This window comes from Dama dama, chromosome 15 (assembly GCF_033118175.1).
Source record: "Dama dama isolate Ldn47 chromosome 15, ASM3311817v1, whole genome shotgun sequence".
Classification (NCBI taxonomy): domain Eukaryota; kingdom Metazoa; phylum Chordata; class Mammalia; order Artiodactyla; family Cervidae; genus Dama; species Dama dama.
The window spans coordinates 62,899,122-63,141,110 of NC_083695.1; the positions used below are offsets into that span (position 1 = coordinate 62,899,122).

The following is a 241,989-nucleotide window of genomic DNA, read 5'->3' on the forward strand; positions in this document are numbered from 1 at the left end:
GTGATAGTAAGGAATTAAAGGAATTAAATCCAAAGTAAGCCACAGAAAACTACAAATGAAAATTAGAGCAGAAATCAGTGAAATTCCAAACAAGGAATCAAGATAGTAGTCAATGAGACCAAAGCTAATTCTTTGAAAGGTTGAATAGAGTTGATAAACCCATAAGTAACCTATTCCCCACGCCGAGAGAGAAGACACACATTATTAATATCATTGCTAAAAGAGGGACCATAACTTTAAGTCCCAGAGCACTAAAAGGATAATAAGGGACTATTATGAAGCTGTATGCCCACCAGTTTGAGAAGTTCAATGACATAGTTAATTTCACACACAATCTTTCAAAATTCACACACGAAAGAGTAACATCAGTAACATGGCACAATAGGAAGACTTGAACTTTCCTTCTCCTAATGGACACATTAATTCACAGCAACACATGAATCCATTCTCTTTATAAAAATCCAAACACTAGTTGAAAGACTTCTGTACCCTTAGTGAATGTGAACCTAGCCATGTCAAAACCAGAAAGAGAAGCAGATCCTCTCTCACTACAACTATCAAGCCCAGCAATGTGCCATATAACTGGGCAGGAATCCCCCTCCCAGCTCTCAGCTTCTCCTTGAGGAGCAAAGGAGTTGGCATGCACATCTGGCATTCCAACTTCTCACAGCTGTGGGGGAGCTTCATGAGGAACTGGCCTCTGTGTTACTTTTCTTGGAGCATTGAAAGGACTCAGCAAGCTGAAGACACCTGGGAGTTTCAAGAACATAAGAAACAGGCTGGACTAGCACACAGATTTGAGAGACCTCCAGAATCTCTGGCTGAGCTGATTGGTGAAGTTCTTCTCCATGTCACTAGTCAGTGAAGACTGAAACTAGCTATTGTCTAATGTGCAAACAGTAATGGAGAGAGTCAAGGAAAATGTAGAAACAGGAGATGTCTGATTGACCTGAAACATCATTCAAAATTAGTCATGAAGTCGATCACTGGGGTCTGGAGAACAGTAAAGAAATGAAGTAGGAATTTCAACAACAGGGCAGAAAATTCAAAGGTATGAAACAGAAATCATAGAGCTGAAGAGTACTTTTTGTATTTAAAGAAAATCATTAGTGGATGTAACAATAGACTAGATCGGGCAGAACAAAAGATCAGCAAACCTGAAGATAAGTCATTGGAAATTATTCAATTGAGGGCAAAAAGAAAAAAGGAGGAAAAAGAAAAGGAGTTTAAGGGACTTACAGAACACTATCAAGTAGATCAATACATGCAGTAAAGGAGTCATAGACAGAGAAGAGAGAAAGAGAAAGGACCAGAGAACTTATTATTCCAGAAAACTTATTGGAATTAACAATGTCAGAAAACTTCCCACATCTGGGAGAGGAAGTGCACATAGAAGGAAAGAGGTACCAAGCAGGACACCCATTACTCAGGGAATAAAGTGGTTACTCCAAGAAAGTGATAGCTTTTTTTTGTTTCCCCGAGATTTTTCTGTCTTTTTTTTTTTTTTTTCATTTATTTTTATTAGTTGGAGGCTAACTACTTCACAATATTGTAATGGTTTTTGTCATACATTGACATGAATAAGCCATGGATTTACATGTATTCCTCATCCCGATCTGCCCTCCCACCTCCCTCTCCACCCGATCCCTCTGGGTCTTCCCAGTGCACCAGGCCCAAGCTCTTGTCTTATGCATCCAGCCTGAGCTGGTGATCCGTTTCACCCTAGATAATATAGATGTTTCGATGCTGTTCTCTCTAAACATCCCACCCTCGCCTTCTCCCACAGAGTCCAAAATTCTGTTCTGTACATCTGTGTCTCTTTTTCTGTTTTGCATATAGGGTTATCGTTACCATCTTTTTAAATTCCATATATATGCATTAGTATACTGTACTGATGTTTATCTTTCTGGCTTACTTCACTCTGTATAATGGGTTCAGTTTCATCCATCTCATTAGAACTGATTCAAATGAATTCTTTTTAATGGCTGAGTAATATTCCATGGTGTACATGTACCACAGCTTCCTTATCCATTCATCTGCTGATGGGCATCGAGGTTGCTTCCATGTCCTGGCTATAATAAACAGTGCTGTGATGAACATTGGGGTGCACGTGTCTCCTTCAGATCTGGTTTCCTCAGTGTGTATGCTCAGGAGTGGGGTTGCTTGGTCATATGGCAGTTCTATTTCCAGTTTTTTAAGAAATCTCCAAACTGCTCTCCATAGCGGCTGTACTAGTTTGCATTCCCACCAACAGTGTAAGAGGGTTCCCTTTTCTCCACACCCTCTCCAGCATTTATTGCTTGTAGACTTTTGGATAGCAGCCATCCTGACTGGTGTGTAATGGTACCTCATTGAGGTTTTGATTTGCATTTCTCTGATTATGAATGATGTTGAGCATCTTTTCATTTGTCTGTTAGCCATCTGTATGTCTTCTTTGGAGAAATGTCTGTTTAGTTCTTTGGCCCATTTTTTGATTGGGTCATTTATTTCTCTGGAATTGAGCTTCAGGAGTTGCTTGTATATTTTTGAGATTAATCCTTTGTCTGTTTCTTCATTTGCTATTATTTTCTCCCAATCTGAGGGCTGTCTTTTCACCTTGCTCATAGTTTCCTTTGTTGTGCAAAAGCTTTTAAGTTTCATTAGGTCCCATTTGTTTATTTGTGCTTTTATTTCCAATATTCTGGGAGGTGGGTCATAGAGGATCCTGCTGTGATTCATGTCGGACAGTGTTTTGCCTATGTTCTCCTCTAGGAGTTTTATAGTTTCTGGTCTTACATTTAGATCTTTAATCCGTTTTGAGTTTATTTTTCTGTATGGTGTTAGAAAGTGTTCTAGTTTCATTCTTTTACAAGTGGTTGACCAGTTTTCCCAGCACCACTTGTTAAAGAGGTTGTCTTTTTCCCAATGGATATCCTTGCCTCCTTTGTCGAAGATAAGGTGTCCATAGGTTCGTGGACTTATCTCTGGGCTTTCAATTCTGTTCCATTGATCTATATTTCTGCCTTTGTGCCAGTACCATACTGTCTTGATGACTGTGGCTTTGTAGTAGAGTCTGAAGTCAGGCAGGTTGATTCCTCCAGTTCCATTCTTCTTTCTCAAGATTACTTTGGCTATTCAAGGTTTTTTGTATTTCCATACAAATTGTGAAATTATTTGTTCTAGTTCTGTGAAAAATACCATTTGTAGCTTGATAGGGATTACATTGAATCTATAGATTGCTTTGGGTAGTATAGCCATTTTGACGGTATTGATTCTTCCAATCCATGAACACGGTATATTTCTCCATCTGTTTGTGTCCTCTTTGATTTCTTTCATCATTGTTTTATAGTTTTCTGTGTATAGGTCTTTTGTTTCTTTAGGTAAATATACTCCTAACTATTTTATTCTTTTTTTTGAAATGGTGAATGATATTGTTTCCTTAATTTCTCTTTCTGTTTTCTCATTGTTAGTGTATAGGAATGCAAGGGATTTCTGTGTGTTAATTTTATATCCTGCAACTTTACTATATTCATTGATTAGCTCTAGTAATTTTCTGGTAGAGTCTTTAGGGTTTTCTATGTAGAGGATCATATCAAGTGATAGCTTTTTTATTCAAAAGAAGCTGGTCTGATTCTATTAGACTTAGAGCCATGTGAGTTAGACAGGAAATTAGTGCTTTGCCTTGTCCTGGTTAAAATGTTCCCTGAGACATGCGTTCACTTAATTTTCTTTTATTTTTATTAGTTGGAGGCTAATTACTTTATAATGTTGTAGTGGTTTTTGCCATACATTGACATGAATCAGCCATGGATTTACATGTGTTCCCCATCCTGATCCCCCCTCCCATCTCCATCTCCATCCCATCCCTCTGGGTCTTCCCAGTGCACCAGCCCTGAGCACTTGTCTCATGCATCCACCCTGGGCTGGTGATCTGTTTCACCCTTGATAGTATACTTGTTTCAATGTTATTCTCTCAGAACATCCCACCCTCGCCTTCTCCCACAGAGGCCCAAAGTCTGTTCTGTACATCTGTGTCTCTCTTTCTGTTTTACATATAGGGTTATCGTTACCATCTTTTAAAATTCCATATATATGCGTTAGTATACTGTATTGGTGTTTATCTTTCTGGCTTACTTCACTCTGTATAATGGGCTCCAGTTTCATCCATCTCATTAGAACTGATTCAAATGAATTCTTTTTAATGGCTGAGTAATATTCCAATGTGTATCTGTACCATAGCTTCCTTATTCATTCATCTGCTGATGGGCATCTAGATTGCTTCCATGTCCTGGCTATTATAAACAGTGCTGTGATGAACATTGGGGTGCACGTGTCTCCTTCAGATCTGGTTTCCTCAGTGTGTATGCTCAGGAGTGGGGTTGCTGGGTCATATGGCAGTTCTATTTCCAGTTTTTTAAGAAATCTCCACACTGTTTTCCATAGCGGCTGTACTAGTTTGCATTCCCACCAACAGTGTAAGAGGGTTCCCTTTTCTCCACACCCTCTCCAGCATTTATTGCTTGTAGACTTTTGGATAGCAGCCATCCTGACTGGTGTGTAATGGTACCTCATTGAGGTTTTGATTTGCATTTCTCTGATGATGAATGATGTTAAGCATCTTTTCATGTGTTTGTTAGCCATCTGTATGTCTTCTTTGGAGAAATGTCTGTTTAGTTCTTTGGCCCATTTTTTGATTGGGTCATTTATTTCTCTGGAATTGAGCTTCAGGAGTTGCTTGTATATTTTTGAGATTGATCCTTTGTCTGTTTCTTCGTTTGCTATTATTTTCTCCCATTCTGAAGGCTGTCTTTTCACTTTGTATGTAGTTTCCTTTGTTGTGCAAAAGCTTTTAAATTTAATTAGGTTCACTTAAGTGAACTTAATAGGTTCACTGAAATTCTAAAGGTTACAGAAGCAAGATTTTCTGACTACAGTTTAATAAGCTGGCACTGTAACTATTAACTGTATTAATATGTATTTTGAAAGTCATTGATTAGTGTGAATCATGGAATATTGAACAATAGTGCCATATAAAGGAATTATAAAAATCAAACAAAGCCCATAGTCAGCATAAAGAAGGAATTAATAAAAATCACAGTGGAAATAAGGTAAACAGAGAATAAAAGAATGATAGAAAAAACCAACAAAATCAAGAATTTGGTTTTTTGATAAGGAAAAGAAAATCTGGTAAAATTTTAGCCAGACTCATTAGGGAAATTAAGAGTGGAACATATAAAATTAGAAATCATTGATCAGTTACCACCAATATCACAGAAATACAAACAATCATCAGAGAATACTACCAACTTGTTATTTGCCAACATGCTGGACAACCTAGAAGAAATGGATACATTCCTAAAAACATATAATCTTCCAGGATTAAATCAAGAAGAAATAGATAATCAAAACAGACAAATTACTAGTATTGAAATTGAATAAGTAATAATAAAAAATATGCCTACAAACAACTGCTCAGGACTGGATGGCTTCACAGGGGATTTTACCAAACATTTAAAAAATAGTTGAAAATTGCCTGGTGATTCAGTGATTAGGACTTTGTGCTTTCACAGCTGGTGATCAGATTCAATTCCTGGTCAGGGAGCTAAGAACCCACAAGCTGCACAGCACAGGCAGAAAAAAATAGTTAATACTTATCCTTCTCAAACTATTCCAAAAAACTGAAGAGGAGGGAACACTTCCAAACTCATTCTGTGAGACCATCACTGCTTTGATACCAAACCAAGACACCAGTATGAAAGAAAACTACAGGTCAATATCCCTGATGAACAAAGAGAAGAAGTCCTGAACAAAATATTAGCTGAATTCAACAATACATAAAAATGATCATATACCATGGTCTAGTGGGATTTATTTTAAGGATGCAAGGGTGATTCAACACTTACAAATCAATTAAAGTGATATATCATATTAACAAAGCAAAGGATTAAAATCACATGATCATCTTCCCCGATGCAGAGAAAGCATTTGAGAAAATTCAATATCCATTCATGATATATATATACATAAAAAATAGACTCTCAACAGACTTGGTATAGAGGGAACATATTTCGAGATAGTAAAGGCTGTTTATGACAAACCAACAGCTAACATCATACATACAATGGAATTTTACTCAGCCATAAAAAAGAATGAAAGTTTACCATTTCCAGAATGTGGATAATCCTGAAGGGTATTATGCTTAGTGAGATAAGTCAGATAAAGAAAGACAAATACTGGACATTTTGACTTATATGCGGACTCAAAAATAAAACAAGTGAACTAATACAACAAAACAGAAGGAGACTCACAAACACAGAAAATAAGCTAGTGGTTACCAGTGCAGAGAGGGGTAGAGGGAAAGGGTAAGATAAAGGAAGGGCATTAAGAAGTACAAACTACAGAGCATAAAATTAAAATTAATAAGATACAAGGATATAATGTACAGCACATAGAATATAGCCAATATATCATGACAGCTTTACATGGAATACAAATTGTAAAAATATCTAATCACCATGTTGTACACCTGAAATTAATATAATATTTAAGTTAACTATGAAAAAAGTGAAAGTGTTTGTCGCTCAGTTGTGACTATAGCCCACCAGGCTCCTCTGTCCTGTTCATTCTCCAGGCAAGAGTACTGGAGTGGGTTGCCATGCCCGCCTCCAGGGGGTCTTCTCAATCTAGGGATCTACCCCAGGTCTTCTCCATTGCAGACAGATTCTTTACTGTCTGAGCCACCATGGAAGTTTGAGTAAACTATGACAATAAAAAAAGAAAAATGGGGCTTCCCTGGTGGCTTAGACAGTAGAGAATCTGCCTGTTAATGTGGGAGACACAAGTTCTATCCCTGGATCAGGAAGATCCCCTGGAGGAGGGCATGGCCACCCGCTCCAGTACTCTTGCCTGGAGAATCCCATGTGTGGCGGAGCCTGGTGGGCTACAGTCCCTGGGGTCGCAAAGAGTTCGACACTTCCACTTTTTTTAATAAAAAATAATTTGGGGTGTCACTAGCTTTACATTTTATGGACAACTTCAGAAATTTACCTTTAAGGAGACTCTGTATATGCATAGCAGATTAGAAACATACTTAATCTTGTCCTGTGTCAGAATCTCACTGAAATGACTATAATCTCAATTATAAATGAGACTTAGTCTTTTATAGTTGGAGAAGTGTATCCCTTAATACACCACTATGCATATCCCAAGTACAAATATCTTCTCATTCATAACTGTAAAAAAAATTTGTGCTCAGGAGTTATTATTGATACAATAGCATCTAATATATAATCTATATGTAAGTTTTTCTAACTTTCCTAGAATATCTATTATAGCTTTTTTTTTCCTTTGCAATTCAGTATCCGGTGAAGAAAACGGCATATAATTTGGTTATCTTTTCCTATTGGTATCCTGTAATCAAGAATAAATTCACTTTGTTTCTTTATTCCCATTCTTTACATTTACCTTTTTGGGGTCCAAGCTAGTAGCCATGTGAAATGTTTGATTGTTTCCTAGAGATTAGATTTCAGCTACGATTTTGGCAAGAGAACTACATAGATGCTATATGTATGTCCCACTGAATTTCATTGGGAAGATGGAGGCACATAATATCATGTATCCCATTATTGGTTATGTCAACCTCCTCACTAAACAAGGAGGTATTCCCAGATGTCCCCATTGCAGAGGTTTCATCATTTAACACATAATTAATAAAAATTTATGGCATGGTACTTTAAGACCTTTTGAATATTCTACAGTCAAAGCATTCACCCAAGAGCTTTAGCATTTGTTGATGGTCCTAATCTGAATTGTTGCCAAATGATCATTTTTTTCTATTTTATCCTCTCTTCTGTGTTTTTAAGCTAGGATCAATCCATAGTGAAGATTTTCCCCATATTTTTTAACTAAGGGAACAAATTACACTTCAGTGATAAACACACCTTAGTTGTTACTGAACTCTTTCTCATTATCTCAGAAGAGGTCCTTTTTCATTAGGTCAGATTTATTTGTATATTTACAAAAACCCTGGGAGTGGATACTTCGGACATTTCAAGTGCCAGCAGAGATGAGGTGAATGAAAACTCAAGTAATGAAATAGAGCAGCAGATGGGTACAGACACCAGTGTCCAGACTCCGTGATAGCAGGACAGATTCAGATCTGGTAGCCAACCACCCATGTCCTTGGTACTTCAAATGCTATGGGAGGCTACTCTAACAAGATTGCTGCCACTAGCATTAAACTTATCCATGCCTACTGCTTTGTCTGTCTGGTTTGAAATGCCTCTGCTCTTCTTTGGACCTAGGCTTCCTCAACTATGGGCTGAGTTGCACCATTTCTTCCAGCTCCATGACTTCATAACACATTTCAGGACACAACCATATTTACATTTCTGACTTCTGTGCTGGATAATGACAAAGAATTCCCCAACCCAGAGGTGTTAGACCCCAGCCACTTCCTGGAGGAGAGTGGCAACTTGGAAAAGAGAAATTGGTAGGAAAATTTATTTCCTTCAGTATTTCATGGAGCAAGACATCTTTTTGAGATCAGATAGAATTTACATGGTGCCCACTCTGGGACTGGTAAGATGGCTGTTTGTCAATGATCAGAAGTGCCAGTCCCTAAGCCCACGTGGTCCCTCCTCTTCATGATACACCATTATTAGGCCAGATCACTGAGGTTTCAAAAGTTGATCCAGTTCTTCCAAATTGAGAAAACTAGAATATGAGTTGATGAAATTCTTCCCCTAGACACATCACTGTGTGTCTGAGAACTCATCAGAATGTAAAACTCATTAAGACTTTCCTCACCTGCCATGAGAAGGGCACCGAAATTTGACCAAATACAAAAATGCCCTGAAAGGATCATCCGCCATGATCAAGTGGGATTTATTCCAGGGATGCAATGATGATTCAATATCTGTATTTGGCTTGCTAATTGTTTGTAGAGAATTTTTGCACACAATGCTCTCTAATGCGTTCATCATATCATCTATTGAGTTCTTTACCTCAGAATTTGTTTGGTTCTTTTTAGAGTTTCAAACCCTCATTGGTATGCTTTCTATTCATCAGTTATTTTCCTGAGCTTCTTGAACTGCCTCTCTGAGTTTTCTTGTAGTTCATTGAATTTCTGCATGACTGCTATTTTGAATTCTCAGATCACATATTTTGTGACTTTAAGTTTGGTTTCTGGAGATTTATAATTTTCTTTTTGTGGTGCAGTATCACTGTGGTACTTGATGAGTTAGTTGTTCCTCTACTGGCTCATTTGAAGTCCTGAGTACCTTTTTTCTCCAAGTAAAGGCTTTAAAAAATTGATCAATCAAACCAACAAACACAAAAAAATTTGATTCTAATCATTCAACTGATTAGAAATTAGAAGCCTTTCTTTTATTTTCCAGTAGTTGGCAGTATAGCACAGGTTCTTGGTTTCTCTTCCCTGAGCTGCCTCTCAGTTCAGTTCAGTTCAGTTGATCAGTGGTGTCCAACTCTGCGACCCCATGGACTGCAGCACCCCAGGCTTTCCTGTCCATCACCAGTCTGTGTTCAGACTTGCAGTGACTCCCCTGGTTTTCCATCCATCTGATTCACCACAGGTGTCCTGACGCCTTCCGTCTGAAGCTTCTGATAAGCTGCCTCCAGAAAGAGCTTAGCTTGCTAACACTCTGCAGTTGCTGGTTAGGTTCTACCTTCCTCACGTTTGCCAAAACGTTACTACTCATTCACACGCAACATATTTTTACTTCCAAACTTCCACTGTTACCGTCTCCCTGCCAAGTCTATTTATCCTTGTGGTTTCACCTTATACATTATTTTCTTTACTATTTTAATGGAATTCTAGGAGGGAGTGGAGGTAAACGCCTTTGCTCATTTTTTGATGACTACTGGGAAGTGTCTCATAAAATTCTTATAAACATTTTATGCGCTATTTAAGTTTAATACAGTATCCTAGAACTCTTAGAGCAAAACGACTATTTTGTGTGTGGGTGCATGCATTTGTGTGTGTGTATCCAGAACAAGAGGTCATCAGTGCTAGACTCAGATGTTTCAGTTCAGTTCAATTCAGTTCAGTCGCTCAGTTGTGTCCGACTCTTTGCGACCCCATGAATTCCAGCACTCCAGGCCTCCCTGTCCATCACCAACTCCCGGAGTTTACCCAAACTCATGTCATCAAGTCTGTGATGCCATCCAGCCATCTCATCCTCTGTCGGCCCCTTCTCCTCCTGCCCCCAATCCCTCCCAGCATCAGGATCTTTTCCAATGAGTCAACTCTTCACATGAGGTGGCCAAAGTATTGGAGTTTGACCCTTAATTTTATATTGTTACTATATGTAATCACAAATATGATCTTTACTGCTTTCTCCACTAGAGAGAGAGAGAGAGAGAATGCACATACATATATAACAAACTTTTAAAATAAAAATTTTATTAAGCTTTTGACAATAATATTTAAACAAATGTCCATATTGGCATTGTCATTTAAGCTAGTTCCTAAAAGGCTAAATCATTTACTGAAGGAATAGAACATTTTTGTAGTTTTGTCTTAGAATTTCTTCTGGTCTTGTGGATTAGAGCCACAGACTGAAGTCAGTCTGGTAATTTTATAAACAGTTCATTCACTGGTCTCCATCTGATCTACTTTCTCTATGGACACTTGTGTATTTCACCCACAATCCCTTGGGTGTTTGGTCTTTCCCCAACCTCATTAGCCATAGTGGGATGCCTCACCAGGTGGGAGATGCAAATGCCAAACTCTTGTTTTCCCTGACTCCCATGTGGCTAGGGCATGGTCTGGTGACTTTCAGTGATTTGTAAGCGGGAACCAATGACTCAAAGGGGTAGAGACTGGGAGCACCCCCTTGCATTGAGTTCCTAGGGCAGCAGTGGCAGCCAGGCTGTGCTGGAATGTCAAGTGCAGCGCTGGAGGGCTTGGAGGTGCAAGATGTGGAATCTTTCACTTGTCAGTGGTGGTAGGGATGTCCACACTTGAGTTGTGCCATGTAGTAATGGACATTGATCCCATGTTTCATAGAACCTGTTCATTTATTCTAAAAATTTTGTGAACTACCTAGTCTCATTATCAGAAATTCCTTTCTTATTGAAATCAACCTGAGTTGGTTTCTGTGTTCTGCCACTAAGACCTATGAACTGATGGCCTTCTCTTTCTCTGTGTCATCATGCCTTTGTGCTGTGTGCTTAGTCACTCAGTCATGTCCGACTCTTTGTGACTCCATGGACTGTAGTCTGCCAGGCTCCTCTGTCCATGGGGATTGATTGTCCAGGCAAGAATACTGGAGTGAGTTGCCTTGCCCTCTCCCAGGACATCATGCCTTTCGTTTTATGTTTATTAACTCAAATATGTCATTGCTCCATTTGACCTCTGTAACTTGAATTTTCTGGCATTAGATAGAAAACGGGTTCTTGAAGAAGCTGGGAGGGGAGAATATAAGGCCACAGTAGGCCTGAGAGGCAGAGAGAGCCGTTCTGGAGATCCACCAGAAATCAGACCAGCTGAGGGCTAGCTCAGCGAGGACAAGATGTCCCTGCAGAACCAGCTTTGTTCTAAGTCCCAGCTCATTTATCCTCATATATCACATGCTCCAGAGCCACTGCTCACCAGCCACACAGAGCTCAGGAGAAACCACTTAGCCCCGACCAGAGTCAAAAATCACTTGGATACAAGCCTGACAGCATGGTTCAAATGTAAACATCATAACAGAAATAATTTTGTGATGTAGTATATCCCCTTAGGATTAAAAAAAGAATGCAAAAACAAAACTCTTTACTGTTTATGTGAAATTCAAACTTTTAATTTTTTAAAATGTTCTTTGATTTTTAATTGGTGCATAATTACTTTACAATATTTTTCCAGTTTCTGCTATGCATCAACATGAGTCAGCCAAAGATATACACGTATCCCCTCCCTCTTAAACTTCCCTCCCACCTCCCTCCCCATCCCATCCCTCTAGGTTATCACAGAGCACCTACTTTGGGTTCGGTGCATCATACAGCAGTGAAATCCAAATTTAAGTCGATATCCTGTATTTTTCATTTGTTAAATTTGGCAACCTTGCCTACAGGACCACCGTTAGTGCAGATAATGAGGAACTGATCTTGTACATGACCCATGATTTAGGTCCATGTCCATCCAACTAAGGAATAAATCTTACCTAGATTGTCACATCTGTCTAAGAATCTTTCAACATCTGTTTCTGCTGCTTTCAGATACATCTTCAGTGTTTGATAGGATTATAATTCTATGAGAACAAGGTGAAAGCTGACAAATATCCATTCAAAGTATCTTGCTGCCTTCATACTTAAAAAAAAAAAATTCTTACTTGGCTCTCTGGGTTTTCATGAAACTTCCATATAACTCCCACCTCATCATCTTTCACAGGAAGCTTCTTAGAAGAGAGGATAAAAGTAAAGTATCTTAAAGTAGTTGGCCTGAGTGCCAATCCCCATTAGAGCTCAGTGGAGGTGGAGGACACCACTCAGTGCCCAAATCCCTGTTCCCACTGGCACTCCTGCATTCACAGTGCTCATGCTGTGGGCCAGCCCTAGCTCAGAGAGGGTAAACTGTAAAATGACTGACATGGAGACCCAGAGGCCCTGCACTCAGGCACATGGAGATGTGGGATGGGACAAAAATGCAGGAGTGGGGGTGACAGTGACCAAATACAAGAGGACAGAGGATTCAGAGGATGAAGAGTCTCATCCAGCTCTTTGGGAAGTGGGAGTGGAATGAACCACTCCTTGTGAGAGAACACTTGAGCTAGGCTCCAAATTTGGAGAGGAATTGACATGGAAGATGGGGAAAGGGCCTTCCAGAATAAGGAAGCAGCCTGAGAAGGCCCAGATGGGAGAGTACAGGGCACGCTTGTGTGGCAGGAGGGAGGGTGCTGAAGGGCAGTGGGAGGGATGATTAGAAGGAGGCCTTGAGTGTGGAGAACAGGTCCTTGATACCTGGAAACTATGGAGAATTTCATAAAAGTGACTGGTGTGACCCATCCCCCCCACAACATGGAGGCAGAGGTGGTAGAGATAGGGTCACAGTGAGGACGCCAAACCACAGAAAACAGAATCCTTAGGATATGATGTTCAGTTCCTGGCTGGGCATGAAGCTCCCAGAAGGAGCCACAGAAACCTTGAGCTCCAGCTGGACACAGATCAAGGGTGCTGGCCCAGAAGTCAGCACACAACAGTCACAGGACTGTTAAGATGACGAAGAATTCCATTCTGCCCGTGTTGTATTGTGGTTGGTGCAGGTGGAGGGTTCAGGGACTCCTTCCTCAAGCCAGCTCTAAGTCATGCATCCATTGTGCAGGGGCTCCCAGTGTGGGGGGATGGAGTGATCCAGACTCAAAGTGACTGCTCCCAATGAGTGGGCTCAGGACAAGTGAGAGAGCAGTGTTTTCTTCACTGCCCTGGACTTGGCATTGGATTCTTGGGCTGAGGGCTGGGTGAAGGGTCTCTTGGATCCTCCAGGTCCTTTGAGGGGAACTCATGCATCTAAGGAGAAACCTGGGGGCACCCTGGAGCTCTAGAATGTTTCTACTAGAAAACATTAAAAAAAGGGAAGAGTGTTTGGACATTTCAAATGATTCTGGTGGCTGATCGCTCACAGAAAATATCATATTTTTTAGGGAAAGGTAGACTGATATCCTGAATGTTTGCTGCTAATCAGGACATCTCTGGTGGTCCAGTGATTAAGAATCTACCTGCCAATTCAGGGGATGCAAGTTTGACCTCTTAAGGGGGAACAAAGGTCCTACATGCTATGGGGCAACTAAGCTCACACACCACAACAAGAGAAGCCTGGGAACCATAATGAAAAATGCCCAGCACAGACAAAAATGTAAAAAAAATTTTTTAAAATGTTGCTTATCTAAATAATGCAAAGAACAACATAAATGAGTAAACTATTTTGTGTAGTAAAAACTGTTCAGAAAACTATAATATTGGCAAGGTGTGAAGTGAACACAAGTGAAATTATTCAGGGAGCTGGTCCTGGGTGGAAAACTTTACCATCAGAGAATCTACATCTTGTGTTACCCCATCACTCTATCCTCTCCAGGACATGCTGATTTGAGTGACTCTGCAGTGACTTCTGTGAACTGTTTTCTTGTGAATAATTTCTCTAGGTTGAAACACTGTTATCCATGGCAAGATTGGTTTGATCAAGTAACTCCATCATTTATCAGAAGGATTAACTTCTCCACCATATCAGTGGACTTAAATGAAAGGATAACCCACTTCCTCTCTAATTCCAAGCTTCTGCTCTAGAATGAGTCACTGCGAACAAGGTTGGGCAGCTGGTTTTAACTGCTTTCAATGCCTGATCTCAGAATGTCTGCAAACCCTTCAGACAATGAAGGGGAGAGTCCCTTGGGGCCACACTTAGAGGTGAGGTTCTTCACAAGGTTTTTTCATTCTCAGGACCTGCAATGGGACCCAGAGCTTTCCAAAAATTGGTTCTAACTAAAGTGGGGACTCTTGCCTGGAGAATCCCATGGACAGAGGAGCCTGGCAGGCTACAGTCCATGAGGTCACAAGAGTTGGACACAGTTAAGTGACTAAACCACCACCACCACAAAGTGGGGACTTGGATTTGGATTGTGAGGAAAAGAGAGACTTCCCTTTCTTTGATTTTAAGACCAGCTCTTTAGGACCCAAGGGAAATTTCAGGTTAGGAATAAAGGAGGACAGCCTTCCCTTAAGGGGAAGATCCAGGGAAAGAACATGGGACCCTCCTGTGTCAGAGGAAGCAGCACCCTTGGACAGGGATCAGAAGCACATACTCCAAGAGTTCCATGCACCAGCTGGTTCCAAGCATCAGATCCTAAGGTTCCATGCCTGGAAGCTGGACTTCAATCACACCTGGGTAGATCTTTGTGTGAAGTCTATAATCTCCTCCCCATAGATGAAGAGATTTTGTCCAACCTCCCAGGATCTCAACCAAAGAAAACAAGATTTTAGTTCCAGGAAACAGAATCTGCCTTTGTAAAGAAATGATTCTTTGAAGTATTTCTTTGAGGTTTTTAAAATCACTTTCTGTAGGTCTTAAGGAAAATTCCACTTCTTGCTCCAAGCCACAATCTGCCTTGACAGGTAATACCTCCAGGTGCTCTCCTTTTTTATGTTAATAAAGTTCAGTTATTTAATTTCTTTTTTCTCAACTTATTGATATACTCTTTCGAAGGAGCCTTTTTTAGTCTGGAAAATTTTATGATGACATGTCAGGTGGGTTTTTTTTGTTTTGTTTTGTTTTGTTTTGAGTCAGGTGGGTTTTTATTTCTCTTCTCAGCCACGTTGGTGTAAGATGGATTGTTCTCTTTGATTTGAATGTTTAAATGAGCACTTGACTTGCAATCTACCTCCAAAGTCCTCTGGGCTTCCCAGGTGGCTCAGGTGGTAAAGAATCTGTCTGCAATGCACAAGACCTGGGTTCGATCCCTGGATCAGGAAGATCCCCTGGAGGAGGGCATGGCAACCCACTCCAGTATTCTTGCCTGGAGTATCCCATGGACAGAGGAACCTGGCTGGCTACAGTTCATGGGGTCACAAAGCCAGACACTACTGAGCCAATTGCCACATCATTAACTTTCACTCTGTCCCCTGATTTCACGTTACCTACTGCACCCACTCCCACATCGGGCAGAGAAGCTGTCTGGACTTTGACTTCGAGCCAGCTTCCTGCAGAGGTGTGACTGGACTCTCAACACAGGACCTGGACCTCATCTTGGAGACTCTGAGGCTTTTTTCAGTTTGTAATAGTTTCGGTACATAGGATTGGGCTAGTCTTGATGCCTTATATGTATTTAAAATGTTTTATCATTTTAAGTATAAAGAGTGAAAGGACAGATTCTGATTCTCATGGATTCTATTGGAGGGTTACTTTGAAGAGGGAGGGAAGTACAGACCTTCTGTCTGGGATGTGCCTGTTCATGGCATAACTGAGCAGGACCCTCTGGGGCCTTCCCCTGTATCCTCTGCTTTAGCCCCTCTCTGAATTTCCTAGATACTAGTATTTGATCCACATTTCCCAAGTTGTTTTGCAGATGTGAGTATCCCTTACCAACAAATGGGGGAACCGATTGATGACCATAAGCACATACATAGCCCCAGGCCTGCTGGAGCCTAAGGACTGATAATATTAACCCCTGTGACACCACTCTGCCACCTCATCATCAACCAGTCAGAGAACTGTGCACAAGGCTGATAACATACCCTGCAGATGGCATCCTGCCCCCTGCCCCACCACACCTTCCCTTTAAAAACAGGCTTTGCCAAAACCCTTTAGGGAGCTCAAAGCTTTTTAGGATATGAACCACTCAACTTGCAATAAATCTTTCTCTGCTCCAAATTCCAGCCTTTCAGTTTGTTTGGCCTCACTGTGCATCGGGCACACAAACTTGCATTAACGATGGTTGTGGGATGAATCAATGAGAAAGGAAATGAGTGAGCCAGGGACAAAGCCATCATTGGCTGATGCTGAGGTTGCACAGTGAACTCTGAACTCTGCAGAAAGTTCCCCTAAGTACAGCTTAAAACCCTGCTGGAAAAGCACACACTCATGGGAGATTTGGGGGGTAATGTAAACCAGACTCATACCCTGCTCCCAGAATGGGTGCTCTATTCATGGGAAGCTGAGAGTCTCATGTCCAAATGTGAAAACTGAAAATTAAAGAGCCTGTGCTCCTCCCTAAACTTCTTAATTTCTGTGGGGTCCAGGACAGGACAGAAAATTGGATGCCACTAGCCTGGGAGACAGGCAATTCTGTCTTTCTAGCTGTCGCTTCAACCCATGGTCCTCAGACATCATATAGATCTTATGTGTATCTGTCTTTTTCCAAAGCCGGTGTTCAGTTCAGTTCACTTCAGTCACTCAATCGTGTCCAACTCTTTGCGACCCCATGAACCGCAGCACACCAGGCCTCCCTGTCCATCACCAACTCCCGGAGTCTACCCAAACCCATATTCATTGAGTCGGTGATGCCATCCAGCCATCTCTTCCTCCATCGTCTCCTTCTCCTCCCGCCCTCAATCTTTCCCAGCATCAGGGTCTTTTCCAATGAGTCAACTCATCGCATGAGGTGGCCAAAGTATTGGAGTTTCAGCTTCAACATCAGTCCTTCTGATGAACACCCAGGACTGATCTCCTTCAGGATGGACTGGTTGGATCTTCTTGCAGCCCAAGGGACTCACAAGAGTCTTCTCCAACACAACAGTTCAAAAGCATCAATTCTTTGGTGCTCAGCTTTCTTCACAGTCCAACTCTCACATCCATACATGACTACTGGAAAAACAATAGCCTTGACTAGATGGACCTTTGTTGGCAAAATAGTGTCTCTTCTTTTTAATATGCTTTCTAGTTTGGTCATAACTTTCCTTCCAAGGAGTGAGCGTCTTTTAATTTCATGGCTGCAATCACCATCTGTGGGGATTTTAAAGCCCCCAAAATCTGATGCTGTTTCTCCTGTTTTCCCATCTATTTGCCATGAAGTGATGGGACCGGATGCCATGATCTTAGTTTTCTGAATGCTGAGCTTTAAGCCAACTTTTTCACTCTCTGCTTTCAATTTCATTAAGAGGCTCTTTAGTTCTTCTTCACTTTCTGTCATAAGGGTGGTGTCATCTGCATATCTGAGGTTATTCATATTTCTCCCAGCAGTCTTGGTTCCAGCTTGTGCTTCTTCCAGCCCAGCATTTCTCATGATGTACTCTGCATATAAGTTAAATAAGCAGGGTGACAATATACAGCCTTGACGTACTCCTTTTCCTATTTGGAACCAGTCTGTTGTTCCATGTCCAGTTCTAAGTGTTGCTTCCTGACCTGCATACAGGTTTCTCAAGAGACAGGTCAGATGGTCTGGTATTCCCATCTCTTTCAGAATTTTCTACAGTTTATTGTGACTCACACAGTCACAGGCTTTGGCATAGTCAATAAAGCAGAAATAGATGTTTTTCTGAAACTCTCTTTCTTTTTCAATGATCCAGCAGATGTTGGTAATTTGATCTCTGGTTCCTCTGACTTTTCTAAAACCAACTTGAACATCTGGGAGTTCATGGTTCACTTATTGCTGAAGCCTGGCTTGGAGAATTTTGAGCATTTACTTTACTAGTGTGTGAGATGAGTGCAACTGTGCAGTAGTTTGAGCATTCTTCAGCATTGCCTTTCTTTTGGATTGAAATGAAAACTGACCTTTTCCAGTCCTGTGGCCAGTGCTGAGTTTTCCAAATTTGCTGGCATATTGAGTGCAGCACTTTCACAACATCATCTTTTAGGATTTGAAATAGCTCAACTGCAATTCCATCACCTCCACTAGCTTTGTTCATAGTGATGCTTTCTAAGGCCCACTTGACTTCACATTCCAGGATGTCTGGCTCTAGGTGAGTGATCACACCATCATGATTATCTGGGTAGTGAAGATCTTTTTTGTACAGTTCTGTGTATTCTTGCCACCTCTTCTTAATATCTTCTGCTTCTGTTAGGTCCATAGCATTTCTGTCCTTTATGGAGCCCATCTTTGCATGAAACGTTCCCTTGGTATCTCTGATTTTTTTTTGAAGGGATCTCAAGTTTTTCCCGTTCTGTTGTTTCCCTCTATTTCTTTGCACTGATCACTGAGGAAGGCTTTCTTATCTCTCCTTGCTATTCTTTGGAACTCTGCATTCAAATGGGAATATCTTTCCTTTTTTCCTTTGCTTTTCACTTCTCTTCTTTTCATAGCTATTTGCAAAGCCTACTCAGACAGCCATTTTGCTTTGCATTTCTTTTCCATGGGGATGGTCTTAATCCCTGTCTCCTGTACAGTGTCACGAACCTCCTCTGTCCATAGTTCATCAGGCACTCTGTCTATCAGATCTAGTCCCTCAAATCTATTTCTCAGTTCCACTGTACAATCATAAGGGATTTGATTTAGGTCACACCTGAATGGTCTAGTGGTTTTTCCTACTTTCTTCAATTTAAGTCTGAATTTGGCAATAAGGGGTTCATGATCTGAGCCACAGTCAGCTCCCAGTCTTGTTTTTGCTGACTGTATAGAGCTTCTCCATCTTTGGCTGCAAAGAATATAATCAATCTGATTTCAGTGTTGACCATCTGGTGATGTCTGTGTGTAGAGTCTTCTCTTGTGTTGTTGGAAGAGGGTGTTTGCTATGACCAGTGCATTCTCTTGGCAAGATTCTATTAGCCTTTGTCCTGCTTCATTCTGTACTCCAAGGCCAAATGTGCCTGTTACTCCAGGTGTTTCCTGACTTCCTACATTTGCATTCCAGTCTCCTATAATGAAAAGAACATCTTTTTGGGGTGTTAGTTCTAAAAGGTCTTGTAGGTCTTCATAGAACCATTCAACTTCAGCTTCTTTGGTGTTACTGGTTGGGGCATAGGCTTGGATTACCATGATATTGAATGGTTTGCCTTGGAAACGAATAGAGATCATTCTGTCATTTTTGAGATTGCATTCAAGTACTGCATTTTGGACTCTCTTATTGACCATGATGGCTACTCCACTTCTTCTAAGGGATTCCTGCCCACAGTAGTAGATCCATCTCCTGTTTGACCACTTCTAATTTGCCTTGATTCATGGAGCTAATGCTCCAGCTTCCTATGCAATATTGCTCTTTACAGCATCAGACTTTGCTTCTATCACCAGTCACATCCACAACTGGGTATTGGTTTTGCTTTGGCTCCATCCCTTCATTCTTTCTGGAGTTATTTCTCCACTAATCTCCAGTAGCATATTGGGCACCTACCGACCTGGGGAGTTCCTCTTTCAGTATCCTACCATTTTGCCTTTTCATACTGTTCACGGGGTTCTCAAGGCAAGAATACTGAAGTGGTTTGCCAGTCCCTTCTCCAGTGGACCACATTCTGTCAGACCTCTCCACCATGACTCATCCGTCTTGGGTGGTCCCACACAGCATGGCTTAGTTTCATTGAGTTAGACAAGGTTGTGTTCCATGTGATCAGATTGGCTAGTTTTCTGTGATTATGGTTTCAGTGTGTCTGCCCTCTGATGCCCTCTTGCAACACCTACCATCTTACTTGGGTTTCTCTTACCTTGGACATGGGGTATCTCTTCATGGCTGCTCCAGCAAAGCGCAGCCGCTGCCCCTTACCTTGGACGAGGGGTATCTCCTCATGGCAGCCCCTCCTGACCTTGAACATGGAGTAGCTCCTTTCGGCCCTCCTGCGCCGGTGCAGCCGCCGCTCCTTGGACGGGGCGGGGTAGCTCCTCTCTGCTGCACTTCTGCGCCACCTGTCGCATCTGCCGTGCTTCTGCAAAAGCAGGTGTACTTTTGCATTTTTCTTAGAATCTGACAGTACTGGGTTTCCCACATCTTTTCCAATTATTACTGTTTTTGAAATTTATCCTTTTTCATGAAGTGTGAATCCCTGATGAATAATTTTGCTGTATCACTTTTTTCATCTACTCCTTGAACTTTCATATTTCCTTCTTTGTGGATTATCATTACAAGATGTGCACTTAAAAAAAAATTTTATTTGACTGTGTCGGGCCTTAATTGTTGCATGTGAGTGTGAGATCTTTAGTTGAGGCTTGTGGAATCTAGTTCCCTGTCCAGGGATCAAACCCGGACTCCCTGCATTGGGAACATGGAGTCTCAGCCACTGGATCACCAGGGAAGTCCCAAGGTATGCACATTAAAAAAATTACTTTGTAATTTTATTTTTGAAGTTGGATTTTTTTTTTGAAAATGGTTATTTAGTGAGGTATCTTGGCTTGGGGTGGGGATGACGGTGCAGAGGCAGAGTATGTGACAACCTGGGGAGGGGACTTAGCATAAAGTAGGGTGAAGAAAGCACTCCCACTGAAGGACACCCCAATATGGAGTATCATACCCAAGAGAGGTAAGAAGGGCACCACATGGAGCAGGTGGTGGGGAGCTACCTTGCTTGAAAAGTCATAGCCCATCCACGTTGATGAGAAGAGGCTGACAAATACTAACCTAACCAAGTAATCAAAGCAAATAGCATCTGTAATGAACAGATTGAAACTGTCACCTCACAGGATGCAATAAACAGAAAAAACATTATTTTGTAATATTCCTGTCAAAGATGCACAACCTGAATCTAATCATGAGGAAACATCAGACAAACTCAATCTGAGGGATGTTTTACAAATGCCCAGACTATACTCTTCAAGAGTGACAAGGCCCTGGAAGTCAAGGAAAGACTGAGAAACTCTTCCAGACTGAAGGTGACTAAGGAGACATGAAACTAATTGCAGGATGTGATTCTAAGGAACTGGACACAAGTAATATCTTGGGAATGTATTGGTGAAAGACAGAGATAAGAATTAGACGGTCCAAATGCATCAATATTAATTTCCTGTTTGTATTTAAGTCTGTATTATTGTCATGCAGGAAAATCACTTAGTTTTAAGAAAATGCATACTAAGTATTCAGATCTTTAGAACATTGGGTCAGCATTTTACTTTCAACCTATTCAAAATGCATACTACCAACTTTCCTATGCACTTGCACTATATAATTATGTACGTATCTGTGTGTTTATATAGAGAGAGCCAACTATGGGTTCACTTCCAAATACATAAGCCTTTCACAAAAGATTTGATACTGCTAGTGGACATCTGAAAAAGTGCTCAGCATTGTTAATCAGTCTTCACAGAAATGCAAATTGAAACTTCAATGAAGTATTATTATACACCATCAGAATGATTAAAATTGGAAAAGATTATACTAAGTATTGGCAAGAAAATGAAGGAACTGGCATTCTCAAAGTAAACCATAAATTGGTTCAATCATTTGGCCAATTATTTGGCAAGTGTTTACTAATGGCAACCCACTCAAATATTCTTGCCTATGGAAAATCCCATGGACAGAGGAGCATGGTGGGTCCATAGCATCACAAAGAATTGGACATGACTGAGCAGCTGAGCACACATACACATATACTTAAAGTGAACACATGCCTATCCAACAATTCCACTTGTCAGTATGTACTGAACAGAAATGTGGTACATTGGAATATCAAAGAGCCATACTTACAAATTGTTGGTGGGAGAGTAATTTGATACTGCCACTATGGAAAACAGAATGGAAGTTCCTTAAAAAACTAAAAATAGAACTACCCTATGATCCAGCAATCCCACTTCTGAGCATATACCCAGAGAAAATCATAATTAAAAAAGATGCATGTGCTCCAATGTTCATAGCAGCACTATTTACAATAGCCAGGACACGGAAGCAACCTAAAAGTCCATCATCAGAGGAATGGATAACGCAGATGTGGTGCATATATACAGTGAAATATTATTCAGCCATAAAAAGGAACAGAGTTGGATCATTAGTAGGGTTGTGGATGGACCTAGAGTATGTCACACAGAGTGAGGTAAGTCAGAAAGAGGAAAACAAATATCGTATATTAAAACATATATGTGGAATCTAGAACAATGGTATAGATGATCCTCTTTGTAAAGCAGAAATAGAGGCACAGATGTAGAGAACAAATATATGAATACTAAGGGGGATAAGGGTGAAGGGGTTAGGAGGACTGGGAAATTGGGATGGACACATATACACTATTGATACTGCGTATAAAATAGATGACTGGGCTTCTCTGGTGGTCCAGTGGTTGAGAATCTGCCTGCCAAGGCAGAGGACATGGGTCAGTCCCTGCTCCAGGAAGATCCCACATGCTGAGAAGCAACGAAGCCTGTGTGCCACAACTACTGAAGGCCGCATGCCTTAAAGCCCATGCTTCACAAGAGAAGCCTTTAGCACCACAACTGGAGAGTAGTCCCCACTCACTGTAACTAGAGAAAGCCCTTGAACAGCAATGAAGACCCAGCATAGCCAAAATAAAAATAAATAAATCTTAAAAAAAAAAAAAAATGTAGCACAGAGAACCTCTTGTATAGCACAGAGAACTCCAGTTAATGCTCTGTCGTGGCCTAAATGGGAAGGAAATTCAAAAGGAAGTGGATGCATGTATATGTATGGCTGATTCATTTTACTGTATAGTAGAGACTAACACAATATTGTAAAGCAACTATACTCCAATAAAAATGAATTTAAAAGAGAAAGTAGTGTAGAAAGAGATGTTAAAGTTATTAGATCTTAAAAGAAAAAAAAATTTTCATAATGACACCATTCAAAATGATACCAAACTAGAAGCATCTAATATCCATAACAATACAATGCAAAAAATAAACCGTAGAATAGTTATTCATATTAAACAAAGCACTAATCACAAAGCATAATCTTACTACTATTATTTGTAACAACATGAAATAAACTCGGGCTTCCCTGGGAGCTCAGATGGTAAAGGATTTGCCTGAACTCACAAATGAATTATCAAATGAAAAAAGATGGACACACACACACACAAAAGTATGATTCCACTTATTTAAAGATTGCAAACAGGCAAAACTAACCTATGGCATGAAACAATGCATTTCAGGTCCGAGGTAATTAGTGAGTAGAGAGTATATAAACGGACTTCTGGGTCCTGGCTAATTCTTTTTCTTGACCTGTGTGGTGGCTGCACAGTATATGTTCACATGATAATTCACCAAGCTGTACACTTAAGACATAGGCAACCTTCTCTAGGTATATTATGCTTCAGTGACAATGCTTGTTTAAAAAGAAAGTTTCAACTTACAATTCTGCCCAAGCTTTGACTGTGGAGGACTGAATGTTGATGTCCTCCTGGACACCCTTAGTGGTTTAGTTGCTAAGTAGTGCCCAACTCTTTCGACTCCATGGACTGTAGCCTGCCGGGTTCCTCTGTCCATGGAATTCTCCAGGCAAGAATACTGGAGTGGGTTGCCATTTCCTTCCCAGGGTATTTTCCCGACCCAGGAATCAAACCCGGGTCTCCTGCATTTCAGGCAGATTCTTTACTAACTGAAATACAAGGTAAGGAATTTCCTGGACACCCATAGGAAATCTCTTTGATGGGACAAATTCTTGAAATGCGTGTTGGGAAACTTAGACACTAAGATAGGGTCTTGTACTGATATGTTGGTGCCAATTCACCTCACTAAGTCAGCAATTCCTAAAAATAAAGTAGGAATGAGACTAGTGGATTTCTGAGACCCTCCTGCCTCTAAAATATTTATGATTCTTTCATTCTACAGAAAGATAAAGGACCAACAGAAACCTTCTCAGATGGAGGGAGGAGCAGGGCAAAGTAATAAAATGATTACTGTAAAGAGAGTAACTCAGCTTTTTTTTTTTTTTTTTTTTACCCAAAATAAGGTACTTCGTCTGTCTCAGAGTGTACACTATGTGATTCAGGTAGCAAATGACAACTCTTTGTCCTGGGTAAAAAAATCTTGCAACCTAGGCTTATTCAAGTCCCAAAGGTTGCAAAACCAACATTTCTGATTCTTATTTTAATCAACTGATACTGTAATTATTAACTCAGTGTTTATTTTAAGCATCCTTGATTAGGGTGAATCATGGAATACTGAATTATGGTACACATTCAGTACATGTTGGTGACCTTGCTTAAACTGAATGTTTGCTTTGTTGTTGTTCAGTTGCTAAGTTGTGTGACCCCATGGCCTGCAGCACACCAGTCTTCCCTGTCCTTCACTATTTCCAGGAGTTTACTCAAACTCATGTCATTGAGCTGATGATGGCATCCAACCATCTCATCCTCTGTTGCCCCCTTCTCCACCTGCCTTCAATCTTTCCCAGCATCAGGGTTTACTTAGAGGGAAGCATACAGGCCTCAGAGGAATTCAGCCTCAGCTCTACTGGCTGCAGACACCATGTCCTTGGCCCAAGTATTAAATTTCTAAGGCCCAGCTTCTTCATCCTTAGAATAGGAATGATTTTACTTTAGGCAAAGGTAATCGAGAGAATCTGTAGGGATATGATGGGTATGAAAATTTTCTAATTGTCAGTATTCCTGTAAACATGTGAGGAATAAGACATTTTGCAGCTGGAGTCTCGACAAATCTTAATTTTTCCTTATGAAAAGAGCTTAGAAGTAACTGTATTAGCCAATTTAGAACAAACACCAATACGATAATTTCCTTACAGAGCATGCCTCAGTCAAGCATGGCCATTATTGATCTAGCAATGTATATAATTCCCTGCTATTTAGAATCTCATGATCATTGAATGGCATCTCCTGTTCAGGTCTTAATGCTGTGCTGTGGGTCTGTTTAATGAAGTCCCTGCCTCCCATCCTTCACTGAATCCACACCTATTTTTCTGTTTAGAATCTCCTTTCCTTGCTATGTATATATCATTCCATTATTTCTGAAAATGATTGGAAACAAAAGCAACAGAGGCAACTGTACCTAGAGGTGACTGGGAGGAAGTCCTACTTCCTAAATTCTCTGAAATGGGCTCTTTCTCAGGTCCTTGAGCTAGTTTCTCCTCTTTAGTGATGGAAGGGGACAATCTTTATCTGATTTTCATTCTTTGAATTCCTATGACCCTGGTATCCTTGGGCTTCCATTTAATGGGAAATCTTTTGTTCTGTGAACCCTGCAGCGACTTTCAAGAGAAGTCATTGGTTTGGTCATTCACATGTGAGTTATATTTGCATTTCTTTTGGTGACTGTAATGTTAGTACAGTGCATTGAATTATTTAAAAGACTTTCTTCCATTTCCAGGACAATGTATTCTGGTATTTGATAAATCTTTATAGGATACATTTTTATATACAAGATTTAAAATACATTCATCTCTTTCAAAGTCTGATTTCCTAATGGAGCACCAGTCTGAAAAGCCAAAATATCAGGCAGTTTTTTTGATCAAATAAGTTACATCAGTAATTCTCACTCCTGGCTGTATGCTGTAACTACCTCTGGGGTTTTCTCTTTAAAAAAAAATTACCACTACATGGGACACAGCCAAGATGTGTCCAGAGTGGGGCATTGGGAGAAAGAAAAGTGAGACCAAACAGCTGCCAATTTTTATCTTTATCAGTGGGCCAAAGTCCAGTCAGAAGAGACAATAAAGTGCTTCTAACTGCGGAGGAGCCAAGATGGCAGAGGAATAGGACGGGGAGACCACTTTCTCCCCTACAAATTTATCAAAAGAACAATTCAACACAGAGCAAACTTCACAAAACAACTTCTGATCACTAGCTGAGGACATCAGGTGCCCAGAAAAGCAGCCCATTGTCTTCGAAAGGAGGTAGGACAAAATAAAAAAGATAAAAAGAGAGACAAAAGAGCTAGGGATGGAGACCCGTCCCTGGAAAAGAGTCTTAATAGAGGAAGTTTCCAAACACCAGGAAACCCTCCCACTGGTGGGTCTGGGGGAAGTTTTCGAATCTCGGAGGGCGACTTAACTGGGAGGAAAAATAAATAAAACCCACAGATTATGTGCCTAAAAGCAACTCCCAGCAGAAAAGTACCCCAGACGCCCACGCCCGCCACCAGCAAGTGGGGGCGGAACAGAGAGGAGTGGGCAGCATTGCTTAGGGTAAGGACTGGGCCTGAGTGCCCTGAGGGCAATCGGAGGGAGCTTTTGTGAGATACCAACTTAAACTGTGGGACAGCAAAAGAGAGAGAGAAAATTAACCAGCCCGTACACACTGCGGGCCGTTCGCAGAACAAAGGGTCTGTGCAAGTCCAGAGGAGCTAGCCGGCTGCAGACCGGCCCATCTCCGCTGGAGGCAGGAGGCAGGGGGGAGGGGAAAGGAGCAAACTCGGCCCCAGAGGCAGCATCCCCTACCACACTGCAAACAGGCCTCCAGTTTCTAATCAAAGACTTCCTGAAATCCTGGATGGTCGACATCCGCCAGGAAGGTTGCAGCTAAACACAGGGCACACGCACCCGACAGGCGCGAGTGGAAACTGAGGCTGGGGCCGCGGAGGGGAGAAGGCACCCTGCACCCGGGGAAAGTGCGCCCGTCAAGCTCCTGGCTGCCTGAGCTGCCCGGGCAGGGGAAGGCACAAAACGCAGGCACAACCAAGTCCGTGTTTTGTGGAGTACCGAAAACTGGAACCACACACAACACAGGGCATGCTCCATATAGATCAGCCGGGAGCCTGAGCAGCATAGACGGGGAAAACAGCGCCCCCCCCTCTCCCTCCAGTGCGAGGGAACTAGCGAACCTAAACAAGAGACCACCTCCACCCGCCTGTGTCAGGGCGGAAATTAGACACTGAAGAGACCTGCAAACAGAAGCCAAATAAACAAAGGGAACCGCTTCAGAAGGGACCGGTGCAACAGATTAAAATCCCTGTAGATAACACCGACTACACCGGAAGGGGCCTATAGATATCGAGAAGTGTAAGCTGGAACAAGGAGCTATCTGAAACTGAACCAAACCCACGCTGACCACAACAGCTCCAGAGAAATTCCTAGATATATTTTTACCTTTTTTTTTTTTAATTAAAAAAATTTTTTTCTTTTTCTTTTGTATTTTTTCTCTTTTATTTTCTTTTAAAATTCCCTATTACTCCCCCATTACTCCTTAACTTTCATTTTCATATATTTTTTTAATTAGGAAAATAATTTTTTTCTTGTTTTTTTTTCTTTTTTTCCTTTTTCTCTTCTTTTAAAGTCCTCTATTACTCCTCTAATACTCCTTAATTTTCATTTTCATTTCACTGTAACCTTGCAAAAAAAAAAAAAAAGAGAGAGAGAGAAGCCCTATTTCTAAACCGAACTTCATATATATTTCTAAATTTTTTTATGTTTTTGTTTTTGTTTTTAATATTGTATTTTTAAGAGTCTAACCTCAACTCTAGATTTTTAATCTTTGTTTTTCAGTATATGATATAAATTGTGGACATTTAGGAATCCAATATTCAGTACCCATTTTTACTCAGGAGTGTGTTGATTACTCTCTCCCACTTTTGACTCTCCGATTTCTACCTCAGAACACCTCTATTTCCTCCTTTCCCCTTCTTTTCCGAATCCAATTCTGTGAATCTTTTTGGGTGTCTGGGCTACGGAGAACACTTTGGGAACAGACAATGGTGTAGATCTGTCTCTCTCCTCTTGAGTCCCCCTTTTTCTCCTCCTGCTCATCTCTATCTCCCTCCTCCCTCTCCTCTTTTTCATGTAACTCTGTGAACCTCTCTGGGTGTCCCTCACGGCGGAGAATCTTTTCACCATTAACCTAGAAGTTTTATTATCAGTGCTGTATAGTTGGAGAATCTTGAGACTACTGGAAGAATAAAACCGAAATCCAGAGGCAGGAGACTTAAGCCCAAAACTCAAGAACACCAGAAAACTCCTGACTACATGGAACATTAGGTAATAAGAGATCATCCAAAAGCCTCCATACCTACACTGAAACCAACCACCACCTAAAAGCCAGTAAGTTTCAGAGCAAGACATACCACACAAATTCTCCAGCAACGCAGGAACATAGCCCTGAGCATCAACTTACAGGCTGTCCAAAGTCACACCTAACACATAGACCCATCTCAAAACTCACTACTGGACACTCCATTGCATGCCAGAGAGAAGAAATCCAGTTCCACACACCACAACACCGATGCAAGCTTCCCTAACCAGGAAACCTTGACAAGCCAATCGTCCAACCCCACCCACTGGGAGAAACCTCCACAATAAAAAGGAACCACAGACCTCCAGAATACAGAAAGCCCACTCCAGACACAGCAATCTAAACAAGATGAAAAGGCAGAGAAATACCCAACAGGTAAAGGAGCATGAAAAATGCCCACCAAGTCAAACAAAAGAGGAGGAGATAGGGAATCTACCTGAAAAAGAATTTAGAATAATGATAATAAAAATGATCCAAAATCTTGAAAACAAAATGGAGTTACAGATAAATAGCCTGGAGACAAGGATTGAGAAAATGCAAGAAATGTTTAACAAAGACCTATAAGAAATAAAAAGGAGTCAATTAAAAATGAATAATGCAATAAATGAGATCAAAAACACTCTGGAGGGAACCAAGAGTAGAATAACGGAGACAGAAGATAGGATAAGTGAGGTAGAAGATAAAATGGTGGAAATAAATGAAGCAGAGAGGAAAAAAGAAAAAAGAATCAAAAGAACTGAGGACAACCTCAGGGACCTCTGGGACAATGTGAAACGCCCCAACATTCGAATCATAGGAGTCCCAGAAGAAGACAAAAAGAAAGGCCATGAGAAAATACTCGAGGAGATAATAGCTGAAAACTTCCCTAAAATGGGGAAGGAAATAGCCACCCAAGTCCAAGAAACCCAGAGAGTCCCAAACAGGATAAGCCTAAGGCAAAACACCCCAAGACACATATTAATCAAATTAACAAAGATCAAACACAAAGAACAAATATTAAAAGCAGCAAGGGAGAAACAACAAATAACACACAAAGGGATTCCCATAAGGATAACAGCTGATCTATCAATAGAAACCCTCCAGGCCAGAAGGGAATGGCAGGACATACTTAAAGTAATGAAAGAGAATAACCTACAACCTAGATTACTGTACCCAGCAAGGATCTCATTCAGATATGAAGGAGAATTCAAAAGCTTTACAGACAAGCAAAAGCTGAGAGAATTCATCACCACCAAACCAGCTCTTCAACAAATGCTAAAGGATCTTCTCTAGACAGGAAACACAAAAAGGTTGTTCACGTCTATAAACGTGAACCCAAAACAACAAAGTAAATGGCAACGGGACCATTCTTATCAATAATTACCTTAAATGTAAATGGGTTGAATGCACCAACCAAAAGACAAAGACTGGCTGAATGGATACAAAAACAAGACCCCTATATATGCTGTCTACAAGAGACCCATCTCAAAAAAAGAGACACATACAGACTAAAAGTGAAGGGCTGGAAAAAAAATATTTCACGCAAACGGAGACCAAAAGAAAGCAGGAGTCGCAATACTCATATCAGATACAATAGACTTTCAAATAAAGGAAGTGAAAAGAGACAAAGAAAGACACTACATAATGATCAAAGGATCAATCCAAGAAGAGGATATAACACTTACAAATATATATGCACCCAACATAGGAGCACTGCAATATGTAAGGCAACAGCTAACGAGTATGAAAGAGGAAATTAATAGTAACACAATAATAGTGGGAGACTTCAATACCCCACTCACACCTATGGATAGATCAACCAAACAGAAATTTAACAAGGAAACACAAACTTTAAATGACACAATGGACCAGCTAGACCTAATTGACACCTATAGGACATTTCACCCCAAAACAATCAACTTCACCTTTTTCTCAAGTGCACATGGAACCTTCTCCAGAATAGATCACATCCTGGGCCATAAATCTAGTCTTGGTAAATTCAAAAAATTGAAATCATTCCAGTCATCTTTTCTTACCACAGTGCAGTAAGATTAGATCTCAATTACAGGGGGAAAAAAAATTGTTAAAAATTCAAACATATGGAGGCTAAATAATATGCTTCTGAGTAACCAACAAATCATAGAAGAAATCAAAAAGGAAATCAAAATATGCAAAGAAATGAATGAAAATGAAACACAACAACCCAAAACCTATGGGACACTGTAAAAGCAGTGCTAAGGGGAAAGTTCATAGTATTATAGGCTTACCTCAAGAAACAAGAAAACAGTCAAATAAATAACCTAACTCTACACCTAAAGCAACTAGAGAAGGAAGAAATGAAGAACCCCAGGGTTAGACTCATTAAGAAACAAAGGGAGAAGAACCAAATTAACAAAATTAGAAATGAAAATGGAGAGATCACAACAGAGAACACTGAAATACAAAGCATCATAAGAGACTACTATCAGCAGCTCTTTGCCAATAAAATGGACAACTTGGAAGAAATGGACAAATTATTAGAAAAGTATAACTTTCCAAAACTGAACCAGGAAGAAATAGATCTTAAGAGACCCATCACAAGCAAGGAACTCGAAACTGTAATCAGAAATCTTCCAGCAAACAAAAGCCCAGGACCAGATGGCTTCACAGCTGAATTCTACCAAAAATTTAGAGAAGAGCTAGCACCTATCTTACTCAAACTCTTCCAGAAAATTGCAGAGGAAGGTAAACTTCCAAACTCACTCTATGAGGCTACCATCACCCTACTTCCAAATCCAGACAAAGATGCTACAAAAAAAAGAGAAAACTACAGGCGAATATCACTTATGAACATAGATGCAAAAATCCTTAACAAAATTCTAGCAAACAGAATCCAACAACATATTTAAAAAATCATACACCATGACCAAGTGGGCTTTATCCCAGGAATGCAAGGATTCTTTAACATCCACAAATCAATCAATGTAATACACCACATTAAAAAATTGAAAGATAAAAACTATATGGTTTCTCAATAGATGCAGAGAAAGCCTTTGACAAAATTCAATACCCATTTATGATTAAAACTCTCCAGAAAGCAGGAATAGAAGGAACATACCTCAACATAATAAAAGCTATATATGTCAAACCCACAGCAAGCATTACCCTCTATGGTGAAAAATTGAAAGCATTTCCCCTGAAACCAGGAACAAAACAAGGGTGCCCACTCTCACCACTACCATTCAACATAGTTTTGGTAATTTTGGCCACAGCAATCAGAGCAGAAAAAGAAGTAAAAGGAATCCAGATAGCAAAAGAAGAAGTGAAACTCTCGCTGTTTGCAGATGACATGATCCTCTACATAGAAAACCCTAAAGACTCTACCAGAAAATTACTAGAGCTAATCAATGAATATAGTAAAGTTGCAGGATATAAAATTAACACACAGAAATCCCTTGCATTCCTATATACTAACAATGAGAAACAGAAAGAGAAATTAAGGAAATAATATCATTCACCATTGCAACAAAAAGAATAAAATACTTAGGAGTATATCTACCTAAAGAAACAAAAGACCTATACACAGAAAACTATAAAACAATGATGAAAGAAATCAAAGAGGACACAAACAGATGGAGAAACATACCGTGTTCATGGATTGGAAGAATCAATATTGTCAAAATGGCTATTTTACCCAAAGCAATCTATAGATTCAATGCAATCCCTATCAAGCTACCAACGGTATTTTTCACAGAACTAGACCAAAGAATTTCACAATTTGTATGGAAATACAAAAAACCTCGAATAGCCAAAGTAATCTTGAGAAAGAAGAATGGAACTGGAGGAACCAACCTGCCTGACTTCAGACTCTACTACAAAGCCACAGTCATCAAGACAGTATGGTAATGGCACAAAGACAGAAATATAGATCAATGGAACAGAATTGAAAGCCCAGAGATAAATCCACGAACCTATGGACAACTTATCTTTGACAAAGGAGGCAAGGATATACAATGGAAAAAAGACAACCTCTTTAACAAGTGGTGCTGGGAAAACTCGTCAACCACTTGTAAAAGAATGAAACTAGAACACTTTCTAACACCATACACAAAAATAAACTCAAAATGGATTAAAGATCTAAATGTAAGACCAGAAACTATAAAACTCCTAGAGGAGAACATAGGCAAAACATTTTCCGACATGAATCACAGCAGGATCCTCTATGACCCACCTCCCAGAATATTGGAAATAAAAGCAAAACTAAACAAATGGGACCTAATGAAACTTAAAAGCTTTTGCACAACAAAGGAAACTATAAGCAAGGTGAAAAGACAGCCCTCAGATTGGAAGAAAATAGTAGCAAACGAAGCAACAGACAAAAGATTAATCTCAAATATATGCAAGCAACTCCTGCAGCTCAATTCCAGAGAAATAAATGACCCAATCAAAAAATGGGCCAAAGAACTAAACAGACATTTCCCCAAAGAAGACATACAGATGGCTAACAAACACATGAAAAGATGCTCAACATCATTCATAATCAGAGAAATGCAAACCAAAACCACAATGAGGTACCATTACACACCAGTCAGGATGGCTGCTATCCAAAAGTCTACAAGCAATAAATGCTGGAGAGGGTGTGGAGAAAAGGGAACCCTCTTACACTGTTGGTGGGAATGCAGACTGGTACAGCTGCTATGGAGAACAGTGTGGAGATTTCTTAAAAAACTGGAAATAGAACTGCCATATGACCCAGCAATCCCACTTCTGGGCATACACACTGAGGAAACCAGATCTGAAAGAGACACGTGCACCCCAATATTCATTGCAGCACTGTTTATAATAGCCAGGACATGGAAGCAACCTCGATGCCCATCAGCAGACGAATGGATAAGGAAGCTGTGGTACATATACACAATGGAATATTACTCAGCCATTAAAAAGAATTCATTTGAATCAGTCCTAATGAGATGGATGAAACTGGAGCCCATTATACAGAGTGAAGTAAGCCAGAAAGATAAAGAACATTACAGCATACTAACACATATATATGGAATTTAAAGAGATGGTAAATATAACCCTATAAGCAAAACAGAAAAAGAGACACAGATGTACAGAACAGACTTTTGGACTCTGCGGGAGAAGGCGAGGGCAGGATGTTTCAAGAGAACAGCATCAAAACATGTGTATTATCTACAGTGAAACAGATCACCAGCCCAGGTTGGAATCATGAGACAAGTGCTCGGGCCTGGTGCACTGGGAAGACCCAGAGGGATTGGATAGAGAGGGAGGTGTGAGGGGGGATCGGGATGGGAAATACATGTAACTCCATGGCTGATTCATGTCAGTGTATGACAGAACCCACTGCAATGTTGTAAAGTAATTAGCCTCCAACTAATAAAAATAAATTTTAAAAAAAGTGCTTCTAACTGATTGATCAAGCTGATTGCATGGAGGTCAAGAAGAAACATTTAGAACTGGACATGGAACAGCAGATGGGTTTCAAATCGGGAAAGCAGTACATCGAGGCTATATATTGTCACCCTGCTTATTTAACTTATTTGCGGAGTACATCATGAGAAATGCTGGACTGGATGAAGCACAAGCTGAAATTAAGATGGCCGGGAGAAATATCAATAACCTTAGATTTGTAGATGACACCACACTTATGGCAGAAAGTGAAAAAGAACTAAAGAGCCTCTTGATGAAAGTTAAATAGGAGAGTAAAACAGTTGGCTTAAAACTCAACATTCAGATAACTAAGATCATGACATCAGGTCCCATCACTTCATGGCAAATAGATGGGGAAACAGTGGAAACAGTGAAAGACTTTATTTTGGGAGGTTCCAAAATCACTGCAGGTTCTGACTGCAGCCATGACGCTTGTTCTTTTATACCAACCTAGACAGTATATTAAAATGCAGAGACATGACTTTACCAACAAAGGTCCATCTAGTCAAAGCTATGGTTTATCCAGTAGTCATGTATGGATGTGAGCGTTGTGCTATAAAGAAAACTGAGCACTGAAGAGTTGATGCTTTTGAACTGTGGTGTTGGAGAAGACTCTTGAGAGTCTCCTGGACACCAAGGAGATCCAACCAGTCCATCCTAAAGGAGATCAGTCCTGGGTGTTCATTGGAAGGACTGATGTAGAAGCTGAAACTCCAATACTTTGGTCACCTGATGCAAAGAACTGACTCATTTGAAAAGACCCTGTTACTGGGAAAGATTGAAAGAGGGAGGAGAAGGGGACAACAGAGGATAAGTTGGTTGGATGGTATCACACACACAATGGATATGAGTTTGAGTAAACTCCAGGAGTTGGTGATGGACAGGGAGGACTGATGTGCTGCAGTCCATAGGGTAGCCAAGAGTCAGACATGACTGAGTGACTGAACTGAACTTAGGCGATTGGTCACTTTGCAAATGAAAGAGTGCTAAGTCATTCTAGTCTTGTCGGACTCTTAGCGACCTGATGGACTGTAGCCTGCCAGGCTCCTCTCTCCAAGCAAAGATACTGGAGTGGGTTGCCATGCCTTCCTCCAGGGGATCTTCCCGACCGAGGGATGGAACCTGGGTCTCTTATGTCTCCTGCATTGGCAGGCAGGTTCTTTACCACTGAGCCACCTGGGGAGCCCAAATGAAAGAGTAAGAAGTAGATCAGCAGGAAGTGTTATAAAAGCTTGGACTGCTAGCTCAGGCTGACTTTACAGGAGAAGGCGTCAGTGGATCTGGCTGTGGCCCTGGTGCTCTGTCTCTCTTGTCCACTTCTCCTCTCACTCTGGAAACAGAGCTCTGGGAAAGGGAAGCTCCTCTCCCAATTCTTGGAAACATCCTATGGTTAGATGTTAAGGACATCAGCAAATCCTTAAGCAATATAAATATGTCTTATGTTCCTCCTCGGTTTGCAAAGAAGAAAGAAATTAATCCTTACTTTTAAATAAAATATCTTTCTGGAGGCAAAGTATTAAAATAGAACATATTACAGCTAACACTCCTTGTGGATTTTTAAAAATTTTATTTTATTTGTAATTGGAGGATAATTGCTTTACAAAATTATGATGGTTTTTGCCATACATCAACATGAATCAGCCATAGTTAAATATGTGCCCTCCCTCCTGAAAACCCCTTCCCCACTTCCCTTCCCTTCCCACCCCTCTAGGTTGTCACAGAGCACCTGCTTTAGGTTCCCTGCATCATACATCAAATTTCTGATTTTGATCTTTCCATTGCTTTTTTTTTTTTTGTCTGTCATTGTCAGAACTAGAACAGAGTAATATACACTTGTCATGAACAAAAGCTTTATGTCATTATAAACTGAGATCAAAAATAGTAAAGTGGAAGTATGTTTATGTATAACTTATTTACTTTGCTGTACAGCAGAAACTAATACAGCATTATAAGCAATTATACTTCAATAAAAATTAATTTAAAAAAAAAAGTGGTGAAGTGGCAAAATTCAGGACTGTTGCTGCTTGAAATAAGGAAAATCCTACATTGTTTCATGGCTATTTGCTATGATTTTTGGCTGAAGATAAGTGATAATGAAACTGTTTCATTTTAGATTTCATTTACAAAAACACATGTACACCCATGGGGGATTCAAGTCAATGTATGGCAAAATCAATACAATATTGTAAAGTAAAATAAATAAACAAACAAATAATTTTAAAAAGAAAGAAAGAAAGAAAAAATTGATGAGTTGCTAAAGCAAAAGCCAACCTGGAAGGGGAGGTGCCTTCCCCTCCTGGAGGCTCTCTTCCCACAGACCTGGAGGCAGAGGCTCATGTGGCCTGTCTCTTTGAGGGCTTCCCAGCCAACACACCAGAAATGTTGTGGAACCTGGAGTTGCAAAACACACCCAGGAGGACACTCAAGACAGTGGAGTATAGTTTATAATGCCAGCGGATCCAAGGGGAATCAGTTCCCAAGGACCCTGATGTTCTGAGAGACCCAGTTTTATACCCCCCACTACATGACTGGTTACATGTTAGCAACCTCTTTGTTGTACATGATTGAGTTTTACAAGAAATAGGTGCTAGGAGAACAAATAATTAAGGTTGGTGGGGGGACAAAAGTTATACATCAATGGGGGATGTCTCCATGGTTAATCAAACAGGGACAGCCTGACTTCAACTACAATCCCCGTTTGTCATCTGTAGGGAAGGAAGTCTCCAGGAGACCTGGTTTTCATTAGCAATGGTTTCCTCACTCTTGGGCAGGGTTCAGGCCCAGTTCACATCCAGTCTTTAAGATGGATGACAGGCTTCAAGATGGAGTCTCTCCTGCTTTCCTCACACTGGCCCCAACATTAGCTTCACCTCCACTGATTTTACATTTGATTCTTTCAGCTGTTCATTGAACAAAAATATTTTGGTGTCCCTAACTATTCTCCTTCGTTGTATATCAGTGCTTAATCACAGGCTTTTCAGAGAGATGATATTCAGCACTCATAATTTTAGTTATTAAATGGTATTTTAAAATGACCTCTTTAAGTATTTTCACCATTTTCTCTTCAAATTAACAGGCATCTTGGGTGAAAAGGGTACAAGAAAAGGCAGTAGAAGTGAATTGAATAATAAAAGAAAAACCCATTATTTAATTACCTACGCTGAAATCTATGTTTGGCTAAGATAAAAGTGAAGTGTTGATTTTATCCTTGTTGAACATCTGTTGTTAAGGGAATTTATAGATAAGATATTGTTTAAAGTTTCTAAAACTAATTTCACTTGTCATCACAAACACCAAGTGTTCTATCTGTATATTTCAATGGTGTCTTAAAATTGTTTCTGATTTTTTAATTTCATCCTGTGATCCCAGTTTCACCCTCTGCTGTGCTCCCTGCAGTGTGATCTGCTCCATTATTTTCCAGAACCATTTTGATGATGAAGATCACACTTCTCTAAATCTAATGGAAAAATTGAATGAAAACCTCAAGATTCTGAGCTCTCCATGGGTTCAGGTGAGGCAAAGTTCCTTTCTTCTTGAGGAATTATTTTTGCTCTTTTCTCCATGAGATCCAGAACTCTCTCTGTACACCAAGCTGTGAGGGGAAAGTGTGAAGAGCACAGTCCTGCTTAGAGCTTAGCATCATGGAGTGTTCATCTGGGGCTGATGGTTGAGCCCTTTAATGATAGACAAGAAGATGCATGCCCAGAATACAGAAATGCAGTTCAGTCCTGTTGACACTGTTCAATGGTTTTCCCCACCAATTTCCAGAAACTACTTTTGTGACTTCTCCAAAGGGATGCTCACAGCAGTGGAAGGACTTCCAGATTCTTCTGGAAAGTCTCCCATTGTTCACAAGCCTTGTCTTTCAATCCCCACTATTGACTAAAAAATATAGTCACAACCTGAAAGTAGAAAGTTATTTTATTTGGTGGAAATGGTTAGGACTCTGAGTGCCGGTAACCACATCTCAGTAGCTCTGAAAAAACTGCTCCAAGGAAGCAGGACGGGGAGTCAGGCTATATACTAGTTTGCAACAAAGGGAGCAAGCAGTCTGAACACCAAAGATCAAATATCAAGTTAAGGAATTTAGTGTTCTGTGTATTGGAAGATGAAAACCTCTGGGCTCATTGAATTCATTCCTTTCATATGCACCTCAACTCTATTGGGCCTGATCCGGGTTTCCTCGTTCACTTGGAGGAGTGGCAGTCTCCTTAAGCTTCTTCTTGCTTTCCCCCAGCTCCTCAGCAGTCACTTTGAGGGCTGGCAGCATCTGTTGGATCTCAGTTTTGAGAACTCTTATTCACATTTGGAGGCCAGAAATCACTAATGGCTATGACATTTCTTGTTTATTGATATGACAGGAGATATTTTAATTTCACACCACTTAGTTGCTACTTAGGGCTTCCCTGGTGGCTCAGTGGTAAAGAATCCTTCTGCAATGCAGGAGATGTGAGAGATGCGGGTTCGATCCCTGGGTCAGGAAGGAGGGAATGGCAACCTGCTCTAGTATTCTTGCCTGGAGAATCCCATGGACGGAGGAGCCTGGCAGGCTATAGTCCATGGGGTTGCAAGGTGTTGGACATGACTGAAGTGACTTAGTGCGCACACACACACACATACACACTTGCTACTTAAGCACATGAGTTGGCAGAAATATCTGCATTTAGTGAGGAGAATATCTCGTTCAAGGGGGAGAGTGCTGCCAGGGGACAACTAGGATAGGAGGGAGAGTTTGATGCTTTATTTGGCATCTTAACCTACAAGGTAATTGCTTTGGGAATGACAAAATGATTGATTTTTTTTGGTGTAAGAAACATAAAATAAACATCACAGGTGTACCCTGTGTTGAGCTATGTTCTACCCTCTGCCTAAAAGACCTCACAAAAATCACTTAAGTGCTCTGGTGCCCAGTTACTTTATCCATAAAATATTGGTTGTGTTTCTTGTGTTTTTAGGATAGTTTCAGTCTTAAAATACTGATTTTATGTATTAGTCTATGAGCCAGAAGTAGAAACATCAAGGACCAGCTCTGTGCTCTTTATCACATTAATTAAATTCTCTTGTCACCTACAAGAGTGAATCATAGTATTTCATGTCATCCCATATATCATGATGGTAGGGAAGAATTGAGGTAAAAAAATGAGAGAACAGATATAAAAATGCATTTATGCTATAAACATGATGTATGAGTATAGGAAAAAAATTATCATATTTGATCCATGGTCATAATTTTCTCCCTCAAATGCATCTGTCAACACGTTCATGTGTGTGTTAGTCGCTCAGTCATGCCTGACTCTATATGACTCTGTGGACTGTAGCCCACCAGGTTTCTCTGTCCATGGGATTCTCCAGGCAAGAGTACTGGAGTGGATTGCCATGCCCTCCTCCAGGGGATCTTCCCGACCCAGAGATCGAACCCAGGTCGATTGTCTGCATTGTAAGCAGACTCCTTATCATCTGAGCCACAAGGGAAGCCTATACTCATATAAACATGATATATGAGTATAGGAAAGTATTATTATGTTGATCCATGGTCATAATTTTCTCCCTCAAATATATCTGTCAACATAAAAAATTATATATTTGTGAAGTGAAAGTTTCTCTCAATACAGAGACCATATTATATTAATCTTTATACCACAGTTGCTCACCAGAGGTTGGCATATTAAGTAAACCTTCACTAAGTGTTTTTTACTTAAGAAACTACTGCTTTCTCTTCTAGATCTGCAATACTTTCCCTGCTCTCCTTGATTATTTCCCAGGGAGTCATAACAGAGTACTTAAAAATGCTGCTCATTCACAAAATTATTTTTTGGAGCAAACAATGAAACACCAAGCATCCCGGGACATTTATTGTCCATTTATTAAATCCTCAAGACTTTATTGATTGCTTTCTGATCAAAAAGGAGCCGATAAAATGTTAATGATAGCTCAGTTCTTTGCTTATGCATTTTGTGATTCATTGAAGTTTTCAATTTACTAGGAATGTTTCAGTGGTCAAGTAACTAATGCCAACAAGCATTTTAAGTACCTATTGTGTGCATATATTGTGTGCACTTAGCATTATGAAAGATACAATATTTAACTTTTAAATAAGTGGAAAAATTGATCTTGCTTTTTGAATACTAATAGTCTACCTAAGAAGAGTCATAATGACACCTCAGATGAAAAATAAACAATTACAAACAAGGTATGAAATACAAATATCATAGCATAATATGAAGATAAGCATGATCACTGTACACACTGTATGAGGGAATGGAAAAGAATGACTTAATCTAGCTGGATTTCTGCATATCAGGTGGTTGAAAATAAATTCAATATGTTTGTATGAAAGACAAGAAAAGGAATCTCAGATGGGTGAACAGTGTATGTAGAGGTGCAAATGTGTGTGATGGGAAAGAGTAGGTGAATGAAAGAAAGAAACCTTAATTGACTATAAAGTAAAACTAACTGTCATGCATATGGTGTTCAAGGTTGGTATCTGAGACTCTGAATCCTGCACCATTAGTTAAAAAGACTTTTCCCCACACTAACCATTATGGCACCCCCTTGTCAAAAATCATTTTATTCAGGCAGTGAAAGGGTTTATTTGTGTAACCTCAAATCTTTTCCAATAGTCTATATGAAAACCTTATACCATAACACATTATCTGTTCGTCTTAGTTACTAGCTTTGTATTCTAGTTCATTTCAGTTCATTTCAGTGGCTCAGTCATGTCTGACTCTTTGCAACCCCATGAATCGCAGCACGCCAGGCCTCCCTGTCCATCCCCAACCCCCGGAGTCTACCCAAGCCCATACCCATTGAGTCAGTGATGCCATCTAAGCATCTCATCTCTGTCGTTCCCTTCTCCTCCTGCTCCCAATCCCTCCCAGCATCAGGGTCTTTTCCAATGAGTCAACTCTTCGCATGAGGTGGCCAAAGTACTGGAGTTTCAGCTTCAGCATCAGTCCTTCCAATGAATACCCAGGACTGATCTTCTTTAGGATGGACTGGTTGGATCTCCTTGCAGTCCAAGGGACTCTCAAGAGTCTTCTCCAACACCATAGTTCAAAAGCATCAATTTTTCAGCGCTCAGCTTTCTTCACAGTCCAACTTTCACATCCACACATGACCAATGGAAAAACCATAGCCTTGACTAGATGGACCTTTGTTGACAAAGTAATGTCTCTGCTTTTTAATATGCTTTCTAGGTTGGTCATAACTTTCCTTCCAAGGAGTAAGCGTCTTTTAATTTCATGGCTGCAATCACCATCTGCAGTGATTTTGGAGCCCCCCAAAAATAAAGTCTGACACTGTTTCCACTGTTTCCCATCTATTTCCCATGAAGTGATGGGACCAGATGCCATGATCTTAGTTTTCTGAATGTTGAGCTTTAAGCCAACTTTTTCACTCTCCTCTTTCACTTTCATCAAGAGGCTTTTTGGTTCCTCTTCACTTTCTGCCACAAGGGTGGTGTCATCTGCATATCTGAGGTTATTGATATTTCTCCCAGCAGTCTTGATTCCAGCTTGTGCTTCAGGCAGCCCAGTTTTTCTCATGATGTACTCTGCATATAAGTTAAATAAGCAGGGTGACAATATACAGCCTTGACGTACTCCTTTTCCTATGAAAACCTTATACCATAACACATTATCTGTTTGTCTTAGTTACTAGCTTTGTAATATAGTTAATTTTGAAACTGAGAGGTGTGAGTCCTCTAACTTAATTTTTAAGAGTATTCTGGCTAGTCACATTGCTCTGAATTTTCAGATTAATTATAGGGTAAAGTCATCAATTTTTGCCAGGAAGACAGTAGTGATTTTCGCAGGGATCACAGGAAATCTGTAGATCAGTTTGTGGAGTAATGTCATTTAAAAAAATAAGGTGAAATTCACATATCATATAATTATCTATTTTAAAGTGTACAGTTTATTGTATTTAGTGCATTCACACTATTGCATGATTACTTGATCTCTCTAATTTCAAAACTTTTCCATCACTCTGCAGAAATATACCCTTCCATTAAATGATCACTAACACATCATGTGTTAACCTGTTATCTGCTTTATATCTCTATAAATTTGCCTATTATGTATATATCATATGAAAGTTCTCATAGCACCACCCCTTTTGTTTCTAGCTCTTTGATCTACTATAGGGTTTGGGAGGTTCATCTAAGTTGCATGCACACGTGCTTTGTTATTTACTTTTATGGTTGAATAATATTTCATGTTTTCACTTATTGCAATTTTTTATACATTCATCTATTGGTAGACATCTGTGTTGTTTCTATCTTTGAATCTTATGAATAGTGTCACTGTAAAGACTTGTGAACAAGTTTTTTGTTGGACATTTTTTCATTTTTGTGGGGTATATTTCTGTGAGTAGAATTGATGGGGAATGTGGTAATTTTATGTCTTAATTTTGAGGAACTGCCAAACTTTTCTACAGTGACTACAGTAGTCATGTTCCTATGAGCAATGTACACAGGTTCTATTTACCCATATAGTTGCCAATGTGTATTTTCTAATTTTTTGTAATTATTAAAGCTAGCCTAGTTAATGTGAAGTGGTATCTTGTCATGGCTTTGATTCCCATTTCCTTAATGACCAATAATGTTGAACATATTTTTATTTGATTTCAGTATAGTATGTCCACCGTTTTTATATTTTCTTTGGGGAAATGTCATTCAAGTCCCTTTGCACTTTTTAAATTGCGGAGCTTGTTTTTGTTGTTGAATGTAAAAGTTCTTTATATAGTTTGGGCATTAAACCCATATATTATATATATAAAATACATGAAATGCAAATATTCTTTTCCCATCCTGTAAGTTTTTGTTTTACATCTTTGATTGTGTCATTTGATGTGTGTGTGTGTGCACGTGAACATGTGCACACACATAGTCATTCAGTTGTGTTCAATTCTTTACAACCCCATGGACTGTAGCCTGCCAGGCTTCTCTACCCATGGAATTTTCCAGGCAAGGATACTGGAGCAGGTTGCCATTTCCTCCTCCAGGGGCTCTTCCCACCCAGGGATCAAATCTGTGTCTCTTACATTGGGCATATTCTTTACCACTGAGCCACTTGGGAAGCCCGTACACACACACACACACACACACACACACACACACACACACACATCCCTCATGGTAAATGCACATAAAAAAATCTCTGTATATAGAACTCATGGTAACCACACCAAAATTCTACAATAGGTACAAACACACAAAAAAAGTGAAAGGAATACAAATATGATGCTAAAGATAGTCATCAAATCACAAGGACAGAGAAGAAATAAAGAATGGAACAATTTATTTTTGCATTGGTCTTATACTCTGGAGTTGTGTTGAATTCATTTATTATCTTTAGTAATTTTTTTGTGTGGGTTCTATATGTATACTGAATTATTTGCAAATAGTCATAGTATTACTTCTTCCTATTCAAACTGAATGTCTTTAATCTGTTTTTCTTGCCTAATTGGTCTGGAAGTGAAGTGAAAGTTGCTCAGTCATATCCGAATGTGTGACCCCATGGACTGTATGTCCATGAAATTCTGCAGGCCAGAATACTAGAGTGGGGAGCTGTTCACTTCTCTGGGGGATCTTCCCAACTCAAGGATTGAACCTAGGTCTTCCTTATTGCAGACACATGTTTTACCAGCTGAGCCACCAGGGAAGCCCAAGAATACTGGAGTGGGTAGCCTATCACTTTTCCAGTGGATCTTCCTGACCCAGGGATTGAACTGGGGTCTCTGGCATTGCAGGCAAATTCTTTTTTTTTTTTTTTTTGAGCTGTTTTTCTTTTTCTTTTTTTTTTTTTTTATTATTATTATTTTTTTTTTCCAGTGGGTTTTGTCATACATTGATATGAATCAGCCATGGATTTACATGTATTCCCAATCCCGATCCCCCCTCCCACCTCCCTCTCCACCCGATTCCTCTGGGTCTTCCCAGTGCACCAGGCCGGAGCACTTGTCTCGTGCATCCCACCTGGGCTGGTGATCTGTTTCACCATAGATAGTATACATGCTGTTCTTTTGAAATATCCCACCCTCACATTCTCCCACAAAGTTCAAAAGTCTGTTCTGTATTTCTGTGTCTCTTTTTCTGTTCTGCATATAGGGTTATCGTTATCACCTTTCTAAATTCCATATACATGTGTCAGTATGCTGTAATGTTCTTTATCTTTCTGGCTTACTTCACTCTGTATAATGGGCTCCAGCTTCATCCATCTCATTAGGACTGGTTCAAATGAATTCTTTTTAATGGCTGAGTAATATTCCATGGTGTATATGTACCACAGCTTCCTTATCCATTCATCTGCTGATGGGCATCGAGGTTGCTTCCATGTCCTGGCTATTATAAACAGTGCTGCGATGAACATTGGGGTGCACGTGTCTCTTTCAGATCTGGTTTCCTCAGTGTGTATGCCCAGAAGTGGGATTGCTGGGTCATATGGCAGTTCTAGTTCCAGTTTTTTAAGAAATCTCCACACTGTTTTCCATAGCGGCTGTACTAGTTTGCATTCCCACCAACAGTGTAAGAGGGTTCCCTTTTCTCCACACCCTCTCCAGCATTTATTGCTTGTAGACTTTTGGATAGCAGCCATCCTGACTGGCGTGTAATGGTACCTCATTGTGGTTTTGATTTGCATTTCTCTAATAATGAGTGATGTTGAGCATCTTTTCATGTGTTTGTTAGCCACCTGTATGTCTTCTTTGGAGAAATGTCTGTTTAGTTCTTTGGCCCATTTTTTGATTGGGTCATTTATTTCTCTGGAATTGAGCTTCAGGAGTTGCTTGTATATTTTTGAGATTAATCCTTTGTCTGTTTCTTCATTTGCTATTATTTTCTCCCAATCTGAGGGCTGTCTTTTCACCTTACTTATAGTTTCCTTTGTTGTGCAAAAGCTTTTAAGTTTCATTAGGTCCCATTTGTTTAGTTTTGCTTTTATTTCCAATATTCTGGGAGGTGGGTCATAGAGGATCTTGCTGTGATTTATGTCGGAGAGTGTTTTGCCTATGTTCTCCTCTAGGAGTTTTATAGTTTCTGGTCTTACATTTAGATCTTTAATCCATTTTGAGTTTATTTTGGTGTATGGTGTTAGAAAGTGTTCTAGTTTCATTCTTTTACAAGTGGTTGACCAGTTTTTCCAGCACCACTTGTTAAAGAGGTTGTCTTTTTTCCATTGTATATCCTTGCCTCCTTTGTCAAAGATAAGGTGTCCATAGGTGTGTGGATTTATCTCTGGGCTTTCTATTCTGTTCCATTGATCTATATTTCTGTCTTTGTGCCATTACCATACTGTCTTGATGACTGTGGCTTTGTAGTAGAGTCTGAAGTCAGGCAGGTTGATTCCTCCAGTTCCATTCTTCTTTCTCAAGATTACTTTGGCTATTCGAGGTTTTTTGTATTTCCATACAAATTGTGAAATTCTTTGGTCTAGTTCTGTGAAAAATACCGTTGGTAGCTTGATAGGGATTGCATTGAATCTATAGATTGCTTTGGGTAGAATAGCCATTTTGACAATATTAATTCTTCCAATCCATGAACACGGTATGTTTCTCCATCTGTTTGTGTCCTCTTTGATTTCTTTCATCAGTGTTTTATAGTTTTCTATGTATAGGTCCTTTGTTTCTTTAGGTAGATATACTCCTAAGTATTTTATTCTTTTTGTTGCAATGGTGAATGGTATTGTTTCCTTAATTTCTCTGTCTGTTTTTTTATTGTTAGTATATAGGAATGCAAGGGATTTCTGTGTGTTAATTTTATATCCTGCAACTTTACTATATTCATTGATTAGCTCTAGTAATTTTCTGGTAGAGTCTTTAGGGTTTTCTATGTAGAGGATCATGTCATCTGCAAACAGTGAGAGTTTTACTTCTTCTTTTCCTATCTGGATTCCTTTTACTTCTTTTTCTGCTCTGATTGCTGTGGCCAGAACTTCCAACACTGTGTTGAATAGTAGTGGTGAGAGTGGGCACCCTTGTCTTGTTCCTGATTTCAGGGGAAATGCCTTCAATTTTTCACCATTGAGGGTGATGCTTGCTGTGGGTTTGTCATATATAGCTTTTATTATGTTGAGGTATGTTCCTTCTATTCCTGCTTTTTGGAGAGTTTTAATCATAAATGAGTGTTGAATTTTGTCAAAGGCTTTCTCTGCATCTATTGAGATAATCATATGGTTTTTATCTTTCAATTTGTTAATGTGGTGTATTACATTGATTGATTTGCGGATATTAAAGAATCCTTGCATTCCTGGGATAAAGCCCACTTGGTCATGGTGTATGATTTTTTTAATATGTTGTTGGATTCTGTTTGCTAGAATTTTGTTAAGGATTTTTGCATCTATGTTCATCAGTGATATTGGCCTGTAGTTTTCTTTTTTTGTGGCATCTTTGTCTGGTTTTGGAATTAGGGTGATGGTGGCCTCATAGAATGAGTTTGGAAGCTTACCTTCTTCTGCAATTTCCTGAAGAGTTTGAGTAAGATAGGTGTTAGCTCTTCTCTAAATTTTTGGTAGAATTCAGCTGTGAAGCCATCTGGTCCTGGGCTTTTGTTTGCTGGAAGATTTTTGATGACAGTTTCGATTTCCTTGCTTGTGATGGGTCTGTTAAGATCTTCTATTTCTTCCTGATTCAGTTTTGGAAAGTTGTACTTTTCTAAGAATTTGTCCATTTCATCCAAGTTGTCCATTTTATTGGCATAGAGCTGCTGGTAGTAGTCTCTTATGATGCTTTGTATTTCAGTGTTGTCTGTTGTGATCTCTCCATTTTCATTTCTAATTTTGTTAATTTGGTTTTTCTCTCTTTGTTTCTTAATGAGTCTTGCTAATGGTTTGTCAATTTTGTTTATTTTTTCAAGAAACCAGCTTTTAGCTTTGTTGATTTTTGCTATGGTCTCTTTAGTTTCTTTTGCATTTATTTCTGCCCTGATTTTTAAGATTTCTTTCCTTCTGCTAACTCTGGGGTTCTTCATTTCTTCCTTCTCTAATTGCTTTAGGTGTAGAGTTAGGTTATTTAATTGGTTTTTTTCCTGTTTCTTGATGTAAGCCTGTAATGCTATGAACCTTCCCCTTAGCACTGCTTTTACAGTGTCCCATAGGTTTTGGGTTGTTGTGTTTTCATTTTCATTCATTTCTATACATATTTTGATTTCTTTTTTGATTTCTTCTATGATTTGTTGGTTATTCAGAAGCGTGTTATTTAGCCTCCATATGTTTGAAGTTTTAAGAATTTTTCCCCTGTAATTGAGATCTAATCTTACTGCACTGTGGTCAGAAAAGATGACTGGAATGATTTCAATTTTTTTGAATTTTCCAAGACCAGATTTATGGCCCAGGATGTGATCTATTCTGGAGAAGGTTCCGTGTGCACTTGAGAAAAAGGTGAAGTTGATTGTTTTGGGGTGAAATGTCCTATAGATATCAATTAGGTCTAGCTGGTCCATTGTGTCATTTAACGTTTGTGTTTCCTCGTTAATTTTCTGTTTAGTTGATCTATCCATAGTTGTGAGTGGGGTATTAAAGTCTCCCACTATTATTGTGTTACTATTAATTTCCTCTTTCATACTCATTAGGGTTTGCCATACATATTGCGGTGCTCCTATGTTGGGTGCATATATATTTATAATTGTTATATCTTCTTTTTTGATTGATCCTTTGATCATTATGTAGTGTCCTTCTTTGTCTCTTTTCACTTCCTTTATTTGAAAGTCTATTTTATCTGATATGAGTATTGCGACTCCTGCTTTCTTTTGGTCTCCGTTTGCATGAAATATTTTTTTCCAGCCCTTCACTTTTAGTCTGTATGTGTCTCTTGTTTTGAGGTGGGTCTCTTGTAGACAGCATATATAGGGGTCTTGTTTTTGTATCCATTCAGCCAATCTTTGTCTTTTGGTTGGGGCATTCAACCTATTTACATTTAGGGTAATTATTGATAGGTGTGGTCCCGTTGCCATTTACTTTGTTGTTTTGGGTTCACGTTTATACAACCTTTCTTGGAGGCAAATTCTTTACCAGGTGAGCTACCAGGGAATCCCAATTGGTCTGGAGAGTTCTTCTATTTCAACTAAATAATTTTTTACCTGTCAATTAAACTTCAGTAAAGCCTGGAATATGTAGAGTATATGCAGAGTACATCATGCGAACTGCCAGGCTGTATGAAGCACAAGCTGGAATCTAGATTTCTGGGAGAAATATCATACAGATGACACCACCATTATGGGAGAAAATGAAGAGGAACTGAATAAAAAGATGAAAAGTGAAAAATTGATGAAAGTGAAAGAGGATAATGAAAAAGCTGGACTAAAAGTAAGCATTCAGAAAACTAAGATCATGGCATCTGGTTTCATTACTTCATGGCAAATAGATGGGAAAACAATGGAAACAGTGACAGACTTTATTTTTGGGGACTCCAAAATCACTGCAGAAGGTGACTGCAGCCATGAAATTAAGACACTTGCTCCTTGGAAGAAAAGCTATGACCAACCTGGACAACATACTAAAAAGCAGATACATGATTTGGCCAACAAAGGTTCATCTGGTCAAAGTTACGGTTTTTCCAGTAGTCAGGTATGGATGTGAGAGTTGGACTATGAAGAAAGCTGAGCGCCGAAGAATTGATACTTTGGCGTTGAACTGTGATGTTGGAGAAGACTCTTGAGAGTCCCTAGGACTGCAAGGAGATCCATCCAGTCCATCCTAAAGGACATAAGTCCTGAGTCTTCATTGAAAGGACTGATGCTGAAGGTGAAACGCCAATACTTTGGCCACCTGATGCAAAGAACAGAGTCATTTGAAAAGATCCTGATGCTAGTAAAGATTGAAGGCAGGAGGAGAAGGGGAAGACAGAGGATGAGATGGTTGGATGCATCACCAACTCGATGAATATGAATTTGAGTAAGCTCCGGGAATTGGTGATGGACAGGGATGCCTGTTGTGCTGTAGTCCATGGGGTCGCAAAGAATTGGACATGACTGAGAGACTGAACTGAACTGAAAGCTTGGAAATTTTTTATGTATTTAATGTATGTTCTCATGCATTCTCAGTCTCTTTTGTTGTGTCCAGCTCTTTGCAATGCTATGGACTGTAGCCCACCAGGCTCCTCTGTCCATTGGATTCTCCAGACAAGAATAATGGAGTGGGTTGCCATGCCTTCCTCCAGGGGATCTTCCAGACCCAAGGATCGAAGGTGGATTCTTTACCACTGAGTCACTGGGGAAGCCCATTTAATGTGTACTACATGCTATTTTGATACACATATGCTGAAGGCTGTACTCAGGAGTTGAATGGGATTTTGAACTTGTTTTTCTGCCACACTGAGCCATAAGATGTACTCTGCAATTGCTGGGTACTTGTGGCTAGGATTCCTGGCAGAAAAAAATATTATATTTTTGCTTGATTTTCCTGTACGTTGGTATGATATTGAACAAGTCATTGCCCAGACCAATATAAAGAAGCTTTCCTTTTATGCTTTCTTATAGGTGTTTCATGGCTTTAGGTCTTAGGTTTATGTCTTCAGTCCACTTTGAGGTGATGTTTGTATGTTGTAAGATAATGATCAAAATTCTTTTTTTTGCAGGTGGTAATCTAGTTTGCCCAGCACTCTGTTTTTAACAGATTGTGCTTTCTGTATTATGTGTCTTGAGATCAGTTGATCATAAATTTGTCCACTTCTGGGTTCTTTATTCTTTTACATTTGTCTGTGTATCTGTTTTTAAACACTTTGATTATTATAGCTTTGTAATATAGTTTGAAATTAGAAAATGCGATTGCTCCACACTTGTTCCTTTTTAGCATTGCAGTGACTATGCAGGGTCTTTTGTTGTTCCATATGAATATTGACTTTTGACGGCACTGAGTCTTCATTCCTGCACAGGCTTTCTCTAGTTGCAGCAAGTGGGAGCTATTCTCTAGTTGTGGTACATGGACTTCTCACTGTGGTGGCTTCTTTTGTTGCAGAGCATAGGCTCTAGGGTGCATTGGCTCAGTAGTTGTGGCACATGGGCTTAGTTGTCTCACAGCATGTGGAATCTTCCTGGACCAGAGACTGAACCCGTGTCCACTGCATTGGAAGGAAGCTTCTTAACTACTGGACCACCAGGGAAATCCTTACATATGAATTTTAATTTTTTTTTATTTCTGTGAAAAGTTCTATTTTCATACAGATTTCATTGAATCTGTAGATTGCTTTGGATGATATAGGCATTTTAACAATATTAATTCTTCTTATTGATATACATGGTATATCTTTCATTAATTGGTCCTCTTCATTTTTTTTTTTTTTAATCAATGTCTTGTAGTTTCTAGTGTACAGATCATTCACCTCCTTGGTTAAATTTATTTTAAGTATTTTATTCATTTTGTTTCTATTTCCTAATGCTCTGTCAGTTTTGCCTCACATATTGTAATGCTCTGATGCACTTGTAAATAAAACTATTACACTTTACAGTTAATGTCTCCTATGATAAAAAATAATTATACTTCTTCCTTTCCATACTTTGTATCATTGTTGTGGTTCATTACAGTTACATATAAGCATATGTATATTTATATATATATATTCATAACCATTACATAATCAAATGCACTGTTATCACTTTCTGTAAATTTTTATCTGTTAGAGCAATAAAGTAAATAAAGTCAACTTTTTATTTTACTGTCACTCATTCCTTCTTTATAACCATTTCTTTATGTTGATGTGTTTCTGACCTATATGATTTTCCTTCTCTCTAAAGATTTTTAAAACATTCTTTGCAAGGCAGTTCAACTGGCAACAAATTCCCTCAATATTGTTTGCTCAGAAAGTCTTCATTTCTCCTTCACTTTTAAAGGAAATTTTGAAGGGTACAGAATTTAAATTGTTGGTTTGACCATCTGTATGTCTTCTGTGGAGAAATGTCTGGTTAGATCTTTTGCCCTTTTTTCAATTAGATTGTTCATTTTTGTGTTGTTGAGTTGGATGAGTTCTTTGTATATTTTGGAAATTAAGCACTGGTTGATCACATCATTTGCAAATATTTTTCTCTCATTCTGTATGTTGTCTTTTCACTTTACTTATGGTTTCCTTTGCTGTGCAAAAGCTTACTCGTTTGATTAGGTCCTATTTGTTTATTTTTGTTTTTATTTGTATTGCCTGGGAGACTGACCTAAGGAAACATCGGTATAATTTATGTACCAGACACACTTATCTAAGCCTACCCCTGGATGCTGCAAGAGTTTAATCTCCAGGGTGCAAAAATAATTTCTCAGACCCTTTGTGCACAGCCAGTAGTTGTTTCAGTGGAGGGACTGATTCCTAGAACTTCCTCTCTACCTTTTGTGTGACATTACTCTAGCAATGCCATCCTCACAATATTGAGTGTCTAAACCTATGACAAGGAAAGTTATTTGTTTATTTAGGTTTCATTTGATTTTTGTGTGTAATAATGGTAGGCTGTGTACATGTAACCTCTGTATCTCCAAATCAAATCCAAGAAATGGAAACACTAATAATATCATTTTATTAGAGCACTGCTTTTCCTAATGACTTTGGAGTAATTTTGAATTGAGAAGTCAAAAGCATGTGTGAAGCCAATGTTACTGATGAAAATGACTTTTTACTTAACAAGAGCACACATTCAGTGAGTTTAATCTGTCTTTATTGTGTTTATTGTATAATAATAGACATGGCACTGGGGCCCTGGAGATTATAAATGTATCATAAAATTAATGCTAGTTTAGGGACATGTTTTCAAAATATGCTTTTTTTGCATGCTAACTATCCCTTCTACTCTATTTAAAACTGTCTGCTTGTTGTTATCTATTCTGTGTCATATCATTGCCTCAATCCTAAAACAATATTCAGTTCAGTTCAGTTCAGTCGCTCAGTCGTGTCCAACTCTTTGCAACCCCATGGACTGCAGCACTCCAGGCCTCCCTATCTGTCACAAACTCCTAGAGTTTACTCAGACTCATGTCCATTGAGTTGGTTATGCCATTCAACCATCTCATCCTCTGTTATCCCCTTCTCCTTCTGCCTGCAGGGTCTTTTCAAATGACTCAGTTCTTCACATCAGGTGGTCAAAGTATTGGAGTTTCAGCTTCAGCATCAATCCTTCCAATGAATGCTCAGGACTGATTTCCTTTAGGATGGATTGCTTGGATCTCCTTGCAGTCCAAGGGACACTAAATGTCTTCTCCAACACCACAGCTCAAAAGCATCAATTCTTTGGCACTCACCTTTCTTCATAGTCCAGCTCTCACATCCATACATGACTACTGGAAAAACAATAGCTTTAACTAGGCAGACCTTTGTTGGCCAAGTCATGTCTCTGCTTTTTAATATGCTGTCTAGGTTGGTCATAACTTTTCTTCCAAGGAGCAAGCGTCTTTTGATTTCATGGCTGCAGTTACCATCTGCAGTGATTTTTGGAACCCAAAAAAAGAAAATCTGTCACTGTTTTCATTGTTTCCCCATCTATTTGCCATGAAGTGATGGAACTGGATGCCATGATATTAGTTTTCTGAATGCTGAGTTTTAAGCCAAGTTTTTCACTCTCTTCCTTCACTTTCATCAAGAAGCTCTTTAGTTCCTCTTTGCTTTCTGCCCTAAGTCTGGTGTTATTTGCATATCTGAGGTTATTTATTTCTCCCGGTAATCTTGACTCCAGCTTCTACTTCCATCTAGCCAGGCATTTTACATGATGTACTTTGCAAATAAGTTAAATAGGCAGGGTGACAGTGTACAGCCTTGACATACTCCTTTCCCAATTTGGAACCAGTCTGTTGTTCCATGTCCAGTTTTAACTATTGCTTCTTGACCTGCATACAGATTTCTCAGGAGGCAGGTAAGGTGGTCTGGTATTCCCATCTCTTTAAGAATTTTCCACAGTTTGCCATGATCCACGCAGTCAAAGTCTTTTAGGGTAGTCAATGAAGCAGAAGCAGATATTTTCCTGGAATTCTCTTGCTTTTTCTATGATCCAAAGGACGTTGGCAATTTGATCTCTGGTTCTTCTGCCTTTTCTAAATCCAGCTTGAACATCTGGAAGTTCTCGGTTCATGTTCTGTTGAAGCCTGGCTTGGAGAATTTTGAGCATTACTTTGTGAGCATGTGAAATGAGTGCAATTGTGCCATAGTTTGAACATTCTTTGGCATTACCCTTCTTTAGGATTGGAACGAAAACTGACCTTTTCCATTCCTGTGAACAACCATCAATAGGAGAATGTTGGATCCCACCAGAAAAAGATACCCTGCATCCAAGGGCAAAGGAGAAGCCTCAACAAGATGGTAGGAGGGGGCTCAGTTGGGCTTAAAATCAAATCTCAGACCCACCAGAGACACTCAGAGGGCACAAACAAAACCTTGTGCACACCAGGACCAAGGGCAAGGAGCAGTGATCCCCCCACAGGAGACTGAGCCAGACCTACCTTTGAGTGTTTGAATGTCTCCTGCAGAGTCATGGACCAGCAGTGACCTGCCATGGGGACAGGGGTATTGACTACAGCAGTTCCAGGAGCTGAGGCAGGTTGGCATAAATAAGTCTTTTTGAAGGCCAAACTACAGGGAGAAAACACAGCCCTATCCATCAGCAGAAAATTGGAATAAAGATTTACTGAACATTTACTGAGATTTACTTGCCCGCCAGAGCAAGACCCAGTTTTACAAAGCCATCCCTCCCATCAGGAAACTTCCACAAGCTTCTTATCCTCATCCCTCAAGGTGTAGATAGAATGGAAACCACATTCACAGAAAACTAACCAAATTGAGCACATGGATCACAGTCTTGTCTAACTCAATGAAATAATGACCCATATTAGGAATAGAAGAGAGTTTTATTTGAGCCAAATTTAGGACTAGCCTGTGAGACAGCCTCTCAGATCACTCTGAAGAGCTGCTGTGGAGAAGCATGGTTTTCAGCACAGTTTTATATCTTGTCAGAACAAAGTACATCAAGCAAGTCAGGGAAACATTCCTTCAAGTTTTTTTTTTTTTTTCTTTCTTTCTTTCTTTTTTTGCCAAAGATCAGCATGTTTACAAAGTCAGCATGGCCTCGATGCCTGGGAAGGGAGTCTTTTCAGCTCTGATGTCCCAAGAACACTTAATCTGTATTTTTAATATTTATTTCTGGTCAGCCAACTCTTTTAAAAAATGATTAAACACGTGGACAATGTATGTTTGATAGACCACAAAGAAGTTGTTTTCCTTCAAGTAAAATTCAAGTTAAATGAAGTATAAGCCAGAATGACTTCCCCATACCTCAGTATGTAAAAATTTCTTCCATTAATATCAGTTTATCTATCTATCCATCTACCCATCAACACCTCACTACTTTAGTGTGTATATCTCATTAACAATGATTTTTTATAAACAAAACAATAATATTTACACTCCAGAGTTACCATGAGTGCACTCATATCATCTAATGTACAGCCTATATTTGAAGATTCAATTTAAAAATCATTTGCCTAAAATATAATTTATAGCTTTTTTTTTCTTTGCAATTTAGTGTGTAGCCTAAGGACAAGCATATAATTTGGTTACCCTTCTCTTTAGTTTCCTGTTATCAATTCCCTCTGCTTTGTATTTCTTTCAAGATTTAACTTTGTGAAGAATTCAATTTAGTAGTTTTATAGCAGGCGATTATTTTCTAGAGACTACATTTCAGTTACTATTTGGTTAGACAACTACATAGATGCATTTGTGTGTTCCACTGAAATTCATTTGGGGTAGGGATACATAATGTCACCCCGTTATTGGTATGTGGTGTTCTTCACATAAAAGAGTAGTATCTGCCAGATTTCTCCTTGGGAGAGTTTCATTTGTTTTTATTAATAAAAGTCTGTGGTGTAGTACTTCAGGGCTTTGTAAATATCAAACTTCTCAACCATTCACTCTACAGTTTTAGCATTTATTGATGAAACTTGCTTGAATTAATAATCATACGCTGAATTGTTGTAAAAAGATTTGTCTAATTTTATCATTGTTTCTGTTTCTAAGCTGTGACTAGTCTGTAATGAAATCTACCCTATACTTTCAAATAAGACAATCTGTATGAAAATGATAAACACTAATAGTTGCTCTAGTACCAATTATTATCACAGAAGAGTTATTTTTAACTAGATCAGATATCTTTTTACAAAAGTACTATGGACAGATAACTCCAAACACTTCAAATTCCAATAGTGATTTCCATTTCAAACCATTGTCCACATATAAGAAGAGTGGAAATTGAAGTGACGAAGCAGATGTTAGGGATGGATACCAGTGTCCAAATGTGATAAGCAAAATGGATACACCCTAGGGCCCATGTACTCACTATTCCAAATGCTGTAGAGGTTTACTTTAGCAATATCACTGCCACTCATCTTTAATTTATTTTTGCTTATTACTTGCTCTGTCTGCCACTGTCTTGATCAAAATGCCACAGCCCTTCTTTGGGCCTAGGATTCCTCATCCATAAGTCATAAAATTGGACTAAATGGTTTGCAACATTTGTCCAGCTCCAGGACTTCTGTGTAGTTCAGTTTATCTTCATCTGTTCTTTCCAGGGCACAGATGTATTAACATCACTGACTTCTGTGCTACATGATGACAAAGAATTCCCCAACCCAGAGGTATTTGACCCTGACCAATTCCTGGATGAGAGCAGCAACTTTAAGAAGAGCGAGTACTTCATGGCTTTCTCAGCAGGGAATGCAAGTTTAGTTTCTTCATCACTTCAGAGAGCAGGGTACCTTTTGGGCATCAGGTGGAACTGGCATCCTGTGCTAGGATTGGTAAAAATGCTTTTTTTTCCATGATGAGGGGCAATAATCACAGTGCCCACACACTTTCCTACCCCTCAATACATCATCATTGTTGGGTTAGATCACTGGAGCTTGGAGAGGTGACCCAGTTCTTTCAAATTCAGAAATAAAGTTTGAGCTACATTCTGAAACTGTAAGTAAAGTGCATCTTAGAAAAAAGAAACTCTGTGTTATAAATCTTTGAAACTTCAAGGTTGATGAAGAATAAATATACTTAGAACAGAGAACAGAGGCTGTGGAGAATGGAAAGAAACATATTGGACCATCAGATTAGGAACAGAAAATAGAATGAATATATGTGTGTTCCTAGAAAGAGATTGAACTTGAAAATATCAAATTGCAGCTATAATATGAGAATACTTAATGAAGTATGTGGTATAGTACTGATGCTCAGTAAATGTGTGTTGAAAGAAGGATACTCGTTAAGACAAGATGTAAGTGGACAGCATGTATGTCTACCCTTTGTCCATCTGTCTATCCAGCCATTCTGCCTTCCTTCCATTCACTGAAACATTCATCAAATGGCTACTGCGTAGTCTCTTTCTGACTGCCAGAAACACAATGTTCAAGAAGTATACATACTCTATGTGTTTGTTGTTTCCAGAGAAACAGATTTGTGTGGCAGAGAGCCTGGCCCGCATGGAACTGGTTTTATTCCTGATCACAATTTTACAAAAATTTGCCTTGAAATCTGTGGTTGACCCAAAAGACATTGACACCACCCCAGTTGCCAGTGGGTTAGTTTCTGTGCCACCTTCTTACGAGCTCTGCTTCATTCCTGTGTGAGGAATGTCAGATCATCTGGCTTCAACTGCCTCTCTTCAGGGCATCACTCACTTATTTCCCTTCAGTTTTCCTGAGAATTCCTTCTCTGACCTCTCATCTCATTGTGCTGTTTCACTGCAGAAATGTATTTGCTATTCTCCATATTCTGTAACATTTGTTTTTTTTTTTTTTTTTTTTTCTACTAGTGTGTGAAAGCTCCAGGGTTTGGAAGGGATGGCTGGGCCCTTCAAACACGGGGAAAGGTCTTTCAGGGACTCCTCTCCCTGCAGTATCGATGACCAGGGCACGGGCAGCCCGTAATCACTTTCGATGCAGGAGACCATATTCTGTAACATTTGTATTGGCCATCACATATGCTAATAATTGCCTAATATTGAGTATTGTTATGTAATCACTACAACATATAACAAGATGGTTAGTGTATACCAATGGAGGCCTTCTCCTGTGCATGTTCAAAATAAAAGGCATAATTTGATGAGTCAGTTCTCAGACTCTCCCTCTTTTGTGCATAGTGCACGTACAAAATGGAAGAAAAGGTGCAAATAGTCATGATGTTTCTCAAAATTATAAGTCAGTACATCTAGCATTCCAAAGGATAATAGCTTTTGGGGGGACTTAAATGAGGAACTCGCTTTATCTTGCTTGTCTTGGAACATTGACAAGACCCAGTGTACTCTTGAAGAAAGCTGGTGACAGCTAGAACAGAAAAGCAGGCTGCACTAGCGTGCAAGTTTAAGACCTTCAGAATCTTTGACTGGGCTGGTTGGTGAGGTTCTTCACCTACATGAGACTAGTCACTGTAGATTGGGAGAACTGACTGTTAGTGTAATGTGCAAACACCAATGCAGACTGTCAAGAAAAATAAAGAAGCAGAAGATGCATAATGGAACAAAAATATAATTCAGAATAACATCCACAAAGATCATTGCTGGGTTCAGGGGAACAGTAAAGAAATGCAGAAATTTCAACAAAAGACAATTTAAAGGTACCAAACAGAAGTCAGATAATTAAAAAATATAATAATTGAACCTAAGGCATCATTAGAGGGTTCAGAGCAGAATGGATCAAGGAGAAGAAGTGATCAGAGAACTAAAATATATATCATTGGAGATTATGCAATCAATCAGGGGACTGAAAGAAAGACTAGGAAAAAGAAAAGAAAACTAAAGAGATTTATGGAACACCATGAGATGAGCCAATATAAGAGTCTAGAAGGAGAAGACAGAAAGAGAAAGGACTAGAAAGCTTATTCAAAGTAACAATGTCAGAAAATCTTCCATATCTGGGGAAGAAGTGGACATAAAAATCCTGGATGTATAAAGAACCTCAGATTTTAAAAAATCAAAGAAATCCATGCTGAGACACACAATAATTAAGTTGTCAAAAATCAATGACCATGAGAGTGAGAGCAACCATAGGTAGCAGCTTTTCATATACAAGGGACCCCATAAAGCTGTCAGTAACTTTTAGAGCAGAAACTGACAGGAGAGAAAATAGAACATATCCTCAGAATTCTGAAAGAAGAAATAAAATCTTAGATTTGAGGACACTCATAGGCTGAAAGTAAATGGATAGAAATGGCTTCCCTGATGGTTCAGCAGTAAAGAAACTACCTGCAGTGCAGGAGACGTGGGTTCAATCCCTGGATTGGGAAGATCCCTTGGAAGAAGAAAGAACAACCACTCCAATATTCTTGCCTGGAAAATCTGATGGACAGAGGAGCCTGGTGGACTGCAGTCCCCAGGGTTGCAAAGGGTTGGACATGACTTAGAGACTACACCACCACGAACACATAGTTGAATTTGCAGCATTGTGTTACTTTCTGCTGTAAAACAAAGTGATTCAGTTATGAATATGTAAATGTTCTTTTTCATATTCTTTTCTATTATTGTTTATCATAGGATATTGCACATAGTCCCCTGTGCTATACAGTAAGACCTTGTTGTTTATCCATCCTATGTTTAATAGTTTGCATCTGCTAGTCTCAAACTCCCAACCCATCCCTCTCCTACCTTTCTTCCCCTTGGCAACCACAAGTCTGTTTTCTATGTCTGTGAATCTGTTTGTAAATAAGTTCATTTGTGTAATATTTTAAGTTCCACATACAAGTGATATCATGCAGTATTTGTCCTTCTCTTTCAGACTTACTTTGCTTAGCATGATCATTTCTAGGTACATCTGTGTAGCTGCAAATGTCAACTGTTGATAAGAAGAGGCAACGAGGGAAATAGATAGCATGCAATAAGGAAAAAAATGGACGTATCTTTACCTAGACTAAGAAAAAAGTAAGACTCAGGTAAATAAAATCATAAAGAGAAACCTATACAACATTACCACAGAATAAAAGGATCATAAGAGACTATTATGACCAATTATATGCCATTGAAGAAAGTCAGAAAAGACATGCAATGACTAAAGAGATTGAATCAGTAATCAATAGCCTCCTGACAAAGAAAAGCCCAGGACCACCTAGTTTCACTGGTGAGTTTTAAATACTTAAATGTAGAAGAATTAATGTTAAACCTTTTCAAAGTCTTTCAGAATGTGAGAGGAGGGAACACTTCAAAATTCAGTTTTTTTTTTTTTTTTTTTTTTTTTTTTTGAGGCCAGAAATTCTGTGGTTCCCAAGTCTGGCAAAGATGCTACCCAGAAAAGAAAACTACAGGTTAGTTAGTATTCCTTATGATGGATGTAAATATCTTCGATATAATTCTAGAAGAAAAAATCCAACTGCCTATTAGGAGTATCCTTTTGTTAGGTAGTTAGAATAGGAAAAAGGAGTCCAGAATGGCGGTGACAAAAAGACAAGCAAGGGAAAAGCCAGTGAAAATAGAATAAAGGAAGGCCCGAGGACTGGAGTGAGGACCTCAGGTAGAACAAAGAGCACTCCTGGCTAGCCCAGTTCACATATGGCAGGCCCGGGGGAAGAGAAAAAACATAAAAAGAGGAGCCAAAAGGCCGGGGGTCTCTCTCACATGCTCTCTCTCTCTCTCTCCTCTTCACGTCTTTTGGGTCATCATGCCCTCATGTGTCAAGGATGTATTTTCCTTTATTTTCTAAATAAAACTGAGCTGTAACACTGATCTGTCTGAGAGCTGTCACACGGTCTGTCCAAGGGCTGAAACACTGGTCCATCACTTCAAATTTTTGTTGTGACGAGACAGAACACTGCCCCTACACTCAACATTCAGAAAACTAAGATCATGTCATCCGGTCCCATCACTTCATGGCAAATAGATGGGGAAACAGTGGAAACAGTGGCTGACTTTATTTTTAGGGGGCTCTAAAATCACTGCAGATGGTGATTGCAGCCATGAAATTAAAAGATGCTTACTCCTTGGAAGGAAAGTTATGACCAACCTAGACAGCATATTTAAAAGCAGAGAGATTATTTTCTTAACAAATGTCTGTCTAGTCAGGGCTATGGCTTTTCTGTCCATGGCATTTTTCCAGGCAAGAAATCCTAGAGTGGGCTGCTATTTCCTTTCCAGGGGGATTTCCCAACCCAGAGCTCAAACCTGAAGCTCCTGCTGCATCTCCTACATTGTAGCATGATTCTTTGCTGATGAGCCACAAGAGAAGCTCCCTTTATTTCATTATTTTTGACAAAGTCAGACTCCAAAGGGCAACAAAGCATTTGGGTTTGGAGGCAACTGGGAGACTTAAACCACAGTTTCTCAGGCCTTCTACATAAATTCTTGAGATTGGCTCTTTCTTCTATTGCCTGAGCAAGTTTTATCATTTTGTTGATGAGGAGGGGAGAGTACCTTTTTAACATTTCTCCACTTGAGAATCTATGACCCTTTTCACCTTGAATTCCAGAGAGACGTATTTACTGTGATGCCTGTTGTTTTGTGAACTGCCAACATGGTGCATATTCAGAGTACCATTTTAGCGTGTTTGTTTTTTTTTTTTTTCCCCCAAATTGTCCCTGAGACAGCTGTGGTATATATGAGAGAGCATCACAATGAGCATCAGAAAATTTCAGTTTAAATCCTAATTTTATTTATTATGAGTCTTGTGACACTGGACGGTTGTCCTCTTTACCCAGAATCTCCCTTTCCCCCATTTGAAAAACACAAATTTGCCATCTCTACCTTCCAGTGTTTGTTTTGTTGGGGTAGTCCTGGGATTCCCAGGTAAAAGTCATGTTGATTTACTTAGACAACTATTTTATATGTCTTTGGTATTCAGGATGCTTGAATTATGCTATTGTTAACCATGAATTTCCAGAATGGAGATCAGGTTGAAATCAAGAGGTGTTTATATGGGATTTGTTAGGACTGCTTCTCAGAAGACACATATCCAGGAAGTACTTAAGCCATGTTCTTCCACACTACAAAATGAGGAAGTTTATAAGGGCAAAAATTACAAACTGTTTCCAAAATTAGGATTGGATATTTTGTAATAACTGTTAATGGAAAGTAACCTTTCCATTGTGCAAAAGATTAAAAATATTAAAAAGTAAGGATTTGAGAATAGAAAATCATCCTGGATTACCTGGTATGCCCAGTGGAATTGTAAGAGTCCATCAAGGAGGCGGTCAAGGGGATCAAAGAGCCATGAAGATGCTGTGCTGCTGACCTTGGTGATGCAGGAGGTGGTGTGAGCTAAGGAATGCAGGTGGCCTCTAGAGACTGGAAAAGACAAGGAAATGGATTCTCCCAAGAGCCTCCAGGAGGAATTCAGCCCTGTCAACACCTTAATTTTCAGACTTGTGATCTCTAGAGTTGTAGGATAATAAATTAGTGTTGCCTTAAGCCAAGGGGGAAAAAAAAGAATTAGAATTGGAGATGGAAAGATGCTTGTTAAGCAAAGTATGACTGTGTCTGAAGTGATTAAATAGTTGTGAAGCAGGCAATTTTGAAACTACAAACTTGCAGTTAACAGCCACTAGTCTATATCATTTTGAAAATGGCTAATGGAGTATTGAGTTTGACACAGTTCAGAATTGAAGTAGTCAGTGATGCAGGAACATGTCTGAAATCACATCCACAATGACTGCCCACAGTTACTCCATTTTGATTTTTTTAAATATGTCATCATTAACTATTTTATGAATCAGTTCAGTTTGGTTCAGTTCAGCTGCTCAGTTGTGTCAGACTCTTTGCGACCCCATGAATCACAACACGCCAGGCCTCCCTGTCCATCCCCAACCCCCAGAGTCTACCCAAACCCATGCCCATCGAGTCGGTGATGCCATCTAGCCATTTCATCCTCTGTCATCCCCTTCTCCTCCTGCCCCCAATCCATCCCAGCATCAGGGTATTTTCCAATGAGTCAACTCTTCGCATGAGGTGGCCAAAGTACTAGAGTTTCAGCTTCAGCATCAGTCCTTCCAATGAACACCCAGGGCTGATCTCCTTTAGGATGGATTGGTAAGATCTCCTTGCAGTCCAAGGGACTCTCAAGAGTCTTCTCCAACACCATAGTTCAAAAGCATCAATTTTTTGGCATTCAGCTTTCTTCACAGTCCAACTCTTACATCCATACATGACCACTGGAAAAACCATAGCCTTGACCAGGTGGACCTTTGTTGGCAAAGTAATGTCTCTGCTTTTTAATATGCTGTCTAGGTTGGTCATAAGTTTCCTTCCAAGGAGTAAGTGTCTTTTAATTTCATGGCTGCAGTCACCATCTGCAGTGATTTTGGAGCCCCCCAAATATAAAGTCTGACACTGTTTCCACTGTCTCCCCATCTATTTCCCATGAGGTAATGGGACTAGATGCCATGATCTTAGTTTTCTGAATGTTGAGCTTTAAGCCAACTTTTTCACTCTCCTCTTTCACTGTCATCAAGAGGCTCTTTAGTTCCTCTTCACTTTTTGCCATAAGGGTGGTGTCATCTGCATATCTGAGGTTATTGATATTTCTCCCAGCAGTCTTGATTCCAGCTTGTGCTTCAGGCAGCCCAGTTTTTCTCATGATGTACTCTGCATATAAGTTAAATAAGCAGGGTGACAATATACAGCCTTGATGTACTCCTTTTCCTATTTGGAACCAGTCTGTTGTTCCATGTCCAGTTGCTTTTATGAATAGGTAACTGTAATGTTGGGTTTCTGTGGTGGCTCCATGGTAAAGAATCCACCTTCCAATGTAGGAGAGGAGGGTTTGATCCTTGAATCAGGAAGATCCCCTGGAGAAGGAAATGGCAACCCACTTCAGTATTCTTGCCTGGGAAATCCCATGGACAGAGGAGCCTGGCAGGCTACAGTCCATGGGGGCACAAAGATTTGGACACGACTTAGTGACTAAAGAGCCACAAGTGCAATGTTAGTACAATGCATTCAAATACTTTGAAGTCTTTCACTTTCAAGGACAAAATACCTAGCATTAGATAGAGCATTCTTTTCAAATAAAGAGGGTATATATTACAGTGATTGTCCTCAAAGTGATACATTCACAGCTGATCATTGATTTAAATTCAGAATTTCAAGCCCTTTTTGTCATTAGATTTTTTATTTCTTTGGTTCTCAGTCTTGGCTGCATAATGGAAACATTTTGTAAAATTATAACTGGAACACCATCTACTGTGATTAAACCAGAATCTCCAGGACACAGAGAAAACAAGACTAAAGGACAGTTTATTTTGATTTTTATCAGTGGGGTAAAGTCTACTCAGAATAGAGTGCAAAGTGGATATAACTGATTGGCCTGTTTATATGGGAGAGGCCAAGTTTGAATTAACAGTGACTATTATAAATGCTTTAGGTTTCAGAATCACAGCCATCTGAGTAAGAAGAGACGGCGGCAATGGATCTGGCTGTGGCCCTGGTGCTCTGCCTCTGCTCTCTGCTTCTCCTCTCACTCTGGAAACAGAGCTCTGGGAGAGGGAAGCTCCCGCCGGGCCCCACTCCTCTCCCGATTCTTGGAAACATGCTACAGTTAGATGTTAAGGACATCAGCAAATCCTTAACTAATGTAAGTAGACTTTATGCTCCTCCAATGTCCTGAAAACAGTGAGTAAATTAAGCCAAACTAAAAAAATAATATTTATATATACATAAGCTTTGATATTTCCCCTGTTTTTTTTTAAGCTCTGTCATTGTCATAGAGAAACAAAATAATGTGTTTTGTGAGTAGAAGAGCATTGCTCTTTGAATGGAGCAATCAAAATAATAAGGTGTCAAAAGCTAGAGTATTGCTTCCCTTCTTTATTGTTTCCCCAAGCCATTTGCTATGACTGGGGGCTGAAGGTAAAGTGGTAATGAAGTGTTCAGCAAAAAAAAAAATTCCTTGCAGAAGATGTGCACTATATAAGCTATGTATTTTGTTCAGATGGTCAATTCTATGAAAACAGAACTTTTCTGAAGAAGCACATTGGGCTTGGTATTAAGGAAATAGCTCTGTGTTCAAGACCAGCATGAGTGAGTGAAAGAAACAAGTCATCAGTCAGGGTCCAACTGGGGGCATGAGCGTTCATTTGGATTCTGCAGGAAGCTGCCATCTGTACCCTGTGAATGCTGCAGGATGGAAGATGATGTTCTTCCATGAGATGCTGCATGTCCTGGCACTGCCTCTATGATGCTTCCTCCCTTTCTGTGTTAGTGACACCAGTGGATCTCAAACAAGGCTGGGCGTTAGAACCATTTGATCTTATTTTTTAAAATATAGAATTGTAGTATATTCAGCATTTTGCAATGGCCATAATGGAACAGAATTTGAAAAAATAACATGTTTTATATTTATGTATTATATATATTATACATATGTATGTATATACATACATGTATGTATGTATACATATATATAAAACTGAATCATATATACACATGTGATACACATTGTACAATATGTATATATACAAACATATATACATACATATATGTGTATATATATATACAAACATACTTATATATGTATATAAAACTGAATCAGTGTGCTATAATCTTGAAACTAGTACTGTAGTTTTATAACAGTATTATAAGTCAACTATCCTTCAAAAAATTATTGTAGCATTCATCACAGGACTGGAGAATGAGAATTCTCATGGGAAGAACTCTACATGTAACTCTGAAGCAGTCAGCTGGATGTTGGTTTAAAGGTGGGCTTTGAGGAATCATATGTCACTCAAGGATCAGAAGTTGAACAAGGAGAGATTCAAATTTCAATCCTCTATATATAGTAACTCGGGGACACTGGCATGAAATGGAATTCCTTGACCATGGTTTCCTTATTGATAAGTGGAGCAAATAAACTTGCTGAAGTTCTTGATATGAGGATTAGTTGTCATTGTGTATCAATTACTTTGGCCATTGCCTGGCATTGCAATTCATCCATTAGTGGAAGTTGTAACAACCACCATCATGTTTAAGTATTGAATTCAGGAATATTAGGCTGTATGTAGCAGAAGGAAAACATAATCATAGGATGATAACACATTCTGCATCAGGCATAATGTATTATCAAATATTGACTTCTTTTACTATTACATGCATCTCCATTCTCAGTTCTCAAAAGTCTATGGCCCTGTATTCACTCTGTATTTTGGCATGAAGCCCATGGTGGTCTTGCATGGGTATGAAGCAGTGAAGGAAGCTCTGACTGATCTGGGAGAGGAGTTTTCTGGAAGAGGCCGTCTCCCAGTGAGTGAAAAAGTTAGAAAAGGACATGGTAGGTATGCATGTGCACATGTTCTGCATTCAAAATGGGGATGAGGAGGATGGAAAAGAGGGATTTGAAGAGCCCTCCAGCAGAGCTGGATCCACCAGAAAGGCTGCCAACTGTAAGCTCACTCCTCCTTGCCTCGGGCCTCTCTCCTGTCAATAGTTTCTGTTTCTCCTCCTGGTAGGAATCCTTTTCAGCAATGGCAAGAGATGGAAGGAGACCCGGCGCTTCTCCCTCATGACCTTGCGGAATTTGGGGATGGGGAAGAGGAGCATTGAGGACCGCGTTCAAGAGGAAGCGCACTGCCTTGTGGAGGAGTTGAGAAAAACCAATGGTGGGTGAGTCTATGCTCTAGAACTCTGACCTTAAGGAACTGCTTCTCCAGTGACGCCCTTGGAAACATTTCCAGAGTGGCCGCATTTTTCCTATGGATCATGATTGCCAGCCCTTCCTTCGAAGGGGGAGGCTGTGAAGAAGAGGGAGCCAAGGGAACTATTGTGTAGCCATGCTGATAGTTTGGTGTACACCCATGGTTGTGCACACAGTGTGGATTTAAAGATCACTTATCATACTTTCTCTGAACTTTGTTTTCACATCAGAAATCACAAAAAACATTTCTGAATCATTTCCTGAAAAAGTGAGAAAACAATATTTTTCTCATGGCGCAAATATGGATGGTCTATTTCAGAGCATTTCAGCAGGCAATAGTTGTTAACTGGACAGGGTGGGAATGACCTCCTCATACCCTTATGGAGCATGAAACTAGTATCATGTACATTCCCATAATTGAACTATACTTATGTGTTCATCCTCACAGACTTGTCTGAGAGTACTTCCAGGAGCCAAACATACAATTCTGGCCAATAATATTGCCATATGATTTTAATCATTTAGGGATATCTTGTTGCAGTTCTCATCAATTATGATTTTTCTAAAAATCAACACTATTTTAAAATAACAGCACTCATTATTTTCTGTTGCATAATACTCACTGTATTGATTTATTTTTTGAATAAATATTTGCTATGTCATAATTCTGTAAAATACCAAGTTGTAAAATGTTTTATTTAACTAGATTTCAACATTTCAACACCTGCTTACCCTGTCTTCTCTAAGTCAATTTTGGCTGTCTTTTCAATTTGCAAACTTTGCCCCACTGTTATTGGACTTTGTAACAAATGTATGGTAGTTATTTACCTTGCAGTACCAGGTGTAATCACCTATAAAGTGTTTGTTGCAATGACTCTAATTTTCAGCTTATATTACAAATCCCACTATTTATTTTTTTTTAATATATTTATTTATTTATTTGACTGCACTGGTTCTTAGATACAGTATTTGGGATCTAGTTCCCTGACCAGGAATTGAACCCAGGCCCCCTGCATTAAGAACATGGAGTCTTAGCCACTGGACCACCTTGGAAGTCCCAAATTCTGCTATTTTAAAAAAGAAAATCAGATTTTACCTGTGGCTCACATATAGACAAAGAAATACTCGCCCCAAATTACCTCTTTTCCAAATTACCTCTGCCAGTCTAGCTAAAATAAGTTTGTTTTTTTTGTTGTTGTGTTGTTTTTTTTAAGATTTAGGACTCTGGAACCTGGCATAGAAGCCCAAGATACATGTTTCTTTTATCTATGTCCTACCATTTCTTCCCAAAAGCTTTCAAAAATTTATGGTAAAAAAACCCACCTAACATGAAATCTACCATCTTAGCAAATTGTTCAGTGAATACTTGCTTACAGCACTGAGTTTGTTAACTATAGTCATACTGTCATACAGCAAGTCTCTAGAACTTTTCGTCTCACATGCCTGATACTCTGTACTCTTTGAACTATAACTCTCTGTTACCATTACCAAAAGGAGTTCACTTCTCAGTGAATGTTTAATCAGAGACAACTCTAAGAGTAATTGTCATACAAATTGAAGTGTTTATTTGCATCTAGTAAAGGGAATCATTCTTCCAAGCTCTGGCTTCCTGAGCAAGGAAAGCTTTGTCCTTTTATCAGGGCAGGGGATGAATATTAGCAGGAAAGTTTTGTCATTACATACAAAGATGGTCATAATTTCACAGAAGCCCAGTTTGGGAACATGCTTCTTCATACATCTTGTGTTATGTTAATGGGTCTTAATCTCTGACTGCAGAGGAGATGTTCACATTCACATGAAGCAAAGGTAGCTTTTGGACAGTTTTTGGTTTGTGTGCTCAGTCTCCAGTCTTGTGGTTGGGCCCAACCTGGTTTGAACTGGCTTTTGAGAAAAATCTCTTCCTGGAACCTTCTGTACCTTAAAAAAATAACACAACACCAACAAAGAAACCAACATTTGTTGATATTCTTACATGAATTCCCTAGGAACACAATGAGATTTCTAGATCTCACTCTTTGCATGAGTTACTCAAGGGCAGAGGCCTATTGGAGTCATCTTCATTTCCTCTTCCCCCAGACTCTGGCAACTAGCATTCTGTTTTCTGTTTCCATGGGTTTGACTACTACACACACACACACACACACACACACACACACACACATACATATGTATACATATATACATACATATGTAAGTGGAATCATGCAACATTTGTTCTTCTGTAATCGATTATTTTCACTTAGTACAGTGTGTGCACTTTTCATTCATGTTGTAGCATATGATGCAATCTTTCTTATGACTGAATAATATTTCAGTGTATCTATTTATCACATTTTCTTCTTTTTAAATAGCTTTATCTTGAATTTCTAAGCAACATTGTACATTATCTAATACAGATTTTCCATGATTTGATAAAAATTCAGAAAAATTCTTTATATGAATATAATTCATTCATATAACTGATACACTGAGATTGCAGCTAATTGTTCTCTGACTTTCTCCTCTTTTTTTTTTTTTAATATTTATTTATGTTTGGCTGCATTGATCTTAGTTGTGGCATCCTGGATCTTGATTGCAGTATGTGGGTTTCTCTCTAGTTGTGGCCTGTGGACTCTGTAGTTTGCAGCACATGGGCTCCCTGGTTGAGGTTCACAGGCTCAGTTGCCTCATGGTATGTGGAATCTTAGTTCTCCAATAGATCCCACGTCCCCTGCATTGGAAGGTAAATTCTTAACCACCAGACCACCACTGGAAAGTCCCCAGTGTTTAATTTTCTACAGAATTTTCAGATGGATGATAATCAGCATTGACAATGTGAGTAATTAAATTATATGAAAATGCCATCTTTAAAAAATTTTTAAATTAATTTTTAGTCAATTTCCTTCATTGAAGTATAGTTGATTTCCAATGTTGTGTTAATTTCTGCTGTAAAGCAAAGTGATTTAGCTTTACATACAATATATATATGTTCTTTTTAAAATATTTCTTCCATTATGGTTTACCATAGGATAACAAGTATAGTTCTCTGTACTGTACAGTAGGACCTTGTTGTTTCCACACTTTATACATAACTCTTAACATCTTCTAACCCCAACTTTCCACTCCATTCCACCCCTCCGTCAAAACCCTCCCCACTGGCAACCACCAGTCTGTTTTCTATGTCTGTGATTCTATTTTTGTACCCATGATTTTTAAATTGCATTTTCATTTTGCCTCATGGCTTTGCTCTTAAATTCTAATTTAAAGGCAAAGAATGATAGGATTAGAAAGCAGTGGGAGCATTGCATGGACTCCAAAGACCCAAGTTTGAGTCCCAGCATTGCCCCTATCTTGCCATGTGATTCTGGCTGAATCTCTCCTGCTTCCAGGACCTTGTCCTCTTATTCTTTAAAATGGGCACAGTAATACCTAACAACATTGGTATGAAATATATTCAGTGAGTTTAACTGAAGGGGCTTTGAAAATGCTGAGGTACCACACAAATACTACAAAATATAGTTACTCAAGACCATGTCAAGTACAACCACTTCTTACAACTAATTGAAAGTTGCCCCTTTCCTTTTCTGAGCTTCCGTAATCCTTTCCCCAACAACTGCTTGTATTCAGATTTAGTGTTTGTATTGCATGGTGTGCCCCCTGCTGTTCTCTGCCAGCTCTGCATCTTGCCAGTCCAGGGGGATTGTAAACCACCCAAGGTTTATATTCTCTCCTATTTCTCTTGAAAATAGTATTTTTAAATATTTTCTTCTGCATCCCTTGGACAAAGGAACACTGGGTGAAGAGAGCACAAGTATTAGCAGTGGATATGAATTTAATATTTTTTTAAAAAAATGTTATTTAACTAGCTATTCAGATCAAGGTAAAAGTGATGTGTTAATTTTATGCATGTTAAATATTGTTCTGTTAAGGGAATTTGTAAGAGAAACATTGACAAACTTTCTAACATACTGTTTCCTTGCTGTCTCAAAGGCAAAATGTTTTTCACATGTATGCTTTAATGATGTGCTTAAATTGTTATTCTTTAGGGTTGCCCTGTGATCCCACTTTCATCCTGGGCTGTGCTCCCTGCAATGTGATCTGCTCCATTATTTTCCAGAACCGTTTTGAGTATAAAGATCAGATTTTTCTAGGTATAATGAAAATATTTAATGAAAACACCAGAATTCTGAGCTCTCCATGGCTGCAGGTGAGACCAAGTTCCTTTCTTCTCGAGGAATCATTTCTGCTCTTTTCTGCGTGAGGTCCAGATCTCTCTCTGCACGAAGCTGTGAGGCGAATGTATGAAGAGCACAGTCCGGCCCAGAGCTTAGCATTGTGGAGTGCTCATCTGTGGTGGATGGCTGAGCCCTTTAAGAGCAGACAGGAAAATACATGCCCAGAATAATACAGAACTGCAATTCAGTCCTATTGACTCTGTTCAATGGTTTTCTGATAAACTACTTGGGTGACTTCTCCAAAGCATGCCCACAGCAGTAGAAGGACCTCCAGACCCTTCTGGAAAGGCTTCTATTGCCCACAAGTCTAGTCATTCAGTCTCCACTTAGTTACTACTTCAGCATATTAATTGGCAGAAATATCTGCTTTGGGGAAGGAAGAGAAGATCTCCTTTAAGGGGGAGAGTGCTGCCAGGGGACACCAACTAGGATAGGAGAGTTTGATACTTCAGTTGGCATCCTGACTGACAAAATAATTGCTTTGGGGATGACAAAATGATTGTTTCCTTGGTGTAGGAACCAAAAACAAACCTCACAGGTGTACCCTGTGCTGAGCTGACATGTTCTGCCCTCTGCCTAAATGACAATGGTGTGACCTCATAAAGGTCACTTAATTGCTCTGGTTCCCAGTTACTTTATCCATAAAATGTTGAGTTGTGTTTCATGGTGTCTTTTGAACCCTCTAGGTTCTAAAATACTGATTTTATGTTTGAGGCTACTAAACAGAAATAGAAACACCAGGAATCAGCTCTGTGCATATCAAGTTATCCAAATTCTCTTAACCTCTATTGTCATCTATAAAATGTAAATCCATCCCTCATTTTATGATTGTAGGGAAAACTTGTTGTAAAAAAATAATAAGATAATTGATATAAGGATGATTTTATATCATAAACATGATGTGTGAATATAGGAAATTATTATCCTTTTTCATCCCTCAGTTGAATTTTCTTCTTCAAATACATCTATCAACATAGATACAGTGTATTGTGAAATAAATATTTCCTTCAATACAGAGACCATGTTATATTACTATTTTAACATGGCTGCTCACCAAGGATGGGCATATAGTATATAAATTTTCATAAAGTGTTCTCCATTTAGTAAACTATTGTTTTCTTTTGTAGGTCTGCAATACTTTCCCTGTTTTCATTGATTATTTCCCAGGGAGCCATAATAAATTCTTTAAAAACTGTGCTAATGTAAAGAGCTATATTTTTGAGAAAGCAAGAGAACACCAAACATCCCTGGACATTAACAATCCTCGGGATTTTATTGATTGTTTCCTAATCAAGATGGAGCAGGTAAAATGTTAATAACTCAATAACTTGATTGCTTATGCAGTTTGGGGGGTAATTGAATTTGCTGGAGATATTTCAGTGGTTTGACATTCTATGCTGACAAGTATTTGAATTGTGCATAAATCTATAGTAAGAATCTATTGTGGAAGGTATAACATTTAACTGTTTAATCAGTTGAATATATTGACTCTACTCTTCACATACTAATAATATACCTATGGAAAGGCAGAATGACACCTCAGGTGAGATGGAAACATTTAGAAACAAGTTAGAACATACAAAATATCATGGTATGATATGATGATGGACATGATCATTGCACACACTGTATGAGGAAATGGAAAAGAATGGCTTAATCTAGCTGAACTTTTTGCATGTCAGGTGGTTGGAAATAAATCTGAATATATTAGCACTGAAGGGCAAGGTAGGGAATTTCAGATCGGTAAATGCTGTATGTATAATGCCCTATATATTGGCCCGTGATGGGCAAGAGTAGGTGGGTGGAAGAGAGAAGCCTTAATTTTGTGTGAAGTAAAATGACTTGCCATGGATATGGAGGTGGAGTTACATGTCTGTGAGCATGAATCCTGCACCATGTGTTGAAAAGACTACTTTCCCACATGAATCATCTCGGCATCTTTGTCAAAAATCAACTGACCCAAAATTTGAGGGTTTATTTGTGTAATCCGACATCTGTTCCTGTAATCTAAATGTCAGCCCTTACACCTTCATCTGGTCATTTTAATTACTGGTTTTTTTTTTTTTTTAATCACAGACATCTCTTTGCCAGCATAGGTCCATATAGTTAAAGCTATGGTATTTCCAGTAGTCATGTATGAATGTGAGAGTTGGACCATTAAGAAGGCTGAGTGCCAAAGAATTCATGCTTTTGAATTGCAGTGCTGGAGAACTTGAGAGTCCCTTAGATTGCAAGGATAGCAAACCAGTCAATCCTAAAGAAAATCAACCCTGAATATTTATTGGAAGGACTGATGCTGAGGCTGAAACTCCGATATTTTGGCCACCTGATATGAAGAATTGACTCATTGGAAAAGACCCTGATGCTGGGAAAGATTGAAGGCAAAAGGAAATGGGGATGGCACAAGATGAGATGGGTAGATAGCATCACCGACTTAATGGACAATAATTTGAGGAAACTCTGGGAGGTAGTGGAGGACAGAGGAGCCTGTCCTGCTGCAGTCCCTGGGGTCACAAAGAGTTGGACCCAAGTTAGCAACTGAACAACAGTTAGTTTTGAAGTTCAGAAGTGTGAGTCCTTTAATTTTTTGTCATTTTAAAGATTGCTTTGGCTTTTGTGTGTCTCTTGAATTTCCAGATGCATTTTGAGATAAACTGATCAGTTTATGCAAAGAAATGAGTGGTAATTTTGATATGGATTGCAGGAAATATGTAGATCAACTTATGGAGTAATGGCATTTTTAAATTGAGGTGAAATTTGCATCCTTATAATTAGCCATTTTAAAGTGTACACTTTAACAAAAAATAAATAAAGTGTACACTTTAGTGATACTTAGTGCATTCACATTATTGTGTTACAATTAACTCCTTCATTAAAATATTTTTTCATCACTTTACAGAAACATACCCTATCCATTAAATCATCACTGTTCAATCCCTCCACCCAATCATGTCCCAACCTGTGGTCTATGTTTTGTGTCTATGAATTTTCTTGCCATGGATATAGTGTATAACAGAACTCATAGTACTGCCACTTTTGTTTCTAACTTCTTTCACCTAGTATGTTTTGGAGGTTTATCTAACTTATAGTATGTATCAGTACCTTGTTTCTCTCTTTTATGGCTGCAAAATTTTTGATTTTATGTACATATGATAATTTTTATTCATTCATGTGTTGTTTCTTCATGGAGTGGAATTGATGAGATGTGGTAATTTTATGTCTAATATTTTAAGGAACAGCCAAACATTTTCACAGTGACTGCAGCATTTATATTCCCACTGGCAATTAAAGGTTTCTATTTTCCAACATAATTGCCTGTACTTAATTTCCAATTTCTTGTCATTATTAAAACTTGCCTAGTTAATGTGAAGTGGTTTCTCATTGCAGCTTTAATTTACATTTCCCTAATGAGCGATGAATTGGACATGTTTTTGCAGGGTGTTTGTGGCTTGTTATTTGGGTCGTGAAGATCTTTTTTGTATAGTTCTTCTGTGTATCCGTGCCACCTCTTCTTAATATCTTCTGCTTCTGTTAGGTCCATACCATTTCTGTCCTTTATTGAGCCCATCTTTGCATGAAATGTTCCCTTGGTATCTCTAATTTTCTTGAAGAGAGCTCTAGCCTTTCCTATTCTATTGTTTTCCTCGATTTCTTTGTGCTGATCCTGAGGAAGGCTTTCTTATCTCTCCTTGCTATTCTTTGGAACTCTGCATTCAAATGGGTATATCTTTCTTTTTCTCCTTTGCTTTTCATGTCTTTTCTTTTCATAGCTATTTGTAAGGCCGCCTCAGACAGTCATTTTGCTTTTTTGCATTTCTTTTTCCTGGGGATGGTATGGATCCCTGTCTCCTGTACAATGTCACGAACCACCTTCCATAGTTCATCAGGCACGTTGTCTACCAGATCTAGTCCCTTAAATCTATTTCTCGCTTCCACTGTATAATCATAAGGGATTTGATTTAGGTCATATGTGAATGGTCTAGTGGTTTTCCCCACTTTCTTCAATTTAAGTCTGAATTTGGCAATAAGGAGTTCATGATCTGAGCCACAGGCAGCTCACGGTCTTGTTTTTGGACTTCCAAAACAAGCCACTGGTGATGGAATTCCAGTTGAGCTATTTCAAATCCTAAAAGATGATGCTTTGAAAGTGCTGCACTCAATATGTCAGCAAATTTGGAAAACTCGGCAGTGATCACAGGACTGGAAAAGGTCAGTTTTCATTCCAATCCCAATGAAAGACAATGCCAAAGAATGCTCAAACTACCGCACAATTGCACTCATCTCACATGATAGTAAAGTAATGCTCAAAATTCTCCAAGCCAGGCTTCAGCAATACGTGAATGGTGAACTTCCAGATGTTCAAGTTGGTTTTAGAAAAGGCAGAGGAACCAGAGATCAAGTTGCCAACATTCTCTGGATCATCAAAAAAGCAAGAGCATTCCAGGAAAACATCTATTTCTGCTTTACTGACTATGCCAAAGCCTTTGACTATGTGGATCACAATAAACTGTGGAAAATTCTGAAAGAGATGGGAATACCAGACCACCTGACCTACCTCTTGAGAAACCTGTAAGCAGGTCAGAAAGCAACACTTAGAACTGGACATGGAACAACAGACTGGTTCCAAACAGGGAAAGGAGTACGTCAAGGCTGTAAATTGTCATCCTGCTTATATAAGGTATACGCAGAGTACATCATGAGAATCGCTGGGTTGGAGGAAGTACAAGCTGGAATCAAGATTGCCAGGAGAAATATCAATAACCTCAGATATGCAGATGACACCCCCCTTATGGCAGAAAGTGAAGAAGAACTAAAGAGCCTCTTGATGACAGTGAAAGAGGAGATTGAAAAAGTTGATTTAAAGCTCAACATTCAGAAAACTAAGATCATGGCATCCGGTCCCACCACTTCATGGCAAATAGATGGGGAAACAGTAGAAACAGTGACTGACTTTATCTTTTTGGGCTCCAAAATCACTGCAGATGGTGATTGCAGCCGTGAAATTAAAAGATGCTTACTCCTTGGAAGGAAAGTTATGACCAACCTCGACCACATATTAAAAAAGCAGAGACATTACTTTGTCCACAAAGATCCATCTAGTCAAGGCTATAGTTTTTCCAGTAGTCATGTATGGATGTGAGAGTTGGACTATAAAGTAAGTTGAGCACCAAAGAATTAATGCTTTTGAACTGTGGTGTTGGAGAAGACTCTGGAGGATCCCTTGGACTGCAAGGAGATCCAACCAGTCCATCCTAAAGATCATCAGTCCTGGGTGTTCATTGGAAGGACTGATATTGAAGCTGAAACTCCCATACTTTGGCCACCTGATGCGAAGAGCTGACTCATTTGAAATGACCCTGGTTCTGGGAAAGACTGAGGGCAGGAAGAGAAGGGGATGACAGAGGATGAGATGGTTAGATGGCATCACTGACTCATTGGACATGAGTTTGAGTAAACTCTGGGAGCTTCAAGGACTGGGAGGCCTGGCGTGCTGCACTCCATGGGGTCGCAAAGAGTCAGACACAACTGAGCAACTGACCTGACAGTTCAGTTGATGAACTTGATGAATTCACCTTTCTTAGTCCAGTATAAAGCATCCCATTCTTATTTTTGCCCTTTAAACTACTTTTGATAAGCTTTCTTCTAATATTAATATAGCCAGTCTATCTTTATTTGGTAGTCATAGCTTACAAACTCTCTTTCCTTCTTTCCCATTCAATATATTTGTATTCTAGCATCTCAAGTGAGTTTCTTGTACAACACACAGGATTTTTTGGGTTTTTTTAAGAATAATTGACCTGTAACATGTACAGTTATATAACAGTTAGTTATAGGTGTACCACATAATGATTCCATATATTACAAAATAATTACTTCAATATTCACAATTAACATTTTACCACACGTAGTCATAGATTTTTGCTTGTAAATCTTAAGATTTACTTTCAGCAATTCAAATAAGGAATATGTCATTAATTACAGTCATCATGCTGCATATTACATCACCAAGGCTTATTTGTTTTATAGCTGGACATTTGTACCTTTGATTCCCTTCGCTCATTTTGACCTCTTCTCCTGCCTCTGGTAGCCACCAATGTGTTCTCTCTGAGATCAAATTATTAGAATATTTCACATATAAAGTTGATCACGTGGTATTTGTCTGTTTCTAATTTCCTTTATTTAGCATAATAAATACAAGGCCCATCCATCTTGCCACAGATGTCAGGATTTCCTTCTTTTATGGCTAAATTATATTCTATACTGGTATAGATTTATTGGGGATATGTAGTGGAATATTTCCATACACAGTTTAAAATTTTATTCCCTCAATATCTGTCTTAAATCATGAGTGTCAATCAAAGAGATCAGTCATATTGAAGGATTTATTTCTGCCCTGTAATTTTTTCCTCTAATATGTTTTATAGTTTTGCTTCTCAATTCCGTCAGTATAGCCTTGTTTTTGTTTGATCAACTTTTTTCTAGTGTGACTTTTTAAATTTCCATTCAATTTTTTTGTGTATTTAAAAATTAATTTCTTAGTACTTTTAAAAGAGATTACTGTTACCATTCTAAATTTATAACAATTCAGTATGAACTGATTCTTCAGTAGCTTCAAATCACATACAGTAACTCTGCTCCCATCCAACTTCACCCCCTTATTTCACTGGTGTACAAAATTATATCTCTACAGTATACTAACACATATATATGGAATTTTAAAAGATGGTAACAATAACCCTATGTGCAAGACAGAAAAAGAGACACAGATGTATAGGACAGACTTTTGGGCTCTATGGGAGAAGGCGAGGGTGGGATGATCTGAGAGAACAGCATTGAAACATGTATATTATCAAGTGTGAAACAGATCACCAGTCCGGGTTGGATGCATGAGACAAGTGCTCGGGGATGGTGCACTGGGATGACCCAGAGGGATGTGGGAGGGGGGTTCAGGATGGGGAACACATGTAAACCCATGGCTGATTCATGTCAAGGTATGGCAAAAACCACTACAATATTGTAAAGTAATTAGCCTCCAACTAATAAAAATAAATGAAAAAATTATATCTCTATATTTTGTACCTAGAATCATCTCTTTATAATGATTTTTAATAAATTTTTCTTTTACATAATTTAAAAAGTGAAATGAAGCTTTTCTATTAGAATACAGTAGAAGCAGTGATAGATTTCTTCTTCTTGGTATCTAAAATCACTGTGGATGGTGACTGCAGCCATGAAAGCTATGACAAACGTAAATAGCATATTAAAAAGCTGAGCCATTACTTTGCCAACAAAGGTCCTTGTAGTCAAGGTTATGGTTTTTCCAGTACTCATGTATGGATGTGACAGATGGACAATAAAGAAGGCAGTGTGCCAAAGAATTGATGCTTTCTAACTGTGGTGCTGGAGAAGGCTCTTGAGAGTTCCCTGGATGGCAAGGAGATCAAACCAGTCAATCTTAAACGAAATCAACCCTGAATATTCAATGGAAGGACTGATGCTGAACCTGAAGCTCCAGTACTTTGGCCACCTGATGCACACAGCCGACTCATTGGAAAAGACTCTGATGCTGAGAAATACTGAGGGCAGAAGGAAAAAAGGATGACAGAGGATGAGATGATCAGAGGATGAATCATCTCAGAAGATGAATGGTATCACCAATTCAGAGGACATGAACTTGTGCAAACTCCAGGAGATGGTGACAGAGGGGGAAGCCTGGCATGCTGCAGTCCTTGGGGTCCCAAAGAGTTAGATGCGACTTGGTGGCTGAGCAACAACAACAATAGTAGTTTTTGCTTTTCTATTTGCCTACCTACTTATTTTTAACAAGGAACTTTATCAATCTGGCTTTGACTTATCATCTTGTATCTTTGGTTTTGTTAACCAGGAACTCCTTACTCTTTATTTTGGGGTGTCTTATAGCTCCTATTTTATGGAGGGATAGTTTTGCCACATACAAAAGTCTTGGTGGACATAATTACCTTCAGGATTTTAAATACATCTTTCCACTGATTTTTGACCTCTACAGTTTTTGTGGAAAAAATGAAAAGTTATCATATGGATGATACTTTGTATATGACAAGTTACTATTCTCTTGATGCTTTGAACATTCTCTCCTGTGTTTTGGCTTTTGACAGTTTTACTAAAATATGCCTTACTATGAGTCTGTTTGGTTTTATCCTTCTTGGAGTTTGTTTAGCTTTTTGGATTTATAGATTCATGTACTTTGCAAAATTTTGGGTTTTCAGTCATTCTTATTTCAAATACTTATTCATTCCCGATCTCTCTTCTGGGACTCTATAAAGTGGATGTTAGTACAATTGATTGAGTTCCATGGGTCCTTTAGGATCTATTTATTTTTCTTTATTCCTTTATCTTTCTGATAATCACACTGCAAATTTTTATTCTTTCTTCAGGCATGCTGTTTCTTTCTTGAGTTTTCAGTTGTCTACTATTCAAACTTTCTGGTAAATTTAAAATTTTTCAGGTATTGCATTTTTTTAGCTCCAAAATTCTGTTTGATTTATTTTTATAGAAATTTTCTCATTATTTTGTACTTGTTATGTACTTTTCAGATTTTCTTTAGTTCTTGATGTTTTCCATCAGTTGTTTAAGCTATTTAAGACAAGTATTTAAAAGTTTTTATTTAGTAAGTCCATGCCTGGACTTCCTCAGGAATGATTTGTGTCAGCTTGGTTTTTTACGTGTTAGTGGCCCATGCTTCTTCCTTTTTGGTATATTTTGTAACTTTTTAATTAAATTATTCCTAGGAAAAGGACAATCAAGAACCGGTGTATACGGTTGAAAACTTGGCAAGCACTATATTGGATTTGTTTGTAGCTGGAACAGAGACGACAAGCACCACACTGAGATATGGGCTCCTCCTCCTGCTGAAACACCCTGAGGTCACAGGTATGATAACATGGTGGGCAGGGTGACTGCAGAAGAGATGAAGGAAAGATGCTTGAAAGTATTCTACCTTGTTTCTCTCAGAAAACTATTTAAGTCTCTGAGCAGCTTCATTTTTCTCAAATTTAATGAAGGGATTGTAATCTAATATCTTTACATAATATGAGATGACTAAGAGGAGTAGAGACTCTGTGAATGGTAAGAACATCAACACTGTAGCATCTGAATTTTATGGGAGGTCATGTGTAGCAGGCATGGCCAGCATGAATTGACCTGGAGCTGCATATTGGTTTTACCATGGAAATGTAACTGTGATGGCCCTTCATTCTGAAAATGAGATGTTCCAAACAACAGTGTCTGAGGACTACTCGGTAGCCTAGTGTTTACAACTCCACCTCCAATTCACGGGGTATGGCTTCAATCCCAGTTTGGAGAGCTAAGGTCCCATGTGTTCTGGAGGGTGGCCAAAAGTCAAAACAAAAGAAAAAAAAAAAAAGCCAGAGTTGGGAAAATGGAAATGCTCCTTACTAAAGCATAATTGGAAATCATAGAAATTTAGTGAAGCTACCTGATATAATTTCCATAGTCTAGGAAGCTCTCTAAAGAGTTAGATTGATGATAAATTGGCTTAAGATATTTATGTGAAGGAATTTTGTTGGTCCATAAGTTTCTTTTTGGAAAAGTGGTTATTGCCAAAAAATGCATTTTGAGGAGTCAAGAATTTTATCTTTCGTAAGAACTTTTTGTTAGAAATTAATTTTTAAAGGATTATGGTTATGCGTCACTGTTTAGAAACATACATTACCTTGATTAGTGTCAGAATAGCCCTGAAATGATTATAACATATGAGAATTAGCCTTTTAAAGTTGGAGAAGAGGTCAAGAAGCAGCCAACAAGTATTCAACAGATTTCTGAAATACAGAGAGCATATTGAAGGGTGACAATGAAGTCAGTAGAGAGGATGAAGTTGTTGTTCATTCACTGAGTGTGTCCAGCTCTTTGCAACCCAATAGACTGCAGCATGCCAGGCTACCCCGTCCTTTAGTATCTTCCAGAGTTTGCTCAAATTCATGTCCATTGAGTCGGTGATGCTATCTACCCATCTCATCTTCTGCTACTCCTTTCTCCTTTTACCTTCAATCTTTCACAGCATCAGGGTCTTTTCTAAAGAGTTGGCTCCTTGCATCAGGTAGCCAGAATATTGAAGCTTCAGCTTCAGCATCTGTCCTTCCTTTGAATATTCAGGGTTGATTTCCCTTAAGATTAATTTGTTTGATCACCTTTTAATCCAAGGGACTCTCAAGAGTCTTCACCAGGGCCACAATTCAAAACCATCAGTTCTTCAGTGTTCAGCCTTCTTTATGGTCCAACTCTCACATCCATACATGACTACTGGAAAGGCCTTACCTTTGACTATATAGAATTTTGTCAGCAACATGATGTCTCTGCTTCCTATTACCCTGGCCTGGTTTGTCATAGTTTTCCTTCCAAGGAGCAAGCATCTTTTAATTTCGTGGCTGCACTCACCATCTGCAGTGATTTTGGAGCCTAAGAAGATAAAATCTGTCACTACTTTCACTTTTTCCCCTTCTATTTGCTATGCAGTGATGGGACCGGATTCCATGATCTTAGTTTTTTGAATGTTGAGTTTTAAGCTGACTTTATCACTCTCCTCTTTCACCCTCATCAAGAGGTTCTTCAGCTCCTCTTCACTTTCAAACATGAGAGTGGTATCATCAAATGAGAAGTCATTTATGTTCTTATAGTCCTAAAAGTTCTGAATTGGGAAGTACCTACTTTCAAAAAGGATGAAAGGAGACAAAGGCTGATAAAAATGGCTCTCCCAGCCACAAGTCTTTGATAACTCCTTTTATCAGGTAACTTTAATTCTCTAATAGGATGAGAGAGGATTACTGTCTAGAGAAATGGAATATAAGACATCCTACACTCAGGACGCTTGGGGAAAAGAGTGAGGTCACAACATAGAGGAAAGATTTGGGAATAATCCACTTCTTGAATTCAGAGATCCTTAGTCCCTTTCTCCATCCTGCTTCCTGAAATTCAGCTGCCAGAGAAAAACTCCAGAGTGAGCACTCTGGAGAAAAGACTTCCAAGTTTTGCCATCTAGACAGAAAATTAGCTTAACATGTCTCACAGAGTGAATGAAATATAAACATCCTTCCCAAGACACAAGGTCAAGAAATTTCAGAACCCCAGGATGAAAGAGAAAATCACAAAAACTTTCAGAGAGACATAGCAGATCATAGATAAAAGATTAGAGTTCACAACAGCATCAGAATTCAAGAGTAACTATCAAACTGGGTATTAATTTTTAAAGGGTGTTTTCAGTCTAGAATGTTTATCACAGTTTTTATCCACTCTTTCCCCTTTCTCATCCAGATGCCTGAAGTCATGTCAAGGAAGTCATGGGCTCCGGGGATTTGAAAAGCTCATGAAGGAGAGTGAAAGTGTCAGGGCTATTGTTAGATAGCAAGCCTGGAAAATATCCACAGCTAAATGGATTAGGTGGATAAAGCAGGTGTGAGGAGAGACACCAAGAGCAAAAGAGAGGTGATGGAGTATCTGTAACTTCTGAATAATAAGTAAATTATTATTAGGAGTTTGAAACATCTGCCTCAGTGTTAGGAAACAATCCTAGATCAAGATACAGAGTTGTTTGAATGGAGCTAAAATAATATGGTTAGGTCCAAGAAAGTACCAAAAAGAAACATAATCATAATTTTCTTACCAGGAAGCAATGTTTATTTAGTCAGAATGCTGTTAGAGTGAATATTCTAACAGCCAAAAATTGTGGTGTAAATATACTTGGGAAATAGACTAAGGGGATTTGTGTGTGTGTTTTGTGTGTGTGTGTGTGTGTGTGTGAGTGAGTGTGCATGTGATTTTGTATGAGTCGGGGGGTGGAGATGTAAATTCTCAACTCTCATGCCAGGATATCAGATTATTGTTTTAAAATCTGCAAGTTAAAAATAGAAACAAAGAGTCATTATTTAGAAATAGGATATGAATTTCAGAAGAAACTGCTAAAATGCTCATAGTGGTGGCATTTGGCAATAGGAGGATAAAGTGAATACCATCACAAATTGTTCATGCAAAATACAAAATAAAACACATATAAGTTAAATTTTAGCCTATATTATTTTGAAGTAAAATTAATATTTTATTTTATAAAATTTTATAAAATTAATGTTTTATTCTTGTTTCTTTTTTTCAAGGACAATATTTTTTAATAATTAATTTTAATTGGAGACATTACTTTACTATATTGTGGTGGTTTTTGCCATACATTGACATGAATCGGCCACAGGTGTACATGTATCTCCCATCGCCAACCCCCTCCCACCTCCCTTCCCATCTCATCCCTTTCAGTTGTCCCTCTGCACCTGCTTTGAGTGCCCTGTTTCATGCATCAAACTTGAACTGGTGATCTATTTCACATATGGTAATCTACATGTTTCAATGTTATTCTCTCAAATCATCCCACCCTCACCTTCTCCCACAGAGTCCAAAAGTCTGTTCTTTATATCTGTATCTCTTTTGCTGTCTTGCATATAAGGTCGTCATTAACCATCTTTCCAAATTGCATATATATGTGTTAATATACTGTATTGGTGTTTTTCTTTCTGACTTACTTCAGTCTGTATAATAGGCTCCAGTTTCATCCACCTCACTGGAACTGATTCAAATGTGTTCTTTTTAATAGCTGAGTAATATTCCATTGTGGATATGTACCACAACTTTCTTATCCATTCATCTGCCAATGTAATTTCTTGACTTTATATTCTGTTTATATTTGAAACATTTCATCATTTCTCTTTGTTTTATCATGTATGCTAATATAGAGATATGTATAGATGTATCTTAAGCCAGGCTTGTAAGAGACTTACATGTGTCTGTACTATAGCCATTACCTCTCTATGTTTAGGTTCCTTTCTGGTCTTGTAGTTTATGTGTATAATAATGTTGAAAGTGAAAGAAAGTGTTAATCACTCAGTCATGTCCCTTTGACACCCCATGGGCTGTAGCCCACCATGCTCCTCTGTCCATAGGATTTTCCAGGTGAATGCTAGAGTGAATAGCCATTTCCTGCTCCAGGGCATCTTTCCAAACCAGGGATAGAACCCAGGTCTCCAATATTACAGACAGATTCTTTACCATCTGAACCACTAGGGAAGTCCATAATGCTGTTGAGACACCTTCATAATGCCTCATGTATCCCTGAATTGGTATGGAATATGGGTGTGCATTTTCCTCTTTTTCCTTACTCCTTTCCTCTTACTTATCGCTTATCAGCTAAGGTCCAGGAAGAGATTGACTGTGTCATTGGCAGACACCGGATCCCCTGCATGCAGGACAGGAGCCACATGCCCTACACGGATGCTGTGATCCACGAGATCCAGCGATACGCTGATCTGCTCCCCACCAGTCTTCCCCATGCAGTGACCCGTGACATTAAATTCAGAAACTACCTCATCCCCAAGGTAAGACTGGTTTCTCTTATACTGACCTCATTGGTTTCATAGTTCCTATTTACAGAGTATGGGCACAACCCTCGATGAACACAAGGTGAGAGAAGTAAAAATAGTCTTGTGTGTGGTGGCTTGATGGATTGTGTGTTGTTTCCAGTTTAGTCTATAAAGCTTTGTAACAGATTTTGACAGGTAGTAGTGCGAGACTTCCACATTTTTTGTTTCTTTTATATTGTTTGTCTAACCATAGCTGTCCACATTTCCAACTGAATGTTAGTATCAATTTGTCAATTTACCAAAATACTCTGCAGGGATTTTCTTTTAGAATGGTGACATTTTAGATCAATTTAGAAAGACTGAATATCATGATATGAATATGATACAGTCTCCCTGTTTGAAAGGGCTTTCTGTAATGTTTTTCAACAATTTATTCCAGGCATTGGCTTGAATATTTTTGGGATAATTTTCCCAAGGTGGTTATTGTAGTTACAAATTTTTTAAATGCCTTTTCCATTTTTTGTATGTAATATCAAAATATAATTGATTTTATAACTTTTATGACCTTATATATAGCAGACTTGCTAAATTTAAAATCATTTCTGAAAATTTCTTTCTAGTTAATTGCAATTTCTATATACATTATCCTGTTATCTGGGTTAATATCTTTGTACCATCCTTTATTTATTTCTGGTCTGAAGGCGAGTCGAGATTAACATCTCACTATTGGGAATGATGTTCTATGTATATTTTGTTAGATTTTTTTAAAATCAAATTAAGAAAGTTTGCCTGGTGGCCTAGTGGTAAAATAATCCTCTTACCAGTACAGGAGATTCAGGAGACACCAGTTCAATCCCTGGGTCAGAAAGAGCCCCTGGAGAAGGAAATGGCAACCCACTCCAGTATTCTTGCCTGGAAAACCTTGCCAGAGGAGCCTGGCGGGCTACAATCCATGAGCACAAAAAGTGTTGGACATGACTGAGCAGGAGTACAGACAGCGTATATTTGATAGACCATACCAGGTTGTTTTAGCTAATGCGGAATTCAGGTTAAATCATTGATAAGTCAGAATGATTTCACTATATTGCAATATATGAAAATTTCTTCCATTAATAACCACTTATGTATCCAACTATCCATCAAAACCTCATTACTTCACTACGCATGCCTCAATAACAGTGATTATTGTATACAGAGGAATAATAGCATATCTACACAGGGTTTATCACTGAAACAATGATATTATCTAATGCACCGGCCATACTTAAAATATCCCAATTTTCTTAAAATAACCTTTCTAGTCTTTTTTTTCCTTCATAAATAAGGTGAGGGTCCATACTTTCACTTATCCCATTATTATTGGTTATGCAGTCCTGTTCACATGATAAAGTGGTATTTGCCAGATTGCTCCAGAGCAGAGGTCCTTTTATTACATTTAATACACCAAAATCTATTGCATGGTACATTAGGGCTTTTAGAGTATAGTGCTTCTTAATCATTGATCCAATAGTTTTAGCTTTGCTAGCAAAACTTGTTTAAATTGATGATATTAACCTAATTGATATGAAATGATTTTTCTAGTCTTATCATTCTTCCTGTGTTTCAAATCTAGGATTAATCTGTGATGACGTCTACTATATTTTTGTTTCTTAAATAATTTTATTTATTTATTCATTTATTTTTGGCTGTGCTGGGTCTTTGTTGCTACACACGGGCTTTTCTCTAGTTGTGGCGAGTGGGGGTTAATCTTTGTTGCAGTTCATGGGCTTTCCATTTTGCATGACTTCTGTTGTGGAGCATGTGCTCTAGGGCACAAGGGCTTCGCCAGCTGTGGTGGTTTGGCTCAATAGTTGTGGTTCCCAGGTTCTAGAGCACAGGTTCAGTAGTTTGGTGCCTTGGCTTATCTGCTCCACAGCATGTGGGATCTTCTTGGACAGGGATCAAAACTATGTCTCCTGCATTGGCAAGTGGATTCTTTACCAGTGAGCTACCAGGGAAACCTTACCATATATTTTAAAATAAAGACAGACTGTCTGCATGGCAATGGTAAACACTAATATTTGTTACCATACTTATTATCACAGAAAATCATGTATCCATTTATAAAAAACACTGTGAACAGGTAACACCAGAACTTTATAGTTCAATAGAGACTTACATTTAAAACCATAATCCAAATATGAGATGAGTGAAAATTGAAATGAGAAAGCACCTGGTGGGAACAGACACTAGTATTCAAATATAATGATTAGCAGATTGGATTCATAAGGTCTAACACCATAGGACCTAGATACCGAGGTTTTCAGATGCTGTTGAAGTTCACTTCAGCAGTATCACTGCCACTAGTCTTAAACTTATGCTTGTTTATTACTTGTTCTGTCTGCCTCAAAATACCACTGCCCTTCTTTGGACTGAGGATTCCTTATTATTGATCCTTAGAATGGACTAAGCAATTTGCAGCATTCCTTCTAGCTTCGTGACTTCTCCATAGTTTAGCTTATCTTCACCTGTTCTTTCCAGGGCACAGATATATTGACATCACTGACTTCTGTGCTTCGTGATGACAAAGAATTCCCCAATCCTGGGGTATTTGATCCTGGCCACTTCCTGGATGAGAGTGGCAACTTTAGGAAGAGTGACTATTTCATGGCTTTCTCTACAGGTAATAATTTTTTTCCCTCAGTTCTTTAGAGGACAAGATACCTTCTAAGGATCAGTTGGGAGTTACATAGTAATCCTGTGGGGCTGGTAGAAATGCTTTCTCCATGATGAGGGGCAGCAATCCCAAAGCCCACGCACTTTCCCTCCACATGAGACATTGTCATTATTGGGCTAGATTACTGGAGCCTTGGAGAAGTGACTCAGTTATTTCAAATTTAGAAATAAAACTTGAATTGGGAACTGCAAATGTAAGAGAACCATATCTTAGCCAAAAAGAACCGTGTGTTATAAAACGTCAAGATGTGTTGGAGGTTGATGAAGAGTAGGTATACTTAGAGCAGAGAACAGAGGCTATGTGGAATGAAAAGAAACATGTGGGACTACTAGACTAGGATCAGAAAATAAAGCCAGCATATGTGACTTTTTAGAAAAAAAAAAAGGATAGAAACCTGAAAATATGAAATTGTGGTTATAATATGTGAATAATTTAATGAAGTGTTTGGAATAGTCAGTAAATATTTGTTGAAAGGGTAATATTTGCTATGGGAAGATGTCAGGTGGATAGCATATGTGTCCACCCTTTGTCCATCAGTCACCCTAGTCATCCTGCTTTCCATCCATCCATTCAAACATTCATCAAATGGATATTACATAATCTCTTTCTGACAGCCAGAAAGACAGAGTTCAAGGAATATGTACTTTCTGTGCTTGTTATTTTCAGGAAAACGTGTTTGTGTGGGAGAGGGCCTGGCCCGCATGGAGCTGTTTTTATTCCTGACCACAATTTTACAAAAATTTACCTTGAAATCTGTGGTTGACCCAAAGGACCTCGACACCACCTTAGTTGTCAATGGGTTAATTTCTGTGCCACCGTTTTATCAGCTCTGTTTCATTCCTGTGTGAGGAATGTTAGGTCATCTGGCTTCTTCACTGATGTTGTCTTCAACTCCCTCTCATCTGCGGCATCGTTCACCTGCTTCCCCTCATCGTTCCTGAGAGTGCTTGCTCCGACCTCTCTTCATTCATTGTGCAATTTCAATGCAGAAATGTATCTGCTGTTCTTCATACTCTGTAACATCTGTATTGGCTACCAGATAATGCACATAATTATCTGATGTTGAATAGTTCTGCATTCATAGGACTATATACTCCATCAAAATAAAACAAGATGATTACTCTCTGTACAATGCAGAGCTATTTCTGCTATGCCTGTTCCTAATAAAACACATACCTTGGTAAGCCAGTATGAAGCTTTCCTTCTTTCGTGCATATTGCCGATAAGGGAGGAAAGAAAAAAGAGGCAAAGATGTCACATGGTCCTCATATGCACAGAGGAGGGAATGAGGATAGAAAAGCTCCCTTGGCTGCAGGTTACCATCAGTTACTTGAGGTTTGGACTTGAAAGTGAAAGAAATTGTTTTCTAGAGTATCTTCATCCTGTAGGGATTATGGAGATCACTGAGTGTTGTTTAGTTGCCCAGTAATGTCTGACTCTCTGATGAAACTCCATGGACTGTGGCCCAGGTGCCTCTGTCCATGGGATATCTCAGCCAGGAATACTGGAGTGAGTTTCCATTCCCTTCTCCAGGGGTTCTTCCCCACCCAGGGATTGAACCCAGGTATCCTACTTTGGCAGGCAGATTCTTTACTGCCATGCCACAAGGAAAGCTCAAAGTCAAAGTAATCCAGGAAAACTACAATTGAAAATCAGGATAGAAATCAATGAGATTGTATAAAGGAAATCACTAGATAGAATCAAAGAAACCAATGCTAGTTCTTTGAAAATTTGAATAGAATTGATATATCTGTAGCTAGGTTACCCTCAAAAACACATCGGACATGAGCTTGAGTAGGTTCAGGGAGTTGGTGATGAACAGGGAAGCCTGGTGTGCTGCAGTCCATGGGGTCGCAAAGAGTTGGACCTGAATGAGTGACTGAACTGAACTGAACTGAACCCTCAAAAAAGCTATAAAAGAGAAATTACACAAGTTATCCTTGAAATGGGGAGTCATCTCTTTAATGCCATGGACATAAAATGGATAATGAAAGAGTATTCTGAATGGCTCTGTGTCCACCAATTTGATGACTTAATTGAAATGGGTCAATTTCTTAAGAACACAGTCTGACAAAATGTATAAAAGGAATAACATCTCTGCCATGACATTATAGGGAGTGCTAAACTACAATTTCCCTTGTGAGCATATTGATTCAAAGCAACATGAATAAATTCTCTTTGTAAAAAAAAAGTCTGGAAACTAGTGAAAAGATTTCTATATCCTGAGTGAGTGTGAATTCAGCTACATCAAAGCCAGAAGGAAAGACAAGGACAGAGATTCAACAGCAAATTAGAAGGACTGTACATCATAGCTATTCAGGATTTATCCCTGTCATGCAGGAGTGCATCAACATACAAAATTCAAACAATGTGATATGCAACATTGCCACAACAAAGAATAAAAATCACATGATTTTCTCAACAGATGTAGTAAAAGCATTTGACAGCATTCAGCAAGCTTTCATTACGAAAAAACTCAACAGACTAGGAATAATAAGCCCATGTGAAAACCAGAACTTAGCATCACAGATTTCAAAAAGCTGAAAGCTCTTTCTCTAAGCTCTGGAGGAAGGAAGGAAATCTACTCTCACCCCTGATACCTGACATCATATTAGAAATCATAGTTAGAGAAATTAGAAAAAGAAGTAAAAGGCATTCAAATCAGAAGGAAGAACTAATATTATATCTGTTCACAGATGACATGATCTTATATGAAGAAAACCATGAAGATTCCATGATAAAATCCTGTAAGAACTAATAAATGAAATAATTCAGTAAATTTGCAGAACATAAGTTGATCAACATGCAAAAATCAGTTGCTTTTCTATATACTACTACTAAGCTATGTGTTAATTAGAAATACAATACCATCTGTCATAGCAAGGAAAATATCAAAATGTTAAGAATAACTTAATTAAGGAAATGAAAGCCTGTACACCAAGCCATGTAAAACATTGCTGAAAGAACTTTTAAAAGACACAAAGAAATAGAAAGATATTCCATGTACATAGGTTGGAAGAGTTAATATTGTTAAAGTGTCCATACTATCCAAAGTCATCTAATATTCCATGTAGTATGTGTCGAAATCATAATGACATTTTATACAAAAATAGAAATAATCTTAAAATTCATGTGGAAGCACAAGGCTCCAAATAGCCAATGCAATTTTGAAAATGAAGGACAAAGCTGGAGGCATCACACTTTCTGATTTAAATATATTAAAAAGGTAGTTAAACAGTTTTGTACTAACTTAAAAATAAACACAGAGCAATAGAACAGTATAGAGAGCCCAGAAGTGAATCCAAGTTTACAGAGTCATGTGATCATCATCTAGTATGCCAAGACTAACCAGTGGGGAAAAAGCAGTCTCTTCTACAAATAATGCAGGAAAAATAGATACTGATGTGCAAAAGAATAAAATTGGACCCTTATTTTACATCAGAGAGAAAAGTCAACTAAAGATACATTAAAGATCAAATATAAGACCTGAAACTATAGAAGTTTTGAAAGATAACACAGGGTATGATCTCCATGACATTGATTCTGACAGTGATTTCATGCTTATGACACTAAAAGCACAGGCAGCAAAAGCAATCTTAGACAAGTGGGACAATAAAAACAAAATCTACACAGGAAGCAAAAACAGTCAAAAAGGTTAAAAGACAACATACAGAACAGGAAAAAAATATCTGCAAGTCATATCTGACAAGGGGTTAATCTCCAAAATATATAGGAACTCTTAAAACTCAATAGTAAAAGTTAGAAAACCTATTAACCCAATTTAAATATGGGCAAAGGGCTAGAAGGGCCATACCTCTAAAGAAAAACAAAAATGGCAAGCAGGTGTATGAAAAAGTGCTAAACATCAGTAATCTTCAGAGAATGCAAATCAAAACCACAATGATATAGCTCCTTACATCTGTTAGGCTGAATATAATAAGAAAGAAAAATGTGTTGGCAAGGATATGAAGAAATTGAAATCCTTATATACTGTTGGTGAAAAGACAAAATGGTGCAGCTTATAAGGAAAACAGAAGAGAGGTAAACCAAAAAACTAAAAATAGAATTACCACATGACCCAGCAATCCCATTTTGGACTATTTAATAAAAGAAGTGAAATCATGATGCTAAGGAGATATTACACACCCATGTTCAAGTTAGCATTATTCACTCTAGACAAATGTGGAAAATCCTCAATGTCCATCAGTGGGTGGATGGGAGAAATGTGGTATTTAACAAATGAATGTGTATGCAAAGCTGAAACAGACTCACCGACATATTAAACAAACTAGTGGTTTTCAAAGGGGACAGGAAAGTGGGCATGGATAAATTGTTGGTTGGGTTTAAGAGATATAAACTAGTATGAATAAAATATGTAAGCAACAAGAATATATTGTGTGGGCTTTCTGGTGGCTCAGCGGTAAAAAGCTGACTGCAATGCAGGAGAAATGGGTTGGATCTTCGGGTGGGAACTATCTGCTGGAGAAGGAAATGGCAACCCACTCCTGTATTCTTGCCTGAAAAATAACATGAACAGAAGAGCCTGGCGAGCTACAGTCTCAAGGCTGTAGCCTTGGATGTGACTTAGCAACTAAGCAACAACCATAATAGAATGTATGACACAAGGGGTTAAACTTAAGTAAACCCTGAACTTTGGCTGATATTGCTGTGTCAGAGTTGGTTCATTGAAATAAATGCACCACACTGGTGAGGGTTATTGATAGAAGAGGCTTTGTGGGTTTAGGATGAGCTATGTGGGAATTGAATACATGTTGCCCAGTTTTGTGTGAACCTAGAACTTCTTCAAAAATAACATTATTTAAAAGAAAAATATACAAAAATATTTGTAGAATAGCTCCATTCTACAACTCTTGCCAAGACAAGGTGCATTCCTCTCTGGTTGTGGAGACTTTAGTGCTGATGCCCTCCTGGTCATTTGGACATCAATAGGAATTCCATCAGATGTGCGATATCGCTAAACTGAGAGTAAAAAATGCTGAACTCTTAGATAAGGTCTTGTACTGATGAATTGGTGATAGTTAAACTCACTAAGACATACATTGTTCACTTGAAAAAATAAAGGTCAGATTGGCTGATCTAAGATTTCCACTTATTAGTCATTCTTTCATTCCATGGAAAGAAGAGCCTTTCAGAAATCTTAGCAGGAAGAAGGAGGTACAGAGCAAGACACTCCCTAATCAAGGAATAAAATAGTTGCTAAAGGAGCATGACTGAGCTTATTTTATTCAGAATAAACTGCTGTGGTTCTATTAGTGTGAGAGGCAAATGAGTTCCTCACTGTTCAGTTGCTAAGTCTCGTATAACTAGCTGCGACCCTATGGACTGCAGGATGCCAGGCTTTGCTGTCCTTCACCATCTCCTGGAGTTTGAACAAACTCATGCCTGTTGAGTCAATGATGCCATCCAAGCACCTCATCCTCTGTTGCCCACTTCTCCCCCTGACCTCAAGCTTTCTCAGCATCAGGGTTTTATTTCCAATGAGTTGGCTCTTCCCATCTGGTGGCCAAAGTATTGGAGCTTCAGCTTCAGCATAAGTCCTTCCAACGGATATTCAGGGTTGATTACTTTGGGATTCACTGGTATGATCTCCTTGCAGTCCAAGGGATTCTTCTCCAGCATCACAGTTTGAAAGCATCAATTCTTTGGTGCTCAGACTTCTTTATGGCCCAACTCTCAAAAAAATTGGGAAAACCATAGCTTTGACTAGACAGACCTTTTAAGTGATGTCTCTGCTTTTTTAATATGCTGCGTAGGTTTGTCATAGCTTTCCTTCCAAGGAATAAGCATCTTTTAATTTTATGACTGGAGTCACCATCCACATTGACTTTGGGGCCCAAGAAAATATTATCTGCCACTGTTTCCACTTTTCCCCCCTCTATTTGCCATGAAGTGATGGGATTGGATGCTATGATCTTAGTTTTTTGAATGTTGAGTTTTAAGCCAGTCTCTTCTCTCTCCTCTTTCACCCTCATCTAGAGACTCTTTAGTTTTTCTTTACGTTGTGTCATTAGAGCAGTATCATCTGTGTATCTGAGGCTATTGATATTTCTACAGCAATCCTGATTCCAGCTTGTGATTTCATCCAATTTGGTATTTCATATGATGTCATTAGCATAGATGTTAAATAAGCAGGGTGACGATGTACAGCCTTGACATATTCCTTTCCCAGTTTTGAAAATATAGCAGTAATGTATTTTGTGAGTATATTTTATGGAAAGTGAGATACATTACAACAATCCTGTTAGTAAGGGGAGAGAAACCTTAGATATACTTTGTCACAAGGTACATGTACTTCATATGAAATAGTACTGGATTATTTTAAAATGAACTTGAATTAATTGTATATTGAGAACTCTAGGGAAACCATCAAAAAGAAGTAATAAAGCAGGTATAAGTAATAAGAATAAGTAATAAGAAAATTCAGAAGGTGAGAGATGTCAGCTGCATGGTGACTTAAAACGTTCCTCCTTTCTTTCCCCTCTTTAACAACAACAGTTAGAGATCTTTGCCGGCAAAGGTCTGTTTGTGCATGCATGTGTGCTATGTCAATTCAGTTGTGTCAGACTCTGTGTGACACTGTGGACTGTAGCTTGCCAGGCTCCTGTGGCCATGGGATTCTCCAGGCAAGAATGCTGGAGTAGATTGCCATGCCCTCCTCCAGGAGATCTTCCTGACCCAGAGATCGAGCCTGCATCTTTTATGTCTCCTGCATTGGCAGGTGGGTTCCTTACCACTAGCACCACCTGAGAAGCCCCAAGGTCCCTATAGTCAAAAGTATGGTTTTTTTAGTAGTCATGTATGGATGTGAGATTGGGCCATAAAGAAGGGTGAGCACTGAAAAATTGATGCTTTCACACTGTAGGGCCAGAGAATACTTGAGAATCCCTTGGACAGCAAAGAAGTCATACCAGTCAATCCTAAAGGAATTCAACCCTGAATATGCAGGGGAAGGACTGATGCTGAAGCTGAAGCTCCAATACTTTGGCCACCTGATGTGAAGAGCTGACTCATTGGAAAAGACCCTGATACTATGAAAGAGTGAGTGCAAAATGAGAAGGTGGCAGCAGAAGAAGAGATGGTTAGATAGTATCACTGACTCAATGGTCATGAATTTGAGCAACTCCAGGAGATAGTGAAGGACTGGCATGCTGCCGTCCATGGGGTCAAAAGAGTCGGACAACACTGAGCAGCTGAACAACAATTAGAGATTTATCCATGAGTGAAATGCTTCAGTGGAAGCAGTGGGGCCACCTGTGTACCTGAAAATGGACAGTCAGGTCTCAGTAAGGGCTGGAGATGCAAAGGGGTTGGTGAAATTGCCCCATTACCTCTTCCTGCCATCAGGGTGAAAACATGAAGTGTGCTGACCTTGGCAGATGTCCACACATGAGAGGGAATTTCTAGCAGTCTAGCATGTCTGATGGACAATTCCAGTGTAGCATCTGAGCAAAAAGGATATGAGTTGAGATGCAGTGGAGAGAGAAGAACTCCACCACAGACCCCTCCCCTCACCCCACTACCAGGGACTGAGCTGTGTGCTGGCAGCATCCTCTCCTGTGGAGGAGATGGAAAGCAGTGAGTGAGTGCCTGGTCACCTTAGTTGTGTGGGTTGCAGCTGGAGAAACTCATTTCTTTCCAGGAGCAACCAGAGTACTACAGCAGGACCCTCATGACTGGGCCAGAGAGGAGAAAGTGAATGAAGTAGATAAGAATTTCAGAGGACATTAGGGGGCATGCAGTCCTGCTTACTCTCTTTATGACTCCAGCAGGAAGTCTGTTCACAAGCCTCTGCTATTTACTGGAAAGCGAAAAAGAGGTTTCCGGCAGCAAGTCTGGTTAGTTTTAAGAAGAGAAAATGCAAAAGATTAAGAATTCTGCTGTAAGAGTGAGCAAGAAAGAGTGTGTGTTTCTCAGTACAAAACCTAAGAAACAGCACCACCAATAGCAGCACCAATGATCTATACCACCATCTGAAGACAACCAGTTAAGATTTAAGATTTTCACTTAAAGTGTGACTGGGGCATAGGCTTGGATTACATGATATTGAATGGTTTGCCTTGGAAATGAACCAAGATCATCTTGTTGTTTTTGAGATTGCACCCAAGTACTGCGTTTTGAACTGTTTCATTGACTATGAGGGTTACTCTATTCCTTCTAAGGGATTCTTACCTACAGTAGTAGATATAATGGTAGTCTGCATTAAAGTCACCCATTCCTGTCCATTTTAGTTCATGATATCTAAAATGTTGATATTCACTCTTGCCATCTCCCACTTTACCACATCCAATTTACCTTGATTCATGGACCCAACATTCCAGGTTTCTATGCAATATTATTTTTTACAGCATCACACTTTGCTTTCACCACCAGACACATCCACAACCGGGCTTCATTTCTGCTTTGGCCCAGGCTCTTCACTCCTTCTGGAGCCATTTCTCCACTCTTCCCCATTGGATATTGGAGACCTACTGACATGGGGGTCTCTTTTTCTGGTGTCTTTCTTTTGATTATGGTGAAAGAGAGTGAAAAGCTGGCTTAAAACTTAACATTCAAAAAACTAAGATCATGGCATCTGGTCCCATCACTTCATGGCAAATAGATGGGGAAAAATTGAAAACAGTGGCAGATTTTATTTTCTTGGGTTCCAAAATCACTGTGAACACTGACTGCAGCCACAAAATTAAAAGATGCTTGCTCCTTGGAAGGAAAGCTATGACAAACCTGGACAGTGCATTAAAAAGCAGAAACATCACTTCTCTGCAAAGCTCTGTCTAGTCAAAGCTGTGGTTTTTCCAGTAGTCATGTACAGATGTGAGAGTTGGACCATCAAGAAGGCTGAGTGCCAAAGAGTTAACGCTTTCAAATTGTGATGCTAGAGAAGACTCTTGAGAGTTCCTTGGACAGCAAATACATCAAAGCAGTCAATCCTGAAGGAAAGCAATCCAAAATATTCATTGGAAGAACTGATGCTGAAACTGAGGGACTGAACAACAGCAACTATTATTGTAGATTTCTCTGTTTATTGTTTTAGGTCTTTCATTATTTGCCTTGTATATTTTGGGGCTCTGTTGCTAGGTATATACATATGTGTTTAATTATATTTCCTTGAAGGATTTCCTTTTTTAATCCAATATAGAGCATTTCCCTGGAGAAGGAAATAGCAAGCCAGTCTAATATTCTTGCCTAGATAATCCCATGGACATGAACCTGATGGGCTATGATCCATAGGTCACAAAGAGTTGTACACAACTGAAGTGACTTAGCATGCAAAGCATTTCATTCTTATTGTTTCTTTTAAATTGCTATTTATTAAAAACCATTTCTTCTTAACCTTAGTATGGCCATTCCTGCTTTATTCGGCTATTCATTGATGGCAAAATCTCTTTTCCTCTTTCCCATTCAACAGATTCATGTCTTTGTGTTTCAAAAAGTGAATTTTGTATTGACAAACTGTAGTTATTTTAAATTGAGAGTGATTGACATGACTTTAATTTCGGGTGTACAACATAATGATTCAGTAAAAGGGGATATTGCAAAATGATTACCACAATAAATATAGTTAACATCCATTGCAACACATAGTTTCAATTTTTTCTTGTCATGGAACTCTTAAGATTTACTTTCCTAGCAAGTTTCAAATATACAATACAGTATTATTTACAGTCATCATGTAGTATAGTGTATCTGCAACACTTATTTTATACCTGAAAATTTATACATTTTGATTCCCTTCATTCTTTTTGACCACCCCTCATCTCTGGCAGGCACTGATATCAAATACCAAATTTGTATTAATGAGTTCAGATTTTAAAGTATTTTACATACAAGATTGATCATATGGTATTTGTCTTTCTGTGTCTGATTTATTTCACTTAGCACAATAACTTCAAGGCCCATCCATGTTGTCACATGTGTCAGGATTTCCTTCTTTATTTTACAGTATATTATATTCTATATATGTATGGACTGGGTATTAGAGATATGTAATGAAATATTTATGTACATAATTTTAAAATGTATTATTTTGGGCATTCCTTGGTAGCCTGATGGTTAGGTTCCTGGTTTTCACTGCCATGGCCTGGGTTCAGTGCCTGAGATCCTACAAGTGAAGTGGCCAAAATATAAATATGTATATATTCTTATAATATATGTTTAAAATTGTGAGTTTCACAAATCAATTTCACAAATTTTTCCACAAATAATTTCACAAATCAATTAAAGTGATTATTAATATTAAAGGACTAATTCCTGCTGTTAGTTCTTGTTCTCATGTATGTTTTTTGTTTTTCAGTTCTTCTGGTATAGTCTTATTTTTTGTATGATCACTTTTTTCTAGTGTACAATTTTACCCCTTTCAAATGTTTGTATATTTTTCAGTTACTCTTTAAAATGGGAATTATTGTTAACCTCTCTTAAAAAATAATTTTATTTATTTGTTCATTTTGGTTGCAATGGCTTTTCATTGCTTTTTGTGGACTTTCTCTACTTGTGGTGAGAGGGGACTACTCTTTGTTGTGATATGTGAGCTTCTCATTGTGGCAGTTTTTCTTGCTGCATAGCACAGGCTCTAGGTGCGTGGGTTTCATTAGTTTCAGCATGCAGGGTCAGTAGTTGTGGCACACATGCTTAGTTGCTCTGAGGCATGTGGAATCTCCCCTGACCAGGGATCAAACCCATGTCCCCTGCACTGGCAGCTGAATTTTTAACCACTGGACCACCAGGGAAGACTTGTTAACTTCTTATATTTAGAAAAATCCAGTATGAATTGTTTTCACTGTAGCTTCTAATTGTATGTTAATTCTGATCCCACCCAGTTTCATTCCACTTTATTTCATTGGTATCATGAATATATCTGTATATGATTTTTTCCAGAATAATGTATTTCTAATGATTGTTTTTATGCATTTTTCTTATACTTATTTATTTTTTCCATTTATTTTTATTAGTTGGAGGCTAATTACTTTACAATACTGTAGTGGTTTTTGCCATATATTCACATCAATCAGCCATGGATTTACATGTATTCCCCATCCTGATCCCCCCTCCCACCTCCCTTCCCACCCCATCCTTGTGGCTCTTCCCAGTGCACCAGCCCCGAGCACTTGTCTCATGCATCCAACCTGGGCTGGCGATCTGTTTCACACTTGATTATATACATGTTTCGATGCTGTTCTCTCAGATCATTTCACCCTCACCTTCTCCCACAGAGTCCAAAAGTCTGTTCTATACATCTGTGTCTCTTTTTCTGTCCTGCACATAGGGTTATCATTACCATCTTTTAAAATTCCATATATATGCATTAGTATACTGTAATGATGTTTATCTTCCTGGCTTACTTCACTCTGTATAATGGGCTCCAGTTTCATCCACCTCACTAGAACTGATTCAAATGTATTCTCTTTAATGGCTGATTAATATTCCATTGTGTATATGTACCATAGCTTTCTTATCCACTTGTCTGCTGATGGACATCTAGGCTGCTTCCATGTCCTGGCTATTATAAACAGTGCTGCGATCAACATTGGGGTACACATGTCTCTTTCAGATCTGGTTTCCTCGGTGTGTATGCCCAGAAGTGGGATTGCTGGGTCATATGGCAGTTCTTTTTCCAGGTTTTAAAGGAATCTCCACACTGTTCTCCATAGCGGCTGTGCATTCCCACCAACAGTGTAAGAGGGTTCCCTTTTCTCCACACCCTCTCCAGCATTTATTGCTTGTAGACTTTTGGATAGCAGCCATTCTGACTGGTGTGTAGTGGTACCTCATTGTGGTTTTGATTTACATTTCTCTGATGATGAGTGATGTTGAGCATCTTTTCATGTGTTTGTTAGCCATCTGTATGTCTTCTTTGGAGAAATGTCTGTTCAGTTCTTTGACCCATTTTTTGATTGGGTCGTTTTTTTTTTTTTTTTCCTGGAATTGAGCTGCAGGAGTTGCTTGTATATTTTTGAGATTAATCCTTTGTCTGTTTCTTCATTTGCTATTATTTTCTCCCATTCGGAAGGCTGTCTTTTCACTTTGCTTATAGTTTCCTTTGTTGTGCAAAAGCTTTTAAGTTTCATTAGGTCCCATTTGTTTATTTTTGCTTTTATTTGCAATATTCTGGGAAGTGGGTCATAGAGGATCTTGCTGTGATTTATGTCAGAGAGTGTTTTGCCTATGTTCTCCTCTAGGAGTTTTTATAGTTTCTGGTCTTACATTTAGATCTCTAATCCATTTTGAGTTTATTTTTGTGTATGGTGTTAGAAAGTGCTCTAGTTTCATTCCCTTACTAGTGGTTGACCAGTTTTTCCCAGCACCACTTGTTAAAGAGGTTGTCTTTTTTTCATTGTATATTCTTACCTCCTTTCTCCAAGATAAGCTGTCCATAGGTTCATGGATTTATCTCTGGGGTTTCTATTTTGTTCCATTGATCTATATTTCTGTCTTTGTGCCAGTACCACACTGTTTTGATGACTGTGGCTTTGTAGTAGAGACTGACGTCAAGCAGGTTGATTCCTCCAGTTCCATTCTTCTTTCTCAAGATTGCTTTGGCTATTCGAGGTTTTTTGTATTTCCATACAAATTGTGAAATTATTTGCTCTAGTCTGTGAAAAATACCGTTGGTAGCTTGATAGGGATTGCATTGAATCTATAGATTGCTTTGAATAGTATACTCATTTTCACAATATCAATTCATCCAATCCATGAACACGGTATATTTCTCCATCTGTTTGTGTCCTCTTTGATTTCTTTCACCAGTGTTTTATAGTTTTCTATGTATAGGTCTTTTGTTTCTTTAGGTAGATATACTCCTAAGTATTTTATTCTTTTTGTTGCAATGGTGAATGGTATTATTTCCTTAATTTCTCTTTCTGTTTTCTCATTGTTAGTGTATAGGAATGCAAGGGATTTCATTGTGTGTTAATTTTATATCCTCCAACTTTACTATATTCACTGACTAGCTCTAGTAATTTTCTGGAGTCTTTAGGGTTTTCTATGTCGTGGATCATGTCATCTGCAAACAGTGAGAGTTTTACTTCTTCTTTTTCTATCTGGATTCCTTTTATTTCTTTTTCTGCTCTGACTGCTGTGGCCAAAACTTCCAAAACTATGTTGAATAGTAGTGGTGAGAATGGGCACCCTTGTCTTGTTCTTGACTTAGTGGAAATGCTTTCAATTTTTCACCATTGAGGAAAATGTTTGCTGTACCTTTGTCATATATAGCTTTTATTCTGTTGAGGTATGTTCCTTCTATTCCTGCTTTCTGGGGGATTTTTATCATAAATGGCTGTTGAATTTTGTCAGAGGCTTTCTCTGCATCTATTGATATAATCATATGGTTTTTATCTTTCAATTTGTTAATGTGGTGTATTATGTTGATTGATTTGCAGATATTGAAGAATCTTTGCAACCCTGGGATAAACCCCAGTTGGTCATGATGTATGATCTTTTTAATATGTTGTTGGATTCTGTTTGCTAGAATTTTGTTAAGGATTTTTGCATCTATGTTCATCAGTGATATTGGCCTGTAGTTGTCTTTTTTTGTGACATCTTTGTCAGGTTTTGGTATTAAGGTGATGGTGGCCTCATAGAATGAGTTTGGAAGTTTACCTGCCTCTGCAATTTTCTGGAAGAGTTTGAGTAAGATAGGTTTAGCCATACACTCAATTTTTGGTAGAATTCAGCTGTGAAGCCATCTGGTCCTGGGCTTTTGTTTGCTGGAAGATTTCTGATCACAGTTTTGATTTCCTTGCTTGTTATGGGTCTGTTAAGATTTTCTATTTCTTCCTCGCTCAGTTTTGGAAAGTATACTTTTCTAAGAATTTGTCCATTTCTTCCAAGTTGTCCATTTTATTGGCATATAGCTGCTTGTAGTAGTTTCTTATGATCCTTTGTATTTCAGTGTCGTTTGTTGTGATCTCTCCATTTTCATTTCTAATTTTGTTAATTTGGTTCTTCTCCCTTTGTTTCTTGATGAGTCTGGCTAATGCTTTGTCATTTTTTTTTACCTTTTCAAAAAACAAACTTTTAGCTTTGTTGATTTTTTTCTATGCTTTCTTTTGTTTCTTTTGCATTTATTTATGCCTTAATTTTTACGATTTCTTTCCTTCTACTAACCCTGGGGTTCTTTGATTCTTCCTTCTCTAGTTGCTTTAGGTGTAGAGTTAGGTTATTTATTTGACTTTTTTCTTGTTTCTTGAGATAAGCCTGTAATGTTATGAATCTTCCCCTTAGCACTGCTTTTACAGTGTCCCATAGGATTTCGGTTGTTGTGTTTTCCTTTTCATTCATTTCTATGCATATTTTGATTTCTTCTATGATTTATTGGTTATTCAGAATCGTGTTATTTAGCCTCCATATGTTTGATTTTTTAATAGTTTTTTTTTTCCCCCTGTAATTTAGATTTAATCTTACTGCACTGTGGTCAGAAAAGATGACTGGAATGATTTGAATTTTTTTGAATTTACCAAGGCTAGATTTATGGCCCAGGATGTGATCTATTCTGGAGAAGGTTCCGTGTGCACTTGAGAAAATGGTGAAATTGATTGTTTTGGGGTGAAATGTCCTATAGATACCAACTATGTCTAGCTGGTCCATTGTGTCATTTAAAGTTTGTGTTTCCTTGTTAATTTTCTGTTTAGTTGATCTATCCAGAGGTGTGAGTGGGATATTAAAGTCACCAGTGTTATTGTGTTATTGTTAATTCCCCCTTTCATACTTGTTAGCAATTGCTTTACATATAGTGGTGCTCCAATGTTGGGTGCATATATATTTATAATTGTTATATATTCTTCTTGGATTGATCCTTTGATCATTATGTAGTGTCCTTCTTTGTCTCTTTTCACAGCCTTTATTTTAAAGTCTATTTTATCTGATATGAGTATTGCGACTCCTGCTTTCTTTTGTTCTCTGTTTGCGTGAAATATTTTTTTTTCCAGACCTTCAGTTTCAGTCTATATGTGTCCCTTGTTTTGAGGTGGGTCTCTTGTAGACAGCATATAGTGGTCTTGCTTTTGTATGCATTCAGCCAGTCTTTGTCTTTTGATTGGGGCATTCAACCCATTTACATTTAAGGTAGTTATTGATAAGTATGGTCCCCTTGCCATTTGCTTTGTTGTTTTGGGTTCTCGTTTATACAACCTTTCTGTGTTTCCTGTCTAGAGGAGATCCTTTAGCATTTGTTGAGAGCTGGTTTGGTGGTGCTGAATTTTCTCAGCTTTTGCTTGTCTGTAAAGCATTTGAATTCTCCTTCATATTTGAATGAGATCCTTGCTGGGTACAGTAATCTGGGTTGTAGGTTATTCTCTTTCATTACTTTAAGTATATCCTGCCATCCCCTTCTGGCCTGAAGAGTTTCTATTGAAAGATCAGCTGTTATCCTTATAGGAATCCCCTTGTGTGTTATATGTTGTTTCTCCCTTGCTGCTTTTAATACTTGTTCTTTGTGTTTGATCTTTGTTAATTTGATTAATATGTGTCTTGGGGTGTTTCCTGTTTGGTACTTTCTGGGTTTCTTGGACTTGTATGACTATTTCCTTCCCCATTTTAGGGAAGTTTTCAGCTATTATCTCCTCGAGTATTTTCTCATGGACTGTCTTTTTGTCTTCTTATTCTGGGACGCCTGTGATTCGAATGTTGGGGCATTTCACATTGTCCCAGAGGTCCCTGAGGTTGTCCTCATTTCTTCTGATTCTTTTTTCTTTTTTCCTTTCTGCTTCATTTATTTGCACCATTTTATCTTCTACCTCACTTATCCTATCTTCTGCCTCCGTTATTCTACTGTTGGTTCCCTCCAGAGTGTTTTTGATCTCATTGATTGCATTTTTTCATTTTTAATTGACTCTTTTTTATTTATTCTAGGTCCTTGTTAAACATTTCTTGCATTTTCTCAATCCTTGTCTCCAGGCTATTTATCTGTAACTCCATTTTGTTTTCAAGATTTTGAATCATTTTTATTATCATTATTCTAAATGCTTTTTCAGGTAGATTCCCTATCTCCTCCTCTTTTGTTTGGCTTGGTGGGCATTTTTCATGTTCCTTTACCTGTTGGGTATTTCTCTGCCTTTTCATCTTATTTAGATTGCTGTGTTTGGGGTGGCCTTTCTGTATTCTGGTAGTCTGTGGTTCCTTTTTATTGTGGAGGTTTCCCCCAGTGGGTGGGTTTGGACAATTGGCTTGTCAAGGTTTCCTGGTTAGGGAAGCTTGTGTCGGTGTTGTGATGGGTGGAGCTGGATTTGTTAACTCTGGAGTGCAATGGAGTGTCCAGTAGTGGGTTTGAGATGGGTCTATGCGTTTGGTGTGACTTTGGGCAGCCTGTATATTGATCTCAGGGCTATATTCCTGCATTGCTAGAGAATTTGCATGGTATGTCTTGCTCTGGAACTTGTTGGCTCTTGGATGGTGCTTGGTTTCAGTGTAGGTATGGAGGCTTTTGGATAACCTCTTATTAATTAATGTTCCCTGTAGTCGGGAGTTCTCTGGTGTTCTCAGGTTTTGGGCTTAAGCCTCTTGCCTCTGGATTTCAGTCTTATTCTTCCAGTAGCCTCAAGACTTCTCCATCCATACAGCACTAATAATAAAACTTATAGGTTAATAGTGAAAAGATTCTCCACAGTGAGGGGCACCCAGAGAGGTTCACAGAGTTACATGAAGAAGAGGAGAGTGAAGAAGGAGAGAGAGATGAGCAGGAAGAGCAAAAGGGGGATTCAAGAGAAGAGAGAGAGATCTAGACAGTACTCTGTTCCCTAAGTGTTCTCTGCAGCCCAGAATACCCACAAAGATTCACAGAATTGGATTGAGAAGAGAAGGGGGAGGGAGGAAATAGAGATGATCTGGGGGAGAAAAAGGAGAGTCAAAAAAGGGGAGAGAGTAATCAAACCAGTAATCACACTCCTGAGTAAAAATGGGTACTGAAGGTTGGATTCTTAAATGTCCAAAATTGATATCAAACACTGAAAAACAAAGATTAAAAATCCAGAGTAGAGGTTAGACTGTTAAAAATACAATATTTAAACACACACACAAATTTGAGAAATATATATGAAGTTCACTTTAAAAATAGGGTCCCCCCCTTTTTTTTTGCAAAGATATAGTGGGCTATAAAAATGAAAATTAAGGAGTAATAGAGGACTAATAGAGGACTTCAAAAAAGAAAAAAAATTTTAATAAAAAAAAAATAGTAAAAATATATCCAGGAATTTCTCTGAAGCTGTTGCGGGCAGTGTGGGTTCAGTTCAGTTTCAGATAGCTCCTTGTTCCAGCTTACACTTCTCGATACCTATAGGCCCCTTCCAGTGTATTCGGTGTTAACTACAGGGATTTTAATCTGTTGCTCTTGTCACTTCTAAAGCGGTTCCCTTTGTTTATTTGGCTTCTGTTTGCAGGTCTCTTCAGTGTCTAATTTCTGCCCTGACACAAGTTGGCGGAGGTGGTCTCTTGTTTAAGTTCGCTTGTTCAGTCATGCTGTGGCGAGAGAGGGGCACTGCAGACAAATATCACTGGCATGTGTGGGGGGTACTTGCAGTGTTCCGGCCACACTAGGTTTGCCCCCACTCACGGCGTGGGTGCTTTCCCCGTCTACACTGCTCAGGCTCCAGGCTGCTCTACAGGGAGCGGGCCCTGAGTTGTGTGCACTTCCCAGGCCCAAGTCACTCAGGTTCAGGTTTTTGGGTACTCCACAAAGGCACAACCTCGGTTGGGCCTGCGTTTTGTGCCTTCCCTGTCCGAGGAGCTCAGGGAGTCAGGGGCTTGACTAGCGCACTCTCCCCAGGTGCAGCACGATTTCACCCCTCCCCGTCCCCGTCTCAGTTTCAGAGCGCACCAGTCTGGTACACCTTGTGTCTCTTCTGGGGAGGTGATCTCTTGCTGCAACCCTCCCAGCGGATGTCAACCATCCAGAATCTCAGGAAGTCTTTGGTTGGAGATTGGAAGCCAGTTTGCAGTTTGGTAGGGGATGCTGTCTCTGGGGCAGAGTTTGCCCCTTTCCCCTCCCCACTGCCTCCTGCCTCCGGCACCAGATGGGCTGGCCCGCAGCCAGTTAGCTCTTCTCTGGAATTGCTCAGTCCTTCCTTTTTTCTGCAAATGGCCGGCATTGCCTTTGGTTAGGGCTTTTCGCAGGTTAATTCTCTCTCTCTCTCTCTCTCTCTCTCTCTCTCTCTCTCTCTCTCTCTCTCTCTCTCTCTTGCTATCCCACAGTTTAAGTTGCTATCTCAAGCTAGCTCCCTCAGATTGCCCTCAGGGCTTTCAGGCCCAGTCCTTACCCTAAGCAATGCCGCCCGCTCCTCTCCTTTCAGCCCCAACTTGCTGGTGGTGAATGCGAGCGTCTGGGGTAATTTTCTGCTGGGAGTTGCTTTTAGGCATGTAATCTGTGGGTTTTATTTATTTTTCCTCCCAGTTAGGTTGCCCTCTGAGATTCAAAAACTTCCCCTAGACCTGCCTGGTGAGAGGTTTTCCTGGTGTTTGGAAACTTCCTCTATTAGGACTCCCTTCCCTGGATGGATCTCCATCCCTAACTCAATTGTCTCTCTTTTTATCTTTTATATTTTGTCCTACCTCCTTTTGAAGACAGTGGGCTGCTTTTCTGGGTGCCTGATGTCCTCTGCTAGTGATCAGAAGTTGTTTTGTGGAGTTTGCTCAGCATTCAAATGATCTTTCGATGAATTTGTGGGGGAGAAAGTGGTCTCCCCGTCCTACTCCTCTGCCATCTTAGCTCCTCTCACATCTGTCTTTTAAATAAAATAGAAAATTAAAAGAAGGTTTTATATTAGAATATGATAATATTAACTTTTATATTTACCTACATGGTTATTTTTAACAAGGAAATTAGTCTGGCTTTGAATTATCATTTGGTGGCTTTTGCTTTTAACTGGGAAGATGATTACCATTAGCATTTCTTGTAGGGTCAATCTATTAGTCAGGAACCCCCTTAGCTTTTATTTTAGGAATGTCTTATATCTTCTATTTTCTGGAGAGATAATTGTGCAGATACAGACTTCTTGGTTGATATTTTTACATCCAGGATTTAAACTATATCTTTCCATCGATTACTGGTCTCCATTTGTATAGAAAATGAACTGTTATCCTATTACAAACCTTTGCATATGATGAAGGATTTCTCTGTTGATGCTTTAAACTTTCTCTCTTTTGCCTTGGCTTTTGACAGTTTGATCAAAATGTGCCTTGCTGTGAGTCTATTTGGGTTTATAATTCTTGAAGCTTATTTAACTTCTTGGATTCATTGGTTCATATATTTCACCAAATTCTGAAAGTTTTCAGCAACTCTTTTATTTTTTTATAAAGGTTTTTTGATGTGGACAATTTTTAAAGTCTATTTAATTTGTCACAACATTGCTTCTGTTTTGTGAGTTTTTTTTGTTTTGTTTTTTGACTGGGAGGCATGTGGGATCTTAGCTCCCTGACCAGGGATTGAACCCTTACCTTCTGCATTGGAAGATGGAGTCTTAACCATTAGACCAACAGGAAAGTTGCCATTCTTTTTTTTTAATATATATTTTCTATTCCTTTGCTCTCTCTTTTCTCAGATTCCCATTAAATGGATGGTGTACACTTGACTGAATTCTATATGTCTCTTCAGTTCAGTTCAGTTCAGTCACTCAGTCGTGTCCAACTCTTTGGGACCCCATGGACTGCAGCACGACAGTCCTCCCTGTCCATCACCAACTCCCGGAGTTTACCCAACGTCATGTCCATTGAGTTGGTGATGCCATCCAATCATCTCATCCTCTGCAGTCCCCTTCTCCTCCTGTCCTCAATCTTTCCCAGCATCAGGGTCTTTTCCAATGAATCAACTCTTGCCATCAGGTGGCCGAAGTATTGGAGTTTCAGCTTCAGCATCAGTCCTTCCAATGAATATTCAGGACTGATCTCCTTTAGGATGGACTGGTTGGATCTCCTTGCAGTCCAAGGGACTCTCAAGAATCTTCTCCAACACCACAGTTCAAAAGCATCAATTCTTCTATGCTCAGCTTTCTTTATAGTTCAACTCTCACATCCATACATGACTACTGGAAAAAACCATAGCCTTGACTAGAAGGACCTTTGTTGGTAAAGCAATGTCTCTGTTTTTTAATATGATGTCTAGGTTGGTCATAACTTTCCTTCCAAGGAGTAAGCATCTTTTAATTTCATGGCTGCAGTCACCATCTGCAGTGATTTTGGAGCCCCCCAAAATAAAATCAGCCACTGTTCCCACTGTTTCCTCATCTATTTGCCATGAAGTAATGGGACCAGACGCCATGATCTTAGTTTTCTGAATGTTGAGCTTTAAGCCAACTTTTTCACTCTCCTCTTTCACTTACGTCAAGAGGCTCTTTAGTTCTTCTTCACTTTCTTCCATAAAGGTAGTGTCATCTGCATATCTGAGGTTATTTATAGTGCTCCCATCAATCTTGATTCCAGCACTGTGCTTCATCGAGCCCAGAGTTTCTCATGATGTACTCTGCATATAAATTAAATAAGCAGGGTGACAATATACAGCCTTGACGTACTCCTTTTCCTATTTGGAACCAGTCTGTTGTTCCATGGCCAGTTCTAACTGATGCTTCCTGACCTGCATACAGGTTTCTCAAGAGGTAGGTCAGGTGGTCTGGTATTCCCATCTCTTTCAGAATTTTCCACAGTTTATTCTGATTTACACAGTCGAAGGCTTTGGCATAGTCAATAAAGCAGAAATGGATGTCTTTCTGGAACTCTCTTGCTTTTTCGATGATCCAGCGGATGTTGGGAATTTGATCTCTGGTTCGTCTGCCTTTTCTAAAACAAGCTTGAACATCTGGAAGTTGACGGTTCACGTATTGCTGAAGCCGCGCTTGGAGAACTTGGAGCATTAATTTACTGATGTGTGAGAAGAGTGCAATTGTGTGGGAGTTTGAGCATTCTTTGGGATTGCCTTTCTTAGGGATTGTAACGAAAACGGACCTTTGCCAGTCCTGTGGCCACTGCTGAGTTTTCCAAATTTGCTGGCATCCTGACTGCAGCACTTTCACAGCATCATCTTTCAGGATTTGAAATAGCTCAACTGGAATTCCATCACCTCCACTAGCTTTGTCCGTCGTGATGCTTTCTAAGGCCCATTTGACTTCACATTCCAGGATATCTGGCTCTAGGTGAGTGATCACACCATCACGATTATTTGGGTCTTGAAGATCTTTTTTGTACAGTTCTTCTGTGTATTCTTGCCACCTCTTCTTAATATATTCTGCTTCTGTTAGGTCCATACCATTTCTCTCCTTTATTGAGCCCATCTTTGCATGAAATGTTCCCTTAGTATCTCTAATTTTCTTAAAGAGATATCTAGTCTTTCCCATTCTATTGCTTTCCCTTTTTTCTTTTTTTCTTTTTTGCATTGTTCACTGTCTCTTAGGTACTGTTAATTTGTTCTGTTAATTTGTTTTGTTAATTTTTTCTGTTACTATGTCTCTTAGGTTCTGTTAATTTTTTTTTTAATTTAAATTTATTTATTTTAATTGGAGGCTCATTACTTTAGAATATTGTATTGACCAGCAGTGGGATTGCTGGGTCATATGGCAGTTCTATTTCCAGGTTTTAAAGCAATCTCCTCACTGTTCTCCATAGTGGCTGTACTAGTTTGCAGTCCCACCAAGAGTGTAAGAGGGTTCCCTTTTCTCCACACCCTCTCCAGCATTTATTGCTTGTAGACTTTTGGATAGCAGCCATTCTGACTGGTGTGAAATGGTACCTCATTGAGGTTTTGATTTGCATTTCTCTGATAATGAGTGATGTTGAGCATCTTTTCATGTGTTTGTTAGCCATCTGTATGTCTTCTTTGGAGAAATGTCTGTTTAGTTCTTTGGCCCATTTTTTGATTCGGCCTTTTATTTTCCTGGAATTGAGCTTCAGGAGTTGCTTGTATATTTTTGAGATTAATTCTTTATCCATTGTTTCATTTGCTATTATTTTCTCTCATTCAGAAGGCTGTCTTCTCACTTTGCTTATAGTTTCCTTCGTTGTGCAGAAGCTTTAAGTTTAATTGGGTCCCATTTGTTTATTTTTGCTTTTATTTGGTTCCTATACACTGGGAGGTGGGTCATAGAGGATCTTGCTGTGATTTATGTCAGAGAGTGTTTTGCCTATGTTTTCCTCTAGGAGTTTTATAGTTTCTGGTCTTGCATTTAGATCTTTAATCCATTTTCAGTTTATTTTTGTGTATGGTGTTAGAAAGTGTTCTAGTTTCATACTTTTACAAGTGGTTGACCAGTTTTTTTCAACACCACTTGTTAAAGAGTGTCTTTTCTCCATTGTATATTTCTGCCTCCTTTGTTGAAGATACAGTGTCCATAGGTGCATGATTTATCTCTGGGCTCTCTATTTTGTTCCACTGATCTATATTTCTGTCTTTGTGCCGGTACCATACTGTCTTGATGACTGTGGCTTTGTAGTAGAGACTGAAGTCAGGCAGGTTGATTCCTCCAGTTCCATTCTTCTTTCTCAAGATTGCTTTGGCTATTCGAGGTTTTCTGCATATCCATACAAATTGTGAAGTTATTTGTTCTAGTTCTGTGAAAAATACCATTGGTACCTTGATAGGGATTGCATTGAATCTACAGATTGCTTTGGGTAGTATACTCATTTTCACTATATTGATTCTTCCGTTCCATGAACAATTCTCCATCTATTTGTATTCCTTTTCATTTCTTTCATCAGTGTTTTATAGTTTTCTATATATAGGTCTTTTGTTTCTTTAGGTAAATATATTCCTAAATATTTATTCTTTTTGTTGCAATGGTAAATGGAACTGTTGACTCAATTTCTCTTTCTGTTTTCTCATTGTTAGTGTATAGGAATGCAAGGGATTTCTGTGTGTTAATTTTATATCTTGAAACTTTACTATATTCATTGACTAGCTTTAGTAATTTTCTGGTGGAATCTTTGGGGTTTTCTATGTAGAGGATCATGTCATCTGCAAACAGTGAGAGTTTCACTTCTTCTTTTCCTATCTGGATTCCTTTTATTTCTTTTTCTGCTCTGATTGCTGTGACCAAAACTTCCAAAACTATGTTGAATAGTAGTGGTGAGAGGAGGCACCCTTGTCTTGTTCCTGACTTTAGTGGAAGTGCTTTCAATTTTTCACCATTGAGGATAATGTTTGCTGTGCCTTTGTCATATATAGCGTTTATTCTGTTGAGGTATGTTCCTTCTATTCCTGCTTTCTGGAGGATTTTTATCATAAATGGCTGTTGAATTTTGTCAGAGGCTTTCTCTGCATCTATTGATATAATCATATGGTTCTTATCTTTCAGTTTGTTAATATGGTGTATTATGTTGATTGATTTGCAGACATTGAAGAATCTTTGTATCCCTGGGATAAACCCCACTTGGTCATCATGTATGATCTTTTTAATATGTTGTTGGATTCTGTTTGCTAGAATTTTGTTAAGGATTTTTGCATCTATGTTCATCAGTGATATTGGCCTGTAGCTTTCTTTTTCTGTGGCATCTTTGTCAGGCTTTGGTATTAGGGTGATGGTGGCCTCATAGAATGAGTTTGGAAGTTTACCTTCCTCTGCAATTTTCTGGAAGAGTTTGAGTAAGATAGGTGTTAGCTGTTCTCTAAATTTTGGTAGCACTCAGCTGTGGAGCCATCTGGTCCTGGGCTTTTGTTTGTGGGAAGATTTCTTATAACAGTTTCAATTTCCATGCTTGTGATGGGTCTGTTAAGATTTTTTATTTCTTCCTGGTTCAGTTTTGGAAAGTTGTACTTTCCTAAGAATTTGTCCACTTCTTCCAAGTTGTCCATTTTATTTGCACATAGTTGCTGATAGTAGTCTCTAATGATCCTTTGTATTTCTGTGTTAATGTTGTGATTTCTCCATTTTCATTTCTAATTTTGTTGATTTGGTTCTTCTCCCTTTGTTTCTTGATGAGTCTGGCTAATGGTTTGTCAATAGCTGCTTTTAGCTTTGTTGACTTTTCCTATGGTCTCTTTTGTTTCTTTTGCATTTATTTCTGCCTTAACTTTTAAGATTTCTTTCCTTCTACTAACTCTGAGGTTCTTCATTTCTTCCTTTTCTAGTTGCTTTAGGTGTAGAATTAGAATATTTATTTGACTTTTTTCTTGTTTCTTGAGGTAAGCCTGTATTGCTCTGAAGCTTCCCCTTAGTACTGCATTTACAGTGTCCCATAGGTTTTGGGTTGTTGTGTTTCCATTTTCATTTGTTATTATGCATATTTTCATTTCTATTTTTATTTCTTCTGTGATTTGTTGGTTATTCAGCAGTTTGTAGTTCAGCCTCCATATATTATAAATTTTAATAGTTCTTTATTAATTGACATCTAATCTTACTGCATTGTGGTCAGAAAAGATGCTTGAAATGATTTCAATTTTTTTTAATTTACCAAGGATAGATTTATGGCCCAGGATGTGATCTATCCTGGAGAAGGTTCTATGTGCACCTGAGAAAAAGGTGAAATTCATTGTTTTGAGGTGAAATGTCCTATAGATATCAATTAGGTCTAACTGGTCTATTGTATCATTTAAAGTTTGTGTTTTCTTGTTAATTTTCTGTTTAGTTCTATCCATAGGTGTGAGTGGGGTATTAAAGTCTCCCACTATTGTTGTTTTATTGTTAATTTTCCCATTCATACTTGTTAGCATTTGCCTTACATATTGCGGTGCTCCTATGTTGGGTACATATATATTTATAATTGTTATATCTTTTTCTTGGATTGATCCTTTGATCATTACTTATGTCTCTTCTCTGTCTCTTTTCATGGCCTTTATCTCAAAGTCTATCCTATCTAATATGAGTATTGCCACTCCTGTTTTCTTTTGGTCTCTATTTGCGTGGAATATCTTTTTTCCAGCCCTTCACTTTCAGTCTGTATGTGTCTCTTGTTTTGAGGTGGGTCTCTTGTCAGTTCAGTTCAGTTCAGTAGCTCAGTCATGTCCGACTCTTTGCGACCCCATGAATCGCAGCACACTAGGCCTCCCTGTCCATCACCACCTCCTGGAGTTTACTCAAACTCATGTCCATTGAGTCAGTGATGTTATCCAGCCATCTCATCCTCTGTCGCCCCCTTCTCCTCCTGCCCCCAGTCCCTCCCAGCTACAGGGTCTTTGCCAATGAGTCAACTCTTCGCATGAGGTGGCCAAAGTACTAGAGTTTCAGCTGCAGCATCAGTCCTTCCAATGAACACCCAGGACTGACCTCCTTTAAGATGGACTGGTTGGATCTCCTTGCAGTCCAAAGGACTCTCAAGAGTCTTCTCCAACACCACAGTTCAACAGCATCAATTTTTTGGCACTCAGCTTTCTTCACAGTCCAACTCTCACATCCATACATGGCCACTGGAAAAACCATAGCTGTCCAAGAAAATACCAAATATGATGCATAATCATAATTGTCTTACCAGGGAGGATTGTTTATTTAGTCAAAATGATGTTAAAATGAATATTCTAACAGCCAAATTTGTGGTGTAAATATATTGGGGAAATGGACTAAGGGGATTTGTGTGTGAATGTGTGCGTGATTTTGTATGAGGGGGGATGCAGATGTAAATTTTTATCTTTCATACCAGGACATCACATATTGTTTAAAAATCTGTAAGTAAGAAACAGAAATGGAGAGTCATTATTCAGAAGTAGGACAAGAATTTCAGAAGAAATTGCTAGAGCTTTGAAAGTGTGTCATTTGGCAATTGGAGAATGAAGAGTAGCTTTACAAATTGCACACACATTTCACAAATACAATAAAACACACATATTATAATTTAACTTTACAACCCACACTCTTATGTATTATGACAAGTACTTTTATTTCAGTAATAAAATAGTTTCCAAAAAGAAAAGGAGCTAAGTTTCTTACAGGCAAAAGTTTTTTAAAATGTGTATAGTATTCTTCTACCCACTCACCGTTTTCCCAGGGAATGTTACAAAGAATTGTCAAATACCTTATTAAACATATAATATACCATCGTTATCATAATGCCTAATGATCCTGCATTAAAACATAATTCAAAAAAGTACTATTACCATAATTACAATGAAATAGTTTTCCTTATCATTTCAATCTCAGTTATTACTGTACTATAATTACAACCCAATAGCTCAGTTGAAAAATAAAATCCGCCTGTAATTCAGGAGACCCCAGTTCAATTCCTGGGTTGGGAAGATCTGCTCCAGAAGGGATAGGCTACCCACTCCAGTGTTCATGGGCTTCCCTTGTGGCTCAGCAGGTAAAGAATCGGCCTGCAATGTGGGAGACCTGGGTTCGATCCCTGGGTTAGGAAGATCCCCTGAAGAAGGAAAAGGCTTCCACTCCAGTATTCTGGCCTGGAGAATTGCATGAACTAAATAGTCCTTGGGGTCCCAAAGAGGTGGACATGACTGAGTGACTTTCACTATCACTACTATATATATATGTGTGTGTGTGTGTGTGTGTGTGTGTGTGTGTGTGTGTGTGTAATTTTGATACAAAATCAATATTAGATTTCTGTTTTCTTTTTGCAAGGACTATAGTTTCTTGTGTTTATGTATGTTTATATTTTGAAACATTTCATCATTTCTGTATTTATTACTATGTATGCCATGCTTAGTCACTCAGTCATGTCTGACTCTTTGCAACCCCGTGGACTATAGACGACCAGGCTCCTCTGTCCATGAGAATTCTCCAGGTGATAATACTGGAGTGGGTTGCCATTCCTTTCTCCCGGGGATCCTTCCCAACCCAGGGATGGAACCCAGGTCTCCTGCATTGCAGGTGGATTCTGTACCATCTGAGCCACCAATATAGAGATATTTATTGATATATCCTAAGCCTAGCTTGTAGGAGACTTACCCTGTCTCTATATTATAGCCTTTTTCTCTATATACTTAGGTGTATTTCTAGGCATATAATTGATGTTTAAAATGATATTGGGACTTCTTCATAATGCCTATTTATCTCTGAATTTGTATGGAAATGTGGTGTGTCTTTTTCTTTATCCATCAGTTTGAATTGTCTCTTATCAGCTAAGGTCCAGGAAGAGACTGACTGTGTGACTGGCAGACACTGGAGCCTCTGCATGCAAACAAGGGTTACATATCCTACATGAATGCTGTGATCCACAAGATCCAGAGATACGTTGACCTGACTCCCATCAGTCTGCCCCATGCGGTGACCCATGACATTAACGTCAGAAACTACCTCATCCCCAAGGTAAGACGGATTTCTCTTATACTGACCTCAGTGGTGAAATTCTCCTTTTAAGTATGGGTGCAATTTTCTATAACTACAATATGAGAGAAATTAAAAAAAAAAAAAAACACCCGTATTTGTGGCAGCTTAATTGGTTCTGTGTTGTTTTTAGTTTAGTCTATAAAACTTTAGAACAGGTTTTGATGGCTGGTGGTATAAATATTCCAAATTTATTCTGCTTCTTTAATCTTGTTTGGCTAATCTTAGCTGTTGACATTTCCAAATGAATGTTAGTATCAGTTTGTAATTTATCATAACACTCTGCTGGGATTTTTAATCAGAGTAACAGAAGATGAAACTGGAAAGATTTATGACATGCTGAATCTTTCAACTAATGGATTTGATAAATGCCCCCAATTTTGAAGGGGTTTCCTTAATTTTTCAGTAATGGTTTTCTTTTGGTGATTTGACTTGCAAATCTTACATTTATTTTTAATTGCTACCTGTTATTGTTGCTATAAATTTTTTAAAAGGCCTCTTCCACTCTTTTATCTAAAATCTGAAAATATAATAAATGTTATGATTTTGATGACCTTATCTGTAGCAACCTTGCTAAATTTAATATGATTGCCAAAAGTTTCTCTCTAGATTAATCGCAATCTCTCTATACATTGTCCTGCTTTGTGGATTAATACCCGTGTTTTGTCCTTGTTTCGTTTCTGATCTGCAGTAGAGCAGAGGTTAACATCTCACTACTGAGAATGATTTTTATATACATTTTGTTATAAATTTAAAAATCAGGTTAGGGAAACTTACCTTCTCATTTTTAATGCTTTCTTTTAGTCATGAACATGTATGTAGTTTTTTCACTTGACAATTTTATCTACTGGTATGTTGGAAGATATTGGCCTCATATTCCCAGTAAATACACGTAAGTATATACAGCTGGATTCGATATGCCACATTTGTTCAGTACTTCTCTGTTTACAGTCATTAGAAATTTTGGATCTACAATTTTTCTTCCTCAAACTTTTCTTGTCATATTTCTGTTATCAAGGTAATTCTGGTATCATAAAATTAGATGAGAAATATTCCATAATATGAGTGTATTTTTATTGTCTTCCCCTCTTCTCCTTATGGTCAATTAGTTGTGTCTTCAAAATGCTTGGTTACTTTTGGTTAAATATCCATTATTATAAACAAAAAAATGCATGGTTTTGGATGGTATTTATTTTCTTCCAGAAAGGGTTCATCCCTCTTCTCCTTGGCAGACAAAATGATACAACCTCTCCCGTTTTGAGTAAAATTTGGACATTGACACACACTAAAATTAACTTTAGGTGTCAGCTTACTTCTCTGAGATTCTCCCAAGTATGGAATATTGAGATGGATTTTTGCCTTAGCAGATTTCTAATGCTTTCTAACATACAATTTCTGTATACATTAAGACTTTCTAGTTGGTGTGCTGAAAACTACTCTATTCCACTTGAAGCCAAGACATGCTGGTATTCATATTAGAAAAGATTATAACCAAAATTTATATTTTGTTGGGGAATGTAAGTAATAAGATTGGTAAGGCTTCAAGTACTAATGCCAGTTTTTGGAGAAGACAGACTTGCTGACTTTATCAAGAGGTTAGGGGACTTGTCTCAGTGATCACCAGTTTTGTATAAGGGTTAGGACTTCAGGTCAACTACTTTTTCACCAAAGGATATAATAAGAAAAGACTTTTTTTAAAAATATTGAGTTTAAGGTAATAAATAGTCAAATTTGGTTTTTCTTTTATTTCCAAGTAAATGGGAAACAATACACTAGAAATCAGAATGGAATGACTCATCTTTCACATCTACTGTAATAGGAAATAACCAATATATTGTCATATGTATATTCCCAAGTGTACATTGAAAATGACCATTCCCTTCTGTATGGCCATCTCAGAATATTGGCAGGCTGATTTTACTTTTTTACCAATCAGATAAGTGATTTCTTTTATCCAAGGCTGGAGCCACTGAGATAATTGTCTAATACAGGAGTTGGTAAACTTTTTCTCAAGTATGCCAAAGTGTAAATATTTCAGACTTTGGGGTCTTTCACTATCTGATTCCAGTATTCACTTCTGCAGCTGCAGCACAGAAGCAGTCATAGACATATTGAAACAAATGTGAATGACTGTATTCCAGTCTTTATGGAAACTGAATTTGAGATTTTATATAATGTTCATGTGTATCAAAATGTTTTTCTTCATTGATGTTTTTCAATTTAAAATATACAGCTCATTGTACAAAAACAGGTGGTAGGCTATATTTGCACGTGGGTTGTCGGCATCTAAGATTGTCTGTCTAATAGAACACTTTGCGGTGCTATGAGATTGGTTTGTAATAGTTTTGTTTGGGTTTTTTGTTTGTTTGTTTGTTTCTCTAAAGAACATTTCCTAGCACAGGGTCCCAAAGATTTAGTCTTAACTATTGCTAAAACTTTATAATCTTAGTTTTTACATTTAGATTATTGATTCAGGGCTTCCCAGGTGGTGCTAGTGGTAAAGAACCTGCCTGCCAATGCAGGAGACATAGATTATTGATTCATTCAGTTAATTTTTATTCGTGATGGGAAATAATGATTATGTTTCCCTTTTTATGAACATGAATCTTATCCAATTTCTGGAGCAACATTTGAAGAGAGTATATTGGTTTTTGTATCTTTTTAAAAGTTTTTTATTCATTTATTTATGTATCACTGTGCTGGGTCTTTGTTGCGACAAGGATTTTTCTCTAGTTGCAGCCAGCGGGGGCTACTGTCTAGTTACTGTGTGTGGGCTTTTCATTACAGTGGCTTTTCTTGTTGCAGAGCATTGGCTCTAAGGCGCATGGACTTGAGTAGTTGTGGCAAGTGGGCTCAGTAGCTGTCACTCCTGGGCTCTAGAGCACAAGCTCAGTAGTTGCAACACATGGACTTAGTTGCTCCACAGCACAAAGGATCTTTCTGGATCAGGGGTCTATCCCGTTGGTGTCTCCTGCATGTGCAGTAGATTTTTACCACTGAGCCACCAGAGAAGCCTCTTTTTTTGTACCTTTGAACTTGTATAAAAATATACAAAGGAATAATAAAAGAGTTGCAGACCTTTTGTATAATAAAATTAGGGGATGGAAGCCTTCCCCAAGTTTGCATTATTTTTTAAACATGAAAAACCTGTTTTATGTATATGTAATACATGAATTTGTATGTATATCTGCTTTGCAATGTTGGTGGAAATCATCAATAAACAATCTCTAATAGGAAGAGAAAAGATTTTTGAGTCAAACTGAGGGCTATAAACCAGAAGGCAACCTCAGATAACTCTGAGGAACTGCTCTGGATTTTCCACACAGTTTTATACCTTGTCAAAACGAAGAACATCAAGAAGTCAGGGGTAGATTCTTTTGAGGTTTAAAACAACACCAACAAAAGATCAGCATGGACACAGAGAGTTAGTATGTCTTTGGCGGCTGAGAGGGAAGTCTTATCATTGGAGTTCCGGCATTGGTGTCCCAGGAACAGGACATTTAATCTTTATATTTAGTATGGACATTTCTGGTCAGTGCATCTTTTTCTTCAATGATTAAACAAATGTACAGTGTGTTTGATAGCCTATAAACTGTTTTTATTTTAGTTAACATAATATTCAAGTTAAATTATGTATAAGCCAGAATGACTTCCCCATACCTCAATATGTGAAAATTTCTTCCATTAGTATCCATTTAACAATCTGTTCATTTACACATCATTACCTCCCTACTTCAGTATGTATTCCTCAACAATTTTTATATACAGAGCAGGAATAGCATGTATACAGAAGAGTTGTCATTAATTCAACAATATTATCTAATATATAAGTTATATGCAAAATTTCCCAGTTTTCCTCGAATAACAATTTTTCTTTTTTAAAAAGATTTTCTTTATTGATTTTTTGGGGGGAATAACCTTTACAGCTTTTTTTTTTTCATTGCAAATCAATATCCAGCCAGGAGCAAGCCTAACATTTGGTTATCTTTCCCTGTTTTCTCATGTTATCAGTTCTCTTTGCCTTGTTTGTTTTCTTTTAGTACATTTAACTTTGTGAAGAGTTCAGTTTAGCAGTCATGTAAAATTTTCCTCAGGCTAGTTTTATGTGATTGTTTTCTGGACACAGATTCCAGTTATGACTTGGTAAGAGAATTACATGGGTGCTTTGTGTGTCCCACTGAAATTCATTAGGGAGGTGGAGCACGTCGTGTCACTTATCCCATTGTTGGTTATGCAATGTTGTTCACATGATAAAGTGGTATCTGCCAGATTTCTCTACGGCAGAAGTGTTTTTTATATTCAATTAACTGAATGTTTCTTTATGGCTTTCTGAATATGATGCTTCTTATTCATTTACCTAGCAGTTTTTAGCATTAATAGATACAATTTGCTTTAATTAATGATCCTAAGCTGAATTGTTTTAAAATAATTTTTCAAATTTTGTCATCCTTCCTGAATTTCAAAGCTAGGATTAATCTGCAATAAAGTCTACTCTGTATTTTTAAAATTAAGACAAATAGTTTGTGTGGCAGTGGTAAAGACTAATATTTATTACTGTGCTCAGTGTTGTTAAAACAAAAGAGGTTATAATTCCAGATATTTCAAATTAACAATAATGACTTGTTTTAAATCATAAACCACATATGAGATTAAGTCATAAACCTCATATGAGATGAGTGAAAATTGGCATAATAAAATAAAGCAGCTGGTGGGGACTTATACCAGTATGATAAGTAGATTGGATTAATAAGGTCTGACACCCTAGGACCCAGGTACTGAGTATTTCAGATGCTGTCGAAGTTCACATTAGCAACATCACTGTCACTTGTCTTAAACTTATCCTTGTTTGTTACCTGTTTCTGCTGCCTCAAAATGCCACTGCTCTTCTTTGGACCTAAGATCATTCATCTATATCATAAGACTGGAGTAAATAATTTGCAACCTTTCTTCCGGCTCCATGACTTCTGCATAGTTCAGTTTGTCTTCATCTGTTCTTTCCAGGGTACAGATATATTAACATCCCTGACTTCTGTGCTACATGATGACAAAGAATCACCAACTCAGAAGTGTTTGAACCTGACTACTTTCTGGATGAGAGTAGAAACTTTAAGAAGACTGACTACTTCATGGCTTTCTCAGCAGGTAACTTAAATTTATTTTCTTCACTACTTCAGAGGACAAGATTACCTTTTGGTGATCAGTGGGAACTTACATAGTTCTCGCTCTGGGGCTGGTAAAAATGTTCTTTGTCTATGGTAAGGGGCAGCAGTCCCAGGGCCACACACTTTCACTGCTCATGATACATCCTCATTCTTGGGCTAGGTTACCGGAACTTTGGAGAGGTGACCCACTTATTTCAAACTCACAAGGAAAATTTGAGCTAGGTACTGAAAATGTCCAAGAAGTTAATCTTAACCAAAAGGAACCATGTGTTATAAAACTTGAAACTTCAAGGTGTTTTGGAGGTTGATGAAGAGTAGATATACTTACAGCAGAGAAGAGGCTGTGAAGAAATAAAAGAAATACATATTGGGACCATCAAGCCAAGAATAAAAATACAACCAAGGTATGAGTGTTTCTAGAAAAAAATTTATGGAAACTTGAAAATATTAAATTGCAGCTATAATGTATGGATACTTGGTATAGTGCTGATACTCAGTAAATATTTGTTGAAAGAAGGACGCCTGTTAAGGTAAAATGTTACATGGACAACACGTGTGTCCACTTTTGTCCATCTGTCTATCCCGCCTTCCATCCATCCATTCAAACATTCATCAAATGATTACTACATAGTCTCTTTCTGACAACCAGCAATGCAGTGTTCAAGAAGTATGTGCTCACTATGTTTGTTATTTTCAGGAAAACAGATTTGTGGGTGAGAGTACCTAGCATGGTGCTGTTTTTATTCCTGAGCACAATTTTAGAAAAAATTTACCTTTAAATCTGTAGTTGACCCAAGGGACATCGATACCACCCCAATTGCCAGTGGGTTTGCTTCTCTGCTGCCTCCTTACCAGCTCTGCTTCATTCCTGGGTGAAGAATGTGTTAGATCATTTGACTTCTGTGGTGTTGTCTTCAACTCTCTCTTATCTTGGGCATCCTTCACCTGTTTCTCATCAGTCTTTCCTGAGAATAGCTTCTCTGACCTCTCCTCATTCATTGTACAGGCAGAAATGTGTCTGCTGTTCTTCATACTCTGTAACATCTGTATTGGGGACCATATATACAAATACTTATCTAACACTGTGTAGTATTCCCTACATGGGCTTTCCCAGGGGGTGCTAGTGGTAAAGAACCCACCTACCAATGCAGGAGACTTAAGAGACGTGGGTTTGATCCCTGGGTTGGGAAGATCTGCTGGAGAAGGAAATGGCAACCCACTCAAGTATTCTTGCCTGGAGAATCCCATGGACATAGGAGCCTTGCAGGCTACAGTCTATAGGATTGCAAAGTGTTGGACATGAATGAAGAGACTTAACACAAACATGCACACTCCATACTCCATACTAGCTGCATGCATGCTAAGTCACTTCAGTCCAACTCTTTGCAACCCTACAGTCTGCAGCCCGCCAGGCTCCTCTGTCTATGGGATTATCCAGGCAAGAATATGGAATGGGTTGCCATGACCTCCTTCAGGGTATCTTCCCAACCCAGGGATTGAACCCAAGTTTCTTACATGTCTTGGATTGGTAGCTGGGTTCTTTAACACAAGCAACACCTGGGAAGTCCACATAGTACTAGGCACTCCAGGTAAAATAAGGTGATTAGTGTATACCAATGCAGATCCATTTCTCCTGTATATGTTCCTAGTGAAAAGCAGAGCTTGATAAATCACTTCTCAAATTTGTGCACATTGTAGGTAAGAAAAGAAAGGAAAAAGTGCAAAGATATCATTCTGGGTTGCCATGCCCTCTTCTAGGTGATCTTCCCAACCCAGGGACCAAACCCAGGTCTCCCACATTGTAGGCAGAGTCTTTATTGTCTAAACCACCAGGGAAGCCCTGGTTGCATGTTCCCTAAAGTTAATTCTTTCTGGGTTTGATGTGGCTGGATTCACATTCACTAAGGGTGCAGAAGTCTTTCAACTAGGTTCTGGATTATTTTTACAAAGAGAAGTGCTCCACATGTTGCTCTGAATCAATGTGGCCATTGGGGGATGAAAAGTTCAGAGCTTCCTATTATGGCATTTTACTAATGTTATATCCTCTTGTGTGAGTTTCAGCAGATTGTGTGCTTAGAAATTGACCCATTTCAACTAAGCTATCAAATTCATCGATGTACAGCTGTTAATAATACTATTTTATTATGCTTTTAATGTCCATGGCATCAAAGAAATGACCCGCCATTTTAACTACAACTTATTTAATTTGTGTCTTCTTGACTTGGCAGGTGAGGGTAGCCCTGGGTATAGGTTTATCAATTCTATTCTAAAGAACCACCTTTGGTTTCATGGATTTTTTTTTTCCTGGTGATTTCTTATACACAATCTCATTGATTTTTATTCTGATTTTCATATGTAGTTTTCTGTGGCTTAGTTTGAATTTTAATTTCTCACCATTACTGATCTCAATATTCCTACTGGGGAAAACTGCCCCTGAAAGCAATTGTTCTCCCTTTCAAATGCAAACCTCAGTTAACCTTTGGTTGCATGTTACCTAGAGTTAATATAGTAGTAGAAATTCTTCCTGAAGCATTTGATGAGGCTAGTATTTCATGAGGTTAGTGTTACCCTAATTCAGGCAAAGACATTACAAAAGAGGAAAAGCACAGACCAATATTTCTCATGAACATAGATGCAAAATTCCTCAGCAAAATATTAACAACCCAAATCCAACAATGTCCAATCAGATTTATTTAAGGTGTCCATGACTGATTCATGCACTGATTCAGTATTTGAAAATCAATCAGTGTAAACCATCACATCAACAAATTAAAGACTAGAAATCACAAAATTGCATTTTTGTTTATGTGTAAAAATCATCTGACAAAATCCAAAACCCACTCATGATAGACACTCTCAGCAAACTAGGAATGGAGGGGCAACTTCCTTAACTTGAGAAAGAACATCTACAAAGTAGTCACAGCTAACATCATTGTCATTGGTGAGAAACTAGAACCTTTCCTGCTAAAATGAGGGGTAAGGCAAGATATCCTCTGTCATCATTCCTATTTGATTGTGAAGTAAGACAGAAAAGGAAATAAGAGGAGTATGCAGATTGAGAAAGAAGAAACAAAACTCTCTTTATTTCAGACAATGTAATTTTCTATGGAGAAAATCACCCAAAAGTTTTTTTAAAAAACTCCAGGAACTACTACTAATAAGCAATTTTAGCATGGTTTCAGTATATAATATTGTAAAGTGAAATTTTCTCAGTGGTGTCTGACTCTCCAGGCCTGAATACTGGAATTCTCCAGGCCAAAATACTGGACTGTGTAACCTTTCCCTTCTCCTGTGGATCTTCCCAACTCACGGATCAAACCCACGTCTCCCACATTGCAGGCAGATTCTTTACCTGCTGAACCACAAGAGAAGTCCGTAGTGTTGACATATAGCCATCAGTTTCTTTCCTATATACTAGCAACTAACAATTGGAATTTGACATTAAAAACACAATATTATGTACATTAAAACAAAATTGAACTGCTTAAATCTAAATCTGACAATACCTGTAAGAGTTCTATTCAAATAAAACTATAATACTCTGATTAAAGAAACCAAAGAGGCTCTAAATAATAGGAAGTATATTCCATGTCCAGCAATAGAAGGTCTCAGAATTGTGTAGTATTTAGTTCTCCCCAATTTAGTGTTCTTCCCTGGTGACTCAGTTGGTAAAGAATCTGCCTACAATACAAGAGACCCAGGTTCGACCCCTAGGTGGAAAATATCACCTGGAGAAGGAAATGGCAACCCACTCAAGTATTCTTGCCTGGAAAATCCCACGGACAGAGAAACCTGGTGGGCTACAGTCCATGGGGTCACAAAGAGTCAGACACGATTGAACATCTGAGCAATTTAGTATAAGATTCAATGCTATCCTAATCAAAATCTCAGCAAGATTTTTGTTAAGATATGGACAGTCTTTTCTAAAATCTGTGTGAACAGTTTAAAGACCCAGAATAGCCAACACAATATTGAAGAAAAAGAACAAGGACAGAGCACTGATACTATATGACTTAAGACTTACTGTAAGCTACAGTGTTTAAGACAGTGTGGTATTGATGAAAGCATAGAGATATGGATCAGTGCAACAGAAGAGGGAGGCTAGTTATTGTTGTTGTTTATAGTTACTCAGTCATGTCTGACTCTTTGTGACTCCACGGACAGTAGTCCACCAGGCTCACTTCTGTCCATGGGAATTTCCAGGCAAGAATACTGCAGTGGATTTCCATTTCCTAGACATAAATATAGAAAACTGAGCTTTGACAAAAGAGCAAAGTAATCCAATGGAAAAATATAGAGGACAGTTTTTTCAGCAAAGGTTTCTCCCACTATGGAATATTCTCTCCCCCAATCCTGTCTCTCTTTTCCACACACACACACAAGATCTTATACCCTTTGCAAAAGTTAACTCAAGTAGATCATAGCCTTAAATGTAAAGAAGACATATATATTCAGTGGAATATTACTCAACCTTGAAAAAGAATGAAATAATGCCATTTGCAGCAACATGGATGGACGTAGAGATTATCATACTAAAAATGAAGTCAAACAGAGAACAACAAATGTATGATATTGGTTATGTGTGACATCTTAAAAAAATGATACAACTAAACTTACGTACAAAATAGAAATAGACTCTGAACTTACATACAAAACAGAAATAGAGAGAAAACAAATATGGTTTTCCAAGGGGAAGGGAGACAGAGGAATAAACTAGGAGTCTGAAATGAACATATACATCACACTGTATGTAAAATAGATAATCAATAAGGATCTGCTATATAGCCGAGGGACCAATATTCAGTATTTTGTAATAACCTATAACTGAAAGAATCTAAAAAGGATATATATATAAATGAATCACTTTACTATACACCTGAAACATAATACAGCATTGTAAATCAACTGTACTTCAATTTAAAATAAATAAATATCTGTACATGAATCTTTATAATTGCTTTATTCATAATTGCCAAAACTCAGAAGAAGCCAAGATGTCCTTCAATAGGTGAATGGATAAGCAAACTGTAATATAGGCAAACAATTGAATATTGCTTTTTTCCCTTAGAAAAGACCTATCAGTAGAGTCTGAAGTCAGGCAGGTTGATTCCTCCAGCTCCATTCTTCTTTCTCAAGATTACTTTGGCTATTCGAGGTTTTTTGTATTTCCATACAAATTGTGAAATTCTTTGGTCTAGTTCTGTGAAAAATACCGTTGGTAGCTTGATAGGGATTGCATTGAATCTATAGACTGCTTTGGGTAGAATAGCCATTTTGACAATATTAATTCTTCCAATCCATGAACACGGTATGTTTCTCCATCTGTTTGTGTCCTCTTTGATTTCTTTCATCAGTGTTTTATAGTTTTCTATGTATAGGTCCTTTGTTTCTTTAGGTAGATATACTCCTAAGTATTTTATTCTTTTTGTTGCAATGGTGAATGGTATTGTTTCCTTAATTTCTCTGTCTGTTTTTTCATTGTTAGTATATAGGAATGCAAGGGATTTCTGTGTGTTAATTTTATATCCTGCAACTTTACTATATTCATTGATTAGCTCTAGTAATTTTCTGGTAGAGTCTTTAGGGTTTTCTATGTAGAGGATCATGTCATCTGCACACAGTGAGAGTTTTACTTCTTCTTTTCCTATCTGGATTCCTTTTACTTCTTTTTCTGCTCTGATTGCTGTGGCCAGAACTTCCAACACTATGTTGAATAGTAGTGGTGAGAGTGGGCACCCTTGTCTTGTTCCTGATTTCAGGGGAAATGCCTTCAATTTTTCACCATTGAGGGTGATGCTTGCTGTGGGTTTGTCATATATAGCTTTTATTATGTTGAGGTATGTTCCTTCTATTCCTGCTTTTTGGAGAGTTTTAATCATAAATGAGTGTTGAATTTTGTCAAAGGCTTTCTCTGCATCTATTGAGATAATCATATGGTTTTTATCTTTCAATTTGTTAATGTGGTGTATTACATTGATTGATTTGCGGATATTAAAGAATCCTTGCATTCCTGGGATAAAGCCCACTTGGTCATGGTGTATGATTTTTTTAATATGTTGTTGGATTCTGTTTGCTAGAATTTTGTTAAGGATTTTTGCATCTATGTTCATCAGTGATATTGGCCTGTAGTTTTCTTTTTTTGTGGCATCTTTGTCTGGTTTTGGAATTAGGGTGATGGTGGCCTCATAGAATGAGTTTGGAAGCTTACCTTCTTCTGCAATTTCCTGAAGAGTTTGAGTAAGATAGGTGTTAGCTCTTCTCTAAATTTTTGGTAGAATTCAGCTGTGAAGCCATCTGGTCCTGGGCTTTTGTTTGCTGGAAGATTTTTGATGACAGTTTCGATTTCCTTGCTTGTGATGGGTCTGTTAAGATCTTCTATTTCTTCCTGGTTCAGTTTTGGAAAGTTGTACTTTTCTAAGAATTTGTCCATTTCATCCAAGTTGTCCATTTTATTGGCATAGAGCTGCTGGTAGTAGTCTCTTATGATCCTTTGTATTTCAGTGTTGTCTGTTGTGATCTCTCCATTTTCATTTCTAATTTTGTTAATTTGGTTTTTCTCTCTTTGTTTCTTAATGAGTCTTGCTAATGGTTTGTCAATTTTGTTTATTTTTTCAAGAAACCAGCTTTTAGCTTTGTTGATTTTTGCTATGGTCTCTTTAGTTTCTTTTGCATTTATTTCTGCCCTGATTTTTAAGATTTCTTTCCTTCTGCTAACTCTGGGGTTCTTCATTTCTTCCTTCTCTAATTGCTTTAGGTGTAGAGTTAGGTTATTTAATTGGTTTTTTTCCTGTTTCTTGATGTAAGCCTGTAATGCTATGAACCTTCCCCTTAGCACTGCTTTTACAGTGTCCCATAGGTTTTGGGTTGTCGTGTTTTCATTTTCATTCATTTCTATACATATTTTGATTTCTTTTTTGATTTCTTCTATGATTTGTTGGTTATTCAGAAGCGTGTTATTTAGCCTCCATATGTTTGAAGTTTTAACAATTTTTTCCCTGTAATTGAGATCTAATCTTACTGCACTGTGGTCAGAAAAGATGACTGGAATGATTTCAATTTTTTTGAATTTTCCAAGACCAGATTTATGGCCCAGGATGTGATCTATTCTGGAGAAGGTTCCGTGTGCACTTGAGAAAAAGGTGAAGTTGATTGTTTTGGGGTGAAATGTCCTATAGATATCAATTAGGTCTAGCTGGTCCATTGTGTCATTTAACGTTTGTGTTTCCTTGTTAATTTTCTGTTTAGTTGATCTATCCATAGTTGTGAGTGGGGTATTAAAGTCTCCCACTATTATTGTGTTACTATTAATTTCCTCTTTCATACTCGTTAGGGTTTGCCGTACATATTGCGGTGCTCCTATGTTGGGTGCATATATATTTATAATTGTTATATCTTCTTTTTTGATTGATCCTTTGATCATTATGTAGTGTCCTTCTTTGTCTCTTTTCACTTCCTTTATTTGAAAGTCTATTTTATCTAATATGAGTATTGCGACTCCTGCTTTCTTTTGGTCTCCGTTTGCATGAAATATTTTTTTCCAGCCCTTCACTTTTAGTCTGTATGTGTCTCTTGTTTTGAGGTGGGTCTCTTGTAGACACCATATATAGGGGTCTTGTTTTTGTATCCATTCAGCCAATCTTTGTCTTTTGGTTGGGGCGTTCAACCCATTTACATTTAGGGTAATTATTGATAGGTGTGGTCCCGTTGCCATTTACTTTGTTGTTTTGGGTTCACGTTTGTACAACCTTTCTGCATTTCCTGTCTAGAGAAGATCCTTTAGCATTTGTTGAAGAGCTGTTTTGGTGGTGCTGAATTCTCTCAGCTTTTGCTTATCTGTAAAGCTTTTGAATTCTCCTTCATATCTGAATGAGATCCTTGCTGGATACAGTAATCTAGGTTGTAGGTTATTCTCTTTCATTACTTTCAGTACGTCCTGCCATTCCCTTCTGGCCTGGAGGGTTTCTATTGATAGATCAGCTGTTATCCTTATGGGAATCCCTTTGTGTGTTATTTGTTGTTTTTCCCTTGCTGCTTTTAATATTTCTTCTTTGTGTTTGATCTTTGTTAATTTGATTAATATGTGTCTTGGGGTGTTTCGCCTTGGGTTTATCCTGTTTGGGACTCTCTGGGTTTCTTGGACTTGGGTGGCTATTTCCTTCCCCATTTTAGGGAAGTTTTCAGCTATTATCTCCTCGAGTATTTTCTCATGGCCTTTCTTTTTGTCTTCTTCTTCTGGAACTCCTATGATTGGAATGTTGGGGCGTTTCACAGTGTCCCAGAGGTCCCTGAGGACTTCAGACTCTACTACAAAGCCACAGTCATCAAGACAGTATGGTACTGGCACAAAGACAGAAATATAGATCAATGGAACAGAATAGAAAGCCCAGAGATAAATCCACGAACCTATGGACACCTTATCTTTGACAAAGGAGGCAAGGATATACAATGGAAAAAAGACAACCTCTTTAACAAGTGGTGCTGGGAAAACTGGTCAACCACTTGTAAAAGAATGAAACTAGAACACTTTCTAACACCATACACCAAAATAAACTCAAAATGGATTAAAGATCTAAATGTAAGACCAGAAACTATAAAACTCCTAGAGGAGAACATAGGCAAAACACTCTCCGACATAAATCACAGCAAGATCCTCTATGACCCACCTCCCAGAATATTGGAAATAAAAGCAAAACTAAACAAATGGGACCTAATGAAACTTAAAAGCTTTTGCACTACAAAGGAAACTATAAGTAAGGTGAAAAGACAGCCCTGAGATTGGGAGAAAATAATAGCAAATGAAGAAACAGACAAAGGATTAATCTCAAAAATATACAAGCAACTCCTGCAGCTCAATTCCAGAAAAATAAATGACCCAATCAAAAAATGGGCCAAAGAACTGAACAGACATTTCTCCAAAGAAGACATACAGATGGCTAACAAACACATGAAAAGATGCTCAACATCACTCATTATTAGAGAAATGCAAATCAAAACCACAATGAGGTACCATTACACGCCAGTCAGGATGGCTGCTATCCAAAAGTCTACAAGCAATAAATGCTGGAGAGGGTGTGGAGAAAAGGGAACCCTCTTACACTGTTGGTGGGAATGCAAACTAGTACAGCCGCTATGGAAAACAGTGTGGAGATTTCTTAAAAAACTGGAAATAGAACTGCCATATGACCCAGCAATCCCACTTCTGGGCATACACACTGAGGAAACCAGATCTGAAAGAGACACGTGCACCCCATTGTTCATCGCAGCACTGTTTATAATAGCCAGGACATGGAAGCAACCTAGATGCCCATCAGCAGATGAATGGATAAGGAAGCTGTGGTACATATACACCATGGAATATTACTCAGCCATTAAAAAGAATTCATTTGAACCAGTCCTAATGAGATGGATGAAGCTGGAGCCCATTATACAGAGTGAAGTAAGCCAGAAAGATAAAGAACATTACAGCATACTGACACATGTATATGGAATTTAGAAAGGTGATAACGATAACCCTATATGCAGAACAGAAAAAGAGACACAGAAATACAGAACAGACTTTTGAACTTTGTGGGAGAATGTGAGGGTGGGATATTTCAAAAGAACAGCATGTATGCTATCTATGGTGAAACAGATCACCAGCCCATGTGGGATGCACGAGACAAGTGCTCCGGCCTGGTGCACTGGGAAGACCCAGAGGAATCGGGTGGAGAGGGAGGTGGGAGGGGGGATCGGGATTGGGAATACATGTAAATCCATGGCTGATTCATATCAATGTATGACAAAACCCACTGGAAAAAAAAAAATAAAAATAATAAAAAAAAATCATAATAAAAAAAAAAGAAAGAAAAGACCTATCAGACCATGAAAACACATGGAAGAACTTAATGAGAATTACTAAGTTAGAGAAATCAATCTGAAGACTACATTGCAAAATTATGAATACAGTGAAAAGATCATCAGTTGCCAAGGGCGTGGTGGAGGGAGGGACCAGTAAGTGAATCACAGGGCATTTTTAAGGTAATGCTGTTGTTCTGTACGATACTACAGTGGTAGAGTATCATACAGAATAGCAGAGACATGACTCTGCCGACAAAGATCTGTATAGTCAAGGTTGTGGTCTTCCCAGTGGTCATGTATGGTTGTGAGAGCTGGACTGTAAAGAAGGCAGAACGCCAAAGAATAGATGCGTTTGAACTCTGGTACTGGAGAAGACTTCCAAAAGTCTCTTGGACAGCAAAGAAATCAAACCAGTCAATCTTAAGGGAAATTAACCCTGAATACTCACTGGAAGGACTGATGCTGAGGCTGAAGCTCCAGTATTTTGGTCATCTGATGTGAACAGCCAACTCACTGGAAAAGTTCATGATGCTGGGAAAGATTGAAGGCAGAGGAGCAGAAGGCATCAGAGGATGAGATGGCTGGATGGCATCACTCATGCAATGGACACGAACTTGAGCAGACCTCAGGAGATGGTGAAGGACAGGGAGACCTGGCGTGCTGCAGTCCATGGGATCACAAAGAGTAGGACATGACTGTGCAACTGAACAACAACATGACCATATACCAGAAAGACAGTGAAAACACTAATTCAAAATGATAAATGCACCCCAGTGTTCATAGTAGCACTACTTACACTTGCCAAGATAAGGAAGCATCTCATGTGTCTATCAATAGATGACTAGTAAAGAAGATGTGGTCTGTATATTTATACTGGAATATAATATAACCTTCAATAAAATAACTACTCAGCCATTAAAAAGAATGAAATTCCACCAGTTGCAACAAAGTGGATAGTCCTAGAAAATATTATGCATAGTGAAATATGTCAGACAGATAAAAAATTATTGTATGATCACTTATATCAGGAATTGAAAACATAATGAAAATGAATGTATATGCAAAACAGAAATAGACTCACAAATATAGAAAACTAAGTAGTGGTTACTAAATGGGTGAAAGGAGGGGCATGTGGCAAGTGAGGAGTATTAAGAGATACAAACTACTGTGTATAAAATAGATTAGCAATAAGGATATATTGTACTGCACAGTCAATTATAGCCATTATCTTTTAGTAATAGTGGAGTATAATTTGTAAAAATACTGAATCACTATGTTGTACACCTGAAACTAATATAATATTAGAAACCAATTGTGCTTCAATAAAAATAAAATAATTTCTATTAATTAAAAAAAAAACATGAATTCACAACTCTAGCCAAACCGAAGTTTGCATTATTCAGTGACAATGAAGAAGTTAATGATGATGACCTCTTGATCATTAGGACAGCCAGAAGAATGTTATTTGATGTGAGACAGTGTTGATTTGGGAGATGGAAAACTTGGATTTTCACTCAAGGCTTTGAACTAATGCAATGAGGAAACATCATCCAAGTCAATTTTCTAATTGCCCCTTAGAAAAAAGAAAGACTGGACTAATTGATCTCAGAGATTCCTTGAATCTTTAAATTATCTTTGATTCTATTATTCTATAAAAAGCAATGAGCTTTTAACAGAAGGAAAGTGGAACAAAGCAGGCACACTCATTTAACAAAGAATAAAAGGGAAGCTCTAAAGAAAGTGACTGAATAGATTTCATCCACAATAAACTGTTCAGTTATTTTAGGGTTTAGAGCTACCTGGGTTAGGCAGCAAATTACTGCATCTCTGTTGTAAATAAAAGCTACTCTGAGTCTTAGACTCAGTCAAGTTTACAGGTTAGAAAACTAAACTTTTCTGACCCCCATTTTAATCGACTGATACAGTAATTATTAACCAAGTCAACATATTTGGAAATTCACTGCCTAGGATGAATCCCAAAATACTGAATCATGCCACATACACAGTTAGTGTGGTGACCCTGGTGAACTGAATGTTTGGTTTGGGGGAAGCACACATGACTTAAGAAATGTGAGTTCCAGTCTCAGCTCTAACAGATGCAGATACTGTGTCCTTGGCACAAGTACTGATTCTCCAAGACCCAGTTTCTTCATTCCCCAAATGGAAATAGTTTTACCTTCAGCTAAGGTAATTGAGAGAAAATCATGGGTGTGAAAATCCTATTACATGGTGAATAAAATATGAATCCATGTAAACATGAGGGATAAAGTATGAATGGAAGAATATAGATAGCCCCAAAATAAGCCCATGCAGTTTTGGTCAATTAATCTGCAACAAAGAGGGCAAGAATGGACAATGGAGTAAAGACAGTCATTCCAATAAGTGGTGCTGGGAAAATTGGACAGCTGCATGTAAAAGAATAAAATTAGAACATTCTCTAACACCATATACAAAAATAAACTCAGATGGATTAAAGACCTAAGTGTAGGACCAGATACTATAAAACTCTTAAAGGAACACATGGGCAAAACACTCTTTGAGATAAATCGCAACAATAACTTTTTGGGTCCACCTCCTTGAGTAATGAAAATTTTAAAAAATAAGTAAATAGGACCTGAATAGTTTTTGCATGGCAAAGGCAACCATATACAAAATGAACACACAACCCACAGAATGGGAGAAAATATTTGCAAATGATGCAACTCACAGGGGATTAATCTCCAAAATATACAAACAACTCATGCAGCTCATTACTAAAAAAAAAACAAGCATCTCAAGCTAAAAGTGGGCACAAAATAGAAAAAATAGAAATAGACATCTCTTCAAAGAAGAGGTATAGATGGCCAAAAAGCACATGAAAAGATGTTCAAAGTCACTAATTATTAGAAAAATGCATATCAAAACTCCAATGAGAAATCACCTCACACCATGCTGAACGGCCATCATCAGAAAGCCTACAAACAGTAAATGCTGGAGAGGGTGTGGAGAGAAGGTAACCTTCCTGCACTATTAGTAGGAATGTAAATTGATACAGCTACTGTGGAAAACAGTATGGAGGTTCCTTAAAAAAACTAAAAATAGAGTTACCATATGATCCAACAGTCCCACCCCTGGGCTTATATCTGGAGAAAAACATACTTCGAGATTATACACGCACCCCAGTGTTCACTGCAGCACTATTTACAAAAGCCAAGACACGGAGTCGACCTAAATGTTTATTGACAGATGAATAGATGAAGAAGGTGTGGTACGTATGACAATGGAATGCTAGTCAACCTAAAAAATGAAGGAAATAATGTCATTTCTAGAAACATGGATGGACATAGAGATTATCATAGTAAGTGAAGTCAAAGACAAATATCATATGATATCACTTACATGTGGAATCTAAAAAGTGATACAAATGAACTCATTTACAAAACAGAAACAGACTCAAAGTTATGGCTACCAAAGGGAAAGGGGGAGCGGGAGATAAACTAGAAGGTGGGAATAACCTACACACACTACTATATAAAAACAGATAGTAAACAAGGACCTCCTGTACAAGACAAGGAACTCTACTCAGTATTCTATAGTAACCCATATGGGAAAATAATCTGAAACAAAATAGGTATGTGTATAACGAAATCACTTTGCTGTACACCTGACAGAGAAGACAATGGCGCCCGCTCCAGTGTTCTTGCCTGAGAATCCCAGGGACGGGGGAGCCGGCGGGCTGCCGTCCATGGGGTCACACAGAGTCGGACACGACTGAGTGACTTAGCAGCAGCAGTACACCTGAACTTAACACGACACTGTAAATCAACTATGCTCCAACATACTCCAATATAAACTATTGGAGTAGTTTATATAGTAGTTATATATACTCCAATAAAAACAATATACTCAACTAGACTCCAATATAAAATAAAATTTTTAAAAATTTTGTAATTGGGTCTTGACAAAAACTTATTTCTCCCTGCAAAAAGATCTTAGAAATAACTGCACTAGTCAATCTAAACAAATATGATATCTTTGTAGAATATGTGATTGTAAAGGACTGCTGTTAGTGATCTAGTGATGTTTACCCCTCCAGTGATATTTAGATCATCATGACCACTAACTGTCTTCTGCTTGGATCTGCATGTACTGGTGGTTCTGGGCTGAGGGTCTGTTTAGTGAAGTCCATGCCTCTGATCCTCCACTGGAATCCACACCTGTTGTTCTGTGTAAAATCTTCCTTGCTGTTGATGACAAATTGGAATTATAATGGAGTAATCACAGTTCAGGCATATATAAATGGAGTCAGCAGGCCAATGAGGATCCAGTCTCAGGGTTGTCTCCACACCTCTGAGAACTTGATGTTTCTTTGACCTGTACCAGACCCAAGGACAGGACTAGCCCTATTCAGAAAACACTTACCAGCTACATCCTTATATTCTCAAGGTCACCCATTGTAACTGTGCCACCATCTTGGACCCCAGCTAACGGTTACTTAATAGGAACCCTTACTTGCCAACTCCAACAGTGATTCTTGACAAACAAGAATTGTTTTGTAATTTTGTGAATTTTGCCCTCGTAAGCCTCCACATTTTTGTAGTCCAGCAGAGTGTGATTCAGTTGTTTCTTGAATCTCTGTCTCTTGGGCTGCAGTCCTAACAAACTCCCAGTAAACACCTTTTTATATCAGTCAAGTCTGCATTTTCTGTGTATTCTTAATTTCATTATTTCTGACAAAGACAGACTCCAAAAGGCAACAGAAACAATTGTGTCTGGAGGCAAGAATGAGGATTGAGCCATAGTTTCTCAAGCCTTCCCCACTAAATTCTTGAGGCTGTTTATTCCCTCTATTGCCTGAGCAAGTTTTGCTCTTTGGTGTTGGAGAAGGGTGAATATCTTTTCAGAATTTCTTGTCTTAAGAATCTATGACTTTTTCCCTCGAAGTCCAGGGACATGCGTATCCTGTGATGCCTGTTATTTTATGAACAATCAATGAACAATCAGTGGGGTGCATATTCAGAGTAATATTTTAGGCTATTTGGTTTTGTTTTTCTAAAATTATTCTTGAGGCAGTTGAGGTATAAATGAGAATACATCACAATGGGAGTCAGAAGATCTCAGTTTAAATCCTAATTTTATTTATTATGAGCCTTGTGATGCTGGACAGTTCTCTTATCTCAGAATCACCTTTTCCCTCATATAAAAAATATCAAATTACTATCTCTACCTTCTTCTTCTTCTTTTTTTTTTTTTGCTAAGGTAGATGTGAAATTTCAAGGTAAAAATCATGTAAATTTACTTAGATAATTACTGTATATGTCTTTGGTCATTTAAGAGGTTTGAATTATGTTAATGTTAAGCATGAATTCCAAGTATGACGATCTGGTTAAAATCAAGAGGTGTTTATTTGGACCTGATAGGACTGTAGCCCAGGAAGCACAGATCCAAGAAGATCTTAAATTATGTTCTTCTAGGCTACAAAATGGGGAATTTAATAAAGACAAGAAACCACAAGAGTAGGTGAAGTTTTTGTCAAGAACTAGACTTGTGCTGCGGTTCATGGGGTTGCAAAGAGTCAGACACGACTGAGAGACTGAACTGAACTGAACTGAGACTTGCAGATGGCAAGAGGTAAGGATGCTTATAAGCAAAATTGGTTGGACTTAGAAATGGTTACAGAGTTGTGAAGCAGTGGATGCAGGGATGGGGGATCGGAGGGAGTAGAGTCTGGAGAGGACTTTGAAAATACAAAATTGTAGCAAGTACCTGCTAACATATATTGTTTTGAAAATGGTTGGTGGAGTCCTTGAGTTTGACACAGAAAAGAATTCAAGTTCTCAGTAGTACAGGAACACTTATGTCTAAAAACCACATCCACAATGACCGCCGAACTTCATTTTGGATGCCAGAACCATAGTTACTCTATTCTGATTTTTAAACTACCTTAAATATGTCATAATTAATTATTTTTTATAACTGTAATGGTAGTGCAGTACATTAAAAATTTTAAACACATACATTTTCAAGGACAAATTATCCTATATTGCATTACAAGATAATTTTTTTTTAATAAAAAAAGGCACAGAATACACCGATTTCCCTCAAAGTCATACATTTGCAACTGGTCATTGACTAGAATCCAGAGTTTTGAGCTGTTTGGGGCATCAAATTATTTATTTTAGTGGTTCTAATTCTTGGCTGCACAATGGAAATACTTTTTTTTTTTTGATTAGCAAACCTGATCCTAACGCAGTGCAATTAAATGACAGTCTCTACAGTTGTCATTGGACAGAAGGAAAACAAGACTAAAGGACACTTTAATTTTATCTTTATCAATGGCCAAAGTCCATTCAGAATAGAGTACAAAGTGGATGTGATCGAATGGTATCTTTATTCCTCAGAGAGGCCCAAGTTGAATTAGCAGGGCCTGTTACAAAAGCTCTCGATTTCAGGCTCATAGCCGTCTGAGTGAGAAGAGACGGCGTCAATGGATCTGGCTGTGGCCCTGGTGCTCTGTCTCTGCTGTCTGCTTCTCCTCTCACTCTGGAAACAGCGCTCTGGGAAAGGGAAGCTCCCGCCAGGCCCCACTCCTCTCCCAATTCTTGGAAACATCCTACAATTAGATGTTAAGGACATCAGCAAATCTGTAAGCCGTGTAAGTAGGTTTTATGTTCCTCCAGTGTCTTATAAAAGGTAAGTAAAATAAGCCCAATTTAAAAAACAATATATATTCTTACGAGCACACTGTTAAAGCAGGTCAGTTTGAAGCAAATTACTCCCTGTAAATTTGATATTTTTCTTGCCTTTTCAGGCCTGTTATTATCATAAATAGAGGAACAAAGTAATGTGTTTTGTGAGAAGAGAAGCGTTTAGGTCTTTGTATAGTAGAATCAAAATAATTAAGTTTAAAAGCTGGGAGTGTTGCCTCCTTTCTTTATTTCACAGCCATTTACTATGATTTGGGACTGAAAGTAAAGGGTAAGTGAAGTGTTTTGTGATTAGTGATTTCTTTCCAGAAATAATTTACTATATTGTTGATCAGTCGCTCAGTTGTGTCCGACTCTTTGTGACCCCATGGACTGTAGCATGCCAGGCTTCCCTGTCCTTCACCACCTCCCAGAGCTTGCTCAAACTCAAGTCCACTGAGTCGGTGATGCTATTCAGCCATCTCATCTTCTGTCGTCCTCTTCTCCTGCCTTCAATCTTTCCCAGCATCAGAGTCTTTTCTAGTGAGTTGGCTCTTCGCATCAGGTAGCCAAACAAAGTACTGGAGCTTCAGCTTCAGCATGTGATTAGCGATTTCTTTCCTGAAATCATTTACTATATAAGCTGTGTGTTTTGTTCAGATGACCAGGAAAACATAACTTTTCTGAAGAAGGGCAGTGTGCCTGGTGTTAAGGAATTAACTTAGGATTAGGATGATCACGGGGGAATCAAAGAAAGAAGTCATCAGTTAGGTTCCCACTGGTGGCAGCAGCATTCATTTGGATTCTGCAGGAAATTGCCATCTGTATCCTGTGAACGCTGCCACATAGAAAGTGTTGGTCTTCCATGAGATGCTGCATGTCCTGGCACTGCCTCTATGATGCTTCCTCTCTTTCTGTGTTAGTGACACCAGAGGATCTCAAACTAGGCTGGGCATTAGGGTTATGTGAACTTTTTTTTTTTTAATTATAAATTTCTAGTATTCATCATAGGGCTACAGAATCAGAATTCTAATGACTGCTCCATGGGTGATTCTGAAGCAGTGAGCTGGCTGTTGGTCCAAAAGATGGGCCTTGAGGATTGCTACATTGCTTCTCAAGGATCAGAGGGTGACTATGATCTTCAAATTTGAATCCTCTACATAGTAGCCCTGGGATGCTGGACATGGAAGAGAATTCTGCAACCTCAGTTTCCTTATTTATAGTGGGGAAAATAAGTCCACTGAAAGTGCTGATCTGAGGATTAATTATAATCTGTGTACCAGCTACTTGGACCATTACCCAGCATTTCAGGTCATTCATAAGTAGAACCTATAACAATTGCCACCATATTTAAGCATTAAATTCTAAATTTAATACATAATTAAGCTGTCTCTGGCAGAATAAAAACATAAAGCATGATAATAATACATTCTGCATCAGGCACAACACATTATCTCATATTGACTTCTTTTGCTATTACATGTATCTCCATTCCCAGCTCTCAAAAGTCTACGGCCCTGTGTTCACTCTGTATTTTGGCATGAAGCCCACTGTGGTCTTGCATGGATATGAAGTAGTGAAGGAAGCTCTGATTGACCTGGGAGAGGAGTTTTCTAGAAGAGGCAGTTACCCAGTGGTTCAGAGAGCTACTAAGGGATATGGTAGGTGTGTATGTGTGGGTGTTCAGCATTGGCAAAGGGTAGAAATGGTGAGAATGGAAAAGAGGAATTTGAAAAGCCCCCCCCACCCCCCAGCAGATCGTGTTCCCTCTCTGAGGCTGCCATGTGTCAGCTCACTCCTCCTCCCCTAGAGCTTCCCTCCTAGTTTCTGTTTCCCTTCCTGGTAGGAATCATTTTCAGCAATGGGAAGATATGGAAGGCGACCCGGCGCTTCTCCCTCATGACCCTGCGGAATTTTGGGATGGGGAAGAGGAGCATTGAGGACCGTGTTCAAGAGGAAGCACGCTGCCTGGTGGAGGAGTTGAGAAAAACCAACGGTGGGTGATTCTATTTTCTCTTAAGTCTGACCTTAACAGGCTGCTCTCTCTCCAGTGACATCCTTGGAAATATTTCAAGGACGGCCGCATCTTTCATATGGGTATTGGCTGTCAGCCCTCAGATGCGGGGAGGGGGTTATAAAGCATAGGCAGCCAAGGAGATTTTGTGTATCTGTGCTTATTGTGTGTGTACTCCCATGACTGCACGCAGTGTGGGCATAAAGATCATTTAATCAAATTATCTCCTGAACATTGTTTGTTTTCAAACCAGAAATCAGAAAACATAGTTTTGAGTCATTTCCTAAAAATATTAAAGAATAGAGAAGGGTAGAGATAACGTGGTTGTCTATTCTGGAATATTTTACCAGGGAATACTTGTTAATTGGACAGGGTAGGAATAATCATTATGGGGCATGAAACAAGCAACATGTGTGTTCACTTAAGTGGGCTATATTTATATATTCAGCCTTATAGACACTTTTGAGAGAAACTTCCAGGGCTCAGGCCTACAATTCTGGCCAATAGTAATACGATCTATGGTTTTAATCATCTTGGTATATCTTAGTGCAATTCTCATCAATTATGCTTTCTCAGTAAAGACAGCACTCTTTAAAAAGTACCAGTATTCATTATTTCTTGTTTTTCAATACTAATTGTACCGATTCATATATTTTGAATAAATGTATGCTACATCTTAATTCTGTTAAAACACACATATACCAAGTCAGTCCAGTTGAGTTCAGTCTCTTAGTCGTGCCTGGCTCTTGTGACCCAATGAATTGCAACACACCAGGCCTCCCTGTCCATCACCAACTCCCGGACTTTACCCAAACCCATGTCCATTGAGTCGGTGATGCCATCCAACCATCTCATCCTCTGTCATCCCCTTCTCCTCTTGCCCTCAATCTTTCCCAGCATCAGGGTCTTTTCAAATGAGTCAGCTCTTTGCATCAGTTTTCCAAAGTACTGGAGTTTCAGCTTATACATCAGTCCTTCCAATGAACACCCAGGACTGATCTCCTTCAGGATGGACTGGTTGGATCTCCTTGCAGTCCAAGGGACTCTCAAGAGTCTTCTCCCCATTCCCATCCCCCCTCCCAGAAAAAAGAAAAGGAAAGAAAATATTTAAAAAAAAAAAAAAAAGAGTCTTCTCCAGCACTACAGTTGAAAAGCATCAATTCTTCTTTGCTCAGCTTTCTTTATAGTCCAACTCTTACATGACTACTGGAAAAACCATAGCCTTAACTAGATGGACCTTTGTTGACAAAGTAATGTCTCTGTTTTTTAATATGCTGTCTAGGTTGGTCATAACATTCCTTCCAAGGAGTAAGTGTCTTTTAATTTCATGGCTACAATCACCATCTGCAGTGATTTTGGAGCCCCAAAAAATAAAGTCAGCCACTGTTTCCACTGTTTCCCCATCTATTTTCCATGAAATGATGGGACTGGATGCCATGATTTTAGTTTTCTGAATCTTGAGCTTTAAGCCAACTTTTTCACTCTCCTCTTACACTTTCATCAAGAGGGTCTTTAGTTCTTCATTTTCTGCCATTAGAGTGGTGTCATATGTATATCTGAGGTTATTGATATTTCTCCCAGCAATCTTGGTTCCAGCTTGTGCTTCCTCCAGCCCAAGGTTTCTCATGATATACTCTGCATATAAGTTAAATAAGCAGGGTGACAATATACAGCCTTGACGTACTCCTTTTCCTATTTGGAACCAAGTCATGAAATATTTATTTAACTAAATTTTGACCTAAGCAACACCTGCTTATCTTATCTTCTCTAAGTAGAATTTGGTTCTGTTTTCAGTTTGCAAATTTTGCCCCATCATTTTCGGATTTTAGTAACAAATGTGCAGTCTGCAATATATTTCTCTGCCACCTCATTTTGTCTAAATTTCTGTGTTTGTGGTCTCTGTTCCACAGGCTGCCAGATTGTAGTTCTTCAGCTTGTCTGCCCCTTGGTGCTTGAGATTGGTCTTGGAGCTGTACAGGTTTCCTGGTGGGTGGGACTGAAAGCTGCTCATTGGTGGGTACAGCTGGGTCATGTCCCTCTTGTGGGCAGAACTGTGTCACAGGGTATGTTTAGAGGAAGTGATTGGCTCAGGATAACTTGAGGCAGCCTAAAGTTAATAGGTAAAAGTCATCTTTTTGGTAGAAATATCAATAACCTCAGATATGCAGATGACACCACCCTTATGGCAGAAAGTGAAGAGAGACTAAAGAGACTCTTGTTGAAAGTGAAAGAGAAGCATGAAAAAGCTGGTTTTAAACTCAACATTCACATAAACTAAAGTCATGGCATTTTCCCCCCACCCCTATCACTTCATGGCAAATAGATCGGGAAACAGTGGAAACAGTGACAGACTTTATTTTCTTGGACTCCAAAATCACTGCAGATGGTGACTGCGGCCATGAAATTAAAAGATGCTTGCTCCTTGGAAGAAAAGTTCTGACCAACCTAGACAGCATATTAAAAAGCAGAGACATCACTTTGCCAACAAAGGTCCAGATAGTCACAGCTATAGTTTTTCCAGTAGTGAAGTACAAATGTGAGAGTTGGACCACAAAGAAACCTGAGTGATGAAGAATTGATGCTTTTGAACTGTGGTGTTGGAGAAGACTCTTGAAAGTCCCTTGGACAGCAAGGAGATTAATCCAGTCAATGCTAAAGAAAATCAGTCCTGAGTATTCATTGGAAGCACTCATGCTAAAGCTCTAATACTTTAGTCATCTGATGTGAAGAACTGACTCTTTGGAAAGACCCTGATGCTGGGGAAGATTGATGACAGGAGGAGAAGGGGACAACAGGGGATGAGATGGTTGGATGGCATCACTGACCTGATGGACGTGACTTTGTGCAAGCTCCTGGAGTTGGTGATGGACAGGGAAGCCTGGTGTCCTGCAGCCCATGGGGTCACAGAGGATCAGGACAGGACTGAGCAACTGACCTGAACTGAATTGATCGATATTTCTCCTGGTATCTTGATTCCAGCTTGTGCTTCATCCAGCCTGGTATTTCACATGATGTACTTTGCATATAAGTTAAATAAGCAGGGTGACAATGTACAGCCTTGACATACTCCTTTTCCATTTTGAAACCAGTCCATTGTTCCATGTCTGGTTCTAACTGTTTCTTCTTGACCTGCATGCAGGTTTCTCGGGAGGCAGGTGAAGGTGGTCTGGTATTCCCATCTCTTTAAGAATTTTCCACAGTTTGTTGTGGTCCACACAGTCAAAGGCTTTAGTGTAGCCAATGAGGCAAAATTAGATGATTTTCTGGAAGTCCGTTGCTTTTTCTATAATACAACAGATGTTGGCAATTTGATCTCTCATTCCTCTGCCTTTTCTAAATCCAGCAGGTACATCTAGAAGTTCTCAGTTCACATATTATAAGCAATATCATGTTATAGTTATCTTTTCTGGCTTACTTCACTCAATATAATAATTTAATATTGCTGAAAATGGCATTATGTCTTTATTTTAATGACTGAGTAATATTTATTGGGGGTTTTCTGGTGACATTAGTGGTAAAGAATCTGCCAGCCATTGCAGGAGATGTGGGTTCAATCCTTAGATTGGAAAGAGCTCCTCAAGAAGCAAATGGAAACCCACCCCAGTATTCCTGCCTGGAAAATCCCATGGACAGAGGGGCCTGACAGACTTAGTCCTGGGGTCACAAAAAATCAGACATGACTTAGAGACTAGACAACAAAGCAATATTCATTATGTGTGTGTGTGTGTGTGTGTGTGTGTGTGTGTGTGTTTCACACCTTCGGCATCCAGGCATCTGCCGATGGACATTTAGGTTGTTTCCGTGTCTTGTGCCAAGTCACTTCAGTCGTGTCCGACCCTTTGTGACCTCACGGACCGTAGCCCACCCGACTCCTCTTTCCATGGGATTCTCCAGGCACGAATATCAGAGTGGGTTGCCATTGCCTTCTCTAGTTTCCATGTCTTGGCTATTATAAATAGTGCTGACATGAAATCGGGATGCATGTATCTTTTTTAATTAGAGTTTTTATCTTTTCTGAATATACCCCCAAGAGTGGGATTGCTGAAGCATATGGTAGTTCTATTTTTAGTTTTTTAAGGAACCACCATACAATTTTCTACAGTGGTTCCATCAATTTATATTCCCACCAACAGTATAGGAGTGTTTCCTTTTCTCCACATCCTCTCCAGTATTTATTCCAAATATATTAATTTTAATTGCCAAGGTAAATGAGGGACATTAATTCTTAAAAAGGAAGAAATTTTAAACATGGAAACAAAATTAAGGGAATTCCACTCATCAAGTTATACTTTTTGTTTCACTTATCCAGGGGTTTATGTTTGAAATTAAAATTTTACATTTTATATTACTTTAGACAAAATCCAATTTATGATAATTGGTTAATTGTTCACTTGTTTCTTAGTTTTTCTCCTCATATAGCATGGATACTTTGTGTTTTATTACACTTATTTTTCAAATGCATGAATTCAACTACAGTCTCTCTCTCTCTTACTTTAGCTTTTCCTCCCTGATTCTGCACATGAGTTTTTCAACTATTCATTTTGAGTTCCCTAACAATTTTCTTTCTTTCTGTCAGTGTTTAATGTGCAGACAGATGATATTCAACATTGATAAATTTCATTATTAAATCATACAAAATAGCCTCTTTAAATGTTCTTGTCATTTTCCCTTCAAGTTAACAGGCACCTTGAGTGAAAAGGGTACAAGTAAAGGTGGGAGGAGTGAATTGAATATTTGTAAAAGCCTGTTATTTAACTAGCTGTGCTGAAATATCTTACTCAGGTTAAGGTAAAGTGATGTGTTGATTTTATGCATGCTGAATATTTATTTTTAAAGGAATTTGTTGGTGAGATATCACTTCAGAGTTTCTAAAATTAACTTTTACCTGTTATCTCAAATATCAAGTGTCTCTTGTGTATGTTTTAATGGTGTGTTTAAATTGTTTGTTATTCTCTAGGGTTGCCCTGTGATCCCACTTTCATACTGGGCTGTGCTCCCTGCAATGTGATCTGCTCCATTATTTTCCGGAATCGTTTTGATTATAAAGATCAGATTTTTCTAGATCTAATGGAAAGACTGAATGAAAACGTCAGGCTTCTGGGCTCTCCATGGCTGCAGGTGAGGCCAAAGTCCTTTCTTCTCAAGGAATCATTTTGGCTCTTTTCTCCATGAGATCCAGATCTCTCTGGGCACCAAGCTGTGAAGTGAATGTGTGAACAGCACAGTCCTGCCCAGAGCTTAGTATCATGGTGTACTCATCTGGGGATGACTGAAGAGCCCTTAATGATAGACAGGAAAATATGTGCCCAGAATACAGAACTGCAGTTCCGTCCCATTTACCCTGTTCAGTGGTTTTTCCACCAAGATCCAAAGACCAATTTCTGTAAACTACTTTGGTAACTTCCCCAAAGCATGACCGCAGCAGTGGTCCTATTGGAAAGGCTTCCATTGCCCACAAGTCTTGTCCCCAATCTCTACTCATGGATTCTTCAGCATGTTAGCTGACAGATCTATCTGTTTGGGAAGAAAGAGAATATTTCCTTCAAGGGGCTCCCAGGGGATACTGAATATGATAGGAGAGTTTGATGCTTCAGTTGGTATCTTAACTGACAAAATAATTGCTTTGAGGATGACAAAATGATGATGTTTTAGTGTAGGAACCGCAAACCAACATCACTGGTGTACCCTGTGCTGAGCGAAATGTTCTGTCCTCTGCCTAAAAGTCAATGGTGTGACCTTACAGAGGTCACTTAATTGCTGTGGTTCCCAGTTACTTTATCCATAAAATGTTGAGTTGTGTTCCATGGTGTCTTTAGGACCCTTTTAGTCCTAAAATACCGATTTTATGATTGAGGCCACTAAACAGAAATAGAAATGTCAGGGATCAGCTTGTTTTCTATATCAGATTACCTAAACTCCCATAATCTGATGTCATCTATAAAAGGTGAATCACTGTGTTTCATGCTATCTCTTATTACATAATTGTGAGGAGAATTGAGGCAGAAAACAAAAGAATTGATACAAAGATGCCTTTATACTGTGAACATGATGTATGAGTATAGGAGATGAATACCATCGTTGATCCCTGGTTATAATTTTCTCCCTGAAATACATCTATCAGCATAGAAAACTATGTATTTGTGAAGTTAAAAAGTCCCATCTATATAGTGACCGAATTATTTTAATATTTATGGTTCATTTTCTAACCAGGGCTTGGCATATAATATTTAAATCTTCGTTAAGTATTTTCTTTTAATGAACAATTATTTTTTCTAGCTCTGCAGTTCCTTCCCTGCTCTCATGGATTATATCCCAGGGAAACATAAAAAATTCTTTGAAAATTATGCTTGTATGAAAAGTTATGTTTTGGAGAAAACAAGGGAACACCAAGCATCCCTGGACATTAACAACCCTCGGGACTTTATTGATTGTTTCCTGACCAAGATGGAACAGGTAAAATGTTAATGACAGCTCAATTATTTGATTGCTTGTTTTCTGACCAAGATGGAACAGGTAAAAGTTAATGACACCTCGATTATTTGATTGCTTGTGCATTTTTAGGGCTGTTGAATTTACCAGTGATGTTTCAGTGGTTTGGCTAGCAATGTTGACAAACATTTTAAGTACATGATGTATGTCCAAATGTATGGTATGCATTATGGAAGATATAATGTTTAATTGTTAAATTAGTTGAATATGTTGATTCTACTCTTTACCTACTAGTAATCTTCCTACAGAGAAGTACAGAATGACCCCTCAGATGAAATGGAAACAATTAGAAACAAGTTAGAAAATGCAAAATATCATGGAATAATATGAAGTTGAACATGATCATTTCACACACTGTATTAGGGAATGGAAAAGAATGGCTTAATCTAGCTGGGCTTCCTGCACACCAAGTGTTTGGAAATAAATCTTAATATATTTGCAGTGAAGGACAGGGGAAGGAATTTTAGATGGTGAATACTGTATATATTATATATAGTATACATAGGCCTGTGATGAGGAAGAGTAGGTGGATGGAAGAGAGAGAGTACTTTGAGTGTGAAGTAAAAATGAATTGGTATGAATTAAATGAAATGGAATGGAATGGAATGGAATGGAATGGAATGAATGGAATGAAATGATATGGAGCTGGAATTATATGTCTGTGGGCATGAATTCTATACCATGTGTTGAAAAGACACCCCTTTTCCCTCTTGGCCCCCTTGTCAAAAATCAGTGCACTCAAAATTTAACCCTTTATTTCTGTAAGTAAGTAAGTGTTAGCCACTCAGTCATGCCCAACTCTTTCCGACCCCATGGACTGCAGCCCACCAGGCTCCTCTGTCCATGAGATTTCCAGGCAAGGATACTGGAGTGGGTTGCCATTTCCTTCTCCAGGGTATCATCCACTAGGGATTGAACCCGGGTCTCCTGCACTGCAGGCAGATTCTTTACTGACTGAGCTACAAGGGAAGCCCTAGATTATTTGTGTAATCTGACATCTATTCCATTAATCTAAATGTCAGTCCTTATACTAGTAGCATATCATCTGGTCATCTTAATTATTAGTTTTGTATTTAGCTTTGAAGTTGAGAAATGTGAATCCTCTAATTTTGTTGTTAATTTTTAAAAGTGTTTTGGCTATTCTGAATGCTTTGAATTTTCAGGTTAATTATAGGATAAACTAGTCAATTTATGCAAAGAAATTAATGATTTTTATAGGGATTGCAGGAAATCTGTTGATCAATTTATGGAGTGACATTATTTTAAAATATAGGTAAAATTCATATAACATGCAATTCACTGTTTTAAAGTATATGATTTAGTTGTATATACTTGCATTCACAATGTTGTGTGATCACTAGTTCTCTTATTTCAAAACTTTCCTATCACTCTCCAGAAACATACCATATCCATTAAATGATCACTCTCCATTCCCTCCACCCCATCCTGTGTTAACCTGTTTTCTGCTTTATGTCTATGGATTTGCTTGTTATGAATATAGTATGGGACTACTCAGGTGGTGCTAGGGGTAAAGAACCCTCCTGACAGTGCAAGAGACATAAGAGATGTGAGCTCAATCTCTGGCTTGGAAACATCCCTTGGAGGAGGGCATGGCAACCCACTCCAGTATTCTTGCCTGGAGAATCCCCTGGATAATGGAGCTTAGCAGGCTACGGTCCATGGAATCACAAAGAGTCTGACACGACTGAAGCGACTTAGTATGCGTGCATGAATATAGCATATAAAAGAATTTATAGCATTGCCCCTTTTGTTTTTGGCTTCATCTAGTATAATGTTTTGGATTCTTGTCTAAGTTATAGTGTATATCAGTATTTGTTACCTTCTTGTATGGCTACATGATATTCCATTTTAATATACGCACCATGACTTTTTATACATTCATGTATTTGTGGACATTGGTGGTGTTTCCCTTTGGGTCTTAATGAACATTGTTGCCACAAATATTTGTGTACAAATTTCTTCATGGACATATTTTCATTTGAGTATATTCCTAGGAGTAAAATCTATGAGGCCTATGGTAATTTTAAGGCTGACATTTTGAGAAATAGCCAGACTTTCCCATGGTGACTGAAGCATTTATATTCCTACCAGCAATGTAAAGCATTCCTATTTTCCCATGTAATTACCATTATTTATTTTCTAGTTTCTTGTAGTTATTAAAGCTGGTCTGGTTAACGTAAAGTGATCTCTCTTTGTGGCTTTAGTTTGCATTTCCTTAATGAACAATGATCTAGAATATATTTCATGTGTCATTACCCATTTTTATTTCTTCTTTGAAGAAATATTGTTATTCAAGTCCTTTTCCCCTTTAAAATTAGGTTCCTTGTCTTTGTTGTTGAGCTTTGATATTTTGGTATTATAAAAATAAAGTAAGAATTGATATTTTTGGTATTATATCCTTACATATGTGCGTGTATGCATGCTCAGTCACTCAATTGTGTCAGACTCTTTCAACTCCATGGACTGGAGTTGGCAGCCCACCAGGCTTCTCTATCCATGGAATTTTCCAGGCAAGAATACTGGAGTGGGTTGCCATGCCATCCTCCAGGGGCTCTTCCCAACCCAGGGATTGAACCCGGGTCTCTTGCATTGCAGGTGGATTCTTTACCATCTGAGCCATTAGGGAAGTGCAAATTATCAGAGAAATACAAATAAAAACTACAATGAGGTGCCACTTCACACTGGTCAGAGTGGCTGTCATCAGAAAGTCTACAAATATGGCTCAGTGGTAAAGAATCTGCCTGCCAGTGCAGAAGCCACAGGAGATGTAGGGTTTGATCCCAGGTCAAGAGGATTCCCTGGAGGAGGAAGTGGCAACCCACTCCAGTATTCATGCTGGAATAATTCCATGGACAGAGGAGTCTGTAAGGCTGTAGTCCAAAGAGTCACAAAGAGTTGGACACGAATGAGTGATGAGGCATGCATGCAGTAAATGGTAGAGAGGATGTGGAGTAATGGGAACCCTCCTACACTATTGGTGTGAATGTAAATTGGTGCTGCCATTATGGTGAACAGTATGAAGGTTTCTCTAAAAACTATTAATAGAGTTCTCATATGATCAGCGATCCCACTCCTAGGTATGCATCCAGAGAACACTATAATTTGAAAAGTTATCCCCCCCGGTGTTCATAATAGCACTGTTTACAGTAGCCAAGACATGAAAGCAACCTAAGTATTCATCAACAGATGAATGGATAAAGAGGATGTGATATATATATTCAATGGAATATTACTCAGCCATTAAAAATGAATTAAATAATGCCATTTGAGCAATATGGATGGGCCTAGAGATCATACTAAGTGAAGGAAGACAGAGAAAGACAAATATTATGATATCACTTATATGTGGAATATATATATATAAGTTAACATTTATAAAACAGAAACAGACTCAGACATAGTAAACAAAGTTGTGGTTAGGTAATAAAGGGAAGGGGGTGATGAAATGGGAGTATGGGATTAATAGATACTCAACTACAATATATAAAATAGATAATTACTGTAAAACACAAGGGACTGTATTCAATATCTTGTAATAACCTATAATGGAAAAGAATTTGAAAAAGTGTATATCTTCTGGAGTATACCTAAAACTAGCACAGTTTTAAAAATCAACTATACTTCATTTAATTATTTTTTCCTTTTGCCCTTCCTCTGCTTTAAACATGAGTGGATATTTCTCCAGTTATACTGTCAGAATTTGCTGAAGCTCCTAGAATAAATTTCAAAAATTATGGTAGCTCCTGGATGACTCAGTCATCCTGTGGAGTCATCCTTCTCAAAGTGTTTTCCACACTGAGCTTTTAGCAATTTCTCAAATATGATTCAGTTTTCCTACCCTAGCACTGAATTTCATTGTGATTTCCATTCATGAGCTCTTTGGTAAGTCTGACTCCCTATATCCCCTTTTCAACCTCTCTAATTTAGGGGGCAGTGGTTTTCCCTTTGTGTTCAATTCTCTTAGGAGTCTTAAAAGAATTGTTGACTTTAGTTCAGCTTTTCACTTGTTATTAAGAATGGAGTTGAAACTTCCAGGGTCTTTACATGTAGAGCTATCAGATTTATTTTTCTATGTTTATGCATCTGTAAATTTTCATTCTGTTTTTTTATTTCCATCCTCATTTTATTGTGGTCAGAGAAGATAGTTTGTATCATTTTTATCTTTTTCAATTTGTCAAGAATTGTTTATGACCTCACATATAGTTTACTGTGGAAAAAATTATATATACACTGGAGAAGATTGTGCATTCTTCTGTTCTTGAGTGGAGTATTCTTTTATGTCTGTTAGAATAATTAACTCTAGGGTTGTTCAAGTCTTATATATTTACTCATTGATCTTTTGCCTAGGTGTACTATACATTATTGAAAGCTGAGTTTTGAAATCTCCCACAGTTATTGTAGAATTCTCCATTTATCCTTTCAGTTCTATAAATGTTTACTTCATATATTTTGGGGACTCTGTTGCTTGATGAAAATGTGTTTATAATTACATGACTTGATGAATTCACCTTTCTGAGTCCAGTATAAAACACCCCATTCTTATTTGGTCCCTTTAAACTATTTTTGATAAAAATTTTTTCTAACATTATTATAGCCAGTCTTGCTTTATTTGGCTACTCATAATTTGCAAAATCTCCCTCCCTCTTTCTCATTCAATGTATTTCTGTTTTGGCATCTTAAATGTACAACATCTTGTACCACATACAAGGTTTTTTCTTGAGAATAGTTGACATATAACGTATTAGTTATATAGTGTCACATAATGATTCAATATATGCATATATTAAAAATGATGACTACAATGTATATAATTAACATTTATTATCACACATAGTTACAGATTTTTTTTCTTGTAAATCTTAGGATTTGCTCTCTTAACAATTCAAATAGGGAATATGTCATTAACTATAGTCATCATGCTGTATATTACATCACCAGGACTTATTTATTTCATAACTGGACTATTTGCACTTTTGATTCCCTTCATTCATTTTGATCTCTCCTCCCAACTGTCACAGCCACCAATGTATCCTATTTATAAGATCAAGTTTTTAAAATATTTCACATATAAATTTGATCATATGGTAATTTGTGTGTCTCATTTATTTCACTTAGCATAACTTCAAGGCCCATCCTTGTTGTCACAGACATCAGGATTTCCTTCTTTTATGGCTAAATTATATTCTATACTTGTATAGATATATTATGAATATGTAGTGGAATATTTAGATACACAGTTTAAAATCTTATTCCTTCAATATCTGTCTTAAACCATGAGTTTCAATCAATTATTCACATTGAAGAATTTATTTCTGCCCTATAATTTTTTGCTCTAATGTATTTTATAATTTCTGTTTCTTAGTTCCCTCAATATGGCCTTATTTTTGTTTGATCTTTTTCTAATGTACCATTTTTTAATTTCCATCCAAATTTTTTGTGTGTTTTAAAATTAATTTTTAGTACTTATAAAAGAAATTACTGTTAACATTCTAAATTCATAACAATTCAGTATGAACTGATTCCTCAATAGCTTCAAATCATGTACATTAACTCTGCTCCCATCCAGCTTCATCCCCCCTTTATTTCGTTGGTGTCACAAAATCACATCTTTTTATTTTGTGCCTAGAATCATATAATGATTGTTTAATGATTTTTTTCTTTTAAATAATATGGGAAATGAAATTAGGCTTTTATATTAGAATACAGTAGTTTTTGCTTTTCCATTTACCTACATAGCTATTTTTAACAAGGAACTTTGTTTGTCAATCTGGCTTTGAATTATCATCTTCTTGTCCTTTGGTTTGGTTAACTGGAACCCCATAGCTTGTAATTTGGGGATGTCTTATGTCTCCTAATTTATGGAGGGATGGTTTTGCCAAATACAAAATTCTTGGTTGACGTATTTACACTTAAGATTTTAAATGTATCTTTCCATTGATATTTGGCCTCTACAGTGTCTGTGGAAAAAATGAGCGGTTAGCCTAATGATGATCCTTTGTGCATGACGAGTTACTATTCCCTTGATGCTTTGAACATTCTCTCTTTTGCTTTGGCTTTTCACAGTCTGATTAAAATATGCCTTACAGTGAGTCTGCTTGGTTTCATTCCTCTTGGAGTTTGTTTAGCTTTTTTGATTTCTGGATTCATGTACTTCACAAAATGTTGGAAGTTTTCAGTCATTCTTATTCAAATACTTATTTTCTGTTCTTTCACTAACTCTTTTCTGGTATCTCATAAGGTGGATGTTAGTACAATTGATTGAGTGCCTTGGGTCCTTAGGTTCTATTCATTTTTCTTTATTCCTTTTTCTTTCTGATAATCACACTGGAAATTTTTATTCTGCTTCAGATTTGCTGTTTCTTGGATTTCCCATAGTCTACTGTTCAAACTTTCCAGTAAATTTTAAAATGTTCAGGTAGTGTGATTTTTAGCTCCAAAATTCTGTTTGATTTATTTCTATAGTACCTTTCTTGTTATTCTATACTTGTTCATACACTTTTTTGGATTTTCTTTAGTTCTTGATGATTTTCATTAGCTATTTAAGCATATTAAAGACATGTATCTTAAAGTTTTTGTTTAGTAAGTCCATATCTGGACTTCCTCAGGAATGATTTGTGTCAACTTATTTTTTTTTGCTATTACTGGTCCATACTTCCTCCTTTTTTGTATGCTTTGTAACTTTTTAATTAAACTATTCCTAGGAAAAGCACAATCAAGAACTGGAGTATACGGTTGAAAACTTGGCAAACACTGTATTGGATTTGTTTGCAGCTGGGACAGAGACGACGAGCACCACACTGAGATATGGGCTCCTCCTCCTGCTGAAACACCCTGAGGTCACAGGTATGATAACATGTGGGCAGGGTGACTGCAGAAGAGATGAGAGAAAGATGCTTGAATGTACTCTACCTTGTTTCTCTTAGAGAATTACTTAAATCTCTGACTGAGCAGCTTAATTTTTTCCCCCAGATTTAATGAAGGGGTAGTAACATGATGTCTTTACATAATATGTGAAGATATTAAGCACCTGAATTTCATGGGAGCTCATATGTAGCAAGCACTGCCAGCATGAATTGGCCTTGAGCTGCATATTGGTTTTGTTTATGGAAAGACCACTCTGATGTACCCACATGCTGAAAATGCAGTGTTCTAGAACCATGGTCCAAGGACTTCCTCAATAGTCTAGTGGTTACAACTCAATCTCCAATGCAGGGAGTATTGATTCAAACCCAGATCAGGAAACTAAGGTCCCACATGCTGTGGACAGAGCTGCCAAAAATCAAAAAAAGAAAGAAACCAGGGTTGGGAAACTGGAAGCTCTCCTTATTAAAGAGATTGGAAATCATAGAAATTTAGTGAGGCCGCCTGATGCAATTTCAACAATCTAAGAAGTCCTCTAAAGAGTTAGATTGACAATAAATTAGCTTAAGATAGGAGGCGGGAGGGGGGATCGGGAAGGGGAACACATGTAAATCCATGGCTGATTCATGTCAGTGTATGGCAAAAACCACTACAATTTTGTAAAGTAATTAGCCTCCAACTAATAAAAATAAATGGGAAAAAAGTAAATAAAATAAAATATGTAAAAAAAAAAAAAGATACGTATGTAAAGAAATTATATTAATCCATAAGTTTGGTTCCAGAAAAATGCTTGTTGCCAAAATACACATTTTGAGGGGTCAAGAATTTTATCTTTCAAAAAGAACTTTTTGTTAGAAATTAACTTTAAAAAAAATTAATTTATTTATTTATTTTACTTTACAATATCGTATTGGTTTTGCCATACATTGACTTGAATCCGCCATAGGTGTACATGTGTTCCCCATCCTGAAGGCCCCTCCCACCTCCCTCCCCTTCCCATTTCTCTGGATCATCCCAGTATACCAGCCCCTAGCACCTTGTATCATGCATTGAACCTGGACTGGTGATTCGTTTCACATATGATAATTTGCATGTTTCAATGCCAATCTCCCATATCATCCCACCCTCGCCCTCTCCCACAGAGTCCAAAAGACTGTTCAATACATCTGTGTCTCTTTTGCTGTCTCACATACAGAGATATCATTACCATCTTTCTAAATTCCATATATATGCATTAGTATACTGTACTGGTGTTTTTCTTTCTGGCTTACTTCACTCTGTATAATAGGCTCCAGTTTCATCCACCTCATTAGAACTGATTCAAATGTATTCTTTTTAATGGCTGAGTAATATTCCATTGTGTATATATACCACACTTTCTTATCCACTCATCTGCTGATGGACATCTAGGTTGCTTCCATGTCCTGGCTATGATAAACAATGCCGCAATGAACACTGGGGTACACGTGTCTCTTTCAATTCTGGTTTCCTCAGTGTGTATGCCCAGAAGTGGGATTGCTGGGTCATATGGCAGTTCTGGTTCCAGTTTTTTAAGGAATCTCCACACTGTTCTCCATAGTGGCTGTACTAGTGTGCATTCCCACCAACAGTGTAAGAGGGTTCCCTTTTCTCCACACCCTCTCCAGCATGTATTGCTTGTAGACTTTTGGATAGCAGCCATTCTGACTGGCGTGAAATGGTACCTCATTGTGGTTTTGATTTGCATTTCTCTGATAATGAGTGATGTTGAGCATCTTTTCATGTGTTTGTTAGCCATCTGTATTTCTTCTTTGGAAAAATGTTTATTTAGTTCTTTGGCCCACTGTTTGATTGGGTCTTTTTATTTTCTGGAATTGAGCTGCAGGTGTTGCTTGTATATTTTTGAGATTAATTCTTTGTCCATTGCTTTGTTTGCTATTATTTTCTCCCATTCTGAAGGTTGTCTTTTCACCTTGCTTATAGTTTTCTTTGTTGTGCAGAAGCTTTTAGTTTTAATTAGGTACCATTTGTTTATTTTTGCTTTTATTTCCAATATTCTTGGAGGTTGGTAATAGAGGATTCTGCTGTGGTTTAAGTCGGAGAGTGTTTTGCCTATGTTTTCCTCTAGGAGCTTAGTAGTTTCTGGCCTTCTGGGAGATAGATTAAGGGGGTGCATGTGTGTGTGTGATGTGTGTGTGATTTTGTATGAGGAAGGATGGAGTTGTAAAGAATCGGGTGGAGAGGGAGGTGGGGGGGGATTGGGATTGGGAATACATGTAAATCCATGGCTGATTCATATCAATGTATGACAAAACCCACTGGAAAAAAAATAATAATAATAAAAATAAATAAAAAAATAAAAAAATTTTTAAAAAAGTAAATTCTCAACTCTCATACCAAGATGTCAGATATTGTTTAAGAATCTGTGAGTGAGAAATAAAAATAGAGAGTCATTATTTAGAAATAGGACATGAATTTCAGAAGAAACTGCTAGAATGCTGAAAGTGGTGGCATTTGACAGCTGGAGAATGACCTGAGTACCATTGCAAATTGCACACACATAATACACAAATACACAAAACACATGTACTATAATTTAACTTTTCAACCCATATTATTCTGATATAAAATTAATATTTGAGTCTTCTTTCTTTCTTCAAGGACTATAATTTCTTGACTTTAAATTGTTTATATTTGAAACATTTCATCATTTCTCTTTGTTTTATCATGTATGCTAATATAGAAGGATGTATAGATGTATCTTAAGCCAGGCTTGTAAGAGACTTTTATGTATCTGTATAATGGCCATTATCTCTCTCTGTTTAGTTCAACTTCTGGTCTTATAGTTTATGTGTATAATGATACAGGGACACCATCATAGTGCCTCATGTATCCCTGAATTGGTGTGGAATGTGGTGTGAATTTTCCTCTTTCTCCATCAATCTTCCTTACCTTCCTTATCAGCTAAGGTCCAGAAAGAGATTGACCGTGTCATTGGCAGACACCGGAGCCCCTGCATGCAAGACAAGAGCCACATGCCCTACACGGATGCTGTGATTCACAAGATCCAGAGATACATTGACCTGGTCCCCACCAACCTGCCCCATGCTGTGACCCGTGACATTAAATTCAGAAACTACCTTATCCCCAAGGTAAGATTGGTTTCTCTTTTACTGACCTCATTGGTCTTGAAGTTCTCATTTACACAGTATGGGGGCAACCCTCGATGAACACAAGGTGAGAGTAAAGTAAAAATAGTCATGTGTGTGGTGGCTTGATGGGTTGTGTGTTGTTTCCAGTTTAGTCTGTAAAGCTTTATAACAGATTTTGACAGGTAGCAGTGCAAGACTTCCAAATTTGTTCTGCTTCTTTTATGTTGTTGGGCTAACCATAACTGTCCACATTTCCAGATGAACATTAGTATCAATTTGTCAATTTACAGGACACTCTGCTGGGATTTTTTATCAGAGTGGCATGCTAGATAAGTTTGGAAAGACTTAATATCATGACACATTTAATTTTTCATTTCTTGGATATAATATAGTCTTTCTATTTTAAAGGGCTTTCTTTAATTTTTTCAGGCAGTGATTTGCATATTTTTTGTCTTTCCAAGGTGTTTATTATTGTTACAAGCATTTTAAAATGCATTTTCCATTTTTACATGAAATATCAAAATATAATTGATTTTATCATTTTGATGACCTTATATGTAACAACCTTGCTAAATTTAAAGTCATTTTGAAAACATCTCTAGTTAATAGCAATTTCTATATACATTATCCTGCTATCTGGGCTAATATCTTTGTGTCATCCTTGTTTCATTTCTGATATGAAGGAGAGTAGAAGTTAACATCTCACTATTAGGAATGATGCTTTATGTATATTTTGTTAGAATATTTTTTATCAGATTAGAGAAGTTTCCCTATGGCTCAGTGATAAAAGAATCCACCTGCCAATATAGGAGATGCAGGAGATACCATTTCAAGCCCTGAGTCAGGATGATCTCCTGGAGGAGGAAATGGCAACCCATTCCAGTATTCTTGCCTGGAAAATCTCATGGACAGAGGAGCCTGGTGGCTACAGTCCATGGGGTCAAAAAGAGTTGGACATGACTGAGCAGGAGCATGGACAACATATATTTGATAGCCCATAACAGGATATTTTACTTAATACAGAATTCAAGTTAAATCATTTATAAAACAGGATGACTTCACTATATGACAATATGTGAAAATTTCTTCCATTAATAAATGCTTATCTATCCATATCCAACTATCGATTAAAAGCTCCCTACTTCAGTATGCATACCTCAATAACAGTGATTATTGTATGCAGAAGAATAATAGCATGTGTACACAGGAGTTATCACTGAAACAATAATATTATTTAATGTACAGGCTATACTTAAAATTTCCTAATTTTCTTAGTATAACCTTTATAGTTTCTTTTTCCTCATAAATCAGGTGAAGGTTTATACTGTTACTTACCCCATTATCATTGGTTATGCAGTGTTGTTCACATGATAAAGTGGTACCTGCCAGATTTCTCCAGGGAACAGGTCCTTTTTTTACAGTTAATACATAAAAATCTATTGCATGGTACATTAGAGCTTTGAGAGAATAACACTTCTTAATCATTCGCCCAACAGTTTTAGCTTTGCTAGTAAAACTTGTTTAAATTAATGATACTAAGCTAAAACTTAGTTTCTAGTTTTATCATACTTCCTGTGTTTCAAATCTAGGGTTAATCTATAATGAAAGCTACCACATATTTTTTTTAAATAATTTTATTTCTTTATTTTTGGCTGTGGCTATGTCTTTGTTGCTACCTGTGGGCTTTTCTCTAGCTGTGGTGAGTTGGGGTTAATCCTCGTTGCAGTGCACTGGCTTCTCACTTTGCCGTGACTTCTCCTGTTGTGTAACACATGCTTTAGGGCACATGGTTTAGGGCACTAGTTGCAGTGCGTGGGCTCAACAGTTGTGGTTCCCAGGTTCTAGAGCAAAGGCTCAGTATTTGTAGTGCTTGAGCTTAGCTGCTCCACAGCATGTGGGATCTTCCCAGGGCAGGGATTGAACCCGTGTCCCTGCATTGACAGGTGGATTCTTTACCAATGAGCTACTAGGGAAGCCCTAACGTATATTATTAAATAAAGACAAACAGTCTTCATGGCAACGGTAAACACTAATTTGTTACCATGCATGCAAGTCAAGTTGCTTCAGTTGTGTCCGACTCTGTGACCCTGTGGACTGTAGATCACTAGGCTCCTCTGTCCATGGGATAACTCCAGGCAAGAATACTGGGGTGGATTGCCATGCCCTCCTCCAGGGCATCTTCCAGACCCAAGGACTGAACCTGTGTCTCTTAAGTCTCCTGCGTTGGCAGGTGAATTCTGTACCACTGAGCCACCTGGGAAGCCCCATTTGTTGCCATACTTATTATCATAGAATATCATAATCCATTTACAAAAACACTATGAACAGATAACTCCAGACCTTTCAAGTCCAACAGAGACTTCCCATATTCAACCATAATCCACATATAAGATGAGTGAAAATTGAAATGATAAAGTACAGCAGCTGGAGGGTCAGACACCACTGTCCAAATATGATAAGCAGAATGGTTCATAAGGTCTGGCACACTAGAAATACCTAGTACTTCAGAGGCTGTTCACTTAGCAGCATCATTGCCACTATTCTTCAACTTATTCTTCTTTATTGCTTGTTCTTTCTGCCTCAAAATGTCACTGCCCTTCTTTGGACTGAGGATTCTTCATTATTGATCATAAGATTGTACTAAATGATTTGCAGCAGTTCTTGCAGCTCTGTGACTTTTTCATAGTTCAGTTTATCTTCATCTGTTCTTTCCAGGGCACAGATATATTAACATCACTGACTTCTGTGCTACATGATGACAAAGAATTTCCCAACCCAGAGGTGTTTGACCCTGGCCACTTTCTGGATGAGAGTGGCAACTTTAGGAAGAGTGACTATTTCATGGCTTTCTCAACAGGTAATAATTTTTTCCCCCATTCAGTACTTTAGAGGACAGGATACCTTCTAAGGATCAGTTGGGAGTTACATAGTACCTACTGTGGGGCTGGTAGAAATGCTCTTTGTTCATGATGAGGAGCAGCAGCCCAATACCTACGCATTTTCCCTCCCCATGAAACATCCTCGTTATTGGGCTAGATTACTGGAGCTTTGGAGAGGTGACCCAGTTCTTTCCATTTAGAAATAAAACTTGAGCTGGGAACTGAAAATATCAGAGAACTACAACTTAGCCAAAGAGAACCTTGTGTTATAAAACTTGAAACTTCAAGGTGTGTTAGAGTTTGGTGAAGAATAGGTATACTTAGAGCAGAGAACAGAGGCTGTGAAGAATGAAAAGAAACATGTGGGACTACTAGACTAGGATCAGAAAATACAGCCAATATACGTGAGTTTCTAGAAAAAGATGGGTAGAAATTTGAAAATATGAAATTGCAGTTATAATGCATGTATAATTTAATCATGTGCTTGGAATAGTCAGTAAATATTTCTTGATGAATGACATTTTATCAAGGAATGATATTTGTTATGATAAGATGTTAGGTGGATAGCATATGTGTTCACCCTTTTCCCATCTGTCCATCCAGCCATTCCATCCATCCATTCAAACTTTCGTCAAATGGCTACTACATAGTCTCTTTCTGACAGCCAGAAAGACAGAGTTCAAGGAGTATGTACCCTCTGTTTGTTGTTTCCAGGGAAACGGATTTGTGTGGGAGAGGGCCTGGCCCGCATGGAGCTGTTTTTATTCCTGACCACAATTTTACAAAAATTTACCTTGAAGTCTGTGGTTGACCCAAAGGACCTCGACACCACCCCAGTTGTCAATGGATTACTTTCTGTGCCACCTTTTTACCAGCTCTGTTTCATTCCTATATGAGGAATGGTAGATTCTCTGGTTTCTTCAGTGATCTTGTCTTCAACTCCCTCTCATCTGCAGCATCGTTCACCTGCTTCCCGTCATCTTTTCTCAGAGTGCCTGCTCTGACCTCTCTCACACAATTTATTGTGTAATTTCACTGCAGAAATGTATCTGCTGTTCTTCATACTCTGTAACATCCATATTGGCCACCAGATATGCAAATAATTATATAATATTGAGTAGTTCTATGTGCATAGTACTATGCACTCCATATAATATAGAACAAGATGATTACTGTGTGGACAATATAGAGCTATTTCTGCTATGCATATTCACAATAAAACACATAATTTGATAAGCCAGTTCTCAAGCTTTCCTTCTTTTGTGCATATTGCATATAAGGGAGGAAAGAAAGAAGGCAAAGATGTCAAGTGGTCCTCATATGCACAGAGGACAGAGGGAATGAGAGTAGAAAAGCTCTCTGGGCTGCATGTTAAAATGAGTTACCTGAGGTTTGGATTTGAAGGTGGAGGAATTGTTTTCAGGAGCAGTTTCATCCTGTAGGAAATATTGAGATCAGTGATTGTTGTCGTTTAATCACTCAGCCATGTCCAACTCCTCTGCAATCTTATAGCCTGTCGCCCACAAGGCTCCTCTGTCCATGGGATTTCTCAGGCCAGAATTCTGGAGTGTGTTGCCCTGCCCTCCTCCAGGGGATCTTCCCAACCCAGAGATTGTACCTACACCTTTTAGGACCCCTCATTAGCAGGCAGGTTTTTTACCATTAGCGCCACCTGGGAAGCCCATTCAATGTGTACTAAGAACTCCAAAACTCAACATTCAGAAATACAACAAGCCATTTTAAAAATGGGCAAATGACTTCCCAGGTGGTCCACTGGTTAAGACTCTGAGTTTCCACCTCAGGGGGTAGGAGTCTGATCCCTGGTTGGGTAAGTTTCATTGGACAGCACAGTGCAGTCAGAAGAAAAAAGAGCTAGTGATCTGAATGGATACCTCACCAAAGTAGATATATGCATGGCAAATAAGCATGTGGAAATCTCAACATGATATATCACTAGGGATTTGCAAAAAATAACAGTAATGAGATACCATTACACCCAGATAACAATTAGTAAAATCCAAATCACTGACAAAACCAAATATTGGTGATGACGTGGAAGCAACAAGGACTATTATTGTTGTGTACAATTTTGCACAGTACAGCCACTTTGGAAGTCAGTTGATGGTTTTTACAAAACTAAATATACGATTATGAAATGATCCAGCAATCACATTCCTTGGTATTAACCCAATGAGTTGAAAACTTTTGTCCACATAAAAAACCTCACACGAATTTTTTATAGTTACTTTATTCATAATTACCAAAATCTGGAAGCTATGAAAAATCCTTCAGTAGGTGAATGCATAAACTGCAGCACATCCATACAATTGAACATTATTTTGTTCTAGAAATGAGCTGACAAACCATGAAAACTCATGGAAAAACCTTATGAGAATTACTTAGTGAGAGAAACCATCTGAAGACTACATACTAAGATTTCAACCATACAACATTCTGAAAAAGGCAAAATTATGGAGACAGTGAAAAAAATCAGTGGTTGCCAGGAGTTTGGTAGGAGGGAAGAATGAAGAACTGAATCACAGATTTTTAGGGTAATGGAACTATTCTATTTGATACTACAATGATCTATTCAAGTTATTATGGTTTTGTCAAAAAATATAGAACACAACACAGAAGACGAAACTTTTAGAAACCATGGACTTTGGTTGATAATGCTGTGTCAGTTCATTGAGTGAAACACATATACCAAACTGGTGAAGGCTGCTGATAGGAGAGGTTTTTGGGTATGGTATTGGACATGTGGGAATTGTATACATTTCACCTAGTTTGGGTGAGAACCTAAAACTTTTCTAAAAATAACTTCTAGTATTTAAAAGAAAAAATCCAACTCTACTTCACAACTCTTGTCAAGGCAAGGTGCATTCATCTATGGTGGTGCAGACTTTAATGCTGATGCCCTCCTGATCATTTGGACATCAATTGGAATTTCAGTTGATGTGCAATATCACTAAATTGAGAACAAAAATTGCTGAATTCTCAGATAGGTTGTGGTATTGATGAATTGATGACAGTTTAATCTCATGGTTGCAGTCACCATCTGCAGTGATTGTTCACTTGAAAAAATTAAGATCAGGTGAGTTGATCTCAGAGCTCCAATTATTTGTCATTCTTTCATACCATAAGAAGAATTGCCATTCATAAACCCTGGCAAGAAGATGGAGGTACAGAGCAAGACACTCCTTTCTCAAAGAATAAAATAGCTGCTAAAGGAGAATGACTGAGCTTATTTTATTCAAAATAAACTGATTTAGCTCTATCAGAGTTAGAGCCATTTGAGTTAAGCAACAAATCAGTGCTTAGGTTTGTCCTGATTAAAGTGGTCATGGAGACCTAGGTTTACTCAGCTCAAAGATTAAAAACCAGTTTTCTGACCTCCAATTAAATAAACAGGTTCTATAATTATTAACTGTATTAATATTTACTTTGAAAGCCACTGATTAGGGTGCATTATGAACCCTAATGGTACACTAAATATCTGTGTACCTAGTTGCACTGAATGTTTTGCTGGAAAGAAAAGTCCAAGACCAAGTATGTGGGTTCGAATGTGAACCCTTATACCTGTGGTCTGTATGTCTTTGCCTTAAGTACTGACTCTCGGAGAATCTGTTTCTTCACACTTAAGGTGAGAGCAGTTTACATTAGGCAAAGTTATTTGAGAAAATCTGAAGAGATATGATGGTGTGGAAATTGTGCGAATTGTCAATCTCCCAAAAATATCAGGGGTAAAACATTTTGTAAAAGGGGCCTTGACAAAACTTAATTTTTCCTTAAGAGCTTAGAAACAATTGGACTAAAATTTGGGCTTCCCTCGTAGCTCAGCTTCCTGGAGAAGGAGATAGCAACCCATTCCATTATTCTTGCCTGGAGAATCCCATGGACAGAGGAGCCTGGCAGACTACAGTCCACGGGATTGCAAGAGTCCGACACGATTTAACAACTAGACCACCATCACTATAGCTCAGTTGGTAAATCATTTGCCTGCAATGCAGGAGACCTGGGTTGGATTCCTGGGTCAGGTAGATCCCCTGGAGAGGGAAATGGCAAACCACTCCAGTATTCTTGCCTGAAGAATCCCATGGGCAGAGGAGCCTGGCAGACTACAGTCCACGGGATCACAAGAGTCCGACACGATTTAGCGACTAAACCACCATGTTGACATTTGTACAGATTTTCATTTGTGCAGACTTTTTCACTAGTGATCTAGTAATTATGTCTTTCCAGGGATACTTAGATCTTCATGACCAGTACATGTCCTCTGTGTTTAGCTGTGTGTACTGTGGTGCTTCTGGCTGTGGGTGCATTTAATGAAGTCCCAGCCTTCCCTCCTGTACTGAATCTTCAACTGTTGCTCTTTGTATAATTTCACTTCCCTGGTGTGCATCCTTCAGTCCATCATTTCTAACAATGACAGACTAAAACGTGACAGAAGAAGCTATGTCTCAAAGTGACTGAAAGCTGGGGAAAGACATGGTATCTCAAACTTTACCAATAAATTATTTATCAGTTACACTGATATTTTCAAATTGTATCTCTATCAGTTGAAGTGAAGTCGCTCAGTCGTGTCTGACTCTTTGCGCTCTTCCATCCATGGAATTTTCCAGGCAAGTGTACTGGAGTGGGTTGCCATTTCCTTCTCCAGGGGATCTTCCTGACCCAGGGATCGAACCGGGTCTCCCGCACTGCAGGCAGATGCTTTACCGTCTGAGCTACCAGGGAAGCCCGTCTTTGTCACTTACACTGATGAAATTTTAACTCTTCAGTGATGGAAAGGGAAACCATGCGTTTTTCTTTTTCTTCTTTTATTGTAATATAGTTGATTTACAATATTATATTAGTTTCAGATATACAACATAGTAATTCAATATTTTATGTACTATACTTTCTTTAAAAGTTATTACAAAATAATGACTTCATTTTCCCATGTTGTATAATATATCCATGTTGCTTATTTATTCTATACATAAAAGTTTGTTCCTTAATCCCATCCCTGTTACGCCCCTCTCTATTTGTTTCTCTCCACTGGTGCTACTAGTTTGTTCTCTACATCTGTGAGTCTGTTTTGCTACATACATTCATCTTATTTTTCAGATTTCACATGTGTGCTGACATAAAATACTTGCCTTTCTCTTTCAGACTTTACTCACTAAGCATAATGCTCTCTAAGTTCACTAATGTTGTTGCAAATGGAAAATTTTCATTCTTTTTTATGGCTGAGTGATATTTCAAAGCATATGTGTATACCATTTTTCTTTATCCATTTATCTGTTGATGTTCACTTAGGCTGTTTCCGTATCTTGGCTACTGTAAATGATGCTGCTATGACCATTGGGATGCATGTATGTTTTCAAAACAATGCATTTGTGACCTTTAGATATATAATCAACCTTGAAATTACTGGATCATAGGGTAGTCCTATTTTAATATTTTGAAAAACTTGCCTACTGTTTTCATTAGTGGTTGTACCAGTTTACAACCCCACCAACAGTGTATTAGGGCTTCCCTTTCTCACATCCTTTCCAATGTTTGTTACTTGTGGCCTTTTTTATGATAGCCATTCTGGTAGGTGTAAAGTGGTATCTCATTGTGATTTTTATTTACATTTCTCTTATAATTGCCAGTATTGAGCATCTTTCTTGTCCCAGTTAGTCTCCTATATATCTTCTTTGGAGAAATATCTATTCAGGTCTTCTGCCCATTTTTAAATGTTTGCTTGGATTTTCTTGATATTGAGTTGTATGAGCTGTTTATATATTTTGCACTTTAATGCCTACTTGAACAAGTAATTTGCACATATTTTCGTTTATTTGAGAGGTTGTCTTTTCATTTTGTTGATGATTTCCTTTTCTGTGTGATAGCTTTTAAGCGTAGTTAGGGCCTATTTGTTTATTTATCCTGTTGTTTCCTTTCTTTAGAAGATAGATCCAAAAAAATACTTCTATGATTTATGTCAGAGTGTTCTGACTATGTTTTCTTTTAGGAATTTAATGGTTGCATTCTTACATTTATATCTTTAATCCATTTTGAGTTTACTTTAGTATATTGTCTCAGAAAAAAAGAGTGGAAGGTAACATAACAATTTCATTTTTGTTGTTCTTAGTTGATCTAACAGAATAGTCTATTTGAAAATATAGCAATAATGTATTTTGTGAATATATCTTATGGATAAGTGAGATAAATGACAACAGTGATATTAGTCAGGGGAGAGACACCTTAGATACACTTTTATAAGGTACTTACACTTCATATGAAACAGTATTGGATTTTTTAAAAAATAGACTTGGATTAGCTGTAAACATATATTGAAAACTCTAGGTAAATAATCAGAAAAGGGAACCCCCTTGCACTGTTTGTGGGGATGTAAATTGATACACCACTTTGGAGAACAGTATGGAGATTCCTTAAAAATCTAGGAATAAAACTACCATGTGTGCATGTGCTAAGTCACTTCAGTCGTGTCCAACTCTTTGAAACACTATGGACTGTAGCCTTCCAGACTCCTCTGTTCATGGGAATTCTCCAGGCAAGAACACTTAAGTGGGTTGCCATGCCCTCTTCCAGGGGATTTTCCCGACCCAGGGATTGAACCTACATCTTTTAAGTCTTCTCCATTGGCAGAGAGGTTCTTTACCACTAGTGCCACCTGAGAAACCCCTAAAACTACCATATGGCCCAGCAATCACAGTACTGGGCATATACCCTGAGAAAACTATAATTGAAAAACACACATGTATCTCAATGTTCACAGCTGCACTATTTACAATACCTAGGACATGGAAGCAACCTAGATGTCCATCGACAGAAGAACGGGTAAAGATGTGGTACATATATACAATGGATTATTACTCAGCCATAAAAAAAAAAAAAAGAATGGATTTGAGTCACTTCTATGAGGTGGATGAATCTAGAGCCTGTTATACAGAGTGAAGTAAGTCAGAAAGAGATAAACAAATATATATTAACATCTAAATATAGAATCTAGAAAAATGGTATTGATGAACCTATTTGCAGGGATGGAATGGAGATGCAGATATCGAGAACAGACTTCTGGACATAGTGGGGGAAGGAGAGAGTGGGAAGAATGGAGAAAGTAGCAAAGACATACATACACTACCATGTGTGAAATAGATGGCCGGTTAGAAGTTGCTGTATAGCACAGGGATCCCAGCCTGGTGCTCTTTGACGATCTAGAGGGTGGGATGGGGGAGGGGGGAAGGTTTATGAGGGAGCCTATAATTACAGCTGATTTGCATTTCTGTATGACAGAAACCATCACAACATTGTAAAGCTATTTTCCTCCAATTAAAAAACAAAAAATTTAAAAATGGGAAAAAAATCTGAACAAACACCTCATGAAAGAAGATACACAGATAACAATAAAGCATCTGAAAAATGCTGAACATCATATATCATTTGGAACTTGCAAACAAAATTAACAAATAGACACCACTACCCAAGTATAAAATGGCTAAAATCCAAATAATGGAGAAAGCAAAGTATTGTTAAGGATACAAAGCATATCTGAAAAGTTTCCCCCATTTTGTAGCTCAGGAAAGCACAATTCAAGACACAATTCTGTATCTCCCTGGCTACAGTACTAACAAACCTCCAGTAAACATCTTTTTATTTCAATCAGGTCTCGGTTTTCTAAAATTTTGGTTAGCACTGTGCGTACTTTATTTTATTATTTCTTACAAAGACAAACTCCAAAACAGAACAGAAGCAGTTGCTTCTGGAGGCAACTAGGAGGCTTGAGCCATAGGTTCTCAAGCCTTCCCCACTAAAATCTTGAGATTGGCTCTTCCCTCAGTTCCCTAAGCAAATCTCACCTCGGCAGTGCTGGAGAGGGGAGAATCCCTATCTTTTATATTCTCTCTTGAGAATCAGTGACGCTTTAATCCTTGGAGTCAAAGGACATCTATTTAATAGGAAGCCTATTATTTTATGAATAGCCAGTCAGATGTACATTCAGAGTAACATGATGGGAGATGTTTGAAGAAATTTTCATTTATTAAGATGCAAGGAAGTCATTCATCTTACACATGATTTAACCTGAAATTTATGATAGCTAGAACAGCCTGTCTTATGGCCTTAAGTTGTCATACATTGTGTGTGCATGCTCAGTTGCTCAGTCATGTCCAACTTTTGGCAATCCTGTGAAGATAGCCTGCCAGGCTCCTCTTTCCATGGGATTTCCAGGCAAGAATTCTGGAGTGGGTTGCCATTTCCTCCTCCAGGTATCATATGTGTACGTCTACTTTAAGCATTAAAAGATAAATTATCCAGAAGTAAGAATGTCCACTTCGAAAATAGGGATAAAATACCTCCCTTGCTATGGTACTCATAATAGTAGTCCATTGAAGATAAGGTTTCCTTCTCAGATGTAAAGGTCACACTACCTCATTGTGTACATGCTAATCTGTCTCTTTTGAAACTTTGTCATATTTGATCTATGACCTCTGCTCTGAGGAGACATAAAACTGATGAAAACCATGCTTCTCTGGAGAAGTTTCTCAAGGCTATTAAGAGACTGTCTCCTGGGCTACAGTTCTCAGTTTGGCTCAGATAAAACTCTCTTCTATTCCTTATTATAGACTGCTTATTGATTATTTGTGTTGGCAGCATTTTAGTTTGGTTTTGCTAAATTTTTTCTACTGTAATAATAAGTAAGTGCAATAAATGGACATCAGAAGATCTCAGTTTCAATCTTAGTTTTAATTATCATCTGTAGGACCCTGTGAAGTTCTCCTGCTTTCTCAAAAGCTCCCTTTCCCCATTTGAAAAATACAAAATGATAGTCTCTGTTTTTGAGTGGGTTTTTTTTTGTTTGTTTGTTTTTGTTTTGTTTTTTTTTGGTTGGGGAGGGAGAAGAAATATTTCATGGTAAAAGACATATAAATTTAATTAGTTAATTACTTAATTTGTGTTTGGTCATTCAGGATGCTTCAATTATGTTAGTGTTCAACCAAGAATTACAAGAACAGAGACCTGATTGAAATAAAGAGGTTTTAACTGAGTTTTATTACAACTGCAACCCAGGAGACAAAGCTCCAAGAAGCACTTGAATTGTATTCTGCTTGACTGCAAAACAAGGGAAGCTTATAAAGATAAAAACACAAGGTTACATAAATTGTTTGTCAAGAATTACCATCAAAGTAAAAAAAAGAAAAAGTTACACTTGCTGGGAATTCCCTCTCAGTCCAATAATTAGGTCTCCATGCTTCCAGTACAGGGGCATGTAGTAGGGTTCCATCCCTGATTGAGGATTTAAGATTCTGCATGCTATGTGGCACAGCCAAAACAATACAAAAGAATTAATATTGGAATTGACAAGAAGGTGCTTTTGTTAAGAAAAAATATGGTTGAGATTTGAAATGATCTCTTTCTTACTTGTGACATTGGGAGGGGCGGACATTGGTATCTTTGAAACTTCAAGATTTCAGCTAGCTGCTGCTAGCGTATATTGTTTTAAAAATGACCAGTTGTATCCTTGAATTTGATACAGTTCAGAACATTCCAATTCTCAGTGATACAGAAACATGTCCATATTCAACAATGACTACTCATTTCCACTTTGGGTACCTGAACTATAATTACTCCATCTTGATATTTGAATGATCTTAAACATCTCAAACAAAAAAAGAGATGGGAATACCAGACCACCTGACCTGCCTCCTGACAAATCTGTGTGCAGGTCAAGAAGCAACAGTTAGAACTGAATGTGGAAAAACAGACTGGTTTTAAATCAGGAAAGGAGTATGTCAAGGCTGTATATTGTCACCCTGCTCATTTAACTTGTATGTAGAGTACATCATGCGAAATGCCTGGCTGGATGAAGCACAAGCTGGAAACAAGATTTCTGGGAGAAATATCAATAACCTCAGATACACAGATGATACCACCCTAATGGCAGAAAGAGAAGAGCTAAAGAGCCTCTTGATGAAAGTGGAAAAGGAGAGTGAAAAAATTTGCTTAAAACTCAACATTCAGAAAACTAAGATCATGGCATCCAGTCCCATCACCTCATGTCAAATAGATGGGGAAACAATGAAAAGAGTGAGAGACTTTATTTTTGGGGCTCCAAAATCACTGCAGATGGTGACTGTGGCCATGAAAGTAATAAATGTTTGCTCCTTGGAAGGAAAGCTGTGACCAACCTAGACAACATATTAAAAAGCAGAGACATTACTTTGCCAACAAAGTTCCATCTAGGCAAAGCTATGGCTTTTCCAGTAGTCATGTATGGATGTGAGAGTTGGACTATATAGGAAGCTGAGAACCAAAGAATTGACGCTTTTGAACTGTGGTGTTGGAGAAGACTCTTGAGTCTTTTGGACAGCAAAGAGATCCAACCAGTCCATCCTAAAAAAAAAAAAGTCAGTCCTAAATATTCATTGGAAGGACTGATGCTGAAGCTGAAACTGTAATACTTTGGCCACCTGATGCGAAGAGGTGATTCATTTGAAAAGATCCTGATGCTGGGAAAGATTGAAGGTGGGAGGAGAAGGGGATGATAGAGGGTGAGATGGTTGGATGGCATCACCGACATGATGTACATGAGTTTGAGTAGGCTCTGGGAGTTGGTGATGGACAGAGAAGCCTGGGGTGCTGCAGTCCATGGGGTTGCAAAGAGTTGGACATGACTGAATGACTGAACTGACTGAACTGAAACATCATCATTAGCTATTTTATGTAGATGTAGCTGTAACTGTAGCATGGTACATTAAAATATTTAAAAAACTTTCATGTTCAAGGATAACATATCCTAGTGTTAAATATATTGCAAGAAAAACTCTTTATATATAAGTGGCAGATAAACCCATGCACCTAGGGTCTCCTAATCTATGATGAAGGAGGCAAAAATATACAATGGAGAAAAGACAGTATCTTCATAAGTGGTTCCGGGACAACTTGAGAGTTACATGTAAAAGAATGAAATTAGAGAAGATGGCCGAGGAATAGGACAGGGAAACCTCTTTCTCCCCTACAAATTCATCAAAAGAACATTTGAACGCTGAGCAAACTTCACAAAACAACTTCTGACCACTAGCAGAAGACATCAGGCTCCCGGAAAAGCAGCCCATAGTCTTCGAAAGGAGGTAGGACAAAATATAAAAGATAAAAAGAGAGACAAAAGAGCTAGAGATGGAGACCCATCCCGGGAAGGGAGTCATAATAGAGGAAGTTTCCAAGCATCAGGAAGCCCTCTCATGGGTGGGTCTGGGGGAAGTTTTTGAATCTGGGAGGGCAACCTAACTGGGAGGAAAAATAAATAAAACTCACAGATTACATGCCTAAAAGCAACTCTCAGCAGAAAAGTACCCCAGATGCCCGCATCTGCCACCAGCAAGTGGGGGCAGAACGGAGAGGAGCAGGTGGCATTGCTTAGGGTAAGGACCAGGCCCGAATGCCCTGAGGGCAATCGGAGGGAGCTAACATGAGATAGCAGCTTAAACTGTGGGATAGCAAGAGAGGGAGAGAAAATTAACCGGCCCAAACACACTGCCGGCCGTTCGCAGAACAAAGTGGCTGAGCAATTCCAGAGAAGAGCTAGCCGGCTAGGGACGGGCCCATCCCCACTGGAGGCAGGAGGTGGGGGGGAGGGGAAAGGGGCAAACTCAGCCCCAGAGACGGCATCCCCTACCACACTGCAAACAGGCCTCCAGTTTCTAACCAAAGACTTCCTGAAATTCTGGATGGCCGACATCCGCTGGGAGGGTAGCGGCTAGAGGCCAGCTCCCAAGAATAGACACAAGGCGCACGCGCGCACGGAAACTGAGGCTGGGACCATGGAGGGGAGAAGGCTCACTGCTCCCGGGGAGAGTGCACCCCTCAAGCTCCTAGCGGCCTGAGCTGCTCGGGTGGGGAAGGCACAAAACACAGGCCCAACTGAATCTGCGCTTTTGTGTAGTACCCGAAAACTGGAACCTCACACAATGCAGTGCCCGCTCCATATAGAGCAGCTGGGAGCCTGAGCAGTGTAGACTGGGAGAGCACACACCGCTGAGCGAGGGCAAACCCAGTGTGGCCAGAACACTGTGAGTGCTCCCCACACACAGCGATATCTGTCTGCAGCACCCCTCCCTCCCCGCAGCACGACTGAACCAGCAAACCTAAACAAGAGACCACCTCCGCCCGCCTGTGTCAGGGCGGAAATTAGACACTGAAGAGACCTGCAAACAGAAGCCAAATAAACAAAGGGAACCGCTTCAGAAGGGACCGGTGCAACAGATTAAAATTCCTGTAGATAACACCAACTACACCGGAAGGGGCCTAGAGATATTGAGAAGTGTAAGCTGGAACAAGTAGCTATCTGAAACTGAAACGAACCCACACGGACCACAACAGCTCCAGAGAAATTCCTAGATATATTTTCACTTTTTAATTAAAAATTTTTTTTTCTTTTCTTTCTTTATTTTTTCTCTTTTATTTTCTTTTAAAATTCCCTATTACTCCCCCATTACTCCTTAACTTTCATTTTCATTTTCATATATTTTTACTATTTTTTTAATTAGGAAAAAAAATTTTTTTCCTGTTTAATTTTTTTCTCTTATTTTCTTTTAAAGTCTTCTATTACTCCTTGATTTTCATTTTCCTTTCACTATAACCTTGCAAAAAAAAAAAAAAAAAAAAAGGAGAAGCCATATTTTTAAACCAAACTTCATATATATTTCTAAAATTTTTGTGTTTTTGTTTTTAATATTGTATTTTTAAGAGTCTAACCTCTATTCTAGATTTTTATCTTTCTTTTTCAGTATTTGATATCAATTTTGGACATTTAAGAATCCAATATTTAGTACCCATTTTTATTCAGGAGGGTGTTGATTACTCTCCCACTTTTGACTTTCTGTTTTCTACCTCAGAACACCTCTATTTCCTCCCTTCCCCTTCTCTTCCCAATTCAATTCTGTGAATCTTTGTGGGTGTCTGGGCTACAGAAAACACTTTGGGAACAGACAACTGCATAGATCTGTCTCTCTCCTCTTGAGTCCCCTTTTTTCTCCTTCTGCTCATCTCTATCTCCCTCCTCCCTCTCCTCTTCTTCATGGAACTCTGTGAAACTCTCTGTGTGTCCCTCACGGTGGAGAATCTTTTCACCATTAACCTAGAAGTTTTATTATCAGTGCTGTGTAGTTGGAGAAGTCTTGAGACTACTGGAAGAATAAAACCGAAATCCAGAGGCAGGAGACTTAAGCCCAAAACCTGAGAACACCAGAAAACTCCTGACTACATGGAACATTAAGTAATAAGAGATCATCCAAAAACCTCCATACCTACACTGAAATCAACCACCACCCAAGAGCCAATAAGTTCCAGAGCAAGACATACCACGCAAATTCTCCAGCAATGCAAGAACCTAGCCCTGAGTGTCAACATACAGGTTGCCCAAAGTCACAACTAACACATAGACCCATCTCAAAACTCACTACTGGACACTCCATTGCACTCCAGAGAGAAGAAATCCAGTTCCACACACCACAACACTGACGCAAGCCTCCCTAACCAGGAAACCTTGACAAGCCAATTGTCCAACTCCACCCACTGGGTGAAACCTCCACAATAAAAAGGAACCACAGACCTCCAGAATACAGAAAGCCCACTCCAGGCAAAGCAATCTAAACAGATGAAAAGGCAGAGAAATACCCAACAGGTAAAGGAACATGAAAAATGCCCACCAAGTCAAACAAAACAGGAGGAGATAGGGAATCTACCTGAAAAAGAATTTAGAATAATGATAATAAAAACGATCCAAAATCTTGAAAACAAAATGGAGTTATAGATAAATAGCCTGGAGACAAGGATTGAGAAAATGCAAGAAATGTTTAATAAAGACCTAGAAGAAATAAAAAGAGTCAATTAAAAATGAATAATGCAATAAATGAGATCAAAAACACTCTGGAGGGAACCAACAGTAGAATAATGGAGACAGAAGATAGGATAAGTGAGGTAGAAGATAAAATGGTGGAAATAAATGAAGCAGAGAGGAAAAAAGAAAAAAGAATCAAAAGAAATGAGGACAACCTCAGGGACCTCTGGGACAATGTGAAACGCCCCAACATTCGAATCATAGGAGTCCCAGGAGAAGAGGACAAAAAGAAAGATGATGAGAAAATACTCGAGGAGATAATAGCTGAAAACTTCCCTAAAATGGTGAAGGAAATAGCCACCCAAGTCCAAGAAACCCAGAGCATCCCAAACAGGGCAAACCCAAGGTGAAACACCCCAAGACACATATTAATCAAATTAACAAAGATCAAACACAAAGAACAAATATTAAAAGCAGCAAGGGAGAAACAACAAATAACACACAAAGGGATTCCCACAAGGATAACAGCTGATCTATCCATAGAAACCCTTCAGGCCACAAGGGAATGGCAGGACATACTTAAAGTAATATAAGAGAATAACCTACAACCCAGATTGCTGTACCCAGCAAGGATCTCATTCAGATATGAAGGAGAATTCAAAAGTTTTACAGACAAGCAAAAGCTGAGAGAATTCACCACCACCAAACCAGCTCTTCAACAAATGCTAAAGGATCTTCTCTAGACAGGAAACACAGAAAGGTTGTATAAACGCAAACCCAAAACAACAAAGTAAATGGCAACGGGACCATACCTATCAATAATTACCTTAAATATAAATGGGTTGAATACCCCAACCAAAAGACAAAGACTGGCTGAATGGACACAAAAACAAGACCCCTATATACGCTGTCTACAAAAGACCCACCTCAAAACAAGGGACACACACAGACCAAAAGTCAAGGGCTGGAAAAAAATATTTCACACAAACGGAGACCAAAAGAAAGCAGGAGTCGCAATACTCATATCAGATAAAATAGACTTTCAAATAAAGGCTGTGAAAAGAGACAAAGAAGGACACTACATAATGATCACAGGATCAATCCAAGAAGAAGATATAACAATTATAAATATATATGAACCCAACATAGGAGCACCACAATATGTAAGGCAAATGCTATGAGTATGAAAGAGTAAATTAATAGTAACACAATAATAGTGGGAGACTTTAATACCCCACTCACAACTATGGATAGATCAACTAAACAGAAAATTAACAAGGAAACACAAACCTTAAATGACACAATGGACCAGCTAGACCTAATTGATATCTATAGGATATTTCACCCCAAAACAATCAACTTCACCTTTTTCTCAAGTGCACACAGAACCTTCTCCAGAATAGATCACATCCTTGGCCATAAATATAGCCTTGCTAAATTCAAAAAAATTGAAATCATTCCAGTCATCTTTTCTGACCACAGTGCAATAAGATTAGATCTCAATTACAGGAAAAAAATTATTAAAAGTTCAAACATATAGAGGCTAAATAAAACGCTTCTGAATAACCAACAAATCATAGAAGAAATCAAAAAAGAAATCAAAATATGCATAGAAATGAATGAAAATGAAAACACAACAACCCAATACCTAAGGGACACTGTAAAAGCAATGCTAAGGGGAAGATTCATAGCATCACAGGCTTACCTCAAGAAACAAGAGAAAAGTCAAATAAATAACCTAACTCTACACCTAAAGCAACTAGAGAAGGAAGAAATGAAGAACCCCAGAGTTAGCAGAAGGAAAGAAATCTTAAAAATTAGGGCAGAAATAAATGCAAAAGAAACTAAAGAGACCGTAGAAAAAATCAACAAAGCTAAAAGCTGGTTTTTTGAAAAAATATACAAAATTGACAAACCATTAGCAATACTCATTAAGAAATAAAGGGAGAAGAACCAAATTAACAAAATTAGAAATGAAAATGGAGAGATCACAACAGACAAACCTGAAATACAAAGGATCATAAGAAACTACTACCAGCAGCTCTATGCCAGTAAATTGGACAACTTGGAAGAAATGGACAAATTCTTAGGAAAGTATAACTTTCTAAAACTGAACCAGAAAGAAAGAGAAGATCTTAACAGACCTATCACAAGCAAGGAAATCGAAACTGTCATCAAAAATCTTCCAGCAAACAAAAGCCCAGGACCAGATGGCTTCACAGCTGAATTCTACCAAAAATTTAGAGAAGAGCTAACACCTATCTTACTCAAACTCTTCCAGAAAATTGCAGAAGAAGGTAAACTTCCAAACTCATTCTATGAGGCCACCATCACCCTAATTCCAAAACCAGACAAAGATGCCAAAAAAAAAAAAAAAAAAGAAAGAAAGAAAACTGCAGGCCAATATCACTGATGAACATAGATGCAAAAATCCTTAACAAAATTCTAGCAAACAGAATCCAATAACATATATGAAAAATCATATATCATGACCAAGTGGGCTTTATCCCAGGAATGCAAGGATTCTTTAACATCTGCAAATCAATCAATGTAATACACCACATTAAAAAATTGAAATATAAAAACCATATGATTATCTCAATATTTGCAGAAAAAGCCTTTGACAGAATTCAACATCCATTTATGATTAAAACTCTCCAGAAAGCATGAATAGAAAGAACATACCTCAACATAATAAAATCTATATATGACAAATCCACAGCAATCATTACCCTCAAAGGTGAAAAATAGAAATTATTTCCCCTGAAATCAGGAACAAGACAAGGGTGCCCACTCTCACCACTATTATTCAACATAGTTTTGGAAGTTTTGGCCACAGCAATCAGAGCAGAAAAAGAAATAAAAGGAATCCAGATAGGAAAAGAAGAAGTGAAACACTTGCTGTTCACAGATGACATGATCCTCTACATAGAAAACCCTAAAGACTCTACCAGAAAATTACTAAAGCTAATCAATGAATATAGTAAAGTTACAGGATATAAAATTAACACACATAAATCCCTTGCATTCCTATACATTAACAATGAGAAAACAGAAAGAGAAATTAAGGAAACAATACCATTCACCATGGCAACAAAAAGAATAAAATACTTAGGAGTATATCTACCTAAAGAAACAAAAGAACTATACATAGAAAACTATAAAACACTGATGAAAGAAATCAAAGAGGACACAAACAGATGGAGAAATACACCGTGTTCATGGACTGGAAGAATCAATATGGTCAAAATGGCTATACTACCCAAAGCAGTCTATAGATTCAATGCAATCCCTATCAAGCTACCAACGGTATTTTTCACAGAACTAGAACAAGTAATTTCTCAATTTGTATGGAAATACAAAAAACCTCGAATAGAAAAGTAATCTTGAGAAAGAAGAATGGAACTGGAGGAATCAATCTGCCTGACTTCAGACTCTACTACAAAGCCACAGTCATCAAGACAGTGTGGTACTGGCACAAAGACAGAAATATAGATCAATGAAACAAAATAGAAAGCCCAGAGATAAATCCATGAACCTATGGACACCTTATCTTTGACAAAGGAGGCAAGAATATACAATGGAAAAAAGACAACCTCTTTAACAAGTGGTGCTGGAAAACTGGTCAACCACTTGTAAAAGAATGAAACTAGAACACTCTCTAACACCATACACAAAAATAAACTCAAAATGGATTAGAGATCTAAATGTAAGACCAGAAACTATAAATCTCCTAGAGGAGAGCATAGGCAAAACACTCTCTGACATAAATCACAGCAGGATCCTCTATGATCCACCTCCCAGAATATTGGAAATAAAAGCAAAAATAAACAAATGTGACCTAATGAAACTTAAAAGCTTTTGCACAACAAAGGAAACTATAAGCAAAGTGAAAAGACAGCCCTCAGATTGGGAGAAAATAATAGCAAACGAAGCAACAGACAAAGGATTAATCTCAAAAATATACAAGCAACTCCTGAAGCTCAATTCCAGAAAAATAAATGACCCAATCAAAAAATGGGCCAAAGAACGAAACAGACATTTCTCCAAAGAAGACATACAGATGGCTAACAAACACATGAAAAGATGCTCAACGTCACTCATTATCAGAGAAATGCAAATCAAAACCACAATGAGGCACCATTACACACCAGTCAGGATGGCTGCTATCCAAAAGTCTACAAGCAATAAATCCTGGAGAGGGTGTGGAGAAAAGGGAACCCTCTTGCACTGTTGGTGGGAATGCAAACTAGTACAGCCACTATGGAAAACAGTGTGGGGATTTCTTAAAAAACTGGAAATAGAACTGCCATATGACCCAGCAGTCCCACTTCTGGGCATACACACTGAGGAAACCAGATCTGAAAGAGACACGTGCACCCCAATGTTCATTGCAGTACTATTTATAATAGCCAGGACATGGAAGCAACCTAGATGCCCATCAGCAGACGAATGGATAAGGAAACTGTGGTACATATATACAATGGAATATTACTCAGCCATTAAAAAGAATTCATTTGAATCAGTTCTAATGAGATGAATGAAACTGGAGCCCATTATACAGAGTGAAGTAGGCCAGAAAGATAAAGACCAATACAGTATACTAATGCATGTATATGGAATTTAGAAAGATGGTAACGATAACCCTATATGCAAAACAGAAAAAGAGACATAGATGTACAGAACAGAATTGTGGACTCTGTGGGGAAAGGCGAGGGTAGGATATTTCGAGAGAACAGCATCGAAACATGTATATTATCTATGGTGAAACAGATCATCAGCCCAGGCTGGATGCATGAGACAAGTGCTTTGGCCGGGTGCACTAGGAAGACCCAGAGGAATCGGATGGAGAGGCAGGTGGGAGGGGGGGTAGGGATGGGGAATACATGTAAATCCATGGCTGATTCATGTCAATGTATGACAAAAACCACTACAATATTGTAAAGTAAGTAGCCTTCATGTCAATGTATGACAAAAACCACTACAATATTGTAAAGTAATTAGCCTTCATGTCAATGTATGAAAAAAAACCACTACAATATTGTAAAGTAATTAGCCTCCAACTAATAAAAATAAAAAATAAAAGAATGAAATTAGAAGACTTCCTAATCCCATACACAAAAATAAACTCAAAATGGATTAAAGACCTAAATGTAAGGCCTGAACTTACATTAAAACTTTCCTATAAAATTTTAAAGGAAAACATAGGAAGAACACTTTTTGACATAAATTGCAGTAAATTTTCTTTGATTCAGTTTCTGGAGTACTGAAATTTTGCTTTGATTCACATTCTAGAGTACTGAAAATAAAAATAAAACAAAACAAAAAAACAAATGGGACTTAATTAAACTTGAAAGCCTTTGCACAGAAAAGGAAACCATAAAGAAGATGAAAAGACAACTCTCAGAATGAGAGAAAATATTTGCAAATGAAACAACTGACAGAGGATTAATCTCCTATATATACAAGCAGCTCATGCAGGTGAGAATCAAAAAAAGCAAACAACCCAATAAAAATAGGTGGAAGACCTAAACATACATTTCTCCAAAGAAGACATACAGATGGCAAACACGTGAAAAGATGCTCTGATTGCACATTATAAAAGAAATACAAATCAAAATTACAATGAGGTATTACCTCACACCGGTAGAATGGCCATCTTGAAAAAATCTACACACAACAGAATGTAAATTGATACAAACAATATGGAGAACAGAATGGAGGTTCCTTTAAAAAGCTAAGAATAGTAATACCATCAGTTCAGTTCAGTCACTCAGTCATGTCCAGCTTTTGCAACCCCATGGACTGCAGCATGCCAAGCTTCCCTGTCCATCACTGACTCCTGGAACTACCATATGACCTTGCAATCCTACTCCTAGGCATATATTGGAGAGAAATGTGGCCTGAAAGGATTCATGCACCCCAATGTTCATTGCAACACTGTTTACAACAGCCAAGGTATGGAAGCCACCTAAATGTGCTTCGACAGAGGAATGGATAAAAAAGATGTGGCATGAATATACAATAGAATTGCTGTTGGTATTTAGTTGCTCAGTCATGTCTGACTCTTTGCAACCCCATGGACTCCTCTTTCCATGGGGATTTTCAGGCAAGAATACTAGAGTGGGTTGCCATTTCCTACTCCAGGGGATCTTCCTGACTCAGAGATCAAAGCTGAGTCTCCTACATTTTTAAAAATTTATTTTTTTATTGAAGGATAATTGCTTTACAGAATTCTGTTGTTTTCTTTCAAACTTAGACATGAATCAGCCATAGGTATACATATATCCCCTCCCTTTTGAACCACCTTCCCATCTCCTGCTCCATCCCACACCTCCAGATTGATACAGAGCCCCTGTTTGAGTTTCCTAAGCCATACAGTAAATTCCTGTTGGCTATCTATTTTACATGTGGTAATGGATGTTTCCATGTTACTCTTTCCATACATCTTACCCTCTCCTCCCCTCTCCCCAAGTCCATAAGTCTATTCTCTACATCTGTTTCTCCATTGCTGCCTTTTAAATAAATTCTTCAGTACCATTTTTCTAGATTCTTATATAAGGGTTAGAATACGATATTTATGATTATCTTTCTGAGTCACTTCACTCTGTATAATAGGTTCTAGGTTCATCCACCTCATCAGAACTGACTCAAATGTGTTTCTTTTTATTGCTGAGCAATATTCCATTGTGTATATATACCACAACTTCTTTATCCTTTCAACTGTCAATGGACATTGAGGTTGCTTCCATGTTCTAGCTATTGTAAATAGTGCTGCAATGAACAATGGGATAAATGTGTCTTTTTCAATTTTGGATTCCTCAGAGTATTTGCCTAGGAGTGGGATTGCTGGGTCATATGGTGGTTTTATTCCTAGTTTTTTAAGGAATCTCCATACCATCTTCCACAGTGGCTGTATCAGTTTACATTCCTACCAACAGTGCAAGAGCATTCGCTTTTCTCCACACCCTCTCCAGCATTTATTGTTTGTAGATATTTTGATGATGGCCCTTCTCACCAGTGTTAGGTGATATCTTGTAGTTTTGATTTGCATTTCTCTAATAATGAGCAATGTTGAGCATATTTTCATGTGTTTGTTAGCCATCTGTATGTCCTCTTTGGTGAAATGTCTGTTTAGGCCTTTCTCCCACTTTTTGATTGAGTTGTTTCTTTCTCTGGCATTGAGTTGTTTCTTTCTCTGGCATTGAGTTGTATGAGCTGCTTATGTATTTTGGAAATTAATCCTTTGTCAGTTGTTTCATTTGCTATTGTTTTCTCCCATTCTGAGGATTGTCTTTTCACCTTGCTTATAGTTTCCTTTGCTGTGCAAAAACTTTTAAGTTTAATCAGGCCCCACTTGTTTACTTTTGCTTTTATTTCCATTACTCCAGGAGGTGGGTCATAGAGAATCTCTTGCTTTGATTTATGTCATCGAGTGTTCTGCCTATGTTTTTCTCTAAGAGCTTTATAGTTTCTGGTCTAACATTTAGGTCTTTAATCCATTTTGAGCTTATCTTTGTGTGTGGTGTTAGGAATTATTTTAGTTTGATTCTTTTACAGGTAACTGTCCAGTTTTCCCAGCACCATTTATTGAAGAGGCTGTCTTTGCTTGATTGCATATTCTTGCCTCCTTTGTCAAAAATAAGGTACCCATAGGTGGATGGGTTTATTTCTGGGCTTTCTATCTTGTTCCATTGGTCTATATTTCTGTTTTTGTGCCAGTACCATACTGTCTTGTTGACTGTAGCTTTATAGTATTATCTGAAGTCAGGAACGTTGATTGTTCCAGTTCCATTCTTCTTTCTCAGAACTGCTTTGACTATTCGGGGTCCTTTGTGTTTCCATATGAATTGTGAAATTTTTTGTTCTGGTTCTGTGAAAAATGCCATCAGGAATTTGATAGGGATCACATTGAATCTATAGATTGCATTTGGTACTATAGCCATTTTCACAATATTGATTCTTCCTACCCAGGATCATGGACTATCTCTCCATCTGTTTATGTCATCTTTGATTTCTTTCATTAGTGTCTTATAATTTCCTGGGTACAGTTTTGTCTCCTTAGGTAAGTTTATTCCTAGATATTTAATTCCTTTTTTTGCAATGGTGAATGAGATTGTTTCCTTAATTTCTCTTTCTGATTTTTCATTGTTAGTATATATAAATGCAAATGATTTCTGTGTATTGATTTTGTATCCTGCAACCTTGCTAAATTCACTGATTAGCTCTGGTAATTTTCTGATACCATCTTTAGAGTTTTCTATGTACAGTATCATGTCATCTACATACACTGAGAGCTTTACTTCTTTTCTGATCTGGATTCCTTTTATTTCTTTTTCTTCTCTGATTGCTGTAGCTAGCACTTCCAGAACTATGTTGATTAATAATGGTGAAAGTGGACACCCCTGTCTTGTTCCTGATCTTAGGGGGAATGCTTTTAGTTTTTCACCATTAATATTTGCTGTAGGCTTATCATATATGGCCTTTATCATGTTGAGTTTCCTTCCTTCTATGCCCATTTTTTAAAGAGTTTTAATCATAAATGGGTGCTGAATTTTGTCAAAGACTTTTTATGCATCTATTTGGGTGATCATAATGTTTTGATCTTTCAATTTGCTAATATGATGTATCACATTGATTGATTTGCATATATCGAAAAATCCTTGCATCCCTGGAATAAACTCAACCTGATCATGGTGTATGAGCTTTTTGATGTGTTGCTGAATTCTGTTTGCTCAAATTTTATTGAGGATTTTTGCGTCTATATTCATCAGTGATATTGGCCTCTAGTTTTCTTTTTGTTGTTGTTTTCTTTGTCTGGTTTTGGTATCAAGGAGATAGTGGCCTCATAGAATAAGGTTGGAAATGTTCCTTCCTCTTAAATTTTTTGAAAGAGTTTTAGAAGGATAGGCATTAGCTCTTCTCTAAATGTTTGACAGAATTCTCCTGTGAAGCCATCTGGTCCTGGGGTTTTGTTTTTGGGGCGATTTTTGATCACAGCGTCAATTTCAGTGCTTATAATTGGGTTGTTCATGATTTCTATTTCTTCCTGGTTCAGTCTTGGAAGATCAAACTTTTCTAAGAATCTTTCCATTTCTTCCAGGTTATCCATTTTATTGCCATATAGTTGTTCATAACAGTCTCTTATAATCCTTTGTATTTCTGCATTGTCTGTTGTAACCTCTCCTTTTTCATTTCTAATTTTGTTGATTTGATTCTTCTCTCTCTCTTTTTTTTTCTTGATGAGTCTGGCTAAAAGCTTGTCAATTTTGCTTATCTTCTCAAAGAACCAGGTTTTAGTTTTATTCATCTTTACTATTATTTCTTTCATTTCTTTTTCACTTATTTCTGCTTGGATCTTTATGACTTCTTTCCTTCTACTAATTTTGGAATTGTTTTGTTCTTCTTTTTCCAGTTGTTTTAGGTGTAAAGTTAGGTTGTCTATTCAGTGTTTTTCTTGTTTCTTGAAGTAGGATTGTATTGCTATAAACTTCCCTCTTAGAACTGGTTTTACTGCATCCCATAGGTTTTGAGTTGTCATGTTTTCTTTGTCATTTTTTTCTAGAAATTTTTTGTTTTCCCTTTTGATTTCTTCAGTAACCTGTTGGTTATTTAGAAACGTGTTGTTTAATCTCCATGTGTTTGTGTTTCTTACAGTTTTCTTCTTGTAATTGATATCTAGTCTCATAACGTTGTGCTCAGAGAAGATGCTTGATATGATTTCAATTTTCTTAAATTTACTGAGGTTAGATTTGTGACCCAAGATGTGGTCTACCCTGAAGAATGTTCCATGTGCACTTGAGAAGGTGTATTCTTCTCCATTTGGGTGGAATATCCTGAAGATATCAATGAGATCCATCTCATCTTATATGTCATTTAAGACTTGTGTTTCCTTATTAATTTTCTGTTTTGATGATCTGTCCATTGGTGTGAATGGGGCGTTAAATTCTCCTACTATTATTGTGTTACTTTCAATTTCTCCTTTTATGTCTGTTAGTGTTTGTCTTATGTATTGACGTGCTCCTACGTTGGGTGCATAGATATTTACAATTGTTACATCTTTCTCTTGGATCGATCCCTTGATCATTATGTACTGTCTTTTTTTATCTCTGGTAATCTTTTTTATTTGAAGGTCTATTTTGTCTGATATGAGGATTGCTACTCCAGCTTTCTTTTGCTTCCCATTCGCATGGAATATATTTTTCCATTCTCTCACTTTCAGTCTATATGTGTCTTGAGGTCTGAAGTGGGTTTCTTGTAGACAGTATATGAGAGAGTCAATTCCTAGGCAGATTGATAAGAAGTTCAGGGGTCCCCAAGGAGAGAGGGGTCTGGAATTCTCAAGGAGGAAGAAAGGACAAGCTTTTTTTGTCCTTCTACATTCCTTAGGATTATATAACAGTAATGTATCCTGCTTGAGGACAGTCTCTGGAAAAAACCTTCTCGCTAATCCTGTTATCTTAAGGTGTAAGTTATGGGAGTAGGTCTGGTGAGGTCTTTACAACCTCCAAACATTCTTTTGATTCACTGTAATAACTAATTAGAGAGTATATAACTCCATGGCTAACACTAGCAAGGGGGTACTCTTTCTGCCCCCTTCTGATGCCTATGTCAGAAGCTTTCTCTATCTCCTTTATACTTTAATAAAACTTTATTACACAAAAGCTCTGAGCGATCCAGCCTCGTCTCTGGCCCCGGATTGAATTCTTCTCCTCCAGAGGCCAAGAATCCCGGTGTCTTTGGGTGGTTCAGCAACAACCTTTCAGTATATGTATGGGTCTTGTTTTTGTATCCATTCAGCCTGTGTCTTTTGATTGGACCATTTAATCCATTTATATTTAAAGTAATTATTGATATATATGTTCCTATTGCCATTTTCTTAATTGTTTGTGGTTGATGTTGTAGATCTTTTTTCTTCTCTTGTATTTCTTGACTATATAAGTCCCTTTAACATTTGTTGTAAAGCTGGCTTGGTGGTACTGAATTCTCTTAACTTTTTCTTGTCTGAAAAGCTTTTTATTTCTCCATCAATTTTGAATGAGATTTTTGCCAGGTACTGTAATCTTGGTTGTAGATTTCCCCCCTTCTATACTTTAAATATATCCTGCCATTCCCTTTGGCCTGCAGGGTTTCTACTGAAAGATCAGCTGTTAAGCATATGGGGTTTCCCTTGTGTGTTACTTATTGCTTCTCACTTGCTGCTTTTAATATTCTTCCTTTGTGTTTAGTCTTTGTTAGTTTGATTGGTATGTGTCTTGGTGTGTTTCTCCTTGGGTTTATCCTGCCTCTTGGACTAGATTTAAGATTTCCCTTTTCATGTTGGGGACATTTTCAACTATAATTTCTTCAAAAATTTTCTCATACACTTTCTTTCTTCTTCTTCTTCTTCTTTTGGGACCCCTATAATTTGAATGTTTATGTGTTTGATATTGTCCCAGAGGTCTCTGAGACTATCCTCTGTTCTTTTCATTCTTTTTACTTTATTCTGCTCTTCAGATGTTATTTCCACCATTTTATCTTCCAGCTCACTGATTCATTCTCCTGCTTCCAATATTCTGCTATTGATTCGTTCTAGAGTATTTTTAATTTTAGTAATTTTGTTGTTCATCTCTGTTTGTTTATTCTTTAATTCTTCTATGTCTTTGTTAATTGATTCTTACATTTTCTCCATTTTGTTTTCAAGATTTTTGATCATCTTTACTATAATTATTCTGAATTCTTTTCCAGGTAATTTTCACATTTCCACTTCATTTATTTGGACTTCTGTGTTTCTAGTTTGTTCCTTCATTTGTGCAGTATTTCTCTGACTTTTCATTTTTTTTTTTTTAAGTTATTGTGTTTGAGGTCTCCTTTTCCTAGGTTTCAAGATTGGATTCTTTCTTCCTTTTGGTTTCTGCCCTCCTAAGTTGGGTACAGTGGTTTGTGTAAGTTTCGTATAAGGTGAGATTTGTGCTGAGTTTTTCTTTGTTTGTTTTTCCTGATGGGCAAGGCTGAATGAGTTGGTACTCCTGTCTGCTGATGATTGGGTTTGTATTTTTGTTTTGTTTACTGTTTAGATGAGGCATCCTGCACAGGGTGTTACTGGTGGTTGGGTGATGCTGGGTCTTGTATTCAAGTGGTTTCCTTTGTGTGAGTTCTCACTATTTGATACTCCCTAGGGTTAAATCTCTGGTAGTCTAGGGTCTTGGAGTCAGTGCTCCCACTCCAGAGGCTCAGGGCTTGATTGCTGGAGAATTGCTGATTCTAATGCAGCAAAAGAACAAAATGGTTCCCTTTACCTTCTTAGATTATTTGCCTAGGGGGTCCTGGAAATTCAACTGTTTGTCTTCTCTCTCTTCCTCCTCAGTTAGGCTGGCAGCTTTATGAAGGCAGCTATCATGCCTATTTGCTTCAAGATTATACAGTGCCAGGTATTCAAAAGATCCTCTCATTGCCCAGGCAAAGTGCTGGCATTGTATTCGTGCTCCTAGTTGTCACAACTACTGCTCCAGTGCCCCAAGTACTGGACACAACACCACGTCTCTTCAATCCACTGATGAGGTATCCTCATGCATTTTTGTAGGCAGATTCTTTTCTACAGAGCCACAAGGGAAGCCCTACAATGGAATGTTACTCAGCCATGAAAAATAATGAAATAATGACATTTGCAGCAATAAAGATGGACCTAGAGATTGTCACACAGAGTGAAATAAGTCAGACAGAGAAGGAGAAATAGTGTATGACATCCCTTATATGCAGAATCTAAAAACAAATGGTACAAGTGAACTTATGTACATAACTGAAACAGACTCACAGACCTAGAGAACAAACTTATGGTTGCCTGGGGAGAAGGATGGAGGAAAGGATAGTAAGGGATTTGGGGAATGGACATGTATGCACTGCTACATTTTAAATGAATAACCAAAAATGTTTTACTGTATAGCAGAGAGAAGCCTGCTCAATGATATGTGGCAGCCTGAATGGGAGGGGCATCTGGGGAAGAATGAATACATGTATATGTATGGCTGGGTCACTCTGATGTTCACCTGAAACTATCACGTTTTTAATCCACTATACTCCAATACAGAATAAAAAGTTTTTTATAAGAGTGAATATATATATGTGTGTAACTGATTCTCTTTGCTATATAATTGAAATGAACATGACATTGTAAATCAACTATACTCTGACAAAATTTTTAAACAATATAGAGATAAATAAATAAATATGGCAAGGAATATACAGATTGTCTTCAAAGTCATAAACTTGCTATTGATCATTGACCAGTTTGGACACTGAAATATTTATTTTAGTGCTTCTAAATTCTGGCTGCACGGTGGAAGCACTTTTTAAAAAAATGATCAAATCTGTATCCCAAACTAGTGCATTTAGATGATCATCTCCAGAGTCATCTTTGGACAGAGGGAAAGCAAGACTAAAGGACAGTTTTTTTTTTAATTTTTATCATTGGGGCAAAGTCTACTCAGAATAGTTTGCAAAGTGGATGTGATTGATTGGTCTGTTTATTTTAGTAAGGCATTAGTTGAATGCATAGGGACTGTGTAGCTTATAAAAACTTATAAAAGCTTTAGATTTCAGGCTCACAGTCATCTGAGTAAGAAGAGAAGACATCAGTGGATCTGGCGGTGGTCCTAGTTTTCTGTCTTTCCTGTCTGCTTCTCTTCTCACTCTGGAAACAGAGCTCTGGGAAAGGGAAGCTCCTGCCCAGCCCCACACCTCTCCCAATTCTTGGAAACATCCTACAGTTAGATGTTAAGAATATTGGCAAATCCTTATGCAATGTAAGTAGGCTTTATGCTTCTCCACTGTGGTGTAAAAGGTAAGTAATTTAAGCTCAATTTAAAAAATAAGTGCATATACTTATGAGCACACTGTTAAAACAAGTCAGTGTGAAGCAAATTACTCCTTGTAAATTTTGATATTTGATAAATAGAGGAACAAAATAATGTGTTTTGTGACTAGAGAAATATTTAACATATTTTCACATATGGTAGAATCATAATAATAAAGTGGCAAAAGCTGGGAGTGTTCCTTCCTTTGTTTTACAGGCATTTGCTATGACTTTTGATTAAAGGTAAGTGAAGTATTTTGTGATTAGAGGTTTCCTTGCAGTAGTCTCCTACTATACAAGCAGTGTGTTTTGTTCAGATGGCCATGAAAGTAGAAGTTTTCTGAAGAAGCACGTTATGATTAATGTTAAGGAAATAGCTCTACATGCAGGACCAAGATGAATGAATGAAAGAAAGAAGTCATCAATCAGGGTCCTACTGATGGCAGCAGCATTCATTTGGATTCTGCAGGAAGCTGCTATCTGTACCCTGTGAATACAGTCGGATGGAAGGAATTGTTCTTCCATGAGATGCTGCATGTCCTGGTGCTGCCTCTATGATGCTTCCTCCCTTTCTGTGTTAGTGACATCAGTGCATCTCAAACTAAGATGGGCATTAGAGTTATCTGAATTTATTTTTTTAGAATATGGAATTCTAGTATTCATCATAGGGCTAGCAAATATATTCTCCTGTGGGAAGAACCCTACAGGTGGTTCTGAAGCAGTCAGCTGGGTGATGGTTTAAAGGTGGGCCCTGAGGATTGATATATTCATTGCTCAAGAATAAGAGGCTGACTAAGATTTCAAGTACAAATCTTCTATGTAGAAGCCACAGAACATTAGAAAGGGAAGTGGAATTCCCTGACCTTAGTTTCCTTATTTATAAGTAGGACAAATAAACCAGCTGAAGGTGCTGAAAGAGCTAATTCCTAGGGAGGTTGATAAGAAGCCTGGGGCTCTGGAAGAGGAGATAAGGGTCTGGAATTCTCAAGGAGGAGGAAAGGACAAACATCTTTTTTTTTTTTTTTTCCTCTACATTCCTTCCTCTTAGTCACATAAAACGTTTTTATTTTTTTCTTCTTTGAGCCTGGAACTGATGATTACACAACAAACAACTCAGTTTAAACTCTGTACTAAGGATTATATAACAACAATGTATCCTGCCTGAGGACAGTTTCTCCTTCTTGAAAATCTTCTGACTAATCCTGTTATCTTAGAATCTATATATGGGAGTGGATATGGTAAGATCATTCTATTGTTAGTTCTAATCCTGTCTTCATAAAGTGTAAATTGTGGGAGTGGGTCTAGTAAGATCTTTAAACCTTGAGACATTCTTTTGATTTATTGTAATAACCAATTAAAAAATATATAACTAGACTAACAAGGGAGGCACTTTCTGTCCCCCTTCTGATGTCTATGTCAGAAGCTGTCTGTCCTTTTTCATACTTAAAACTCTGCTATAAAAAAGCTCTTGAGTGATCAAACTTGGTCACTTGTTCAGAAGCTAAATCTTCTTTGGAGATCACAAATAAGCTGTTAAATGAGGATTAATTGTAATCTGTGTACCAGTAACTTGGGCCATTGCTTGGCATCACAGAACACCCATAAGTGGTAATTATATCAGTTATCATCACATTTCTGTATTAAATTTAGAAATATTAAAGCTATATGTGGCAGAATAAAAGCATAATCAGTTCAGTTCAGTCACTCAGTCTTGTCTGACTCTTTGAGACTCCCTGGACTACAGCACACCAGGCTTCCCTGTCCATCACCAACTCCCAGAGTTTACTCAAACTCAGGTCCATTGAGTCGGTGATGCCATCCAACCAACTCATCCTCATCCCCCCTTCTCCTTCAGCCTTCAATCTTTCCCACCATCAGGGTCTTTTGCAATGAGTCAGTTCTTTACATTAGGTGGCCAAAGTATTGGAGTTTCAGCTTCAGCATCAGTCCTTCCAATGAATATTCAGGACTGATTTCCTTTAGGATGGACTGGTTGGATCTCCGTGCTGTCCAAGGGATTCTCAAGAGTCTTCTCCAACATTGCAGATCAAAAGTATCCATTCTTCGGTGCTCACCTTTCTTTACAGTCCAACTCCCACATCCATACACGACTACTGGAAAAACCATAGCTTAGATTAGACAGACCTTTATGGGTAAAGTAATGTCTGTGCTTTTTAATATGCTGTCTACATTGGTCATAACTCTTCTCCCAAGGAGTAAACATCTTTTAATTTCATGAATGCAGTCACCATCTGCAGTGATTTTGGAGCCGAAGAAAATAAAGTCTGTCACTGTTTCCACTGTTTCCCCATCTACTATCCACGAAGTGATGCGACCACATGCCATGACCTTAGTTTTCTGAATATTGAGCTTTAAGCTAACTTTTTCACTCTCCTCTTTCACTTATACCAAGAGGCTCTTTCGTTCTTCTTCACTTTCTCCCATAAGGCTGGTGTCATCTGCATATCTGAGGTTATTGATATTTTTCCCAGCAATCTTGATTCCAGCTTGTGCTTCATTCAGTCCAGCATTTCTCATGATTTACGCTGCATATAGGTTAAATAACCAGGGTGACAGTATACAGCCTTGATGTACCCCTTTCCTGATTTGGAATCAGTCTGTTGTTCCATGCCCAGTTCTAACTGTTGCTTCTTGACCTGCATACAGATTTGCCAGGAGGCAGGTCAGGTGGTCTGGTATTCCCATCTCTTTCAGAATTTTCCACAGTTTATTGTGATCCACACAGTCAAAGGCTTTGGCATAGTCAATAAAGCAGAAATAGATGTTTTCCTGGAACTCTCTTGCTTTCTCGAGGATCCAACAGATGTTAGCAATTTGATCTCTGGCTCCTCTGCCTTTTCTAAATCCAGCTTGAACATCTGGAAATTCTTGGTTCATGTATTGTTGAAGCCTGGCTTGGAGAATTTTGAGGATTGCTTTGCTAGCATGTGAGATGAATGCACTTGTGTGGTAGTTTGAGCATTCTTTGGCATTGCCTTCCTTTGGGATTGGAATGAAGACTGACTTTTCCAGTCCTGTGGCCACTGCTGAGATTTCCAAAATTGCTGACATATTAAGTGCAGTGCTTTCACAACATCATCATTTAAGATTTGAAATGGCTCAACTGGAATTCCATCACTTCCACTAGTTTTGTTCGTAGTGATATTTCCTAAGGCCCCCTTGACTTCGCATTCCATGATGTTTGCCTGTAGGTGAGTGATCACACCCTAATGGTTATCTGAGTTATGAAGATTTTTTTTTTGTATAGTTCTTCTGGGTATTCTTGCCACCTCTTCTTAATATCTTCTGCTTCTTCTTGGTCCATACCATTTCTGTCTTTTATTGTGCCCATCTTTGCATTAAATGTTCCCTTCGTATCTCTAATTTTCTTGAAAAGATCTCTAGTCTTTCCCATTTTAATGCTTTCCTCTATTTCTTTGCATTGATCACTGAGGAAGACTGTCTTATCTCTCCTTGCTATTCTTTGGAAATCTGCATTCATATGGTTATATCTTTCCTTTTCTCCTTTGCCTTTCAAGTCTTTCCTTTTCTATTACAAATAGGAGGCTATTTGTATGGTCTCGTCAGACAACCATTTTGCCTTTTGCATTTCTCTTTCTTGGGGATGGTCTTGATCACTGCCTCCTGTACAATGTCACGAACCTCCATCCATAGTTCTTCAGGAACTCTATCGGATCTAATCCCTTGAATCTATTTCTCATTCCAATGTATAATCATTAGAGATTTGATTTAGGTCATATCTGAATTGTTTTCCATTCAGTGGTTTTCCCTACTTTTTTCAATTTAAGTCTGAATTTGGCAATAAAGTGTTCATAGTCTGAGTCACAATCAGCTCCCAGGTGTTTTTGTTGATTGTATAGAGCTCTCCATCTTTGGCTGCAAAGAGATAATCAATCTGATTTCGGTATTGACCATCTTGTGATGTCTATGTGTAGAGTCTTCTCTTGTGTTGTTGGTAGAGGGTGTTTGCTATGACCAGTGCGTTCTCTAGGCAAAGCTCTGTTAGCCTTTGACCTGCTTCTTTTTGTACTCCAAGGCCAAATTTGCTTGTTACTCCAGGTATCTCTTGATTTCCTACTTTTGCATTCCAGTCACCTATAATGAAAAGGATATCTTTTTTCGGTGTTAGTTCTAGAAGGTCGTGTAGGTCTTCAAAGAACCATTCAGCTTCAGGTTTTTCAGCATTACTGGTTGAGGCATAGACTTGGTTTACTGTGATGTTCGGTGGTTTGCCTTGGAAATGAACAGAGGTCTTTCTTTCGTTTTTGTGATTGCATCCAAATACTGCATTTTGGGCTCTTTTGTTGACTATGATGGCTACTCCATTTCTTCTAAGGGATTCTTCCCCATGGTAGTAGATATATTGGTCATCTGAGTTAAATTCACCCATTCCAATACATTTTAGTTTACTGATTCCTAAAATGTTAGTGTTCACTCTTGCCATCTCCTGTTTGACACTTCCAATTTACCATGATTCATGGACCTAACATTCTAGGTTCCTATGCAGTATTGGTCTTTACAGCATCAGACTTTACTTCTATCACCAGGCACATCCACAACTTGGTATTGTTTTTGCGTTGGCTCTGTCTCTTCATTCTTTCTGGGATTATTTCTTCACTGATCTCCAGTAGCATATTGGGCACCTACTGACCTGGGGAGTTCATGTTTCAGTGTCCTATCTTTTTGCCCTTTCATACTGTTCATGGGGTTCTCAAGGCAAGAATACTGAAGTGGTTTGCCATTCCCTTCTCCAGTGGACCACGTTTTGTCGGAACTCTCCGCCTGGTCACATCTGTCTTGGGTGGCCCTCCATGGCATGGCTCAAAGTTTCATTGAGTTAGACAAAGCTGTGGTCCACGGAATCAGATTGATTAGTTTTCTGTGATTGTGCTTTTCATTCTGCCTTCCCTCTGATGGAGAAGGATAAAAGGCTTATGGAATCTTCCTGATGAGAGAGACTGACTGAGGGGGAAACTGGGTCTTGTTCTGATGGGCGGGACCATGCTCAGTAAATCTTTAATCCAATTTTCTGTTGATGGGTGGGGCTGTGTTCCCCTACCCCCAGTTGTTCAACCTGAGGCCAAACTATGGTGGAGGTAATGAAGATAACGGCCACTTCCTTCAAAATGTCCCTGGCACCCACTGCTGCCCTCAGTGACCCCAACCCTGTAGCTGGCCACCACCAACTCATGCCTCCACCCGACACTCCTGGACACTCACAGGCAAGTTGGGTCTGTCTCTTGTGGGGTCACTGCTCCTTTCTCCTTGGTCCTGGTGTGCACAAGGTTTTGTTTGTGCCCTCCAAGAGTCTGTTTCCCCAGTCCTATGTAAGTTCTGGTGGGTCTATTGTAGGGTTAATGGCGACCTCCTTCAAGAGGGCTTATGCCATACCCACGTCTACTGCATCCAGAGCCCCTGCTCCTGCAGTAGGCCACTGCTGACCCATACCTCTGCAGGTGACACTCAAACACAGTTCTGGCTCAGTCTCTGTGGCGTCTTTGGGTCCTGGTACACACAAGGTTTGCTTGAGCCCTCTGAGCGTCTCTGGCAGGTATGGGGTTTGATTCCAAACGTGATTTTGCCCCTCCTACCATCTTGCTGTGGCTTCTCCTTTGCCATTGGATGCGGGGTATCTGTTTTTGGTGAGATCCAACATTCTCCTGTCAATGGTTGTTCATCAGTGAGTTGTAATTTTGGAGTTCTCACAGGAGAAGATGAGCGCACATCCTTCTACTCTGCCATCTAGGATGATAATACATTTTGTACCAGGCACAATATGTTATCGAATATTGACTTCTTTTGTTATTCATGCATCTCCATTTTCAGCTCTCAAAAGTCTATCACCCTTCATATTTCAGTGTGAAGCCCATTGAGGTCTTGCGTGGGTAGGAAGCAGTGAAAAAAGCCCTAATTGATCTGGGAGAGGAGTTTTCTGGAAGAGGCATTTTGCCTTTGGCTGAAAGATCTAATGAAGGACTTAGTAGGTGTGCATGTGTGTGTGTTCAGCATTGGTTCACCCACGGCTGGCTGTAGAGATGATGGAAGAGAGGAATTTGAAGAACCCCCAAACATACCTCGTTTCATCTCTAAGGCTGCCATGTGTGACACAGCCTCCCTCCTAGCTTCTGTTTCCTCTCCTGGTAGGAATCATTCTCAGCAATGGGAAGATATGGAAAGAGACCTGGCATTTCTCCCTCCTGACCCTGTGGAATTTGGGGATGGGGAAGAGGAGTCTTGGGGATCAAGTTCAAGAGGAAGCTGGTTGCTTTGTGGAGGAGTTGAGAAAAACCAGTGGTGGGTGATGTTATACTCTAACTCTGACCTTAACAGACTACTCACTTCTCCAGTGACGCCCTTGGAAACATTATAGGAATGGCCATATCTTTGCCATGAATAGTTGTTGTCAGGCCTCAGATGGAGGGAATAGGGTGTGAAGCAAAGAACCAAGGGGGCTTTTGTGTATCTATGCTTATTGTATGTATGCTCCCAAGATTGCACATACTGTGTTGTTATAAAAGGTCATTTATCCATAGTCTCTCCTGGGCTTTATTTTAATAAAATCAGAAATCACTAAAAAATAGTTTTGAGTCATTTCCTGAAAGGGAGAACAGTGGTTTTCTTATCTCACAAATATATTGTCTATTCCAGAGCATTTCACCTGGGAATACTTGTTAAGTGGACAGGGTGGGAATGACCTCCTCATATCCTTATGGAGCATGAAATAAATGTCATATGCATTCACTTAATTGAACTAAATTTATATGTTCAGCCTCACAGAGAAATTTACTTCCAGGACCCAGGCCTACAGTTCTGGCCTATAGTTCTGCCATCTATGATTTCAGTCCATTAGGAATATCTTCATGCAGTTCTCCTTAATAATGAGTTCTCTGTTAAGGCAGCACTATTTAAAAATACCAGCATTAATTATGTCTTGTTACTCAATACTCACTATATTTATATTTTAAAAATATATGCTACATCATAATTCAGCAAAATACAGAAAAACCAAGTTATTAATATTAAATGTTTTATTGAACTAGATTTCAACCTAATCAATACATTTTTACCCTGTCTTCTCCAAGTGAAATTTGACACTATTTTCAGTTTGATAAAATTTGCTTCATCTTTATTGGATTTTGATACAAATTTCTGGTAATTATTCACCTCCCACTACCGGGCATATAATGTTCATCACAATGACTCTGATAGGAGTTGCTAAATACACATGCTCGTTTTGTTCCATGCCCTACCATTTCTTTGCAACATTTAGAAATTTTTGTACTAAAACACAAACACACAAACAAAAAACATATGTTATCTAGCCTCTTAACATGCTGTTAAGTGTACATGATACTATTCTTAACTATAATCATGCTCTTGTACATCAGGCCTCTAGACTGTCATCCCTGTATGGCTGATACTCTCTACTCATTGAACTCTCCATTTCCTCTCCCCAAAGCCCTGCTAATCAGCATTCTACTTTCTGTTTCTATGAATCTGGCTTACTTTGGCTACTTCATGTAAGTGGAATCATACAACACTGGTCCTTTTGTGATCTACTTTTTTCACTTAGCAAAATGTGCTTATGGATCATTCATATTGCAGCATGTGACAAGATTTCTTTCATGTTTATGGCTGAATAATATTTCAGTGTTTGTATTTACACATTTTTAAATTCAGTAATTATTGCAAGATCTTTAGGTTCTTTCCACATCTTGGCTATTGTGAACAAGGAAATGCAAATATCTCTGAGATCCCAAATCAGTTCTTTTGGATAAAAACTCAGAGGTGGGATTTCTGGGTAATACAGTAATTTTACTTTTAATTTTTTGAAGAACCGCCATAATCAAAATATGAATGCAAGGGTTGGTCCAACCACAGCACTGGTTATTGATAAGCTGAGGCCAGCACAGAACTTAATGATTAGTGACATTGAGCATCTTTTCAGATACCTATTAACCAGTCTTCTTTATCTTTTTTAATGAACACAAATTAAAGATACTATTTATTTCATTAATGAGGAAATAATCAGTTGTAACAAGGTGTCCCAAGCAGTTCAAAGAACGTGGATGGAAAAGTTCAAATTTATTTAGTGTAAAAGAGTGTTGATGTGAATGTGCAAATGAAGGCCAAAAAAAAAAAAATTAACGAGGCAAGTCATTGAATCTGAAAGAACAGAGTTTATATGTCTATAGACAAGAATTACTTTGCGTCACTATCTATTATTGTAAATTTAGAAAGTTGCACAATAGCTCCAAAATCACAAAAAGATAAACTATAGACAATGAATAGTTTTCTGCTAAACTATACATTGTTCCTACACTGTAGCTGTAACTACACGTACATATCCAGTTTTTAAAAAATCAACTTCCTGAATGAGTGTGGTCTGCATTAAATATTTTCTCCCAGTTTTATTGAGATATAATTGATATTGTGTAAGTTTATGGTATACAATATGTCTATTTTATATACTCATATATGCAGATTACCACCTCCACATAGCCTTGTTTAACACCTCCACTGTCTCTTAATTACCCTTTCTTTAGAAAACATAAAATCTAATTTCTTGGCAACTTTCAGTAATGATTATGTTAACTGTAATCATAATGCTGTGGATTAGATCCCCATGCTTGATTCATTTTCTAACTGGGAGTTTGTTCTCTTTAACCAACATCTCGTCATTTCCCTGTCCTAGCCCCTGGTAACAACCCTTCTACTTTCTATAAGTTAGTTTTTCTTTTTCTTTTTTTGTTGTTGTTGTTGTTTTAGATTCCACATATATATTATATCCTGTAGTATTTGTCTTGCCTCTTTGTCTTATTTCACTCAGCATAATGTGCTCAAGATCCATTCATGTTGTGACAAATGAAAGGATTTCCTTCCTCTCATGGTTGAATAGTATTCTATTGCATCTATGGATGTATATACAGTTGACATTTGAACAACATGGATTTGAACTCATGGGTCCACTTATATGTGACTATTTTTCAATAAGTACTTGCTATAGTACTACATGACTCATGCTTGGTTGGATCCTGGAACATGTAACTGCAGATATGGTGGTCCAACTGTAAAGTTATACATGGACTTATTGACTGTATGGAAGGTCAGTGCCTCATCCCCATGTTGTTCAAGGGTCAACTCCCTTTGTGTGTATGTATGTATGTGTATGTATATATATATATATATATATATATATATATATATATATATTTCTTTATCCATTAAACAGTTGATGGACACTTAGTTTCCATATGTTGGGTACTGTGAATATGTATCAGTTTATATTCACTCCAACAGTGCATAAGTGTTCCATTTTCTCCACATCGTAGACAACCCTTATCTCTTGACTTTCTGGTGGTAGCCATTCTATCAATGGCTTCCCTACTAGCTCAAATGGTAAAACGTCTGCCTGCAATGCAGGAGACCTATGTTAGAAGCCTGGGTCAGGAAAAGGCCCTGGAGAAGGGAATAGCAACCCACTCCACTATTCTTGCCTGGAGAATTCCATGGACAGATGATCCTGGCAATCTACAGTCCATGGGGGTCACAAAGAGCCAGACACTTCTGAGCAACTAACACTTTCATCCTATCAATAACATGTAATTTGTGATTTTGATCTGCATTTTCCTGACAACTGGTAATATTGAGAACTTTTATATGCACTTGTTGGCCATCTGAGTGTCTTTTTTGGGAAAATGTCTATTCAGTTCCTCTGACCATTTTTAATCAGGTTGTTGTTCCTTTTACTGGGTTGTATGAGTTCTCTACATAGTTTGGCTATTAACCCTTTATAAGATGCATGGTTTGCAAATATTTTCTCACATTTTATAGGTTGCCTTAAATATTTAATTTGTTGTTCAGTAAGGCTTTTTTCTTTGATGTAGTCCTTTTTGTTATATATTTTATTAGTTATTTAAATGTACTGGATGTGTACTCAAATGCTGCTGCTGCATTTTTATTTTATTTATTTACTTTTTAATTAATTAATTTTTTTTAAATTTACAATATTGTATTGGTTTTGCCATACATTGACTTGAATCTACCATGGGTGTACATGTGTTCCCCATCCTGAAGCCCCCTCCCACCTCCCTCCCCATCCCATCCCTCTGGATCACCCCAGTGCACCTGCCCTGAGCACCCTGTGTTATGCATTGAACCTGGACTGGCAATCCATTTCACATATGATAGTTTACATGTTTCAATGACATTCTCACATATCATCCCTCTCTCATCCTCTCCCACAGAGTCCAAAAGACTGTTCAAAACATCTGTGTCTCTTTTGCTGTCTCACATACAGGGTTATCATTACCATCTTTCTAAATTCCATATATATGCGTTAGTATACTGTACTGGTGTTTTTCTTTCTGGCTTACTTCACTCTGTATAATGGGCTCCAGTTTCATCCACCTCATTAGAACTGATTCAAATATATTCTGTTTAATGGCTGAGTAATACTCCATGGTCTATATGTACCACTGCTTTCTTATCCATTCGTCTGCTGATGGACATCTAGGTTGCTTCCATGTCCTGGCTATGATAAACAGTGCCGCGATGAACATTGGGGTACATATGTCGCTTTCAATTCTGGTTTCCTCGGTGTGTATGCCCAGCAGTGGGATTGCTGGGTCATATGGAAGTTCTGGTTCCAGTTTTTTTAAGGAATCTCCACACTGTTCTCCATAGTGGCTGTACTAGTTTGCATTCCCACCAACAGTATAAGAGGGTTCCCTTTTCTCCACACCCTCTCAAGCATTTATTGCTTGTAGACATTTTTATAGCAGCCATTCTGACTGGTGTGACATGGTACCGCATTGTGGTTTTTATTTGCATTTCTCTGATAATGTGTGATGCTGAACATCTTTTCATGTGTTTGTTAGCCATCTGTATGTCTTCTTTGGAGAAATGTCTGTTTAGTTCTTTGGCCCACTTTTTGATTGGGTCATTTATTTTTCTGGAATTGAGCTGCAGGAGTTGCTTATATATTTTTGAGATTAATCCCTTGTCCATTGCTTTGTTTGCTATTATTTTCTCCCATTCTGAAGGTTGTCTTTTCACCTTGCTTATAGTTTCCTTCATTGTGTAGAAGCTCTTGATTTTATTTAGGACCCATTTGTTTATTTTTGCTTTTATTTCCAATATTCTGGGAGGTGGGTCATAGAAGATCCTGCTGTGATTTATGTCAGAGAGTGTTTTGCCTATGTTTTCCTCTAGGAGTTTAATAGTTTCTGGTCTTACATTTAGATCTTTAATCCATTTTGAGTTTATTTTTGTGTATGGTGTTAGAAAGTGTTCTAGTTTCATTCTTTTACAAGTGGATGACCAGTTTTCCCAGCACCACTTGTTAAAGAGGTTGTCTTTTTTCCATTGGATATTCTTGCCTCCTTTGTCAAAGATAAGGTGTCCATAGGTTCATGGATTTATCTCTGGGCTTTCTATTTTGTTCCATTGATCTATATTTCTGTCTTTGTGCCAGTACCATACTGTCTTGATGACTGTGGCTTTGTAGTAGAGTCTGAAGTCAGGCAGGTTGATTCCTCCAGTTCCATTCTTCTTTCTCAATATTGCTTTGACTATTCGAGGCTTTTTGCATTTCCATACAAATTGTGAAATTATTTGTTCTAGTTCTGTGAAAAATACCATTGGTAGCTTGATAGGGATTGCATTGAATCTATAGATTGCTTTCGGTAATATACTCATTTTCACTATATTGATTCTTCATATCCATGAACACAGTGTATTTCTCCATCTATTTGTGTCATCTTTGATTTCTTTCACCAGTGTTTTATAGTTTTCTATATATAGGTCTTTTGTTTCTTTAGGTAGATATATTCCTAAGTATTTTATTCTTTTCACTGCAATGGTGAATGGTATTGTTTCCTTAATTTCTCTTTCTCTTTTCTCATTGTTAGTGTATAGGAATGCAAGGGATTTCTGTGTGCTGATTTTATATCCTGCAACTTTACTATATTCATTGATTAGCTCTAGTAATTTTCTGGTGGAGTCTTCAGGGTTTTCTATGCAGAGGATCATGTCATCTGCAAACAGTGAGAGATATACTTCTTCTTTTCCAATCTGGATGCCTTTTATTTCTTTTTCTGCTCTGATTGCTGTAGTCAAAACTTCCAAAACTATGTTGAATAGTAGTGGTGAGAGTGGGCACCCTTGTCTTGTTCCTGGCTTTAGGGGAAATGCTTTCAATTTTTCACCATTGAGGATAATGTTTGCTGAGGGTTTGTCATATATAACTTTTACTATGTTCCTTCTATTCCTGTTTTCTGGAAGGCTTTTTTAAAATTATTATTATAAATGGATGTTGAATTTTTTCAAAGGCTTTCTCTGCATCTATTGAGATAATCATGTGATTTGTGTTTTTCAATTTGTTAATGTGGTGTTTCACATTGATTGTTTTGTGGATATTGAAGAATCCTTGCATCCCTGGGACAAAGCCCACTTGGTCATGATATATGATCTTTTCAATATGCTTTTGGATTTTGTTTGCTAGAATTTTGGTAAGGATTTTTGCATCTATATTCATCAGTGATATTGGCCTGTAGTTTGCTTTTTGTGTGGCATCTTTGTCTGGTTTTGGTATTAGGGTGATGGTGGCCTCATAGAATGAGTTTGGAAGTTTACCTTCCTCTGCAATTTTCTGGAAGAGTTTGAATTAGGATAGGTGTTAACTCTTCTCTAAATTTTTGGTAGAATTCAGCTGTGAAGCCATCTGGTCCTGGGCTTTTGTTTGTTGGAATACTTCTGATTACAGTTTCAATTTCCATGCTTCCATGATGGGTCTGTTAAGATCTTCTATTTCTTCCTGGTTCAGTTTTGGAAAGTTGTAGTTTTCTAAGAATTTGTCCATTTCTTCCAAATTGTCCATTTTATTTGCATATACTTGCTGATAATAGTCTCATGATCCTTTGTATTTCTGTGTTGTCTGTTGTGATCTCTCCATTTTCATTTCTAATTTTGTTGATTTGGTTCTTCTCCCTTTGTTTCTTGATGAGTGTGGCTAATGGTTTGTCAATTTCATTTATCTTCTCAAAGAGCCAGCTTTTGGCTTTGTTGATTTTTGCTACAGTCTCTTTAGTTTCTTTTGCACTTATTTCTGCCCTAATTTTTAAGATTTCTTCCCTTCTACTAATCCTGGGGTTCTTCATTTCTTCCTTTTCTAGTTGCTTTAGGTGTAGAGTTAGGTTATTTATTTGACTTTTTTCTTATTTCTTGAGGTAAGCCTGTATTGCTATGAACCTTCCCCTTATCACTGCTCTTATAGTGTCCCGTAGATTTTGGGTTGTATTTTCATTTTTATTCGTTTCTATGCCTATTTTGATTTCTTTTTTTATTTCTTCTGTGATTTGTTCGTTATTCAGCAGCGTATTGTTCAGCCACCATATGTTGGGATTTTTAATAGTTTTTCTCCTGCAATTGGCATCTAATCTTACTGCATTGTCGTCAGAAAAGATGCTTGGAATGATTTCAATTTTTTTTTTAATTTACCAAGGCTAGATTTATGGCCCAGGATGTGATCTATCCTGGAGAAGGTTCCGTGTGTGCTTGAGAGAAAGGTGAAATTCATTGTTTTGAGATGAAATGTCCTATAGATATCAATTAGGTCTAACTGGTCTATTGTATCATTTAAAGTTTGTGTTTTCTTCTTAGTTTTCTGTTTAGTTGATCTATCCATAGGTGTGAGTGGGGTATGAAAGTCTCCCACTATTATTGTGTTATTATTAATTTCCCTTTTCATACTTGTTAGCATTTGTCTTACACACTGCGGTGCTCCTATGTTTGGTGCATATATATTTATAATTGTTCTATCTTCTTCTTGGATTGATCCTTTGATCATTATGTAGTGTCCTTCTTTGTCTCTTTTCACAGCCTTTGTTTTAAAGTCTATTTTATCTGATATGTGTATTGCAACTCCTGCTTTCTTTTGGTCTCTTTTTGCATGGAATATCTTTTTCCAGTCCTTCACTTTTAGTCTGTATGTGTTCCTTGTTTCGAAGTGGGTCTCTTGTAGACAACATATATAGGGGTCTTGTTTTTGTATCCATTTAGCCAGTCTTTGTCTTTTGGTTGGGGCATTCAACCCATTTACATTTAAGGTAATTATTGATATGTATGATCCCATTGCCATTTACTTTATTGTTTTGGGTTCGAGTTTATACACCCTTTCTGTGTTTCCTTTCTAGAGAAGATCCTTTAGCATTTGTTGGAGAGCTGGTTTGGTTGCGCTGAATTCTCTCAGCTTTTGCTTGTCTGTAAAGTTTTTGATTTCTCCTTCATATTTGAATGAGATCCTTGCTGGGTACAGTAATCTGGGCTATCGGTTATTTTCTTTCAGCTCTTTATCTATGTCCTGCCTTTCCCTTCTGTCCTAAAGAGTTTCTGTTGAAATATCAGCTGTTATCCTTATAATAATCCCCTTGTGTGTTATTTGTTGTTTTTCCCTTGCCGCTTTTAATATTTGTTCTTTGTGTTTGATCTTTGTTAATTTGATTAATATGTGTCTTGGGGTGTTTTGCCTTGAGTTTATCCTGTTTGAGACTCTCTGGGTTTCTTGGACTTGGGTGATTATTTCCTTCCCCATTTTAGGGAAATTTTCAACTATTATCTCCTTAAGTATTTTCTCATGGTCTTTCTTTTTGTCTTCCTCTGGGACTCCAATGATTTGAGTGTTTGGGCATTTGACATTGTCCCAGAGGTCTCTGAGGTTGTCCTCATTTCTTTTAATTCTTTTTTCTTTTTTCCTCTCTGTTTCCTTTATCTACTATTATCTACTACTTCACTTATCCTATCTTCTGCCTCCATTATTCTACTGTTGGTTCCCTCCAGAGTGGTTTTTATCTCATTTATTGCATTATTCATTATATATTGACTCTTTTTTATTTCTTCTAGGTCCTTGTTAAACCTTTCTTGCATCATCTCAATCCTTGTCTCTAGGCTATTTATCTGTAATTCCAATTTGTTTTCAAGATTTTCGATCATTTTCACTATCACTATTTGGAATTCTTCATCAGGTAGATTCCCTATCTCTTCCTCTTTTGTTTGACTTGGTGGGCATTTATCCTGTTCCTTTATCTGCTGGGTGTTTCTCTGCCTTTTCATCTTGTTTATATTGCTGTGTTTGGGATGACCTTTCTGTATTCTGGCAGTTTGTTGTTCCTCTTTATTGTGGAGGTTCCTTACTGTGGGTGGGGTTGGATGGGTGGCTTGTCAAGCTTTCCTGGTTAGGGAAGCTTGTGTTGCTGTTCTGGTGCATGAAACTGGATTTCTTCTCTCCGGAGTGCAATGAAATGTCCAGTAATGAGTTTTGAGATGTCAGTGCAGTTGGTGTGACTTTGGGCAGCCTGTATATTGAAGCTCAGGGCCATGTTCCTTTGTTGGTGGAGAATTTGCATGGTATGTCTTGCTCTGGAAATTGTTGGCCCTTGGGTAGTGCTTGGTTTCATTGTAGGTATGGAGGCATTTGATGAGCTCCTATCAATTACTATTCCCTGGATTCAAGAGTTCTCTGGTGTTCTCAGGATTTGGACTTAGGCCTCCTGCCTCTGGTTTTCAGTCTTATTCTTACAGTAGCCTCATGACTTCTCCATCTATACAGCACTGATGATAAAACATCTAGGTTCATGATGAAAAGTTTCTCCACAGTGAGTGACATCCAGAGAGGTACACAGATTAACAAGGAGAAGAGAAGGGGGAGGGGGGAGATAGAGGTGACCAGGAGGAGAAGAGGGGGAATCAAAAGGGGAGAGAGCAAGCTAGCCAGTAATCACTTCCCTATGTGCTCTCCACAGTCTGGCTCCCTCAGAGATGTTCATGGAGTTTTACAGAGAAGAGAAGACGGAGGAAGGAGACAGAGGTGGCCAGGAGGATAAAAGGGGAAATATAAAGGAGAGAGGCAGATCCAGCCAGTAATCAGTTCCCTAAGTGTTCTTCACAGCCCAGAACACACAAAGAGATTCACAAAGTTGCGTTGAGAAGAAAAGGGGTGGAGCGGAGATAGAGGTGTCCTGGTGGAGAAAAGGGGGAGTCAAAAGGGGGAGAGAACAATCAGGCCAGTGATCTTGCTCCCAAGTAAAAATGGGTACTGACGATTGCGTTCTTAAAGGTACAAAGTTGATAACAAATACCAAAAGCAAAGATTAAAAATCTAGTGTAGAGGTTAGATTCTCAAAAACACAATATTAAACAACAACAACAAAAACAAAGTCAGAAAAATTGTAGAATATTTATATGTGAAGTTTGCTTTAAAAATAGGGTCTTTTCACCTCCCAGAATATTGGAAATAAAAGCAAAAATAAACAAATGGGACCTAATGAAACTTAAAAGCTTTTGCACTACAAAGGAAACTATAAGTAAGGTGAAAAGACAGCCCTCAGATTGGGAGAAAATAATAGCAAATGAAGAAACAGACAAAGGATTAATCTCAAAAATATACAAGCAACTCCTGCAGCTCAATTCCAGAAAAATAAATGACCCAATCAAAAAATGGGCCAAAGAACTAAACAGACATTTCTCCAAAGAAGACATACAGATGGCTAACAAACACATGAAAAGATGCTCAACATCACTCATTATTAGAGAAATGCAAATCAAAACCACAATGAGGTACCATTACACACCAGTCAGGATGGCTGCTATCCAAAAGTCTACAAGCAATAAATGCTGGAGAGGGTGTGGAGAAAAGGGAACCCTCTTACACTGTTGGTGGGAATGCAAACTAGTACAGCCGCTATGGAAAACAGTGTGGAGATTCCTTAAAAAACTGGAAATAGAACTGCCATATGACCCAGCAATCCCACTTCTGGGCATACACACTGAGGAAACCAGATCTGAAAGAGACACGTGCACCCCAATGTTCATCGCAACACTGTTTATAATAGCCAGGACATGGAAGCAACCTAGATGCCCATCAGCAGATGAATGGATAAGGAAGCTGTGATACATATACACCATGGAATATTACTCAGCCATTAAAAAGAATTCATTTGAACCAGTCCTAATGAGATGGATGAAGCTGGAGCCCATTATACAGAGTGAAGTAAGCCAGAAAGATAAAGAACATTACAGCATACTGACACATGTATATGGAATTTAGAAAGGTGATAACGATAACCCTATATGCAGAACAGAAAAAGAGACACAGAAATACAGAACAGACTTTTGAACTTTGTGGGAGAATGTGAGGGTGGGATATTTCAAAAGAACAACATGTATACTATCTATGGTGAAACAGATCACCAGCCCAGGTGGGATGCACGAGACAAGTGCTCCGGCCTGGTGCACTGGGAAGACCCAGAGGAATCGGGTGGAGAGGGAGGTGGGAGGGGAGATCGGGATTGGGAATACATGTAAATCCATGGCTGATTCATATCAATGTATGACAAAACCCACTGGAAAAAAAAAAATAAATAAAAAGACATGCAAAAAAAAATAAATAAATAAATAAAAAATAAAAATAGGGTCTTTTTTTGGCAAGGTAATAGTAGGTTATAAAAATGAAAAAATATGGAGTAATAGGGGGCTTAAAATTTTTTTTATATTTAAAACATGACAATAGTAAAATTATATCTAGGACTTTCTCTGGATCTGTTGCAGACTGTGTGGGGTCAGTTCATTTTCAGATAGTTCCTTGTTCCGGCTTGTACTTCTCTAGGTCTACAGGCCCCTTCCTATGTAGTCGGTGCTAATTACTGGGTTTTAATTTATTGCACCTGTCACTTCCACAGCAGTTCCCTCTGTTTATTTTAGCTTCTTCTGTTTGCTGGTCTCTTCAGTGTCTAATTTCCACCCTGACACAATGGGGGCGGTGGCGGTCACTTTTTTAGGCTCACTTGTTCAGTCGTGTTGTGGGGAGGGAGGAACACTGCAAACAAACATCATTGGCATGTGCTCACAGTGTCTCAACTGCACTGGGTTTGCCCCTACTCATGGCATGTGTGCTTTCCCAATCTACACTGCTCAGGCTCTAGGTTGGTCTGCCAGGAACTGTCTGATGCAGGCTCTGGTTTGCATGCACTCCCCAGGTCTAAGCCACTCAGGTTCAGGTTCTCGGGTACTCCACAAAGGCGCAGACTTGTTTGGGCCTGCGTTTTGTGCCCGTCCCAGGTCTAAGGAACTCAGGTGACCAGGTGCTTGGCGAGCGCAGTCTCTGCGACTTATCACCTCCCTGTCCCAGCCACTCAGTTTTCTGGGTATACAACAGGCACGCCTTCCCAGGTGTGCCATGTGTCTCTTCTGGGGAGCCGATCTCTGGCTGCGACCCTCCTGGTGGATGTCGACCACCCAGAATCCCAAGAAGTCTTGGTTAGCAACGATGTCTGCTTGCAGTTTGGTATATGATGCCTCTTTCATGCCTGTGATTGCCCCCTTCTGGCTCTGGCTGCCCTCGCCTGTCTGTCCCCAGCGGGGGATGGGCCAGTACACAGCTGGCTAGCTCTTCTCAGTCCTTTGTTCTGTTAGCAGGCCTGGCAGTGTCTTAGGTTAGAGCTTTTTGCAGGATAGATATCCCACAATCTGGGTTGCTATCTCAAGCTAGTTGCCTCAGATTGCCCTCGGGGTATTCAGCCCAGTCCTTACCCAAATCACTGTAGCCTGCACCTCCCTGTCCAGCCCCCGCTTGCTAGTGGGGGATGCGAGCGTCTGGGCTGCTGCTCTGCTGGGAGTTGCTGTTAGGCATGTAATCTGTGGGTTTTAATTATTTACTTATTTTTCCTCCAGGTTAGGTTGCCCTTTGAGATTCCAAGACTCACCACAGACCCACCAGAGAGAGTGTTTCCTTGTGTTTGGAAACCTCTCTTTTTTAAGTCTCCCTTCCCAGGATGGATCTCCATCCCTACCTCTTTTGTCTCTCTTTTTTTCTTTAATATTTTGTCCTACCTCCTTTCAAAGACAGTGGGCTGCCTTTCTGGTTGCCTGATGTCCTCTGCCAGCATTCGGAAGTTGTTTTGTGGAATTTGCTCAGCGTTCAAATGTTCTTTCCATGAATTTGTGGGGGAGAAAGTGGTTTCCCCAGTCCTATTCCTCCGCCATCTTAGGACCACCCCCTGATGTATTCCTATTTGTTTATTTTTACTTTTATTGCTTGTGCCTTTAGTGTCACATTGAAAATGTCATTGATTTCATTCATTCATTCAAGAAATATCTAGTAACTACTACATGACATTCAGATAAGAGGAATAAAGAGGGAATTTAAAAAAAAAAAAAAAAAAAAAAAAAAAACCTCGTTTCTTAGACCAATGTCAAGGAGTATTTTCTCAAAGTTTTATTCTAGCAGTTTTATGGTTTTAGGTCTTACACTGAAGTCTTCAATCGACCTAAAGTTAACTTTTGCGAGTGGTAAAGATAGGGGTCCTCTTTCATTCTTTTGCTTGTGAATTTGTAGTTTTCCTAACACTATTTATTGAAGAAACTATCCTTCTCCATTGAGTATTCTTCAGTTCAGTTCCGTTCAGTCGCTCAGTCGTGTCCGACTCTTTGCGACCCCATGAATCACAGCACACCAGGCCTCACTGTCCATCACCAACTCCTGGAGTCTACTCAAACTCATGCCCATCGAGTCAGGGCCATGTTCCTTTGTTACCATCTCATCCTCTGTCATCCCCTTCTCCTCCTGCCCCCAATCCCTCCCAACATCAGGGTCTTTTCCAATGAGTCAACTCTTCGCATGAGGTGGCCAAAGTACTGGAGTTTCAGTTTCAGCATCATCCCTTTCAATGAACACCCAGGACTGATCTCCTTTAGGATGGACTGGTTGGATCTCCTTGCAGTCCAAGGGACTCTCAAGAGTCTTGTACAACACCACAGTTCAAAGGTATCAATTTTTCGGCGCTCAGATTTCTTCACAGTGAGAGTGAAAGAGGAGAGTGAAAAAGTTGGCTTAAAGCTTAACATTCAGAAAACTAAGATCATGGCATCCGGTCCCGTCACCTCATGGGAAATAGATGGGGAGACAGTGGAAACAGTGTCAGACTTTATTTTTGGGGGGCTCCAAAATCACTGCAGATGGTGATTGCAGCCATGAATTGAAAAGACGCTTACTCCTTGGAAGGAAAGTTATGACCAATCTAGATAGCATATTAAAAAGCAGAGACATTACTTTGCCAACAAAGGTCTGTCTGATCAAGGCTATGGTTTTTCCAGTGGCCATGTATGGATGTGAGAGTTGGACTGTGAAGAAAGCTGAGTGCCAAAAAATTGATGCTTTTGAACTGAGTATTCTTGGCTCCCTGTCAAATATTAGTTGATAATATATGCATGGGTTTATTTCTGGGCTCTGAATTCTATTGCATTGGTTTGTGTGTTTGTTTTAATGCCAGTACAATATTCAGCTTTGTGATATGATTTGAAATCAGAAATTTTAATGTGTTCAGCATTTTTCATTTCTCTTGAAACTTCTTTGGGTATTTGGGGTCTTTTTGTAATTACATGTGGATTTTTAGAATTATTTTTTGTATTTCTGTAAGAAATGCCATTAGAATTTGATAAAATTTGATAGAATTACAATGAATCTACAGACTCCTTTGGATATTATGTATATAATAATAGTATTAATACTTCTGATTCATGGACACTAAATAGCTTTTCATTTATTCATGCCTTATTTAATTATTTTCATCAGTGTTTTTGAGAGATCAGCATACAACACTTTTATTTCATTGGTTAAATTTATTCCTAAGTATTTTATCATTTTATTGTAAGAAAAATGGGATTATTTTATTTCTTTCTCAGAGAGTTTGTTTTTAATGTACAGAAATGCAAATATTTTCTATGTTGACTTTATATCCTGCAACTTTGCTGAATTCACTGAATACTTCTAACAGTTTTTAATAGGGTCTTTAGGGTTTTCCATATATAAGATCATAGCATGTGCAAGCAGACTTGTTTACTTCTTCCTTTTCCTTTATGTGTGCATGAGTGTTCAGTCATGTCTAACTCTACAACCCTAGTATCTGTAGCCCATCAATCTTTTCTGTCCATGTTATTTTCCAAGCAAGAATACTGGAGTGCTTGCCACTGAGAGACTGCTGGGGCTAGGATTCCAGTACTATATTGAATAGGAGTGGTAAGAGTGGACATTCTTATTGTTCTTGATCCTAGAGGGAAAGCTTTCAATCTGTCACTTTTGAGTACAATGTTAACTGTGGGGTTGTCATAGATCACTTTACTATGTTGAGTAAAGTAATATAGAAGTGTTTTTATCCTGAATTTTTGTTGTTGTTCAGTTGCTCATTCATGTCCAACTCTTTGCAACCCCATGGACTGCACCATGACAATTTCCCTGTCCTTCACTATCTCCCAGAATTTGCTCAAACTCATGTCCATTGAGTCAATGATGCCATCCAACAATCTTAAACTCTGTTGTCCCCCTCTCCTCCTGCCCTCAATCCTTACCAGCATCAGGGTCTTTTCCAGTGAGTCAGCTCTTCACATTACATGGCCCATTTATAGGAGCTTCAGCTTCACCATCAGTTCTTCCAATAAATATTCAAGATTGATTTTCTCTAGGATCAACTGGTTTGATCTCCTTGCTGTCCAAGGGACTCTCAAGAGTCTTCCAGCACCACAGTTCGAAAGCATCAATTTTTCAGTGCTAGGCCTTCTTTATGGTTCAACTCTCACATCTGGACATGACTACTTTAAAAACCATAGCTTTGACTATATGGACCTTGGTGGGCAAAGTGATGTCTCCCGTTTTTAACATGCCTTCTAGGTTGATCATAGCTTTTCTTCCAAGGAGCAAGAGTCTTTTAATTTCATGGCTGCAGTCACCATCCACAGTTATTTGACACCCCAAGAAAATAAAGTCTGTCACTGTTTCCATTTTTTCCTCATCTATTTGACATGAAGTGATGGGACTGGATACCATGATCTTAGGTTTTTTTAATTTTGAGTTTTAAGCCAGCTTTTTCACTCTCCTGTTTGTTTCACCTTCATCAAGACGAACCTCTTCACTCTCTGCCATAAGGGTAGTGTCATCTGCGTACCTGAGGTTGTTGATATTTCTGCCAGCATTCTTGATTCCAGCTCATGATTCATCCAGCCCAACATTTCACATGATGTACTTGGCGTATAAGTTAAATAAGCAGCCTTAACCTATTTCTTTCCCCATTTTGAACCAGTCCATTGTTCCACGTCTCGTTCTGTTGCTTATTAACCTGCATACAAGTTTTGCAAGAGGCAGCATAGGTGGTCTGGTATTCCCATCTCTTTAAGAATTCTCAAGTTTGTTGTGATCCACACAGTCAGACTTTCATGTGGTCAATGAAGCAGAAGTAAGTGTTTTTCTGGAATCATCTTGCTTTTGCTATGATTCAACGGATGTTGGCAATTTGACCTCTGGTTTCTCTGCCTCTTGCCTAAACCCAACTTGTACCTCTGGAAGTTCTTGGTTCAGTACTGTTGAAACCTATCTTGAAGAATTTTTAGCATTACCTTGACAACACATGAAATTAGGGCAACTGTGCAGTAGTTTGAATATTCTTTTGCATTGCCCTTCTTTGGGACTAGAATGAAAACTGACCTTTTCCCGTCCTGTGGCCACTGCTGAGTTTTCCAAATTTGCTGGCATATTGAGTGCAGCATTTTAACAGCATCAACCTTTAGCATTTGAAATAGCTCAGCTGGAATTCCATCACCTCCACTAGCTTTGTTGGCAGTAATGTTTCTTAAGACCCTCTTGACTTCACATTCCAAGATGTCTGACTCTAGGTGAGTGATCACACCATCATGGTTATCTGGGTCATTAAGACCTTTTTTGTACAGTTCTGTAGATTCTTGCCACCTCTTCTTAACCATTCTGCTTCTCTTAGGTCCTCACCATTTCTGTCTTTATTGTGCCCATCTTTGCATGAAATGTTTTGGTATCTCTAATTTTCTTGAAGAGATCTCTAATCTTTCCCATTAGATTGTTTTCCTCTACTTCTTTGTATTGTTCACTGAAGAAGGTTTTCTCATCTCTCCTTGCTAGTCTTTGGAACTCTGCATTCAGTTGAATGAAATTTGATATTTGTCAAATACATTTTCTACACCTGTTGATATGATTAATTTTTGCTTTTCATTTTGATAACATGGTATATTGCATTTATTAATTTGCACATGTTCAAAAGAACTTTAGAAGGTGTGGCAATGTTTTTCTAATCCTTAAATGTTTGTAGAATTCACCAGTGAAGCCATCTGATTCTGAGCTTTTTTGTTGTTGGGTTTTGATTACTGATTTGACAACCTTATCATTTTTGGTTTGTCAAATTTTCTATCTACTCGTAATACAGTCCTAACTGGTTGTCTCTTTCTAGAAATATATCTGCTTCTTCCAGGCTATACAATTTATTGATGTATAATTACTCAAAGTAATCTCTTCAACTTTTCTGTATTTCTGCAGCATCACAGAAATGATATCAGTATCAGTTGTAATATCTCCTCTTTGTTTCTGATTTTATTTATTTGAGTTTTCTCTTTTCTTCGTAGATAATCTAAGTAAAAGTTTGTTAACCTCTTTTAACTTCTATACTAGAAGTAATGGTGGTTTATACACCACATTCACATTAGTATGATATTCCTGATTAGTCTGTATATTTACATATATCAACAAGCTGTATGCTTTTCTGTTGCTGTTCAAAGTCATATTGTTTGAACTTTAAGGACATCTTTTAGCATTTCTTGTAAGACATGTCTAGTGGTGATAAACAGTTTCAGCTTTTGTTTATCCTTTTTTTTTTTTTTTTTTTTTTGAGAATTGCTTACCAGATATAGTATATTTGATTGGGAATTTTTTTCTTTCTTTTCTTTAAATTTGTCATCCCACTCATTTCTGTCCTGAAACATCTCTGCTTAGAAATCTGTTGTTATTGTATGATGCTTTTGTTGTAAGTGATAAGTCACTTTTTTTCTTGCTGTTAACCATAATTCTCTCTTTATCTTTGACTTTTGACAATTTGATTTTCATATATCCCAATTTAGATTTCTTTTGTTCATAGTGAGAGTGTGTTGGTCTTCTAGAATCAGGGTATCAGTTTTCCCCTTGATATGGAAAGTTTTTGGCCATTATATCTTCAAATAAGTTTCTGTCCTTCTCTCACTCTCTTTCCACACAATGAGCATATTGATAGAATTATTGGTGTCCCATAAGTCCTTTAGGCTTTCTTCACTTTTTTTTCATGTTTTTTCTTTAGTTCTTCTGATTGAATAACATCAGATGACCTGTATTTGAGTATATTTTTAGGTGAATTATTGTGTTCTTTAACCCAACAAATTTTAGCTGCTGGTTCTTTTTATGTGTCCTATCTCTTTGTTAACATTTTTGTTTTGTTCATGGATCATCTTAAGCTTATGGAGTATCTTTATCACATTTTAAAATTTTCTTTGTTGATGTCAGTGACATTCTCCATTTCTTTAAGACCAATTTCTGTATATTTACTTTCTGCCTTTATTTGAGCCATGTTTCCTGCCTGTTTTTGTGTTTTATGACTTTGTGTTGGGATTCAGGATTTTGAAAAAATTTCCAAAAAAAAGAAAAAATTTCCACCTCTTCCAGTCTTTATGGGACAACTTAGTATAAAGCAAAACACCAGGAATCTTGGCCAGGGCCTTTGGAGGCCTCTGAAACATTTTTCTTCTGATGGATGCTACTTGTCTAGCCTTTCACAATTAAGGATGCTTATCAAATTAATTTCAGGTAATCTCTGTTCCCTTTGTTGTCTGTCTGCAGCACTGTGATTTCTCTAGTTCAACAGAAGCAAACGGCTCAACTTTCCCTTATCTCAATGTCATCTAAAGATTGCATGCTCCCCCTAAATGCCCTGAATCAGACATGACAGATACTATTCCTTTGGGTAGCCCTCCAAAAGATCAGAGCACCAGATGCAAGCTCTACTCCTCTCCCATACCCTTCAAACAAAAGCCTGAAGTGATTCTCCTTTTCTAGATTGTACCAAGCCATACTGGTCCTAGCAAACCAGTGTCCTCATTTTCCTTTATTCTTAGTGCTCCCAGACATCCATAGTGTGCTAGTTCTGAGAGCTTTCTAAGTGAGGTAAGAAAGAAAAGCATTTCTTCAAGTAGCCACTGAAAAGCTGGTACATTGGATGCATGATTCATCCTTCTCTTTCCTGCATGACTCTTCTTAGCTGTGTACTCACATATGGTACTGCAACTACTTAACTGGATTCTGAAAATATTAAAATGTTTTAGTTCATTCATCATTGCTAAATTAGTGTTTCTTTGGGAGAACAAGGGCTGGGACTTTCCATGTCACCATCTTCCTGATGTCACACTGTCAGTAGTTTTGTTTTGTTTGTTTGTTTAAATATTTATTTGTTTGGCTGGGTTGGGTCTTAGTTGTGGCTTGAGGGATCTTTCATTGTGGTGCACAAATTCTCTAGTTGTGGCACACAGGTTTAGCTGCTCCACAGCATGTGGGATCTTAGTTCCTGATTGAGAGTGAACCCACATCCCCTGCATTCCAAAGGGGATTCTTAACCACTGAACCACTAGGGAAATCTCATATTTTTCATTCAAGTAATTCTTAATTACTTCTTTAGATGTGAATTTCTTTATCTCTCTATATATAATAAATTGTAATTGATCATTTAATTGCAGCAATTTTATTTTATAGATCTCCTACCAAAAAAGAAAATTTTTCCTCTATGTGATTTCTTTACTGGAAACATGATAATGAATTAAATGATAATTTTAAAATTTATTGAAATGTGCTGTTCTGTTGATGGCTACATAGAACAATATTCCAGATGTTTGCATAGGGAAGTTTTGCCAAAATAAATTAATTTTTGATTCTCAATGGAAAAAAAACTAACTTTTAATTCCTAAGGAGAGAATTTCTTAACATTGAAAGTAAAAAAAAAAAATCATCAACTTACCTTTTTGTTTCATTTACCTGGGATGTATGGCCAAAATAAAAATTTTACATTTTATTCATATTTTAGAAAGGAAAACCATCTTATAGAAATTGTTTATTTGTATTAGTTTTTCTTCTCATGCATCATGTTTACTTGCTGCTTTTAAAAAGCTGTTCCTTCAGATACATGAATTCACCCACAGTCTCTCTCTGTTTAACTTCACTGTTGATTCTAAAGATGATTCCTTCAACTATTCATTATATAAAAAGCATTTTGCAGTCCCTAACTATTTTATTTCTTTCCTTATCAGTGCTTAATTTTCTACAGGCTTTGCAAACATAATATTCAGCACTGATTAATTTATTATTAATAATGACATAAAAATGGACTTTGAAACTGTTTTGCTTTTTTCCCTTCAACTTAACAGGCACCTTGGGTGAAAGGGATACAGGTAAAGGCAGTGGATAGAAATTAATTTTTTTTTTCAAAAACTGTTATGAGCTAGCTAGGATAAAGTGATCTACTCAGGTTAAGGTAAAAGTTATGTGTTGATTTTAAGCATGTGGAATACTTTGTTCTTAAGGGAATTAGTAGGTAAAATATTATTTTAAAGTTTCTAAAATTAGTTTTATCTCAAAGACAAAGTGTTTCATGTATATGTTTTAATGATGCATTTAAATTGTTTATTATTCTTTAGGGTTTCCCTGTGATCCCACTTTCATCCTGGGCTGTACTCCCTGCAATGTGATCTGATCCACTATTTTCCAAAACCATTTTGATTATAAAGATCAGATTTTTCCAAATCTAGTGGAAAGATTCAATGAAAACATCAGGATTCAGGGCTCTCCATGGGTTCAGGTGAGCCCAGGGTCCTTTCTTCTTGAGAAATCATTTCTGCTCTTTTCTCCATGAGGTCCAGATCTCTCTATACACCAAGCCGTGAGCTGTGAGGTGAATGTGTGAGCAGCACAGTTCTGCCCAGAGCTTAGCATCATGAAGTGTTCATCTGGGGACAATGGCAGAGCCCGATATGATAGACAGGCAAATGCATGCCCAGAATTGTTGTTGTTGTTCCCTCACTAAGTCATGTCCAACTCTGCAAGCCCATGGACTGCAGCACACCAGGCTCCTCTGTCCTCCACTGTCTCCCAGGGCTTGCTCAAATTCATGATCATTGAGTTGGTGATGCTAACTAACCGTCTCAAACTCTGCCTCCCCCTTCTCCTTTTGCCTTCAATCTTTTCCAGCATCAGGATCTTTTACAATGAGTTGACTCTGCATCAGATACCCAAAGTATTGGAGGCTCAGCTTCAACATCAGTCCTTCCATTGAATATTCAGGGTTCATTTCCCTTAGGATTGACTGCTTTGATATCCTTGCAGTCCAAGGGACCCTCAAGAGTTTTCTCCAGCACCACAATTCCAAAGCACACTGTCCAGTGGTAATTTTTGTTTGTTTGTTTTAACCAATTTCCAAAGCCCAATTCCCATAAACTACAATAGTGACTTCCTCAAAGCATGCCCACAGCAGAACTTCCAGGCCCTTCTGGAAAGACTTCCATTGCCCACAAGTCTTGTTACCCAGTCACCACTCATTGCTTTTTTGTCACATCAGTTGGCAGAAATATCTGTTTTGGGGAAGGAAGAGAATGTTTCCTTCAAGGTGGAGAGTGCTGCTTGGGATCTCTAACTAGGACAGGAGTGTTTGATGCTTCAGTTTGCATTCTAACTGACAAGGTAATTGCTTTGAAGATGAAAAAACTGATTGTGGTTTTGTTTTTGTTTTTGTTTTGGTGAAGGAACCACAAACAAACACTGCAGGTATACCCTCTACTTTGCTGACACATTCTGCCTCTCTCTAAAAGACAACGGTGTGGTATTACAGAAGTCAGTTAATTGCTCTGCTGCCCAATTACTTTATCTATAAGATGCTGTGTTGTGTTTCATAGTTCTTAGGATGCTTTCAGTCTTAAAATAACTGATCTTATGTTTGAGTCTATGAGACAGAGGTAGAAACATCAAGGACCAACTCTGGCTTGTATATCAAGTTGTCCAAACTCTCTTAACCTCTATTGTCATTTGCAAAATATGAGTCATAGTTTTTCATGCCATTCCATATTTCATGATTGTATGGAAGAATTGATGTAAGAAAATGAGATCATTTTTGTAACGATGATTTTATTCTATAAAAATGTTGTATGAGTATAGGAAATGATTATCATCTTTAATCCTTGGTCAATATGTTCTCCCTCATGGAGACATCTATCAGCATGGAAAATTAAGTACCTGTAAAGTCCCTTAATACAGAGACCATATTTTATTAATATTTATAATACAATTTCTGACCAGAGCTTGGCATAGGGTATACAAGTATTCATATGGTGTTCTTTAACATCCATTACAATATATAATAGCAAATTTTTTTCTTGGGATGAGAACTTTTAAGACTTACTCTGAGCAACTTTCAAATATACAATACATATGAACTATAGTCACCATGCTCAGGGCTTATTTGAACTTTCCTGGTGGGTGGCTCAGATGGTAAAGGACCTGCCTGCAATGTGGGAGACCCAGATTTGATCATTGAGTCAAGAAGATCCCCTGGAGAAGAACATAGCAACCCACTATAGTATTCTTGCCTGGAGAATCCCATGGACAGAGGAGCCTGGCGGGTTACAACTATAGGGTCTATTGAGCCTACAACTATTGAGCGAATACCAGAGGAGAGCTAGCTGGCTGTGGACTGGTCCCTGCCCCCAACAGAGGCAGAGAGGCAGGCAGACGACAGCCAGAGCCAGAAGGCAAGGGGCAATCTCAGCCCCAGAGAGGGCATCTTCCACCAAACTGTGAGCAGGCTCCCAGTTGCTAACCAAGTCTTCCTGGGATCCTGGATGGTTGACCTCCACCATGAGGGTCACAGTTAGAGATCAGTGCATCAGAGGAGACACACAGCACACCTGAGACAGTGCTCCTGATGCACACCCAGGAAATGAGGGGCTGGGACCAGGGAGTTGATAAGACACACCGCCAACCTGGGGAGACTGTGCTTGCCAACACCTGGTCGCCTGAGCTGCTTGGACCTGGGAAGGACATAAAACGCAGGCCCAACCATCTGTGCCTCCGTGGAGTACACAAGAACCTAGACCTGAGCATCTTAGACCTGGGAAAGGCACACAACCCAGGGCCCGCTTTGGACAGTTCCCCTGCAGAGCAACCTGGAGCCTGAGCAGTGTAGATCAGGAAAGCACGCATGCTGTGAGCGGGGGCAAACCCAGTGTGTCCCAGACATTGCGAGCACTCCCCACACACGCCAGTGATACTTGTTTGCAGTGTTCCTCCCTCCCCACACCACAACTGAACAAGAGAGGCCAAATAGGTGACCACCTTCTCCCCCGTGTGTCACGGCAGAAATTAGACCCTGAAGAGACTTGCAAACAGAGGAAGTCAAAATAAACAAAGAAGAGGGAACCGCTTTGGGAGTGACAGGTGAAACAGATTAAAACCCTGTAGTTAGCACTGGCTACATTGGAAGTGGCCTAGACCTAGAGAAGAAGTATAAGCCGGAACAAGGAACTATCTGAAAATGAACTGACCCCACACTGCATTCAACAGCTCCAGAGAAATTGCTAGATATATTTTACTATTATCATTTATAATTTAAAAATTTTTTTAACTTTTAAGTTCTTTATCACTCCTTTAGTTTTTGTCTTTATAACCTATTATTATCTGCAAAAAAAAAGACCCTATTTTTAAAGCATATTTCATATATATATATTATAATTTTGTGATTTTGTTTTGTTTTTTTAATATTGTATTTTTGAGAGTCTAACCTCTACTCTAGATTTTTTATCTTTGCTTTTTGGTATTTGTTATCAATTTTTACCTTTAAGAATCCAATCTTCACTACTCATTTTTACTTAGGAGTGTGATTACTGGCTTGATTGCTCTCTACCACTTTTGTCCTTCCTTTTTCTCGGCCAGGTCACCTTTATCTCCTCCCTGCCCCTTCTCTTCTCTACTTAACTCTGTGAATCTCTTTGGGTGTTCCAGGCTGTGGAGAACACTTAGGGAACTGATTACTGACTAGATCTGTCTCTCTACTTTTGACTCCCCCTCCTCTCCTCCTGGTCACCTCTATCTCCTTCTTCCTTATTTTCATCGCTAAGTAACTCCGTGAACCCCTCTGAGTGTTCCAGACTATGGAGAGCACATAAGGAATTAATTACTGGCTAGATTGCTCTCTCCTCTTTTGACTCCTCCTCTTCTCCACCTGGTCACCTCTATCTCCCTCCTCCCTCTTCTCTTCTCCATGTAACCCTGCGAACCTCTCTGGGTGTCCCTCACTATGGAGAATCCTTTCACCCTTAACCTAGATGTTTTATCATGAGTGTGCTATGGATGGAGAAGTCTTGAGGCTACTGTAAGAATAAGACAGAAAGCCAGAGGCAGGAGGCTTAAATCCAAAACTTGAGAACACCAGAAAACTCCTGATTCCAGGGAACATTAATCGAAAAAGCTCATCCAAAAGCCTCCCTACCTAGACTGAAATCAAGCTCCACCCAAGAGTCAATAAGTTCTAGAGCAAGACATACCAAATGAATTCCCCGGAAACGCAGGAACATAACCCTGGGCATTAAAATACAGGTGACCAAAAGTCAAACCAAGCCCATAGACACCTCAGAACTCACTACTGGACACTCCATTGAACTCCAGAGAGAAGAGATCCAGCTCCACCCACCAGAACACTGACGCAAGCTTCCCTAAGCAAGAAATCTTGACAAGCCACTCGTCCAACCCCGTCCACAGGGAGCAACCTCCACAATAAAGAGGAACCACAAGCTTCCAGCATGCAGAAAGGTCACCCCAAACACAGCAATCTAAACAAGATGAAAAGGCAGAGAAATATTCAGCAGGTAAAGGAACAAGATAAATGCCCACCAAGCGAAACAAAAGAGGAGGAGATAGGGAGTTTACCTGAAAAGGAATTCAGAATAATGATAGTAAAAATGATCCAAAATCTTGAAAAAAAAAAATGGAGTTACAGATAAATAGTCTGGAGACAAGAATTGAGAAGATGAAAGACATGTTTAACAAGGACCGGGAAGAAATAAAAAAGTCAATCCATAATTAATAATGCAATAACTGAGATCAAAAGCACTCTGGAGGGAACCAAGAGTAGAATAAGTGAGACGGAAGACAGGATAAGTGAGGTGGAAGATAGAATAGTGGAAATAAATGGAGCAGAGAGGAAAAAAGAATTAAAAGAAATGAAGACAACCTTAGACACCTCTGGGACAATGTCAAATGCCCAAACATTCAAATCGTAGGAGTCCCAGAAGAAGAAGACAAAAAGAAAGGCCATGAGAAATACTTGAAGAGAAAATAGTTGAAAACCCCTAAAATGGGGAAGGAAATAGCCACCCAAGTCCAAGAAACCCAGAGAGTCCCAAACAGGATAAACTCAAGGCAAAACACCCCAAGACACATATTAATCAAATTAACAAAGATCAAACAAAAAGAGCAAATATTAAAAGCACCAAGGGAAAAGCAACAAATAACTCACAAGGGGATTCCCATAAGGATAACACCTGATCTTTCAATAGAAGCTCTTCAGGCCAGAAGGGAATGGCAGGACATACTTAAAGTGATAAAAGAGAAAAACCTACAACCCAGATTACTATACCCAGCAGGGATCTCATTCCAATATGAAGGAAAAATTAAAAGCTTTACAGACAAGCAAAAGCTGAGAGGATTCAGCACCACCAAACCAGCTCTTCAACAAATGCTAAAGGATCTTCTCTAGACAGGAAACACAGGAAAGGTGTATAAACTTGAACCCCAAACAACAAAGTAAATGACAATGGGATCATACTTAGCAATAGTTACCTTAAATGTAAATGGGTTGAGTGCCCCAACCAAAAGACAAAGACTGACTGAATGGATACAAAAACAAAACCCCTATATATGCTGTCTACAAGAGACCCACTTCAAAACAAGGGATACATACAGACTGAAAGTGAAGGGCTGGAAAAAGATATTTTACACAAATGGAGACCAAAAGAAAGCAGAAGTAACAATACTTGTATCAGATAAAGTAGATTTTGAAATAAAGGCCTTGAAAAGAGACTAGGAAGGACACTACATAATGATCAAAGGATCAATCCAAGAAGAAGATATAACAAGTATAAATATATATGCACCAAACATAGGAGCACCACAATATGTAAGGCAAATGATAACAGGTACAAAATGGGAAATTAACAGTAACACAGTAATAGTGTGAGATTTGACTACTCCACTCACAACTATGAATAGATCAACTAAACAGAAAATTAGCAAGGAATCACAAACTTTAAATGATACAATGGACCAGTTAGACCTAATTGATATCTATATGACATTTCACCCCAAAACAATGAATTTCACCTTTTACTCAAGTGCACACAGAACTTTCTCCAGAATAGATCACAACCTAGGCCAAAAATCCAGCCTTGGTAAATAAAAAAAAAAAAAAAAAAATGAAATCATTCCAAGCATCTTTTCTGATCACAATGCAGTAAGATTAAATGTCAACTACAGGAAAAGAAACGATTAAGAATACAAACATATGGAGGCTAAACAACGTGCTTCTGAATAACCAACTAATCACAGAAGAAATCAAAAAAGAAATCAAATATGCATAGGAATGAGTGAAAATGAAAACACAGCAACCCAGAATCTAAGGGATTCAGTAAAAGCAGTGCTAAGGGCAAGGTTCATAGCAATACATGCTTACCTCAAGAAACAAGAGAAAAATCAAAAAATAACTTTACACCTAAAACAACTAGAAAAAGAAGAAATGAAGAACTCCAGGGTTAGTAGAAGGAAAGAAATCACAAAAATTGGGGCAGATATAAATGCAAAAGAAACAAAAGAGACCATAGCAAAAATCAACAAAGTAAAAGCTGGTTCTTTGAAAGATAAATAAAATAGACAAACCACTAGCCAGACTCATCAAGAAAAAAAGGGGGCAAGAATCAAATCAACAAAATGAGAAATGAAAATAGAGAAATCATAACAGAAAACACAGAAATACAAAGGATCATAAGAGACTACTATCAGCAACTATATGCCAATAAAATGGACAACTTGGAAGAAATGAAAAAATTCTTAGAAAAATATAACTTTCCAAAACTGAACCAGGAAGAAATAGAAAATCTTAACAGACCCATCACAAGCATGTAAATCAAAACTTTAATCAGAAATCTTCCAGCAAACAAAAGCCCAAGACCAGATGGCTTCACAGGTGAATTCTACCAAAAATTTAGAGAAGAGCTAACACCTATCCTACTCAAACTCTTCCAGAAAATTGCAGAGGAAGGTAAACTTCTGAACTCATTCTATGAGGCCACCATCACCATAATACCAAAACCAGACAAAAATGTCACACACAAAGAAAACTACAGGCCAATATCACTGATGAACATAGATGCAAAAATCCTTACCAAAATTCTAGCAAACAAAATCCAAAAGCATATTGAAAAGATCATATATCATGACCAAGTGGGCTTTGTCCTAAGGATACAAGGATTCTTCAATATCTGCAAATCAATCAATGTGATACACCACATTAACAAATTGAAAAATACAACCACATAATTATCTCAATAGATGCAGAGAAAGCCTTTGAAAAAATTCAACATCCATTTATGATAAAAAAACCCTCCAGAAAGCAGGAACAGAAGGAGCATACCTCAGCATAATAAAAGCCATATATGATAAAGCCACAGCAAACGGTATGCTCAATGGTGAAAAATTGAAAGCATTTCCCCTAAAATCAGGAACAAGACAAGGGTGCCCACTCTCACCACTACTATTCAACATAGTTTTGGAAGTTTTGGCCACAGCAATCAGAGCAGAAAAAGAAATAAAAAGAATGCAGATTGAAAAAGAAGTATATCTCTCACTGTTTGCAGATGACATGATCCTCTACATAGAAAACCCCAAAGACTCCACCAGAAAATTACTACATCTAATTAATGAATATAGTAAAGTTGCAGGATATAAAATTAACAGAGAAATCCCTTGCATTCCTATATACTGACAATGAGAAAACAGAAAGAGAAATTGAGGAAACAATTCCATTCACCATTTCAATGAAAAGAATAAAATCTTAGGAATGAATCTACCTAAAGAAACAAAATACCTATGTATAGAAAACTATAAAACACTGATGAAAGAAATCAAAGACGACACAAAAAGATGGAGAAATATACCATGTTCATGGAGTGGAAGAATCAGTATAGTGAAAATGAGTATACTACACAAAGCAACCTATAGATTCAGTGCAATCCCTATCAAGCTACCAATGGTATTTTTCACAGAACTAGAACAAATAATTTCACAATTTGTATGGAAATACAAAATATCTTGAATAGCCAAAGCAATCTTGAGAAAGAAGAATAGAACTGGAGGAGTCAACCTACCTGACCTCAGACTATACTACAAAACTACAGTCATCAAGACAGTATGGTACTGGCACAAAGACAGAAATATAGATCAATGGAACAAAATAGAAAGCCCAGAGATAAATCACACGCCTATGGACACCTTATCTTTGGCAAAGAGGCAAGAATATACAATGGAGAAAAGACAATCTGTTTAACAAGTGGTGCTGGGAAAACTGGTCATCCACTTGTAAAAGAATGAAACTAGAACACTTTCTAACAGCATGCACAAAAATAAACTCAAAATGGATTAAAGATCTAAATGTAAGACCAGAAACCATAAAACTCCTAGAGGAAAACATAGGCAAAACACTCTCTGACATAAATCACAGCAGGATCCTCTATGACCCACCTCCATGAGTAATGGAAATAAAAGCAAAAATAAACAAATGGGACCTAATTAGATTTAAAGGCTTTTGCACAATGAAGGAAACTATAAGCAAGGTGAAAAGACAGCCTTCAGAATGGGAGAAAATAATAGCAAACAAAGCAACTGACAAGAGATTAATCTCAAAAATATACAAGCAGCTCCTGTAGCTCAATTCCAGAAAAATAAACGACCCAATCAAAATATCGGCCAAAGAACTAAACAGACATTTCTCCAAAGAAGACATACAGATGGCTAACAAACACATGAAAAGATGCTCAACATGCAAAGATCACTCATTATCAGAGAAATGCAAATCAAAACTACAATGAGGTACTATCTCACGCCGGTCAGATTGGCTGCTATCAAAAAGTCTACAAACAATAAATGCTCGAGAGGGTGCAGAGAAAAGGGAATCCTCTTATTCTCTTGGTGGGAATGCAAAGTAGTACAGCCACTATGGAGAACAGTGTGGAGATTCCTTAAAAGACTGGAAATAGAACTGCCATATGACCCCGCAATCCCACTGCTGGGCATACATATCGAAGAAACCAGATTTGAAAGACACATATGTACCCCAATGTTCATCGCAGCACTGTTTATAATAGCCAGGACATGGAAGCAACCTAGATGTCCATCAGCAGATGAACGGATAAGAAAGCTGGGGTACATATGCACCATGGAATATTACTCAGCTATTAAAAAGAAGGCATTTGAATCAATTCTAATGAGGTGGATGAAACTGGAGCCTATTATACAGAGAGAAGTAAGTCAGAAAGAAAAACATCAATATAGTATATTAATGCATATATATGGAATTTAGAAAGATGGTAATGATGACTCTATATGAGAGATAGCATAAGAGACACAGCGTAAAGAAGAGTCCTTTGGACTCTGTGGGAGAAGGCAAGGGTGGGATTATTTGAGTGAATAGGATTGAAACATGTATATTATCATATGTGAAGCAGATCACCAACCCAGGTTCGAGGCATGAGACAGGGTGCTCAGGGCTGGTGCACTAGGATGACCCTGAAGGATGGGATGGGGAGAGAGTTGGGAGGAGGGTTCAAGATGGGAAACACATATATACCCATGATTGATTCATATCAATGTATGACAAAAACCACTACAATATCATAAAGTAATTAGCCTCCAATTAAAATAAATTAATTATTTGGAAAGAAAAACAACTGAAGCAACTGAACATGCATACACAGAATTTATTTATCTTTTATAACTGTAAATTTGTACCTTTGGACAATGTTCATTCATTTTGACCACTCCTCATGTCTGGGAGTCATCAATGTATTCTCTGCATTTATTTATGAGTTTCAAGATTTTATTTTATAGTTCATTTATAGGTGAGATCATATGATATTTTATTTTCTCTTCCTGATTACTCTATGAAGCATAATGCCTTCAAGGCGCATCTGTGCTATCACAAATGGCAGGATTTCCTTCCTTTTATGACTATATAATATTCCATTATAAATGGGTGATTTATACACATAGTTTAAAATGGCAGTTTAAAACGGTTAGATGTAGTGTATGATTTACTTCAGTGTACTACTTTTTATTGTAAAAAGTACAATACCAGAAATTTTCTGGTAATTTTTTAAAAATATCAAGTATTGTACTTTCTAGTTCCTGAATTTCTATTTGATTCTTTATTAGAATGCTTTTCTCATAATGGATATTCCCAATTTTTCTTATACTTCTCTGATATTCTTTAGTTCTTTATACATGATTTCCTTCATCTCTTTGAGCATATCTAAAACATGTATCTTATAGGTTTTACCTAGTAAGTTCAATGTCTAGGCTTCCTCAGCAGTGGCTTGTGTCAATTTTTTTTTTTTTTTTGGCTGTCAATAGACCATACTTAAGTGTTTTATATATTGTTATGTGGTAACTTTGGAAATAAGATTTTATCCTCTTCTAACATTTGCTCTTTTTATTTGATAAACACTGTATTCATGTAGTAACTTTTACAGATTATTTTTGCCAAGACTATTTCCTTATCCTGTGTAGTCACTTGACTCTGTTCTGTTATCTCCATAGTCAGATAGTGACCTTACAGAGATTCTCTTAAATACCTGTACCTAAATATAAACAGGAAAAGAAGGCATTATCTTTATATTTTCAGTATTCTCTGAGCCAGCCTGTCAGTGATCCAAACACACAATCCCAATGTAGAAGAATGTGGTCCCGTTTCCTACTCTGAGATCCACTGGCTGTACCACAAACATAGTCCACACTTTCCACAACTCTCTGCCTTGGAACTGGGTTATGAGGAATGTTAGGCAGCATGTGAGATGTCATATATCAGACACTTTTTTTTTTTCATTTGTTTTTATTAGTTGGAGGCTAATTAGTTTACAATATTGTAGTGGTTTTTGTCATACATTGACATGAATCAGCCATGGATTTACATGTATTCCCCATCCTGATCCCCCCTCCCACCTCCCTCTCCACCCGATCCCTCTGGGTCTTCCCAGTGCACCAGCCCTGAGCACTCATCTCATGCATCCAACCTGGGCTGGTGATCTGTTTCACCCTTGATAATATACATGTTTCGATGCTATTCTCTCAAAACATCCCACCCTCGCCTTCTCCCACAGAGTCCAAAAGTCTGTTCTGTACATCTGTGTCTCTTATTCTGTTTTGCATATAAGGTTATCATTACCATCTTTCTAAATTCCATATATATGCGTTAGTATACTGTATTGGTCTTTATCTTTCTGGCTTACTTCGCTGTGTATAATGGGCTCCAGTTTCATCCATCTCATTAGAACTGATTCAAATGAATTCTTTTTAATGGCTGAGTAATATTCCATGGTGTATATGTAGTACATTGGTTGTATTAGACTAGAGTCTGACTAGTCTCCAGAGTACCAACATAGTTTCTCACTCTGTCCATAGTCAATAGTTGTTTCAGTAGAGGAAGTTTCTCAAACGTCCCCTCTGCCTTCTTTGTGACATTAATCCAGTAATATTATCATAACAATACTGACTTTTGATCTATGTCAAGAAAGGTTTTTTTATTTATATGTTTTCTTTAATTTCTTTCAACACTGTTTTTACAATTCCTTTCAGCAGTGTTTTGTGTAATCTAATAAAGATAGGTTGTGTATACATAACCACTTTATCTCCAAATCCAATTCAAGAAATAGATATACTAATATTGTTTTATGAGTGCACTGCTTTTCTTACTGACTTTAGATTAATTTTGAATTGACAAGCTCATAGCTTGTGTGAAGCCAAGGGCAATGATCCTTTTTCTAACAAGTACACACATTCAGAGAGTTTAGTCTGCCTTGAATGCATTTATTACTTAATATTAGACATGGCACCGGACCCCTGGAGATTGCAAATGCATCCTAAAATTAATACTGGCCTAGGAATGGTTTTTCAAAAATATACGTTTTTGCATGTTAGCAATCCCTCCTATTTAGTATTGAAACTGTCTCGTTGTTGTCTATTCTGTTTGTTGTCTATTCTATGTGCCATCATCTCCTCAGTCCTAAACCAATATTACTTGTACTTATCAATTGCTTTTTCTCTCCCAGTTTCCAAGTGATAAGAGCTCTATTCCGTTAGTCTGTCAGTCTTAGCATTTGCATTATCCCCATCTGTCCTTTTGCCTTAAGGACAGTGAAGGTCCCAAATTTTCATCTTCATGAATGTGGTGACAATTCAGATTGTATGTTTCAATTCATCCTATATTTGTTTCCTAGACCAAGCTTCTCATTGCATTGCAAGTGGAATACCATCGTGATGGCCCTGCATTGTCTTTGTGAATACATTCACTCACTATCATTCATTTTAAGTTGTGCTTCAATATTAGCTTTTGCAAAATTTCAATTTCATAGTGAATGTACAGACAATTTGGGGTTCTTATACATTTTTAACAAAGAAAATAATTATGAAATGTTGATTCAGGCTTATAATATATTTCATAATATGGCCCTAAGTTATCTATTTCTACTAATTAAGATTATGTTCATCTAAAAATAAGAGAAACTTTGTTAATAGTGGCTTTAACAAATAGTGGATTTAATTGCCACATATACAGGAGTGTCGTCATGTGTCAATATAGGGCTACCATAGTAGCCCCAAAACATAAGTTTTAAATGCCTTCCAGTTTTCTTTACCCATACTTAATACATAAGCCTCATTTGATGGCAACATTCTCTTGTCCCAAAATCATGTGTACTCTATCAGCTCAGTCGCTCAGTCGTGTCCAACTCTTTTTGACCCCATCAACCACAGCGTACCAGGCCTCCCTGTCCATCACCAACTGCCAGAGTCCACCCAAAACCATGTCCATTGAGTTGATGATATCATCCAACCATCTTATCCTCTATTGTCCCCTTCTCCTCCTGCCCTCAGTCTTTCCCAGCATCAGGTTCTTTTCCAATCAGTCAGCTCTTTGCATCAGGTGGCCAAAGTATTGGAGTTTCAGATTCAACATCAGTCCTACCAATGAATATCCAGAACTGATCTCCTTTAGGATGGACTGTTTGGATCTCCTTGCAGTTCAAGAGTCTTCTCCAACACCACAGTTCAAAAGCAACAATTCTTCAGTGCTCAGCTTTCTTTATAGTCCAACTCTCACATCCATACATGACCACTGAAAAACCATAGCCTTGACTAGACGGACCTTTGTTGTCAAGGTAATGTCTCTGCTTTTTAATATGCTGTCTAGGTTGGTCATAACTTTCCTTCCAAGGAGTAAGCGTCTTTTAATTTTATGGCTGCAATCACCATCTGCAGTGATTTGGAGCCCAGAAATAAACTCTTTCAAATGCTTGTTTTTTAAAAAAAAATTTATTGTAGTATAATTGATTTACAATGTTATGCTAGTTTCCAGTGAACAGCAAGGTAAATCAATTATGAATATACATATATCCACTCTTTTTAAGATTTTTTTCCCATATAGGCCACTACAGAGTAGTGAATAAAGTTTCCAGACTATACAGTAGTACTTATTAGTTATCTATTTTATATATAGTAGTGTGTATGTACCCATCCCAATCTCACAATTTATTCCTCTCTCCCACCTCCTGCCTCATCACCTGGTAACTATATGTTTATTTTCTACATCATGGCTCTATCTCTGTTTTGTAGATAAGTTCATTTGCATCCTTTTATAGATTCCAAATAAAAGCAATATCATATGATATTTGTCTCTCTCTGACCTACTTCACTGAGTATGGTGATCTCCAGGTCCATCCATGTTGTGCACATGGCATTATTTCACCCTTTTTAACAGCTGAATAATATTCCATTGTATATATTTACCACATCTTCATTATCCCTTCCTCTGTTGATAGACATTTAGGTTACTTCCTGTCCTGGCTATTGTAAATAATGCTGCAACGAACATTGGGGTACATATATCTTTTTGAATTGTGGTTTGGTTTTCTCCAGGTATATGCCCATGAGTGGGATTGCTGGGTCATATGGTAGTTCTATTTTTAGTTTTTTGAGACACTTTCATACTGTTCTCCATAGTGAATATACCAATTTATATTCTTACCAACAGTGTAAGAGGGTTCCCTTTTCTCCAGACCCTCTCCAGTCTTTATTGTTTGTAGGTTTTTTCTGATGATGGCCATTCTGACCGGTGTGAGATGATACTCCACTGTAATTATGATTTACATTTCTCTAATAATTTGTGATGTTGAGCATCTTTTCTTGTACCTCTTGGACATCTGTATATCTTCTTTGGAGAAATGTCTCTTTATATCTTGTGCCCAGTTTTTTAATTTGTTTTTTGATACTCATTTGCATGAGCTCCTTGTGTATTTTAGAAATTAATCCTTTGGCAGTTGCTTTACTTGCAGATATATTCTGCCATTCTGAGGGTTACCATTCCATCTTGTTTATGGTTTCCTTTGCTGTGCAAAACCTTTTAAGTTTCATCAGATCCCAATTGTTTTTTGTCCGTTTGTTTGTTTTTATTTCCATTACCCTAAGAGGTGGATCAAAAAAGATCTTGCTGCAATTTACATCAAACAATGTTTTACCTATGTTTTCCTCTAAGAGTTCCGTAGTATCTGGCCTTATGCTCAGATGTTAAAAATCTGCCTGCAATGTGGGAGACCTGGGTTCAATTCCTGGGTAGGGAAGATCCCCTGGAGAAGGGCATGGCAACCCACTCCAGTATTCTTGCCTGCAGAATTCCATGGACAGAGGAACCTGGTGGGCTACAGTCCATGGGATCATGAGTCAGACATGACAAAGTGACTTACACACACAATCCATTTTGAGCTTATTTCTATGTATAGTTTTAGGGAGTGTTCTAATTTTATTCATTTACATGTAGCTGTCCAATTTCCCCAGCACCACTTATTGAAAAAGCTGTCTTTTCTCCAATGTGTATTCTTGCCTCCTCTGTCATAGATTTGATGACCACAGGTCCGTGGGTTTATTTTTGGATTTTCTACCCTATTCCATTGATATATCTATATCTATATCTATCTATATCTATATCTATTTAATATTATATTTCTGTTTTTGTACCAGTACTATAGCGTCTTGATTACTGTAACTTTGTAGTATAGCCTGAGGTCACCATGCTTGACTCTTCCAGCTCTGTTGTTCTTTCTCAAGGTTGCATTGGCTATGTGGGGTCTTTTATGTTTCCATACAAATTGCAAAATTTTGTTCTGATTCTGTGAAAAATGCCTTGTTAACTTGGTAGGGGTTGCATTGAATTGTAGATTGCTTTGGGCAGTAAAGTAATTTTCATAATATTGATTCTCCCAATCCACAATCATGGTATACTTTTTCCATCTGTTTGTGTCATCTTTGATTTATTTCATCAGTATCTTATCATTTTCTGAGTACAGGTCTTTTGCCTCCTAGGGTAGGTTTATTCCTAGGTATTTTATTCTTTTTGATGTGATGGTAAATGAGATTTGTTCCTTGATTTCTCTTTCTGATCTTTTGTTGTTAGTGTATAGGAATGCAGGATATTTCTGCATATTAATTTTGTATCCTGCAACTATACCACATTCATTGATGAGCCTCAGTAGTTTTCTGGAAGCATCTTTAGGATATTCTATGTATAGTATCATGTCATCTGCAAACAATGACAGTTTTACTTCTTTTCCAGTTTGGATTTCTTTTATTTCTTTGTCTTCTCTGATTGTCCTGGCTAGAACTTCTAAAACTATATTGAATAGTAATGCCAAGAGTGGACATCCTTATCGTGTTCCTGGTCTTAGAGAAAATGCTTTCCATTTTTCACCATTGAGAAAGATATTTGCTGTGGATTTGTAATGTATAGCCTTTATTATGTTGAAGTAGATTCCCTCTATGCCAACTTTTTGGAGAGTTTTTAATCACCAAAGGGTATTGAATTTTTTCAAAATCTTTTCTGCATCTATTGATATGATCGTATGGTTTTTATTCTTCAGTTTTTTAATATGATGCATCACAGTGATTGATATGTGTATACTGAAGAATCCTTGCATCCCTGGGATAAACCCCATTTGATCATGCAAGGAATATGATCCTCTTAATGAGTTGGATTCAGTTTGCTAGTTAAAAAAAAAAAAAATTGAGAATTTTTGTGTCTATGTTCATCAGTGATATTGGCCTATAATTTTTTTTTTTTTTTTTTTTTTTGTATGTTATCTTCCTGTGGTTTTGATGTTGGGACAATGGTGGCCTCATAGAATGAACTTGAGAGTGTTCCTTCCTCTGCAATTTTTTGGAAGAATTTCAGAAGGGTAGATGTTAACTCTTCTCTGAATGTTTGATAGAATTCAGCTGTGAAGCCATCTGGTGCTGTACTTTTGTCTGTTAGAAGATTCTTAGCCACAGTTTCAATTTCAGTACTTGTGTTGATCTGTTCATATTTTCTATTTCTTCCTGGTTCAGTCTTGGAAGGTTGTACTTTTCTAAATATTTGTCCATTTCTAGGCTGTCCATTTTATTGACATACAATTTCTGATAGTAGTCATTCTGATCCTTTTTCTGTTTCTATGGAGTCCTGTGTAATTTATCTTTTTATTCATGACTTTATTGATTTGAGTTTTTTCTTGTTTTTTTCTTGATAAGTTTGTCTAAAGGTTTATCAATTTTGTTTATCTTCTCAAATAATCAGCTTTGGTTTCATTGGTCTTTGTTATTGTTTTATTTACCTCTATTTCATTTATTTCTGCTCTAATCTTTATGATTTCTTTCCTTCTACTAATTTTCATTTTTGTTTGTTCTTCTTTCTTTAGTTACATTATGTGTAAATATAGGCTGTTTATTTGTGATTTTTCATGTTTGTTGAGGTAAGACTGTATTGCTATAAACTCCCCTCTTAGAACTGATTTGTTGTATTCCATAGATTTTGAATTGTCATTTTTTGAGGCATTTGTCTCCAGGCATTTTTTTAATTTCCTCTTTTATTTCTTCAGTGATGCATTGGTTATTTGGTATTATTATATTGTTTAGTCTCCATGTGTTTGTGTTTTTTCCAGTTTTTCCTGTGATTGATTTCTGATTTCATAAACTTGTGGTCAGAAAAGATGTTTGATATGATTTCAGTTTTCTTAGATATACTGAGTCTTGATTTGTGACCCAAGGTGTGATCTATCCTGCAGAATGTTCTATGTGCTTTTAAGAAGAAAGTGTATACTGTTGCCTTTGGATGGATTATCCTATAAATATCAATTAAGTCTATCTGGTCTAATGGGTCATTTAAAGCTTGTGTTTCCTTCTTAAATTTCTGTCTGGATAATCTGTCCATCGCTGTATGTGGAGTGTTAAAGTCCCCCAATATTATTGTGTTACTGTCGAATTCCCCTTTTATGGCTATTATCATTTGCCTTATATATTGAGGCTCTCCTATGTTGGGTTCTTATATGTTTACAATTGTTAGATCTTCCTGGTTTGATCCCGTGATCATTGTGTAATATCCGTCTTTGTGTCTTGTAACAGTCTTAGTTTATATTTTTTGTTTGTTTGACTGCCCCAGGTCTTAGTTTTGGCACAAGCGATCTTGGATCTTTCCTGTGGCATGTGAGATCTTTTGTTGTGGCATGCGAACTCTTAGTTGCAGCATATGAGATCTAGTTCCCTGACCAGGGATTGAGCCCAAGCCACCTGTATTGGGAGTGTGAAGTGTTAGCGAATGGACCACCAGGGAAGTTCCAGTCTTTATTTTAAAGTCCATTTGGTCTAATATGAGTATTGCTACTGCAGTTTTCTTTTGATTTCCATTTGTATGGAGTATCTTTTTCCATCCCTTCACTCTCATTCTGTCAAATACTTGTTTTGAGTAACAGGAAGAGAAAGTACCTTCTACTTATATCTTACTGGCAAAAACTAAGCTGCATAGCCTACCTAAATGCAAAAGAGGTTGATGAGTGCAACTTTTTAGGCAAGTGAGGAATAAGATAGGAGAAAATGATGTCTGAGTCAACAGATCTCCAGTAGTTTTGTTTTACTGTACAGTAGTTTTTTCTTGAGCTTCCCTAGTGGCTGAGTGGTAAAGAATCTGCCTGCCAATGCAGGAGACAAGGGTTTGATCCTGGGTTGGGAAAATCCCCTGGAGAAGGAATTGGCAACCTGCTCCGGTATTCGTGCCTGGGATATGCCACGGAGAGAGGAGTCTGGTGAGCTATAGTCCATGGGGTTGCAAAGAGTCAAACATGACTTAGTGACTAAAAACAACAACAATTTTTTTTCCTATAAATGCACCTTGTGTTTATACGTTGCTTTAACTTTAAAGGGCTTCCCTTGTGGCTCAGCTGGTAAGGAATCCACCTGCAATGCGTGACACCTGGGTTCTATCCCTGGGTTGGGAAGATCCCCTGGAGAAGTGAAAAGTTATCCACTTCAGTTTTCTGGCCTGAAGAATTCCATGGACTGTATGTATATTCCATGGGGTAGCAAGGAGTCGAACACAACTAAGCGACTCTCGCTTTCACTTTCTTTAACTTTAAAACACTATGAGCTATTTTGGATTAACTGCAATTTGGTAAATTAGGTTGTCAAACAGTTTTATCAAATCATTCCTAGGAAAAACACAGTCAAGAATTGGAGTTTACTGTTGAAAACTTGATGATCATTGTATCTGATTTGCTTGGAGATGGGACAGAGATGACAAGCACCACTCTGAGATAAGGGCTCCTCCTGCTGCTGAAGCACCCAGAGGTCACAGGTATGATACGTGGTGGGCAGGGTGACTTCAGTAGAGATGATAGAAACATGCTTTAATGTATTCCACTTTGTTTCTCTCAGAGAATTATTTAAGTCTCTGAGCAGCTTAATTTTTTCAGATTTAATGAGCAGATGGTAATGGGGGCATCTTTATATAATACAGGAGGATGACAGAGGGGAGTGAAGACACTGAATAAAAGGAACATCAACACAGCAGTATCTGGATTTCATGAGGTCATGTGTAGTAGTCATGGCCAGCATGAATCATCTTGGAGCTGCATACTGGTTTTATTATGGAAAGACACTCTGATGTCCCCTCACTGTAAAAATGTAGTGTTCTAAAGCCCAGATGGGCATAATTCCCACACGATCTAGTGCTTATGACTCTGTCTCCCAATGCAGGGGTATGGGATCAATCCCTGTTCAGGGAACTGATGCCCCACATGCTGCAGGGTGTGCCCAAAAATCAAAAAAAGAGAGCCAGGGATGGGAAAATGGTAATTCTCCTTATTGAAGCATAATTGGAAATTGTAGAAATTTAGTGAGGTTGCCTAATATAATTTCCACAGTCTAGGAAGTTCTCTAACAAGTTAGATTCACAAGAAATTGGCATAAGATATGTATATAAAGGAATTGTATTATTCCATAAGTTTCTTTCCAGAAAAATGGTTATTGCCAAAATATACATTTGAGGGGTCAGTAATTTTATCTTTCACAAAGGACTTATTGTTAGAAATTAAATTTAAAGGCTTGTGGTTATGCATAGCTGTTTAGAAATACATTTCATCTTGTTTAGTGTCAGAATACCACTAAAATGATTATAACCAATAACATGTGAGAATTAATCTTTTAAAGTTAGAGAAGAGGAGATCAGGAAGCAGCTAACAAATATTCAACAAATTTCTGAAACACAGAGAGCATATTGAGAGGTGATAATGAAGTCAGTAGAGAGGATGAAGTTAATAGCCTAAATGTCAGAAGAGGGGGCTGTATAATGAGGAGAAGTCATTTATATTCTTAGAGTCCTGTAAGGTTCTATATTTGGAAGTACTTCATTTCAAAACGGATAGAGGGAGACATAGGCCGATAAAGGTAGCTCTCCCAGCCACGACTCTTTGATAACTCCTTTCATCAGGTAACTTTATTTCTCCAATAGGATGAGAGAGGTTTGCTGTATAGAGAAAGGGAATCTAAGAGGCCCTACACTCAGGACACTGGGAAGAGACAGGAGAAAAGACTGAGGTCACAGCATAGAGGAAAGTTTAGGGAAGAATCCACTTCTTAAATTCAGAGATTCTTAGTTCCTTTCTCCATCCTGCTTCCTGAAATTCAGCACCCAGAGGAAAACTCCAGAGAGTGAAGACTCTGGAGAAAAGTCTTCCAAGTTTTGCCATGTAGACAGAAAATTCTGTTAACATGTCTCACAGAGTGAATGAAATAAAAACATCCACCCCAAGTCACTGGATTGTGAGATATCAGAACTAGGATAAAAGAGAAAATCACAAAAACTTTCAGAGAGATGTAGCAGATCATAGATAAAAGAGCAGAGATCACAACAGTGTCATAATTTAAGAGCAACGATCAAACTGGGTATTTATTTTTTTAAAGTTATTTTCAGACCTGTATGTTTGACAAAACTTGTACTCACTCCCTTTTCTCATCCAAATGCCTGAAATCATGTCAGAGGAAGTCATGGGCTCCAGGAATATAGGAACCTCATGAAAGAGAACAAAAGTGTCAAGCTGTTGCTAGAGAGCAGGCCTGGAAAATATCCTTTTCTAAATGGATTAGATGGATAAAGCAGGGATGAGGGGATACACCAAGAGCAAAAGAGAGGTGATAAAGTATATGTGTGGCTTCTAAATAATAAGATACTTATTCGGAGTTTGAAACATATTCAGAAATAATCCTAAATCAAAATATAGAGTATTATTCAAAATACAGAGTATTATGAATTGGTTTATTATTGTTGGATCACAATAAACTGTGGAAAATTATGAAAGAGATGGGAATACCAGACCACCTGACCTGCCTCTTGAGAAACGTGTATGCAGATCAGGAAGCAACAGTTTAGATCTGGATATGAAAGAATAGACTGTTTCCAAATAGGAAAAGGAGTACATCAGGGCTGTATATTGTCACCCTGCTTATTTAACTTATATGCAGAGTACATCATGAGAAACGCTGGGCTGGAAGAAGGACAAGCTGGAATCAAGATTGCCAGGAGAAATATCAATAACTTCAGATATGCAGATGACACCACCCTTATGGCAGAAAGTGAAGAGACTAAAAAGCCTCTTGATGAAAGTGAAAGAGGAGAGTGAAAAAGTTGGCTTAAAACTCAACATTCAGAAAACTAAGATCATGGCATCCGGTCCCATCACTTCTTGGCAAATAGATGGGGAAACAGTGGAAACAGTGTCAGACTTTATTTTGGGGGGCTCCAAAATCACTGCAGATGGTGGTTACAGCCATGAAATTAAAAGATGCTTACTCCTTGGAAGGAAAGTTATGACCAACCTAGACAGCATATTAAAAAGCAGAGACATTACTTTGCCAACAAAGGTCTGTCTAGTCAAGGCCATGGTTTTTCCAGGGGTCATGTATGGATGTGAGAGTTGGACTGTGAAGAAAGCTGAGCGCGGAAGAATTGATGCTTTTGAATTGTGGTCTTGGAGAAGACTCTTGAGAGTCCCTTGGACTGCAAGGAGATCCAAGCAGTCCATCCTAAAGGAGATCAGTCCTGGGGTGTTCATTGGAAGGACTGATGCTGAAGCTGAACTCCAATACTTTGGCCACCTCATGCGAAGAGTTGACTCATTGGAAAAGACCCTGACGCTGGGAGGGGTTGGGGGCAGGAGGAGAAGGGGATGACGGAGTATGAGATGGTGGGATGACATCACTGGCTCCATGGACATGAGTTTGAGTAAACTCAGGGAGTTGGTTATGGACAGGGAGGCCTGGCGTGCTGCGATTCATGGGGTCGCAGTGTTGGACACGACTGAGTGACTGAACTGAACTGAACTGATGAATTGGTTAGGTCCAAGAAAGTACCAAATATGAAGTATAATCTTAATTGTTTTACTGGGGCCATTTATTTAGTCAGAATGATGTTAAAATGAATATTCTAACAGTCAAAATTCGTGGTGTAAATATATCAGGGAATTGGACTTAGGGGATTTGTGTGTGCAAATTTTGTATGAGGTGGGGATGGAGATATAAATTCTCTACTCTCATACCAATAAATCAGACAGTTTTTAAAAAATTGTAAATAAGAAATAAAGACAGAGAATCATTATTTAGAAACAGGACGTGAATTTCTAAAAGAAACTGCTAAAATGCTGAAAGTGGTGGCATTTGGTAATCGGAGGATGAAGTGAGTACCATTGCAAATTGCACACACATAATACACAACACAAAACAGATATATTATAATTTAACTTTTTAACCCATATTGTTTTGATATAAAATTAATATACAATTGTTTTTTTCTTCAAGGGCTATAATTTCTTGACTTTATGTTCTGTTAATATTTGAAACATTTCATCATTTCTCTTTGTTTTATCATGTATGCTAATATATAGGTATGTATAGATGTATCTTAAGACTTGTCTGTAAGAGACTTACGTGAGAGACATATGTGTATTATGGCCATTATCTCTCTATATTAGATGCATTCTGGGCATATAGTTTATGTGTATATGATGCTGGGACACCTTCATAATGCCTCACATATCTGATTTGGTATGGAAATGTGGTGTGCATTTTCCTCTTTCTCCATCATTCTTACTTACCTCTTATCAGCTAAGGTCCAGGAAGAGATTGACTGTATGATTGGCAGACACCGGAGCCCCTGCATACAGGACAGAAACCACATGCCCTACGTGGATGCTGTGGTCCATGAGATCCAGAGATATATTGACTTGATATCCCCACCAACCTGCCCCATGCAGTGACCCATGACATTAAATTCAGAAACTACCTCATCCCCAAGGTAAGATTGCTTTCTCTTATAGTGACCTTAGTGGTCTTGAAGTTCTTATTTACACAGTATGGGTACAAACCTCGATGAACACAAGGTGAGAGAAGTAAAAATAATCATATGTGTGGTGGCTTGATGGGTTGTGTGTTGTTTCCAGTTTAGTCTGTAAAGCTTTATAACAGATTTGACAGGGAGCAGTGCAAGACTTCTACATTTTTTATGTTTCTTTTATATTGTTTGACTAACCATTGCTGTCCACATTTCAAAATGAATGTTAGTATCAATTTGTCAAAATACTCTGCTGGACTTTTTTATCGGGTGCCATTTTAAATCAATTTGGAAAGATTTAATATCATTACGGGAGTCCATGGTGGCTAAGCTGGTAAAGAATCTGCCCACAATGTGGGATACCTAGATTCGATCCATGAGACAGGATGCTCCCCTGGAAAAAGGAATGACAACCTTTTCCAGTATTCTTGCCTGGAGAATCCCATGGACAGAGAAGCCTGGCAGGCTACAGCCCATGAGGTCACAGAGTCGGACACAACTGAGTGACTCACACACACACACACACACACACACACACACACACACACAACATCGTGACACATTGAATCTTTCAATTAATGAATGTGATATAGTCTCCCTATTTTAAAGGGCTTTCTTTAACTTTTTTCAATAATTTTTTCAGGCATTGTTTTGCATGTTTTTTTGTTTTTAGTTTTCCCAAGGTTGTTATGTAAGGCGAGCAGAAGTAATGCAGCTTAGATTAGGAGTAGGCCTTCCTACTTGGTAAGATTATCAGGCCACCTGGATACAACTAATTAGCCAATTAGGACCAATTAGCTTTCACTTAATACTGACCGCTGGTTGCCAATTAGGAAATTAGGAAAGAGGCGGAAACCCCCAGGAAAGTCCCGCACACGCGAAAGTATTGACCAATGAAATTGCTCTGCAAACATGTAACCAATCCGCTTCTCACCCTATAAATTTGTGTAACAGCTTGGGCTCGGGGCTCTCTGACTCGCACCACTGCGTTGGTTGTGGGCGGAGAGTCCTGGCTCGAGTCAGTAATAAACTTCCCTTCCTGCGAGTTGCATTGTCTTGGAGGCCTTCTCTCTTCCCACTCGGGGATTCAGACATCGGGCATAACAGTTATTGTTGTTGTTATAATTTTTTAATGACTTTTCCATATTTTATCTGAAATATGGAAATACAATTGATTTTATCATTTTGATATGCTTATATGTAGCAACCTTGCTAATTTTAGTATCATTTTGAAAAATCTGTCTCTGGTTAATTGTGATTGCTATATATATTATCCTGCTATCTGGATTAATATCTTTTTTTCATCTTTATTTCATTTCTGATCTGAAGGAGAGAGGAGGTTAACATCTCACTTATGGGAATGACTATGAAGGTTACTCTAATTCTTCTAAGGGATTCTTGCCCAGAGTAGTAGATATAATGGTCATCTGAATTAAATTCACACATTCAGGTCCATTTTAGTTCACTGATTCCTAAAATGTCAATGAGGGCCTGGCCTGCATGGAGCTCTTTTTATTCCTGACCACAATTTTACAAAAATTTACCTTGAAATCTGTGGTTGATCCAAAGGACATTGACACCATCCCAGTTGTCAATGGGTTATTTTCTTTGCCACCTCCTTACCAGCTCTGTTTCATTCCTGTGTGAAGAATGTTAGATCATCTGGCTCCTTTGGTGATATCTTCAACTCCCTCTCATTTGCAGCATCATTCATCTGCTTTCTATCATCTTTTCTGAGAGTGCCTGCTCTGACATATCCTCATTCATTGTGCAATTTCACTGCAGAAATATATGTTCTCTTCTTCATACTCTGTAGCATCTGTATTGGCCACTACTTTTGTAAATAAAATGTTGGGTCGTTCTATGTGCATAGTACTATGTGAAAATGTTAATCACTCAGTAGTGTCTGACTCTTTGCCACTCCAAGGACCACAGCCCATTAGGCTCCTCTATCCATGGAATTCTCCAGATAAGAATACTGGAGTGGGTAGTCAGTCCCTTCTCCAGGGGATATTCCATACAAAATTTAAAAAGAAGACTTGTGTGTATAAATGCAGAGCTATTTCTGCTATGTATATTCCTAATAAAACTCAAGAAACTTAGAGATACCAAAGAAACTTTTCATGTAAATATAGGCACAATAAAGGACAGAAATGGTATGGACCTAACAGAAGCAGAAGATATGAAGAAGAGGTGGCAAGAATACACAGAAGAACTATACAAAAAAGATCTTCATGACCCAGATAATCATGATGGTGATCATTCACCTAGAGCCAGACATCCTGCAATGTGAGGTCAATTGGGCCTTAGGAAGCATCACTATGAACAAAGCTAGTGGAGGTGATAGAATCCCAATTGAGCTATTTCAAATCCTAAAAGATGATGCTGTGAAAGTGCTGCACCCAATATGCCAGAAAATTTGGAAAACTCAGCCTTGGCCACAGTACTGGAAAAGGTCAGTGTTCATTCCAATCCCAAAGAAAGGCAGTGCCAAAGAATATTCAAACTGCCGCACAAATGCACTCATGTCACACTAGGAAAATAATTGGAGAAGGCAATGGCAACCCTCTCCAGTACTCTTGCCTGGAAAATCCCTTGGACAGAGGAGCCTGGTAGGCTGCAGTCCATGGGATTGCTAAGAGTTGAACATGACTGAACGACTTCACTTTCACTTTTCACTTTCATGCATTGGATCAGGAAATGGCAACCCACTCCAGTGTTCTTGCCTGGAGAATCCCAGGGATGGCAGAGCCTGGTGGGCTGCTGTCTATGGGGTTGCACAGAGTTGGACACAACTGAAGTGACTTAGTAGTAGCAGCAGCAGGAATGTGATGTTCAAAATTCTCCAAGCCAGGCTTCAACAGTATGTCACCTGTTAACTTCCAGAAGTTCAAGCTGGATTTAGAAAATGTAGAGGAACTAGAGATCAAATTGCCAACATCAGTTGGATCATCAAAAAAGCAAGAAAGCTTCAGAAAATCATCTACTTCTGCTTTATTGACTATGCCAAAGCCTTTGACTGTGTGGATCACAACAAACTGTGGGAAATCATTCAAGAGATGGGAATACCAGACCACCAGACCTGCCTCCTGACAAATCTGCATGCAGATTAAGAAGCAATAGTTAGAACTGGACACGGAACAATAGACTGGTTCCAAATCAGGAAAAGAGTACATCAAGGCTGTAAATTGTGTCTCTGCTTATTTAAATTATATGCAGAGTACATCATGAGAAATGCTGGACTGGATGAAGCACAAGGTGAAATCAAGATTGCCAGGAGAAATATCAATAACCTCAGATATGCAGATGACACCACCTTTATGGCAGAAAGTGAAGAAAAACTAAAGAGCCTCTGATGAAAGTGAAAGAGGAGAGTGAAAAAGTTGGCTTAAAGCTCAACATTCAAAAAAACCAAGATCATGGCATCTGGTTCCATCACTTCATTTCAAATAGACGGGAAAACAGTGGAAACAGTGTCAGACTTTATTTTGGGGGGCTCCAAAATCACTGCAGATTTTGACTGTGAAATTAAAAGATGTTTACTCCCTGGAAGGAAAGTTATGGCCAACCTAGACAGCATATTAAAAAGCAGAGACATTACTTTGCCAAAAAGTTCCATGTAGTAAAGCCTATGGTTTTTCCAATAGTCATTTATGGATGTGAGAGTTGGACTATAGAGAAAGCTGGGTGCCAAAGAATTGATGCTTTTGAACTGTGGTGTTGGAGAAGACACTTGAGAGTCCCTTGGACTGCAAAGAGATCCAACCAGTTCATCCTAAAGGAGATCAGTCCTGAGAGTTCATTGAATGACTGATGTTGAAGCTGAAACTCCAAACTTTGGCCACCTGACATGAAGAACTGACTCACTGGAAAAGACCCTGATGCTGGGAAACATTGAAGGCTGGAGGAGAATGGGATGAGAAAGCATGAGATGGTTGGATGGCATCAAATAATCTATGGACATGAGTTTGGGTAAACTCCAGGAATTGGTGATGGACAGGGAGGCCTGGTGTGCTGCAGTCCATGGGATTGCAAAGAGTCAGACATGACTGAGCAACTGAACTAAACTGAACTGAATGATTTGTTTATTTTATTTATCTTCTTAAAGAACCAGCTTTTAGTTTTCTTGATTTTTGTTATCGTCTCCTTTTTTCTTTTTCATTTATTTCTGTCCTAATTTTTATGACTTCTTTCCTTCTACTACCCCTGGGGTTCTTCATTTCTTCTTTTTCTAGTTGCTTTTGGTGTAAAGCTAGGATATTGATTTTATTTTTCTCTTGTTTCTTGAGGTAAGCGTGTATTGCTATGAACCTTGCCCTTAGCACTGCTTTTACTGAATCTCTTAGGTTTGGGGTTGCTGTGTTTTCATTTTCACTCATTTCTTTGCATATTTTGGTTTCTTCTGTGATTTTTTGGTTATTCAGAAGTGTGTTGCTTAGTCTCCATATATTTTTATTTTTAATAGCTTTTTTCCTGTCGTTGACAGCTAATCTTAGTGCATTGTGATCAGAAAAGATGGTTGGAATGACTTCAATTTTTTTGAATTTACCAAGGCTAGATTTATGGCCTAGGATGTGATCTATCCTGGAGAAGGTTCCGTGTGTACTTGAGTAAAAGGTGAAATTCATTGTTTTTGGGGTGAAATGTCCTATAGATGTCAATTAGGTCTAACTGGTCCACTGTATCATTTAAAGTTTGTGATTCCTTGCTAATTTTCTGTTTAGTTGATCTATCCATAGGTGTGAGTGGAATATTCAAATCTCCCCCATTATTGTGTTACTGTTAATTTCCCCTTTTGTACCTGTTACCATTTGCCTTACATATTGCGGAGCTCCTATGCTGGGTGCATATATATTTATAATTGTTATAGCTTCTTCTTGGATTGATCCTTTGATCATTATGAAGTGTCCTTCTTTGTCTCTTTTCACAGCCTTTGTTATAAAGTCTATTTTATCTGATATGAGTATTGCTACTCCTGCTTTCTTTTGGTCTCTATTTGCATGGAATATCTTTTTCCAGCCCTTCACTTTCAGTCTGTATGTGTCCCTTGTTTCGAGGTGGGTCTCTTGTAGACAGCATATATAGGGATCTTGTTTTTGTATCCATTCAGTCAGTCTTTGTCTTTTGGTTGGGGCACTCAACCCATTTACATTTAAGGTAACTATTGCTAAGTATGATCCCATTGTCATTTACTCTGTTGTTTGGGGTTCAAGTTTATACACCTTTCCTGTGTTTCCTGTCTAGAGAAGATCCTTTAGCATTTGTTGAAGAGCTGGTTTGGTGGTGCTGAATCCTCTCAGCTTTTGCTTGTCTGTAAAGCTTTTGATTTTTCCTTCATATTGGAATGAGATCCCTGCTGGGTATAGTAATCTGGGTTGTAGGTTTTTCTCTTTTATCACTTTAAGTATGTCCTGCCATTCCCTTCTGGCCTGAAGAGTTCCTATTGAAAGATCAGCTGTTAATCTTATAGGAATCCCCTTGTGAGTTATTTGTTGCTTTTCCTTTGGTGCTTTTAATATTTGCTCTTTTTGTTTGATCTTTGTTAATTTGATTAATATGTGTCTTGGGGTGTTTTGCCTTGAGTTTATCCTGTTTGGGACTCTCTGGGTTTCTTGGACTTGGGTGGCTATTTCTTTCCCCATTTTAGGGAAGTTTTCAACTATTACCTCCTCAAGTATTTTCTCATGGCCTTTCTTTTTGTCTTCTTCTTCTGGGACTCCTACGATTTGAGTGTTTGGGCATTTGACATTGTCCCAGAGGTGTCTAAGGTTGTCTTCATTTCTTTTAATCCTTTTTTTCTTTTTTCCTCTCTGCTTCATTTATTTCCACCATTCTATCTCCACCTCACTTATCCTGTCTTCTGCCTCACTTATTCTACTGTTGGTTCCCTCCAGAGTGCTTTTGATCTCAGTTTTTGCATTATTAATTATGGATTGACTCTTTTTTAATTTCTTCTCAGTCCTGGTTAAACATGCCTTTCATCTTCTCAATTCTTGTCTCCAGACTTGTCACAGGACTCCATTTTTTCCCCAAGATTTTGGATCATTTTTACCATCATTATTCTGAATTCTTTCTCAGGTAGACTCCCTATCTCCTCCTCTTTTGTTTGGCTTGGTGGGCATTTATCTTGTTCCTTTACCGGCTGAATATTTCTCTGCCTTTTCATCTTGTTTAGATTGCTGTGTTTGGGGTGACCTTTCTGTATGCTGGAAGCTTGTGGTTCCTCTTTATTGTGGAAGTTGCTCCCTGTGGACAGGGTTGGATGAGTGGCTTGTCAAGATTTCTTGCTTAGGGAAGCTTGCGTCAGTGTTCTGGTGGGTGGAGCTGGATCTCTTCTCTCTGGAGTTCAATGGAGTGTCCAGTAGTGAGTTCTGAGGTGTCTATGGGCTTGGTTTGACTTTTGGTCACCTGTATTTAATGCTCAGGGTTATGTTCCTGTGTTTCGGGGGAATTCACTTGGTATGTCTTGCTCTAGAACTTATTGGCTCTTGGGTGGAGCTTGATTTCAGTGTAGGTATGGAGGCTTTTGGATGAGCTTTGTCAATTAATGTTCCCTGGAGTCAGGAGTTTTCTGGTGTTCTCAAGTTTTGGATTTAAGCCTCCTGCCTCTGGCTTTCTGTCTTATTCTTACAGTAGCCTCAAGACTTCATCCATACAGCACAGATGATAAAACATCTCGCTTAATGGTGAAAAGATTCTCTATAGTGAGGGACACCCAGAGAGGTTCGCAGGGTTACATGGAGAAGAGAAGAGGAAGGAGGGAGATAGAGATGACCAGGAAGAGAAGAGGGGGAGTCAAAAAGGGAGAGAGCTATCTAGTCTATAATCAATCCCTATGTGTTCTGCACAGTCTGGAACACTCAGAGATGTTCCTGGAGTTACATAGAGAAGAGAAAAGGGAGGCGGTAGATAGAGGTGGCCAGGAGGAGAAGAGTGGGAGTCAAAAGGGGAGTGACCAATCTTGCCAGTAATCATTTCCCTAAGTATTCTCCATAGCCCAAAACACACAGAGAGATTCACAGAGTTAAGTAGAGAAGAGAAGTGAGAAGGAGCAGATAGTGGTGACCTGGGGGAGAAAAAGGAGAATCAAAAGGGGAGAGAGCAATCAAGCCTGTAATCACACCCTTAAGTAAAAATGAGTACTGAAGAGTAGATTTTTAAAGGTCCAAAATTGATATCAAATACCAATAAGCAAAGATTAAAAATCTATAGTAGAGGTTGGACTCTCAAAAGTACAATATTAAAAATACCAAAAAAAATCCATCACAAAAATTATAAAAATAATATATATGAAATATGCTTTAAAATAGGGTCTTTTTTTGCAAGGTAATAGTAAGTTATAAAAATGAAAACTAAAGGAACAATAAAGAGCCAAAAATAAGGCAATTAAAAATGATAATAATAAAATATATCTAGTAATTTCTCTGGAGCTGTTGAGGGCAGTGTAGGGTGAGTTCAATTTCAGATAGATCCTTATTCCATCTTATGCTTCTTTTCAAGGTCTATAGGCCCCTTCCAATGCTTAGTCAATGCTAACTACAGTGTTTTAATCTGTTGCACCTGTCACTTCCAGAGCGGTTCCCTCTTCTTTGTTTATTTGGCTTCCTCTGTTTGCAAGTCTCTACAGTGTATAATTTCTGCTCTAACACAAGGGGGCAGGGAGGTCACTTATTTAGCCTCATTTATTCAGTTGTGCTGTGAGGAGGGAGCAACACTGCAAACAAATATCACTGGCATGTGTGGGCAGTGCTTGCAGTGTATGAACCACACTGGGCTTGCCCAGCTCTTGGGGTCTGTGCTTTCCTGGTCTACACTGCTGAGGCTCCAGGTTGCTCTGCAGGGGAACTGTCCAAAGCAGGCCCTGGGTTTCATGCACTTCCCAGGTCTAAGATGCTCAGATCCAGGTTCTCAGGTACTCCAAAAAAGCACAGACTCGGTTGGGCCTGCATTTTGTGCCCTTCCCAGTTCCGAGCTGCTCAGGTGACCAGGTGCTTGGCAAACGCACTGTCCCAGGTGGGCTGTGCATCTTAATCACCCCCCTAGTCCCAGCCACTTGGTATCCTGGGTACACCAGAGCGCCATTTCAGGTGTGCTGTGTGTCTCCTCTGGTGAGCTGATCTCAGGCTGTGACCCTCCTGGCAGGTATCAACCGTCTAGGATCCCAGGAAGATCCAAATTGGTTTGCAATTTGGCCATCTCAGGCTGATTGCCCCTCGCCTTCCAGCTCTGGCTGTCACCGGCGGGGGGGTGGGCTGGTCCACAGCTGGCTAGTTCTCCTTTGGTATTCGCTCAATCCTTTGTTCTGTGAGCAGGCCAGGCTGAGCTTTTCACAATAAGTTCTCTCTCTCTCTCTCTTTTTTTCGCCTCTCTCTGCAATCCTACTGTGGTTTGCTATCTCACGTTAGCTCCCTCAGATTGTCCTCAGGGCATTCAGGACTGATCCTTACCCTAGGCATGTGACCCGCGCCTCCCTGTTCAGCCCTGCTTGCTGGTGGTGGATGCAAGCGTCTGGGCTTCTTTTCCACTGGGAGTTGTGGTTAGGTATGTATTCTGTGGGTTTTTTTTTTCTCCCAGTTATGTTGCCTGCTGAGATTCCAAAACTCCCCACAGACCCGCCAGTGAGAGGGTTTCCTGGTGTTTGGAAACCTCCTCCTTCACAAATCCCCTCCCAGGATGGGTCTCTGTCCCTAACTCTTTTGTCGACCTTTTTGTCTTTTTTTTTTTTTTTTCCAGTGGGTTTTGTCATACATTGATATGAATCAGCCATGGATTTACATGTATTCCCAATCCCGATCCCCCCTCCCACCTCCCTCTCCACCCGATTCCTCTGGGTCTTCCCAGTGCACCAGGCCGGAGCACTTGTCTCGTGCATCCCACCTGGGCTGGTGATCTGTTTCACCATAGATAGCATACATGCTGTTCTTTTGAAATATCCCACCCTCACATTCTCCCACAAAGTTCAAAAGTCTGTTCTGTATTTCTGTGTCTCTTTTTCTGTTCTGCATATAGGGTTATCGTTATCACCTTTCTAAATTCCATATACATGTGTCAGTATGCTGTAATGTTCTTTATCTTTCTGGCTTACTTCACTCTGTATAATGGGCTCCAGCTTCATCCATCTCATTAGGACTGGTTCAAATGAATTCTTTTTAATGGCTGAGTAATATTCCATGGTGTATATGTACCACAGCTTCCTTATCCATTCATCTGCTGATGGGCATCTAGGTTGCTTCCATGTCCTGGCTATTATAAACAGTGTTGCGATGAACATTGGGGTGCACGTGTCTCTTTCAGATCTGGTTTCCTCAGTGTGTATGCCCAGAAGTGGGATTGCTGGGTCATATGGCAGTTCTATTTCCAGTTTTTTAAGAAATCTCCACACTGTTTTCCATAGCGGCTGTACTAGTTTGCATTCCCACCAACAGTGTAAGAGGGTTCCCTATAAACTCAAAATGGATTAAAGATCTAAATGTAAGACCAGAAACTATAAAACTCCTAGAGGAGAACATAGGCAAAACACTCTCCGACATAAATCAAAGCAAGATCCTCTATGACCCACCTCCCAGAATATTGGAAATAAAAGCAAAACTAAACAAATGGGACCTAATGAAACTTAAAAGCTTTTGCACTACAAAGGAAACTATAA

The 241,989-nt window shown here is 38.3% G+C and overlaps 2 protein-coding genes, 1 non-coding gene and 1 pseudogene across 6 annotated transcripts; 3 read left to right on the plus strand and 1 right to left on the minus strand.

Moving 5' to 3' along the window:
• The first annotated feature begins 55,201 nt into the window (after nucleotides 1-55,201).
• Nucleotides 55,202-86,456, plus strand: LOC133070717 (cytochrome P450 2C18-like). 3 transcript variants are annotated; one of them, XM_061163110.1, is made up of 9 exons: nucleotides 55,202-55,312; nucleotides 64,656-64,818; nucleotides 64,997-65,146; nucleotides 69,207-69,367; nucleotides 70,523-70,699; nucleotides 78,164-78,305; nucleotides 82,617-82,804; nucleotides 85,310-85,451; nucleotides 86,172-86,456. In XM_061163110.1, exons 1-9 carry the CDS (start codon nucleotides 55,202-55,204, stop codon nucleotides 86,351-86,353), a joined length of 1,416 nt encoding a protein of 471 aa, XP_061019093.1. In that variant the 3' UTR covers nucleotides 86,354-86,456. The 3 variants fall into 3 exon arrangements, with proteins under 3 accessions (XP_061019093.1, XP_061019092.1, XP_061019094.1); XM_061163109.1 differs by lacking the exon at nucleotides 55,202-55,312 and adding an exon at nucleotides 62,952-63,126; XM_061163111.1 differs by lacking the exons at nucleotides 55,202-55,312; nucleotides 70,523-70,699 and adding an exon at nucleotides 62,952-63,126.
• Nucleotides 56,391-56,522, minus strand: LOC133070886 (small nucleolar RNA SNORA71). Its single transcript, XR_009696281.1, has one exon. It is a non-coding gene; the product is annotated as a small nucleolar RNA SNORA71 (small nucleolar RNA).
• Nucleotides 86,457-108,545: 22,089 nt separating the features above from the next.
• Nucleotides 108,546-156,657, plus strand: LOC133070718 (cytochrome P450 2C42-like). 2 transcript variants are annotated; one of them, XM_061163112.1, is made up of 11 exons: nucleotides 108,546-108,673; nucleotides 112,498-112,684; nucleotides 117,704-117,844; nucleotides 135,865-136,027; nucleotides 136,213-136,362; nucleotides 141,338-141,498; nucleotides 142,657-142,833; nucleotides 149,592-149,733; nucleotides 152,695-152,882; nucleotides 155,598-155,739; nucleotides 156,476-156,657. In XM_061163112.1, exons 2-11 carry the CDS (start codon nucleotides 112,577-112,579, stop codon nucleotides 156,655-156,657), a joined length of 1,554 nt encoding a protein of 517 aa, XP_061019095.1. In that variant the 5' UTR covers nucleotides 108,546-108,673; nucleotides 112,498-112,576. The 2 variants fall into 2 exon arrangements, with proteins under 2 accessions (XP_061019095.1, XP_061019096.1); XM_061163113.1 differs by lacking the exons at nucleotides 108,546-108,673; nucleotides 112,498-112,684; nucleotides 117,704-117,844; nucleotides 135,865-136,027 and adding an exon at nucleotides 134,349-134,373.
• A 10,818-nt stretch (nucleotides 156,658-167,475) lies between these two features.
• Nucleotides 167,476-233,990, plus strand: LOC133069888 (cytochrome P450 2C18-like; annotated as a pseudogene).
• Nucleotides 233,991-241,989: the final 7,999 nt, after the last annotated feature.

Excerpts from the sequence above, each read along its gene's own strand:
- LOC133070717 (XM_061163109.1), top strand. The coding sequence starts at position 62,959 with ATGGATCTGGCTGTGGCCCTGGTGCTCTGCCTCTGCTCTCTGCTTCTC. Across the intron at positions 63,127-64,655 it reads TCAGCAAATCCTTAACTAAT|TTCTCAAAAGTCTATGGCCC; the intron begins GTAAGTAGACTT and ends CTCCATTCTCAG. Across the intron at positions 82,805-85,309 it reads GAAACTACCTCATCCCCAAG|GGCACAGATATATTGACATC; the intron begins GTAAGACTGGTT and ends TGTTCTTTCCAG.
- LOC133070718 (XM_061163112.1), top strand. The coding sequence starts at position 112,577 with ATGAATGCTGTGATCCACAAGATCCAGAGATACGTTGACCTGACTCCC. Across the intron at positions 117,845-135,864 it reads CTTCATGGCTTTCTCAGCAG|CTCTCAAAAGTCTACGGCCC; the intron begins GTAACTTAAATT and ends CTCCATTCCCAG. Across the intron at positions 155,740-156,475 it reads TTTCATGGCTTTCTCAACAG|GGAAACGGATTTGTGTGGGA; the intron begins GTAATAATTTTT and ends TGTTGTTTCCAG.